This window comes from Ranitomeya variabilis, chromosome 3 (assembly GCF_051348905.1).
Source record: "Ranitomeya variabilis isolate aRanVar5 chromosome 3, aRanVar5.hap1, whole genome shotgun sequence".
NCBI lineage: Eukaryota > Metazoa > Chordata > Amphibia > Anura > Dendrobatidae > Ranitomeya > Ranitomeya variabilis.
The window spans coordinates 639,949,669-640,174,361 of record NC_135234.1 but is presented as its reverse complement, the minus strand read 5'-3'; the positions used below and the strand labels follow the sequence as shown (position 1 = coordinate 640,174,361).

Here is a 224,693-nt window from a genome sequence, read left to right as displayed (position 1 = left end):
TATATATATATATATATATATATATATAGATGACAAGAACAGCATTATTTTTATCATGTATTTATTGAAAAAACAACCTTTTTTTTCAAATTCGAGCTTCACAAAATCATTGCAAAAAGAGAAAAAAAAATGAACATGAATTTTAGCACAGAAGCTGTGTGAGAATTGTGATGTATTGAAAAGAACAAAAAAAACAAAAAAACACAAAACTGTACAAAGGAACAAATTTCCATTTTGTTAATGTTGGAGTTCATAAACACGTAACATATGGCAAGGTGGTTTAAGTTGGTGCAAAAAATGGCTCATTTGCCGCAGCTTGAAAATCACCATAACAAATGGATTTTTACTAACAGGGCAATAAAATGGGCCAGTTTTGCGTTTTATAACCTGACATTTTGTTTTGCGATGTGTAAATTTGAGGCTTTTTGACATGTCAGGTCCAAGGCACCTAACCCTTTTCGGCACATTTTAAAATCCAAAGTTCCGTCCCGTGCTCTGTAGCCCCCTCTAGAGGCTGATGAGTAATGTTACACTCTGGCGGTTTTAGGCTGTACAATATTTCTGACCACAGCAGATGAATCTCAAGGTTAATGCACACAATCTAGTGGAAGACTTTGTCACAGCAGAAAAGGTTTTGTTTAGATGTATCCCTGGTAAATGATCAGTTCTCTTCCTAAGACGGCAAGTAGAAGTAATTATTAACTGGGGGTGGTACGTACGTACCACCTCAACAGATGTCCTTAAAGGTAATGGATACTTCTCCTAAAACATATGACATATTGCTAGCTGGGCAGGGTTCCTCATCTCCAGCAAAACATAAAAAGACATAAAAGCTATTGGTTTCCTTAAGTTCCTACCTAAATTAAAGAAAAAACACTATTAACACAATTCTCATCTACTGAGAAACATCGCCTGTACTCCTACCCTAAACAATTTTAGTGTTAGAAACGACTCCCACCCCCTTTCCTCCTGTTGCCCAACCCCTTCGGTAAAGAGGAAATTTCTTTATTACATACTATAAAACCTGCATTTTCCTTTTGCACACAAGATGCTTTTATAAAACAAAGTTTGATAACAAACCATCTCCACTATCTACTTACAGACTGTATGGTCCAGTCCTTCTAGAACAATTAGCAGCAACAGAAGGTTTGAAAGCCACAAGAAAAAAAACAAAAAACAAAAACGTAGCATCTTAAAGCTTAAACTCCTTGGCTGCTGGCCTCCTTGTAGCCAAATCCTTTCATGGTAGAAGACAACTCCAGTAAGGGAGAGAGGAAGACCATTGCTTGTATTTGATTTGGCAGCAACAATAAAAATCTATAAAAGCACCAGTTGAAACTACTACATAAAAAGTACATTTGAAAACATGTAGCATTTTTTAATTAACCCATGGAAGTTATCGTGGCTATTATTGTCTAACTTGTGGCAATGACAGATGCACCATAAACTCATAGACATACGTCATCATCTTTCGAATGGGTTTGCTGGCCTGATAATAGGCATCCATCAAACTCGCCTTTAATGGAAAGGTCAGTAATGAGTTTATTAAAGTGGAGCCTAAGCAAGTAATGGTTTACCAGACAATGAATCTGTAGAACAGTTGGATGAACACTTGGTGAAAATATTATTTGAAGGACTTCTTAGGCACACAACTATCTGTGAGATTAATATGACTATTGGTGTTCATTGAGCATGTACACCACCATGTATAAATACAGTGATGTAATATCAGAAGTTCTCGCTTACATAATATGGAATCTCACATGAAGCAATATTCTGTAAAGCACAAGGTTCTACTTCTTCTCTCTAAATCTGTGTATATGTGTAGGTAGTGTGGGTGTTAATATACTCACCTACTGCCATCTTCCACGTTTTCCAGCAGCACTCCAGTCCTCTTCTGAGTGACATCACCACTCTGCAGACTAACCAGATCACTCTATGCGCGAGCCGGAAATCTCTTTTTACAATGTAAACATTATGGAGTCTTATTCTGACGCTCCATAGGCTTACGTTGTAAAATCCACTTATGGGTCACACAGAGCACAGAGTGACCTCGGTCCTCTGTAGAGCGGTGATGTCACCGAGAAGAGGACCAGAGCGGCACTAGATGCCTGAGAAGACAGCAGTAGGTGAGTATGTTAACACATTGACATTACACACAAATGCACAGGTTTAGGGGGAAAAAAGTGAATGGGAGGGCTTCTTTAAATTAGCTGATAAAAAAATAATCGTTTAAAAAAAGTAAAAGAAATGCTCAACTCACTGATTTCCCATCAGTGTTGCTCTGATGCCTGATCCCATACTGGTGTAGATTTTCTGCTATATCTGGTGTTAAAAGGGATCAGGAAGTAGAGAACCCAAGAAGCATCAGGGGGTCATCAGAGGGGTAATGCTGAGGGATCTTTTTTCTATCTTTTTGAGCCAACCCCTGAATCCTAAAGTATACCAGGAAGGTCATGGTGCCAATGGCTGGCAACACAAACATCATGTGCACATTAGTTATACATACATGATTACTCAATAAAAGCCGCAAGAAAAAAAGGCAAACCAACAGTTTTGGATGGATGGATTAAGCTTGTCATGCCAGTCCTATGTTGGCATAAGCCTAACTTGTTACCTATGGCTTTAGTCACTACAATTATTATTTAGCGGATGGCATCTTGAAAAGTTTTTGAGCTACTCTAAGTAGTCAAAAATTGGTCATCCAATGTCTACTTTACCAAGTCTCGTGAAAAAATGCTTCCGTGGGAATTATTGCTGTCAGGTATGTTCACTACTAGATGCTATCAGGCATTTATTAATATATTATATGTAAGTCATGATGCAATTGTTGGGAATCCTGAATAAAGAAGTGCAGAGCCATCAATAGATGATAAGATGTCTTACTAACATCCGTGAAGCATTCTAAAGTTCTCACACCACCGTTGTGGGTCAGATCCTTTTTTCCCCACACTACATAAAAGCTGCTCGATATGCTCTGTTTTTCTTTTCCACCACACCTAACCGATTGATAGGTTGTCACAAGCAAAAAAAATCTCCACGATGAGCCGCTGGGAGTGGGACAACAGTCAAATTCTAAAAATGTCCACATATTATAGAGCGTTAGGGTATGTTTCCACGGTCAGTAAACACTGCTTGTTTGACGCTGCAGCGTCAAACAAGCAGCGTCCAGATGTTCCAGCATAGTGGAGGGGATTTTATGAAATCCCGTCTCCACTATGCGTGGAAACCCGCACGCGGCAGCCCTGCGACTCCGGACATGCTGCGCGTCTTTTCAGAACGCAGCATGTCCGTACACCTTGCGGGGACGCAGCGTCCCCGCAAGGCATATCACAGGGCCCTATGGCGAGGGGTGCGATGATCCCGGATGTGTACTGTACACATCCGGCACCATCGCGTCCCAGAAAGGGGGCGGGGCTTATCGCCGAGCGGCTTCGCCGCTGCGGCGAACCCGCCGGCAAGCCGTACCATGGAGCCATACCCTTATAGGGTTTAGGCATTACTTGGTGTTTCATTACAATCCAAGACAATGGGGCATATTTATATAAGGTGATAATTTAATGACTGCTAAACATGAGAAAAGCAAAAAAAAAAAGTCAAACACCGTAGAAATATAATGCACGGACTTCAAGGAATTCTCCACTGCTCAGAAACATCTTTCACTTCCTCCAGTTGTCAATTACTTCCGTAGAAAGAGTGAAGCCAATGCTGATTGGCCACAGGGATTGCGTGACATAATAATGTCACGCGATCCCCTGGAGAGCCAATGCCGACACCGCTAGAACAGCGCCAGAACCGAAGGTGAGCAAAGGTGCTATTAATTTACTGGGGGGAACCTAGAAATTGAGAAGGGGTTGTCTGAGTAGTGGACAACCCCTTTAAGTACTTTTTTTTTATTCCACATCTATTCCAAAAGACTGTTTTTAGATAAATGTGCCTGAACAACTATGGGATAATACCCTTTTCCTTGGCTGCAACGATATACCTACAAGACCCGAGCTGTGTAAAAAGGAGCCAGGGCTCGAAAGTGGTTAATGCATAAATAAAATCTAATACATGATGGACATGATCAACCTAATTATTAAAAATCATTGTACACCCAATGTTTTCTCCTCCCAAACTCACCAGGTAGTTTAATAGCAGAGAACAAATCCTTTCACCACAAAGGATCGTTCTCGTTTATCGACAATAACAACAAAGGTCTAGCAGCAAGTCTCTCGTGTCCATCATCTGCTACAGTACATCTGCACCACATACTAAAGTAATAAGGCACTCAGAAAAAGAGGGTTAATCAAGTGACAGATGCACCCTTGTAACATAAAGTCCTCAGCTTATCCTCGCACACACAGAAACAAGCAGCAACGCTAGACTGTTCACCGACAACACCTACTGAACAGCCCAACTCTACGTCGTGACCTACCACACAAATCTGCCAACTCACCGTATACTGTGAGCTGTCTTTATTTCATAGTTACACATAGGTGAAACAACCTTAAAGTCAGTAAAGTTGCATCCACCTCAGCCATTGTGTGTGGAAAAACATGACCAATACTATGTTCACTTGGTGCTTTCAATGTTTTGGATGAAAACTGTTGGATGGAAGGATGCCACCATGATAATATGTTCTCAGAAATACAATATGCATGAAATATCTCAACTGGCTTGTCTACAATTGTAGTCTAAGACCGAATTCAGACATCCATCTATCAATGTCCAAGTATAAACCACGACGTGCAGGCTAACTGCAGGTCTAATGACCCAAACATATATGCCTGCTGCTAGTCCGTCCATTGTGGACTGCACCTGAACTGTGATACACAGACGTCTGACTACAGCCTAAGCACGATCAGTCATGGAATAAAACGAAGAAACATTCGTCATACTTGTGGCCTTGCTATGATTTATACAGATCTTTTGTCTAGAGAGTCTTCTCAGAGAAACATGAAGTTCCTGAGGCACAGTTTGTTCTTTCCTAAATGAAAGGCTATGTTCCATTTGTGTGAAATGTCCATGTGGAGCCCGATTTTTCGATCAGATGGCTCACGAACTCACAGAGCTTTATAGATCTATTCAAACATCCATGAGCACACATGTCCTTTTCTGATTTGATTTTGAGGATCAGTATAGGACATACATATGAATCTGTGTGCTGTCCGATAAAAAGACAGACATCACATCGGCACTTCACACGAATGTGTGAATGTAGCCTAACTAGTATGAAATTAGAGGCAAAAAGAGGAACGGTATGACCCCTATGAAGGCCTAGGAGTACCAAAATGAACTCAGAGATTAGCTGGAGATCTAGTATGGTCATGGGTAATAGCAATTTTTCAGCAAGTAATGGTTCCTGAATTTTGAGGATTTTTTTTTGTCATCAGAGAGTAATTTTTCACAATTAGGATCAGAGCACTGAACAGCGCCATGACAAGCTCCTTTTTTTTTTTAAAGTGTATGATCTGAATAGACATGTCAAGAAGTATGTCATTTTTAAGGCCAGCGTTGCCCCTAAGGAATTCATAGAAAACATACTCTTCATCGGATGTCTTGAAGATTGTCTAAAAAATCAAGCTGCTGAATTCTGTATCTCCGATTTAGATATATGTAGGGTAAATTAGACTATCCAATTTTTGTCAGATCCATTAAAAAAATAGTTCTGTATAAGGCTGGTAGATGTGACAGTGACACGAGTTTCCAACAGCAGATATTTGTCTGTAATATGCAACGTAGTAGTGTGCTACATACAGGGGAGGCAGGACAATCAGTGACATCACGATCTTTGGTTTTTCCTTCCGTGATGTCACTAAATCCTAGCAAATGACCCAGCTACAGTCCTATTAGAGATATCACATAAGATTACTGACGATACGGGTAAGGGGAAGTTCATCCGTTGAATGATGACAACTATAATGACAAGTTGTTGGCCCTTTTGTCAGTCGCTCTACCACTATGCTTACAAAAACTAGCGCCAAGTAAGTAATGACAAATTGCCCTGGCTCATGTTTTGTGTGCATAGCAATAGAAGCTGGGTTTTGTACCTGATGACCTCTATGGATGAGGTGAACAGACACAAACCGGTCCAGAAAAGAAACATCTCACACAACCATCTCCTTAGTAATATACCAGCATCCTAACATTATATGTACAGCGTCCTAACATTATATGTACACACATAAATAAAAACGGTTTTCTGCCTTCCTTCCCATGAGTAAATGACAACGATGTCAACCTGATGCATTCCTTATGGCACGCTGCCACTAGCAAAGCTACCAGTCTACCAAAACTCAAGTAACTTATAGTGTCCTTCCACTATCATGTAAGAAACGAAGCTAATAAATATTGTCATGGAGGCTGCATGTCCTCTTACGAAGTACTATTAGTGTATTCTTGCAATTGGTACAAACTTCAGGATTTTTGTAACGTTCCCTAGTGGGGTCCAATCTGTATCCAGATTAACCGTGTCGCATGCAGACTGAATATGGGTCAGGACCCTCCTTCCAAATTGCGGACTGTGAGCACTATATAGCTTCTACTTTCCATGACAGAGTAATTAACTCAAGACAAAAAAAGGAAATGTGAACTTTGGAGCCAGAGAAGAATGAACTCAATGGAATTGGCTAGGCTGTCATCTACCAATGGCGCCATCATAAAGGAAGACAGAAAACACACCGTATTGCACTGTGGATGTATGGAGGGATGAAGTGTTATAATTCCCTTTTTATGGCTTTTCAAACTCTTTGGTAACATATTGATATATATACAGTCACAAATAACAAAACAAGTCCTTCTATCTCTATGATAAAACACACCCGATCCTATATCTACACAGCTTAACTGTGAACACCAAACTGTACAAAGCACAGCATGCTCCCCCGAAAAGGAAGACAAAGAAGTCCTACGCCCTCCTGCTGACTGTTTGCTATGCACATATATACACCATGTTTATTTATGCCCCTACAACATCATCTGTAAATAAGTTGGCCAAAGTATGGCCCAACAAAAATTGAGGCAGGAATTTCTTTAAAAGTCAGGTCGAAGAATTATTTTCTACAATCAACCGGACAAACAATGCAAAATAAGAAGCATGAAATGACACACTGATGGGAATGAATACTGTAGAGCTATGGTATCGACTCTGTAGGAAACAGAGGGTTTGGACAGTCACAGGTTAAGGGAATTTTGTGCGTTGTGTAGTCTTGAGAAGATTATTATGTACAGGAGTATTGATATAGGTTATCTCTTACATGTACATCTCCTTTTAGGACTGACGACCGGAGACAATACAGTCAAAGTCGAAAATATCTTCTAGGAGGAAGGAAGCGGTAACTGGGCTAATTATGCATGGCAAGTCATCCACTATCATCTGTTAGATGTCTTGGAGCTGGAAACATGAAAGCTGCCATCTTCCAGGCATTTACTATAATACATCTGCATGACCTTATTACCTAATTACGGCATAGGGCACCAGACTTACAACATCTCATGGGCATTTGTCTTCTGGTTTATATCAAATGGCAGCAACTGCTCGGTCAGAAAAAGTCCCAAGATGATTTGCTAAATTAGCAAAACCAAACAAAAGTCAACTATGAGGAGTATCTTATGCAAAAAAATGTACACCATTTAACCCATAACATACTCATTTTAAAAAATCATTAGCATATGGATAATTTGATCATTTGGATGAAGTGATATAAGTGTGCTCCCCAAAAGTCTAAGCTGACTCTTCACGCAATTTTTGAGATGTTTAGGTAAACGTAAAAAAATGCCATAACAGTCCATCCGCTGTGAGGCCGGTACTACATGATGACTTTGGTCCTGGTGCCATTTAGTCATGTCACTCTTGTCCAGGATATAAATTGACAAAAGCTAAGTGTAGGGAAGATGCTAAAATAAAATCCAAACCACCTACTGCATTCCTAGATCTATTGCTCTAGAGATCCCACTACTGGAGCCATTGGACTACTGGAACTGCAAGGCTTGAAATTATAGTATTGGGTTTTGTTTTTTTAAGATATTTTATCAACTTCCATAAATTATCCAATTTCTTTGATCCTGGAAAAGTCCTTTAAGGGGTGATGGTGTTTCCAAGAATGGCCTTATAAATGTATTTGAGAAGGAACTGCCAATTTATATTGACGATAATGAGATCTATTCATCTCATTTAGAAAGCACAACATTCCCATAACCAAAATAGATCACAATGTGACCTAGTGACTGTCCTACTGTCTTAATCCTCTTCCAACAACCATATAATTGGGCCACCATGATACCCCAATATATATCCGCAAATTATTCTTAATCACTAAAAAAAGAAATACAATGATAAGCTGACCTAAACTGCAATGCCCTGGACATGTCTGTACACATTACACTATGCAAATAAATGGAAGCCTCACAAGTAGAACCAAGAAAAAGATTATGTACAATCATTGCCAACAATAGGTGAAACTTTCCTCCGTGCAGAAAGTTCTGTAAATTAGATGGTGACAAAATAGAAACCAAATAGGACCCAAAAACAAAACGCGGGTGGGTTAGATTGTACCAAGACTTCATATAATGAGGTTTAAGAACTGAGTTGAGTTTCTAGCCAGACTTACATCTCCTTGCCAAGGCTTTAATATGTTATTTTAGCTCCAGATCACATTTACGAACCAATAGTTTTTCCTGATCTTTGGAAACTAGATAGCTCTCAGGAAGACTTGAATTAGACTTATAGATAAATCCTCATCTACAAAAATGCAGCTACTGAAAACTAGAATATATAGAAGTCCGCTATAAGATGCCAACATGTGTGCCCACAGAATCTTACAAATCCAATCTTATGGAGGCGTGTAACGCATGGAGAAGAAACAATGATCCTCATATAGGCTACTGAGCAGAAAGGTGTAAATCTGAAGTATGGGAATAGCTTTCTACAATTCATGCACACACAGTTGTATAATCCCAGAGGCTCTCCTTAAAAACAATATTTACCGTCTCCCGAAAAATGATCTTCCATGGGTTTCATTGCCAACTTTAAAGTACAGTAAAGTACAATATCGCTGTTAACAACAGTCATCAAAATGACTTCTCTAAGGCGCCCCGAGAGTCTGAGAGAGATGATGTATCCCCGTACAGTCCGTCCGGTGAGGGGGACACAATATTGTAGTGCTTAGATCTTGCAGTAGGAGGATAATCCTACTGTAGGACTCTTTATCATTCTTAGACCTTCTAAGGCCAACTTTCCACATCTGACATTCATGGTCCACGTATGGACTGCTAGATACAGACTGGTGACGGTTCTTGTGACCTGAACTCAATAGCCTCATAGACATATATCACAAGGCCAGGCCATACATTGGTGTCTGTACTCGGGACTATGCATGTTGGATATTTGAAGCCGGCCTTACGGTGGCCTTTCTATTTCACTAATGGTTGGCACCAACTCCTCAATGGCAGATTCACATGTCCAGAATTTATGCACCCACATATGGTTATGAACCCCAGTCCAATCACAGGTTTAGTGATCTGAACTAACAGCAGCATAATATATAACGATGTTAGTTGGGATCACTAGACTCATGGTAGGGCCTGGATTTGGGTCTGCATTATGCTTATATGACATTGGCCTAAATTTAGATAAAATTACCTTTTAGACATGTTGCACGTTGTTCCCCCCACAACAATCCGGTCTACGCTAACTGTTTGAGGTTCTATAAGGTCGCTTTTTCCATGAAGGCCAGCATATCTCAGCACAGACTACACAGTCGCCATGAAGCGTCCGCTGATAATCAATGACATTGTGTGTGCACCCTTCATCAAGGTTATTTCAAGGTCTAATGCTGAATGATCCACATTAGTGAGCAGTCTACTCTCATAGTCGGAGATGTGCAGTCAAACACTTATGTTAAATTCTTCACTTTACAGTTTCAACCTTCCCACAATCCTACAAGCTTAGTCCTTAAAATGTTGGCATCTGTTTTTTTTTTGTCTGGGCCTATTTGCTATGGCTTCCATTTTGGAAAATATAGTCAATATTGGTGACATGAATTGAAAACACAAAGCACAGACAAAAAATGCAAACAAAAGAAAAAAAAAATCACCTTCCAAAAATGTTTTTTTGCATATCACTTGCATCCCCTCCTTTCCCCTTCCCCCCTCAGTCCCTACCCACCCCAAAATACACAAATAAAAAACAGCCACACAGTCCTTTAAAAAAAATGAAAAATAAAAGGGTGTCAGGCAGCAAAATTGCAACTTCCCCATTGCAGTCTCTGTTTCGCATACGGTTCGCCGCTTTATGTCCTGGTGCTGCGCTTTCCTTGTATGTCACGCATTTAAATAAAAATTAAAAAAAAAAATATTCTACGGTAAAAAAATGACAAAAAAAATCTTCTTATTAAAATAGAATTTGTTTTTATGCTTTGTTGGATTTTTTTTCTGTTTTTTTTTTTTTTTTCATTTTTTTTTTCTTTTTTCAATTTTTTACTTGTATTTCTCAATTGAGTGTTGAAAGTCTGTTCTGGTTTCATTAGGTTTCTTGAGTTCTCTTTTTCTAGCTGCTTTGGTTCCTTGGAAGTTCTAAAGTTTATTGCAGTAAAAATGCTTCTTTGCAAAAGAAAGAAAGAAAAATATTTTTTTCTTCATTCATCCCCCCAGCATGTTTGTTTGTTTTTCATTTTTTTTCCATTTTCCCCATTATTGAGTAAAGCCTCATGTTCAACCCTGCAGCTTTCCATCCGGTCACTTCCTGGGCTGACTCATATTCATACGTGAACCTAACAAAGAAATAAAACTATTTCATTAGAAATTCATATACAAACCTTAAAAAGAGCAAAAACTAAAAGTATATATGGAAATGCTCGATAATATTAATGTGGTGCTTAAAGCGAATTTTTCACCAGGTTTTTACCACTTAATCTGAGAGCAGCATAATGTAGAGACAAGAGATGCTGATTCCAGTAATGTGTACCTTATTGAGCTTCTTGCTGTACTTGTTATAAAATCACTGTTTCATCAGAAGAATGTTATCATTAGAGGACTAGTAAATCTGCTATCATGTAGTCCAATCACGCCCCCACCACTGATTGGCTGCCTCTGCACAGTGTACAAAGAAATCTGCCAATCAGTGATGTGGGAGGGGTTCTACAGAGCCCAGGATTCAGAGAACTGGTAGATCTACAGTAGATAAAACAGGGATTTTATTAAAACTACAGCAAGTAGCCCAGAAAGTGATGTATCGCTGGAATCAGGGTCTCTACTCTATGCTCTTGCTGTTCTCAGATGGGTTAACAAAAAGCTGGTGACAGATACCCTTTAACATGTTCATATAAATAAACTACATTTATACATTCATGTAAAGGGGACAACTGGACAATTTAACTTTTTTAGGAGGCCTTGCTACCATGATAAGCTGACCACAGTACTACACATTTCACATTAAAATCAATGTGCTGACTACATAAAGCATGGGCATGCCAGGTCCTCCAAGGCAGGAGGCGCTCCATATAACCTTTAAGACATGAAGCTGCTCCAGGGTAATTTAGAGATGCGTTTTCAAACAGGGAAAACTTTTATTTCCCATATCTATGTGTTATAGTCAGGCGACACTGTGGCTGATAATGTGATGGAGCACTGTGGCTAGCATAGTCGGGCAGCACAGTGGCTGATGATGTGATGGAGCACTGTGGCTAGCATAGTCGGGCAGCACAGTGGCTGATGATGTGATTGGGCACTGTGGCTAGCATAGTCGGGCAGCACAGTGGCTGATGATGTGATGGAGCACTGTGGCTAGCATAGTCAGGCCACACTGTGGCTGATAATGTGATGGAGCACTGTGGCTAGCATAGTCAGGCCGCACTGTGGCTGATAATTGTGATGGAGCACTGTGGCTAGCATAGTCGGGCAGCACAGTGGCTGATGATGTGATGGAGCACTGTGGCTAGCATAGTCAGGCCGCACTGTGGCTGATAATGTGATGGAGTACTGTGGCTACCATAGTCAGGCCACACTGTGGCTGATAATGTGATGGAGCACTGTGGCTACCATAGTCAGGCCGCACTGTGGCTGATAATGTGATAGAGCACTGTGACCAGCATACTCAGGCGACACTGTGGCTGATAATGTGATGGAGCACTGTGGCTCGCATAGTCGGGCAGCACAGTGGCTGATGATGTGATGGAGCACTGTGGCTAGCATAGTCGGGCAGCACAGTGGCTGATGATGTGATGGAGCACTGTGGCTAGCATAGTCAGGTAGCACAGTGGCTGATGATGTGATGGAGCACTGTGGCTAGCATAGTCAGGCCACACTGTGGCTGATAATGTGATGGAGCACTGTGGCTACCATAGTCAGGCCGCACTGTGGCTGATAATGTGATGGAGTACTGTGGCTAGCATAGTCAGGCCGCACTGTGGCTGATAATGAGATGGAGCACTGTGGCTAGCATAGTCAGGCCGCACTGTGGCTGATAATGTGATGGAGCACTGTGGCTAGCATAGTCGGGCAGCACAGTGGCTGATGATGTGATGGAGCACTGTGGCTAGCATAGTCAGGCCGCACTGAGGCTGATAATGTGATGGAGCACTGTGGCTAGCATAGTCAGGCCACACTGTGGCTGATAATGTGATGGAGCACTGTGGCTAGCATAGTCAGGCCGCACTGTGGCTGACAATGTGATAGAGCACTGTGACTAGCATAGTCAGGCCGCACTGTGGCTGATAATGTGTTAGAGCACTGTGGCTAGCATAGTCGGGCAGCACAGTGGCTGATGATGTGATGGAGCACTGTGGCTAGCATAGTCAGGCCGCACTGTGGCTGATAATGTGATGGAGCACTGTGGCTAGCATAGTCGGGCCGCACTGTGGCTGATAATGTGATGGAGCACTGTGGCTAGCATAGTCGGGCCGCACTATGGCTGATAATGTGATAGAGCACTGTGACCAGCATAGTCAGGCCGCACTGTGGCTGATAATGTGATAGAGCTCTGTGACCAGCATACTCAGGCGACACTGTGGCTGATAATGTGATGGAGCACTGTGGCTAGCATAGTCGGGCATCACAGTGGCTGATGATGTGATGGAGCACTGTGGCTAGCATAGTCGGGCAGCACAGTGGCTGATGATGTGATGGAGCACTGTGGCTAGCATAGTCAGGCCACACTGTGGCTGATAATGTGATGGAGCACTGTGGCTACCATAGTCAGGCCGCACTGTGGCTGATAATGTGATGGAGTACTGTGGCTAGCATAGTCAGGCCGCACTGTGGCTGATAATGTGATGGAGCACTGTGGCTAGCATAGTCAGGCCGCACTGTGGCTGATAATGTGATGGAGCACTGTGGCTAGCATAGTCGGGCAGCACAGTGGCTGATGATGTGATGGAGCACTGTGGCTAGCATAGTCAGGCCGCACTGTGGCTGATAATGTGATGGAGTACTGTGGCTACCATAGTCAGGCCACACTGTGGCTGATAATGTGATGGAGCACTGTGGCTAGCATAGTCAGGCCGCACTGTGGCTGATAATGTGATAGAGCACTGTGACTAGCATAGTCAGGCCGCACTGTGGCTGATGATGTGATGGAGCACTGTGGCTAGCATAGTCAGGCCGCACTGTGGCTGATAATGTGATGGAGCACTGTGGCTAGCTTAGTCGGGCCGCACTGTGGCTGATAATGTGATGGAGCACTGTGGCTAGCATAGTCGGGCCGCACTATGGCTGATAATGTGATAGAGCACTGTGACCAGCATAGTCAGGCCGCACTGTGGCTGATAATGTGATGGAGCACTGTGGCTAGCATAGTCAGGCCGCACTGTGGCTGATGATGTGATGGAGCACTGTGGCTACCATAGTCAGGCCGCACTGCGGCTGATAATGTGATGGAGTACTGTGGCTAGCATAGTCGGGAAGCACAGTGGCTGATGATGTGATGGAGCACTGTGGCTAGCATAGTCGGGCCGCACTGTGGCTGATAATGTGATGGAGTACTGTGGCTACCATAGTCAGGCCGCACTGTGGCTGATAATGTGATAGAGCACTGTGGCTAGCATAGTCGGGCAGCACAGTGGCTGATAATGTGATAGAGCACTGTGACCAGCATACTCAGGCGACACTGTGGCTGATAATGTGATGGAGCACTGTGGCTAGCATAGTCAGGCCGCACTGTGGCTGATAATGTGATAGAGCACTGTGACTAGCATAGTCAGGCCGCACTGTGGCTGATAATGTGATGGAGCACTGTGGCTACCATAGTCAGGCCGCACTGTGGCTGATAATGTGATAGAGCACTGTGACCAGCATACTCAGGCGACACTGTGGCTGATAATGTGATGGAGCACTGTGGCTAGCATAGTCGGGCAGCACAGTGGCTGATGATGTGATGGAGCACTGTGGCTAGCATAGTCGGGCAGCACAGTGGCTGATGATGTGATGGAGCACTGTGGCTAGCATAGTCAGGTAGCACAGTGGCTGATGATGTGATGGAGCACTGTGGCTAGCATAGTCAGGCCACACTGTGGCTGATAATGTGATGGAGCACTGTGGCTACCATAGTCAGGCCGCACTGTGGCTGATAATGTGATGGAGTACTGTGGCTAGCATAGTCAGGCCGCACTGTGGCTGATAATGTGATGGAGCACTGTGGCTAGCATAGTCAGGCCGCACTGTGGCTGATAATGTGATGGAGCACTGTGGCTAGCATAGTCGGGCAGCACAGTGGCTGATGATGTGATGGAACAATGTGGCTAGCATAGTCAGGCCGCACTGTGGTTGATAATGTGATGGAGTACTGTGGCTACCATAGTCAGGCCACACTGTGGCTGATAATGTGATGGAGCACTGTGGCTAGCATAGTCAGGCCGCACTGTGGCTGATAATGTGATAGAGCACTGTGACTAGCATAGTCAGGCCGCACTGTGGCTGATAATGTGATAGAGCACTGTGGCTAGCATAGTCGGGCAGCACAGTGGCTGATGATGTGATGGAGCACTGTGGCTAGCATAGTCAGGCCGCACTGTGGCTGATAATGTGATGGAGCACTGTGGCTAGCATAGTCGGGCCGCACTGTGGCTGATAATGTGATGGAGCACTGTGACCAGCATAGTCAGGCCGCACTGTGGCTGATAATGTGATGGAGCACTGTGGCTAGCATAGTCAGGCCGCACTGTGGCTGATAATGTGATGGAGCACTGTGGCTACCATAGTCAGGCCGCACTGTGGCTGATAATGTGATAGAGCACTGTGGCTAGCATAGTCGGGCAGCACAGTGGCTGATAATGTGATAGAGCACTGTGACCAGCATACTCAGGCGACACTGTGGCTGATAATGTGATGGAGCACTGTGGCTAGCATAGTCAGGCCGCACTGTGGCTGATAATGTGATAGAGCACTGTGACTAGCATAGTCAGGCCGCACTGTGGCTGATAATGTGATGGAGCACTGTGGCTACCATAGTCAGGCCGCACTGTGGCTGATAATGTGATAGAGCACTGTGACCAGCATACTCAGGCGACACTGTGGCTGATAATGTGATTGAGCACTGTGGCTAGCATAGTCGGGCAGCACAGTGGCTGATGATGTGATGGAGCACTGTGGCTAGCATAGTCGGGCAGCACAGTGGCTGATGATGTGATGGAGCACTGTGGCTAGCATAGTCAGGTAGCACAGTGGCTGATGATGTGATGGAGCACTGTGGCTAGCATAGTCAGGCCACACTGTGGCTGATAATGTGATGGAGCACTGTGGCTACCATAGTCAGGCCGCACTGTGGCTGATAATGTGATGGAGTACTGTGGCTAGCATAGTCAGGCCGCACTGTGGCTGATAATGTGATGGAGCACTGTGGCTAGCATAGTCAGGCCGCACTGTGGCTGATAATGTGATGGAGCACTGTGGCTAGCATAGTCGGGCAGCACAGTGGCTGATGATGTGATGGAGCACTGTGGCTAGCATAGTCAGGCCGCACTGTGGCTGATGATGTGATGGAGCACTGTGGCTAGCATAGTCAGGCCGCACTGTGGCTGATAATGTGATGGAGTACTGTGGCTACCATAGTCGGGCCGCACTATGGCTGATGATGTGATGGAGCACTGTGGCTAGCATAGTCAGGCCGCACTATGGCTGATAATGTTATGGAGCACTGTGACCAGCATAGTCAGGCCGCACTGTGGCTGATAATGTGATGGAGTACTGTGGCTACCATAGTCGGGCCGCACTATGGCTGATGATGTGATGGAGCACTGTGGCTAGCATAGTCAGGCCGCACTATGGCTGATAATGTTATGGAGCACTGTGACCAGCATAGTCAGGCCGCACTGTGGCTGATAATGTGATGGAACACTGTGGCTAGCATAGTAAGGGGTCACTATGCCTGGAAATGTGATGAAGCACTTTGGCTGCCATATTTCACCGAGGAACCTTTCAGCACTCTCAATTATATGGTCCTCCTGACTAGGAATGTCATCTCTATTTTTATTGGATACAAGGGACAAGATTAATGGTTTATTAGTGATGATATTAGATATGATGAGATAATCGTGTCCATTATGAGTCATATAAATTTTGTGGGTAACAGGCAGTTCACACCTCCCATTATTATCGGCAGGGAGGATGCAGCTATTGTGTGATCGCTACATTCATTCTACTTACTGCTATATAAATTGTCTAGTTGTTAGATGGACACTTTGGATATGAGATATCAGTGATCATATACATTTTAGACTATGTATCATACTCTCGGCTGGTTTATGTGATATTATAAAGATATTGTGGCATATTTGGGTGCAGAGCAGGTTATTTAAACTCACTCTTTTCTTAGTATCAATTGTGAATGATTGAAAGACTCGGAAAGATTGTAAAGCAGGTCACACTTTGGTGCCCAGACAGTGACTATTCAATCATGTATGCAAATTGCCTCTTCTGAGAAAAAGAGGACTTAACTCTATAGCGCCACTTGTTGGAAGTAGCGATCCTACAAGTCACAATCAACCCTTTAACGAGTCGTGCAATATGACTTAGGATAAATAACAAAATCAGTGTCTCAATTCGCAGACACGGTGTTTCGGGCTGTTGGCCCTCGTCAGTGCGAAGCATGAGAACTCATTTGGCTAGGTGAGAGGCTCTGGACTGGGGTCTAAGGGGTATCGTTTCTCCTTATGGAGAGTGACATACCATCTCTGGCTTGTCAAGGTAAGGAGGCTTATTTGCCGTACAATGCTCCTCTGGGAAATTAAATATGCAAATTGCCTCTTCATGGGCAGTCGTTTTTCCTATACGCTATGTGTCAGGCATAGTGGCTGGTACCCTGATAAAGCAGAGGTCAAAAAAGCAGGCACTGAAATAGCTATAAACCCAGTCCGCCATACATAAAATCGGGGGTGGACATATCATTAGTGCATCCTATGTAGCTACCCAGGGGCCCGAGAGGAGCCCAATTTCACCTCCAAAGCTGCAAGCAGCTTCTGTCAGAGACACATTAAAGGTGCTGTATGAAAAACTATGGAACTACAAAGGGCCTATATATTGCATAAAGTAATCAATAAAGTAATTATTAAATTGATGATATCATCAGAAACTGACCTATTATTTAAATCAGGTTGTTGTGTTACGTGTATTTTTTAAAAACTGGCAATGCGTTTATTTTTTTCCATATCACAACTTTATTAAAAAATACATTTAATAGTCCTGCCTTTTTCCCATGGACTCACACTTCCTGTCCTTTTAGAATTTTCAGCAAGTTCCTTATTAACAGAGGCTGATAAAGGATTCACAATACTTCAATACAAAAGGAAGGGGTCAGAGTTTGACCATTGTGGCTATGTACATGTGTTGTTTCCTGAAACAACATGAAGTAACAGTCTGCCCCTGTGGCCAGTGCAAAAAACTGCAAGATTTCTATTTTTATTTTAAATACAAATTTTAATATATATATTTATATAAATATATATATAAATATATATATATATATATATATATATATATATATATATATATATATATATATATATATATATACAGAAACCTGATTTAAGAAATAGGTGACTTTCTGATAGCGGTTTCCCTTTAATTATAAGGGACATTTATCAATGTGTTTGTGAATATTGTCACATTTCATTGTTGTAAATACCTATACCAAATGTATCAAGTTTTATGCCATTTACCATCTGTTAGTACCGACGCCAAAACTTAAAAATTATGAGAAAAGGGGTCGCAATTAACGTTATGGTGTGAAGTACAAAGCTCTCATATTCTAGAGAGGTTATAAATGTCTTTAAAAAGGCGTGGAACAAATCTATGTATGCTTGATTTTACATTAACCTGCCATATTTGACACTTTTGGCCTCCCGTTCCTTTTCCAATATTAGAAAGTATCCAATTGATGTACATAAAAAGTTGTGATTTGGTCGAAACAATGTACGTTGACTTGTGACACTTGAGACCTTCGTCTCAGCTTTTTACCTCACGCTGGTGAAAAAGAAAGCTGTGTTTGCACAATTTGCACCAAATTTATCACATTTGATATGTATGGATTGGCGGAGTGGAAGCGAGAACAATGAAGATGTGGCGCGGTTTATGATAAATGCGGGGGCAATGTCACTAATCTCCAAGTCAGTACCGGTCTATGCTCTGCGGGAAGCTTCGCAGCGAGGCCTCCTTGCTCTTACCTGCACTTTCTCTCACTGGTAAGAATAGGCGGCGTGTTCTGTGGTGGTTTCCACGGCAACTTGCTGAGGCTGCCCGCTGCTCTCCTGAGCAAAACAAATGATTAGGAGGAGTCTGGCAGATACCATGCGCCCTACTGCACCCATCAATGCTACTGCAAACTTTCATTAATATGGTAGAGTAACAAAGAATACAATCCAAAAGAAAAGGAATAAATCCTAAAATGAACCTAAATATGTTCATAGATGTCAAACATAGCTCCCCTAGAAGAACCTGAACTGGCTGATTCCAAGGTCTCACCTCTATGGAGACAGTAGAAGGCACGGACGAGTACTGGGGGATATAAGCCCCCTGCATAGCGGCTGCAGCTGGCATATACTGGGGAAAGAAAATGTAAAGAAGAAGTGAAACATTTTGGGGATTCAGGGTTACAATGGCTGCTTACAAGTAATATATTTCTGTTACTAGTCATTTCTTACCGCTCCCGTGCTCCCCAGTGACAAGTGTCCCAGCTGCTGAGTCAGAGGTCCCATCATGGAAGCCGGCTGGATGGAAATAGCATGGTCCATGGTGGGAGTGAGGACAGTTCCCTAGCAAACAACATGAAGGTATAATGGGATGCTGCACAGAAAACCATAAAATCCTGCCATCTTCTCTCCACATTCAGTGATTTTCAACACCGTAATCTTTTCTATAATCCTCATTTACAGCCAAGTGACCAGATTAAGGGGCCATTCTCCTCTTCTAATGTGACATCATAATGCCAGAATAGGAACAACTTATAAACGAGAGGATTGTAGGCCCTTCCCCACATAGGAGATACTTTTCCAAGATGTCCATTGTAGGTGTATGTAGCAGGTACAGGATCTGAGCCCGAACCACACAAGGTGGGAGTTTTATACAGTCAGCTAAGGCCTGTAAAAGCAAAGACTGCAGCGAGATTCCATTACTGCTGTTTAATCACTTAAAAGGGTATTCTCAAGTTTGGAAGTTATCCTCTATCCATGGGAAATGGGATAACTTTACAATCACTGGGGTTCTGACTGCTGGGACCCCCACCAATGCCAAGATCCGAGGTTCAGAATTTCCCAGTGTGAATGGAGTGATGTTCGATCGTGTGCATTCCGGCTCCATTCATTCTTAATGTGACTGCCGGCGATAGAGGAGCGCTAAGTATATTGAATGGTAAAATGATTGGGATGATTGAAAACTACAACTTGTCCCACAAAAAACTTCTCATAGGGTGACCACAATATATAAATAGTTATGGCTCCTGAAAGAACGGGTGGAAAAAAACAAAAAGGAAAAGTCCCCTGGAAGGAAGGAGTTGAAGTTTGGCTATCAGCCTATACGTGAATCGTTCATCACTTCGCCTTTGTGACCACAAGATTGATAATATATCAGATGGCTTAGGAATAGGGAAGAGTCAGAACTCACAGGTCCCGGGAGGTGACCACCCCTTACTTACTGCAGGCTGCATGAGGTAAGACTGATGATGCATCCAGGAAGGATTGTGAACCTACAAGAAAACCAATACAAATTCTATGAGTCTGGTTACCAGCTCTAGATATAATAAAATGAGACCCATCACTTATTTTAATACCGACCTGATAAGAAGAAACAGGCGATGGCAGGTATGGTGAGAGAGCTGCCTGAGCGATCACCCGATTTGGGGCAATACTGTATGGGGTGGTGTAAAACCTGAAATATATAAAACGAATATTCAAGTACCTAATAAAAAGGGCTGATAACATTATTTTTAGGGAGGAATTTTTTTTTATATACATTTTTATTATACTCAACTATGGAGGGCCGGGCCGATGGAGGTTGCTGGTCTTGGTCCGGTGCCTCCTCTCTCCTGTGCTTCATGTGAACGACGTGTCCTACGTCATCCAGACAATGTCACTCTTTGCACTTCTACACAAAGTACTGCAGTATGCATGCGGTGGGAAAGGTCAAAAGAGGCGTGTGCACTGCAATACTTTTCTCTACCCATGGCAGGGCAGAGAGAAGTGCGCCTGCGCAGGAGCGCGAAGGAGAAAACTGTGTGGATGACATAGGAGGCGTCATCCACATGAAGCACAGGAGGAGGACGGCATCGCAAGAAGAGAGGAAGCTCTGGATAAAATCCAGCGGTGATCATCGGGCCAGACCGCCCCGTAGGGGAGTATATCAAAAGCCTTTTATTTTGCCTTGCAGGGCGAATGGAGCTAAATGTGCAGCATTATAGAAAGTTGTCACATGGGGCTGAAAGGTGGTGGGCGTAAGTTATCTCAGGAAAAAACTTATGACAGGTTCCCTTTAAAGGGGAACTATACTTTCAAATAAAGTGTCAGAATAAGCTATTCTGTGTATGTACAAGAGAAATATTACTTTCTCTGGTCATTGTATGTACTGTACCCAGCATTTTCACCAGTTTTCCTCTCTGGAGGATCTATTTCTTAATTTACAATTGATTGAACTGTTATACTGTCTCCCATACACACAGCACACAGAGATGGATTCCTGCTCTTCGTTCCTTAGTTAGCACAGAGACAGAAGCAGCAGTAGCATGGAGGAAATTATAAAGTAGTACTGAGCTGTGTAGATGTGAATCCATCTCTGGGTGAGTTAAAAGACTTGTTAGAAAGCTCACTTTGATCTGTCTGTGTCTGTGCGTTCACACTTTGCTTCTCCTCTGGCTCATGAGTGGACAGAAAAGCAGATTTCTCTGCTAAGATATACTACAAAGTATGCCATGTAAGGCTCATGGCCCCCAATGCAAAATCGCAAACAGTGCCTCCAGCTATCACAGGTATCTAATAGCACTGATCTTCCCACAAGGGCCAAAGGGACTTTTATGGCCCCCTAAACTTTGTGACCTGGGCGTGATGCAACCCCAGCACTGCTATAGTTACAACCCTGGATAGAAGTAATCCACACGGAAGTAGTTATGAATAAAGCTTATCTTACCCATTTTGCAGAGCATTCGTAGGATCATATGTCAAAGTCATCCCACCCTTAAAGTAAAGAAAATATGTTAGGAAAAAAACAGTAATTGCTCATATTTCTAGAAAATGAGAGAGCAAATAAAAATCTTATCTCAAATTACCGTCTCTACATCTCGTGGCCAGCCACGTCCATTCTGAATATACTTCCCCTGGGTTTGCCTCTTTTTTTGACCGCCATCAGCAAACTTGCAGAGTAGGGGCTCCTGGGGTGCTGGCAAGGTAATGCACACATTGTAATAAGAGAGAGGCATACATGAAGGCATAAAAGTTGATGTAAGATTTTGTTAAAGAGTTGCACCACTTCACTGCCTCCCGACTTCTTGATTGCCAAGGGCAGTGAGCTCCTAAAGCCATCTTTGCCTTTGCAGCATGGCAGAGGCACAGAGGGGCTAAAGCTGGAGGGATACAGCAATACAGCCAGCGTCAAAGTGGCACAAACAGACTTTAAAGGATAGAACTTGTAAGAGGCACGTCCTCCTGTTCTAGGAAACCAGCCACTCTGGGACTGTAGGGTGGACGGTAACCTAGGCAACGAGCTGTAAACTATAGAATCTAACATCCCTCCATTCTTGAGAATGGAGATTTTTTCACAAGCATTTTGGTCAAAAATTGAAAGAGTAACGATAAAGATAAATCAATAGTACATGTGCAAATAAGAAACTTTGTAATATATCTTATTAGAGAAATCTGCTTCTTCTCCTTCTGGACTGATTGATGTGTCATTCTCACAAATCTCAATGCTCAGAGTAAATACTGATGTTGCCATTACTGAGAAAGGAGATAACAGTTGGTGCTCATAAAGTTCTATGGAGAACGGTAACTGTCGTCTCAGGAGGACACGTGGCACAATGTCTGTGTCTGCATCTAACTCCTCCTCCCCCTCCATAGAATCTTAGAAGCACTAATTGTCCTCTCCTATCTCAGTAATGGGAAAATCTGTCCTCGCTGAATATAGATTGTATCCATGATATGAGAGTGAATGATCGGAGGAGAAAGAAGTGGATCTCTCTGATAAGATAAATTACAAAATTGCTTATTTTCATGTGTTGTATTGATTTATGGAATAAAAATTAAAATGTCTGTTACTCTTTAAGAACTTGAGACAACCCCTTAAATTCTGATGTCATGACATATGTTTATTATTTTATTTATTATGTGTTCCTTATATAGCGCCATTGTATTCCATAGCACTTTACAGACATTATCAATTCCTTATCAGTATGTCTTTGGCGTGTTGGAGGAAACTGAACTACCCGGAGGAATCCCACACAAACACAGGGAGAACATACAAACTCCTTGCAAATTTTGTTCTTGGTGGGATTTAAACCCAAGACTCCAGCGCTGCAAGGCTGCTGTGCTAACCACTGAGCCATCGTGCTTCCCCTGTTTATAAGAAAAGTAATGATGCAGTTACAGACCCGTCATACGACCCCATCTGATGCTGTGATTTACAGTGGGGTCCATTAGGATTCTGTCAAGATTGAAATTGTTTTGACAGTATATATATATATATATATTATTATTTTTATAATATATTTATATTTATTATTATTATTTTTATCATTCTCATTCACAATTATTTATGCTTTGCAGTTTTTTTTTTTACTTTGATAAATTGTATTAAATCACGTTGTCTGAACTTGAATGAAAATACCTACCAGGGACACCAGGTGGCGCCTTCATGTATTTGCCATTGAAGTGAGAAATCACAGCTTCACATTTCTCTGTAGACTCCATCCTACAAGTAAAATCACCATTTTAAGCTCTCCAACTATAGAGCGATCTGAGCAAACAGACCTGAGGCTGAGATTAAGGTAGCTTTGCATGATCAAGACTGGTACAATTAGATTTTTTTTCTGTGTAGCTTCCATTCTTTAAAAAAGAAAAAGAAAATAAATTTGCAGTCTCACCTTGCAAAACCGACCCCTCGGCTAGTCCCATTGGCATCCCTCAGGATACGAGTGGATATGACCTGGCCGAAAGGTTTCAGCAGTGATTCCAGCTCCTGCTCGTCCATGCTGACTGGTAAGTTGGAGATGTACAGGTTGGTGGGATCTTGTTCCTGTTGCTGTAAATTCAAGATGAGAAGAGACGGAAATGGAATAAAATTCTACCAGCACAAATCAGAACTTAGGAACAGAAGAATCATTTAATACAAGAAACCCTCCAGTCCTCCGTTTACTTATTACCAGTAGAATTTCCGTTTTTCTGCCATCTACAGACATCTACAGACAGGAGACATGTTACTGGTTCTGCCACATTTATATCTTTGGCTGAGTTCTGGCGGCTAGTGGTTATCTATACCACCATAAGATAGTTGTCGGCCAAAAACCATCAGCAGTCGGTTATCTCCTTCCATCTCACCATGAGAGAGCAAAGCATGCATAGTTATGTCACCAAGGAAGGAGGACAGCGACATCCAAAGACTGCTCGTAAAAACTGATCCGCCCATACAACAAAGCATTCAGCATCTTAAAGGAAATCTGTCAGCAGGTTTTTGCTATTTAATCTGAGAGAGGCACATTGCAGGGGAAGAGACCCGGATTCTACAGATGTGTCACTTATTTGGCTGTGTGCTATAGTTTCAATACAATCAGTGTTTTATCAGCAGGAGATTATCACTAGAGAACTAGGTGTCATGTGCAAGGCAGTCAGGCTAATCTGTGTAGTCCCGCCCCCACCACTGATTGGCAGCTTACTGACAATGTACTCTGTACATCTGAAAAGGCCAATCAGGGGAGTGGGCGGAGTTATACACAGCTCAGCATTCTGACCCCTGCTATATGTACAGCAGAGAAAACAGGGATTCTATCAGCACTGCACCAAGCAGCCCAGTCAGTGACACATCGCTGGAATCAGGGCCTCTACCCCTACATCATGCTGCTCTCAGATTCCATAGCTACTGATGACAGATTCCTTATATAGTGTAATAGGGATTGATCCTCAATTTCCACATTTGCCGTGAGGGGACAGTCTGGATCCCCTATAAGACTACATTTGGATTCTACCACCATTAAAGGGGTATTCCCCTCTTAGTATGTGATGGTATACTGCTAGGAAATGCCATTCCTTATTGATCACTTAGGCTATGTGCACATGTTGCGGATTTGGCTGCGGATCCGCAGCAGATTTGACGTTGCGGATTCGCAGCAGTTTTCCATGCGGTGTACAGTACCATGTAAACCTATGGAAAACCAAATCCGCAATACACATACTGTACTATGGAAAATTCCACGCGGAAACACAGCGGTTTATTTTCTGCAGCATGTCAATTCTTTGTGCGGATTCCGCAGCGTTTTACACCTATTCCACTATAGGAATCCGCAGGTGTTAAAACGCAGACGAATTCCGCCCAAAATCTGCAAAATCCGCATGGAAAAATCCTCAATGGATTCCACAAAGTGTGCACACAGCCTAAGGCTAAGTGCACACGTTGCGGAATTGCTGCCGAAATTTCCACGGCAATTACGCAACTCCTGCCGCGAGTATATCGCATGCGGAATTGGCATGCTTATTCTCACTAAACACTAGCATTTTACAAGCGTAATTAGCTTGCAGAATGCTAGGGTTTTCCAAGCGATCTGTAGCATCGCTTGGAAAACTGATTGACAGGATGGTCACACTTGTCAAACATAGTGTTTGACAAGTGTGACCAACTTTTTACTATTGATGCTGCCTATGCAGCATCAATAGTAAAAAGATCTAATGTTAAAAATAATTAAAAAATAGTTATTCTCACCTTTCGACGTCACCCGATCTCCTCAGCGGTGCTCCTGGCGGCTGGGATGCTGTGTGCGAAGGACCTGGGATGACATCACGGTCACGTGACCGTGACGTCATCGCAGGTCCTTCGCACACAGCATCCCTGGGAACGGAAGCCACTGCGTGCACTGCTGAGAGGTGGGAGGACTCCAGGGGCCATCGGAAGGTGAGTATATCACAATTTTTAATTTTAATTCTTTTTTTTTTTAACAATTATATGGTGCCCGGTCCGTGGAGGAGAGTCTCCTCTCCTCCACCCTGGGCACCAACCGCACATGATCCGCTTACTTCCCGCATGGTGGGCATAGCCCCATGCGGGAAGTAAGTGGATCAATGCATTCCTATGTGTGCGGAATCCCCGCGATTCCGCAAATTAATGAGCATGCTGCGTTTTTTTCCAGAATGCGTTTCCGCTCAGGAAAAAAACGCAGCATGTGCATACAAAATGCGGATTGCATTCTTTTAATAGGATGCTTAATGTGAGCGTTTTTTTTAGCGGTTTTATCGCGTTTTTATAGCGAAAAAAAACGCGAAAACAACGTGAAAAATCCGGAACGTGTGCACACAGCCTAAAGGTCCGACCTCTAGAACCACCTCTGATCCCAAGAATGAAGGCACATTCTTCAGCACTGTTCACACTTTTCCCCCAGTAGCTGGCTCCCATTTGTCTAAATGATGCCACACCGCAGCAGACGGCCACTATCCCCTCCTCTGAAGAGGAAAAACATGGAAGCGATGCAACAGTGAAGATATTTACTTTTCAGTAGATGGCGGTACAACCAGACCCTCAATTCATGTAAGACCCCCGCAGTGATAGTTTGTATGTCATCAAGACTAGAGTGAATTATTCATTGCTTCTGGCGACAGTAAAGTAGGGATTCTCGCGAGTCTTTATCAGAATATGCAGCATTAATAGCTTCTGATGTGGGCGCTACACAGCTTATTTGTAGGTGTGACACACGCGATGTAGTACTGCGTCTACTATCGGAGAGCTCTATGGATGCCGCCAGTAGGGCTCCTGTCAGAGACTGCAGGCTACTGATCCCTACTGTTGATCCTTCCATCCACATACAGCGCTATGTGGCATGTAATGGGGTTAGGTCACTCGCTCCCAGAACGATCCCAGTGACGTCACCGCTGTGCTCTGCTTTACGGCCGGCCGGCGCTGACACATTCAGTGCAGGTTAGCCGCCGGCGGGGGACGTGACAGACATCAGAAGGTGAGTATGTTGTGTTTTTTTTATACTTTTACAATGGTAACCAGGGTAAATATCGGATTACTAAGCGCGGCCCTGCGCTTAGTAACCCGATGTTTACCCTGGTTACAAGTGAACACATCGCTGGATCGGTGTCACACACACCGATCCAGCGATGACAGCGGGTGATCAGCGACGAAATAAAGTTCTGGACTTCTAGCTCCGAAGAACGATATCACAGTGGGATCCAGATCGCTGCTGCGTGTCAAACACAACGAGATCGCTATCCAGGACGCTGCAACGTCACGGATCATCGTCGTTCTCGCTGCAAAGTCGCTTAGTGTGAAGGTAGATCACACAGAGCACAGTTATTGGGAAGGTGATCGTCTTCAGGAAACAACCCTTTAAGATACCCAGACAATAATCCCTGACACACCAGGTAATAGGAGGTTTCTATGCTTACAATGCATACAGGAATACTTCCCCTCACACACCGGCCACACTTTAATGGAAAGTGACAGATTTGTACGGCCATTTCTCTTCCAGGGTCAGGAACAGAACATCACCAGTTTTACCAAGAACCATTTTAGTAATTACTTTCTTAGGCCGGTTTCACACGTCAGTGGCTCCGGTACGTGAGGTGACAGTTTCCTCCCGTACCGGAGACACTGACACACGTAGACCCATAAAAATCAATGCATCTGTTCAGATGTCATTGATTTTGTGCGGACCGTGTGCGGACCGTGTCTCCGTGTGCCAAACACGGAGACATGTCAGTGTTCGTGGGAGCGCACGGATTACACGGACCCAATAGAGTCAATGGGTCCGCGTAAAACACGGACCTCACACGGACATTCTCCGTCTGGGGTCCGTGTGGCGTGCCGGAGACAGCGCTACAGTAAGCGCTGTCCCCCCCACATGGTGCTGAAGCCGCGATTCATATCTTCCCTGTAGCACCGTTTGCTACAGAGAAAATATGAATGATAGTGTTTAAAATAAAGATTTAGGTGTCCGCCGCCCCCCCACCCCCTGTGCGCCCCCCCCGCTGGTCAGAAAATACTTATCCGGGTCCCCCGTCGGCTGTCGCTCCTTCCTGGTCTGGCCGCGCCTCCTACTGTATGCGGCCGATTACACTCATGAATATGTGGCTCCACCTCCAATAGGGGCGGAGCCGCCTATTCATGAGTGTAAATGAGCGGCCCCACGTGACCGCATACAGTAAGCTGCGGCCAGACCAGGAAGGAGCGACTGCCGACGGGGGATCCGGGTAAGTATTTTCTGACCAGCGGGGGGGGCGCACAGGGGGTGGGGGGGCGGCGGACACATGGATCTTTATTTTAAACACTATTCTTCATATTTTCCCTGCAGCAAACGTTGCTGCAGGGATGATATGAATCGCAGCTTCAGCACCATGCAGAGTGGGTACCACACGCTCCGTGTGGTACCCACTCGCCATACGGGCGGCACACGTGTGCCGCAGGTATGGCCTCCGTGAGTTCCCAGGCACACGGACACGGATAACTCCGGTACCGATTTATTCCGGTACCGGAATTATCTGGACGTGTGGGTCAGCCCCTATAAAACCAGATTGGTTTGACATGTCCAGAGTGTCATTAAAAGGGTATTCCCATCTCCAAGATCCTATCCCAATACTTAGTAGGTGTAATAATAATAATTTTAGCAAATACAGCTCTGGCAAAAATTAAGAGACCACCACATCAAAACCCTGTCATGGGCAGCCCAATCTCCAGACCTGAACCCCATTGAAAACCTCTGGAATGCAATCAAGAGGATGATGGATACTCACAAGCCATCAAACAAAGAAGGACTGCTTACATTTTTGTGCCAGAAGCAGTGTGAAAGACTGGTGGAAAGCATGCCAAGACGCATGAAAGCTGTGATTAAAAATCATAGTTATTCTACAAAATATTGATTTCTGAATCCTCCCTGAGTTAAAACATTAGTATTGTTGTTTCTAAATGATTATGCATTATTTGAGGTCTGAAAGCACTGTTTGTTTGTTTGTTTTTTTAAATTTTGACCATTTTTCTTTGTCAGAAAATAAATACAAAATGTATTGCTTGGAACTTCAGAGACATGTTGTCAGAAGTTTATAGAATAAGAGAACAATTTACATTTTACTCAAAAATATACCTATAAAGAGAAAAATCAGACAAACTGAACATTTTGCAGTGATCTCTTAATTTATTGCCAGAGCTGTATATCTCCAATTACAAATGTAGTATAGTTCTTCTGATTGATTATGTGCTTACCTCGTGTGCAGGGCATTGCAACAGTTTATGTATCCATGGTTATGACAACTAACTAACTTACTGTCACTATATAAGTGGTTGTAACCATGGATACCTAAGCTACTGCAGTGCCCTGCACATGAGGTAAGCGACACAGTGAATCAGAAGAACTATCCTACATTTCTAATTGGAGGTATTTGCTAATATTATTATCATTATTACCACAACTACTACATATTGGGATAGGGTTTTGGAGATGGGAATAACTCTTTAAGTCTTGTTGATATTGTTTTACATGCCCTAGTAAGACTCACCTTTGCCATTTGAGCCTGCACCCCAGTGGCCTTCAGGGCAGTGACAGCCTTCTGGGCAGCTCCAGGACTATCAAAATCCACAAACCCATATCCTATAGATAAAAAAGTGGATATAAATATAAATATTTCCATTGAAATCTGTATGGTCTTTAGAATCAAGCAGGAGCGCAATGGGATCTTTGTTCCTATGCAGAAATCTGACCTTTCTGACATCTGTAGGAACTACAAAATGGGACAGAGCCGCTAAATCTCTCTGAAATGATAACTGGGACCTGGCGTATGGTCAATGTAATGGTTTTAAAAATATCCTCGTAATACAACATATGTGAAAAGTGAGGAAGTGGGACTATTTTGGGTACATAAAGCCTTTTAACAAACTTCTGACAATTGTTTTATGGGAAGGCCATTGTCTGTTTACACTTTAAGTTCTACTCCGTTCACCGTGCTGCACAAATGACGATTTATATTCATCCTGTGGGTGAGAACGATTACAGCTGAATGATTTACAGCTATTAGCCAGGCTGAGTACATGTGGGGGTTGCCTGGTTGCTAGGGAATCCCCACATGTAATCAAGCAGGCTAGTAGCTGTAAATCATTCAGCTGCCACGATGAAAACTAAATCTCCGAGCAGTCATAAATACTCGGAGGTCACCCGAGCGCGCTTGGGAAAACCCGAGCAACGAGTACACTCGCTCATCACTAATTATTACCTTTGCACAGGAGAGAGTGAGGAGAGTGAGAGTGAGGTGAGAGAGAGGGAGAGTGAGGAGAGAGAGAGTGAGGGTGAGGAGAGAGAGTGAGGAAAGTGAGAGTGAGGAGAGAGAGGGAGAGTGAGGAGAGAGAGAGGGTGAGGAGAGAGAGTGAGAGAGGGAGGGTGAGGAGAGAGAGAGTGAGAGGGTAAGGAGAGAGAGGGAGGGTGAGGAGAGAGAGTGAGGAGAGTGAGCGAGAGTGAGGAGAGAGAGGGAAGGTGAGGAGAGAGAGGGAAGGTGAGGAGAGGGAGGGTGAAAAGAGAGAGGGAGGGTGAAGAGAGAAAGGGAGTCTGAGGAGGGAGAGAGTGAGGAGAGACAGAGTGATGGTGAGGAGAGAGAGTGATGAGAGGGAGGGTGAGCAGAGAGGGAGAGGAGGGTGAGGATAGAGAGGGAGGGTGAGGAGAGAGAGAGTGAAGAGAGTGAGGAAAGAGAGGGAGGGTGAAGAGAGAGCGAGGGTGAGGAGAGCGAGGAGAGGGAGGGTGAGGAGAGAGTGAGGAGAGAGAGGGACGGAGGGTGAGGAGAAAGAGAGGGAGGGTGAGGAGAGAGGGAGGGTGAGGATAGAGAGGGAGGATGAGGAGAGGGAAGATGATAAGAGAGAGCGAGGGTGAGGACAGAGAGTGAGGTAAGAGAGGGAGGGTGAGGAGAGAGAGGGAGGGTGAAGAGAGAGGAGGAATGTGAGGAGAGAGAGGCCAACCGTGTGCAGAGAACCACAAGTATCAGTGGTTGCTATGGACAATAGCTGTTCTGTATGACCAAGTTGAGGCTCGCTCAGCTGTGGTCTGTTCTGTTTAGTTTGCACCTGGACACGGTTAGGGATTTAAGTTTGTTTTGGTGCCGGGCAACCTATGGAAAGCAATAAAAACTGTGCGATTTTAGACCAAACCTGCATTGTCAGTGTGAACGCTACCTAAGGCCTCATGCTTACTAGAGAAAGTGAATCCCTACAGGCAGAACGTGTAAATGGGTTAAAGAGATATCATCAGCAGCAGCAATGTTTATGGCATATTCGCAAGCTATAGAAATAACTATCTGGTGAATGGTACCTTGCATCAGGGTAGTAACTATACACGGGGGTTACAGTCACACCCATGCCCCAGAGCTTGGAGGGGTAAAAGGTCTCTTTGGCCAATGTGACAAAACTATTATTATCAAAAGATATGTGACAGTTGGGAGTCCTTTTATAGAATTTGATTTGGAGCCTAGGTGCTGGATGTTACCCCACTACATTGCACTGTAATCCACCTAAAAGGAAATCTCTCAGCAGGTTTTAGCTATGTAATCTGAAAGCACCATAATGTAGGCGCAGAGACCCAGACTACAGAGATGTGTCACTCACTGGGCTGTATCTTGCTGTTTCAATACAATCAGCATTTTATCAGCAGGAGATTATCAGTACAGGACAAGTGGCCTTGTGCATCCTAGTCCAACTACGCCTGCACTGATTAGCATCTGTCACTATATAATGTACACAGAGAGCTGTGATGTGTGCAGAGTTATACACAGCTCAGAGAAAACTGTGATTATCACTATTGCACCCAGCAAACTAAATGATACATCAATGGAATCAGGGTCTTAGCCTCTAACTCATGATGCTGTCAGATTACATAGCAAAAAACGGACAGACTCCTTGTAAGAGTTGTGGTGCCTGGCTCTGGCTTTAATTCTCTTTGTTGTGTCTGCGGTTAATGTCTGTGCCATAGGGTTACTATACCTGCAGCTCTGATACTACAGTATTATATAGAAAGCCCCACATTGATGACTGTAGATTGTCTATATGGTGTATGTCTGCTCCGCTCCTGACTGCTCCTCTCACCCTAGACATTCTTGGAATGTAAGGAATCTGCTATTACATGTGCCTGCCCCATGACCTGATAACAAGAGACCTTCTTGGAATTACTGAGGCAAATCTCCAGATAACAGGTTCCTGACCTTCCGAATGTGAATCCTTTCATTATCCATTCTGACATCGTTTTTCTCAGCTCCAGAGCATCTGACGATTATTATTAAATAGAGTCATTCACGGCTATAAAATATCCCAGTTGTAAAGGCAACAATCGGCATCAGTCAATCCGAAAGTATCTACCACATGTCAAATATTGGTTTATTGCTGAGGCTATTTTTCCTTTGAATCGTCCAAAAGAAAAGACATAAATGATAAGATTTCCCCATGGAAAATTGGTAACCGCACAAATAATGAAAAAACATCTGCAAATATGTGCTGTGCTCAACTGAATAATTACTGATCTGCTAATATCCTGTCTATGAAATTGGTCCCAGCCTGTGTGCTTAAGGTAGAGAATTGAATCCTTGGCGGCAGGATGGCTCAGTGGTTAGCACTGTTGTTTTGCAGCGCTGGAGTCAAATCCCACCACGGACAACATCTATAAGGAGATTGTGTGGGTTTCCTCCGGATTCTCCGGTTTCCTCTCACCCTCCAAAGACAGATAAGGAATCTAGATTGTGAGCCCCAATGGGGACAGTGATGATGTCTGTAAAGCGCGGCGGAATAGGATAGCGCTATATAAGCAAAGCATAACAACTATCTATGCAAGCAGCTGTATTACTGCACCCATAGGAGCCTAACGGCATAGCAGCAAATTAGCATTTTGTTGAAAACACAATCCTGTAGAAAAAAAGGTATTAGAAAGCACTTGGTTCTCACCTTTACATTTGTTGGTTGTCTTATCCAAAATAGCTTTCGTGGAGACAATTTTTCCATATCTAGAAGAAACAAAGTGAGATCTGCTTAGCTGATCGGAAGTGTCATATTTTGTTTTTATCTACATTGTAAACTAGAGAAAGGCTTGAGAAAGGCCCACAGCTTTGAGCCGCAACATCGCCACTTTGGGCTATTAAATAAGCACCCTTTTTCACCTGTAGCTGGTGTGCTGCCTCCATTTTTTATCTTCTACATTGTAAACTAAACATGTGTGAACAGAACGCCATTAACATAAGACTTAGAGAGAAACCGTCATTTTTATTTCATAAATCATAAACGGATTTTAAAATCCGTATTAAGGAAAATAGAAAAAATTGGAGTCTGGCTCAACAGGACTGGATTTTCCTTTTCTTTTTCAAAAGAAAATATAGTGCATACAAAAGAAAAATTTACATGGTCGACATGACCCAGTCGACGCGTTTCGACTGCACTAGGCAGTCTTACTCATTGAGACAAAGCTGTTGGCCGTACGAGCGGCTGGCACATACTGCGTGCAGGTATATATCACATGCAGGAACATAGCGCATTCAGTAATAATAAATTATGCGGTAATATTTCCCTTCTCAACCTTTATGGAATATCAGGCAATCAAAATGCAGAATACAACCTAGCCCATTATCCCCCAAGGCTTTAGATTAACTTCATTACATAAAACTATCCATTAACCTGCATATGCGGCACTCACAGGAACATGCACAAGTCAGCAAGATTCAGTCCACATTATGATGAACTCAGATCTCTAAACAACAAATTACAAAATGTTTGTACCAATGACAGTATTAGCCTATTCAGGGTCTTTTTCTATCACAGGTTTACCGTGGCAGAGAGGAGCCAGAAGACTGCAGCGTCTGATTTCTCCCAATCCTGCAGTGATTAAATGCATTTCACTTTTATATTAAATGGTGCAGGGGTTAATCTGCAGTTGAGAGCTCTTGGAAGCTTTCCTGCATTAAGGCTCTCAGCTGTTCACTGTTAGCCACTCCCATCTCCTTTATAATCTGGGCCCTGACTAGCACTCATTGCCAGAGATAGCTTATGCTGCATGGTTAGGAGATGGTGGTTTGTGGTTGTTATTTAAGAAGGCATTTAATGAATTTATCTAAGACTGTTGTGAGGTTTTGGGTGTGTGCTAATCCCTTCCTTCTCCTACTTTGGTTTTACCCCATCCTCCACTCACCAGTACATCCCTCTGTTATTTGTGTGAGTATATTTGTATGACTGGTATTTTCCTTTATCCCTGTTTGTATTACCTTATTAGTCTGGTTGGTGTATTACGGTACATTACTACTCCCCTCTTCCCTGGGTGGGGGAAGGGTACAGACTAAGGGCGGATTCAGGAGCTAAGGTAAGGTATGTGGCCCTGGCGTCTTCACCATCAGAAGTAATCTACGGAACAGGGTGAGCTAGTGCGCCACTAGCATTAGGGACAAGGAAGGAGCTCCTGGTCCCGGAATACTCGACAACAGAGTTGTGACAGATAGTCTCATAAAGTCATATGTCTATTAGGACATATGGCTGATACAGAGATGAATATCTAGGCTAGAATGAAGATTTGCTCTGTAGGCACAACTTCTGTTCTGACTGATTCAAGTTGCCCTTTAATTTCATGCATGGCCATTTATGTGAGTACTAGATATCCCCTGCAGTGGCCTGGTGCCGGATTTGATAAAGTGGAAAAATTTGTAATCAAATCAGATTTTAATCAGTACAGGCTTAAATCTGAGATTGTTAAAACCAGTGAGTTTCACCAAAAAGTGCAGCACAGGAGAAGTCCTGCAGGCAAAAGTGAAAGGAAGTAATAAGGCTACTTTCATACATTAGTTTTTTGCGTCAGGCACAATCCGGAGAATTTTGAAAAAAAACTAAGTTGCTGTCAGATCCGTTTTTTCTCATAGACTTGCATTAGCAACGGATTGCGACAGATGGCCTCACATTTCATCCGTTTTTCGCCGGATCCATTGAAAATTCGTTTTCTGGCGGCCAGAGAAAACGGACATAGGAACGTTTTTTGTGTCCGTCGAAAAAACGGACAGTGACGGATCCATCTGTCAAATGATGGAATACGGCGACGGATTCCGTTTTTTTAAACTAAGCATTCGTTTTCCATTCTGAGGTCTCTCTCTCTCCCCGGATCAGCTAGTCGTATCAGGCGAAAAAATCCATTGCATCAGTTTTCACAATTTGCGACGGATCTGTTTTTTCAAAATTCGCCGGATTCAGCCTGACGGCAAAAAACTGATGTGTGAAAGTAGCCTAAGGGAGGACACAAGTCGTAGGTCATTGGTTGAGTGAAGCGCACAAGAGGCTTGATGATGGTAAGATAAGAGATGTAGGACAGTCCAGCCTTGTGAAATGCTTTGGAGACCAGAAGGAAAGTTTTTAATTATATTCTGCAAAATGAAGGTAACCAATATAATGAGCGAGAGAGAGAGATCAATCTGGCCGTGGGGCTCAAGTGGGCTGAAGAACAGCCATCCTTGTAATTTTTGTTTTAATTGATAGGCATCTTGTATGCAAAAATAACAAAGTCAGATGATCTTACCTGCTGTCACTCCAGCGCCATTATTATGTTAATATGACTGTATCAGTGATGTCACATTGACATCGAGTGACTGCTGAAGCCAATCTCTGGGCTTTGTGGTGATGCTGATTTGATGTCACCACTGGAGCCATATCGACAATGACGGGGGCGCAGCACTGGAGCGCCGACGCAGCAGCAGCTAAGTACATCCAATTGCTATTTTCACATACAGGAAGTCTATGGATTAAAAAAAAATTAAAAACAGACAACTGCTTTAAGTGGATTGCAAGGAGTTGTGAGTTACAGTAGTAGCTGAGAAATGAAGAGGGGATTGGATTAGTGTCTTATTGTGCTTCAGTGTTCGTGGTGAGATATAGATGGATACATGTTTATTAAGTAATAAATTTGATAATTTCATAGAATTAAGGAAGAAAGGATAGGTCTGAGTGACGAATAATGCCACTGACGGTATAATTCCGTGACTTCGCAGGTGATCAGCTGTTATTGCAGGGGAAAGCTCTGCCCAGCCATTATTTTCTGTGCAGAGCTGCTTCCATTGCAGGGAAAATTTGCTACAAAACCATCATTCAAGTGAATGGCTGAAGAATACATATACACATTGAGTCACAGTAGGAACTGGTTTTTGCAACATATCCATGATCTGGGTCAACTAGGGGCGTCAGTCACAAAAAAAAACTAATGTCATTAGTTCTAAGTAGAATATGTTACATCACAGCTGGGCAGTTCTTTGGTTGGGTTATCACAATGAAGAGCTCTATTACTTGTCATTGCCAGTGGCATGGAGTGAAAATTATGGTCATTGGTGATTTTACTTCAAAAATTGACCCAGTACAATTAAAAATAAAGATTTGGGACCCAGTAGGGCTGCTATTGTAAAGGAAAGAAATATATTGTTGATCACTTCATTCATATCAGTTTTACAGGAACACATAAAACACCTCTGCAGGGTCAGATACCTCCAAACTGCTCGCATACCTCCCAACTTGGAAAGACAGGAAAAAAGGTCATATACTATAGCATGCATAGCGCCCCCAGCAATTTCTGTCTTATGCCCTAACCTTGCCCTGTTCTTTATATGAGCCCACCCAGAAATACTACTCTTAGTACAAACATTATGTTCCCACAGAGTATGGTACTATTTTCCTGGCCCCCCACAGTACCCATCGACCCCACAAGCACAATCACAAACTTTCTACTAATTGGTCTCCCTCTTACCAAACTATTCCCTCTACAGTCTGTCTTGAATGCTGCAGCCAGGATCATATTCCTCACCAACCGTTACACCGATGCCTCTACCTTGTGCCAGTCATTGCACTGGTTACCCATCCACTCCAGAGTTCAATATAAACTTATCACTCTCACCCATAAAGCACTCCATGATTCAGCACCACCCTACATCTTTTGTCTCAGTCTACCATCTTACCCGTGCCCTATGTTCTGCTAATGACCTAAGGTTAACATCCTCCCACTCACGTCTCAAAGACTTCTCACGTGCTGCGCTTATTCTTTGGAATGCAGTACCAGGATAGTTGGATTAATCCCCAATACCCACAGTTTTAAAACACATTTCTTCAGACTGGCCTAACGCCTTAACACATTTATCTACCGTAACTATCCCGCTGTTGCCCATTCAAAATGTTATTCATAACCAGTATCCTTGTATCATGTTCTCACATGCTTTATGTATTTAATAGCCCTCTGTGTCTGTACTTTTACACATACTGGTTGGTAACTGGTTCGTGCAGCATTACATGAACACCCAATTTCTCCTACCCCCATGACGGCACCACGGAGAGAGGGATCCGCCCTCAGGGACAGGAAACCCACAGGTTAAAAAGGCGGGACCTCTCCTCCACCTCAGTTCGGTTTCCTGTCCCTTACGGGGAACCCACAGCTTACCACATCATTGTAGGATTCCAGGGACCATCGGGCCGAATTCAGGCAGCGGGGGGCCCTGCCACGGTCGCAGATGGAGGTCATCCCTGAAGGCACATCCGGGGTCGGCGGGCTCTGTGGGTATGTGCAGAGAAGAGGCAGTGAAGAGGACCGAGTCTGCCTCTTCTCTTCCGCAGCGACCGGTAGTACGTAGCGGCGGCTACCTGGTGTGATACCACCGTTCTGAGGGGCTCATGGAAGGAGGTGACGGCGGTCACCGACAGGAGGCTCCAGCACGCTGAAGCAGCGGCGGCTGCGGCAATTCCTCCATCCCTCCTGTGAGCCGGCAGCCAGTAGAGCGTGCGAGGCCGGTGGCAATTTTCTGCGCAGGCGCAGGGGGGGTCATTTCCGAGTACCTCTAGGTAGACCGGATGTTGCCTTGCGCCGCACAATATAGATAAAATAGGCGGAGAAACCGTTCACCGCTGCTCACATTTTACCACTATGAGTGGAAAAGAGCAGTCGGTGGAGGAAAATCCGCAACCCCCGCAGGAGCGCCGCCACCCGCAGAAGAAACAACCCATGCAGCACCACAGCTCAGGATCCCAATGCAGCAGAGGCTCCAGTGGATCCAGGAGGAAAACGGCGGTTCAAATGGAGGAGGCGTCCCCAAGACCAGAACCGGTATCTTCCTCACGTTAGGAGGGTAAGTGACCTCTGTGAATGTATATATTCTTAATAGGGGTTATTGTATTTCTTAGGGAAAGAAATACCAGGCGAAAACCAAACATAGAGTGTGCCCGCTGTGCTCGGCAGATTTACCAACTGCATGGGCAATAAAGCTCTGTGCCTTATGCATAGAGAACACCATTAATGAAGAGATCCCAAGATTTGCGTCTGAGCTGAAAGACTTAATTAAAACCAGATCGGTGGCAACCTCTTGGGCAGAGCGAGCGGGAGCATCGATTGACCAGATATGTAGAGCAGCCACTTGGTCCTCTCCCTCTACTTTCTTTAGGCACTACCAACTTGACCTATCTCCCTCTTCAGACTTAACCTTTGATAGGAGAGTTCTGGAGGCAGTAATCCCACCCTAAATACACATTCTTTGAAATTCTCTCCGTGGTGCCGTCATGGGGGTAGGAGAATATCGTAGTTACTCACCGATAACGGTATTTCTCTGATCCCATGACGGCACCCGTGTATTCCCTCCCTTCACATATGGGTGTGCACACTACTAATGTTTTAGTCACGCGGTGTCGCAAAAAAAAAAAAAAAAAAAGAAAAATATATATAATAATAATAAAAAAACCAACATATGTATGTATATTTATATATGTATATGATGTTTTTTGTGCGTGTAAATAACCAATTAAATTACAGCTGAAGTCCTGTTAAGGCTCTGTAAACCAAACTGAGGTTTTTAACCTGTGGGTTTCCTGTCCCTGAGGGCGGATCCCTCTCTCCGTGGTGCCGTCATGGGATCAGAGAAATACCGTTATCGGTGAGTAACTACGATATTCTTACACTATGGCTGGTCAGAACACTTAAAGCAATTGTTAGCATCCACCTTTCATGTCTCCCCTATTTCCTCATAGATTGTAAGCTTGTGAGCAGGGCCCTCACTCCTCTTGGTATCTGTTATTTATGTGATTATTGTTATTCTGTAAAGACTTTTATTGTCTGTACAAGTCCCCTCTAAAATGTAAAGTGCCGCGGAATATCTTGGCGCTATAGAAATAAAATTATTATTATTATTACGATACCCCCATTGAAAATTCCCACACAGCACAGACAGTATGATGGACTCACAGTATGATGCCTCCATGGTCTCCTGCTACATAGTATGATATCCCCTACACACACTACATTATCCACACAGTATGATGCCTCCACACACTACATTCCTCACACACTACGGTGCCTCCCACAGTACATTTCCCTATACAGTTCCCACAATTCATAACACGATATGATGACCCCACAGTCTCATAACACAATATGATGCCAAAACTCAGTATGATCCTTCACAGTCCATAACATAGTATGATGCCTCCATAGTCTCATAACACAGTACGATGCTCCCACAGTCTATCCCACTCAGTATGACCTACCACAGTCCATAACAGTATGAAGCTCCCAGTCTCACCCACTCAGTATGATCTACCACAGTCCATAACACAGTACGATGCTCTCACAGTCCCTTCCACTCAGCATGATCTACCACAGTCCATAACACAGTATGATGCTCCCACAGTCCCTCCCACTCAGTATGATCTACCACAGTCCATAACACAGTACGATGCTCCCACAGTCCCATCCACTCAGTATGATCTACCACAGTCCATAACACAGTATGATGCTCCCACAGTCCCTCCCATTCAGTATGATCTACCACAGTCCATAACACAGTACAATGCTCCCAGTCCCTCCCACTCAGTATGATCTACCACAGTCCATAACACAGTAACATGCTCCCACAGTCCCACCCACTCAGTATGATCTGCCACAGTCCATAACACAGTACGATGCTCCCACAGTCCCTTCCACTCAGTATGATCTACCACAGTCCATAACACAGTATGATGCTTCCACAGTCCCTCCCACTCAGTATGATCTACCACAGTCCATAACACAGTACGATGCTCCCACAGTCCCACCCACTCAGTATGATCTACCACAGTCCATAACACAGTATGATGCTCCCACAGTCCCTCCCATTCAGTATGATCTACCACAGTCCATAACACAGTACAATGCTCCCACAGTCTATCCCACTCAGTATGATCTACCACAGTCCATAACACAGTACGATGCTCCCACAGTCCCTCCCACTCAGTATGATCTACCACAGTCCATAACACAGTACCATGCTCCCACAGTCTATCCCACTCAGTATGATCTACCACAGTCCATAACACAGTACAATGCTCCCACAGTCCCTCCCACTCAGTATTATCTACCACAGTCCATAACACAGTACCATGCTCCCAGTCTATCCCACTCAGTATGATCTACCACAGTCCATAACACAGTACGATGCTCCCACAGTCCCTCCCACTCAGTATGATCTACCACAGTCCATAACACAGTACGATGCCCCCACAGTCACACCCACTCAGTATGATCTACCACAGTCCATAACACAGTACGATGCTCCCAGTCGCACCTACTCAGTATGATCTACCAGTCCATAACACAGTACGATGCTCCCACAGTCCCTCTCACTCAGTATGATCTACCAGTCCATAACAGTATGATGCTCCCACAGTCCCACCCACTCAGTATGATCTACCACAGTCCATAACACAGTATGATGCTCCCACAGTTCCACCCACTCAGTATGATCTACCACAGTCCATAACACAGTACGATGCTCCCACAGTCCCACCTACTCAGTATGATCTACCAGTCCATAACACAGTACGATGCTCCCACAGTCCCACCCACTCAGTATGATCTACCACAGTCCATAACACAGTATGATGCTCCCACAGTCCCACCCACTCAGTATGATGCCCCCACACAAGCATCACAATTGCCTGTTATATTCTTGATCACTACCACTATTTTACCATTTTACCTATTATCTCTGCTGCATTTCTATATAGCGCCTGAAAATCTTGTGATATTTTCATATCACATGACCTGAAGGTCCTTATAGGACCTTGAGGCTCTACCTAGAGGGAATGATGAGGCAAAGATCTGTCGCTCCTTGCTTCACCATTATACTCCAATTAACTTGTGTTCCTCAGGATGCAGATGAAGTTAAAGCCAGGACATACTCCTGACCTCCCACGATGGCAGAACAGGTCCCCAAATTTGCGACTGTCCAGCTGGATCCCAGGACATTTGGTAGGTATGTACTTGTTACATACCTCAGATTCTTGGCGCAATGATAACTAGGATAAGGTGGAACTAGACATAGGGTAACTAAAGTTAAACCTCAATTTTAAGACCTCTTCATGGGCTCCCATCATTTTTCAAGCATTTGACCATATAAAGTTATCTCTAAGCTGGGCCCAAATGAGCGTGTCTGACACTTCACCATTCTTCTCCCATTTATTATTTTATGTTTTCATTTGTTTGCTTTCTGCTGGAAAATTCTAATCTGTTTGCCATTTTTTAGTAATAGAAGACTGAACAGTACCACAAAGTCTTGAACATGAAACATCAACTATTTCCCTTTGGTCAGACAAAATATTATGAAATATGATAGTCTTTTGTAATGCTGGGATTACATTAACAAAGCAGACATTTACTGTCTACGCTTAAACTATGTACATATGCCTAAAAACGAAGAAAAAAAAAACTAAATAAAAAATCTCTTTGGACCTTTTAGCTCCAATGCCAACCTACGTGAGACATCTGCCTCTTATTGCCTCATTAGATCAGCTCATCTCAAATAAGGAAGGAACAGACTGCAGAGTGACGACTAATCAGGAACCAAGAACCAAAAGGTCTTAATACCGTGACGCAAAGTGTGAACGTTTCTGTTCACACCTGCATTTTCCAATTCAGTTTCTCTGTTTTGCATTGGAACAGAGAAATGGAGATCTTCCAGAAGACAGATCCTTCACACAGTGGATACAATGACACCAGAAGGACCGGTGTTTGGCATTTTAGCGTAAATACAGGGCACTGGGCTGAGCTATTTTTTCGACTAAAATGATCGTTAAGCTAATGAATCAAAGAATTTGACCAATAACATGTCAAAAATATATGCAGAAACGCATGGCCTTGCGAACAGCCTTATACACAATAATGGGTATGTGTTCTATCCGGATAAAACATGTACATGAAAAAAAATCGATGAGTGAATGAGGCATAAGGCTATGTTTCCAAGTGGCATACTGCCGGCGCTTTGAACGCAGCGGATCCCCACTCCGCCCAAAGCGCTGCCGGCTTTTGTAAGAGCGGTGATTCCGGATGTGTTCATTGAACACATACGGATTCACCGCATCCTATACACAGAACGGTGCTATTTATCTTGCGGAGACTGTGCGTCTCCACAAGATAAATAGACATACTGCGGTCTATAAAGACGCGCCGCATGTCCGGTTAAGCAGGTCTGCCACCTGCGTCTTTGTACGCATAGTGGTTATGGGATTTCATAAAATCCCATCCACTATGCTGTAACATCTGGACGCTGCGGATTGGACGCTGCGGCTGTGCGCAGCATCCAATTTGCAGGAGATACTGAACGTGGAAACACCCTCAAAGTTTCTGTTGCTCAACGTCTTCACTGAATAAATGACGGTTTGTGTATTACATAACGAGCAGGGTCCCAATGCAAAAATGCTAATAAAACAAGAACAAATGGGAAAATTACTAAATTTACTCCTGGAAAAGATTTAAAAGAAAAAAAAAAGAAGATAAATTAGGGCAAACAATGTAAAGTGTAGATCCATACAGGTGAATAGATCTTGGATAACATCTACCTGATTATACTGAGTACTGTAGTCATTTCTCTCAGTCTCCATGCAGTAAAATGAATGTGAGCCGACAGTTGGCATTACCTGTGTGACCAGTGGCCCAGCTGGTGATGCGGACCTCGTGTGCCCTCGTGCCCTGCATTGCTCAGAGAAGTGATTAACTAGTCCTCCTCAGCAGCTTCCTTCTGTAATTATGTACTAACGAGTTCTATTGACTGTATCCCACTTCTGAATTACACCACACAAAGCCTCCACTTAATGAGCAAACGTTGCAGAAAGGATCTTCACTTTATGCTTCATTTACCTGCTTCTAAGTTGCTGATGAAGATGGATGTCTTGTAGATACACAACTAAGGTGTCCATGCAACACTGAGAAGCAATTCTATAATTGCCCGACATTACGGCGGTGGCCAAACACATGGGATGAATGCTGGGGTGCGCACACACATTACATGTCAGGAAGATAGTTCTATCATTCAGTCCTCATCTGGGTGATGGGAGCAAAGATGGAGCTTCTCCATCATAGGCCCAGCATTATGGTTAGTTACCCACAGAGATCTATAAATCTTACCCATCACAAATCTGTCTGCAAAACCATAATTTACAAAATGTCTTAATTTATAAGGCGTCTTAACGAAGAGATGCCATTGATAACCTCTAAGCTGCATTAACATTGGATTAGTCCTTGGAAGACCGAAATGGATTCTACGTGCGGCATAAGATATCCCTATGATTTGCTGAATGTGAAATCAGGAAGTGTTGCCTTTTATTTGCCTTTTCCTTCCTCTAGTGTGACAGTTACCCATACAGCTAAGTATAGCCTGGGTTGACACTCAGCATTGCTTCCCCGCCATCTCCCTCTTCCTATTCCTGCCTCTTCCACTGCACTCCCTATGACAGATAACATTCTTCTGTTGACCCCAAGTTGTTTAACTCTCTCCCCGTGCATGAGATCCATGCATCTGTGCAAATTGCATTTTTTTGTTTTTACTACCCAGCAAGGAAAGGATTAACTTTAGTCTTTCCCTTCCTACAGTTACCATCCCCCACCTCCTCTCAACCATTTACTGACACCAGACAGGAAATAACTAAGCTGGGCAGATTCTGTTACAAGCCGAACTCTACAACGATGAGCCTGTACCTGCTGTACTGTAATTGGATGTCTAGCCGCAGATTGGAAGTTTTTGCGGAGAGTAATGCTTAATGTTTTCAAATTTTGAAAGTTGCAGCATTAGTTTTCTTGTGTTGCCACTCCTGCCTCCTCCAGCATCGACCCCGCTTCACCGCAGCCCGACCCCCGGTGAGCAATAAGACGCATGGATTACAAGAAGCATCACCATTTTATTAAAAAAAAATATATTATTTTTCTCCTTAAAGTTTGGGGTCTTATAATCCGCAAAATACGGTAAATGTTTACATTTTCTTTTACATTTTTTATTATCAAGATTCAACCATTTTCCTAAACTTGACGTGGAAATAAATGATAAGGAAGAAGGTACACATGCATAAAGCCAGCACCTGTAAAAGGACGCTGTATTGGTCTGACATTTATGGATGTAAAATTTGACTAATAAAACATACGTGCAAAAAAACTGTTTGCAAGACACATACTTTGAGGTAGAAAGTTGCTGTTAAATGCTTGGATTTTGTGGAATTTTTTGTTGTAACAAAAAAACAATTATTTCCTCCTTCACACAAAGTAGTGCACAAGTAATGCAAACACTTATCAGTTGCTTGCAACTAGCAAGCACATCTCTGACTGACTCAGATTTCATATTTTTTTCTGGAAAAATATTGTGCTGCATCGCTGATGCTTTCTAATACATTAAGTAAAAAAAAATGTGCAATTGTAATTCAAATACCGCAGAACAGATGCCATCTATATGCTACCACTGATCAATTACTGGGAATCCTGCACTATTGCTGCACCTCACATCTCTTTCCCTACCAATTGATTCTGCATTAGTCACAGACTACTACACTCATCTTTTTTACTGCTGCAGTTGTACAACACATTGCTGTCTACAGTATTTTTCCAATGTTTAAGGCGTTCTATTCCTATCTCTATTGCTTTGCTGTGATGTACCCTCACTATCCTAAATAACTTTAAAATGGCTGCAGCATTCCTTACCTCAGCTTTTATACAGGCTTTCATAGTCCCTTCTGATTGGCTGCACTGTACCATGTGATGTGATAGCTGGAAGGCATTATAGGGAAACCCGCAAGGTTGTAATTGAGATCATGGGCCCCTTCAGTGACTGATACAATCTTCTGCAATGTGTAAAATAGTAATGTGCAAATCAAATCAAGCTAATTGCCTTCACCGGGACTGCAAATTTCATGAAATTTTACACAAATTCTATTTGTATCAAATTGATTCCCTAATCTCTACTGAGCAGCCTAAAGTCAGGATGGATGGCAAGGTATACGGACCAATTGCAAACAAAAAGTATACTGCATGATTTACGTTTCTTGCAGAGGTCTTCTGTATGGGAAAGCATAGTTTGCTTTTCCTAGTGTATGCTGTAAAGATCCCATAAACCCTCATTCATCAAACGGGTGCCAAAAGAGTGTTTTTTCGTCCCCATTCTTGCTGTTATGCATCAATATACCATTTGTTTTACTGTTTAGGACAAAGCAGATGCTTTCCTATACAGACAGCCACTGCAAAAAACCATATACATAAAGTACCTACTTTATGAGAGTATACGCCCAACAGTGGACATAAACCAAGTATGTACACACCTAAAACAAACAAGATACAGACGCATACCTGCCAGACAATGGATGAAACAAAACACTTCTGGCCTCCATTTGGTGAATGAGGGGGTCTATGGGAATGTTACGGTACACGTTGGAAAAAGCTCCCAACGCATTCTGTTGGCTAGGTGCACAGACACAGTGAGTACTCAGCCTACTACTCATTTATTGCAGTCTGTGTAAGAGGTGAAAACATACTAATAGGCTAAACGGCTTCCTATGAAATTGGCCCTATTATGTATGCGTGTGTGTGTGTGTAATTGTCACAATTATAACATTAATCCCTAATCACCTACATTTAGAGCAGTTCAGAGTTATTATTAATGGAAAAATAGTCAACTGGGTCACTGAATTTACAACAATTTTAAATAAACCATGACTGGTTTCTTGTCTTCTAACAAAATCATGACTAGTGTGTATCAGTGTGACTGAGATAGTAAGTTTACATTGTAAGTCCCATATGGGACCGGGACTGATGTAAATGGTAACGATCTCTGTACAGCACTGTGGAAAATGTTGGTGCTATAAAAGCAACAAAAAATAGATTAAAAAAATACATGTTCGAAGTGTAAGTACCATGGGTGCAGTATGTACGCAATACATAAAGGTTGTGCCCAGTATGTGAGTGATGTATGTCCATCTTTGCATTAGATCACTGTTTATTGCCTGGTGTAAACTCTACAGGATGCAAATCACCAGAGAAAACATTTACTCACACTAATTTTAAACTTGAATGTAATCAATGTAGTACATTATAATTGCTGCCATCTTCGCACACTGACAGAAATCTGTCTAACAATGTTAATAGGACATGTACCTATGAGATTGTGTAGTAAGAAGCTCCGCTGCTGTGACCTGGAGATAACCTATACCATACTATCAAGATATCTCCAGGTCACAGCAACAGCTCAACATTCAGAAGGACAGGGTGGGCAGGAGTGTGAGCAGCCTCTTCTTACATCAGCACTCCTGTTATCTCCAGTATTAGATCAGATAGACAAGGTAGACAGCAGTGTGAGCAGCCTCTTCTTTCCTCAGCACCCCTGGTATCTCCAGTATTATATCAGATAGACAGGGTGGGCAGGAGTGTGAGCAGCCTCTTCTTACATCAGCACTCCTGTTATCTCCAGTATTAGATCAGATAGACAAGGTAGACAGAAGTGTGAGCAGCCTCTTCTTTCCTCAGCACCCCTGGTATCTCCAGTATTATATCAGATAGACAGGGTGGGCAGGAGTGTGAGCAGCCTCTTCTTACCTCAGCACTTCTGTTATCTCCAGTATTAGATCAGATAGACAAGGTAGACAGCAGTGTGAGCAGCCTCTTCTTACCTCAGCACCTCTGGTATCTCCAGTATTATATCAGATAGACAAGGTAGACAGCAGTGTGAGCAGCCTCTTCTTACCTCAGCATCCCTGGTATCTCCAATATTATATCAGATAGACAAGGTAGACAGCAGTGTGAGCAGCCTCTTCTGATCTGAGCATCACTGGTATCTCCAGTATTAGATCAGAAATACAGGGTGGACAACAGTATGAGCAGACTCTTATTACCTCAGCACCCCTACTATCATTTGAGAAGCCTCTTATTACATTAGTACCCCAATTATCAACAGTATTCGATGAGACAGGCAGGGTGGACAGCAGTATAAACAGTCTCTTATAATAATAATAATTTTATTTATATAGCGCCAACATATTCCGCAGCGCTTGCTCTTATTACCCCAGTACCCTTGGTATCTCCAGTATTAGATCAGAAAGACAGGGTGGACAGCAGTGTGAGAAGCCTCTTATTACATCAGTACCCCCATTATCAACAGTATTCGATGAGAAAGGCAAGGTGGACAGCAGTGTGAGCAGTTTCTTATTACCTCAGCACCCCTGATATCTCCAGTATTAGATCAGAAAGACAGGGTAGACAGCAGTGTGAGCAGTCTCTTATTACCTCAATATCTCTGGTATCTCCAGTATTAGATCAGAAAGACAGGGTGGACAGCAGTGTGAGCGGTCTCTTTTTACCTTAGCACCCCTACTATCGACAGTATTCAATAAAACAGGTTGGACAGCAGTGTGAGCAGCCTCTTGTTATTTCAGCACTCCTAGTATCTCCAGTATTAGATCAGAAGGACAGGTTGGACAGCAGTGAGAGAAGCCTCTTCTTACCTCAGCACTAATGATGAGCGAGTATACTCGTTGCTCTGGTTTTCCCGAGCACGCTCAGGTGGTGTCAGAGTATTTATGAGTGCTTGGAGATTCAGTTTTTGTTGATTCAGCTGCATGATTTACAGCTGCTAGCCAGCCTGAGTACATGTGGGGGTTGCCTGGTTGCTAGGGAATCCCCACATGTATTCAAGCTGTCCAGCAGCCGCAAATCATGCAGCTGAGGCGACGAAAACGAAATCTCTGAGCATTAACAAATACTCGGAGATCACCCGAGCAACGAGTATACTCGCTCATCACTACTCAGCACCCATGTTATTTCCAGTATTAGATCAGAAACAAAAGGTGTACAGCAGTGTGAGTGGCGATTTCTTAACTCAGCAGTCATGTTATCTCCAGTATTGGATCAGAAAGACAAAGTGGACAGCAGTGTTAGCAACATACTTTTATGCCAGTACTCGTGTTAACTATAGTATTAGATTAGAATGACAAAGTGGACAGCAGTGTGAGCAGCCTCTTCTTACCTCAGCACCCTTGTATCCTCACTATTAGACCAGAATATCCACTCTCACATTAATGGTGGGGGCGATGCAGCCTATTGCACATGATCTTTTAACTCATGCTCCTTTTAACATTATAGGACACGTTTCTGTCAGTGTAGCAATGAGCAGACATTTTGATGTGCTAGAGCAATTACCTCCATTCACAAAACAATTGTTATTTGCTAATTAAATGTATTTATGAATTAATTTGTTAATGGAAGCTAATTAGTAAGTTCTTACCTTTTATATCATAATTGTCATGCTTTTGTGCCTCCATACAGCCCTTTTAAGACTGGAAAACTTTGAAATGCTCAGAATTGTGAATGCATCTCAGGAATATAGAATAGTATAGGCTGTACAAGATAAATAATGCAATGTATTTTTTTGCACAAAAAATAGTATCTTTAAACTAATCACAAAATGGGTTTATTTATTTAAAGGAATGATGGGAAATTACCTAAAACCTTACATGGTGTAATCAACTGCAATATTTTGCCGGAAATGGAAACAAATAACTGCTCTAAATTCCTCAGAGTATACCAAATTGAGTCACATCACAGCTCGCCGATGACAGGCACAATGTGGATGCCGACATATATCGTCTGTGCTCACAAGTAAGGGAAATTTCATATATCACAGGTAGAATTCAGCAAAAACATGAGATGGTGGAAATAATATAAGCTGGAAAAATAGCATAATTTATGGCTTTCCATATGCAAACAAAGACTTTTTACACTGTATAATATTATACTCAGTGTTTTCATTTATAGGGTCAGTTCCACTGAACACTGGAGCCTAGGGTTTAGGGGCCTAAGGAGCCTACGTTATATATTCCTTCCATATTAAAAAAATATTGCAATGGGGGAAAAAGAAGCTATCGGTTCTCAGCTAAGTATCTAAAAGTAGAAGTGGTGAAAATTGTAACAAAAAAGATACAAATAATATCCTTAAAAATATTATATTTAATTCAAAATTAGAAACAAAATCACAAAAAAAGAGTAATAAATAATAATAATACAAATATTATATAAACATATGTAGCAATTTTCATGTGGATTCTCGGGTCGTATATACAAATGATAGAATAAAGATACACGAGATGAAGAATGACGGGCTGCACATAGTGGCTGTGCCTGTAGTAAGAATAATGATCTGCAATACACGGAGTTTGTGCCATCTAAACCTTGTGAGTGCTGCAGTTTCTTACACTACTAGCTGAACACTGGAGTCAAACACTTTCCCATCTGGCCAGCTCTCCCCCTACAAACATCTTGCTTCATCCAAACAACATTCTCTTAGTCTGTGGGCGACATGTGCAGATCTCCTTGGGGCTCATGGGATGTACACTGCATTCCTTGACTGGGGTGAAATGAGGTTACGAGGCAGAAGTTGCTCCCCCTCCGTCTCCCTCCTCTAACTCCTCCTCCTCGTGATGCTGTAAATGTATAATTATGTGTATAAATGTATGGATACATATTTCATATAGCTACAGATTTAGAACCCATTCAGCGGACGTCGAACACCCAGACACAAACGTTCGGCCTTTCTCTTATTTCTGGCTTTTCTTTCTTTAAATCTGTCAAACCTCTATATTTTTATTAAGAATATAACTCATAATTTTGTCTAAATACGGTAATTATAGTTACAAGACTTGGGTAACAAAATGAATCCTAAATACGGTAACTAAGGCAAATAAACGCTAAATATTTACTAATATTCATCCAATTAACATTCAATTCTTAAGTTCAACATTCCTTAACCCCTTGCAGGTAAGTTTTTTTTTTTATTTTTACAGTTTATACATTCCTTTCCTCCAAGATCCATAACTTTTTTATTTCAACATAGCCATAGGAGGACAGGATTTTGCAGCACGAGTTTTGAATACCCCTAAATGTAGGAACTGTAATTAATGCATTGAAAATGGGGAAGAAATTATCTGTAGTGTCGAACAGTAAAAATAAATCCTCAATCCTACCTCTGTTGCTTGGGTCTCAATTTTACGGTGTTCAATTATAAGTAAAAATATCCAGGTAACTTTATTCTGTAGGTCTGTACATTTAGGGCATTCAAAAAAGGTTTTATAGTTTTCTTTTATTTTACCACTGGGGTCGTGACACTAATCTAAGTTTCCGGCCCCTAGTGTAATACTTATCAGCAGCTGTCACCGTCTTCATCTGCTAACAGCGCCCTTCCGGTTGGTCTCCAAACGTTTGTGACTTGCCGAATCGTTCCAGTGTTTGAGAACGATCCAGAAGTCACAACTCAATGTAAGTCCATGAGTCCAGAACGAGTCTCGTAGACTTACACTGAGAGCTTGTGACCGTTGCCTCTGGCTTTCGGCCAGTCAGAAGTTGCGGTCACAAGATGGCGGTGCGGACCTGGAGCGGTGTCGGGAACAACTGAAGACAGTCTGGTGAGTTTAATACTACGGCAGAGAACTTACGTTAGTGGCACCACTCCAGCGCTGAAATAAAAATAAAATCATGGAGTGGTGCCTTAACTTTGGTTTGCAATAATAGAACAACACGGCACTCGTAGTAGTGTATAGAGTAGGTGCTCAAGTAGGGTATCCAGCCCAACAAATCCAAATCCAAAAAAACTTGGCACTCTAAATTAATAATTATCATATGCAAAAGATTTATTGATGTGAATCCATAAAGGCAAGTCGAACGTTTTCAGTCCACATCCGGACCTTCATCAGAACAAATATAAGAGATATGGTGCAGGGAGAAACGTTAATCCTGTCTCTATAAATTCCAATATTGGTAGGGTAGCCTGGATGCAGCAAGAAGTCCTGTCCACGTAGGCGCACGTGTGATGCGACCGGAGTCGCCATTTACCCAGCGAGGTCAAAGGAAGCAGTAGACCTTGGGCCATGGTTCTTAGCCCATTGAGAAAAAAAATTAAAATAGTTGTTTCGGATAACCCCTTTAACTTGGAACTTGTTGTTGAGATGATTTAAAGATGAAGGCTTTGTCTTCACCAGAGGATGGAGATGGACCCTGGAGAACCTATAATTCTTTACACAAACTTTCTATAGATGACGTTAAAGCTATGTTGTGTGAATCATGTCATTTATTTTTTTGCTATTTTAATGGCCATCTTATTATTCTCACACCATTGTTACTGATACTAGTATGTGGTTGCAGTATTACTTTCCTAACACCTACACATCTTTATGATACAGTACATAGATAAAAAACAGTAAAAAAGCAGCACGGTGGCTCAGTGGTTAGCACTGTTGCTTTGCAGTGCTGGGGTCCTGGGTTCAAATCCCATAAAGAACAACATCAGCAGTGGGTTTCTATGTTCTCCTCGTGTTTGCGTGGGTTTCCTCCCACACTCCAAATACATTCTGATAGAGAATTTGGATTGTGAGCCCCAATGGGGACTGCGATGATAAGGTCTGTGCTATATAAGCAAAGCATAATAAATAATAATAGTACTATACAGCATAAAGTGTTTATCTGGAACAGATCTAGTATGGCTCAGCCTTAGTCATCTCTATTGAAGATAAAGAAGGTCTTCAAAAGATTTCTACACGCTGGCCAAGGTCACACGAGGGTGCAATGTTGTTTTGCCGTCTACTTTACATAACGGTTTCAACACAACATATTGATCATTTCCAGGTTATCATAAAAAAAAAGCTCTCTCAGATCTGAAAGCCAATCTCCAGCTTTTCTAATATCATGACGGTTCAAATTGTGAAATCCTCGTAGCGTCAGCAATTAAGTCGTGGCCTAAGGATTATTGGCCATTACATTGTTACAAATTACTTTTCCTCTTCACTACATTAAATGCTACAAATTTGAACATGATTTTTTCGTCTAGATAAGAAAACTCTCTCACTAGTGCCACAAATTATAGATAGGCTTCCTGAAGGTCATTGTCTGATCCCCTAGACGGAAGCTGTCACAAGATTTTTGCTATGTAATCTCAGCGCAGGGTTATGTAGGGGCAGAGACTCTGATCCCAGTGGTGTCTCTTACTGGGCTGCTTGCTGTCATTTTGATATAGTCACTGTTTTCTCTGCTGCAGCTGGAGCAGTTCTCTGAATGCTGAGCTCTGTATAACCCCGCCCACACCTCTGATTGGCAGCTTTCTGTGTACACTGTGCATTGACAGAAAGCAGCCAATCAGTGATGGGGTGGAGTTATACAGAGCAGCTGAACAGGAGACACATGATACCTAGTCCTGTAGTGATAATCTTCTGCTAATGAAACATTTGATTTTCTTTTAAACAGCAGCGCCCAACGTAGTAAGTGACACATCCCTGGAATCATAGTCTCTGCTCCTACATTATGCTGCTCTCAGATTACAGAAAAGAAAAAAACTGCTGCCAGTTTCCCTTTAACAACCTTACAATTTTATTATACCTATCAGCCAAACAGAAACCCATCTGTAGACATCTATCTTCATCTGACCCATAGGGAAGCAATGAGCCAGAGGTGAACATGCTCAACCTCCAATCCATTCAAACGGGTCTCTTGAGTGCTCTGTTCTCAGGATCGGTGGGGGAGCCAGTGTTCAGGAAGTTATTCCCTATCTCATGTATATCCTGAAGTCAACATTTGGAACAAACTCTTTAACATAAAAAAAAAATTATCTGATTGAAGCAAGGTTGAGTAATGGTTCCTAAAATTCCATATCTGTTATTGGCTCTTACCTTATTTTTGGCCACTCGTGCACTGTTTTTTTTTATCATTATAAGATCTGATGGAAGGAGTGTTCCAAAATGTTCCATCTCAGTCCCTGACGCATTCATGGTGCACATCATTAGAGACCAGAACCTTTGATCATTACCCTTGGGTTTTGCAAATTGCTGTATTTTTATTTTTTTTTGCAGAATTATTAGTCCAAGAATATAACTAGATTTGTACTTATGCTAATGTTATAGGGGGATTAAGGACAAATGAGAAATAACTTGAACAATATTATATATTTTGGTATGGTTGGTCAAGCCCAGGCATCTCCTTGTTCTGGCTGGTGAGACCCTACTAAAATAAAAGATTGAGTAGTTGTAGTATTTTTTAAAATTATTTTTCTACAATAGAACAAGCTTTTTATCTCTTTTTATCTGTGAACTATAAAAATATTCAATACAACAAAAAAACACCATCCACAAAATAATCTTCTCACTATGCTTCATTTTCTTATGTAAGAACAATATTATCTGCATTACATTTTGTGGTATCTATGCTCGTAGATAATGACTATTATAAGGGACATAATTTCTAGCTTTTCCAATAACTTTTCTGACAGACACACCAGATTGGAAAACATTCTGACTATACAACAAATGAATATAACTATTAGCAGTGGGCTGAGGCCAGATACACATATGGTTAGAAGACCTGTTCCACCAAACTCTTCAGAAGACGTTCTCATGTAGTGAGTTACAACAACTCACCTCTACAATATGCTTCTTATGACTTTTGGCAATTTTCCAAAAAACATGCATATTTCTTCAAGCAATTTTCAGATTCTGTCTAAGAATTTCTACAGGAAAGAACATTTACCATACTTTCAGGAACACAATCTAAAGCAGTGATCAAAGACTGTAAGGTCAATATGTAAGGAAACAGATCATCCAAAGGGCCACACATCTATAGGACACACTTGTGTCAATTTACAGAGTTTTTTGGTCCCTAAAGGGACTAAAAACAGCCCTACCCACGTGAGAGCATGTCCAGGTTTTATTAGACTTTCTCTTAAAATACTGTGGCAGGGAGCAGTTGAAGTCCAGCTCTAGAGTAACCGCTCTGCCTCCCTCCTAGTCTTCCATAGTCGTTGTCATTATTAATATAAGGCGCTATAAATCATAACTCATTTTCATATATTAAAATTCCCTTTAAATTACTGCAGCCAATAAAACGCTTTGATAGCAAGGAGACTTTGGACAATAGCAGATTATTTTCAGGCATCACTAACTCTAAGATCTCTTGATCTGTGTTATTTCCAGAAGATATTTTTTCCCTCTTCTCTTTCCTAAAAATCCCAAAAGCAAGAGTTAAAAATAAACTGGAGTCCAACCCACTGCCACCAGGCTCCAGACTGGCATCGATCATCCACACAGCATGGGCAAATGCCGAGAAAAACAGCTTGTTTTGATGTTTTTATTCTCATTAGTGCATGGCAATGGATTGGGCCAAATGTCAAGTTGTTAATGTCCACAAGGCAGCAGAAAACTGGGAAGGAGTCCATGTAAAAGGCAATACAAGCAGCTCAAAAAAAGAAACAAGCTGACAGTGCTTTTATGGCTCAGCAAAATATACAACAATCAGTCATATCACAACTTGCCTAATGTTGTGTTGGTTCCCCTCGTCACTAAATGTGGAGGTATAAACCTCACAATAACTCTGAAGGTGACCTGTGGTGCCACCAGTTTCTTGCAGACTATCCTTTCATTCATCTAGGTTGAGAAGTGAGGCCTCCAGGAACCAGACTTGGTCTTTCAGCCGATTCTGCACATGCTCAATCTAATTGTGATGAACATTGGGCATACATGACCCTGCGACCAGTTTGTTGGGTTGTCTTTCCCTGGGCTATTTTGGTAGGTATTAGCCACTGTGTAGCAAAAAGTGTTCTTGCCCAGACACCTAACTATCAAATGTTGGGCTCCTTATATTAGCCCATTTTTTCTGCTTCCAAGACATCAACTTCAAGAACTGAACACGTTTTGCCTGATATATCTCATTCCTTATTAAATACCATTGTAAGAAGATAATCAATATTCATCAGTCATTGATAATATTCACCAGTCATTGATTATGTTACATTCTAATCAGTATGGTTATTACAGTGTACAAGTACATAGATAACTTTCAAGACATTTATCATACAAATCTTATAATCCCGTGTTATTTTGTATTTTATTTCTAATTCATATTTACGTCTTACCTTTTTACCATTTTAGAAGTCTATTGCAAGACCTATTGAAAGCATCAATGGAAGTCTAAAAATTAGCATTCTATAGAGAGACAATTAATATAAATGCTTCTTACGGCTGGCACAGCTTCACCAGGTCTTGGTCCGTGGTGCTGGGATGAAGACCTCTGATGTAGAGGTTGGTTTTACTCAACTGTTCTCCACCTCCACCACCTCCTCCTTCTCCACCGCCGCTGCTATTGCTAGGGCTGGGGGGTGCCATATGCTGTGCTGACGAAACATAGGTCTGCTGGAAAACAAATACAAAGGAAAATTTTAGATATTGGAAGACTTTGATGTGAAACACTAGTACATAACCCATGAAACATTCCAGCTACATTCAAAAGTTCATTTCAAATAATTTCTCGGAAAATGAAGTCATTCATTTATTTAGCGTAAATCCCATCAGCTATTCCTGTGAAACATGAATATTTTATGCCCCTTTACTGAAAACTTTTAATATCCACAGTTTCTAAATAACAGCTACAGCATTATGTCCGACCAATGCTAAGCCCAACATTTAGCAATTATTAAAGAGTATCAGTCACAGCAGACAGTCTTCTCTCTATATAGTTGGTGTATTATGACTAGAGTTGAGTGAATTTGTTCGGATTTGGTTCCGAATATGATCGACATCGAATATTGTTTTTGAAATATTTGTCGAACACAGCCGAACGTCATTAGAATAAAAGGGAGTAGAACTTACCGAATATGTTCGGAACCGATCATCAAACATACATTCGGCACAAATAGGGTACCAATATAACACGAATATGGCAAATTCAGATTTGGCTACCAAATCCAAACAAATTCGCTCAACTCTAATTATGACGTGTAAAAGCCGTATAATCTAAAATCTCCAGATACCTGGACATCAATATATGAGACTTGTTTGTGCTATGTATATCCATATTGCCTGCATGCCGATATCAGTAGGGGGGAACATTTTAAAAAGGCAAGATCTCACCCCCCCCCCATACATATTAGACCTATGTCTGCCGGACTTTGCCGATAGGCAGGTTCGGCTGATGGTACAATATTTATGGCAACCCGAACAAATGAATGTCAGGGGGAAATACTGATTGCATAGTTTCTCTGAGATAAGACACTGACAGACATGTTTGAGGACAGCTCTGTAGCCGAACGAACGCTCCTTTGTATGTGACCCGACATGGCCGACAGATGAATGATTGGTCGAACCATTCTTTGGCTGACTGTCAGATCTCTCTACAAACCATACCCGTTAGATGGCAAAGATGGATGTAACATACAACATGCAAGGATGTACTCATGCTATTACATTTCTTCTAATATCAATTCAAAGACAGATAATGAAACATATTTTTGTAGCAAAACCAGTTGACATCATCATTTTTTATTTCTACTGTTCTATTCAGTCAAAGAAGAAGAAGAATGTAATTTAAGGCAGTGCTAGCACCCTGATATTCTTGATACCAGCAAAAAAAAAACGACATATTATCATCCGTATGCCATTCTTACTCTCTGATTGATCACAAAACCAAACACAGTGTCCTATGCTCAATGGATCAACTAATAACAGATTCCGTAAGGTCCTTGTCCGTACGACATCTGATTTTTTATGTGCCCATTGGGCGAGTCTGGCCTGGAAAATGGACCAGAGTACTGCAAGGTATTGGGGTTTTTTTTACACGTGGACCATCGGTGGGCAAGAACCACGGAGCTCATGTAAACTACCCCAATGTCTGTAGTTTGTATGCTATCAGCTTTGTACATGGACAGCACATGGCCATGGAATATGCTCATCTGAGCAAGCCCTAAAGACGGTTTCACATGACTGTGAAACATGGATCTCCTGACCTAAGCTTACTGCTTCATAGAAACATATGAGGCAGCTAGCTTAGGACAGGAAACGCAGAGAAGGGGATAAGCCTAGCGTTTCAAGCACGGACTGTTTTTCGGCTTAGTATATTATTTTGGTGAAATAGCTAACAACTTGTAAACCAATATAACATAAATTGTGCCAAAGGAAACTGCACCAGAACTGAAACTACAGGACATGTTCACAAGGCCTAAGAGAAGATGTCCTGACAACAAGGACAATGACCTCTGCCATATTTACCTATTATGTAGACAGGAAAAAATCATTACTACCCTAGAGTCCAGGTAAAGGACAATCAAGCAGTATGCCATCAGACGTGCAGGGTTGGCTCTCAGTACTCTTCAAAGAACAAAAGAGTAGATCAGGGCATTCTCCTCTAGGAAGATGTAAGGTCCAAAATATAAGGACCCCACTTGGACAGAGCATGCACAGGAAAATAGTAGACAGCATCCAGCAGGTGATGAGCTTCAAAGCATCTTTATTCTGCCATACACAGGATGTCACGTTTCGACATGTCTAAGGTCATTTTTATGCTTAAAAAAGACCTGTGACATCATAACACACCATGATTCTGAAGGATATGCTCTTTTCACCACTCACTGCCGAGTTCTCCCAAAGTTTACGCTGCTTGGCAGCTCAATATGGGTGGAGCTGTGGTGATTGACAGCTCTGAAGCTAATGCTCCTTCTTATGCTACAGAGCTGCTGTGCTAGGTGATCTGTAAAGAACATCTTATCCAGGTGACCATATGTGTAAATGACATGAGATTTTACAATGCTGATAGCTGCGAGCTCATGCAATGCGCGAGGGCACAGCAACACAGAGTGACGTGACATGTAAGATAAAGCGATTTACAGTCTACCAATAGATATGTATTCATCCGGGTTACCCCAAGGACACACAAGACATTAGACTGAGCAGATCTGATCTATATGTCCAGCTATATTTTGTGAATCATCTTCATCCAGAAATAGTAATTGTAATATCAATGGGAGCAGCAGAAGAGGAACTACAGGGCGCATTATGATTAATGCTCCTTAGCTGGGTGGTAGAAACAAAGTCGACCATAAACTGGTACCATTACATCTAATAAGGGAGAAACAGAAAAGGCCTGCTTACATGGAGCAACCATCAGTTATAATATTATTCTAATTATTAATGGGGTTGTCTCTACTTCATTAATGGGTATAACTTCAAAGTGCTTGTAAAAACTAGCAACTTTGCAATTTACCTCGTTAAAAATCAATTTTGTTCTCAAAATCGCAGAGATTTCAATCTCTATTGTGTACGGCTCGTTGTTTAGGTTTCAGCCATCTTGGCCGTCTCAGGGTAACCGGTTTCCTAGGCAGGGGACGCATGCTTCTTGCAAAATTTAGAGCCCGCAATTGACGCTCTGAAGTTGTCCGGATCGCTGAATCTGACCAACACAGAGGCCCCTGCGCTTCTCTCCTAACGCAAATCTACCTCCGCTAGCAGCAAAGGAGAGCACTTAGGTCAGACCAGCAACGCAACCATACCACTGGTCTGAACCGTCTATCTGCAGGAGTGCACTGCTCCCCAGCCAGCAGGAAACTGACAGGCAGAGTAGCGGTGCGCTCTTAAAGAAAAATGAGACAAAGCCTTTAACACCTAATGCACAGAAAACCACATTTCTACAGGAGATTGGTCATGGAAAAAATAAAACTAAACATTTCTATCATTCTGTATTGGTAATTTTGTATTCTAATAAGCAATTATTCATTTGGCTCATGAAGATAATTGCTCATAACCCCAAACCAATATGACTGCATATCGACATGTGTAATTTTAATTTCAGTTACCATTGCACACAGAGGACATAACATCAATAAGATATAATAAGCTATGTGTGAGTCACACCCAGGAGAAATACACGCTAATGGCAAGTGACTGGCTCTAAAGTAACTTTCCAATTAGACTGTGGTGGCCATTATTGCGTCACAACCTCTGAGACCCCAGCCAATCCCAAGAATAAAGCATTGGTTTAATGCAGTATCCACTTTCCCCGCACAGACGAGCCGTCGACCACTAAATGTGCAAGGAATTAAAGCAGAACCCCAACCAAGTGAATGGGCCGAGACACCCCTCATACTGCCAGGTGGGCCAGAGAGCCGCTGTGCCATGTAATGCACTGATAAACAAGTGCTGGCTTCTCCATATTTTTAGGGTCCGTGGATGTCTACTAAAATACCCCTTTAAAATGCCACTAAAGCACTAATTCCCTGATATTATAGGTATTTATATATTGTATATATAATCTATAGAGAATCCCACACATTGACTAAATATCGAATATTTCGGAATTCTATATAACAATGGCCACGGCTCAAACAAAAACGTTTTGCCAAAACAACCAATAACTAATATTTGGGCTAATAATCCATGTACCTATGGCAACAAAATAATTTAAGAAATCACATTTATTGGATGTGCTTAAAAAAGTTCCTTGGCAGAATATCTCCGCTTCGAAACAGTAATCTGCCAAGAATGTCCTATGTAGGAAAATGCAAATATTGTACGTTAGCATTTGTCCTATCCCATAGGTCTCACAAATCTGTACACCTTTTGGATTTATTTATTATCAATTATTTCGCCAAAATAAATGTCACCCCAAAATCAGATGTGGCAGGGCGTAGGGATGGGATAGCGTCCACAAACTGCGTACGACGCTTGTTACATGATGTTCCCGGTTATAGACTTTCCTTATGTCGGTGCTAGTACTAAACAACAATTACACAGGTCTGCAAGGGTAAAGTAAGAGGTGATTTTTATATACTTTTGATCGATGACTCAGTAAAAAATATCGAAAAAATTCCATCACGCAGTTTTTTCACAAACACTGACTCCATAGGCTTTTTCTTGCACTATACTTTGACCCCTTTGCATGACTTTTGGTGTTATTAGATTGGTTGGGAATTAATGGAGGCTGTGCTGCGATTGGTTGCTGTGGACAGAGAAGACTTTCTTAATAAAGCTTCCAAAGAGTGCGGTTTTGTCTATAGCATCCAATCATAGCATAGCTTTCATTTTACCTCAGCAGTATAAGAACTGAAAGCTGCACTGTTATTGACGGTTATGGGCAGTAAAGACAGATTTTGTTTAGCCACAGTTCATAACAGTGTGGCGGTGGCCATAGTAACCAATCATTGCACAGCTTTTATTTTACCTCAGCAGTGTAAGAAATGAAAGCTGCACTGTGATTGGTTGCTATGGGGAGCAAAGGCAGATTTTATTTTTGACAGAGTTCATAAGAGTGTGGTGGTGCGCTTACCACGATTCCTTTCAGTATTTAGCGGTTGTGGTGAATTAAGCTTCTGTATCTAACGTGATCAAAATGGCTACAAGGGGGTGCCCTAATTCACCAAACAACTTTGGCTACATTTGCGGCTGTTTTGTAGTGAGCAAACAACGAAGGAACGTTACGGACTTTGTTAGAAAAGTGTATTATGTGTACTTTGGTGTAAAACTAGGCGATGAGGACAAGTCGTGGGCTCCACATGTAGTGTGTTCTGTTCGTGTAGAAGAACTATGACAGTGGTCTAACGGGAACAAAACGAGCTTTCGTTTGGTGTGCCTGTGATCTGAAGGGAACTGCGAAATCTTAGTGACGACTGCTACTTTTGTATATGGAATGTGGAGGGGATTCAACCTTAAAAATAAGAAGGAAATTATATATCTAGACCTCCCGCCAGCAATTCACCTGGGTCTTACAGTCCAGTAACACCTGTCCCTTCACCTCTATAAAATCTTGAAGATGCACCTGATTCAGGAGATTCAGAACATGAAGAGCAGGATCCTGATGAAGACTTTCACGCTAGCCCCAATTATTATCATTATCATGGACAATGGGCATTGCTGCCGCCTGAGTCGTTTCCTCTGTTTATAGGACTTGGGATCTCTATTTCCACTATACACCATAGCCCAAATTACTTCCGAGACTCCATTCACAATAGAGTTGACCTTCATCTGCTCGGCACCATGACTTTCATGCTAATTGGTGTCATGCAAAAATATCTTAATCAAGGAGAAATAATGGAAATGTTAGAAAAGGAGATATGGATAAGGCAATCGCTCATAAAACCCTTTTTCAGAATGATATGACAGCTCTTAATTGAAGAAGTCCCCTGCTTAGAAGAAACATATCAATATATTTTGCCTGACTAATAAAACAGATATTATAATATATTCTAATGGCCCTTTTACAAGATCTGATAATCGGCAAACAGGGTGTATATAGGAACGATCACTCTCAATTATCTCCTGCTGTAGATTCACCCAGTACATTTTATGCATGTACAAAACTCATCATTATTGGCAGCACTTTGTCCCCTATAACCAGGTGATGTCCAGCCGATGACATGTACCATAGATTGGGACAGAACAATCGTGAACAGGCCAGGAAATGTGCGCCGGACGGCTTTTATATGGTCAATCAGCGCTCATTATAGGCCTTTAATGTATCGGGCCCTTAGTATCTACTCAACTTAACTCAAGAAGAGACCACAGTGTTGACACAGTGTAGCCAAGCTGGAGTGCTGGCCCTTCTTTCTGCTGATTGTGAGGATCCTGGGGGTGGGATCTCCCCCGATCACACATTTATGGCCTAGTACACATAGTATACAAGATAACAACTGTACATTACATGGCTTGCCAAATGACAGTGTGTACAACTAGCGGACTTAAATACTACTGCCACACAGTGAAAAATAATATGGATACTATGGGGGTGACTGTTTGATAAGTACACTTGGCTTTATGTCTCTTCGCGAGCTATATTTCAAATGTTTCCTCTGTAACGCCGTAAAATCAGAATTCATTACGTCAGGAACTGTAAGGGTCAGCTGTTTCTGTAGCTGCAGTGTCGGTGTCCCGTGTCCTAACCAAGGGCAAGTCTACAGCTACACATATAACAGCACTGCACACAGTACATTACCATAACTGCTGCATATATGTGTACACATGGCTACAGTATATCTGGTACAAGCGGATGATATAGGAAATCCTTCAACGCCCTTATTGGCGGATAAGTCATCTCTATACATTCTGACTCCGCTGCTGTGTCTCACAATATACAGGATATAATGGATAGAAAAACAACAAAACTTTGCCCATGATTGAGGGTAAAGTCCCAGAACCTCCCACTGAAAAATACTGCAAAACAACTGGAGTATATGGCTGTGTGCACATGATGCAGATTTAGTGCAAATTTAGTGCAGATCTGCAGCGTTTTTTTCTGCTGCAGAAACGCTGCAGATCTGCACTGTGATTTACAGTACAATGTAAATCAATGTAAAAAAAAAAAAAAGCTGTGCACATGGTGCAGAAAAATCCGCGCAGAAACGCTGCAGATTTCAAAGAAGTGCATGTCACTTCTTTTGTGCATTTCTGCACCCCTCCATTAATAGAAGTCCGCAGTGGTAAAAACTGCATAAAATCGGCGCAAAAAACGCATCAAAACCGCGCAAAAAAACGCATCAAAACAGTGCAAAAAACGCATCAAAAACGCAGCTGCGGATTCTGCCAGGAGATGCAGATTTTGTGCAGAAAATTCTGCACCCAAATCTGCAACGTGTGCACATAGCCTATAGGACACACACTCAGTACTTGAAACAGATAATTCTACTGAAAAAAAACAGTGTTGGCAGGAAAAACGCTGTGTAAATTTCTGCCACTTTTTTGTGCATTTTTTATGCATTTTTCCCCATTCATTTGAATGGATGAAAAACACTTAACTTGAAAATAACGCTTTGAAGGTTCAAATCTTCAAGGAACGTGTGCAAGAGATTTCAGAAATGTCATTTCCTTTGCTGGTACTATGAAACATGTTTTTTTTCGGTAACAAAAACGTGTGGAAAAAAATGCAAAGTGTATAGAAACCCTGAAGGGATTTTTATCCAGTTACTTCTTTAGGTGCACTCCTTGAGATTGATAGTTCAGAGCAGCGGCATGGTTAAGCTGCTGTTCTGAACTGAGAGTTCTGCCAGGTTGCTGGCAGAGGTAACTTTACCTCTGCAGTATGACATAAGCACAGGAGGGTTGAGGATGGTCAGATCCAGTGATCTGGCCCACTCCAGAGGAGCACAAGTAGGCTATAAAACATGGAGCCTGCAAGTGGCGCCCGCTCCTTAGCAAGGTAAGAGGCCACTCTGGAACCGCAAGGTGGACGGTCACCTAGGTAACAAGACGCACTACTAAATTCAAAAGCCCTCCATTCTTGAATAGTTTTTTTGCTTTCATTTTTACTAACACTTTAGAATTTTACTCATTTTAAAACGCATGTGAACCCTTTTAAGCAGATAGGTGGGTTTACCCTTTGTTTAGTCATTAGTTTGCTACAGGTTAGGGCACAAGTGACATGTTTCAGTGGTTGGCACTGCTGCCTTCCTTTACGAATACAAATAAGCTTAGATGTGTGCCAGGAATAGTTAGTAAATGAGCTTCATGGCTGGCATGATATGAGCACTCCATTTGGCATCATGACACTATATTGTAAAGCTGCCTCTATTAAAGCACTGTGACTGACAGGCTTAGCATACATCCCAGCTGATACTGTTAGATGTGCACTATGGACGGCATTATTGTATATGCACCACGCATCCTACTAATATAACAGTATATCCCAAACGTTACTTATATAAATGTGAACTATGAACGGAGCGATTGTCTAAGAACTATGCCGGCTCATACGTGCACTACAGCTGGCATGGTGGTACAGCTGGCAATATGTTATGGATACTATCTATATGCCTATATGTTTAAGCCTTTAGGGACCCTTTGGGTATGTGTCCACGTTCAGGTTTGCACCTGAGGTCACTGGCAGGTCACCTGCGGTGTTCCTGCGTGTTTTGCTCATTGTAGCAACATGCTGCGTTCTGAAAAAACACAACGCATGTGCGTTTTTAATGCACAGAGGAGACGGGATTTCATTAAATCCCCTCCACTATGCTGTAACATCTGGACGCTGCGTTTTTGACGCTGCGGCTCAGCGCTGCGTCAAAAACGCAGCGTTTCCTGAACGTGGACACATACCCTTTGTTTCATTCTTCAGTGACATTTTCTTTTTGGTGCTTAATGTATGTATCACATAATTTTAAATAATATTTCAATACATTAGACTATTGTAGACACAACAATACCAAATATGGTTTGTTTGTTTTTTATCATTATTTCTTCTTTAAAAAAAAAATAAATAAATTGAATGGGGAAAAGAGGAGTGATTTATACTTTTACATTTTTTTTATAGATTTTTTTTGATAATTGATTGTAGTTATCATCATTTTACAGCTTACAGTGAATGAAGCTGATGTCTTACCAGGATTATGGGCCGTAGATCACTAATAATCATAATGATTTATTATGGCTTTCCAATGTGTCCTTAAAAAATATTGTCTGCCCGTGATTTTTGGATAATCTGTCTAGAAAAAATAAAAAGCCAAGTTGGCAACCATGGTCAGTGGAGATGTCCCATACACACATGAAACGTTTCTGCCGATGGTCATCATTGTCATCCTATACATAACAGAATCAGAAGATCAATGCTACTAACCTGCAGATATGGCGTTAATCCCCAGGTTAATACCGTTACTAACCTGCTCGGCGTCTGCACTTAGAAAACACTGAGGGGAGGAAATTAACTTTATTCTCCCTGGTAATACTCGGTAGTCAGTCACAGGGGTGGCACCGGTACGGGATCATTCCCTGCTGTGAGTATACAGAGCGACAGCTGTAAGGCTGAGTTCACACTGCGTTAGCAGCAGCCCGTTCAGTACATAGTAACGGGCTGCTGTTAACGCAAGTGCCAACGTTTACATCGCGCTAGCGCAGGTAGAGCATCTGCTAGTTCTATCTGCGCTAGCAGTGACGGACCCGGAAACGCTGCAGCCCGCGTCTCAGGGTCCGTCACTCAATGACGGTACATCCCTAGCGCACGCCCATTGTGGGCGTGCGCTAGCGATGCGTCCGACATTGCAGTCAATGGCGGCCGTAATGGACTACGTTACACCGCGTTTATGCCGCGGTGTAACGTAGTCCGTTAGACGGACTGCCAGGACGCAATGTGAACCCAGCCTAACCGTGCCCCCGGCCCTGACTGACAGCCGGCCCTAATGATGAGCAAGCTGTCAGTCAGCTCCGGGGGGTGCGGTTACATCCGCCACCCCCAATACACAGAGCAGTGACTGAACCATTGCCAAGACTCCCCTATAACTGGAGTACGAACACTGCCGGGGAAAATAAAGTTAATTTTCTCCCCGCAGCACTCAGCTAAGTGCAGGTGCCGGACAGGGTAGTAATGCTATTAACCTGGAGATTAACCTCATATCTGCAGGTTAATAGCTTTTTCTGGTGACAGGTCCCCTTTAACAATCGTTCCTCCAGTGTAGCATTTGTATGTCAATCTTTTTTTACTTTATTTATCCGAAAATAAATAAATAGTGAAAAATGAATGTCACAGACGGCTTTTACATTTACATTTCATAAAATTGTAAGAAAAATTTACCAAAAAGGTGAAAAAAAGGAAGTTACATTGTATTTATTTGCTTATATCTATCTATCTATCTATCTATCTATCTATCTATCTATCTATCTATCTATATAAAACCACATGACTGAAATGGGGGGGGGGGGGGGGGGGGCTACAGGCCAATAAATAAAAGCTGTTAAAAGGAATCCGTCCCCAGGTTTTTGCTATGTTTCTGAGAGCAGCATAATGTAGGGGCAGAGACAGCAATTCCAGTGATGTGTCACTTACAAGGCTGCATGCTATCATTTTGATACAATCACCGTTTTGTCTGCTGCAGATCTCTAAGTTCTCTGAATGCTGCGCTCTGTATAACCCTGCCCAGGTTTCTGTGTACACTGTGCATAGGCAGAAAACTGCCAATCAGTGGAGGGGGTGAAGTTATACAGAGCACATTAATATATATGAGGAACTATCTGGAAACAGGTTTACTAGTCATATAGTGATAATCTACTGATAAATCTTTTATCAAAATAGAATATATATCAGAATAGTCTCCATAATAAACCCTTCTTATCTTGTATCATGGAAATATGAAGTAATCTTACAACTGAAAGCCACGACCAACCTTACATCACCGTGTGACCCAAAGCGATCCTGACTACTGACACTCGGCATGTTGACTAATACAAGGAAACGACAACTATGTATTCAGGTGTGTGCAGTATTTGTCATTCAAGATTAAGAAAGAAAAGAGTAACAGGTTTCACATTCATTGTTCTAGAACCGGCTGCAATGTGTAAAGGCCCTGAAAGGAATGCACAAGGGAATGGTGATCCGGTGACGCCATGATCAAAATAGTTACCATATAAATGGAGATCACAACATCCCTGCTGACCGGACTGTGCTCCAGAGAAGGTCCTGGCTAAGATCTGATGATCCCGACTATATACTGCACGGCTCGAGACCAGCAACATCTGATTCAGGACATGAAATTGATGGTTCATGGACTAAAAATCTAAAAACTGACAATAACAAAAGGGGGTTCAGGATCCTGGTACCATAGGTAAAAGTGATCTCTCGAACAGCAAAGTAACCTATGACCCATAGCCTATGGGCCATAGGCTGACTCCACATCTTTATTTTTGCAGAATCAGGCTTGTATAGGTTGATATTACCGGCAGAGAAAAAGGGTCCTACTCCTTTCCCTTTCCGGACACCACTGCAACCTGCCTTATGGTATGTGAGCCCCTGGATCTCAATAGATACCCAACCTCCTAAAATGAAATATTCCACAATTCCTTAATTCAGATACCAGTAATTAAAATAACCACTAACAGTTTTAACTCTTAGCAGTTCTAAAGAGAAAGAAGCCTGGAAGACGTTCAGGAGAACGGACAAGGAGCCGATATAAGAGTTTGTTTTTTTTCACAACATAACAGAGATTTGGTTCCGCGCCATTCCTGGAGCCCACGTGACTCCCCTGAACACTGGAAACCCTCACACTAGGAGTTCAGCATCACGAGATACCATAGCTCCAACCTTACCTCAATAAAAAAAAGCCAATTCTTGCTCTTGCTTAATTTCCCTGCTCCCCTGAAAATTCCCCCTTTTTTTTTTTTTTTTTTTTTTTTAAATCCGCCATACGTTGCCAGAGATATGGGTGTAGAGCAGAACATTTGTATGGTAATTACAAAAAGTTAGTTATGCAAAGCAGCCTAAAGACACACCCTCAGAGAATTCTCTGAGCTCCACCCACTTGGTAGGTAAAGAACATAAAAATGTGCAATACATAAAAAGTCGCATATCTCTAGAACCATATGGCGGATTTAAAAAAAGAAAAAGAAAAATCTAATAAATTACTCATAAAATATGAGTAAGAAATAGTCACTTTTCACCTGGTGAAGGCAAGAAAAGGAATCCTTTTAGGAACACTAGAATACAACTCCATAATTGCCCCATAGGTTCCTATTAGTGATGAGCGAATATACTCGTTACTTGAGATTTCTGGAGCACGCTCGGGGGTCCTCCGAGTATTTTTTAGAGCTCGGAGATTTAGTTTTTCTTGCCGCAGCTGAATGATTTACATCTGTTAGCCAGCATAAGTACATGTGGGGATTCTCTAGCAACCAAGCAACCCCCACATGTACTTATGCTGGCTAATAACTGCGGGGGTCCGACCACTGGGACCTGGACTGATCGCCAGAATGGGGAACTTTGATCTTCATTAGGGTACACTCACACTGGCCACTAACGTCCGATGACTCTCCCATGTGTCAGAATCGGAGGCTATATGCAAATAGCGAGTGTGAGCCAAGTGTCATTTTACTTTGATCCAATTCTCTCACATATGAGAATCGGATCCCAGGTGCGGAGAAGATGGAGAACTAAATTTCTCTATCTTCTCCATTGTGTGAGTCATCGTATATTGCACTGCACCCGGATGACATCTGAGTGCAGTCCAATGTGTTGCATGCACGATAGACTTGTATGGGTGTGCGCCGTCCAATATACGCTGCCAATTGCAGCATGCAGCGATTTTTTTCTCATGCCGACTCAGCAGGAGAAAATAAACAGTAGTCGGCACTGCTCCATAGTATAATATTGGGCCGAGTGCTATCTGATCAAACACTGGATACCACTTGTCGGAGTTATAGGCTGGCTACTCGCCAGTCTGATCGAACCCGTATAATGTGGCGGCAATGCTCATGCTCGGCCGCCGCTCCATTCATTCCTTGTAGGGTTGGTGAATGCTGAACTCAGCTTTTTCTGGCTGCCCCATGGTGAATGAATGGAGCAGCAGATGCCGTCCGATCTTCTGAGCCATTTTGTAACTGGGATAAAAATTTCCTGATCTGTCGATCAGTGAAGGCCCCAGTGGTTGGACCACCACCGAACAGTGCAGGACCCAGTGTTTGGACCACCACCGAACAGTGCAGATCCCAGTGGTTGGACCACCACCGATCAGTGCAGGCCCCTGCGGTTGGACCACAATTGATCAGTGCAGGCCCCTGCGGTTGGACCACCACCAATCAGCAAGTTATCACTTTTCCTGTAGAAAGTTAACAACTTGTTTTCACCAGACAACAATGGAAGATTAACAAATCCTTAGTAGCAAAGATATAGCATAATGCTATGTTCACACACCGCATTTCTTCTGTATAGCAGTTGAACTCCAGGCCCTGACACCTGAGCGGGTCCCCAAATACCCCACTACTGCTCTATAACGACCAGTGTATAATCACCAGCACATGGTAGATGGGGGCAAAATATATGTACAGACATGTGGTAAGGATCAGAACGTAGCGGCCATTTCTGAGAGGTCCAGGTAAAAGCCAGGTCTAAAGTCATAGATGTGACAATTAAACATTCACTGGAATGAATGGGGCTCATGGTGAATTATCCGTCATGACTCATTAGGTAAATGTCCCTATTACAGGATTACAATCAAGGACAAAGAACTTTATAAGACGTCTGAGAAACTGGGAGAGCACTTCAAGATCCAGCAGATGAAGACACGTCTTGTTAGAGGTGATAGAGTCCATATATATATAAATTAATGAGGAATACAGAATACATGCCGGATAGATAGATAGATGATAGATAGATGATAGATAGATAGATAGATAGATAATAGAAAGATGATAGATAGATAGATAGATAGATAGATAGATAGATAGATAGATAGATAGATAGATAGATAGATAGATAGATAGATATTAGACTGATGACACAGGCTGACAGATACACAGGGTGATTTGTCCGGGAGATGCCAGGCTGCCCACAATGGCCGTGTGATGATGGTGCCCATTGTAACTATGGCAGGGCAGAGTCTGGTGAGCGGGTAGGCGGCTGCTCGGGCTGTGTGTGAACATGCAGGCAATGAATGGGTTACACACTCGCCCTCACACACGTCTGTCTTGCCCACCCGTCCTCCTGCCCTCATTGCCCACCATAGCCCACTCGCGCTCCCAGGTGCCTACCAGTTTCCCGGAGGGAAGCCTCATGGGGACACTGGAGAAGATCATGGCGCAGAGTGCTGTGTGAGATGCCAGTGTCCGGTGCAGCGCAGTCCTCCCGGTGCCCGTCCTGCCAGCAGCGCCCGCACTGTGGCTCCGTCCTGCCCACACGTCACTGGCCTCGTAGTAAAAGGTCAGGCCGCGCGCCGCTATTGGGTCTGCGGGGAGGGCAGGGACACAATGTTCCTGGAACTTTCATTAACAAAAAAGAGAAGGGCAGGGCCGGGGCTGAGTCCGGCCCACACAGCGGGCGGTGCTGTGCCAGGAGCGGGGGCACTGCTGCTAGTGCTGGGGGCACTGGGCACGGTGGGAGGGGAGTCCGCACCTCCTACACGTGGGGCCGAGCTCTCGGGCGGCGCATTGTTCCCGGCCAGGATTCCTGGCATATTTCACGAGTTAATCAGCAGATGAGGAGCGGAGCCAGGAACACAGTCCACAGCCCGGGCACACTGCCTCCATCCTCCACACTAGGGAGCAGTATGGGGGCCCTCCTCATGTCACACTGGGGCCCTTCACAGCTCACACAGGGGACTCTAATGAGGAGCATGTGGTGTGAACAGTGTGCGACTAGTGGCCCTGACTGCGGCTTCCACGTGCCATGTGGTGTGAACAATCGGCGACTAGAGGCCGTGACTGCGGCTTCCACATGCCATGTGGTGTGAACAGTGTGCGACTAGTGGCCGTGACTGTGGCTTCTACGTGCCATGTGGTGTGAACAGTGTGCGACTAGTGGCCGTAACTGCGGCTTCTACGTGCCATCTAGTGTGAACAGTGTGCGACTAGTGGCCGTGACTGCGGCTTCTACGTGCCATGTGGTGTGAACAGTGTGCAACTAGTGGCCCTGGCTGCGGCTTCCACGTGCCATGTGGTGTGAACAGTGTGCGACTAGTGGCCGTGACTGCGGCTTCTACGTGCCATCTAGTGTGAACAGTGTGCGACTAGTGGCCGTGACTGCGGCTTCTACGTGCCATGTGGTGTGAACAGTGTGCAACTAGTGGCCCTGGCTGCGGCTTCCACGTGCCATGTGGTGTGAACAGTGGGCGACTAGTGGCCGTGACTGCGGCTTCTACGTGCCATCTAGTGTGAACAGTGTGCGACTAGTGGCTGTGACTGCGGCTTCCACGTGTCATGTGGTGTGAACAATGCGACTAGTGGCTGTGACTGGCGTCCACGTGTCATGTTGTGTGAACAGTGTGTGACTAGTGGTTGTGACTGCGGCTTCTACGTGCCATGTGGTGTGAACGATGTGCGACTAGTGGCCGTGACTGCAGCTTCTACGTGCCATGTGGTGTGAACAGTGTGTGTGACTAGTGACTGTGGCTTCCACGTGCCATGTGGTGTGAACAATGTGCGACTAGTGGCCGTGACTGCGGCTTCTACGTGCCAAGTGGTGTGAACAATGTGCGACTAGAGGCCGTGACTGCGGCTTCCACATGCCATGTGGTGTGAACAGTGTGCGACTAGTGGCCGTGACTGCGGCTTCTACGTGCCATGTGGTGTGAACAATGTGCGACTAGAGGCCGTGACTGTGGCTTCTACGTGCCATGTGGTGTGAACAGTCTGCGACTAGTGGCTGTGACTGCAGCTTCCACGTGCCATGTGGTGTGAACAGTGTGCGACTAGTGGCCGTGACTGTGGCTTCTACGTGCCATGTGGTGTGAACAGTCTGCGACTAGTGGCCGTGACTGTGGCTTCTACGTGCCATGTGGTGTGAACAGTCTGCGACTAGTGGCTGTGACTGCGGCTTCTATGTGCCATGTGGTGTGAACAGTCTGCGACTAGTGGCCGTGACTGTGGCTTCTACGTGCCATGTGGTGTGAACAGTCTGCGACTAGTGGCCGTGACTGCGGCTTCCATGTGCCTTGTGGTGTGAACAGTGTGCGACTAGTGGCCGTGACTGCGGCTTCCACGTGCCATGTGGTGTGAACAGTGTGCGACTAGTGGCCGTGTCTGTGTCTTCCACTTGCCATGTGGTGCCACTTGTAGTGATATGACACTGGTGATATCCTACGGACATTTTCTACAACTCTGTCTGCAGCCATTTGCTCAGAAATTTTTAGTGTACTTTCCCAAAATGCCCAGGGGCTCCCGGGAAAAAATCAGAGACCTCCCGGAAGAGTTGGCAAGTCTCCCAGGGGCTGCACAAACTTTCCACAAGGCAGCACTTCCCTGGGATTTTCTTTTTTCCGTGCACAAAACCCCGGCATCCAGGCACACATTCGGGGGCAGCAAAGGGACATGGATGGGGACATGGCCCAAAAGAGGGTGAAAAAGGGGGCTTCATTATATAACAACTTGTTATCTGCACCGTCAGATCTGCAATTTAGGAAAGCTGGCAGGTATGGTACAAAAACATGATACAGTGTGCTGCCATATAAAAACATGGTCTATTGATGGAAAATGGTCTTTTTTCCTGATCTCCATCCGATCATCACTACTATAGTAAAGCGCCATATCATCGTGTCTGGCTCACGGCTATGAGGAGTATTATGTCTGGTCACATTCACATTGGGCTTTACATTTGGGGGTGTTCTCAAGTTTGGACGTTATCCCCTGTCCATGGGATTGAAGATAACTTCCCGATCGCTGGGGTTCTGACCAATGAGACCCCCACTCCCTGATCCCGAAGATGCTGACGAGCCCCCTTGTAAATGGATTGGTGGTCAATCATTCACATTGCTGTTCAATTCATTCTTAATGGGAGTGCTGATGGCCAGCTGAACGCTGCACTTGGCTATCTCCGTTGGTCCCATTAAGAATGAATCGAGCCACCGTGCACATGATTGACCACTGCTCCATTCATACAGGACTCATCAGAGCCAAGGTTGTCGGGATCAGTGAGGGTCATAGCGTTCAGACCCCTAGCGATCGGGAAGTTATCCAATGGATAGGGAATACCTCCCAAACTCGAGAATACCCTGTAATCCCTGCATTGCGGTTTCGGACTAAATCCACGGGGCCGTTCTTTTTAAGAGGCAGATTGAGGCATTTTATACTCCATCTGGAAACAATAGTAAACTATGCTTTTGTGTCTGCCTAAAAAAGATGGACAGCAGCGGAACAAAGGCCAGAAGGAGTACAAAATGACTCCATCAAGGGCTATATCTGAATCCCGTTATTTGGGGACGTAGATGGAAACCCCCATGCCGTGCGAGAACACAGGATAAATATTAACCTAGACTTCGGGTCGGACAGGTTTTCAGCCTCTGGCCGTAAACAAGAACATTCCCACTCACTGAAAGAACGTAACAGAGCCTTAATCTGAGCCATAGTCTTTCCAATGTTTCATTCAATTCATCCAATAAAAACCACAAAAGAGTTTTGTTTTTCATTTAGAAGGTCCGACAACCCCTATAACCTTAACATGTATTTGTGAACCTGCACAAATAGCACAGAGGGCAGTCCAGTGTATGCGGCACATCCAGCTGTGCTTGCTGAACTGTGGTGTCAACAGGTTGGGAAGGTGCCCACCACAGTATGACAACGTGCAGGCTTCTGCTGGATGCTGCCCTGTGCAGTACCTTCTCTTGGCACTTCCCTTTGGTGTACTGTCATAAAGTGCACCCCTATCATACAGTGCCAAATTATCAACACCCCACTGTATGGGGTCCAAATAGCACTTCCGTGCAACCACATAGATAAAATTCTTATTCGTGCCACTAGCCTTATATACAGCACCCATATCAGCAGAAACAGGTAACGCATGAAACCCATAGTGCCCAAACTTATTAATGTTCTGTGACTAAATGAATATGAATTGCCTTATTGTTATTTAAAGGGGTCGTCCACCCTTAGGCTACAAGTCTGCAGTCACTATGTGCACTGCACAATGGGAGATTTCCTGCTGCCGGAGACTGGACTCGGCAGTCATGTGCCTGCAAGTATGTGATTCGCATACATCTGGACACATTACGACTTGCATTGAGAGAGACCGGATACAGTCTAGTCGGCATGTGTCCGCATGTATGAAAAACACTTGCCAGCACCAGAGAATCTTCACGGCATGCAATGAGCGCGATGTGAAGATTCACAAGACTGCAGTCACATACAGTGACTGCGAACTTGTAGTTTAATACCAAACAATTCCTTTAAGCTGTCATGATCCATTTTTGGATGTGTGGCAGCTCTGGTTCCACTATGATTTAAATGTAGCTTTTTTTCCTTTCAGGCCAGCAGGGGCTAATGTCAGTTTTCCTTGCTGGCTGTGTACTGCAATTGCAGAGTTGCTAGGTCAGCTGATGTGGGTGGTGACCACACCAACCATCCTTTAAATGGTCACCTGATGCATCAGCTGACTGTCGGTGAGAGCAATTTATGTTGACCAAGCCTGGAGTAAGGAGCTCTCTGGTTGCAATGGTGAATCCACTGGTTTTGTGGAGTTCGTGGTCTGGGTGCCTTTCTTCTGCCATGTGGTACTTTGCAGCAGAGAAGGCTATTAAGCTAAGTTTGGTGTTTTTTCTTTGTCTCATGTTTATTATTATTATTATTATTTATTTATATAGCACCATTAATTCCATGGTGCTGTGTTATGACCTGGTGGTTAAGAGGCCACACTGATATGACCTGGTGGCTAAAACACAACATGGAACGAGCTCTGAGAAGGTGGTATCTCTACTGACCGCAGTCCCTAATCCTAACAACAACACTAGTAATAGCCGTGGGATGTTCCTGACTCTCCCTAGACACCTCTTCACAGCCTAAGAACTAACTACCCCTAAAGAAGGAAATAGAAAGCTATGTTGCCTCAGAGAAAACCCCAAAAGGAAAGACAGCCCCCCACAAATATTGGCTATGAGTGGAGAGGGAAATGACGTACACGGAAATGAAATCAGATTTCAGCAAAGGAGGCCAATACTAAACTTGATAGACAGAGAGAAAAGGATACTGTGCGGTCAGTATTAAAAACTACAAAATCCACGCAGAGTTTACAAAAATTAACTCCACACCGACTCACGGTGTGGAGGGGCAAATCTGCTTTCCCAGAGCTTCCAGCTAGCCTGAAATTACATAATGACAAGCTGGACAAAAAGAGACATATTTGCAGAGCAATAGAGTCCAAGCAAATGGACAAACAAGAACTAGCAAAAACTTATCTTTTGCTGACAAGGACAGGCCATATGAGAAATCCAAGGAGAGAACTGTTGTGATCCTAATGGCAGAGGATCTCAGGGTCTTCAGCAAAGTCTGCAAACATAAAAACTAGCTCTTAGGGAGGTGGTAACTGAGCTGACCACATACCTGATCCTAGCCCACAAATAATAGCAGCCGGGGAACGTGCCTACGTTGGTTCTAGACGTCTCGCGCCAGCCGGAGATCTAACTAACCCTTTCAGAGAAAATACAGACCTCACTTGCCTCCAGAGAAAGATACCCCAAAGTAGATACAGGCCCCCAACAAATAATAACGGTGAGGTAAGAGGAAAGGACAAACGTAAGTATGAACTAGATTCAGCAAAGAGAGGCCCACTAAATAATAGCAGAAATATAGAAAGCGGACTTATGTGGTCAGCGAAAAACCCTACCAAAATATCCACGCTGAATATCCAAGAACCCCCGTACCGACTAACGGTATGAGGGGAGAATATCAGCCCCCTAAGAGCTTCCAGCAAAATCAGGAATCACATTATGAACAAGCTGGACAAAAACAGAATAATACAAATAAACAAAAAAACAAGAAAGCAGGACTTAGCTTATGTTGCAAAAAATCAGGACCAGTAGACAAGAGCAACCAGACAAGGACTGATTACATGGATGCCAGGCAATGGACTAAGACTCCAGGAAGTTTAAATAGAAACACCCAGAGTCTTAACGAAGCAGGTGACTACCAACCTGGGGAAAGAGTATCCAAGAGCCATACCGCGAGTGACCACAAGAGGGAGCCCAAAAGTATAGTTCATAACAGTACCCCCCCCTTTAAGGAGGGGTCACCGAACCCTCACCACGACCACCAGGGCGATCAGGATGGGCAGCGTGAAAGGCACGAACCAAATCGGCCGCATGAACATCAGAGGCGACCACCCAGGAATTATCCTCCTGACCATAGCCCTTCCACTTGACCAGATACCGAAGCCTCCGTCTAGAGAGACGAGAATCCAAGATCTTCTCCACCACATACTCCAACTCGCCCTCAACCAAGACCGGAGCAGGAGGGTCAACAGCAGGAACCACAGGCACAATGTACCGCCGCAACAAAGACCTATGGAACACATTGTGAATGGCAAACGACACAGGAAGATCCAAACGAAAAGACACCGGATTAAGGACCTCCAAAATTCTATAAGGACCAATAAAACGAGGCTTAAACTTAGGAGAGGAAACCCTCAGAGGGACAAACCGAGAAGATAACCAAACCAAATCCCCAACACGAAGTCGGGGACCCACACCGCGGCGGTGGTTGGCAAAACGCTGAGCCTTCTCCTGTGACAACTTCAAGTTGTCCACCACATGATTCCAAGTCCGCTGCAACCTATCAACCACAGAATCCACCCCAGGACAGTCAGAAGGCTCAACATGACCCGAGGAGAAACGAGGATGAAAACCAGAGTTGCAGAAAAATGGCGAAACCAAAGTAGCGGAACTAGCCCGATTATTGAGGGCAAACTCAGCCAATGGCAAGAAGGTCACCCAATCATCCTGATCCGCAGAAACAAAACATCTCAAATAAGCCTCCAGCGTCTGATTAGTTCGCTCCGTTTGGCCATTAGTCTGAGGATGAAAGGCAGACGAGAACGACAGATCAATGCCCATCTTAGCACAAAAAGATCGCCAGAATCTGGACACAAACTGGGATCCTCTGTCAGACACGATATTCTGAGGAATGCCGTGCAAACGAACCACATTCTGAAAAAACAAAGGAACCAGATCGGAAGAGGAAGGCAACTTAGGCAAGGGCACCAAATGGACCATCTTGGAAAAACGATCACACACCACCCAGATGACAGACATTCCCTGAGACACCGGAAGATCTGAAATGAAATCCATGGAAATGTGTGTCCAAGGCCTCTTCGGGACGGGCAAGGGCAAAAGCAACCCGCTGGCACGAGAACAGCAAGGCTTAGCCCGAGCACAAGTCCCACAGGACTGCACAAAAGCACGCACATCCCGTGACAAGGAAGGCCACCAAAAGGACCTAGCCACCAAATCTCTGGTACCAAAAATCCCAGGATGCCCTGCCAACACTGAGGAATGAACCTCGGAAATAACTCTGCTGGTCCATTTATCAGGAACAAACAGTCTATCAGGTGGGCAAGAGTCAGGTCTACCAGCCTGAAATCTCTGCAACACACGTCGCAAATCAGGAGAAATGGCCGACAAAATCACTCCCTCTTTAAGAATACCAGCCGGCGCTGAGACTCCAGGAGAATCAGGCACAAAGCTCCTAGAGAGAGCATCAGCCTTCACATTTTTCGAACCAGGCAGGTATGAGACCACAAAGTCAAAATGGGAGAAAAACAATGACCAACGAGCCTGTCTAGGATTCAGGCGTTTAGCAGACTCGAGATACATCAGGTTTTTGTGATCAGTCAAGACCACCACACGATGCTTAGCTCCCTCGAGCCAATGAGGCCACTCCTCAAATGCCCACTTCATGGCCAACAACTCCCGATTACCAACATCATAGTTCCGCTCAGCCGGCGAAAACTTCCTGGAAAAGAAAGCACATGGTTTCATCATAGAGCAACCAGAGCCTCTCTGCGACAAAACAGCTCCTGCACCAATCTCAGAAGCATCCCCTTCAACCTGAAAGGGAAGTGAGACATCAGGCTGGCACAAAACAGGCGCCGAAGTAAACCGGCGCTTCAGCTCCCGGAAGGCCTCAATGGCCGCAGGAGCCCAATTAGCGACATCAGAACCTTTCTTGGTCATATCCGTCAGAGGTTTAACAACGCTAGAAAAGTTAGCAATAAAACGACGGTAGAAATTAGCAAAACCCAAAAACTTCTGAAGACTCTTAACAGACGTGGGTTGAGTCCAATCATGAATAGCTCGGACCTTGACTGGGTCCATCTCCACAGCAGAAGGGGAAAAGATAAAACCCAAAAAGGAAACCTTCTGCACTCCAAAGAGACACTTTGAGCCCTTCACAAACAAAGCATTATCACGCAAAACCTGAAACACCATCCTGACCTGCTTTACATGAGAATCCCAATCATCAGAAAAAACTAAAATGTCATCCAGATAAACAATCACAAATTTATCTAGATACTTCCGGAAGATGAAAAAAGAAGAAAAAGGGAGCGCACTTACCCCTGTTGTAAAAGGTATCACTTTATTAGAACATCTTTAAAAACAGATTGCTGGGAGGGATAGGAGCAGCTCCGGAGCTGCTCCTATCCCTCCCAGCAATCTGTTTTTAAAGATGTTCTAATAAAGTGATACCTTTTACAACAGGGGTAAGTGCGCTCCCTTTTTCTTCTTTTTTCATTGGACTAAGTGCATACTTGCTGGATGTCGCACCCCTTAGGTGATAAGAGATACATACAGCTACCCTAACCTATAGAGTGTGAAGTGGACAATAACACATTTGGATTGTGCTCAGCTGGCAGTGCGGTTTGGTGTTTTTTCTTTTTGTTTTGGACTTCCGGAAGATGTCATGCATAAAGGATTGAAACACTGAAGGGGCATTAGAGAGCCCAAAAGGCATCACCAAGTACTCAAAATGACCTTCGGGCGTATTAAATGCAGTTTTCCATTCATCTCCCTGCCTAATGCGCACAAGGTTGTACGCACCACGAAGATCTATCTTGGTGAACCAACAGGCACCCTTAATCCGAGCAAACAAGTCCGACAATAGTGGCAGAGGGTACTGAAATTTAACCGTGATTTTATTCAGAAGCCGATAGTCTATACAAGGTCTCAAAGATCCGTCTTTCTTGGCCACAAAAAAGAATCCCGCACCAAGAGGGGAAGAGGATGGACGAATATGTCCTTTCTCCAAAGACTCCTTTATATAAGAACTCATCGCGGCATGCTCAGGTACCGACAGATTAAATAATCGTCCCTTAGGAAACTTGCTACCAGGAATCAAATCTATAGCGCAGTCACAGTCCCTATGAGGAGGAAGAGCACTGGACCTGGACTCACTGAACACATCCTGATAGTCAAGCAAAAACTCAGGAACTTCTGAAGGAGTGGAGGAAGCAATAGACACCGACGGGGAATCGCAATGAATTCCCTGACAACCCCAACTTGACACAGACATAGCCCTCCAATCCAGAACAGGATTATGAGCCTGTAACCATGGCAGACCCAAAACGACCAAATCATGCATTTTATGCAGAACAAGAAAACGAATCACCTCCCGATGTTCAGGAGTCATGCACATGGTCACTTGTGTCCAATACTGCGGTTTATTCTCTGCCAATGGCGTAGCATCAATTCCTCTAAGAGGAATAGGATTTTCTAAAGGCTCCAGGACAAAACCACAGCGCCTGGCAAACGACAAGTCCATAAGACTCAGGGCAGCGCCTGAATCCACAAACGCCATAACAGGGTAGGAAGACAATGAGCAAATTAAAGTCACAGACAAAATAAATTTAGGCTGCAAGTTACCAACGGCGACAGGACTAACAAACTTTGTTAGGCGTTTAGAGCATGCTGATATAACATGTGTAGAATCACCACAGTAAAAACACAACCCATTCTGACGTCTATGATTTTGCCGTTCAATTCTAGTCTGAATTCTATCACATTGCATTAAATCAGGCGTCTGTTCAGACAACACCGCCAAAGGTTTAGCGGATTTGCGCTCCCGCAAACGCCGATCAATCTGAATGGCCAGCGTCATAGAATCATTCAGACTTGTAGGAATACGAAAGCCCACCATCACATTCTTAATGGTTTCAGAATGGCCATTTCTGAAATTTGCGGCCAGAGCGCACTCATTCCACTGAGTAAGCACGGACCATTTCCGAAATTTTTGGCAATACACTTCGGCTTCATCCTGGCCCTGAGAAATAGCCAGCAAAGCCTTCTCTGCCTGAATTTCAAGATTGGGCTCCTCATAAAGCAATCCGAGCGCCAGAAAAAACGCATCAATATTCGCCAATGCCGGATCTCCTGGCGCCAATGAGAAAGCCCAATCCTGAGGGTCGCCCCGCAAGAAGGAGATAACAATTTTAACTTGCTGAGCTGAGTCTCCAGACGAACAAGGTCTCAAAGATAGAAACAATTTACAATTATTCCTAAAATTCCTAAATTTAAATCGATCTCCAGAGAACAGCTCAGGAATAGGAATCTTAGGCTCTGACATAGGACTGCCAATTACAAAATCCTGAATGTCCTGCACACGAGCAGCAAGCTGATCCACACTAGTAATCAGAGTTTGCACATTCATGTCTGCAGCAGAGTTTCAAGCCATTCAGAGGTAAAGGGGAAGGAAGAAAAAAAACAAAAAAAAACAAACTCAGAACTTCTTTCTTTTCTTTTAATCCCACTTCTGCAATGCATTAACTATTCAGTGGCCTGGCATACTGTTGTGATCCTAATGGCAGAGGATCTCAGGGTCTTCAGCAAAGTCTGCAAACATAAAAACTAGCTCTTAGGGAGGTGGTAACTGAGCTGACCACATACCTGATCCTAGCCCACAAATAATAGCAGCCGGGGAACGTGCCTACGTTGGTTCTAGACGTCTCGCGCCAGCCGGAGATCTAACTAACCCTTTCAGAGAAAATACAGACCTCACTTGCCTCCAGAGAAAGATACCCCAAAGTAGATACAGGCCCCCAACAAATAATAACGGTGAGGTAAGAGGAAAGGACAAACGTAAGTATGAACTAGATTCAGCAAAGAGAGGCCCACTAAATAATAGCAGAAATATAAAAAGCGGACTTATGTGGTCAGCGAAAAACCCTACCAAAATATCCACGCTGAATATCCAAGAACCCCCGTACCGACTAACGGTATGAGGGGAGAATATCAGCCCCCTAAGAGCTTCCAGCAAAATCAGGAATCACATTATGAACAAGCTGGACAAAAACAGAATAATACAAATAAACAAAAAAACAAGAAAGCAGGACTTAGCTTATGTTGCAAAAATCAGGACCAGTAGACAAGAGCAACCAGACAAGGACTGATTACATGGATGCCAGGCAATGGACTAAGACTCCAGGAAGTTTAAATAGAAACACCCAGAGTCTTAACGAAGCAGGTGACTACCAACCTGGGGAAAGAGTATCCAAGAGCCATACCGCGAGTGACCACAAGAGGGAGCCCAAAAGTATAGTTCATAACAGAGAACCAAATCCAACCAAGAACATTGACAGCTGGCATGAACTAAAGCCCAGAGCAGGTTTAAATAACAAACCCAGGCAAGGCGATTAGTGAAGGCAGCTGCTACAGCTACCTAAAGGAGCAGCAGTTCCACTCGAAACCACCAGAGGGAGCCCAAGGGCAGAACTCACAAAAATACCATTAGCAACCACAGGAGGGAGCTCCAGAACGGAATTCACAACAGTACCCCCCCCTTGAGGAGGGGTCACCGAACCCTCACCAGAGCTCCCAGGCCGATCAGGACGAGCCAAATGGAAAGCACGAACCAAATCGGCAGCATGAACATCGGAGGCAACAACCCAAGAATTATCCTCCTGGCCATAACCCTTCCACTTGACCAGATACTGAAGCTTCCGCCTCGAAAAACGAGAATCCAAAATCTTCTCCACCACATATTCTAATTCCCCCTCAACCAACACCGGAGCAGGAGGATCAACGGAGGGAACCATAGGTAAATAATAATAATAAATAATCTTTATTTTTATATAGCGCTAACATATTACGCAGCGCTTTACAGTTTGTACACATTATCATCGCTGTCCCCGATGGGGCTCACAATCTAAATTCCCTATCAGTATGTCTTTGGAATGTGGGAGGAAACCGGAGTGCCCGGAGGAAACCCACGCAAACACGGAGAGAACATACAAACTCTTTGCAGATGTTGTCCAAGGTGGGATTAGAACCCAGGACTCCAGCGCTGCAAGGCTGCTGTGCTAACCACTGCGCCACCGTGCTGCCCTTAGGTACCACATATCTCCGCAACAAGGATCTATGGAACACATTATGAATGGAAAAAGAAGCTGGAAGGGCCAAACGAAAAGACACCGGATTGATAATTTCAGAAATCTTATAAGGCCCAATAAAGCGAGGCTTGAACTTAGGGGACGAAACCTTCATAGGAACATGACGAGAAGACAACCATACCAAATCCCCAACACGAAGCCGGGGACCAACACACCGACGACAGTTAGCAAAACGTTGAGCCTTTTCCTGAGACAACGTCAAATTGTCTACCACATGAGTCCAAATTTGCTGCAACCTGTCCACCACAGAATCCACACCAGGACAGTCAGAAGGCTCAAGCTGCCCCGAAGAAAAACGAGGATGAAAACCAAAGTTACAAAAGAAAGCCGAACTAGCCCGATTATTAAGGGCAAACTCGGCCAACGGCAAAAAGGTCACCCAATCATCCTGATCAGCAGACACGAAGCATCTCAAATAGGTTTCCAAGGTCTGATTGGTTCGCTCCGTTTGGCCATTTGTCTGAGGATGGAGCGCTGAAGAAAAAGACAAATCAATGCCCATTCTAGCACAAAAGTACCGCCAAAACCTAGAAACGAACTGGGAACCTCTGTCAGACACAATATTCTCCGGAATACCATGCAAACGAACCACATGCTGAAAAAATAATGGAACCAAATCAGAGGAGGAAGGCAACTTAGGCAACGGTACCAAATGGACCATCTTAGAAAACCGGTCACAAACCACCCAGATGACAGACATCTTCTGAGAAACAGGAAGATCAGAAATAAAATCCATGGAAATATGCGTCCAGGGCCTCTCAGGAATAGGCAAAGGCAAAAGCAACCCACTGGCACGGGAACAGCAAGGCTTAGCCCGAGCACAGGTCCCACAGGACTGCACAAACGAACGCACATCCCGCGACAAGGAAGGCCACCAAAAGGACCTAGCCACCAAATCTCTGGTACCGAAAATCCCAGGGTGACCAGCCAACACTGAACAATGAACCTCAGAAATTACCCTGCTAGTCCATCTATCAGAAACAAACAGTTTCCCCACTGGACAGCGGTCAGGTTTATCAGCCTGAAACTCCTGAAGTACCCGCCGCAAATCAGGGGAGATGGCAGAAAGAATCACCCCCTCCTTAAGGATCCCAGCCGGCTCAAGAACTCCCGGAGAATCAGGCAAAAAACTCCTAGAAAGGGCATCAGCCTTCACATTCTTAGATCCCGGAATATACGAGACCACAAAATCAAAACGTGAGAAAAACAGAGACCACCGAGCTTGTCTAGGATTCAACCGCTTAGCAGACTCGAGGTAAATCAGATTCTTATGATCAGTCAAGACCACCACGCGATGCTTGGCTCCCTCAAGCCAATGTCGCCACTCCTCAAATGCCCACTTCATAGCCAACAACTCCCGATTGCCGACATCATAATTACGCTCAGCAGGCGAAAACTTTCTGGAGAAGAAAGCACATGGTTTCATCAACGAGCCATCAGAATTTCTCTGAGACAAAACGGCCCCTGCCCCAATCTCAGAAGCATTAACCTCAACCTGAAAAGGGAGAGAAACATCTGGCTGACGCAACACAGGGGCAGAAGTAAAACGACGTTTAAGCTCCTGAAAGACCTCAACAACCGCAGAGGACCAATTCATCACATCAGCGCCCTTCCTCGTCAAATCGGTCAGAGGCTTCACCACACTAGAAAAATTAGCAATAAAGCGGGGATAAAAATTGGCAAAGCCTAAAAATTTCTGAAGGCTCTTTACAGATGTAGGTTGAGTCCAATCATGAATGGCCTGGACTTTAACAGGGTCCATTTCAATAGCCGAGGGAGAAAAAATGAAACCCAAAAAAGAAACCTTCTGAACTCCAAAGAGGCACTTAGACCCCTTCACAAACAATGCATTAGCACGAAGGACCTGAAATACCATCCTAACCTGGTTCACATGAGACTCCCAATCATCGGAGAAAACCAAAATATCATCCAAATACACAATCATGAATTTATCCAGATAATTCCGGAAAATATCATGCATAAAGGACTGAAATACCGATGGAGCATTAGAGAGCCCGAATGGCATCACAAGATATTCAAAATGGCCTTCGGGCGTATTAAATGCTGTTTTCCATTCATCACCTTGTTTAATACGCACGAGATTATACGCCCCTCGAAGGTCGATTTTAGTAAACCAACTGGCACCCTTAATCCGAGCAAACAAATCAGAAAGTAAAGGTAAAGGGTACTGGAATTTGACAGTGATCTTTTTGAGAAAGCAATAATCTATACAGGGTCTCAAGGAGCCATCCTTCTTGGCAACAAAAAAAAATCCCGCTCCCAACGGTGACGAAGACGGGCAAATATGCCCCTTCTCCAAGGACTCCTTTACATAACTCCGCATAGCGGCATGCTCTGGCACAGACAGATTGAAAAGTCGTCCCTTAGGGAACTTACAGCCAGGAATCAAATTAATGGCACAATCGCAGTCCCTATGAGGAGGCAGGGAACTGGACTTGGGCTCATCAAATGCATCCTGGAAATCCGACAAAAACTCAGGAACTTCAGAAGAAGGGGACGAGGAAATGGACATTAAAAGAATATCACTATGTATCCCCTGACAACCCCAACCAGTTACAGACATAGATCTCCAATCCAGCACTGGATTATGTACCTGTAACCATGGAAAACCCAGCACAACAACATCATGCAAATTATGCAACACCAAAAAGCGAATATATTCCTGATGTGCTGGAGCCATGTACATGGTTAACTGTGTCCAGTACTGAGGTTTATTCTTGGCCAATGGCGTAGCATCAATCCCCCTTAAGGGAATAGGGCTCTGCAAAGGCTCCAAGGAAAAACCACAGCGCCTGGCAAATTCTAAGTCCATTAAGTTCAGGGCAGCGCCAGAATCCACAAATGCCATAACAGAAAAGGACGACAATGAGCAAATCAGGGTAACAGACAAGAGAAATTTAGGCTGTACAGTACTAATGGTAACAGACCCAGGGACCCTCTTAGTACGCTTAGGGCAATCAGAAATAGCATGAGCAGAATCACCACAGTAAAAACACAGGCCATTCTGACGTCTGAATTTCTGCCTTTCTGCTCTAGTCAAAATCCTATCACATTGCATAGGCTCAGGACTCTGCTCAGAGGACACTGCCATATGGTGCACCACCTTGCGCTCGCGCAAGCGCCGATCAATCTGAATGGCCAAAGACATTGACTCATTCAGACCAGCAGGCGTGGGAAACCCCACCATAACATCTTTAAGGGCTTCAGAAAGACCCTTTCTGAAAATCGCTGCCAGGGCATACTCATTCCATTTTGTGAGCACAGACCACTTTCTAAATTTCTGGCAGTATACTTCTGCTGCTTCCTGACCCTGACACAGAGCCAGCAAAGTTTTTTCTGCCTGATCCACAGAATTAGGCTCGTCATACAGCAATCCGAGCGCTTGAAAAAATGCGTCAATATTGAGCAATGCAGGATTTCCTGGCTCAAGGGAGAATGCCCAGTCCTGCGGGTCGCCACGCAGCAAAGAAATAACAATCTTCACCTGCTGAATGGGGTCACCAGTGGAACGGGGTCTCAGAGCAAAAAACAATCTGCAATTATTTTTAAAGTTCAAAAATTTAGATCTATCCCCAGAAAATAAATCAGGAATAGGAATTCTAGGCTCTAATACCGGAGTCTGGACAACATAATCTTGGATACTCTGTACCCTTGCAGCGAGTTGATCAACGCGCAAGGACAGACCCTGAACCTCCATATCAGCACCAAAATCCTGAACCACCCAGAGATTAAGGGGAAAAAAAAGACAAAACAAGCTACAAAGGAAAAAAAAATGACTCAGAACTTTCTTTTCCCTCTTTTGAGATGCATTTAACACATTGTGGGCCAGCTGTACTGTTATGACCTGGTGATTAAGAGGCCACACTGATATGACCTGGTGGCTAAAACGCAACATGGAACGAGCTCTGAGAAGGTGGTATCTCTACTGACTGCAGTCCCTAATCCTAACAACAACACTAGTAATAGCCGTGGGATGTTCCTGACTCTCCCTAGACACCTCTTCACAGCCTAAGAACTAACTACCCCTAAAGAAGGAAATAGAAAGCTATCTTGCCTCAGAGAAAACCCCAAAAGGAAAGACAGCCCCCCACAAATATTGGCTGTGAGTGGAGAGGGAAATGACGTACACAGAAATGAAATCAGATTTCAGCAAAGGAGGCCAATACTAAACTTGATAGACAGAGAGAAAAGGATACTGTGCGGTCAGTATTAAAAACTACAAAATCCACGCAGAGTTTACAAAAATGAACTCCACACCGACTCACGGTGTGGAGGGGCAAATCTGCTTTCCCAGAGCTTCCAGCTAGCCTGAAATTACATAATGACAAGCTGGACAAAAAGAGACATATTTGCAGAGCAATAGAGTCCAATCAAATGGACAAACAAGAACTAGCAAAAACTTATCTTTTGCTGACAAGGACAGGCCATATGAGAAATCCAAGGAGAGAACCAAATCCAACCAAGAACATTGACAGCTGGCATGAACTAAAGCCCAAAGCAGGTTTAAATAACAAACCCAGGCAAGGCGATTAGTGAAGGCAGCTGCTACAGCTACCTAAAGGAGCAGCAGTTCCACTCGAAACCACCAGAGGGAGCCCAAGGGCAGAACTCACAAAAATACCATTAGCAACCACAGGAGGGAGCTATAGAACGGAATTCACAACAGTGCTGTACATGAGAAGGGGAAACATCAAAATACAAATATCACTTACAGTAAACAAACTAACAATGACAGACTAGTACAGAGGGAAGAGGACCCTGCCCTTGTGGGCTTACATTCTACAGGATTATGGGGAAGGAGACAGTAGGTCGAGGGTTGCAGTAGCTCCGATGGTGTTGAGGTGACCGTGTGGTCATTACAGACTGTAAGCTTTCCTGAAGAGGTGGGTTTTCAGGTTTCTTTTGAAGGATCCAAATGTGGTGGATAACTGGGTGTGATGGGGCACAGAATTCCAGAGGATGGGGGATATTCGTGAGAAGTCTTGGAGGCGATTGGGTGAGGAGAAGGAGGTCTTGGGAGGACCGGAGAGTACGTGAGGGAAGATATCGAGAGATTAGTTTGGAAATATACGGGGAAAAAGGTTATGGATGGCTTTGTAGGTCAGCGTTAGTAGTTTAAACTGGATACGCTGGGATATTGGGAGCCAGTGAAGGGATTTGCAAAGAGGGGAAGCAGGAGTGTAGCGAGGAAAGATTAATTAGTCGGGCAGCAGAGTTTAGGACGGACTGGAGGGGTGCGAGAGTGTTAGAAAGTAGGCAACAGAGGAGGATGTTGCAGTAGTCGAGGCGGGAGATGATTAGGGCATGCAGAAGCATTTTGGTAGAGTGAGGGTTGAGGAAAGGTCGGATTCTGGAAATATTTTTGAGCTGGAGGCGAGAGCTTGGGTGTGCGGTTTGAAGGACAGGGCAGAGTCAAGGGTAAAGGTACCTTCACACTGAACAACTTAACAACGATAACGATAGCGATCCGTGACGTTGCAGCATCCTGGATAGCGATATTGTTGTGTTTGACACGCAGCAGCGATCAGGATCCTGCTGTGACATCGTTGGTCGGAGCTAGAAGGCCAGCACCTTATTTCGTCGCTGGATCACCCGCTGACATCGCTGAATCGGTGTGTGTGACACGGATTCAGCGATGTCTTCACTGGTAACCAGGGTAAACATCGGGTTACTAAGCGCAGGGCCGCGCTAAGTAACCCGATATTTACCCTGGTTACCAGTTTAAATGTAAAAAACAAACAAACACTACATACTTACATTCCGTTGTCTGTCGGGTCCTCCGGCGTCCGCTTCCCTGCACTGTGCCAGCGCCAGACGGCCGTAAAGCAGAGCACAGCGGTGATGTCACCGCTCTGCTTTAGGGCCGGCGCTTACACAGTGCAGGGAAGCGGACGCCGGGGGACCCGACAGACACCGGAATGTAAGTATGTAGTGTTTTTTTTTTTTACATTTACACTGGTAACCAGGGTAAACATCGGGTTACTAAGCGCGGCCCTGCGCTTAGTAACCCGATGTTTACCCTGGTTACCCGGGGACTTCGGCATCGTTGGTCACTGGAGAGCTGTCTGTGTGACAGCTCTCCAGCGACCACACAACGACGAAATAGCGACGCTGCAGCGATCGGCATTTTTGTCTATATCGCTGCAGCGTCGCTTAATGTGATGGTACCTTTACTCCGAGGCAGCGGATTTTGGGGACAGGGGAAAGTGTGATTTCATTTATTTTGATAGATCAGGTAGGGAAGATATGCGAGATGCAGGAAAGATAATTAGTTCAGATTTGTCCACATTGAGCTTGAGGAAGCGAGAGGAGAAGAAGAAGGATATGGCTGATAGACACTATGGGATTCTGGAGAGCAGAGAGGTGACATCTGGGCCAGAGAGGTAGATCTGAGTGTCATCAGCATATAGATGGTACTGGAAGCCATAGGACCTTATGAGTTGTCCCAGGCCGAGTGTATAGATTGAGAAGAGTAAGGGCCCTAGGAGAGAGCCTTGAGGGACACCAACAGAGAAGGGGCGGGTTGAAGAGGTAGTATGGGAGTAGGAAATGCTAAATGTGCGGTTGGTAAGGTATGAGGAGATCCAAGATAGGGCAAGGTCATTGACACCAAAGGAAGAGAGGATCTGTAGTAGGAGGCAGTGGTCAACTGCGTCGAAGGCAGATGACAGGTCTAGAAGGAGGAGTATAGAGAATTTTCTGTTAGCTTTGGCTGTAAGTAAGTCATTCATAATTTTGGTCAGGGCAGTCTCAGTGGAATGGTGGGGACGGAAGCCAGATTATAGGTTGTCGAAGAGAGAGTTAGATGCAAAGTTTGAGAAAAGTTCAGCATTTACGTGCTGCTCAAGGAGTTTGGAAGCAAAAGGAAGCAAAGATATGGGGCGATAGCTGGACATAGTTCTTGGGTCAAGGGATGGCTTTTTGAGGATAGGTGTGATTGTGGCATGTTTGAAAGCAGAGGGGAAGGTACCAGAGGTTAGTGATAGGTTGAAGAGATGGGTTAGGGATGGGATTAGTGTGGTGGTAAGGTTGGGGAGGAGGTGGGATGGGATGGGGTGGAGCGCATAAGTGGTGAGGTGTGATTTGGAGAGAAGATGAGCAAGCTCCCCTTCAGTGATTTTGGAGAGGGAATTTATGGGGTTAGGGCATTGGTCTGGTATACAAAGGGGTTGTGGTGGTTTGACAACAAAGACTTGCCTTGTTTGGTCTATCTTATTTTTGAAGTGCTTGGCAAAGTCCTCAGCAGCAATTAGGGAACTCGGAGGGGGCAGTGGTGGGCGGAGAAGGGAGTTAAAAGTGTTGAACAACTGTTTGGGGTTGTGGGATAAAGAAGATACCAGAGATGTAAAATAGGCCTGTTTAGCAGAGGTGAGGGCTGATTAGAATGCGAGTGTTGCTTGTGTAAGTGCAGTGAAATCATCTTGCGAATGCGTTTTCTTCCAACGCCGTTCTGCAATTCTGGATACTTGCCGAAGCTTATTAGTGATGTTATTGTGCCAGGGTTGTCTATTGATTTGTCGCTCTCTGCTATGCATGACAGGGGTGACTGTGTCAATAGCTGATGCGAGAGTGGCATTGTAGAAAGCAGTGTCTGTGTCGTGGAGTGAGGATATGGATGCTAGTGTTAGGACAGAGTCAGAGAGTGAGTGGGTGTTTAGATGTGCGAGGTTCCTGCGTAGGTGCGCATGTTGCTGGACATGGGTGACAGGTGAGGAGGACAGGGATGAGAAAGTGAGTAGATGGTGGTCAGATAGAGAGGGGAGGTTGTGAAGTTAGATAGGGAGCAGAGATGGGTGAGGACCAGGTCTAATGTATGTCCATCTGTGTGGGTGGCTGAGGAGGACCACTCACTGTCACTTTGTCACTGTCCCAAGTTGTACCATCTTCAGTGGTGAGGCTAGCACCCTTGCCGGCCAGTGCACTAGCCAGGGCAGTGCGAGGTGACAGCGAGGGACAAGGTTCCTGATGGCGGGGGGAAGGACCTGCTTAGGGTGTTAGGGGAGTGCAGGGACAGGCTCAGATTTGAGCTCAGGAGGTGTCCATGCCTCATTCCCTATTGGTAGGGCCTTTCTCTCTCTTTTACCATCCCGTTGTGTGTTGTGCCATCCGCTTACCGACCCCCTGGTGGGATCGTGACATTAGCCTTCCCAAAAGAGTGGGAACAGTTATGGAAGCTAGAAGGGGTGTATGGAGGGGATTCAGCTGCATATACATGCTTTAGGTTTGGAATGAGATGTCCAACAAGCCAGTCATAGAGATGTGATTTAGGGTGATCTTATTAAGCCATGTAGAGTATCACAATATTCTGTATTTATGAATGTAATGTGTTGCATCCCTTTGGCAGATTTTTGGGAAAGGATGGCTGAACTGATCGTGCATGGGTTGGGAGGAAAGAATGTTTATGGCCACTTTTTGGCCAGCAATACATGTTAGACAGCTAAATATTTATATAAGTCGGACAAACCTACACAGAAAGAAAAGCTAGAAATGAACTAAGACTACTATAATTCAAAAGTGGGCATAAACACATACAATAAGGAACAAAGGTCCAATTTCAATTGTCCCTTTGTGGAGTCGGTCACAGCATGGAGCAAAAAACACGCAAACAAATCCTCCATCAAATACAAGAACGGCTCAGAAAAATGGCAGATTTGGCACAGTCTGAAAGGGACAAACTCACAAAACCAAAAAGAACCACATACAGCTCCAAATAACAAAGCCTACATTGGGGCAGATATTGTCGTCTCTAAGTACTCGGGATTACATGAGGCTTTGGTCGCTGCTTATTTCCTAGGGGAACCAAGGTTCACATATGTTAAATCCAATATGCCCAAGCCTTCTATCCCCTATCTCAGTCATTGGAGACTTTCCGGCTGCCGCCATACATATTACAGTAGATTGTTGTCTGATCTTAGCAATATCTGCACATTAGCATCTTCGCTGTAGTGTTCACCAATAGGCATCCCGAAAGGACGGCCAGAACAATGGCTGCCTCATGATCATTACTTTACAGGCCAGCTGATGCCACTGTATTTATCCTATAATATTACTAAATGCTATTCGCATGTGTCCTTACAGAAGAAGGCTTATGTAGAGTCTTAGAAATAAAAACCGCACGTATCATGGATGCCAATTTGTAACCAAGACTTATCCATAAAAATCAATGGAAACCCAAAGTAATCATGTCCATATGAATTAAAAATGTACCATATCTGCTTTGGATTTGTTTTGGGTCTCATCTTTATCATTGGGTTGGGATGGAATATCGCCATTTTTGTTACAATCATTTAAATTCACCCTATGTCACACGCTGCCAGTTCATGCACCTTACATAGATAATTTCATTCATGTGTGCACTCCCCTTTCTATTTACGATCACGGTCGTCTGATTGCTGGATCCATCTAAGGCTGGAGTCACACTAGCGTATTGCATCGGATGCGATATGCTAATGACCCTCGGCTCCTGCTCTGCTGCGAGCAGGAGCCGAGTGTCATACGTCTGTGCTCCGAGCCTCTCGCACAGAGAGAATAGGAGCACAGCTGTGGAGGAGGCGGAGAAATGATTCTCTAGATCTCCTCCATTGCCGGGGTCAGCGTTTAGCGCACAGCACTCAGATAAGGCTACGTTCACATTTGCGGCCAGCGCCGCAGCGTCGGGCGCCGCAGCGGCGCCGCATGCGTCATGCGCCCCTATATTTAACATGGGGGCGCATGGACATGCGGCGCACTTGCGTTTTGCGCCGCATGCGTCGCTGCGGCGCCCGCGTCGGGGCGCAGAGGACGCAGCAAGTTGCATTTTTGCTGCGTCCAAATTCAATGAGAAAAACGACGCATGCGGCGCAAAACGCAGCGTTGTGCATGCGTTTTGCTGCGTTTTTGTTTGCGTTGTGCGCTGCGGCGCCGACGCTGCGGCGCACAACGCAAATGTGAACGTAGCCTAATATCCGAGTGATGTGCGCTGTCTCACTCGCACCCATAGGCTTATATGGGTGCGAGTGAGACATTTCTCGGCTGAGTGTCGGTGACAATCTCAGCATGCTGCGATTTCACTCGCACACTGAAAACAGCCGAGGAAAAAACTGGGGATGTGAGCTGCCCCATAGTGGTATGCGATAGAAAATCCATATTACAGACTAGTGTGACTCCAGCCTAATACTGATTCAAAGAACAGATGCTAAAAAAATTCTCTGTATGAACTTAGCAGCAGACCTCCCAACCGTCCCGGATCCCGCGGGACTGTCCTGATTTTGACAGTCAGCCCCGGGATCCCGGGCGGGACACTAATGTCCCGCACTACGTGCCTAGGGCGGGGACAATGCAGGGGGCGGCACCTGAGTAGCTTAGGTTTGTGGCTGTTTTTTTTTTTCTTATACATGCTGGGTCTCCTCCCGACCGATCCCGCCATCCCGCCCCCTTCCCCCCGCCCCCGTGTGTGCGGCGCTGCCAAGCTGAGGCAGAGAGCCAGCAGCGATCAAGATGAGAGGTCAGCGACTCACCTCCCTCCTGTGTGTGCACTGTGCACGGAGCTCCGGCTTCTCCTGCTCTTAGCTGCTATCCCGGCAGAGAAGGAGAGACGGGGGAGGTGCCGGGACAGTGCAGAGCTGTGAGCAGCCGGAGAAACTGAAGAGCTGCACATGGACAGATCAGCCGCCCCTGCACCACAGAGGAGATTGTGTGTGTGTGTGATGTGTGTGTGTGATGTGTGTGTGTGTCTGATGCTGCATGTGTGTGTCATTGTGTGTGTGTGATGCTGCATTTGTGTGTGTGTCATGTGTGTATGAGGTATCTGGTGTGTGTGATGGCTGGGTGTGTGTGTGATGGCTGTGTGTGTGTGTGATGGCTGGGTGTGTGTGTGTGATGGCTGGGTGTGTGTGTGTGTGATGGCTGTGTGTGTGTGTGTGATGGCTGGGTGTGTGTGTGTGATGGCTGCGTGTGTGTGTGTGATGGCTGCGTGTGTGTGTGTCATGGCTGCGTGTGTGTGTGTCATGGCTGCGTGTGTGTGTGATGGCTGCGTGTGTGTGTGTGATGGCTGCGTGTGTGTGTGTGATGGCTGCATGTGTGTGATGGCTGCGTGTGTGTGTGTGATGGCTGCGTGTGTGTGTGTGTGTGTGTGATGGCTGCGTGCATGTGTGTGATGGCTGCGTGTGTGTGTGATGGCTGCGTGTGTGATGACCGTGTGTGTGTGTGTGATGGCTGCGTGTGTGTGATGGCTGCATGTGTGTGATGGCTGCTTGTGTGTGTGTGATGGCTGCGTGTGTGTGTGTGATGGCTGCGTGTGTGTGTGATGACTACGTGTGTGTGTGTGATGACTGTGTGTGTGTGTGATGGCTGCGTGTGTGATGCATTTGTGTCAAAGCTGCATGTGTTTGTGAGCTGCGTTTGTGATGCTGCGTGTGTATGTGTGATACTGTGTGTGTGATGCTGCATGTGTGTGTGCTGCGTGTGTGTGAGCGTGTGTGTGAGCTGCGTGCCTGTATGTCATTATACAGTATGGAGAACTGTGGCCATTATACAGTATGGAGCATCATGTGCGGTCATTATACAGTATGCAGCATCATGTGCCGCCAGCATACAGTATGGAGCATCATGTGCGGTCATTATACAGTATGGAGCATCATGTGCGGTCATTATACAGTATGGAGCATCATGTGCAGTCATTATACAGTATGGAGCATCATGTGCAGTCATTATACAGTATGCAGCATCATGTGCGGTCATTATACAGTATGAAGCATCATATGCAGCCAGCATACAGTATGGAGCATTATGTGCGGTCATTATACAGTATGGAGCATCATGTGCGGTCATTATACAGTATGGAGCATCATGTGCAGCCATTATACAGTATGGAGCATCATGTGCGTTCATTATACAGTATGGAGCATCATGTGCGTTCATTATACAGTATGGAGCATCATGTGCAGTCATTATACAGTATGCAGCATCATGTGCAGTCATTATACAGTATGGAGCATCATGTGCAGCCAGCATACAGTATGGAGCATTATGTGCGGTCATTATACAGTATGGAGCATCATGTGCGGTCATTATACAGTATGGAGCATCATGTGCAGTCATTATACAGTATGCAGCATCATGTGCAGTCATTATACAGTATGGAGCATCATGTGCAGCCAGCATACAGTATGGAGCATTATGTGCGGTCATTATACAGTATGGAGCATCATGTGCGGTCATTGTACAGTATGGAGCATCATGTGCGGCCATTATACAGTATGGAGCATCATGTGCGGCCATTATACAGTATGCATGCAGTCATTATACAGTATGGAGCATCATGTGCGGTCATTATACAGTATGGAGCATCATGTGCGGCCATTATACAGTATGCATGCGGTCATTATACAGTATGGAGCGTCATGTGTGTTCATTATACAGCATGGAGCGTCATGTGCGGTCATTATACAGTATGGAGCATCATGTGCGGTCATTATACAGTATGGAGCATCATGTGCGGTCATTATACAGTATGGAGCATCATGTGCGGCCATTATACAGTATAATGCGGCGAAGCGCGCCGCAAACTTTGTCCCTCTTTCCCATCTTCAAAAGTTGGGAGGTATGAGTATACATGCGTGACCACCATTCACGTACATGTGTGACCACCATTCATGTACATGCGTGACCACCATTCATATACATGTGTGACCACCATTCATGTACATGCGTGACCACCATTCATATACATGTGTGACCACCATTCATGTACATGCGTGACCACCATTCATATACATGCTTGACCACCATTCATGTACATGCGTGACCACTATTCATGTACATGTGTGACCACTATTCATGTACATATGTGACCACCATTCACGTACATGTGTGACCACCATTCATGTACATGTGTGACCACCATTCATGTACATGTGTGACCACCATTCGTGTACATGTGTGACCACCATTTACGTACACATGTGACCACAATTCATGTACATGTGTGACCACCATTCATGTACATATGTGACCACCATTCATGTACATGTGTGACCACCGTTCATGTACATGTGTGACCACCATTCATACACATGCGTCTATGGAGCAGTAGTGTGCTTATGTGTACACAGTGCGTGACGCAGTCCCACATGCGCACAGCTGCTCCATTGACATGTAGGGTATGTAACCCACATCCTCCTAATCAAGAGGGGTCCAAGCAATAAATATAATAAGTATTTGGGTAAATCCTATTAACGGTGCACTGATCTAGATTTAGTTCTCCTTTAACATATCAATCTACTAAACATTTTTTAGATTTCTGGCTATGTTCAATATTAAAGTGGTTGTCCACTACTTTAGCATTGATGATTTATCCTTAGGATATGTCAATGTCTGATCGGTCAAGGTCCGACACCCCGCTGATCAGCGGTCATTGGTGGATGCGACGGCCACCTGCCGGATATACTCACTTGCGGAGCAGGCCATCTTCTGACAGTGGCCGAGGCTTGGTACTGCACATCAATATTCAAATTAATAAGATGGCGGATGTGCAGCTCCCTGCGGCCACTGTCAGAAGGCGGCAGCTCCACATGTAAGTATTTCCGGCCAGCGACCACCAACACCGATAACATGATACATTTACATTTTCTTTTGTTTTTGCAGATCACTTCAGCTGTGTTGTGTAGACTGGGAAATGGTCAGAGTTATCTCATTAAAGGAAAAGGGATTCAATGACAGATCTTCTGTACTAAGGAAGGAGGCTGAGAAATGTCAGTATAGCAATGCTATATACATGGTTAAAGAGAATTAGTTACCTGGTTTTTGCTAGCTAGTATGAGAGTAGCATCATGGAGGGGCAGAGACCCTGATTCCACCAATGTCACGTACTTGACTGCATAGTGCAGTTTTTAAAAAGAATCACCATTCTATCAGCAGGAGATTATTACTAAAGGACTAGTAAACCTGATGCCAGCTAGTCTAACCACGTTCCCACCACTGATTGGCATCTTGCTGCCTATGCACAGGGTACACAGAAAGCTGCCAATCAGTGGCGTGGGCGGGGATATACTGGGCTCAGGATTCAGAAAATTGCTAGATCTGCAGCAGAGAAAACCCTTTTTAATAAAAAGTGCAGCAACCAGTATATAAGTGACACATCGCTGGAATCAGAGCCTCTGCCCCTACATCATGCTGCTCTTTGTGTAGCAAAACCCTGGTGACAGATTCTCTTTAAGGATATGTCTATGTTTCTCTTGCCACTCTGAGGAAGAGGCTGTGTATCTTTCCTGAAGACTATGTTATTCTACTGACATTTTTCTCACCATTAAAGTTGTGGTGTAAATGTCACATTAACATATTTACAGGTCCTAACTCTGTATATGAATGCTTAAAATGGGAATATCCCTTTAAATCTCACATTTTGCTGCAGGCATAAACAGGGCCAGCTTCAGGTTTTCGTGGGTCCCAGGTGACAGTCTCAATGGGCCCCTTTAACACATACCACGATTCATGATGCACAGATACGTCAGAGAAATATAGGTATAGTTCAATGCCAAAGATTTGACTTCTTACATGAGTAACAGTATTATGGGCAGCACATAGTCCTCCATACAGTATTATGGGCACCACATAGTCTTCCATACAGTATTATGAGCATCACATAGTCCTCCATACAGTATTATGGGCATCACATAGTCCTCCATACAGTATTATGGACACCACATAGTCCTCCAAACAGTATTATGGGCACCACATAGTCTTCCATACAGTATTATGAGCATCACATAGTCCTCTATACAGTATTATGGACATCACATAGTCCTCCATACAGTATTATGGGCAGCACATAGTCCTCCATACAGTATTATGGGCACCACATAGTCTTCCATACAGTATTATGAGCATCACATAGTCATCCATACAGTATTATGAGCATCACATAGTCCTCATACAGTATTATGAGCATCACATAGTCATCCATTAATCCATAATAGTCATCCATCCTTAAAAAAGTCGACTACAAGAGACCAAAAGAAACACAGATCAATGGCTGGTTTGACAGAGAATGGAAAGCTGTACGAAAGACCTTGAGAACAGCCTCCAACAAGAAACACAGAGACCCCAAACACCTGGGTCTGAGGGAAGCCTATGACTCCATACAATGGCAGTACAAAACCATCCTCAGGAGGAAGAAGCAGAGTTACATCTCTACCAAGCTTAACCAACTCCAAGACGCCCTCCAAGACAACTCCTTCTGGGAACTATGGAACCACATGGGCACCAAAGACAAGAAAAACAACACCCATATCCAAAATGGCAACCTCTGGCTCCAATACTTCAGAGACCTCTATAAAGACATTCCAAAGAAAGAACTAAGCCAAGAACAGGAAAACATAATGGCGAAACTAAAAGCAATGGAGGAAAAAATCAAAAACTTCCAAAACCCGGTGGATACACCTATAACACTACAGGAAGTAGCCGAGAGACTCTCCTCCATAAGATGTAGAAAAGCCGGTGGCCTGGACGGAATCCTACCAGAAATGCTGAAGTACAGCCCACCAGAAATACAGGCTGCAATGGTCAAACTCTTCAATATTGTGCTGAGTGCCGGCTACTTCCCTTGTACCTGGAACCAAGGCCTCATCACACCCATCCACAAGAGTGGGGACAGGTATGACCCAGCCAACTACAGAGGCATATGTGTCATGATTCTCAATGGCGAGAGAACATAGCCCAGCATATATGAGAACTAGCTCTTGGAAGATGGAAACTATACTGACCATGAACTAAACCTGCCGCACAACTAGAAGTGGCCGGGTAGCATGCCTACGTTTTTTATCCCTAGATGCCCAGCGCCAGCCGGAGAACTAACTAATCCTAGCAGAGGAAAAGACAGTCCTGGCTCACCTCTAGAGAAATTTTCCCAAAAGGCAGACAGAGGCCCCCACATATATTGGCGGTGATTTAAGATGAAATGACAAACGTAGTATGAAAATAGGTTTAGCAAAATCGAGGTCCGCTTACTAGATAGCATGAAGACAGAAAGGGCACTTTCATGGTCAGCAGAAAACCCTATCAAAACACCATCCAGAAATTACTTTAAGACTCTAGCATTAACTCATAACACCAGAGTGGCAATTTCCGCTCACAAGAGCTTTCCAGACACAGTAACGAAACAGCAGCTGTGAACAGGAACAAAATGCAAAAACACACAAGGACAAAAGTCCAACTTAGCTGGGAGTTGTCTAGTAGCAGGAACATGCACAGAAAGGCTACTGATTACATTGTTGACCGGCATGAAACTGACAGAGGAGCAAGGTTATATAGCGACTCCCACATACTGATAGGAGCAGGTGAACAGAGGGGATGATGCACACAAGTTAAATTCCACAAGTGGCCACCGGGGGAGCCCAGAATCCAATTTCACAACAGTACCCCCCCCTCAAGGAGGGGGCACCGAACCCTCACCAGAACCACCAGGGCGATCAGGATGAGCCCTATGAAAGGCACGGACAAGATCGGAGGCATGAACATCAGAGGCAGTGACCCAAGAATTATCCTCCTGACCGTATCCCTTCCATTTGACCAGATACTGGAGTTTCCGTCTGGAAACACGAGAGTCCAAGATCTTTTCCACAACGTACTCCAACTCACCCTCAACCAACACCGGAGCAGGAGGCTCAACGGAAGGCACAGCTGGTACCTCATACCTGCGCAACAATGACCGATGAAAAACATTATGAATTGAAAAGGATGCAGGGAGGTCCAAACGGAAGGACACAGGGTTAAGAATCTCCAATATCTTGTACGGGCCGATGAACCGAGGCTTAAACTTAGGAGAAGAAACCCTCATAGGGACAAAACGAGAAGACAACCACACCAAGTCCCCAACACAAAGCCGAGGACCAACACGACGACGGCGGTTGGCAAAAAGCTGAGTCTTCTCCTGGGACAACTTCAAATTGTCCACCACCTGCCCCCAAATCTGATGCAACCTCTCCACCACAGCATCCACTCCAGGACAATCCGAAGATTCCACTTGACCGGAGGAAAATCGAGGATGAAACCCCGAATTACAGAAAAACGGGGACACCAAGGTGGCAGAGCTGGCCCGATTATTGAGGGCGAACTCCGCCAAAGGCAAAAAAGCAACCCAATCATCCTGATCCGCAGACACAAAACACCTCAAATATGTCTCCAAGGTCTGATTAGTCCGCTCGGTCTGGCCATTAGTCTGAGGATGGAAAGCAGACGAAAAAGACAAATCTATGCCCATCCTAGCACAGAATGCCCGCCAAAATCTAGACACGAATTGGGTCCCTCTGTCAGAAACGATATTCTCCGGAATACCATGCAAACGAACAACATTTTGAAAAAACAGAGGAACCAACTCGGAAGAAGAAGGCAACTTAGGCAAGGGAACCAGATGGACCATCTTAGAGAAACGGTCACACACCACCCAGATGACAGACATCTTCTGAGAAACAGGCAGATCCGAAATAAAATCCATCGAGATGTGCGTCCAAGGCCTCTTCGGGATAGGCAAGGGTAACAACAATCCACTAGCCCGAGAACAACAAGGCTTGGCCCGAGCACAAACGTCACAAGACTGCACAAAGCCTCGCACATCTCGTGACAGGGAAGGCCACCAGAAGGACCTTGCCACCAAATCCCTGGTACCAAAGATTCCAGGATGACCTGCCAACGCAGAAGAATGAACCTCAGAGATGACTCTACTGGTCCAATCATCAGGAACAAACAGTCTACCAGGTGGGCAACGATCAGGTCTATCCGCCTGAAACTCCTGCAAGGCCCGCCGCAGGTCTGGAGAAACGGCAGACAATATCACTCCATCTTTAAGGATACCTGTGGGCTCAGAATTACCAGGGGAGTCAGGCTCAAAACTCCTAGAAAGGGCATCCGCCTTAACATTCTTAGAACCCGGTAGGTAAGACACCACAAAATTAAACCGAGAGAAAAACAACGACCAGCGCGCTTGTCTAGGATTCAGGCGCCTGGCAGACTCAAGGTAAATTAAATTTTTGTGGTCAGTCAATACCACCACCTGATGTCTGGCCCCCTCAAGCCAGTGACGCCACTCCTCAAAAGCCCACTTCATGGCCAAAAGCTCCCGATTCCCAATATCATAATTCCGCTCGGCGGGCGAAAATTTACGGGAAAAAAAAGCACAAGGTCTCATCACGGAGCAGTCGGAACTTCTCTGCGACAACACCGCCCCAGCTCCGATTTCAGAAGCGTCGACCTCAACCTGAAAAGGAAGAGCAACATCAGGCTGACGCAACACTGGGGCGGAAGAAAAGCGGCGCTTGAGCTCCCGAAAGGCCTCCACAGCATCAGGGGACCAATCAGCAACATCAGCACCCTTCTTAGTCAAATCAGTCAATGGTTTTACAACATCAGAAAAACCAGCAATAAATCGACGATAAAAGTTAGCAAAGCCCAAAAATTTCTGAAGACTCTTAAGAGAAGAGGGTTGCGTCCAATCACCAATAGCCTGAACCTTGACAGGATCCATCTCGATGGAAGAGGGGGAAAAAATGTATCCCAAGAAGGAAATCTTCTGAACCCCAAAAACACACTTAGAACCCTTCACACACAAGGAATTAGACCGCAAAACCTGAAAAACCCTCCTGACCTGCTGGACATGAGAGTCCCAGTCATCCGAAAAAATCAGAATATCATCCAGATACACAATCATAAATTTATCCAAATAATCGCGGAAAATGTCATGCATAAAGGACTGAAAGACTGAAGGGGCATTTGAAAGACCAAAAGGCATCACCAAATACTCAAAATGGCCCTCGGGCGTATTAAATGCGGGTTTCCACTCATCCCCCTGCTTGATTCGCACCAAATTATACGCCCCACGGAGATCAATCTTAGAGAACCACTTGGCCCCCTTTATACGAGCAAACAAATCAGTAAGCAGTGGTAACGGATATTGATATTTAACCGTGATTTTATTCAAAAGTCGATAATCAATACACGGCCTCAAAGAGCCGTCTTTCTTAGACACAAAGAAAAAACCGGCTCCTAAGGGAGATGACGAAGGACGAATATGTCCCTTTTCCAAGGACTCCTTTATATATTCTCGCATAGCAGCGTGTTCAGGCACAGACAGATTAAATAAACGACCCTTAGGGTATTTACTACCCGGGATCAAGTCTATGGCACAATCGCACTCCCGGTGCGGAGGCAGTGAACCAACCTTGGGTTCTTCAAAAACGTCACGAAAGTCAGACAAGAATTCAGGAATCTCAGAGGGAATAGATGATGAAATGGAAACCAAAGGTACGTCCCCATGAGTTCCTTTACATCCCCAGCTTAACACAGACATAGCTCTCCAGTCGAGGACTGGGTTATGAGATTGCAGCCATGGCAATCCCAGCACCAAAACATCATGTAGATTATACAGCACCAGAAAGCGAATAACCTCCTGGTGATCCGGATTAACACGCATAGTCACTTGTGTCCAGTATTGTGGTTTATTACTAGCCAATGGGGTGGAGTCAATCCCTTTCAGAGGTATCGGAGCCTCCAATGGCTCCAAATCATACCCACAGCGTTTGGCAAAGGACCAATCCATAAGACTCAAAGCAGCGCCAGAGTCGACATAGGCGTCCGCGGTAATAGATGACAAAGAACAAATCAGGGTCACAGATAGAATAAACTTAGACTGTAAAGTGCTAATTGAAACAGACTTGTCAGGCTTCTTAGTACGCTTAAAGCATGCTGATATAACATGAGTTGAATCACCACAATAGAAGCACAACCCATTTTTTCGTCTAAAATTCTGCCGCTCGCTTCTGGACAGAATTCTATCACATTGCATATTTTCTGGCGTTTTCTCAGTAGACACCGCCAAATGGTGCACAGGTTTGCGCTCCCGCAGACGCCTATCGATCTGAATAGCCATCGTCATGGACTCATTCAGACTCGCAGGCACAGGGAACCCCACCATAACATCCTTAATGGCATCAGAGAGACCTTCTCTGAAAATCGCCGCCAGGGCGCACTCATTCCACTGAGTAAGCACAGACCATTTGCGGAATTTTTGGCAGTATATTTCAGCTTCATCTTGCCCCTGAGACAAGGACATCAAGGCCTTTTCCGCCTGAAGCTCTAAATGAGGTTCCTCATAAAGCAACCCCAAGGCCAGAAAAAACGCATCCACATTGAGCAACGCAGGATCCCCTGGTGCCAATGCAAAAGCCCAGTCTTGAGGGTCGCCCCGGAGCAAGGAAATTACAATCCTGACCTGCTGTGCAGGGTCTCCGGCAGAGCGAGACTTCAGGGACAAAAACAATTTGCAATTATTTTTAAAATTTTGAAAGTGAGATCTATTCCCCGAGAAGAATTCAGGCAAAGGAATTCTAGGCTCAGACATAGGTGCATAAACAACAAAATCTTGCAAATTTTGTACCTTTGTGGCGAGATTATTCAAACCTGTAGCTACACTCTGAAGATCCATTTGAAACAGGTGAACACAGAGCCATTCAAGGATTAGAAGGAGAGGAAGAGAGGAAGGCTGCAGTATAGGCAGACTAGCAAGTGATTCAATTAAGAGCACACTCAGAACTAGAGGGAAAAAAAAAAAAAAAAAAAATTGTAGCAGACTTCTTTTTTCTCTCCTTTCTCAGCCAGTAATTTAACCCTTTTTTGGGCCGGTCAAACTGTCATGATTCTCAATGGCGAGAGAACATAGCCCAGCATATATGAGAACTAGCTCTTGGAAGATGGAAACTATACTGACCATGAACTAAACCTGCCGCACAACTAGAAGTGGCCGGGTAGCATGCCTACGTTTTTTATCCCTAGATGCCCAGCGCCAGCCGGAGAACTAACTAATCCTAGCAGAGGAAAAGACAGTCCTGGCTCACCTCTAGAGAAATTTTCCCAAAAGGCAGACAGAGGCCCCCACATATATTGGCGGTGATTTAAGATGAAATGACAAACGTAGTATGAAAATAGGTTTAGCAAAATCGAGGTCCGCTTACTAGATAGCATGAAGACAGAAAGGGCACTTTCATGGTCAGCAGAAAACCCTATCAAAACACCATCCAGAAATTACTTTAAGACTCTAGCATTAACTCATAACACCAGAGTGGCAATTTCCGCTCACAAGAGCTTTCCAGACACAGTAACGAAACAGCAGCTGTGAACAGGAACAAAATGCAAAAACACACAAGGACAAAAGTCCAACTTAGCTGGGAGTTGTCTAGTAGCAGGAACATGCACAGAAAGGCTACTGATTACATTGTTGACCGGCATGAAACTGACAGAGGAGCAAGGTTATATAGCGACTCCCACATACTGATAGGAGCAGGTGAACAGAGGGGATGATGCACACAAGTTAAATTCCACAAGTGGCCACCGGGGGAGCCCAGAATCCAATTTCACAACACATATGTGTCAGCAGCAACCTGGGAAAACTGTTCAACAGTATCCTGAACAAGAGGATTCTCACCTTCCTCACCGAGCACAACGTCCTCAGCAAGAGCCAAGCAGGCTTCATGCCGAACCACCGCACCACTGACCACATCTATACTCTGCACAGCCTCATTCAGAGACACGTCTACAATACAAAGAATGGGAAGATATACGCCTGCTTTGTGGACTTTAAAAAGGCCTTTGATTCAGTGTGGCACCCGGGCTTATTCCTGAAACTGCTGGAGAGCGGAATAGGGGGAAAGACCTACGATGTCATCAAAAGCTCCTACACTGAGAACCGCTGCAGCGTGAGTGTGAATGGCAGAAGAACGGCTTATTTCCAGCAGAGCCGCGGGGTCAGACAAGGCTGCAGCCTAAGTCCAACGCTCTTCAACATTTACATCAACGAGCTGGCTACAGCCCTGGAATCCTCCTCAGCACCAGGTCTCACCCTCCACGATGCTCAGGTGAAATTCCTGCTGTATGCAGATGACCTGCTGCTGCTGTCACCAACCGAGAAAGGCCTCCAGGACAACCTGAAAATCCTAGAGAAATTCAGCTCCACCTGGGCTCTACCGGTCAACCTAAAGAAAACCAACACCATGGTGTTCCAGAGGAGAAAGAGAAGATCAGACCAGCACCCATCATTTGTCCTCAACAACTGCGACCTCACAGGAACGGACAAATATACCTACCTGGGCCTAGAGATTCACCGGTCAGGGAGCTTCAAACAAGCCATAGAGACCCTGAAAGACAAGGCCTGCAAAACCTTCTATGCCATTCAAAGGAAACTCTACCATCTGAAGCCACCAGTGAGGGTCTGGCTAAAAATCTTCGACTCCATCATCGCCCCAATCCTCCTGTATGGCAGCCAAGTCTGGGGTCCTCACACCTACCCAGACTGGTCAAGGTAGGATTCCAGTCCAACAGAAATATTCCACCTGGAATTCTGAAAGCACCTTCTCCAGGTCCATCGGAGCACCTCCAACAGTGCTTGTCGGGCCGAGCTGGGCAGATTCCCTCTGCACCTAACAGTTCTAAAGAGGGCGCTGTCATTCCGGGCTCACCTGCATAGGAGCAATCCAAGCTCCCATCACCATAAAGCCCTGATACATGTAGGTGAAACAGAAAAACCAGAACCCACGGAACAGCCCAGCCAAACCCAACCGGACCAGAACACCAATCACAACAACCTGACAAAAGCCGGAATCAGGAAGATGGCAGACGAAGGCCAGGAGAGGTATGTCAGTGACTGGAAGAATGATATCATCAGCTCACAGAAACTGAACACGTACCGGAGTCTACAGAGAGAATACAGACTGGCCCCATATCTGGAGAAACTCCCGGACCCCAGAGATCGCAAGATCCTGAGCCGATATAGACTCCGTGCCCACAGTCTGGCCATCGAATGTGGCCGACACAGGCAGAACTACAAGCCCAGGGAGGAAAGACTGTGCCAACACTGTGATCAGGAGGCCATAGAGGACGAAACCCACTTCCTGCTACACTGCTCCAAATACTCAGCAGTGAGGGACACTCACTTCAGGAGACTCTCACATCTCTTCCCAGACTTCATCACCATGAAGGAGGAAGAGAAGACATATATCCTGCTGGGAGAAGAAGAGAGAGCAGTGGAGATAGCAGCGCGGTATGTGATTGAATGTCATAGACTGCGAGAAAGAGAACTATGATGCCATGGACTATAGCCCCCACAATTGATCTGCCCCCATCCACCTGCCCTATGCCATGGACTATAGCCCCCACCCAGGATCTGTCCCCATCCACCTCCCCTACAGCTCCTATCCAACATCCCCACAGTCCCTATCCCTATTGCCTTTATACACTTGCTTTGGCAAAACTGATGTGTATTTGGTCCTGCCAATAAAGCTTCTTTGAATCTTTGAATCCATACAGTATTATGAGCATCACATAGTCCTCATACAGTATTATGAGCATCACATAGTCCTCCATACAGTATTATGGGCACCACATAGTCTTCCATACAGTATTATGGGCACCACATAGTCTTCCATACAGTATTATGAGCATCACATAGTCCCCCATACAGTATAATAGGTCCCATATATTGCTCCATACAATATAATGAACCCCCTGTAGTGTTCCATACAGTATAACGGGCCCCATATATTGCTCCATACAATATAATGAGTCCCCTGTCATGCTCCATACAGTACAATGGACCCCATATATTACTCCGTACAGTACAATGGACTCCGGTCTCCTCAGCCTCTTCAGGCCCTCTGTACTGTCACAGAGCTCAGACGCAGAGGGGAAATGATGGGAGACCGAGCGTCAGATAATGTCTCCCTCTCACATCATTGTTTTCAACTGTATCGGCATCCAGGATGGTGAAACAGTTGAAAGTGCGATGCGGGGGAAGGGAGGTCTGGCGCCAGCACCGGCACTGGACTCAACTCGTGGGCCCCATAGTGTGCTGGTGTCCCCGACAGCGAGTGGGCCCCCATTTGTCCAGGGCTCCGGCACTTGCCCCCATGCACAGGGTGGTGACGCCGATCCTGGACATAAAGTCCACACACTCTGCTGCTACATTGTCTGTACAGATAAGCCCAGAAGGACGTGTTTGCCTACTACATGGCTGTGTCAGAAATGTGTTACAGATGACAAATAAATATCTACAACATGTAAAATAAATCACGCATTATTTCTGCTCTATTACATAGAATCAATGAGACTGACAGTAAATAAATGACACTTTCCATTTATGACTGTGTGACGGTGACATTTATTTCATTCATGTTCATGATCACCAGAGTAGTTTTCACCACCCACATTACTTATTCAGAAACATTCGCTTCCAGGATCTAATATGCGGGCCAGTGTATAAGCCCCACAAGTAATAATCAGACGTGGGCAGACTGTACTGCGAGTGTAGCCTACGCTCGACAGGAGCGTTCCCATAGTCAACAATGAAATAGCATGCAGTCATTATTTATTACGTCCAACTTTTAATGTCATTTCCTGTGGAATTTCTGCAGAAAATAATAGCTCATATCCACTCATGCTGTGAACAAGTGCATCAATTCACGTTTCTAGTGCAGGTCTACCATCAGGCCTGGGAAATAAGCCATTTTGTATTTTGTTGGCATTTTCTTTTATTAAGAAGAGCTCTGGTAAGCCGTAATCAGCCAGGAACGATTGATTGATTTCATATATATCCAGGAAATTGATAGAAAAGTTCAGTAAATATTAGCATTATGCCTAATCCACACAACTGTAAGAAGAAAATGGCTGTATTGTGTTCCCAAAAGGTGCAAGTTCTCATCCTCATGGACTTCTATAGACATGTCCATATTACATGTGTATTATGCCCACATGTCTGGACTTGGTCCATTCTAGATTCTTTATTACATTCCTACATATTCTCAGATATCAGTAAAAATAAAATCCTTTATTGTCCTTTGTGTGATACAGGTCTAATAGGGAGTTAGGTTTCATGGCTTTTCTTGTCTACATTATGGATGCAATTATTTGAGTCTACATTGACTCCTTCTGGCAATTCTTTGCAGCAAATTGTCATCTCACCAGTTATTTTTTCACTTTATAACCCAGCTTCCCCATTTTTATCCAATTACATACCCTCTCTTATCATGGGGGACCTCAACATCTCCATTGATAATCCAATATCTCCTGCTGCTCATCTTCTTTCTCAAAGCACCTCTGTAGGCCTTTCACAAGTTACTATTTCCCCTTCACTTGAAGATGAGAACACAATGGACCGGGGCGTCTTCCATCTCTGCTCAGTGTATGACTTTACTAACTCTCCTCACCTGTGCTCTGATCACAACCTTCTTTGTTAAGATTTGTTTTTCCTCTCAAAAAAATTCTAAATATCACACAGAGAAATTTTCATACTAAAAATACCTAGCAACTTTTGAAGAATTTACAGTCCATAATCTTCTCCCTCACGTGTCCTAATTTAGCTGCCAAACATTCAAAAGTGCCTAGAATGAAGCAGCACCCCCTACATGCAGGACACACTGTCATAGATGACCACAAGTCTGGCACATTTGCTTCAGTGGGGCTCTCGGTGGGCTGAACATCTGGGGAGAAACTCATATTTGGCAGATGACTTCATCCACTCTAAGTTTATGCTTAAAACATATAACTGTCCATCACCGTGCCAAACAAGCCAACTTTGCCACCCTCATAACCTCATGATCCAATAATCCAAAATTACTCTTTCAACCTTGTAACTTCCCCTTTAGTGCTAAAGTGTTGGCTCCTATTACCAACCTTAGTGCTGATGTTCTGGATACTTATTTCAAAGAAACAAATGACAATATCCTACAGGAAATTACCTCCAAACCCCTAATAGCAGGGATATTTTTCCCTCTCGCATTTCATCAAGTTCACTTTCAACCAGTCACAGAAGAAGCATTTACCAAGGTCCTCCCTTCTTCTTCCCTTATTACTTGCTCTAGTGACCCTATTCCCTCACATCTCCTCTAGTCCCCCACCCAGAAGTCCTTTCTCAAATAACTAAAATATTTAACCTCTATCGTCTGGTATCATTATCTCCTGTTTCAAACATGCCCTCAGAACCCCTTTAAAAAAAAAACATCCCTTGACCCATCCTGCTCTGCTAGTTATAGATCTGTCTCTAACCTCCCCTTCATCTTTAAAATGCTGGAATGCTTGGTCTACCTCTCTTGGTTCTCTTTCTACCTCTCTGACCACTCCTTAAGTGTTTCATTTGCTGGCACTTTTTTCTCTTCTCGTTCCTATTGGACCACCTCCGAGTTTAGTCCTATGTGCCCTCAAATTTTCTCTCTGCAGAGCTACTATATGACAAATCATTACCAAATTTGTCTTTCAGTACCATCTGTATGTTGATGAGACCCAACTTTACACATCTCATTTTGACATCACTGCTACACCCTAAGTCCCTAACAATGATTGTCTGCTGTCTGTAACACTATGTCTCTGTCTGAAACTTAATATTTCCAAAACTGAACTTCTTTTCTTTCCTCCCTCACCTAACCAACCTATATCTGATGTTTGCATTTCTATGTTTCTACTACCATAACTACCAAGCAGCACAGACTTGGGTTATATTTCACTCAGATCTTTTCCCATAACTTTTTTTTTACCTTTGAAATTACATAACTTTTACTTTGATTTATTCTTGCCTGGACTACTGCAACTCTCTAATAATCTGTCTCCCCCTCACTAAATTTGTCCCTTTCCATGCTATCCTGAATGCAATAGCAAAGCTCATATGTCTGTCCAGCTGCTACACTGATGCCTCCAGTCTGTGCCAGTCATTGCACTAGTTGCCCTTGCACTACAACAATGTTCCCAAACTCCAGTCCTCAAGAGCCAGCAACAGGTCATATTTTCAGAATTTTACATTTCATTAGTATTGCACAGGTCATAATTGCAGTACCTGTACAAGCAATAATTCTATCACCTGGACAATACTAAGGAAATCCTGAAAACATCACATATTAGGAATTGGAGTTGGGGAACACTGCACTACAAACTACAACATAAACTTATCACACTCTGCTGCATGTCCTCCCTCATCTCTGTCTACAACCCTGCCTGTGCTCTCAGTTTGGCTAATGACTTAACACTGACATCTTCTATGATCCAGACGTCCCATTCCCGTTCCCAAGACTTTTCTTGTGCTGTAATTGTTCTCTGGAATTTACTACCCCAGACAATCCAATAAATTCCCAGGGTCCATATTCAAGTATGCCCTAAAACACATCATTTTTGGCTAGCCTATTGCATTAACTCATTAACTGTTCACCTTTCCTACTTTGTTCTTGGAATCCCGTCCTTTCTATCATCTATTCTCTCAATCTTCATAACTCTATAGCACTTTGTGTTTGGACATATACAGATACTGGCTGATGGCAGTATCATACAGCTTTACATGGATACCCTTATTTATTATAATGATAACGGGACCATACAATACAAGGACTTAATATTTTGTGTTACCCTTATTTCCATATAGATTGTATGCTCTTGGGAAAAGGCCCCTCACCCCTTTTGTTTGAATAGTTTAATTAGGTGTTACTGTGTAATATCACTGAATTCTAAGGTGCTGTGGGATATGTAGGCGCTATAAAAATACAACCATTCTCATCTGTTGGTGCATGCTGTTATGCTGTTTTTATTTTTATGGCATCTGACACTGCAAGTGCTATTGCTAAAAATTGTATTGTTGATCTTAGGGTCACCTAGTTATGTTTTACATTAGCCGATCACACGGCTAAATTTACTTTAAAAATGTAATGTGATTTAATTTAAATTGTCCTTTAATATACAAAATATTTATATATTATGTATATCAAATCAAAAAATGAGTCAAAACTCATGTATACACATGGCATAGTCCATTAGTTACACCTCCCACTCATCTTTACTATCTTAGGCTGGAATTCCAGCTACGTCTTTGATAAAAACATTACTAAGAACATTAAACTAACGCCAACATTGGGATGCCAATACATTTAATAATTATGACACTTTCAATTTGTACTGATTGCACGTCGTGCCTCTCTGTTCTGGTCACCCGGGATTGCCAATGTCAGTGTGGCATTAGGAACATCTGGCTTCATTACATAATCAATGACTTCACTACAAAATACGGTAAGTCTGATTTACTAAAAATTTTCCATCTAATAGGGTCTGCATATTAAAATCATGAAAGTCATTTATTATAATACTTGGGCTCTAATATTTATTTTATTTAACTAGTTTGGCTTCTTTCTGATTTCGGAGGAATATTTTGGATAATGGAGAGATCAAGATAAATGACCAATTCCAGAAGCTAACACCAGCTTACTATCATTATTGTCATAAATGTATGCCTGTAAGATGGGTTGCCCCCTATTACATGAGATGGTGGTCAGGGAAATACTTAGAATCCACCCTATGTGAACAGATGAGGAGATTGAATAATGCAGTCTTTCCTACAAGGAGGATTGCATGTCTCGTGGACAATCCTTTTAACTAAACTTCTCAATTCTGACATTGCAATATCAAGAAGGGAAAGTCGTGGAATTATGAACATCACGGGATGGATAGACTTGTTAATGATATCTAAACAATGACAAAAGTTTCAAAACAACTCAATTTGTTCAGGATCGAATATAATGTCATGAGCCAAAATCCCCACCCTTATAGCCTTGGCATTCTGTCAATGAGGTTATTGATGGTTGTCTGAGGAATATTCTGCCACGCTGAATGCATTTTGACACGCAAATCATCATGATCTGCTGCTGACAGCTACTGATAGCACAAGCTTCATGTTGCCTGACATCATATTGAAACCTTTGTTCCTGACACACTTTGGAGAAATGGATGTAACACTGGTTCCATGACCAAATGTAATGCTGAGCAGTTAATGTTCTTGGAATGAAGACTATAGAGGTTTGGCTACCATACATTATGCCACCCCACACCATAATGCTAGAGGTAGGACTAATGTGATGGCCTCTTCTTGGCATTGGCCATGTGGTCTTTGGAGAAATCTCCAGCTATCACTGCATCCAAGACACAAGTGGGACCAATCTTTGAACAGTATAGACCTCAATTCCAGCCTCCATAGCTGTCTTACTCTGCACCATGATAGCCCTTGAGGCATTAGGGTAATGTAACACCTGTAGCTGGGTATCTCACTTGTAGCCCAATGTCATGCAAACGCCTTCTGATGGTTTGTGTAGACACTATTTGACACCTTTTGCTTGGTATGCGATTTCCACTTTCACTTGCAGTACAGTAGGGTCTTTTCTAAAGAAGTATTCCAGGAGCCATCTTCATCATGATAACGTCAGGCCACATGTTGCTCACGCTACTGTGCTACCATGGCCTACAGCGTCTCCAAACTTGTGTCCCATTGAGCAATTGGTTAGCAATTGTAAAGGTAGCTGTCAGCAGTAGAGCTTAATGATTTGTATGTAAAATGTTCAACCATTAGTAACCTTATTGATAACTAGGACTTGTAAGTGCGTGTAATTCTGTGCGTGGCGCTCATATTCGATACTAAATAAATTGAGATGTTTGGAAAATGTTGTTTCTATCTTTTCATCGTTAATTCCACAATTTTCCTTCTTGCAATTTCAATGTTGAGGAGAGTAGGTCAACTCCGCACCTAATTTGACAATTTTGAGGCTACTAAATGGAGTCCCAGTCCGGAGGCAGTTATTATATGGTAAATATAGACTGAATATGACTGGATCTTCATTGGTGAGGCTGGAAAGTCGTGATTTAACAGGTAAGTAAGACACAAACTCAGTGCTTGAGCCTACAAAACAACTGGCTTCAGACCGGCGTTTTATGAAAATGTGGGAAAGATGGAACGATTACTTCTCAATTGTCATCCTAGACTCTTAACAATGTATCAGTTAAAAACAGAAGAAACTAGGATGGAGCTCTGCGGTACAAAGCCTGTCTTCCTAGTATCATCCATGTCTTATTGATTCCTATGGCTTTAAATGGAAAATGTCACCTGGTTTTTCCCATATAAAGTAGGGCCAGCACCTGTAAGCCCTATGTGAGAGCCCACTAGAATGCTTTACATACAGTATGTCCCCAATGTGTTCTCCACAAAATGAGCTTTTATTGTAATCACCTATGGGGCAGTCCAACAGTCGTCGCTGTTCTTGATCCGATTCCTCCTCTCTTCTTGCCTCGTGTGGAGGAGGGGTTCAACGTCATCTACTCCTCCGTAAGCGCACATTTCTGCCCTGCCACAACCAGAGCAAAGTATTGCAGTGCATATGCCCTTGCGTTCTTTGGCCTTTCCCCCAGCACGTCCATCACAGTACTTTACTGTGTCCTCAGCAGGGCAGAGAAGTACGCCTGCGCAGGATCGAGATGCCAAGAACTCTGCGAGGTTTACGTAGAACGTGTTATCCACACAAAGCAAGAAGAGAGGAGGCACCGGATCAAGAACAGCGACACCCATCGGACTGGAACACCCCTTAGGGGAGTATAATAAAATATATTTTTTGTTTTATGGAGAGCACATTGGGGACATATAGGCAGCATTCTAGAATACCGGCACATAGGGCTTATAGGTTCTCACCCTACTTTATATGGGAAAAATCTAGTGACAGGTTAGCTTTAATGGTCTGATTTTCAAACTCTGATCGGAACAGGCCATGCTGTGAGTCTCATGGACTGGAGACATGGACCCGATTTTAAAATTGATGTGTAAATGGCTCAACGAAAACTATGGGTCAGTGTGCTGTCCGAGAAAAAAATCGTTCAGCACCAGGACCAGGTCCTGGAAACCCCTGGGTTGACCTCTCAAATGCCCTATTAGGACAAATGGACAAGGATTGTCTTCTCAAGTCTTTATAATTATAAAATGCCAGTAAATGTGTAACCTGCTTTCCACTAGTGTTTCTGCTCCAATCCACAGGGTTAACTATACATTAGCATCTGCTATTAGTGATGCACTCATGAACCACAGAGGAGGGGGATGAGGAATGAGGAAATGCAACAGCTCAAACCAATCAATAGCAATTAGTAGATAGGAAACACAGAAAGAAAAAGAGAAAAGACCCCAGAGTGTGAAAAGAGGTCAATCCTCTGGGAGTAAATGTGTGCCGAGGCCACAGCTGAAGCTGTTGTATCACCGGCCATGTTCCTGGACATGTTCAGAGCAGTGATTACTACGTTTGGCACAATGTGTCTTGATTTCTTCCTGACACTACATACCTCGTACTCACACTAGGAGCGAGTTTAGCCGCTTTTTAATTATTATGCATGGAGCTGACGAAGGCCCGGGGTAGGGATCGGTGCTATCACATCTTGTATTACTGCTTACAATGACAATATATATGAAGTACGGAGAGGGCCGCATGCACGATAGGTCGCTGCCGGTGGGACACCGCTTTGGCCTGGGTACACACTATAGCAATTTGCAATAAACAAAAAGACCCATATCTGGGGAACCGCATGGTGGATTAAATAAAAAAGCAATATATACGCGGGAGCTGTGGGAACAAAATAGAGCAAAGTCTGGCCACTTGTGACCCGTTAGGTCCTCTCTAATAGGGGTATTGCTGGGGGATGTCGGGGATTGAGGTTGGGCACGTGCCCCTTTATCACTCAGTGTGTAGTGTGACAGCACAGTAATTGTCTGGTTCCTCCATCTGACCGGTGCTGTGTGCCGGGCAGCTCACTGTGTACCAGAAGATGGCCTCCTGTCACTAACACCACCGGATTTGTATCGAGTATTGATCTGCCTCCTGGCGAGGCCTCCCCTCTATACCCATCTGTGCCAGCCTCCTAATAAGCAATTACTCCAATGGGGGCCAATGATGCAGCTGCTGTAGGGTCCTGCACACCCTTTGACCTCTGCTGCCTTGCCATCTCTACGTCTCATACTCTGTGAGCCAGAGAGGTGGGCAATGTATGGAGATAAGCCCACTTCATACACGGTGGGTGCCAGCTGTGTTAGAGGCCTGTAACAGCTCCGATCACTGATGTTTAAAGGGGTATTCCCATCTTCAAGATCCTATCACAATATGTAGTAGCTGTAATAATAATATTAGCAAATACCTCCAATTAGTAATGTAGTATAGTTCTTCTGATAAGCTATGTTGCTTGCCCCATGTGCAGAGCATTGCAGTAGCTTAGGTATCCATGGTTTTGGTATTTGCTAATATTATTATTATTATTCCAACTACTACATATTAGGATAAGATCTGGGAGATGGGACTAGCCCTTTAATCCATTCTCCGCTTTTGTTAATCACTTACAGCAGCATTTAAAGGGAACCTGTCAGCAATGTAGACCCCAAAGTAATATCATAACTGTAAAGTACATGTAATGATGATTACTTTTATACCTTATTTAGATTGTGAGCCCCATTGGGGACAGTGATGATAATGTCTGTAAAGCGCTGCGTAATATGTTAGCGCTATATAAAAATAAAGATTGTTATTATTATACCTTTATATTACAAATCCGTGTCTCCGTTATGCAAATGAGCTCACAAGTGCAGGGGCTTGATCTGCATTTACAGCTTTCCAGATTCTAGAACCTTTTTTGTCAATCACTCACAGGAGGCCGGTGTCAGGAAGAGAGAGTGAGAGAGGCCAGCGACCTGTAAGCGCTGACCAATAACCCTGCACTTGTCAGGTTATTTGTAATGGAGACATGGATTTGTAATATAAAGGCATGGAGGTGATCATCACTACAGGTACTTCACTGTGATATTGTTACTTTGGGATCTAACAACCCGCTCACAGGTTCCCTTTAAGTAGTTAGATACCGGAAGACCTCTTCGGAGGTCAAAAAAGTCATGTGTCCATCCCTGACACTGCTCTATCAAGTGAAAAATAAAAAATATGGGTTAGGAAAAGAAGGACACAGACATAAAAAAAAATTGTAAGTGCACTGCCCTCCCCACTGCAAATTTGCATAACAGTTCAACAGTAAATCTCTCTAAAATGTAAACCCGGATTTCTAAAATAAAGGTGTAGCTATAATCAGCTTTACAGTGCTGTCACATAGATGGCATTAGTTTGGGGTACAAAACCTACTGTACAAACAGATTCCCTTTAAAGGGAATCTGTCAGCAGTTTTTTTTCTTTGAAATCTGTGACAGTATGATGTAGGGTTCAAACCCTGAATTCAGTGATGTGTCACTTAACAGGCTGTGTGCTGTTGCTTTCTTACAATGAAGGATTTATCACCAGGACTTTATCACTGCTGGAACTACAGCAGTGTATGAGCCACGCCCCCTCCTGTGATAAGCAGCTCACTGTCTAATAGACTATGTACATAAAGAGCCTGGTGTGGGCGTGGTTAGCTTTCTCAGCTCTGCAGCATTGCTAAATCTAAGAACTCTGATTGTGTCACAACTGCCGCACCCAGTAACCTAAGTGATACATCATTGGAATCAGACTCTCTTTTCCTACAATATGCTGCTCCTAAATGAGATAGCAAAAACCTGGTGACAGATTCCCTTTAAGATCACATATTCAGATACAGAGATAGTTGTGATTGACCTCATTGTTGTGTAAGTAGCTGAAATCAGCAGAGCAGGGATGTGCTCTCAATCACATGAATGGCTGCATGTCATCAATATTCTATGACATGGGACTCCATAACAATGCTGTGTACTGCACACGCCTTTTTGTCCTCCAGGAACTTGTGTGAGAAGGGCCCTGCCATCTTGTTAAGTCTGTGGAGAGCAGCGAATAGTTTCTCTTTCATTGATACAGATCTGCAATGCAGCTTTAATTAAGCTCAGACACACAGGGAGACTTCAGGGAAGGCTCTGGGAGGGGCAGCACAAGAAGAACCCTTCTATGCTCCTCCAAACTACTCACTGCCAGAGGTGTCTGCCACCAGAATGGGCGACAGCATCGTCTGACACTCAGGCCTCAGCGTGCTGGCACTGCCAGCGGTGGAGCGAGTAACACAGCTGAGGAAATAACAGAGAGGGCCCAGACTTCTGCGTATGGGAACTCAGAAGGTTTGCCTTTGTCAAGCACAATGGTTCTCTTTTTCAAGAAAAATTTCCAAACCAAGAACACATTCTTTGGCTTTCTAACATGAGATTCTGCTCCTCATAAACAGGCTTCACATATTAATTAGGCGGGATCACATCATCCATTGTTTGGACTGAACTATTAAAGGGGTTTTCTAGGAGTTTTATCAAACAGTCGGAAATGTTATAAAGTAGCAAATAATCATCAATGAAAAATGCTCCAGTGCCAATACTCCGGAGGTCCCAAGGGGTCTGTTTATTTGTCCTTCAATGATAACGTCATGTACTTCCATGTGACCACTGAAGCCAATCACTGGCCTCGCCTCGCCTGTCACATGCTATAACAGCAGGAATTGCCACAGAGGCAGATGATCGCCTGCAGCCAGGGCCGCACTGGCCATCTGGCAGAATGCCAGAAGGGCCTGTCTGGTCATGGGCCGCCTTGACTGCTACGTTGTTAGCAGCATCCACATGCAGGTATGGTTCATCATCACACAGGGAGCATCAAAGTCGGGGCTTCAGGGAATTAAACAGGTGAGCAGGTACGGACTGGGGCTGATATTCAGTCCTGGCATGTGAAATCACACAGGCCCATGCTGTCACTGTCCCCAAGCACCAGATGGGATATATTACTAATATTACCCTGGATGGAGGAAAGCAAGATTTACTACAAGACCACTATTTCTAATGATACCGTGGCCTGCTGGGGTAAGTGACGGAGTCAGCGACTTTATGCTCCATCACAACTCTTACACTAGGGGTGTCTTGAGAATACCGATTCTATTAACAATGTACCAGACAAAGCGGTTCACACCCAGATAGGCCCTTCTGGCATTTGCCAGATGGCCAGTCCAGCCCTGCAGGTGAGTATAGTTTATTTTTTCTCTTAACTGTATGGATCAATGAAAATAAAGGACAAGGACCAAAGGAAATTAAAGGTTAACATCCTGGTTTACAATTCAGCTTCAGAGCTGAAATCTACCATCTACATTTGCTGGTTCAATATCTGGATATAGTTTACTCTTGTTATCTGGACTGTGGGAAGCCATCTTTTCGCCCCAGTCATGCCTAGCACAAGCTCGGAAGGAGCATCATCATCCCGGCTGTCAATTTTTAGGGGTTAGTCTAAGTCTCAATTCTAAATAGCTTTTTGTGAGGCATGCTCAGGTTGCTCCAGCACTCCCACAGGCAACTCGTATCACCAGTGCCTACACTAAGAGTGCCCCCCGACTACTAATGTCTAGTTTTGGCTACAGGAAAGAAATATATCTTGATACTGTGTTAGCCAGTAGATAGAAAAATATTTAGAATTGAGAGTCCTCAGTGGTTGATACCTTTTAATGGCTAACTGAAAAGATGGTAACAAATTGCAAGCTTTCGAGACTACATACGTCTCTTCATCAGGCAAAGACTAAAACAAATTCTGAAGAATCACATATTTATGCACAACATAGTATAGAAAAAAAAAAAAAAAGAGGGGAAAAAAACCATGGATAAGACAGGTGACATGAAGCAGAATTACCATGAGTGATAAACAGTTATGTCCATAAATATTGGGCCAATTCTTAGATAAGGAATGTTTTATTGTACTGTGATTAGGGTCTCTGTTGTGATGACCCCACAAGGTCTGATGGGCAAGTTCCTTAGTTGATGTAAAAAGACATAAATCCATGTGACACATTCATTCCTGCAGTTAGAGTGTCAAAGGTCATCATCAGTTTATATTCCCAGACTCTCCTGTCTTTCTGCGATTTGAAGTTACCTTTTAGTACAAGTAATTTCATGTCCATAATGTTATGATTTGGGAGACAGAAATGTATTGCCACAGGTAGATCCATTCTTTTTTCTCTTATTGTATGGCGGTGAGAGTTCATCCTTGTTCTCAGTTTTTGCCCTGTCTCCCCCACATACAGACCCCCAGTTGGACATTTAGTACAAATAATTAGGTACACCACATTAGAAGTGACGCAGCTGAAAGTACCTGGTATCTTGTAGTCCTGATGTGAGTTGGGAATCTTTATCTTGTCCGTGGTCATTATAAATGGACAGGTTTTACATTTTTTCTGGTTGCAAGGAGAGGTACCTGCAGCTGTTGGAGAGGACAGGGAGCTCTTGACAATGATGCTTCTTAGATTTGGGGGCTGCCTAAAACACAGTAGTGGGGGGGTCTGGAAAAATGGATTGTAAGCGGGCATCTTTTTGCAGTAAAGGTTGTAATTTCCGTGCAGCTCCCCTTAGCACCTCCAGATTTGGATTGTAGGTAACTACTAGAGGTACCCGGTTATTTTCTTCTTTAGTTTTGTAATGTAGCAGGTGATTCCTTGATATTCTGGTGGCTCTTGTGATCTGGTTTTCAATTGTTCTTGGATGGTAGCCCTGATTCAAAAAAGTCTTTCTGAGGCGACCAAGGTGTTCATCCCTATCCATTGGGTTGGAACATATACGATTGTATCTGATGGCTTGGCTGTAGACAATGGAGTTTTTTATGTGTTTTGGATGGAAACTGTCCCATTTAAGGTATATTGGACGGTCGATTGGCTTCTGATACAGGGATGTCTCTATTTTATTGTTCTGCAGCTTAATGATGGTGTCCAAAAAGTTAATTTCAGTGCAGGAGTAGTTGAGTGTCAAGTTGATGGTGGGATGAAATTGATTAAACTGTTCATGGAACGTCTTTAGCTGTGGCTCAGACTCCGTCCAGATGATTAAAATGTCATCAATGTAGCGGTAGTACGCCAGAGGCCCAAATCTAAGAAGCATCATTGTCAAGAGCTTCCTGTCCTCTCCAACAGCTGCAGGAACCTTTCCTTGCAACCAGAAAAAATGTAAAACCTGTCCATTTATAATGACCATGGACAAGATAAAGATTCCCAACTCATATCAGGACTACAAGATACCAGGTACATTCAGCTGCGTCACTTCTAATGTGGTGTACCTAATTATTTGTACTAAATGTCCAACTGGGGGTCTGTATGTGGGGGAGACAGGGCAGAAACTGAGAACAAGGATGAACTCTCACCGCCATACAATAAGAGAAAAAAGAATGGATATACCTGTGGCAATACATTTCTGTCTCCCAAATCATAACATTATGGACATGAAATTACTTGTACTAAAAGGTAACTTCAAATCACAGAAAGACAGGAGAGTCTGGGAATATAAACTGATGATGACCTTTGACACTCTAACTGCAGGAATGAATGTGTCACACGGATTTATGTCTTTTTACATCAACTAAGGAACTTGCCCATCAGACCATGTGGGGCCATCACAACAGAACCAGACCCTAATCACAGGACAATAAAACAATCCTTATCTAAGAATTGGCCCAATATTTATGGACGTAACTGTTTATCACCCATGGTAATTCTGCTTCATGTCACCTGGCTTATCCATGTTTTTTTTCCCCTCTCCCTTTTTTTTTTTTTTTTCTTCTATACTATGTTGTGCATAAATATGTGATTCTTCAGAATTTGTTTTAGTCTTTGCCTGATGAAGAGACGTATGTAGTCTCGAAAGCTTGCAATTTGTTACCATCTTTTCAGTTAGCCATTAAAAGGTATCAACCACTGAGGACTCTCAATTCTAAATAGTTTTGGCTAAGCGCGCGTCGAGGGCCTTAGTCCACACATGCTCAATGAAGATGAGAAGGTAATAGCAGTGAGCAAGTCATTACCTTGTAAGATGTCAATGATGATGTCCCAGTGCTAAATGTGATGGGGGGTTGAAATGGAACGTCATTGAAGTTTAGGAAAAAACTGAAACCCGGAAGTGACATGGAGAGAAGCAATGGTACATATTTTTTAAAACTGCAAATGACAAAATTTCTTAACCTCACAGTACAGATTTTTTTGGGCTGCAGTTTTTAGTATTGGGCAACAGTGACTATGCCACATCAAAATAAAATGCTAATTGCTATCCAAGTGTGTTGTTTTTTTTAACCAAGGTATATAATATAATATACTATATATTTAAAAAGATATTAGCGGGAATAAAAATAATATCAGAGCAAGGTAAAAAGACGACACTCCATAGCCTTCATTTTTCAAGGATCCTTAATCCCTGGGCTACTCCTTGTGCTGGTGAATTAATCTCCCGCTCATTAGACGAGCTTCTTGGACACAAGGTCACTTCAGAACACTGCAGTGTAGTGCCGAGTCTCTTGGTAGCAAATCATCTCCTCTAGATCATAAAAAGCAGTCATGTACCTGACGCAGAGTCCTCAAGGGATGAGACAGTTGCCTTAATAAACCACTGCGCAGAATAAGCCCACCCAGCTATGTTACATGACACCAGCGAGATGGAAGGAATGGGATTATTTTTTTTATTTAATCCAATAGAATAAAATTTCAGACATACATAAAATCAGCCCAGATGGAGGGTCTGAAGTACATTTACGTAAAAACATTGGAATTTTTTAAAAAGTTGAAATTGATGAATCAGCCGACAACATCTGGAAACCCCAAACCCTGCCCACAATGAACATAAAAAATAAACAAAAAAAAGGTACAAATTCAAAGAAAAATTTTGAGAAAATAAAAACCATGCTTATTCTAAGTTCCTCTGATGGGTATTTGGTGCGTTTTTGAAGCTGCATATTTTTGCTGCACAACAAAATTCATTGAAGTCTCGTGCCCACTGTCGAGTTTATTTGCACATCTTTAACTGGCCTGTGGTGTGTGTTTAAAATCCACATTATGTCAATTTCTTATTTAGTAAAACTGTGTTTGAATTGTGCATTTTCCCCATAGACTTGAATGAGATTACAAAAATCCGTAGAAAAAAAATCTATGCGTTTTTAGTATGTTTCTGCAGTGGAAACACACTAAAAATGAATGCAATCCACATATAAATGTATCAATAAAGTTTTATCAGAGGCAGTATCGAAAATAATCAGTTATTAAAAGGGAATCTGTCACCAGCTAATCTGAGACAACATCATCTAGGGCAAGAGACCCTGATTCAAGCGATGTGTCACTTACTGGACTGCTTGCTATAGTTTTGATAAAATAATTTTTTAAATCTATTATCTATTTATTAATTTTTTGCATTTTTAATTGTTTTATCAGCAGGTGATTATCACTAGAGGACTAGTAAACCTGCTGCCATGTAGTCCTCCATATTCATGAGCTCTGTGTAGCCCCGCCCCCACCACTGATTGGCAGCTTTTGGTGTACTGCACATGGGCAGAGAGCTGCCAATCAGTGGTGTGGGCGGAGTTATACTGAGCTCAGCATTCAGAGAACTGCTAGATCTGCAGCAGAGAAAACAGTGATTGTATCAAAATGACAGCAAGCAGCCCAGTAAGTGACACATCACTGGAATCAGGGTCTCTGCCCCTACATTATATTGCTCTCAGATGGGCTAGCATATAAGCTAATCTACCTGTTAGGTGCAGAAATGCTGCGACGTCAAAACGGCACCAAATACTCATTGTGGGAGCTTAGCCTAAAAACTCCCAAAACTAGTAGACACAAAAGGCACAAATGCAATACAGAATTTGAGCCCTAAGATGTTGCAGTTCTGTAACACAAAGTCACAATACTTCTAGGAATGAAAGACTGGTCTTTGTGCAGATATTGTAGTGGCGGATTGCTGAACAAGCAGGGCTTTGGGTTTAGATCCATATTCTACAGTTTCCCTCCCACAATGTAAAAACCTGCTGCTCGTTTAATTAAAATCTAATTGCTGTGCACTATTGTCTCTGTGGGCCTTTAGTAGAGGAGCAGATTGCAAGACAACCTTGAGAAAAACCTGTTATTACCTTAAAAGGGAAAAATAATTCCATGATCACCAGTGGGGAAAAGTCATCTGTGAATTATAGGATTTTAAATTATGGATTTCATTTCGCATGCGTTTGTTAAGAGTAAAAATTACTGTATAATACCGTAATACTAATTCTACAGTGCTGTTAAATAACGCCGTCTTACGCATGGCTCAGGAATTCAGGTTATTATTATCATTTTCCCAAAATAATGTGATCTACAAATGATTTCGGCATCTGAGCAGTGCCCCAGAAGACTGCAGAGTACTGCGTGGTGGTAACTTATTAAAGTGGAATTTATCGAGTTTGAAATATTCGATATGATTCTAAAGTAAAACAATACAATAATTTTTTCCTTAATGGTATTTTTTTTAAATGTAATTGAAAAGTAATCTGCCAGCAAGCTTCTGCTATGTAATCTGAGAGCAGCATGGTGTAGAGGCAGAGACCCTGATTCCAGTGATGTGTCACTTACTAGGCTGATAGAATTCTTGTTTTCTTAGCTGTGGTTGGAATGCTGACCGGTGTATAACCCCGCCCACGCCCCTGATTGGCAGCTTCCTGTGTTGTCAGTAAGCTGCCAATCAGTAGTGGGGGCGGGGTTATATAGATTAGCCTGACTGGCTGGCATGTGACACCTAGTCCTCTAGTAGTAATCTTCTGATGATAAAACACTGATTGTATTAAAACCACAGCAAGCAAGTGACACATCGCTGGAATCAGGCTCTCTGCCTCTTACATGAGGCTGCTCTCAGATTAATTGTAAAAACCTGCTCACAGATTTCCTTTTAATGATACAGACCTACGTGTTCGGATGGTAACAGTCTATAAACAAACCCTCTGCAGTTGGTCCTGCGGCGTCATTCACCTCCATCTGTTCCTCACTTCTAGGTAACAGGTTAGTAAGAAGTAATGTGCAGATTTGGAAGAGAAGAACGAGTTTTTGGATCAGACAATGTAATGATGAAATTCATTTCATAGTTGGTTACCATGAAGATGAATAAGTCTGCATGGAGGCTGCGCGCGAAATGAGCAAAAAACTAAAATTAGTTTTAATTTCAAAGGAACTGGAGCTTATGTCAAGGAGAATCGGCTTGTGGCAAAGAGTTGTACAATCGAGCAACAAAGAGTTAGGCTACGTTCACATTTGCGTTGTGCGCCGCAGCGTCGGCGCCGCAGCGCACAACGCAAACAAAAACGCAGCAAAACGCATGCACAACGCTGCGTTTTGCGCCGCATGCGTCGTTTTTTTCATTGAATTTGGACGCAGCAAAAATGCAACTTGCTGCGTCCTCTGCGCCCCGACGCGGGCGCCGCAGCGACGCATGCGGCGCAAAACGCAAGTGCGCCGCATGTCCATGCGCCCCCATGTTAAATATAGGGGCGCATGACGCATGCGGCGCCGCTGCGGCGCTGGCCGCAAATGTGAACGTAGCCTTACAATGGAATGATTAAGTGAGGAAATAAAAGCAGGAGCCAATAAGTAAGTTATTCTATTATTTAGCTAAACACAGATTCTTCATTAATATAAGGGTATGTGCACACGCCGCGGATCCGCAGCAGTTTCCCATGAGTTGTACAGTGCCATGTAAACGTATGGAAAACAAAATCCGCAGTGCACATGCTTCGGAAAAAAACATAGCATTGTCTATTCCGCAGCATGTTTGTGCGGATTCCGCAGCGGTTTACACCAGCTCCATAATAGGAATCCGCAGGTGTAAAACCGCAGGTGAAATCCGCACAAAATCCGCAAAAAAAACCGCGGTAAATCCGCAGTAAATCCGCAGGTAATCCGCAGTGTGTGCACATAGCCAAAGGATCTGTCCCTGATATAAAGCTCCATGCTCTGCGCGGTACACGGGGAGCAAAGATCTCCTGTCGTCCTATACCTACGAGCCGCAGGAACTAATTTGGGCTCCTTATGTGGTATATATCCTCATCTACACGTAGCCATTTTATGGGAGAAGACATTCCTATGAGATGTATGAAAGGTACAATGTGACCCTATAGAAATCTATAGGTCCTTTTCCACAGGTTCACGGTGTCCTGCCCCAAACAGAAACAGATAAAACATTACTTCTAATACCATGAGATAAAAATAATGAGAATATGCTTGTAGCTAAAAAAATGCTATAAAATGTTTTACGCGTTTCGCGTTATTTGTAACTGACTTTGAATAATACGTTTTACAGGTGGGATTAATGGCGCTACACATGACAATGACCTACCCACATAAGTGCTACTGGAATATTCACAGAGGGAAAAGAACAAAGCATATGCTGAAGCATAAGAAGATAAAAAACCCACCCAAGATCTGTCCTTTAGGTAAGGCCGTTAGGTCAGTGATCCAAAAGGCTTTGTGTGATCTAAGTTTTCCACGCCAATCCCCTCCTCTATGGGGTTTGTGCTCCCTTTCTGTACCAAAGACTCATCTTTACAACATCAGACGAATTATTTTCCCAGAAATGTTTGGATCCACCAGAAATGTGCGTTTTTTACACCGTCCATTGATCCGGTAACTTGTTCCCTTACGTTAGGGGAATCTGCGCCCCCCATTGTGAAGGCGGCATGTACGGCATTTTATGGTATAGGCCATATAAGTGGTGCTGTCATTAATGAACGTACGAATAAAAAAGGGCCAGCGTTACATTTTAGATTTAATCGGGAGCATTTATTCTCTGCACATTTCAGGCGATAGTAGATACTTAACCAATTTCTATTTTGGTTTTTGTCGGTACTAGAATAATCTCTGGATGAAATATTACTTTCCATGCGAGATCTTCGAGGAACATAATTGACTCCATATTTCAGTATATGAATGATGATTCACTTTCATATAATGTAAGGTTGGGAAATATTTGCAAATTATATTTGTGATTTTATGAAAACCCTTAGAGTGGAAAAAGTTATGGTTTATCACAGCCCTACACAACTTAATGGTTGTATTGAGTGGAAATATGGCCATGCAGCGCCCCAGAGTCCTGGTCGTTGCAGTACTGTGGCTCCGCCGCTAAGGGGGGCTATGGTACGTCTGATGGCACTGAAGGAGTTCACCTGACCAGGTTTCACATACACCAATACATTTCACAGTCTGGCCTCCAGGGGGAGCTAAGGGTACTATTCATTAGGCCACTCCTCACAGTCTGGTAAAACTGGGGGTTAGGCAGGAAGTTAGAGAGAACGCTGACTGGGTTGGAACCAGACAACACCTTCTGGCAGAGGGTGTTGTAGGGGAAGATTCGGTAGGGTCCCTGTCAGGGGTGGGATCCTGACAGAGGCCTGGCAAACAGAGAGAAAGCTACGGGACCGCGCCTGCACTTCATAGCGGCGGTGCCCTAAGAAAGGACAAGAAGCGAGATTTATTGTGCTGAGTGAGAAACGAGATCAACGCAACAGGGAGAAATACCAGTAGGAGTCGTGCTGTTAGACCGAGGCAACATCCTACTGAGGCGTAACTAACCGGTGGCCGGAACGCCGAGGAAGTACAGAGCTCTAAGCATTACTTCAAACCAACGGCAGGACAGAGAGCTATAGGCTGGCTGTCTCACCTACATCACCTACGCAGACATAGGGGGGCAACTTGTGGAGAGGGGCGACTCTAGGGTCCCGGAAGAGCTCCGAGCCTTCCCGTCATATGGGTGCGTCCTACCATAAGATCTGGGGGACGAGATTAAGAAGAACATCAGAATCGAGTTGTTGTGAGGGAACACGAGAAACAGACACAACAGTTGTGGGGACTATCCCGTAAGCACAGCAGGGTAGGACCACAACACATAAGCGCTAGAAGGAAGGCACAGATTTCCACCTGCAAAGGGAACTCTGGAGGTGCCATCGGACCGGCCGGACTTGCGCAGCCTGGTTAACCGTACTCCGGACTGAGGACCCAGAAGCCTTCAGTAAAGAGGTAAAGAGACTGCAACCTGGTGTCCTCGTTATTTACTGCACCGCACCACCACCACCATCCACATCTATTACTGTACGCCCCTCAGCAGGGTCACAGACCGGGTCTAGCCACCGTGACAACCCCAGAGCAGAGACTCAGAGGCCCGGTACCGGGTACCCCTCGGCCTTGCAGCAGTGGGGGCGCTACAAACTTGGCGTCACGAACAGGATTTACTTAAGCCTGAGGAATCGGGTCATGTGTGCCTTGGAACTGTGATTTACTGTGCTTGGACTGTACTTTATTGCAAAGACTGTGTGCTGCCATTTACCGCCAAAAGTTCCCGCCAAAAGTCGCCGCAATTGCAGCGCCACAGGGAGCGCAGAGGAAGAAGAAGGGCGTGCCATGGGAGGAGACTACCAAAGCGGCGCCAGAAGTAGCGACCGCCCCCTCCGACTCCTGCTGCGAGAGGACGACCTACCCAGCAGCAGAGGAGAACCGCCCCCTGATTTGCAACGGCGGGAACGAGGTGAAGAGGGAGCTCGACCTCAGAGAAATGGCGGAGCCAGGTGCATGCGTTGCCGCCGAATGCCAGACAGCGACGATGAGCAGCAAGTGCCCGAGCAACGGCGAGGTGATCCCGGCTTGCCCTCACCCATCAGAGGCGGACTCGCGTCCACCGCCGGTGAAGGACCTGAACTCCTTGGAGCCGCCAGTGGAGGAGCCAAGCTTACCTATCCCAGCCACGGAGCCATGGAGGGCGGAGCCACATCAAGAGGCCACTCCGGAAGAGCCGCGGTCCGGGCTGCAGCCGATTCCAGTATCCTCGTCAACGGAACAGATCGACATCGGTGGAATCACATCAGGCGCAGGTATGGACGGCACCCCTACTCCCCCGGCCGATTCTGCTCTCCTGACCGATCCGGCTCCCCTGACCGATCCCGCTCCTGTGACCGCTCCTCACCCCAGCAACAATAACCGCGCCTTTACGGTGGAACGGGTGGTCCTCACCCCCGACGTGATGGGGAAGCTGGTACCTCCCCTACCGACCAAGATGGGGGAACCCATAGATGTGGGCCCAGATGGGGTGATCCTCCGGTGGGACACCCCCTGGAACGAGCCATATGGAGCTCCGGGGGAAAGCCTCACCCTTGCTGTGCTCACTTGGGAACAGTATAAACAATGTCTGATCCAACACTGGAAAAACCGAGACGAAACAGAGCAATCTGATATGCCGAAGACGCAACGCAGGAAGCCTGCGCACAATAGGAACGACGTGGTAAAGCGGGGGACTGTGCTAGCCTTCCACCCGAAGAGGGGTTGGGGCTCCATACAGGAACCGGGACTACCAACTGATGTCTTCGTTACTAGTTACAACGTAAAAACTCCCTGCTGCAGTCGAGATGGTGACCCATTGCAAAGGGGGGATCAGGTGACCTACACTCGCCGCCGGAATGCACAAGGATGGTGTGCTCGGAACGTCCACCGGTGTGAGCCTGAGGGAGCGTCACCTGTTGCCGTGACCCCGATTGATCCAGATTTGACAGATCTCGTTACTATCACCACCGTCCGCCTTGTAGCAGCCGCCGAGCTTGCAAGCAGGGTTAGCCTTCAAATCCAGACACCGGCTGATCTGATGGCACCTGAGAGACCAACTACCAGCACGGGTGCTGCATCGGCCGGGGACCAACGACCACCCCCTACACTACAAGACTGAGTAAGCAAAAATGCTTCAATGATTGTAAATAGTTAATTGTTTTCTCTGTTATTTTGCTGCTAAAACCCGTCTAGGGTTACTCTTAAAGGGATCCCTTTGTTGACCCGGGATCCCTATTGTTTTTTGTTTGTTTTCTACGTTTGCACAAGTTATCAAAGAACTGCTGAATCATGAACAATGCATGATACAAACTCCTTGTATATAGTTTGCACCTTCTTAAAGGTGCTCTCTACTGGTTTTACATAAAAGACGGACTCTTTGCGAAGATACGGTTCTTGGAACCTGCACTGGAGTCCTTGCTGCATACGGACTTGCAGCTTGAAAAGTTGCACTACCTCATAGAGACTTGGTCCCCTCTTAAAGGGGATGTTCGCATCCTGCACTTATGAACAGTGTTGCCTTAAGATGGTTGAATGGCAATAATGTCCTGAAAAGAAAGTATTGATGATGTTGATATGTGAAAGTTAAATGTAACCAACTAGTTGATTGTAAGAAATGTTCAATAATGTTAATAGAAGAGTGAGGACAGGAAGTGAACCCGTAGGGGTTAGTAGTGAGTCCTCCTAGGAGCCATATAGAGATGGCTCAGTGATCCTAAACTGAAAGAAAAATTATATGTTCTATACTGTGTATAGTAGTGGAAGGACAGTAGGCTCGGGCGGAAAGGAGCGGTCCTGTAACAGAAAGGAGAGGCAGTAGGTCTGGAGCAGTTAGGACAGGCGGTCCTGCAGATTTAAAGAAGGAGAATGCATAAAAGTTAATTAGCCTTATATGTGATATAAGAAGGTCTTTAGTGGATTTAGCGAGTACGTCCTTTAAAGGCAAAGTTGGATTATTGTTCAAAAATTTTGCACTTAGTAGAATACCTGGTTGGGTAAGAAAAGTTATTTATAGTCAAGTTATTTAAAAGTATTTAACCATGTTTGTAACGTTCAAGTGTCCTCACCTCCCGTAAAGGGAAGCTCTGTTAAAAAAGTTGACTTGTACTTGCATTTTCAAAATTGTATGTCTTTTTGCTGACATGTATTGTTGTTTTCTTCCCAGTCCAGGAGTACTGGATTTAACCGGGGGGAGTGCAGCGCCCCAGAGTCCTGGTCGTTGCAGTACTGTGGCTCCGCCGCTAAGGGGGGCTATGGTACGTCTGATGGCACTGAAGGAGTTCATCTGACCAGGTATCACAGACACCAATACATTTCACAGTCTGGCCTCCAGGGGGAGCTAAGGGTACTATTCATTAGGCCACTCCTCACAGTCTGGTAAAACTGGGGGTTAGGCAGGAAGTTAGAGAGAACGCTGACTGGGTTGGAACCAGACAACACCTTGTGGCAGTGGGTGTTGTAGGGGAAGATTCGGTAGGGTCCCTGTCAGGGGTGGGATCCTGACAGAGGCCTGGCAAACAGAGAGAAAGCTACGGGACCGCGCCTGCACTTCATAGCGGCGGTGCCCTAAGAAAGGACAAGAAGCGAGATTTATTGTGCTGAGTGAGAAACGAGATCAACGCAACAGGGAGAAATACCAGTAGGAGTCGTGCTGTTAGACCGAGGCAACATCCTACTGAGGCGTAACTAACCGGTGGCCGGAACGCCGAGGAAGTACAGAGCTCTAAGCATTACTTCAAACCAACGGCAGGACAGAGAGCTATAGGCTGGCTGTCTCACCTACATCACCTACGCAGACATAGGGGGGCAACTTGTGGAGAGGGGCGACTCTAGGGTCCCGGAAGAGCTCCGAGCCTTCCCGTCATACGGGTGCGTCCTACCATAAGATCTGGGGGACGAGATTAAGAAGAACATCAGAATCGAGTTGTTGTGAGGGAATACGAGAAACAGACACAACAGTTGTGGGGACTATCCCGTAAGCACAGCAGGGTAGGACCACAACACATAAGCGCTAGAAGGAAGGCACAGATTTCCACCTGCAAAGGGAACTCTGGAGGTGCCATCGGACCGGCCGGACTTGCGCAGCCTGGTTAACCGTACTCCGGACTGAGGACCCAGAAGCCTTCAGTAAAGAGGTAAAGAGACTGCAACCTGGTGTCCTCGTTATTTACTGCACCGCACCACCACCACCATCCACATCTATTACTGTACGCCCCTCAGCAGGGTCACGGACCGGGTCTAGCCACCGTGACAACCCCAGAGCAGAGACTCAGAGGCCCGGTACCGGGTACCCCTCGGCCCTGCGGCAGTGGGGGCGCTACAGCCGCACATATTATTAATAACTACAGTTTTTTTCATGAATCAATAGAACAAGTAGAGATAAGAAGCATTGACATATGTCCTATCAATATGGAGAAACATGTTTTTTTCAACACCTTCACTGATCATTTGATTTCGAAAACTGCCTAAAACTGTCTACGAATCTGTCTGCAGAGCTTGTAAAAGTCTATGTAGAGAGGAGGGGAAGATCGTTGAGGGCGATAAAGGCCAATACCACAAAGACAAAGAGCTGTGGCTGCTAATGCAGAGGGAAAAATGCTAAAAATTCAGAATACAAATAATGTAATGGCCAGAAATAGTGTTATTCCTCGTGTTTGCACATAACAGCTTATACTAAAAAGTCATCTGAAAGTGGGTACACTTTGAGCATAAATACTCAAAATTAAATGCAAAATATAAAATAGATATTCTCCAAACCACTGAGTATCTATCAATATCATATATCTTGTGATGGAGCCCCATTATAGGCAATAACCAAAGTATGAAGCCTGGCTAATCGACAATTGGTCAAATACCAAGTCAGAAACAGGTTGTCTGCTGTCACATTGGAGCTGTAAAAAATAATAAACTAAGTAATACTCACCTGCCTCAGCCCCCTGCATCCAGCATAGGCAACTAAGTGGCCTGCGCCAACACAGGAAGAGGAGATGTAATCATTGCACCAGCAGCAAGACCGCTGCAGCCAGTAATTAGCTGCAGCGCTCAGGTGACATAAGTAGAGCGGGATCCCATATTTTTCTGATGATGCCATCAGGGCTCCATCAGTGTCTCATCAGTGCTTTGGATCCGGGTGCTATCATTGTGTCATCAGTGTGTTATCAGTGTGCCATCAGGGTGCCATCTGTGTGTCATCAGTGTGCCATCAGTGTGTCATCAGTGTTTCATCAGTGTGCCATCAGAGTGTCATCAGAGTGTCATCAGTGTGTCATTAGTATGCGATCAGGGTAACAACAGTGTGTCAACAGTGTGTCATCAGGGTGCCATCAGTGTGTCATCAGGGTACCATCAGTGTGTCATAAGTGTGCCATCAGGGTGGCATCAGAGTGTCATCAGTGTGTCGTCAGTGTGTCATCAGGGTGCCATCAGTGTGTCATCAGTGTGCCATCAATGTGTCATCAGTGTGTCATCAGGGTGCCATCAGTGTGTCATTAGTATGTGATCAGGGTGCCATCAGTGTGTCATCAGTGTGTCATCAGTGTGCCATCAGGGTGCCATCAGTGTGTCATTAGTATGTGATCAGGATGCCATCAGTGTGTCATCAGTGTGTCATCAGTGTGTCATCAGAGTGTCATCAGTGTGCCATCAGAGTGTCATCAGTGTGCCATCAGGGTGCCATCAGTGTGTCATCAGTGTGCCATCAGAGTGTCATCAGTGTGTCATCAGTGTGCCATCAGAGTGTCATCAGTGTGTCATCAGAGTGTCATCAGTGTGCCATCAGGGTGCCATCAGTGTGTCATCAGTGTGCCATCAGAGTGTCATCAGTGTGTCATCAGTGTGCCATCAGAGTGTCATCAGTGTGTCATCAGTGTGCCATCAGAGTGTCATCAGTGTGTCATCAGTGTGCCAGCAGGGTGCCATTAGGGTGCCATCAGAGTGTCATCAGTGTGCCATCAGAGTGTCATCAGTGTGTCATCAGTGTGCCATCAGAGTGTCATCAGTGTGTCATCAGTGTGCCATCAGAGTGTCATCAGTGTGTCATCAGTGTGCCATCAGAGTGTCATCAGTGTGTCATCAGTGTACCATCAGAGTGTCATCAGTGTGTCATCAGTGTGCCATCAGGGTGCCATTAGGGTGCCATCAGAGTGTCATCAGTGTGTCATCAGAGTGTCATCAGTGTGTCATCAGTGTGTCATCAGTGTGCCATCAGGGTGCCATCAGTGTGTCATTAGTATGTGATCAGGGTGCCATCAGTTTGACATCAGCATGCCATCAGTGTGTCATCAGTGTGCCATCAAGGTTCCATTAGGGTGCCATCAGAGTGTCATCAGTGTGTCATCAGTGTGCCATCAGAGTGTCATCAGTGTGTCATCGGTGTGTCATTAGTATGTGATCAGGGTGCTATCAGTTTGGCATCAGTGTGCCATTAGGGTGTCACCATAGAATGTAAGCCCCTCTGTACCAATCTGTCATTGTAAATTTATTTGCTGTAAACGATATCTATAACTTTGTATGTAACCCCTTTCTCATGTACAGCATCATGGAATTAACGGTGCTATATAAATAAATAATAATAATTAGTATGCCACGGTGCCATCAGTGTTTTGGATCAGTGAGCTATCAGGGTGCCAAGCCCCAGGGGAACTTTTTTTTTGCCGGGACAATCTGTTATATCTGTAGTTTCTACTAAAGTGAGGTGAACATTAGTTCATCCAAGAAAACAGCCTTTATGTGTAATGTAGAAATACTTGGCACTCGTCTAGGTGTGTTCAAGAACTTATTTATTGAGTGAAGAAATTCCAGAAAAATGAGACGTTTCGGTCATTACCTGACCTTCATCAGTCATTGCCGTATGTCGCACTGCACTAGGCTGACATCCGAGTGCAGCCCAATGTTTCCCTTGCACCGATAGACTTGTATGGGGCGACTGAGCCGAGTGTCGCTGCCAATCACAGCATGCTGCCAGTGTTCTCTCATCCCAAATCGGCATGAGAATATAATGGCATAGTATAACACTGGGCGTTGTTTTATCACCTAGCACTCGGCCGTGTTATACGCCTGTGTGGCTCCGGCCTTAGAATGGTTTCGCTGTATAAAACCTGCACAATTGTATCAGGCGGAGCGCGCAGGGCGAGTGAGGAGGCCGCTGTTTCCTGTGTTCCCGGATCCCTGCAGGCATGTGACCGCGGCGTCCGCTCTGTCCCCCTCAGCCTGGAAGTCACAGATTATTCTCACTCCTTCATTGGGATCGTGTTATACTGTTAGCCATGTTCTATCGCTTCTCATATCATGCGATTCTTTCTGCAATCCTTATATAATCCAATATTTCATGGCTCAGGTCTGCCCAAGCTGCAAATGGAAAATCACAAAGCTAAACATGATATGAGATCTCTCCTGCTGATTTTTAGCTGTGCAATTTGTATTCCCCATGTTTTGTCATTAGAAAGATTTATTTTACACAGAAGAAAATAAGACAGATTTGTGACACCGGGACATTTACCCTATTTTCAGAGATAATTGTCTGTTCCACACTTTTTTCTGTAATTGCCAATGTGTCGCTCCAAAATGAAAGCGGACTTGTCAGCAGACAATACAAACTGTACAGATTATTATTAAAGGGAACCTGTCACCTGAATCACGCTGCCCAAACCACGGGCGGCTGGAGTCACACACTGTCAGCTTTTCCCACTGCCGCTCCCGGTGATTGACAGGCCTCATCCTATGGGAACCGCCAGACAATCTCTTCTAGCAAATGACAGAGCGTTTCAGAGAAGAGTATAGCTAACTACAATTGAGCATCCTGATTCCTGATGCCCACAGTATGGCAGTTCCCTTTAAGTATATTTATATATATACTAGATGGTGGCCCGATTCTAACGCATCGGGTATTCTAGAATATGTATGAAGTTTACAGCCACGTAGTATATAGCACAGCCACATAGTATAGCACAGCCACATAGTATATAGCACAGCCACGTAGTATATAGCACAGCCACGTAGTGTATAGCACAGGCTCGTAGTATACAGCACAGCCACGTAATATATTGCACAGCCATGTAGTTATAGCACAGCCACGTAGTATATAGCACAGAGACGTAGTATATAACACAGCCCATGCAGTATATAACACAGGCCATGTAGTATAGAGCACAGCGATGTAGTATATTGCCCAGCCACGTAATATATACCACAGCCACGTAGTATATAGCACAGCCCATATAGTATATAGCACAGATGTAGTATATAACACAGTCCACGCAGTATCTAACACAGCCCACGTAGTATATAGCAATGTGGGCACCATATCCCTGTTAAAAAAAGAATTAAAATAAAAAAATAGTGATATACTCACCTTCCGTGGGCCCCCGGATCCAGCCGAGGCGTTTACCGATGTTCCTCGCGACGCTCCGGTCCCAAGAGTGCATTGCGGTCTCGCGAAACGATGACGTAGCGGTCTCACGAGACCGCTATGTCATCATCTCGCAAGACCGCAATGCATGGACCGGTCACCCGAGCGTCGCGAGGAGCGGGAAAGGCCTCGGCTGGATCCGGGGACCCACGGAAGGTGAGTATATAATGATTTTTTATTATTTTTTATTATTTTTAACATTAGATCTTTTTACTATTGATGCCTCATAGGCAGCACCAATAGTAAAAAGTTGGTCACACAGGGTTAATAGCAGCTTTAACGGAGTGCAGAGCCATTAACCCTGTGTGATCACTGACTGGGGGTAATGGAGCGGGCACTGACGGCAGGGGAGTAGAGAGCGGCCATTTTGCCGCCAGACTGTGCCCGTCGCTGATTGGTCGTGGCCGTTTTGCCGCGACCAATCAGCGACTTGGGATTTCCATGACAGAAAGAAAGACATACAGAAGGACAGACAGAAAGACGGAAGTGACCCTTAGACAATTATATAGTAGATATACTGTATATATAGACCTGATGACACTGGTGTATTGACTTTGATTGACTTTGAACATCCACGTGAGAATGACTGTATAATCTTCAAATTAAGATGAGCCTTTTATGAGTCCAAATAAAGAGCGAGAGAGCTAATTAGTCCAAGCCTATTCAGTGTTCATCCACACAGCCTGACTGACAGCCGCAGCTTGTACTAAGCAGTGTGAGATCCCAGCAGCAGCAGAAAGGAGGAGACAACTGAGCACTGAAGACCTGTGAATCATCCTAAGTGGGTGGAAGTTGAATAAAACTTCATAAATGATTATACAGCCTTTGTCATGTGGATAATAAAAAGTAAGTACACCAGCCTTTTCAAGCCTAAGATGTCTGTTAATAATGTATGCGGCTTGTATTATAAAATCTAATGACAGATCCACTTTAAAGGGGTGATTACAGAATTAAAATGTATCCGCCTTGTTGTACATTGTTTATATCCGGCCATTGCCGAACTAGATTTCAGCTGATTGCTGGTGGTGCCGGATGCCAAACTTACACCCATGTCATATTGATGACCCATCCAATGGATAGGTCATTAATTGGTAAAACACAGACAACCCTTTTAGGCCGGAGTCAGACGATCAGATAAAAAATTGTCCAATTTTCATCCAGAAAAGGCCAACAATTTCCACCCATGTGTCCTTATTTTACGTCCAAATGATCGAATACAGAATACTAGGTCAATAAAGACAATGTAGGGCGGCACGGTGGCTCAGTGGTTAGCATTGCAGCGCTGGGGTCCTGGGTTCAAATCCCACCAAGGACAACATGTGCAAGCAGTTTGTATGTGCTCCCCGTGTTTGTGTGGGTTTCCTCTGGGTTCTCAGGTTTCCTCCCACATTCCAAAGACATATTGATAGGGATTCTAGATTGTGAGCCCCATCGGGGACAGTGCCAATAGTGTATGTAAAGTGCTGTGGAATTAATGGCACTATATAAATGAGTAAAATAAAATAAATAAATGTATTCTTAATAATCAGATGTAATATGGATGTTCTGTATGGGATTCAATGTCTTTTGCACACCTTAAGACGTGAATAGTCGAGTCTCGTCTGATATATGGAAGAAAATACTGAGGGTTTTTTTTTTTTACACATGGACATTCAGGCTGTTTGAGAAAACTGCCATCTGAACAGCCCTATTGAATAACATCGGTCAGAGTGCTGGCGAATATTAGTCGGACAGCACATGTCCCTACAATACGCTCATCTGAATGAGTCCTCAAAGAAGTCTAAGAAGTGTAAGGATTGTCCTCCAGTCATGGCCCAGAATATACTTTGATCGCCCTATATGCCACTTTTGCGCCATAAATTATGAGTAATTTGTCAAGTGATACCACCTCTTGCTAAGTTCTGCCTATATTTCAAAAAGATGGCTGAGCGGCCATAAAAATAGTCAAAAGTCTCGATTGCAAGTTCTCAAAATTTTGCCTGGGAATTTTTGCTTTAACTCAAAATTTAACATGTGTTTGTTAAGCCTATGATGTTAATCAAAAAGAGCAGTTTACTGCCCACGCATGAGCTCTTCATGGCACATACAGTACGTACCCACAAATGATATGATTTGTATTCAGTTTTTCTGAACCCTATGAACCCTGTCATAATTTACAAGAACTGTCACAGGGAGCAATGGTTGGAGTGACAGTCCCGATCCCTGCCATTGCTCATGTGTAACTAAGGACGGGGCTATAGGCGAAAGAGTGAAGCTCTGGAGGAATAATATTTCACCATCGTTTATGATATCCCCCACTATTTCAGTACTTTGGTAACGATTGTAGGAAAAGATATGGTATAGAGGCAAAAACAGAATACTAAATGTATAGTATGACTTTAAAGTAGATTTATTCCCGCTACTCCCCTTATTATTCCTCTTCTTTTTTTTTAATAATCTGCCACACAGAACCACAGATATGGGCCTTTACATTTGGCACTTTATTTTATGGTCTTCACTAAGGGGGCACGGCTGACTGGGTAATTGTGCAGCGCAGCCCAAATACATATTCCCAGATTATCCTGTGAGCCACACCCCCTTGGTAAAGACCATAAATATTCACACTAAATATATAGCCCCATTTCTTTAGAACCGTATGGTGGATTTAAAATAAAAAAATGCTCCGGGGAGCAGCGGGAATTAAATAAGACCAAATACTGGCCATTTTTGACCTGGCAATAGGTCCTCTTTAAGATCTGAATTAAGATTGTAGATTCAGAAGATACGGGAAGGTTAGAACAAACGACATTAAAATTCGTCTTTGTAGGAAGAGCAGGTATATGTGCACATATGTGATATGACGTAAATGTATACTTCCATGGTGAAAGCATACAGATCAATGACATAGATCACAGGCTTGGACTGGCCAACCGGAAAACAGGAGAATCCTCTGGTGGGCCACCACCCTCTTATATGAGCAGTACTGTACACAATATATCACTATGTACAGACAAAGGCAGCATTTTATTCATCTAACAATAAATTTGTGATTGAGGATAATGTCACATTTACATGTAGCTGAAAAGTGGACCATTGACATCCCGGTCCGACACTGGTCCAAAGCATGGATGAAATAGGTCAGGATCCAAGAATTAGCCACAGTTGGTATGAGATAGGTGACGTTTCTTTCTAATAAGGTAACAGCATATAGACAGTAAGTGTTTCTGGCCAAATATAGAGTAGATGGATCACCAGGAACACGATCTGTACAGAATGAAATTAGTACGTTCGTAAGGACCAAGTCACGGACATGTTTATGCGTCATTCTCCAACATTGGCAAAGGGTTCATGAATCAGAAAATAATACCTCATTGTGGATCGTAGTGACACCTCCTTTTCCTGTAAAGTGTAGGAGACTATGAAGCGTTACATCTTGTTCTGGAAAACTAGTCTCAGTAATTGGACCAAGTATAAAACATGGGATTTTCCCAGCAATCTGTCTAATGACATCACTGTGTGTCTGCCAGCACCAGTCCTTCCAGCATGTAATACTCTGGTGACTTCACACTGGGTTCTCCCTTGCGTCCTCTCATTTATTCAGTATTTGCACTTTTTTGGTGAGCCAGGATTGTTCTTTTCAGTTTGATATCACAGTATTGATAGTAGTGTTATGTTCCGGTCCCTCCTACAATGATTTTATAGGGCGGAAATATTTGCCCCGTTACAGTGTAACATGCACCAGGCGTTACTCAACAGCTCAGCCCTGAACCATACAAAACAGATCAAGTTAACTTAATCCAAGTGCAAATTGTGGTATTCCCCGCTGTAAAGCGACACTTCGCCGCCGGTCATCCAAACCTAACATTGCTCTTGTGTATCTAGTGCTGTAATCATATAGCAGAGAACATGAAGTTATCATTGAAGAGCGGAGGAAAACGCGTTAGTGATATCAGTATCTGATACATCACAGCAATAGAACTGTACAAGTGGAGGGAAAACCTGTGCAGATGCCAAGGCCCAAAGGACTTGTGGGGCCAAGCTAGTAAATCAGTGTTGTGGAACACTTGTACCCCACCTGGAGAAGCCCTGAACTTAAAGATCTAGAAGAACAAAAAGTTGGGTGATCGAGGACAAGAAAGAAGAAGACTATAATAAAAAAAGTGGAACATGTTATCCGTTCCATCGAGTGTTCCGTTTACAGAATCCTGGCTCCTACAGGTACAGACAGTCTGTATTCTGCTTGTTATACCCGATACAAAATAGAATGTCTCCATAGTCATGTCGGATTATTTGTGAAGCCACTAATGCCTCTATAGAAGCGAGCCACACTTAGTAACATGGAATCAGATGTCCCTATAAAGTTTTAACTTCAAATAGAGACCAAGGAGCCCTGGAAATAACACAAAGACCATTTACTATGGAACACGCTGTCATTTCCAATGGTTTCTGACACCACAGTTTTGAAACAAATTTTGCAATAAACTTTCATTTTGGCAATTGGATGTAGAGCATGCAGTGATTACAGAAACTTCAGCAAGTTTCAAAAGCAAAACGTCCAATCCAGCATCATAGATTTCAGCCACAATTTCCCGAAGACAGTAATAATATAAAGAAACACACACACACAATTCAATCTCGGAGACCTTGGTTCGGGGACTGCTTTTTCATCGTTTTACAATACTGTTGTTCTAACAAACTTTACATGAATCAATAATACAAGGAAATATAAGAAACTTGTGTAATATACCTTTGTCAAAACAAATCAGACTGGTTCACTTAGGGCTCAGCACCTTTATCTACACATTATCCTTCCCAGACAAGGTTTTAATTGCGAGCTACGCCTGGTTTCCTTCCACTCCGCATTCAGATGAGGCCTGGTTTGGCACCGGGAGCGGTGGGACATAAGCGATAGGGACCATCCATAATTAGGTACATCTTGAAGTGGTTGGATGGCTTTTGCGCTCTTTGACCAAAAAATGTTAACAAAGTACCATACATATTGTTTAATGAATAGTGTCTGTATATGTTTGTATATTGGCCACATAGCGAATTTGTGCACCTGTACATTAATTTAATACTAAAGGTGTGCAGGTTTTTTTTTTGTTCACTGAGGTGTCAGATTACAGCTGTCTTTTGAAGTGGGAAGAAGGGAGAAGCAGAGTGAACAGAGGCACAGACAAACACAGACCATTGCTTTTGCTTTTTAGCAAGTGTTTATGTCACTACAGAGCTGGCTTCACAGCTACACTGCTCTATACTGCTGTATAGTGTCCTCCGTGCCGGTGATGTTTATGAACATGTGTTATATAGAAGCAGGAGAGCAGGAATCCCTCATGTGCAGTGCGTTGGGGTCATAATAGCAGCTAGTCTCCAACCACCATCTGAGAGACAAGTGAAATAAGAGAGAGAGGGAATAAGTAGCGGAGTAATGCGGCCAGAAATAGTGTTATCCCTCATGTACATACACAACAGCTTATTCTCATAAGTTACCTATAACGACAGGCATGCTTTAAGACAAAGTGTCTAGAACATGTCATACCATAGCAGCTACCATAGATATATACATATCTGAAGAGATGAATAGATCTTTGTAATGGCCACATTACTACAATCAGCATCTACGAGAATGGAGGAGGTCAATCTTAGAACGTATCTAGTAAAATATAACCACAAACTAGACTCCATACTGCTTATATTAGCACGGAAATGTAATGTTATCTGCATAGAGACATATAATATCTCACCAGTAGTCCATTCTAGAAAGCAATATGGCTGGAGAAGATGTTAGTGAGTCCTGTAACTTCACAACTCAGGCCCGAACCAAGTATATTTTTACCCTTGTTATATTTAGGATAAATAACATAGGATACAATCCATGTGGGAGCTCTAATGCTTCGGGGGGGCTCAGGTTAAAATGCCCCGACGTCCATGCTACAATCGTCGTAAGATAAAACGTCTTGCCCAGACTGAGAGCATGTAGGAAATGATATTATAATTTTAACAATGTAAAGACCCAAAACAATAAGCGCTATATTATAAAAGGATCATCGCTAAGGACTGAAACCAAAATTAGAGTTGTTTAAAGAGTATCAGTCTTTTCCAAACAACTTTCGACATGTGAGGGTCCTTATGATGAGACCTTCACCGGTCAAAATGTCTGACATGTCCTATCAAAAGTTTTTTGAAATGGTAATTATTTGTTAATGTATCGTAACATATAAATGGATGTAACCCAACAAGACGTCGTACTGAATAACCTCTCTATGACTATGTGGATGGTTGATCGAATATCTATTATTTGTGATGGTGTCTAAAGTCATTTTATGGTGGTAACTATTGGGCTACATGAAGCTTCAGTTCATTATCAGATCATCTGACAATTTGTGCAACCATTATAAGGCAAAAATTAAGAACCTTAGTGCCTGAAACGCGTAGGCCTAGTGTGTTTTTTTTATTTTTTCCCTTTCGATATTTTAATAGTTACTAATAAATAATGTTTTAATAGTTCTTTCCATTGAGGGTGCTGAATGTCTTCCTGCCTTCTACCTGATCATTTTCACCCAGGAGCCACCGGTGGTCTCTGTCCCTTATTACATTGAACGATACCTGGATAGGATGAGCTGATGTGATATTTTTTCTTTGCCTTTGTTTACAACCATTCTATATTGTAAATGGTCTACATAGAAGGAAAACAATTTATGTGGGGAAATCCAGTAAAAGTGCAATGAGCCTAACTGTAAAGGGTGTGGAGACCCCTGCTGTATCCAGGCTAAGGCGGCCCAAAAAGTGTCTTGACCATATGAAGAGGCCAATACTAGAAATAGTGCATGATCATTGTAATACTGCAATTACAGATTTTAACTCTAAGTTACACCTGCAGTTGATTAGTCCGAAGATGGCAATTTAAAGACATTTCTGGTTCCTTCTCACTTCTATTAGGAATGCTCTTTAATGTCGATGCCAGCATCAGGGGTATAACTATAATAGGTGCAGGGGTTGCAATCGCACCCGTGTCCTGGAGTCTAGGGGGTCCCAAGAGGAAAAGACGATTATCATTAAAGACCCGCAATAGTTGTTGGCTCTGTTGGAGATTTTGTATTGGGGCCCACGAGCTTTAGGTTACACCATTGAGTGGTCTTCTTGTACGTGGGCATTACCACGTCTATGTAATATAATGAATGATATATACATTTGTCTATTGTTTATATGTTTTGTATTATTTATTTGCATTAGTTGATTTATATTTCCCCATATATTTCCACAAAATATTGGATTTACCTCCATTTTAGAAGCGTGACCTACACATTCACACATACATTTACATAGAGGATGCTCGTGATAACCTTGAATCTGGTACCCTTGAATGTTATAAGCCACACTTTTTTTTATATATATATATCTGCAGGATTTGCCGCCATAAATCATGCAGGGTAGGATGATAAGTTATGGCGAGTTCGTAGGATGGCATATTCTCCACCCGGGGGGGATCTGTCCCTAGTGATGCCAGTGCTATAGTAACAACCCTGCTCTGTGGCACAATGTGCTGGAATATCAGCGATTGCGATGATCCCTGTATCCATCCTTTCTAGAGAATATTGCGCACGTCCGCTTACTACCATGTTATAAATCTGCGCTGAGTGTCGCTCCCAGCACCCACACGGCGGTCTGCGCTATTCTTCTGTCCTACTGGTTATGTAATATCCATTGCATACGTCCAGTTTTGTCACAATGTTCTCCCTTCGTTGGCTGCAATCTATCTACTTGTACACCCTGTGTGTCTCCTTCTTTCCTGTCTGCCTCTGGGTGCGCCTCGCTCCCTCTTTCTCCCTCTCCCTGTGAATGCCCTTCCTCTGTTCCTCTCTCAATGTTACTTCCAAACCATCCAGCTCCATAAGATCACACATCACACGCTGCACAACCTTACGACACACAATGACATCAATAGCTGACACCAGAATCCCGTCACACTATTTGTCATTGTTTTGCTACATTGTAACCAAAGTCAATCCAGAAATAAATGCCACTTCCTGCCCCGCCGTATACACAGGTATATACAGGGATCAGATCCCTATGCCGACACTAATAGAAGTGCATTGCACACCAATAAGTCCCCCGCCTTCCACAAGGGTAAATCCACAAATCATTTGTGAACCATTTGTAAGGGCTGGCATAGGCCTGTTAGTAAATGTGAGAGTGCGCTAGTAGTGAAGGGGCACACGACAAGTATGGACAGCAGGGTTACCTTCTTATGGCTCCTGGTATAGCTGAAAGAGGCGATCCCTGCCCTTGGAGGGACAGACAGCAGCATTTTTCCTTTAAGGTACAGGGAGATGGGACACAGGAGACTGGCAGTTCTGTCCAGCCCTCTGACGTAGCGCAGCCTATAGTAGAGGCCTGCAGGGTCCTAGTGCCCTCTGTGGGTAAAGCGAGGGAGTGAGGAGGAGGAGGAGAAGGAGGGGGGATTCTTTATTTAACCTTTTCCTTTTCCAACTGAACTTCGCTTTGCAGCTTCACCCCCCCCCCCCACTTTCCCCCTAAAACACATCACATTTTCTATACAATAACGTTATTTAATGTAAATATTTACATTAAAGAATTACCGGAGTACATTTATCATTAACATTAAATTATATATATATTTTTTTATTTGTTTTTTTTTTTTTTTTTTGCAGTAACGATAGCATTAGTAAAAATAGAAGATAAAGAAAAGCTAAACAAATAAGGAAATTAGAAGCAATAAAATAATAACATGCAAAACGCAGTAATAAAAGAGTTGCATAAAAAAAGTAATAAAAGATTAAAAAAAAGAAACACAGATGTCGCAAAGGTGAATAAAAGCATAAATAAACAGCACAAGAAGCATAATAAACATCAACCTTGTGCCTACAGATGGCGTAATAGTAGATATAACGCATATATAGAGATTAGTAGCACTGATATCAGACAGGACAGTCGTACATGAAGCAACGATTAGTTATTCCGGTTGTCATAACATATGATATTACGTGCCGCTTTACATAGGACTGCAGATAAGGCAATGCTTAATCCTAAATTAGTGAGTTATCACAAAATCTCAAATTCCGTCATTAGATTTCTTGTGAACTGATTTCACGTTGTTACGTCGTCAGCGGTTTTAATATAATTTCCCGTCATTTCCTATTTTAGATCTTATTTTCGGAACACTTCTTTTATAAGCGGATGACACTTGCTGACGGTGTATTAAATGTCATTTCTGGATGTAAATATCATTAGCAAATAACATTTATTACACTTTTAATATCAATCAAATGATTTTATAGTACAGATAATGGACATGGAAAACCCACAGGTTCCAATCGGACGCGAAGCTTCAGCAAAGAAAGTTTATTCTTTGTATAATATAAAGTTTTAGAAGTTTTCAGTATGGTTTCTGCAAAGAATTCTAGCAGTTTCTAAGATTTTTGTTTCAATAAGAATATTTTTTTTTTATTTTCTTATTTTCATGTGACGGACAAACAGGAGCACGACTTGTTACAATTACAGTATATGTATCAGAGAAGCGTCTTACAAGGAGCCACGCACTTGTGTATCAATCAGACCAAGACAGAGCCACAACCACGAAGGCGCCTATAGACTGACAGCAAGCAGAGTTCTTGGAAACAAGGAGGAATTCATACTAAACGTACTTTGGAAAACTGCATAACTTGCTTTCTGAAAATTCAATATATTACACACAATAAATGCAATATAAAATGTATTGATACCATTAAAAATCAAAGATTTCCTCAACTTTTTTCTCCAGTGTTCAATAATTAATGTTATATTTATTTATATGACCAAACTTACAGAATAACAGTTTATTGTAAAAAATAAAATAAAATTGTGAAAGTTATATTTCCTAATTGTACATGGAACTGACAATTTAGTTAGAACGTAGAAAATTAAATTAAAGTAAATAAATTAAGTAAATAAAGTAAATAATTCATCGACATTAAAAATTACTTCCGAAACGCGCGTCGGGGTGTTCTCAGAAGTGGGTCTCAGTATTGGGTAAGGTTAATCCCTGTTTGATTATCATGTACGCCCATTTGTTTTTGTTTTTTTACTTACAACAATGTAACATTTGATTTGAGCTTCAGTCACTAACCATACACTGCTATGCAATATTGGAGTAGAGCAATAGGTCAATGATGGGTGGTATTTTTTGTTTACAGCAGGGGGTATGATTGAGTGAACCTTTGTGTCCAATTTAACAGGACATAACCTGGTTATTTAAAGTATATTTATTGTGATTTTATTGTATTGATTGTACTGAGTACTGAGCGCCACCGTTGTTTTTTGGTGTCTCTTATAGCACATTGTTTTACTGGTCTGTTTGTAGCAATTGTTTATGTGTCATGTTCTAATTGTGTCAATATAGAATTTTTGTAGCTTTTTTACATATTAAAAAACCTCCATTTGTCCTCTTTTTTGGGGGGATTATTTGTGAAATTAGATTTCCTTGTTTTTAGTGATATCTAACATGTCATGTTTTGCTTTTCTGACCTCTTATTGAATAAATGCAGACATATAAATGAAAACAAATGGAAACGACGAAAAACCTCTTCTATAAAGCGTAAGCTATACATAACGGGCGAGTGCAATAATTGGGGCGACACCTGGTAACGGAAATGGTTCATATTAGTTTTGAGAAAAGTGGAAAGTGCAACGATGAGTTACAGAAGGAAATATCTTAAAGGGGTATTTAGCTTTATGAAAATAGATTTTGTTTATGTTTTGAAAGCTTATTCAGTCGGTATTGAGTTTTCAGCGTGTAACAATTCCTTATAGTTGTCAAGACCTCTGCTTGCTGTCATTCATTAGAAGCTTTCATTGCTTACTTCAAGTGGAAAAATAATCCTTCTTTGTCACGTGATGTACACAAAGGCGCTCAACTGAGTCCAGTTACCATGGTTGGGTCTTCCATTAAGCCATGCACCTGTATGTCCATCCCAAAACCACATATGTTTCTGATCATTAGAAGTAACCAACAAATGTATCTATTGAATGACTGCAAGTATAGATCTGGAAAACCATGCTAAAATATGCAGAAAGTATATTGCAAAATGTTATAACTTTTCATTACAGAAAAACCTCTTACTTGTAGCATAAAATTAATAAAAATATAAATTCTTAACATATTATTGGTAATTTTGCCTCATAGAATTGATATCAGCCCCTTCCCAACATTCCATACGTTATGGTCGGACGGTAGTTACCGACTTTTGACTTATGGATACGTCATATCTTTTATACGGTACTGAGACCACAGTCGCAGTGATTGCATTAAAGTTCAGGCGCCATCTTGGACTTGAGCACACAGAGTCGTCGTCACGATGGGGTGGCAACTTTGATCGTTGTGATTGGCTGTTCAATTCTGAACAGCCAATAGCAGCATTTCTCTGTAAAAGCACCGATCATAGGCTGGTGCCTGGCCATGCCAGGATAACCAGGGCAAGCTCTGATTGGTGCAATCGACGATGACATCGATCACAACAAATCAGAGTGCACAGATGCGGTGTGACCTGGCAGGGACTGAACTGTACTTCCTCATTCTAGCTGTGGATGGCAGTCACTCTATCACCGTGTGCGCCAATGTAAGCAGGTACAGGGATGCAGTAACGCAGGGAATGCAGAGCAAGGATTAACAACAGTGCGGTTTAATTTATAACAATAATGAACTCCTCACAGGGAGTTAACGGGTAACTAACAGTAGAATTATGGAAGAATGCAACAGTCTGGATGTCAGGCATCCAGATGTAGCAGAGCCGGACTCGTCTAGACTGTGTGCACATACAACACACAACATACAACACTGAACATACAACATGCAACATACAACATACACCATACAACATACACCATGCAACACACAACATACACCATGCAACATACACCATACAACATGCAACATACTGTACATACAGAACATGCAACATTCATAACATACATACAGTACATAAATACAGTACATACAATACATACATATAGACATACAGTACATTAAACATAGAGTACATACTCACCATCACCTTGTCACCTTGATCCCTGAAGCCATTGTCACCTGTAACAAATAATAAAATAATAAACAAACAATATACTCCCTGATCCGCAGATATCCAATTAAAACAAGTGTCCCACGACGATCTCCCGTGGAGAGAAGCCACATCAGCTGATGTGACCGCTCTCCAGGGGCTCCGGGAATACAATGATGGAAAGTATCCTTCCACAATGTATTCCCCACAATGTATTCCTCCGCCCCTGTGAAAAAATAGTCCCTAGTCTCACTTGTGGCACTGCTGTGTGGGAAAATTCCCACACAGCTTTGCCATAAGGTGAGACTTTGAACTAAGATAACCTCAGTGATACACTGCAGGAGCCATTGTCTCCGGTCAGTGTGTCACTGGAGTGCCTATAGAGCGGTCACATCACCCGATGTCACTGTTCTATAGGGGAGATCGTCGTGGGACATTCGTTATTACTTGGACTACGGCAGAAAGTAAGTATACGGTTGGCTTATTATTTTTTACTTTTTTTGCAGGTGCTCAAGTATGGTAAGTATGGTTAAATTAAGAATAATAAATACTTTTTTCTGGCTGTGTCTTTATTTTTTTTTTTACACTTTCACTACTATAGGATTAGTAATGGATAGGCGTCTTATTGAAGCCTCTCCATTATTAACTGGGCTTAATGTCCCCTTATATTAGCAAGGTGACATTAACCCCTTATTACCCCATATCCCACCGCTACAGGGGAGTGGGAAGAGAGGGGCTAAGTGCCGGAATTGGCACATCTTACAGATGTGCCATTTCTGGGGCGGCTGGGGACTGGTATTTGTAGCAGGGGGGGGGCAATATCCATAGCCCCTCTCTAGGCTGTGAATATCAGCCCGCAGCTGTCTGGGTAGCCTTTCTGGCTATAAAATATAGGGGGACCCCACGTCATTTTTTTTGGAGGGGCCCCTATTTTTATAGCCAGTAAAGGCTACGCAGACAACTGTGGGCTAATATTCATAGCCTGGGAAGCTCCATGGGTATTAACCCCTTCCCAGGCTACAAACATCAGTCCCCCAGGTGCTGGCTTTCCCTCTCTGGTGCAGAAAATTGCACGGGAGCCCACGCCATTTTTTTTTTTTCAAATTTTTTTTCAAATTAAACATATTGCGTTTAAGGCCGGCGTCAATACCCGGCACTGCCGCTGGCACTCGGAACCGGAGCGTTCAGCTGCATAGAAATACATGCAGCAGCACGCTCCGCTCCCGAGTGCCGGTGGCAGTGCTGGGTATTGAAGCAAGAGACTTGTGTGAGTTTCTCGGGAGTGTGACCCCGGCCTAACGCAGATTTCATGTGTGTGTCTTTATTTAAGGCCGGGATCACACATGCGAGAAACTCGGATGAGTCTCACATCCTAATACCCGACACTGGCGCCGGCACTCGGGAGCGGAGCGTGCAGCTGCATAGAAATACATGCAGCTGCACGCTCCGCTCCCGAGTGCCGGCGGCAATGCTGGGTATTAAGATGCGAGACTCGTCCGAGTTTCTCGCTTGTGTGATCCATCTATCGTATCTATCAATCATCTGTTTATCTATTATCTATCTATCGTATCTATCTATTATCTATTTACCTATTATCTATCTATTATCGATCTATCGATATATCTAGGCTTGAGAAAGGCTCTCCATGAGCTGAAACGTCGCCATGATGGGCTATTAAACTTGAACACTTTTTTAACTCATTTGCAATGGTGTGCTGCCTCTGACTTTTTGGACTTTCATTATAAGGTTTGGTACATGCCTGAGGGGCTTTGAACCCAGAATTAGTTTTTTCTGTGCTGCTCTCACTTTTTGCTATAGTATCTATCGGTATATCTATATATAGATAGATATATTTATAGATAGATATATCAATAGATAGATACGATAGATGGATACAATAGATGGATACAATAGATAGATACCATAGATGGATACAATAGATAGATACGATAGATGGATACAATAGATAGATATGATAGATACAATAGATGGATACAATAGATATAATAGATATCTATCGTATCTATCTATCTATCGTATCCATCTATCTATCTATCGTATCTATCTATTATCTATTTATCTATTATCTATCAATATATCTATCAATCGATATATCTATATGTAGATATATTTATAGATAGCTATGTCGGTAGATAATAGATATATCGATAGATAGATACCATAGATAAATACGATAGATAGATCCATAGATAGATATGATAGATCGATCGATACAATAGATAGACAGAAATGATAGATATGTATCATATCTATCTATCTATTGTATCCATCTAACGTATCTATCTATCTATCTATCTATCTATCTATCTATCTATCTATCTATCTGTCCATCTATCTATCTACCAAATGGAGTATGTAAATGAAGAGGTTGGACAAGAAATGACATCACAATTCTTTTTTTTTGTATACCTTTATTGAGCTTACAAAAACACACAAATCTGCATGAAAAACGCATGAAAAACGCATGAAAAACAAGTGACCTGCCAGTGACCTCAGGTGCAGATTTGGTGCAGATTTTACCTGCGTGAAATCCTGATCAAATCCTGATGCAATCCTAAACGTGGAAACATACCCTTACCCTAATTATTAAACTTCACTTATCGTGACTTCTCTGCTCCTCATTCGCATGAAGTCTGATGAGAGTTGAAATACTGGCAGCGGCCCGGCACTGCGTCTTCAGGTGTAACCCGCCAACACTTGATTCAGCTTCTGCTGGCAACGGGCAGTCACCGGTTTTGCCCGTTGAGCCCCTAGTCCAATAATCTGTAAAGCTGAGGTGGGAAGTGTCGTAGAAGTCTCTATCCAGTTGCACGCCTGTCAGTGAGGAGGAACACACCTCATGAACCGGCACCTGGCACTCGCTTCTCAATGTGGGCACCGCACACTGTTTCACTAAGTGCCTGATGCTCTGCGAGCTCTCTGACTCTCGGGGGGCCCTCAAGTAACCCTGGCCGGGTCTCAGCTCCGTACCTTATCCCGCTCTGCAGCGTGCAAAACATAGTAACATAGTTTTTTTTAAGGTTGAAGGAAGACTTTAAGTCTATCTAGTTCAACCCATAACCTAACCTAACATGCCCTAACATGTCTCCTCCTTTTCTCTGCCGGCGGGAAACGTCCCCCTTTTCCCACGCTTCCTGCTCCCAGTCTCGCCACAACTCCCTCTCACCAGGTCATGGGTCCTGTCTGGTTCCCCATTTTATCCCCCGGCAACAGTGGACGCAGCCTCAACAGTTCTGGACCCTGCATCGCACAGGTACCCGCAGCTCGGTCTGTCTCCTTACACCTCCATCACAGTTCGTCCTGCTGCTGCCTGTGCTCCTGCTGCTGGAGAAAGAAGAGTTCCTGATCCCTTCTTGATCCTTGCCTGATCTTTCCTAATCCACTCAAATTTCCTACACCCTTTCCCCCTTTTTCTCCCTCTCGACAACCCCTTCTGCCGTTGAGCGCTGATACGTACTTGATCGCTCGATTTTGGGCAGTTTTTCTATTTTACGTGCATCTTGCAGCCGCCAAGCATTGATCAGTGACACAAATCACTGATCAACGTCCGTGCTTGCTGTTTTACAAAACTTTTTTTTGTCCCTGTCCATTCCAATGCTTTGCACCACCTCTGTACGAGCATCCTGCACCTGCCAAGCGTTGATCAGTGATGCAAATCTGATGCAGGACTGGACCCACTGAAGCATAAGAAGTACTGGAAATGGCCATCGTCCACCACTGAACCGGCTCCCATGGATCCATGCTTTTAACCCCTTCAACCTGAAGCCTTGTTTTACATTCCTGACCAGGCCAATTTTTTCAGTTCTGACCACTGTCACTTTATGAGGTTATACCTCTGGAACACTTTAATGGATCCCACTGATTCTGAGATTATTTTTTGTGATTTATTGTAAAGTGGTAAAATATATTTGATATGACTTACGTTTATTTGAGAAAAAAATCAGAATTTTTGAGAATTTTTTTTATTTTTATGCCCTTAAATCATAGTTATGTCACACAAAATAGTTAATAAATATTTCCCACATGTCTACTTTACATCAGCACAATGACTGAAACATAATTTTGTTTTGTTAGGAAGTTATAAGGGTTAAAAGTTGACCAGCGATTTCTAATTTTTACAACAAAATTTACAAAACCATTTTTTAGGGACCACCTCACATTTGAAGTGACTTTGACAGGCCTATTTGACAAAAAATACCCAAAAGTCACACCATTCTAAAATCTGCACCCCTCAAGGCACTCAAAACCACATTCAAGAAGTTTATTAATCCTTCAGAGGCTTCACAGGAATCAATGAAATTTTTTTTAATTTTTGAAAGGGTAACAGGAGAAAATTGACCAAAATTTGTTGTGCAATTTCTCCTGAGCACGCCGATACCCCATATGTGGGGGAAAACCAATGTTTGGGCGCACAGCATGGCTTGGAAGGGAAGGAGCGCCATTTCACTTTTTGAATGTAAAATTTGCTGGCATAATTTGCCATAATTTCTCCTGAGTTCATCGATACCCCATATGTTGTCAAAGACTACTTTTAAGGCACAGTGCAAAGCTCAGAAGGGAAGGAGCGCCATATTACAGTGCAGATTTTGCTGCACTGGTTTGAGGGTGCCATGTTACATTGACAGAGCCCCTGAGGTGCTAGAACAACAGAAACCCCCATAAGTGACCCAATTTTACAAACTAAACCTCTCAGTTAATTCATCTAGGGGTGCAGTGATTATATTGACACCACACAGGGGTCACAGAATTTTATACCACTGGGCAGTGAAGAAAAAATAATTTCCTTTTTTACAACCAAGATTGTGTGTTAGCCCCAAATTTTACATTTTCATACTGGGAAATGGGTAAAATTGCACCTAAATTTGTCCCAAAATATCTGCTGAATGTAGAAATATTCTATATGGGGCTGTACAGTACTGCATAGCCACACGGCAAGACTCTGAAGGAACGGAGCGCTATTTGCTTCCTGGAGCGCAGATTTTCCTAGAATAGTTTACGGACTCCATATACAGAGCCCCTAAGTGCTAGAAAAGCAGAATCCCCCCTCAAGTGACCACATTTTGGAAATTATACCCCTCTGGGAATTTATTGACAGGTGTAGTGACGATTTTGACTCCATCTGAGTTTTCCTGAAACATGCAGTAGTGGAGTAGTGAGTGAAAATTGCTAATTTGCTATTGTAGTGACCGGTACACTGTAGCACATTATGCCCAGTTCATGCTTCTGGAGACACACACCCGTATATTAGGCGGGCTCTCATCTCTACAGAAATGTCAAACATGTGGACGCTAAATGTGGTTTAGACACACGGGCTCAGAAGGGAGGGGGGCATTGGTATTTGGGAGCACAGAATTTGCTGAATTTCTTTTGAGGTGCGAGGAACCATTTTGTATTTCCAGTGCTTTTGTGCTACCAGTAACGTGGAAGCCCCTATAATTCAGTTAACAGATGATGGACCTGAGTAGGGGCTTGTTTTTTTATGGATTGAGTTGAAGCTTTTATTGGGAACATTTTACATAACATTTGGGACCACATTTATCCGGCGCTCTACGCTGAGCACTTACTCTGGGGTTTCCATCTAAATCTCCAAGTGACACGTTTCAGATCAAACCCCCGGAGGGAGCCATTCATTATAATGAGGCAGCAGAGTTACTCTGTGCGATGCTCCTCAATGTCGCTGTCACTACCTACAGCGGCATCATAGGGGTTAAAAGCCCGCGACTGGTACTAGCACTGATCAGGGGCATTGCTGCAGAGTATCAGCTGTCATATAGAGCATACATCCGCACCCAATCGCTGTGGCGCTCAGCGTGACCCTGCACATTCAGTGCGCCACACATATACTTCTCTTTTGTGGGAACACAGCTCCCACAGAGCAGTATATGTACGGTGCATGTCGGGATAGAGGCTAACTGAACTAAGCTTTACTAACTGTTTGAGAGTACCTCAGGGTACACCCACAAGTTTAGGGTTCATGAAGGGAAGGACATCCGGATAGAATCCCCTGAATGTCCCCCTGTCCTGGGAGTGAGTAGGAAAATTCTATGGGATTTGGTGCACCCACTGCTGGATCAAGGTTATCACCTCTATGTAGATAACTTTTATACCAGCATCCCAGTCTTCAAGTCCCTGTCTGCTCGAGCTACCGCAGCCTGTGGTACTGTCTGCAAAAATCCGAGAGGCCTCCTCAAGACGCTAAGTGGGTGTAGCGCCCCCACTGCCGCAGGGCCGAGGGGTACCCGGTACCGGGCCTCTGGGTCTCTGCTCTGGGGTTGTCACGGTGGCTAGGCCCGGTCCGTGACCCTGCTGAGGGGCGCACAATGAAAGTGGTTGTATGGGATGTCGTTAGGGTGTGGTGAAGTGTCGGTCGCGGTAAATAACGAGGACACCAGGTTGCAGTCTCTTTACCTCTTTACTGAAGGCTTCTGAGTCCTCAATCCGGAATACGGTTAACAGGGCTGCGCAAGTCCGGCCGGTCCGATGGCACCTCCAGAGTTCCCTTTACAGGTGGAAATCTGTGCCTACCTTCCTGCGCTTGTGTTGTGGTCCTCCCCTGCTGTGCTTACGGGATAGTACCCCACAACTGTTGTGTCTGTTTCTCGTGTTCCCTCACAACTCGATTCTGATGTTCTTCTACGTCCCCCTGATCTTACGGTTAGGACGCACCCGTATGACGGGGAGGCTCGGAGGTTCTTCCTGGGCTCTATCGTCACCCCTCTCCTGTTGTTACCCCCCTGTGTCTTCCTGGGTCTGTGTGAGACAGCCCGCCTGTGACTGACTGTCCTGCCGTAGGTCTGAAGTTTGGCTTGGAGCTCTATACTTCCTCGGCGTTCCGGCCACCGGTTATGCGCCTCAATAGGATGTTGCCTCGATCTTACAGCACGACTCCTACTGGTATTCTCCTAGTTGCGTTGATCTTGTTTCTCACTCAGCACAATAAATCTCGCTTCTTGTCCTTTCTTGGGGTACCGCCGCTATATCGTGCAGGCGCGGTCCCGTAGCGTTCTCTCTGATTGCTAGGCCTCTGTCAGGATCCCACCCCTGACAGGGACCCCTCTGAATCTTCCCCTACAACACCCTCTGCCAGAAGGTGTTGCCTGGTTCCAACCCAGCCAGCTTTCTGAACTAACTTCCTGCCTAACCCCCAGTTTTACCAGATTGTGAGGAGTGGCCTAATAAATAGAACCCTTAGCTCCCCCTGGAGGCCAGACTGTGAAATGTATTGGTGTCTGTGATACCTGGTCAGATGAACTCCTTCAGTGCCATCAGACGTACCATAGCCCCCCTTAGCGGCGGAGCCACAGTACTGCAACGACCAGGACTCCGGGGCGCTGCACTCCCCCCCGGTTAAATCCAGTACTCCTGGACTGGGAAGAAAACAACAATACATGTCAGCAAAAAGACATACAATTTTGAAAATGCAAGTACAAGTAAACTTTTTAACAGAGCTTCCCTTTATGGGAGGTGAGGACACTTGAACGTTACAAACATGGTTAAATACTTTCAATAACAGACTATAAATAACTTCTCTTACCCAACCGGGTATTCTACTAAGTGCAAAATTTGTGAACAATAATGTAACTTTGCCTTTAAGGACGTACTCGCTAAATCCACTAAAGACCTTCTTATAATCACATTATAAGGCTAATCAACTCTTATACATTCTCCTTCTTTACATCGGCAGGACCGCCTGTCCTAACTGCTCCAGACCTACTGCCTCTCCTTTCTGTTACAGGACCGCCCCTTTCTGCCCGGGCCTACTGTCCTTCCACTACTATACATAGTATAGAACATATCATTTTTCTTTCAGTTCAAGATCACTGAGCCATCTCTGTGTGGCTCCTAGGAGGACTCACTAACTAACCCCGTACGGGCTCACTCTCTGTCCTCATTCTTCTATCAACATCATTAAACATTCCTTACAATCAACCAGTTAGCTATATATAACTTTCACATGTCAACATTATCAATACTTTCTTTCAAAACATCATCATTCTTTAAGTGCTTTTGATGAACATCCCCTTTAAGAGGGGACCAAGTCTCTGTGAGGTAGTGCAACTTCTCAAGCTGCAAGTCCGTACGCAGCAAGGACTCCAGTGCTGGTTCTGCGACCAGTGTCTTCGCAAAGAGTCCTGTTATGACCCCAATGGCAGAGGGTCTCTGCAATAAATACCAAGTCTGCAAACACAAAAAACCAGCTCATAGGGCAGTGGTAACTGGGCTGACCGTATATCTAAACCTAGCACCACAAATAGCAGCAGCCGGGGAACGTGCCTACGTTGGTTCTAGACGTCTCGCGCCAGCCGGAGAACTAACTAACCCTAGAAGGGAAAAGATAGACCTTTCTTGCCTCCAGAGAAAAGACCCCAAAAGTTGGATACAAGCCCCCAACAAATAATAACGGTGAGGTAAGAAGAAAAGGCAAACGTAAGAATGAACTAGGTATTTAGCAAAGAGAGGCCCACTGACTAATAGCAGAATATAGTAAGATGACTTATACGGTCAGCAAAAACCCTATCAAAAATATCCACGCTGGATATTCAAGAACCCCCGAACCGTCTAACGGCCCGGGGGGAGAATACCAGCCACCTAGAGCTTCCAGCAAAATCAGGAATCACATTTAGTACAAGCTGGACAAAAAATGAGAGCAATACAAATAACCAAAAAAAAAGGAAGCAGGACTTAGCTTAATTTTGCATGAACCAGGACCAGCAGACAGGAGCAAACAGAAAGGACTGATTACAACGATGCCAGGCACCAGACTAAGAATTCAGGAAGTTCATATAGCAAAACCCCTGGACTAACGACCCAGGTGGGTGCCAAACTAGGGAAAGACAATCTCAGAGTCATACCACTAGTGACCACAAGAGGGAGCCAAAAAAGTCTAATTCACAACAGTACCCCCCCTTTAAGGAGGGGTCACCGAACCCTCACCAAGACCACCAGGGCGATCAGGATGAGCAGCGTGAAAGGCACGAACTAAATCGGCCGCATGCACATCAGAGGCAACCACCCAGGAATTATCCTCCTGACCATAGCCCTTCCACTTGACCAGATACTGAAGCCTCCGTCTGGAGAGACGAGAATCCAAGATTTTCTCCACCACGTACTCCAACTCGCCCTCAACCAACACCGGAGCAGGAGGCTCAACAGAGGGAACCACAGGTACAACGTACCGCCGCAACAAAGACCTATGGAACACGTTGTGAATGGCAAACGACACCGGAAGATCCAAGCGAAAGGACACAGGATTAAGGATTTCCAATATCTTGTAAGGACCGATGAAGCGAGGCTTGAATTTAGGAGAGGAGACCTTCATAGGAACAAATCGAGAAGACAGCCATACCAAATCCCCAACACGAAGTCGGGGACCCACACCGCGGCGGCGGTTGGCAAAACGCTGAGCCTTCTCCTGTGACAACTTCAAGTTGTCCACCACATGATTCCAAATCTGCTGCAACCTATCCACCACAGAATCTACCCCAGGACAGTCAGAAGGCTCCACATGTCCCGAGGAAAAACGAGGATGGAAACCAGAGTTGCAGAAAAATGGCGAGACCAAAGTAGCGGAACTAGCCCGATTATTAAGGGCAAACTCAGCCAACGGCAAGAAGGTCACCCAATCATCCTGATCCGCAGAAACAAAACACCTCAAATAAGCCTCCAAAGTTTGATCAGTTCGCTCCGTTTGTCCATTAGTCTGAGGATGAAAGGCAGACGAAAACGACAAATCAATGCCCATCTTAGCACAAAAGGATCGCCAGAACCTGGAAACAAACTGGGATCCTCTGTCAGACACGATATTCTCAGGAATGCCGTGTAAACGAACCACATTCTGAAAGAACAAAGGAACCAGATCGGAAGAGGAAGGCAGCTTAGGCAAAGATACCAAATGGACCATCTTGGAAAAGCGATCACATACCACCCAGATGACAGACATGCCCTGAGACACCGGAAAATCTGAAATGAAATCCATGGAAATGTGTGTCCAAGGCCTCTTCGGGACAGGCAAGGGCAAGAGCAACCCGCTGGCACGAGAACAGCAAGGCTTAGCTCGAGCACAAGTCCCACAGGACTGCACAAATGACCGCACATCCCGCGACAAGGAAGGCCACCAAAAGGACCTAGCCACCAAATCTCTGGTGCCAAAAATTCCCGGATGCCCTGCCAACACCGAGGAATGAACCTCGGAAATGACTCTGCTGGTCCATTTAACAGGAACAAACAGTCTGTCAGGTGGACAAGAGTCAGGTCTACCAGCCTGAAATCTCTGCAACACACGTCGCAAATCCGGAGAAATGGCTGACAAGATTACTCCCTCTTTAAGAATACCAACTGGTTCTGCGACTCCAGGAGAGTCAGGCACAAAGCTCCTTGAAAGAGCATCAGCCTTCACATTCTTTGAACCTGGTAAATACGAGACCACAAAGTCAAAACGGGAGAAAAACAATGACCAACGGGCCTGTCTAGGATTCAGGCGTTTAGCAGACTCGAGATACATCAGATTTTTGTGATCAGTCAAGACCACCACACGATGCTTAGCACCCTCGAGCCAATGACGCCACTCCTCAAATGCCCACTTCATGGCCAGCAACTCCCGATTGCCAACATCATAATTCCGCTCAGCAGGCGAAAACTTCCTAGAGAAAAAAGCACATGGTCTCATTACAGAGCAACCAGGGCCTCTCTGCGACAAAACGGCCCCTGCCCCAATCTCAGAAGCATCCACTTCAACCTGAAAGGGAAGTGAGACATCAGGCTGGCACAAAACAGGCGCTGAAGTAAACCGGCGCTTCAACTCTTGGAAAGCCTCCACGGCTGCAGGAGCCCAGTTAGCAACATCAGAACCTTTCTTGGTCATATCCGTCAAAGGTTTAACAACGCTAGAAAAATTAGCGATAAAACGACGGTAGAAGTTAGCAAAGCCCAAGAACTTCTGAAGACTCTTAACTGACGTGGGTTGAGTCCAATCATGAATAGCTCGGACCTTGACTGGGTCCATCTCCACTGCAGAAGGGGAGAAAATAAAACCCAAAAAGGGAACCTTCTGTACTCCAAAGAGACACTTTGAGCCCTTAACAAACAAAGCATTCTCACGCGAAACCTGAAACACCATCCTGACCTGCTCTACATGCGAGTCCCAATCATCAGAAAAAAACAGAATATCATCCAGATAAACAATCATAAATTTATCCAGATACTTCCGGAAAATATCATGCATAAAGGACTGAAACACTGAAGGAGCATTAGAGAGCCCAAAAGGCATCACCAAGTACTCAAAATGACCTTCGGGCGTATTAAATGCAGTTTTCCATTCATCTCCTTGCTTAATGCGCACAAGGTTGTACGCACCACGAAGATCTATCTTGGTGAACCACTTGGCACCTTTAATCCGGGCAAACAAGTCCGACAACAGAGGCAAAGGATACTGAAATTTAACAGTGATTTTATTCAGAAGCCGATAGTCAATACAAGGTCTCAAAGATCCGTCCTTCTTGGCCACAAAAAAGAATCCCGCACCAAGAGGGGAAGAGGATGGACGGATATGCCCCTTCTCCAGACATTCCTTGATATACGAACGCATTGCGGTATGCTCAGGTACAGACAGATTAAATAATCTTCCCTTAGGAAATTTACTACCCGGAATCAAATCTATAGCGCAGTCACAGTCTCTATGAGGAGGAAGAGCACTGGACCTGGACTCGCTGAATACATCCTGATAATCAGACAAATACTCAGGAACTTCCGAAGGAGTAGAGGAAGCAATAGACACCGGTGGGGAATCACCATGAATTCCCTGACAGCCCCAACTTGACACAGACATTGCCTTCCAATCCAAGACTGGATTATGGGTCTGTAACCATGGCAGACCCAAAACGACCAAATCATGCATTTTATGCAGAACAAGAAAACGAATCACCTCCCAATGTTCAGGAGTCATGCACATGGTTACCTGTGTCCAAAACTGCGGTTTATTTTCCGCCAATGGCGTAGCATCAATACCTCTAAGAGGGATAGGATTTACCAATGGCTCAAGAACAAAACCACAGCGCTTGGCAAATGACAGATCCATAAGACTCAGGGCAGCACCTGAATCCACAAACGCCATAACAGGGTAGGAAGACAATGAGCAAATTAAAGTCACAGACAAAATAAATTTAGGTTGCAAATTACCAATGGCGACAGGGCTAACAACCCTTGTAAGGCGTTTAGAGCATGCTGATATAACATGTGTAGAATCACCACAGTAAAAACACAACCCATTCTGCCGTCTATGATTTTTCAGTTCATTTCTAGTCTGAATTCTATCACATTGCATTAAATCAGGTGTTTGTTCAGACAACACCACCAGAGGGTTAGCAGTTTTGCGCTCCCGCAAACGCCGGTCAATTTGAATAGCCAGCGCCATGGAATCATTCAGACTTGTAGGAATGGAGAAACCCACCATCACATTCTTAATGGCTTCAGAAAGGCCATTTCTGAAATTTGCGGCCAGAGCAGCCAGCAAGGCTTTTTCAGCCTGAATTTCAAGATTGGGTTCCTCGTAAAGCAATCCGAGCGCCAGAAAAAACGCATCAATATTCGCCAATGCCGGATCTCCTGGCGCTAGCGAGAAAGCCCAATCCTGAGGGTCACCTCGCAAGAAAGAGATAACAATTTTAACTTGCTGAGCTGAGTCTCCAGACGAACGGGGTCTCAGAGAAAGAAACAATTTACAATTATTCCTGAAATTCCTAAACTTAAATCGATCTCCAGAGAACAGTTCAGGAATAGGTATTTTAGGTTCAGACATAGGACTACTGGTAACAAAATCTTGTATGCCCTGCACACGAGCAGCAAGCTGATCCACACTTGTAATCAGAGTCTGGACATTCATGTCTGCAGCAAGCTTAAGCCACTCAGAGGTAAAGGGGAGGAAGAAAGAGAGGAAAAAAAAACAAACAAAAAAACTCAGAATTTCCTTTCTTATTATCCCACTTCTGCAATGCATTAAACATTCAACCTTGGCCTGGCATACTGTTATGACCCCAATGGCAGAGGGTCTCTGCAATAAATACCAAGTCTGCAAACACAAAAAACCAGCTCATAGGGCAGTGGTAACTGGGCTGACCGTATATCTAAACCTAGCACCACAAATAGCAGCAGCCGGGGAACGTGCCTACGTTGGTTCTAGACGTCTCGTGCCAGCCGGAGAACTAACTAACCCTAGAAGGGAAAAGATAGACCTTTCTTGCCTCCAGAGAAAAGACCCCAAAAGTTGGATACAAGCCCCCAACAAATAATAACGGTGAGGTAAGAAGAAAAGACAAACGTAAGAATGAACTAGGTATTTAGCAAAGAGAGGCCCACTGACTAATAGCAGAATATAGTAAGATGACTTATACGGTCAGCAAAAACCCTATCAAAAATATCCACGCTGGATATTCAAGAACCCCCGAACCGTCTAACGGCCTGGGGGGAGAATACCAGCCACCTAGAGCTTCCAGCAAAATCAGGAATCACATTTAGTACAAGCTGGACAAAAAATGAGAGCAATACAAATAACCAAAAAAAAAGGAAGCAGGACTTAGCTTAATTTTGCATGAACCAGGACCAGCAGACAGGAGCAAACAGAAGGAACTGATTACAACGATGCCAGGCACCAGACTAAGAATTCAGGAAGTTCATATAGCAACACCCCTGGACTAACGACCCAGGTGGGTGCCAAACTAGGGAAAGACAATCTCAGAGTCATACCACTAGTGACCACAAGAGGGAGCCAAAAAAGTCTAATTCACAACAGAGTCCTTTCGGTCATAAAACCAGTAGAGAGCACCTTTAAGAAGGTGCAAACTATTTACAACATCAGTTTTTGAATCATTCACCGTCCATGATTCGGCAGTCTTTATAACATGGGTGAACAGGGAGCAAAAAGGAAAATAAAAGCAAAAATAAAAGCAATAGGGATCCCGGGTAAACGAAGGGATCCCTTTAAGAATAACCCTAGTCGGGTTTAAAGCAGCAAAAAGCAGGGAAACAAGCAGTTAACTATTTACATATCCATGGCATCGAGGTTTACTCTCGCTCTGGCGGCCGTAGCTCCGCATAGACCTCGCTGGGCAAGGTGATCGGCGAGATCGGGGCCTTTAAGAAGTGCTCCATACCCGTGGCCCGATCCCAGGGTGTAAGGCGCCGGAGTCTATAGGTCTCAGGGAGAGGGGGTGCCGCGACGGGGCCTATCAGCAGGTCCTCTGCTGGCGGGGCAGGGTCGTTCTTCATACCTGCTTCAGATGCGGTCCCTCCGGTGCCGATCTGCTCCGTCTCCGCTGGGATCTGGAACGCTGGTTGCAGGGCCTTGCGCTGCGGCGTTGTCATCTCCGTTTGCAGCATCTCGCTTTCCGGCAGGGCCTTGCTTTCTGGCTTCGGAGCGCTGGAACTTCTTTCTTGCTCCGGACCAGACGAGGCTGCCGACAGATGTCTCTTGAGGCTCCCGATGATGGTCTTCTTCCACCCGGCCTCAGTGCTCAGCTGCGTCCGCAGGAGTTGGTGGATCAGCTCGTCCGCTCCGGTCTGCAGGAGGTCAGCGTCAACTGTGGAGGTCTGGCTGCGGTGCCTCTCCGGGTAGCTGGGGGAGTCCTCGGCTCCGACCCCACGCTCCGGCTCCGGGCGGCTGGCCATGGCGTCCTCCACGTGGTTCGCTTCTTCTTCCTCGTCCTTTTCCCGCTCTCTCCTTCGTGGGTGGTTTCATTTTCTCTGTCTCCGCCCACCATTGAGAAGCAGGAGGCGGATCTCGGCTGCTGACGGACACGTCCTCACGGTGCAGAAATATTTAGACTGGGCGGCCATTGTCTTTCGCGCTCTTCAGCTGGTCCATGCCTACTCCACGCCCCTCTTCTTCTCCTGCGCTCTCCTTAGCGCTGTAATGGCGGCGGCTTTGGCGGGAACTTCTGGTGGCAAGTGGCAATGCACAGTCTTTGCAATAAGTCACAGTCCAAGTATAATAAATCACAGTTCCAAGGCACACATGACCTGATTCTTCAGGCTTAAGTAGATCCTGTTTGTGACGCCAAGTTGTAGCGCCCCCACTGCCGCAGGGCCGAGGGGTACCCGGTACCGGGCCTCTGGGTCTCTGCTCTGGGGTTGTCATGGTGGCTAGGCCCGGTCCGTGACCCTGCTGAGGGGCGCACAATGAAAGTGGTGGTATGGGATGTCGTTAGGGTGTGGTGAAGTGCCGGTCGCGGTAAATAACGAGGACACCAGGTTGCAGTCTCTTTACCTCTTTACTGAAGGCTTCTGAGTCCTCAATCCGGAATACGGTTAACAGGGCTGCGCAAGTCCGGCCGGTCCGATGGCACCTCCAGAGTTCCCTTTACAGGTGGATATCTGTGCCTACCTTCCTGCGCTTGTGTTGTGGTCCTCCCCTGCTGTGCTTACGGGATAGTACCCCACAACTGTTGTGTCTGTTTCTCGTGTTCCCTCACAACTCGATTCTGATGTTCTTCTACGTCCCCCTGATCTTACGGTTAGGACGCACCCGTATGACGGGGAGGCTCGGAGGTTCTTCCTGGGTTCTATCGTCACCCCTCTCCTGTTGTTACCCCCCTGTGTCTTCCTGGGTCTGTGTGAGACAGCCCGCCTGTGACTGACTGTCCTGCCGTAGGTCTGAAGTTTGGCTTGGAGCTCTATACTTCCTCGGCCTTCCGGCCACCGGTTATGCGCCTCAGTAGGATGTTGCCTCGATCTTACAGCACGACTCCTACTGGTATTCTCCTAGTTACGTTGATCTCGTTTCTCACTCAGCACAATAAATCTCGCTTCTTGTCCTTTCTTGGGGTACCGCCGCTATATCGTGCAGGCGCGGTCCCGTAGCGTTCTCTCTGATTGCTAGGCCTCTGTCAGGATCCCACCCCTGACAGGGACCTGTTATGATCCTTAGTGGTTGAGGATCACAAATTACTCCAGCTAAGTAACAAACATAAGACAAGCTCTAGGGAGGTGGCAAACTGGACTGACCGCAAATCTGAACCTATCCAAACACACTAGAAGTAGCCGGTGAACGTGCCTAAAATTCCTAGACGTCTCGAACCAGCCTGAGGAACTAACTACCCCTAGAGAGAAAGAAAGACCTCTCTTGCCTCCAGAGAAATAATCCCCAAAGATATAGAAGCCCCCAACAAATAATAACGGTGAGGTAAGAGGAAGGCACATACACAGGGGTGAAAGCAGATTCAGCAAATGAGGCCCACTAATACTAGATAGCAGAAAATAGAAAAGGGAATCTATGCGGTCAGTAAAAAACCCTTACAAAATATCCACTCTGAGATTTCAAGAACCCCCACACCAACTAACGGTGTGGGGGGAGAAACTCAGTCCCCTAGAGCAACCAGCAAGCGAGGAAATCACATTTTAGCGAGCTGGACTAAAAACATAATGAACACTGATAATCAAAAAATGATCAAACAACAACTTAGCTTGTCTTGGAGAGACTGGGAGCAAGGTAGACACAAGGAATCTGAAGAGCACTGAATACATTGATAGCAGGCAAGGAACTGAGTATCCAGGTGGGCTAAATAGGAAACCAACCAAGGATAACGAACCAGCTGATGCTGCAACCTGCAGAAAGACAACACTAGACAGTACCACTTGTGACCACTAGAAGGAGCCCAAAAATAGAGTTCACAACAGGGACCCCTCTGAATCTTCCCCTACAACACCCTCTGCCACAAGGTGTTGCCTGGTTCCAACCCAGCCAGCTTTCTGAACTAACTTCCTGCCTAACCCCCAGTTTTACCAGATTGTGAGGAGTGGCCTAATAAATAGAACCCTTAGCTCCCCCTGGAGGCCAGACTGTGAAATGTATTGGTGTCTGTGATACCTGGTCAGATGAACTTCTTCAGTGCCATCAGACGTACCATAGCCCCCCTTAGCGGCGGAGCCACAGTACTGCAACGACCAGGACTCTGGGGCGCTGCATGGGCAGCTGTTCAGAAAGCGTCAGAGCAGAGCCAAATGTAGCGACAACATGATGGTGGTCAAGTACAAGGACGAGAGGGTTGTTCTTTTCTTGACCACTATAAATGGTGACGGCAGCACCCTCAGCACTGTACGAGGTATCTCTACACAGGTCACCAAACCAGAACTGGGGTACAACAAGATCATGGCGGGAGTTGATCTCTCTGATCAAGTCCTCCAGCCATACAGATGGCAATGAACAATGCTTTTGTGCTATCAAAAGGTGCAGGCCATACTGGTACGTACTTTCAGTTCCAAGAAGTAGTAATCAAGGCCCTAATGTTTGGAGATCAGGAAGGAGTGGGCCCCAGTACTTCCGCAATTGAGTGTGCTCGTATTGTATCAGACCAACATTTTCCCTGGGAAATTTCTCAAAGCACAAAAAAAAAAGGACGCAAAAGAGGTGCCGAGTGTGGTACAGAAGTGGGATACGCAAGTACACCACTTATCAATGTGACACCTGCCCCGACAAACCTGGCCTGTGTATAAAAGAATGCTTCAAGCTGTCTAGTTTCCAAAAATTTCTTAAACACGTAGCATCGGGCACAGCACCCTCCATTTCCAGTTCCAACAACACAGTACATTTCAAGCTTTTGCTTACATTCAGCTTGGACTATCCCTACTATTGATCCTCCTGTCAGCCCCAGGTATTCCCTGCCCATCCCCACAGCACTCCCGAGATCTGTTATGATTCCTTCGCGCGGTTCCCCATCTGGCTTCCTCTGTATAGAAGAGAAAAAGGCACATTCTTCAGTGTTTAGTTTGTTCCGCAGGCCACAGACGTTACTGGAATGTTCACAGGAAATTTGGTACAACTTCATGCTGACAGAACGATATGTACTCCACATGCCTCCAACCCAGACCTGGGCAATATGCGGCCCGCGAGCCGCATCCGGCCCGCCTGATGATTTTAAACGGCCCGCCAGCTAGCTGTCACTTCTGACAGCCGCCCTCGGCACCGCTTGGCCAGCCGCCTCTGAGGAGGACTGCTGGCGGCTGGTGTGAAGGCCCCGAGCTCATCCACTCGCTGTCGGAACTGCGCTTGCAGAGCTGAGGGTGATGAGGAGCCATGTTCCCCTGTGCAGGAGGATGCAGCAGCAGCGCCGCCAGGTTCCTGTTTCTTGCTCAATCTGCCCTCCCCCGCATCCCAGAAGCCAACGGAAGTCAACATGACTAGTCTGCACAAGAGCAAGTAAGAGCTGCAGAAGAGGGGAGTCCTGGGCAGGTCATGGGGGCTGCAGGTGGGAGAGGAGGGGTGGATGCAAGGCTCGGGGCAGCCTGCCAGCAGGGGTGACTGGGGGGCAGCTGCTGTCTCTGTGTGGGGGGATAGGAGGGCTCCATGCCTGTGCACCTGTATAGAAAGCTCCTGCTTTGTATCATGCATTGTGTGTTTCTATAACAGATACAAACTCTGTACATCTAGTGCTGCGTGTGTGATCTCGGGGGGTGCGGAGACCCCATTTTCAGTGTTTGGGTGGTCCCCCAGGACATAGTCATTGCACATATGTGTCCACCACTTGGGCGCAGGATCTTGTGAGCAGAGGATCCCTCCTGTGATCAGACAGACAGCTCTTTTCCTGTAGAGGGGTCATAATTGCTCTTCACGGGCCAACCCCTTTAAAAGGGAACTTCCTGGATGTTTTTTCTTTTAAATATGGAAGCAGTGGTGTAAATGTGTTAGTGCTTGTCCCCCCATAAAAAAAAATGAGACCTTATTTGTAATGATCCAATGTGCTAATCTTGAGAAATCGTGCATAGAAACCATATGCAAATCATGCAAAAAGTGCACTGTGGGTGTGTCAATGCACTTGGAAGACAATACTGCTGCAGTGACAGGCCCCCAGTGCACGTCCAGCCCGATTTGCATGTGACGTTTATACTAGATTTCTCAATATTGGTCCGTTGGATTGCTATACAAAAGGTGTATTGTTATTGGGGACAAAAAGCTCCTCCACAGCAATATTCCTACTGCCAGGTGTAAAGACGCGCTGACGGACCCCTTTAAGCATTTTACCTTGTCATCCAGTCACTGGGGGTAGGTTTCCCTTTTTTAAGCTGTGATCAGACCCCAACTGGAAAATCCATAGTGCTTTTATGTTACAGTGGGTGGATTTGCTGTTTTAGTACACAGTCTTAAAGGGGTTGTCCAAGATTAGGAAAACATGGCTGCTTTACTCCAAAAACAGAGCCATCCCTGTCTGTTTGTTTATGAAAAGCATATGTATACTACAGTATTGGGTAAAAATTAGTTAATTATATTAGTCCGGCCCTCTAAAACCATCCCAATTTCTCATGCGACCCCATGGCAAAATTAATTGCCCCCCCCTGCTATACACTCTACATTTTACATCTCACAGGTCACCATAAAACGCAATAAAAACGTATGACAGTATTCACACTACACAACTGTTTTCTTCAGGGACAGGAAAACAACCAGCTGTGTCACATCCTTACAAGTCTCTGAGTAGCATCCTCTCCTACCTGTCATGGGTGTGTCAGAGGCTGCAGACCGTCACACTGCATCTGACTGCAGAAGGTCTAGTGCTCTTGTTGAAACACCTGGACCAGGGTGTTTATAACTCCCAGATTGCTGCTGGAGTTTCCGGTGATATTTCCCTTTTCCCCTGTAGAGGCTTAGAGCTATAGCAGTCAGCTATCTTCCTCCTTGGTGTTGCTGGAGGACGTCTGTTACATCTCTGAGTCTTTCCAAGATAAGTGTTCCCCTTGTTTGTCTACCCCAGCTGTCTTTAGTGGTAGTGGGGATTGATTAGTGCACATCCTGTCCTGCCCTATGCAGGGCTTATCGCCAGGGAAAGGCAGGGCTTAGGTTTCTGCTCGGTGATTGGTGAGGAACCAATATAGGAGTGTTTAGGGCAGACAGAGTGACGTTAGAGCTGCCTAGGGGTCTCCACTCCCCCTTTCCTAGTGTTGGGTTCCCTTCCTCTTATCTCTTCGTGTCGCACTTAGTCTTTCCAACACTGTGCATGACACTACCCCCAATTCATTATAAGTCCCTGATAGTGTCCTCCACTGCCCTCCCAGTTCATAATAAGTCCTTCATAGCATATTCCCTTCATCCCCCAATTCATTGTAACTCCCTGTATAGTCTCCATTCTCAACACCTAATCCATAATAAGTCCCTTTATAGCATTTCCCCCACACTTTATTTGACACGCCACTATTGATAAGGATTATTTGGCTCAGGCCCCGAGCAGCAGGCCAGATTATGAGCCACCCCAGCACATCTATCATGGACCACTTCCACCTCAGGACCCTTATGCAGCTACAACATCGGTATGTCCACCTCTGCCTGTATACAATCTCTTACAAGCACCTTAAATATTTTTTCTACAATAGATGTTAAGTTTACTGGTCTATGATTACCCAGGAATATTGCAAGACTCATTAAAGGGTTGATTGTGACTTGTAGAATTGCTGCTTCCAATAGGTGGCGCCATAGAGTTCAAGTCCTCTTCCTCTCTGAAGAGGCAATTTGCACCAGGAAAGACCTGGAACCTTTTAGAAAATGGGCAGAACATTAGCTTTGTGCCCGTGGCTCAGCACTTTACCATTCATTAGAGATTTTCTAAAAATTAAAAATAGGGAAATTACATTGTATGGTAAAATTAATGATGTCATCCAAAACTACAAGTTGTCCTGCAAAAAGCCAAGCCCTCATATGGTTATGTGGATGAAAAACTAAAAAAAAGTTATGGCTTTTGTAAAAAGTAGAAAAAGGCCCAAATTGCAAAAATATAAATTGGCTGTGTTCGGAAAAGGTTAAAGAGAAGCTGTCAGCACGAATATGTAAGTTAATCACATGGTCATAATGGGGCTGATGCACAAATTAAAGTGATACCTTTGGTGAAGAAATCCGTTTTGTGCTTCTTCTTTGATCAGTATTTTAAGTTTTAGACATAGTTTGGGCAGGTTGAGCAGTAGCTTTAAGCAACACCGTTCATTTTAACTTTTAATGTACTAAAAAATGGGGGAAAAAATCCAAGTACTGTCTCCAACGAACTGACAACATTATCCTACAACAAGCTGAAGCTCCTCTTTGTATTTGAAGCAGATCCATGACACCTGTCAATACTTGGGTAGTTAAAGTCTCCCATAATCACTGCTGTACAGTTGTGTGAAAAAGTGTTCGCCCCCTTCATGATTTCCTATTCTTTTGCATGTTTGTCTCACTTAAATGTTTCAGATCAACAAACAAATTTAAATATTAGACAACGATAACACAAGTAAAGACGAAATGGAGTTTTTAAATTAAGGTCTTTATTATTAACCCCTCTATGCCATCCGACATACTATTCCGTCCATGTGACCTGGGACTTAATTCCCATGGACGGAATAGTACGTCATAGGCGATCAGCTGCTCTCACGGGGGGAGCGCGGCCAACCGCAGCTGGGTGTCAGCTGTGAGAATCAGCTAAGTGCCAGACCGCTCTCTGCACTTTAACCCTCGGAACACTGTGATCAAACAAGATCGCAGCGTTCCGGTTGTAATGACCAGAGGTCCGAATAAGATCCAGTGAGTCACAAACCAAGACTAAGGCAGAAATCTCCAACAGTTGTTTACTCAAAGGCAAAATAACTAAGATAATATGGAGAATACCAAGGCAGATGCACCCCAAAGATACACCAATTCAGCAGCAGCTGAAATCACTGTGCCACTCCAAGGTCTCCTGAGAACTGTATGCTCCAACAGACTAATAATCAATTTACCTAACAGAACAACTCAATACAAGAACAAGTGTAAATTGAATATAGTGTTATCAAGGGAGCCCCTGGAATGGCACACTGAGTATAACTTACACACATCGAATATTCAATACGCCTCTAAAGTAACGATTAACCACTCTGAACAGGGATACCCGGGTATCTATGACTATGGTACCGTATCCTGAGATAGATCTCGTCTCAGGCAGGAATCCGCACAGGCTGCAGCCAGTCCAAATCTTCAGCGCCAATAAGTTACAGCAAGCTCCTCTTGTCTTGTCGGCCGATGCCGAGCCCAAACGCCGGGGACTTAGTTTAGTGGCCTCACGATGTTGTCTCTGCTTCTGTAGCTCCGTCTCTATATCAGCAGTCTGTCCAAACTTGTTTCTCCACTTAATGCACCGAGATTCCACAGACTCTCAAATACGTACTGGGTTTTCATTAAAGTCTCAGTCTTCCAAAATAAAAGGTTAGCTCTTCTCCAGAAAACGTTAGCAACAAAAAGTCTCTCACAGAGTTAGATAAAAGGTTAGCTCTTCTCCAGAAAACGTTAGCAACAAAAGTCTCTCACAGAGTTAATTCCTCTCAACAGCTTTTTCTCCAACACACTCGCAGTAAATCCACACAGTCTCTTTCTATATCACTGCAGCTGCTTCTTCTCTTCCCGCCTTTTCTTCTTTTTCTCTCACTTCCTTATCTGACACTTTACACACAGGACACCAGACCCCACCCACCAGCACACATTGTCTCCGGGATTCTCGCAGTGTCTGTCCCTTGCTGCAGCAGGTAAAAACCACAGGGTCCTAGTGCTCTCTCAGTGGGACTACAGTTCACCCTCTTACATGCCACCCCACTAGAGGTTGGCGTCCTCGACACACCTTCCCACTCAAATTCATCCTGAGCATATTGCTGAGGCGGTATTCCTGCCGTAGATCGTGTAGTTCTCCTGAGTCCTACATCAGCAGGTGCAACCCTAGAGGGAGCTAAAGTCTCTTCCGTGGTCGTGTTAGTGGACGCAAGTGGAGTTGTCTCCTCCTGCGGCTCGTCAGGACCCAGCAGTTGGCCTGATGCGCTCTCCTCAACAGCATCCTCCACATTCCCAACATTCTCATCACACAAGGCCAGATTGGTCACAGGGGGCAAATAAGCAGGCGCAGGAGTAAGCACACCATCAAATTCAAGATCATTCAGAGTTCCCGCCCCTTGGGACATGGCCTCTGGCTCTAGGGGGATAGGCGCCGAATCTTCAAACCAGCACCGTTGTAGCATGTTACAGTGTAAATTACGGGTTGGCCCCCCTGTCCCCACCGGTTCGACCTCGTACACTGGAATCTCAGGATTCACCTGTTTTTTTATCAGATACGGTATCGCCTCCCATCGGTCACTCAGCTTTCCTGACCGTCGTTTTGTCCTCACCAACACTCTGTCTCCCAGAGAGAACAATTCTGTTTGTACGGGTCGCGTGTCCCTATGAACCACCTGGCGAAGGCGGTCGCCCACCACCTGATGCACCACCCTCAACCGCCGCCGATGCTCTCGTACCCACTCGGATGCAGTCTGAAGGGGGACGGAGGAGGGATCTGGCATGTTCAAATCCTCAATGTCTTGGCCAGGTCTACCAAACATCAACATGTGTGGCGAATAACCAGTAGTACTGTGCACCCTGTTATTGTAAGCCCACATCAATTCGGGGAGATACTCAGGCCAGCGTGTCTGTTGCTGACTCTCTAAGGACCTCAACATTTGCAACAAGGTCCGATTAAAACGCTCACACGCCCCGTTACCCTGAGGGTGGTAAGGCGTTGTTCTTGACTGCTCGATACCATAGAGCTGGTGCAACTCCTTCATCAGCGTCCCCTGAAAGCAGGCCCCTTGATCTGAATGTACTCTCTGCGGACACCCGAACACTTGGAAGAAATGTCGGCACACGGCCTCAGTCGCCGACTTGGCCGTCTGATCTCTTGTCGGCACCGCTACAGCATACTTGGTAAAGTGATCTGTCATCACCAGGCAATAGGAGTACCCTGACGTAGAGTACCCTATCAACACGTAGTCAATCATGAGTAGCTCCAGCGGAGCTGAAGTCTTAACAGACTGTGTGGGAGCCCGCTGCTCAGGGCTTTTGTTGAGCCCACAAATTCGGCACTGCCGACACGCGTCGGCCACCATCCCTCCCAACTCAGGGCAGTAGAGGACTCGCTGCAACCACTGAAGTGTCTTTTCACTTCCAAAATGGGCACCCTTCTCATGCGCCTCACGAGCGACCACTGGACCCATCCTCACAGGAATTATCAGTTGGTACCGATGCTGCAGCTCCGATGGCAGGTACACCTTACGATACAAAAGACCTTGTTCCACACACAATTTATCCCATTGTCGAAGGAGTTTCATTCCTTCCATGGACAACTGAGCCTTGTCCTCTGCACTGGGCCAGACCTTGTTTTGTACCCAACGGCGCACAAGTGCAACGTCCGGACACTCATCCTGGACTTTTGTCCAATCTGAGGGTGTTTTACCCATGACACAGGGCATCCCGGTGGCCACCCCACTTGAGTGTACCACACTTTGGAAGATAGGTATCTGCCCCAAAGCTGGAGTTTCAGTGTCCTCAAGTTGTTCGTCAACATCTTCCCCTGATGACCCAAGGGGCACTCTTGACAATGCATCTGCATTGCCGTTTTCTCGACCAGAGCGAAATTTAATGCGGTAATTGAACTTGGCTAGCCTGGCTACCCACCGCTGCTCCAACGCTCCCAGCTTTGCATTCTCTAAGTGAGCTAGCGGGTTGTTATCTGTCATGACTAGCACCTCAGCCCCGGTAAGATACTCGGCGAGCGTTCTGTCATTGCCCACACCAGGGCCAGCAATTCCAGCCGGAATGAGCTGTAGTTAGCCGGATTTCGCTCGGAGTCTCTTAAAGACCTGCTGCCATAAGAAATCACTCGCTCTCGGCCGTCCTGCACCTGTGCTAGTACTGCCCCCAACCCATGAAGACTACCATTGGTATATAACAAAAAAGGGGTGTCAAACCGGGCGTATGCCAGCAATGGGGCACTTGTTAGTGCAGTTTTCACTTCATCAAATGCCTTTTTCTGTAGGAGTCCCCATGGAATGGGGCGGTTTCGAGGACCCAGCGCTGTCCCTCTCAAAAGTTCGTTCAAGGGACTCACCACTTGTGAGAATTTAGGCACAAACCGCCGATAGTATCCTGCTAGGCCCAGGAAGGCCCGCACTTCTCGCAGGTCACAAGGAGGTGGCCACTCTTGTACCGCCTTTCTTACAGGCTATCGGTAGTACCCCGTCCGGAGTCACCAGATGCCCCAAATATTCAATCTGGTTTCGTAACAGTTGACTTTTTTTGGCTTTATTTTCAGGCCGTAGCTCTTTAGCCGCCAGAGAACTTGACGCAGCTTCTCCAGATGATCTTCAAATGAGGTTCCGAACACCACAATGTCGTCTAGATATATCAGGACAGATTCAAAATTTAGATCGCCTAAGCAATGTTCCATCAGGCGTTGGAAGGTTCCCGGGGCGGTAGCGAGGCCAAAGGGCATCCGGTTGAACTCAAAGAGCCCCATTGGCAAGACAAACGCCGTCTTGGCCCGATCTTTTTCAGCCATTGGGACCTGCCAGTACCCGCTTGCCAAATCCAACATTGAGAAATACTTGGCCCGACCCAGGGCCGACAGGGATTCTTCAATACGGGGTAAAGGATATGCGTCCCGTACGGTGTGGGCGTTCAATTTTCGATAGTCCACACAAAATCGGAGTGTCCCATCCTTCTTGCGGACCAAGACTACAGGGGCCGCCCAGGGACTCCGGCTCTCTCGGATCACTTGGTTGTCCAGCATACTGGCCACCATGCTCTTCACCTCTTGATAGAGCGCCGGAGGAATTTGACGATATCTTTCTCTAATGGGTGGAGTATCCCCCGTTGGAATCTCATGCTCAATCGTCTGGGTACACCCGAAGTCCTCTCCATGTCGGGAAAAGGTCTCTTGATGTTCCCACAAAACTCTCTCCAACTGCTCCAACTGTACGGGGGTCAGCTTCTCCCGATCCACTCCCATCTGCTCCATGATCACATGACCATTCCATTCCTCCGTAGGGGGCTCAGTCCGGCCTACCTCGACCGCAAATGTCCAGGATGACTGTTGGTCTGGTTGCAGTTCGAATCCTGGATTTTCCGGCACCTTCTCTGCTGGCACAAACAGTTCAGCCAGTATGGTTCCAGCGGGAATTGCAACAGCTTCATCTAAAACATTGATGCATCGGACCGGCACTCGTCCATTCTTCACAATCGCCAAAGACCGGGCCACATGTACCTTGGCAAATGAGGAACTCTCTTGGGCGGGTTCAAGTAGCACTTCAAGCCTATTCAATCTCTGTGCAGCTCCCATCGGCAGCATTAAGAGTTCCTCTTGTCTGGGTCCCAGCAGGATCGGGGCCCACGATGGCACTCGGACCCGGCCCACCCGGCCACCTGGGACCGCACTTTTCAGCAAGTCGCAACTCAGCACTAGACGGTGTAGAATTCTCTTTGTGGGTCGGTGTCTTGTCGCACGGGCCCAGTATCGGGGTCCTTCACTGGCATACATCTGGTGATTCAAGTCTCGCAGCACGTTCATTCCGAGCGTCACCTCCATCCCTCTTCTAGGGGGGTGATCCACCAGTACTACCCCTTTCTGCCCCAGCTCTTGACCAAACATTTTTAGTTGCATCCACATGATCCCCTTGACTGAAAGTTGACCATTATTTGCGGCGGTCAGTCGTATCACGCGGCGGTCAGTCGTATCACTCGGCCATCCTCTGGAATCACTAGTCGACTGAAGTATCTCTCATATACTTCTAGAGGCATTATAGTACATTCGGATCCCGTGTCAACCAAGCACCTCATCTTCCGCCCTTCAAACTCTGTTTCTATCACTGGACTACATGCAAAGAAGTCTTGCTCATCCCGTCGAGGGCTTTGTGCGGGTGGGGCCGCTGCTGCTTGCCCTCTCATGGCAGCGGCCGGAAGTTTAAAGCCAGCGACAGGGTTTCTGGGGCTGCAAGCGTCCGTCAGTAACGAGAGATGTGTCCCTGGCGCCCACACTTCCAGCAGGTGATTGCTCCTCGTGGACGAGGGCTTGACTCATTCTGATAGGACGACCTGGCCGTCTGTGGGGTCACCGTTCCAGGGGGTGGGGCAGGAGGCCCCCGTGAGGGGGTAGAGGTGGGATCAACTGTCAGTTGAGACAATTTCAGCTTCAACTCCTTCACCTCAGCACGCAAAGCTTGTACCACGCTTACCAGCCCCTCTCCCCCTGACCCTGATGACCCACCTTCCTCCAGCTGGGCACTGTTCACTGACCCCTCGGGCACATGGGCAGATTTCTCTTCCCTTTCCACTGCAGCTCGGTAAATCTGCCAGAAGGATAATTCTGGTGCCACCCGGGCCATTTCCAACAGTTTGTCCCGGAGAAGTCTATTGGCTAAACCGGTGATGAATTGATCCCGGAGTGTTTTGGATTCTGTTTGCGGGCTCCCTCTGGTGGTTACTGCTGGTACTGGGTGACTTTGGTGGGTTGCGGCCTTTGGTTTCCATCTGTCCATGAGAGGCTGGGTGTTTCCTATTTTACCTGGCCTCTCTGTCATTTCCCTTGCCGGCTATCAATGTGTTCAGATGTGCTCTGTTTGGTTCCTGCCTACCTGCTCCCAGATCTTTCAGGATAAGCTAAGTGCTGATTTTCAGTTGTTTGGTTTTTTTGTCCAGCTTGCTTTGAATGTCTCTTGGTTAGCTGGTTGCTCTAGTGGACTGAGGTTCTCCCCATGTGCCATGAGTTGGCACATGGGTTCTTGTAATCTCAGGATGGTTTTTTTGATTAGGGTTTTTTGCTGACCGCTCAGTCCCCTTTTGTGTCATTCTGCTTTCTAGTTTTCAGCGGGCCTCTATTTGCTAAAGCTATATACATCATCTCTATGTATGTGCCTTCCTCTCATTTCACCGACAATACATGTGGGGGGTGTTGTGAATTTGGATTCTGGGCTCCCCCGGTGGCTACTGGTGGAATTGAACTTGTGACATCATCTTCCCTGTTCACCTGTTCTGATTAGATCTGGGTGTCGCTATATAACCTGGCTTCTCTGTTAGATGCTTGCCGGTCAACAATGTTATCAGAAGCCTCTCTGTGCTTGTTCCTGCTCCCAGACATCTACTAGATAAGTTGGACATTCGTCCATGTTTTGTTTTTGTATTTTGGTTCCAGTTCACAGCTGCAGTTTCGTTACTGTGTCTGGAAAGCTCTTGTTGATCAGGAATTGCCACTCTGGTATTATGAGTTAATGCCAGAGTCCTAAAGTAATTTCTGGATGTGTTTTGTTAGGGTTTTCTACTGACCATGAAAGTATGCTTTCTGTCTTCTGCTATCTAGAAAGCGGACCTCAAATTTGCTAAAACTATTTTCCTGCTGCGTTTGTTGTTTCATCTCATATCACCGCCAATATATGTGGGGGGCTTCTGTCTCCTTTTTGGGCATTTCTCTAGAGGTGAGTCAGGTCTTATATTTCCCTCTGCTAGCATTATTTAGTTCTCCGGCCGGCGCTGGGCATATAGGGATAAAAAGTAGGACATGCTACCTGGCTACTTCTAGATGATGCGGTAGGTTTAGTTCATGGTCAGTACAGTTACATCTTCCAAGAGCTTGTTCCTATTGAGGCTTATGCTAGTTCTCTGGCCATGGAGATCATGACAGTTTGACCGGCCCACTAAAGGGTTAAAATCCTTGGCTGAGAAAGGAGAGAAATAAGAAGTCTGCTGAAAATTTTTTTTTTTTTTTTTTTTTTCTCTAGTAGTTAGTGTGCTCTTGATTGGATCACTTGCCAGTCTGTCTATGCTGCAGTCTTTCTTTTTTTTTCTCTCTCCTTCTAATCTTTGAATGGCTCTATGTTCACCTGTCTATAATGGATCTACAGAGTGTAACTGCAGGTTTGAATAATCTCGCCACGAAAGTACAAAGTTTGCAAGATTTTGTTGTTCATGCTCCGGTATCAGAGCCGAGAATTCCTTTGCCGGAATTCTTCTCAGGGAATAGATCTAGCTTTCAGAATTTTAGAAATAATTGTAAGTTATTTTTGTCCCTGAAATCTCGTTCTGCTGGAGACCCTGCACAGCAGGTTGGGATTGTGATTTCCTTGCTCCGCGGCGACCCTCAAGATTGGGCTTTTGCATTGGCACCAGGGGATCCTGCGTTGCGCAATGTGGATGCGTTTTTTCTGGCCTTGGGCTTGCTTTATGAGGAACCTCATTTGGAACTTCAGGCAGAAAAAACTTTGATGTCCCTATCGCAGGGTCAAGATGAAGCTGAAATTTACTGCCAAAGATTCCGTAAATGGTCTGTGCTTACTCAGTGGAATGAGTGTGCCTTGGCGGCTACTTTCAGAGAGGGTCTTTCTGATGCCATTAAGGATGTTATGGTGGGGTTCCCTGTGCCTGCAAGTCTGAATGAGTCCATGACAATGGCCATTCAGATCGATAGGCGTCTGCGGGAGCGCAAACCAGTGCACCATCTGGCGGTGTCCACTGAGAAGACGCCAGAAAACATGCAGTGTGATAGAATTCTGTCCAGAAGCGAGCGGCAGAATTTTAGACGGAAAAATGGGTTGTGTTTCTATTGTGGGGATTCTACTCATGTTATATCAGCATGCTCTAAGCGTACTAAAAAGCTTGATAAATCCGTTCCCATTGGCACTTTACAGTCTAAATTTATTTTGTCTGTGACCCTGATTTGCTCTTTGTCATCTATTACTACGGACGCCTATATCGACTCTGGCGCCGCTTTGAGTCTTATGGATTGGTCCTTTGCCAATCGTTGTGGGTATGATTTAGAGCCTTTGGAGACTCTTATTCCTCTGAAGGGGATTGACTCCACCCCATTGGCTAATAATAAACCACAATACTGGACACAAGTGACTATGTGTATTAATCCGGATCACCAGGAGACTATTCGTTTTCTGGTGCTGTATAATCTACATGATGATTTGGTGCTAGGATTGCCATGGCTGCAGTCTCACAACCCAGTTCTTGACTGGAGAGCTATGTCTGTGTTGAGCTGGGGATGTAAGGGGACTCATGGGGACGTACCTTTGGTGTCCATTTCATCATCTATTCCCTCTGAAATCCCTGAGTTCCTGTCTGATTATCGTGACGTCTTTGAAGAACCCAAGCTGGGTTCGCTACCTCCGCACCGTGAGTGCGATTGTGCTATAGATTTAATTCCGGGTAGTAAATACCCAAAGGGTCGTTTATTTAATCTGTCTGTGCCTGAACATACTGCTATGCGAGAATATATAAAGGAGTCCTTGGAAAAGGGACATATTCGTCCATCGTCATCTCCCTTAGGAGCCGGTTTTTTCTTTGTGTCAAAAAAAGACGGCTCTTTGAGACCATGTATTGATTATCGGCTTTTGAATAAAATCACGGTTAAATATCAATACCCATTGCCGTTGCTGACTGATTTGTTTGCTCGCATAAAGGGGGCCAAGTGGTTCTCTAAGATTGATCTCCGTGGGGCGTATAATTTGGTGCGGATCAGGCAGGGGGATGAGTGGAAAACCGCATTTAATACGCCCGAGGGCCACTTTGAGTATTTGGTGATGCCTTTTGGTCTTTCTAATGCCCCTTCAGTCTTCCAGTCCTTTATGCATGATATTTTCCGCGATTTTTTGGATAAATTTATGATAGTGTATCTGGATGATATTCTGATTTTTTCGGATGATTGGGACTCTCATGTCCGGCAAGTTAAGAGGGTTTTTCAGGTTTTGCGGTCTAATTCTCTGTGTGTCAAGGGTTCTAAGTGCGTTTTTGGGGTTCAGAGAATTTCCTTTTTGGGATATATTTTTTCTCCCTCTTCCATTGAGATGGATCCTGTCAAGGTTCAAGCTATTTGTGATTGGACGCAGCCCTCTTCTCTTAAAAGTCTTCAGAAATTTTTGGGCTTTGCCAACTTTTATCGTCGATTTATTTCTGGTTTTTCGGATGTCGTTAAGCCATTGACCGATTTGACTAGACAGGGTGCTGATGTTGCTAATTGGTCCCCTGATGCTGTGGAGGCCTTTCAGGAGCTTAAGCGCCGTTTTTCTTCTGCCCCTGTGTTGCGTCAGCCTGATGTGACTCTTCCTTTTCAGGTTGAGGTCGACGCTTCTGAGATCGGGGCTGGGGCAGTGTTGTCGCAGAAAAGTTCTGACTGCGCCGTGATGAGGCCTTGTGCCTTCTTTTCCCGTAAATTTTCGCCCGCTGAGCGGAATTATGATGTTGGGAATCGGGAGCTTTTGGCCATGAAGTGGGCGTTTGAGGAGTGGCGCCATTGGCTCGAGGGGGCCAGACATCAGGTGGTGGTATTGACTGACCACAAAAATTTGATCTATCTTGAGACCGCCAGGCGCCTGAATCCTAGACAGGCGCGCTGGTCATTATTTTTCTCTCGGTTTAATTTTGTGGTATCGTACCTACCGGGTTCTAAGAATGTTAAGGCGGATGCCCTTTCTAGGAGTTTTGAGCCTGATTCACCCGGCAACTCTGACCCCACAGGTATTCTTAAGGAGGGAGTTATCTTGTCAGCCGTTTCTCCAGACCTGCGGCGGGCCTTGCAGGAGTTTCAGGCGGATAGACCGGATCGTTGTCCGCCTGATAGGTTGTTTGTTCCTGATGATTGGACCAGTAGAGTCATCTCTGAGGTACATTCTTCTGCATTGGCAGGTCATCCTGGAATTTTTGGTACCAGGGATTTGGTGGCAAGATCCTTCTGGTGGCCTTCCCTGTCACGAGATGTGCGAGGCTTTGTGCAGTCTTGTGACGTTTGTGCTCGGGCCAAGCCTTGTTGTTCTCGGGCTAGTGGATTATTGTTGCCCTTGCCTATTCCTAAGAGGCCTTGGACACACATCTCGATGGATTTTATTTCAGATCTGCCTGTTTCTCAGAAGATGTCTGTCATCTGGGTGGTGTGTGACCGTTTTTCTAAGATGGTCCATTTGGTTCCCCTGCCCAAATTGCCTTCTTCTTCCGAGTTGGTGCCCCTGTTTTTTCAAAATGTTGTTCGTTTGCATGGTATTCCTGAGAATATCGTTTCTGACAGAGGAACCCAATTTGTGTCTAGATTTTGGCGGGCATTCTGTGCTAGGATGGGCATAGATTTGTCTTTTTCGTCTGCTTTTCACCCTCAGACTAATGGCCAGACCGAGCGGACTAATCAGACCCTGGAGACATATCTGAGGTGTTTTGTGTCTGCTGACCAGGATGATTGGGTTGCTTTTTTGCCATTGGCGGAGTTCGCCCTCAATAATCGGGCCAGCTCTGCCACTTTGGTGTCCCCGTTTTTCTGTAATTCGGGGTTCCACCCTCGATTTTCCTCCGGTCAGATGGAATCCTCGGATTGTCCTGGAGTGGATGCGGTGGTGGAGAGATTGCATCATATCTGGGGGCAGGTGATGGACAATTTAAAGTTGTCCCAGGAGAAGACTCAGCTTTTTGCCAACCGTCACCGTCGTGTTGGTCCTCGGCTTTGTGTTGGAGATTTGGTGTGGTTGTCTTCTCGTTTTGTCCCTATGAGGGTCTCATCTCCTAAGTTTAAGCCTCGGTTCATCGGTCCGTATAAAATATTGGAGATTCTTAACCCTGTTTCCTTCCGTTTGGACCTCCCTGCATCCTTTTCTATTCATAACGTTTTTCATCGGTCGTTATTGCGCAGGTATGAGGCACCGGTTGTGCCTTCCGTTGAGCCTCCTGCTCCGGTGTTGGTTGAGGGTGAGTTGGAGTACGTTGTGGAAAAAATCCTAGACTCCCGTGTTTCCAGACGGAGACTCCAGTATCTGGTCAAGTGGAAGGGATACGGCCAGGAGGATAATTCTTGGGTCACTGCATCTGATGTTCATGCCTCTGATCTGGTTCGTGCCTTTCATAGGGCCCATCCTGATCGCCCTGGTGGTTCTGGTGAGGGTTCGGTGCCCCCTCCTTGAGGGGGGGGTACTGTTGTGAATTTGGATTCTGGGCTCCCCCGGTGGCTACTGGTGGAATTGAACTTGTGACATCATCTTCCCTGTTCACCTGTTCTGATTAGATCTGGGTGTCGCTATATAACCTGGCTTCTCTGTTAGATGCTTGCCGGTCAACAATGTTATCAGAAGCCTCTCTGTGCTTGTTCCTGCTCCCAGACATCTACTAGATAAGTTGGACATTCGTCCATGTTTTGTTTTTGTATTTTGGTTCCAGTTCACAGCTGCAGTTTCGTTACTGTGTCTGGAAAGCTCTTGTTGATCAGGAATTGCCACTCTGGTATTATGAGTTAATGCCAGAGTCCTAAAGTAATTTCTGGATGTGTTTTGTTAGGGTTTTCTACTGACCATGAAAGTATGCTTTCTGTCTTCTGCTATCTAGAAAGCGGACCTCAAATTTGCTAAAACTATTTTCCTGCTGCGTTTGTTGTTTCATCTCATATCACCGCCAATATATGTGGGGGGCTTCTGTCTCCTTTTTGGGCATTTCTCTAGAGGTGAGTCAGGTCTTATATTTCCCTCTGCTAGCATTATTTAGTTCTCCGGCCGGCGCTGGGCATATAGGGATAAAAAGTAGGACATGCTACCTGGCTACTTCTAGATGATGCGGTAGGTTTAGTTCATGGTCAGTACAGTTACATCTTCCAAGAGCTTGTTCCTATTGAGGCTTATGCTAGTTCTCTGGCCATGGAGATCATGACAGGGGGGCAACTATATCTTTGGGGTTAATTCCTCTGGAGGCAAGTGAGGTCTTTGTTTTCTCTGCAGTACTAGTTAGCTCTTAGGCTGGTGTGTGGCGTCTAGAACCAACGTAGGCACGCTCCCTGGCTATCTCTAGTTGCGTTTGTCAGGCGTAGGGCAGCGGTCAGCCCAGGTTCCATCACCCTAGAGCTCGTCCGATATTTTTTATACTTTGCTTATCCTGTGCTATCCCTAGCCATTGGGGATTCATGACAGTATAGCCGGCCCACAAAGTGTTAATTGTTTGGGCTGAAGCAGGAGGAAAAGAAGTGTTCAAGGAAAATTTATTTTTTTTTTCCTTCAGATTTTTTCTGCCTAGCCCTTAATTGCTGTCTAGCTGCTTCTTACCTCCTCTTAACCCTTGAATGGCTCTGATCTTAGCTGTTTATCATGGATGTCCAGAGTTTGGCTTCCAGCCTGAGTAATCTCGCGGCAAAGGTTCAAAACATACAGGATTTCGTTGTTCACACTCCCATGTCTGAACCTAGAATTCCTATTCCAGAGTTTTTTTCTGGAGATAGATCTACCTTCCTGAATTTCAGGAACAATTGTAAATTGTTTCTCTCTTTGAAATCTCGCTCCTCTGGAGACCCTGCTCAACAGGTCAAGATTGTTATATCGTTCCTACGGGGCGACCCACAGAATTGGGCATTTGCATTGGCACCAGGGGATCCTGCATTGCTCAGTGTGGATGCGTTTTTTCTGGCATTGGGATTGCTCTATGAGGAACCTAACCTAGAGATTCAGGCTGAAAAGGCTTTATTGGCCCTCTCTCAGGGGCATGATGAAGCGGAAATATATTGTCAGAAATTTCGGAAATGGTCGGTGCTTACTCAGTGGAATGAGTGCGCCCTGGCTGCAAACTTCAGAAATGGTCTTTCTGAGGCCATTAAGGATATTATGGTGGGGTTCCCTGCGCCTACAGGTCTGAATGAGTCTATGGCTATGGCCATTCAGATTGATCGGCGTTTACGGGAGCGCAAACCCGTGCACCAGTTGGCGGTGTCTTCTGAACAGGCACCTGAGACTATGCAATGTGATAGAATTCAGTCCAGAAGTGAACGGCAAAATTATAGGCGGAAAAATGGTTTGTGTTTTTATTGTGGTGATTCAGCTCATGTTATATCAGCATGCTCTAAACGCACAAAAAGGGTTGATAAATCTTTTGCCATTGATACTCTGCAGTCTAAGTTCATTTTGTCTGTGACTCTGATTTTTTCACTGTCTTCCATTTCCGTCGATGCCTATGTGGATTCAGGCGCTGCCCTGAGTCTTATGGATTGGTCATTTGCTAAACGCTGCGGTTTTAGTCTAGAGCCTCTGGAAGTTCCTATTCCTCTGAAAGGAATTGATTCTACACCATTGGCTATGAATAAACCGCAGTATTGGACACAAGTGACCATGCGCATGACTCCCGTTCATCAGGAGGTGATTCGCTTTCTTGTACTGTATAATTTACATGATGTACTAGTGCTTGGTCTGCCATGGTTACAAACTCATAATCCTGTCCTGGACTGGAAAACAATGTCTGTGTTAAGCTGGGGATGTCACGGGGTTCATGATGATGCACCTCCGATTTCAATCGCTTCATCTACTCCTTCTGAGATCCCTGAGTTTTTGTCTGACTATAGGGATGTTTTTGAGGAGCCTAAGCTCAATTCGCTCCCTCCCCATAGAGAGTGTGACTGTGCTATAGAATTGATTCCTGGCAGTAAGTTCCCTAAGGGTCGTTTATTTAATCTGTCACTGCCAGAGCATACTGCTATGCGGAATTATATTAAGGAGTCCTTGGAAAAGGGACATATTCGTCCATCTTCGTCCCCTCTGGGAGCAGGTTTTTTTTTCGTGGCAAAAAAAGATGGTTCCCTGAGGCCTTGTATAGATTATCGCCTTCTGAATAAGATTACAGTCAAATACCAGTATCCATTGCCATTATTTACTGATTTGTTTGCTCGCATTAAGGGGGCTAGGTGGTTCACTAAAATAGATCTTCGTGGTGCGTATAATCTGGTGCGGATAAAACAGGGTGATGAGTGGAAAACCGCATTTAATACGCCTGAGGGCCATTTTGAGTATTTGGTAATGCCTTTTGGACTCTCCAATGCTCCGTCAGTCTTTCAGTCCTTTATGCACAATATTTTCCGTGAATATCTGGATAAGTTTATGATTGTGTATTTGGATGATATTTTGGTGTTTTCTGATGACTGGGAGTCTCATGTTCTACAGGTCAGGAAGGTGTTTCAGGTTTTGCGGGCCAATTCTCTGTTTGTGAAGGGCTCAAAGTGTCTCTTCGGAGTCCAGAAGATTTCTTTTTTGGGGTACATTTTTTCTCCTTCTACTATTGAGATGGATCCCGTTAAGGTTCAGGCTATTTGTGACTGGACACAACCTACATCTGTTAAGAGCCTTCAGAAGTTCTTGGGGTTTGCTAATTTTTATCGTCGGTTCATTGCTAATTTTTCCAGTATTGTTAAACCTTTGACTGATTTGACTAAAAAGGGTGCTGATGTTGCTGATTGGTCTCCTGCGGCCGTGGAGGCCTTTCGGGAACTTAAGCGCCGGTTTTCTTCTGCTCCTGTGTTGTGTCAACCAGATGTTTCACTTCCTTTCCAGGTGGAGGTTGATGCTTCCGAGATTGGAGCGGGGGCGGTTTTGTCACAGAGAAGTTCTAATGGCTCGGTGATGAAGCCATGTGCTTTTTTCTCTAGAAAATTCTCGCCCGCCGAGCGCAATTATGATGTGGGTAATCGGGAGCTTTTGGCCATGAAGTGGGCATTTGAGGAGTGGCATCATTGGCTTGAGGGTGCTAAACATCGCGTGGTGGTCTTGACTGATCACAAGAATCTCATTTACCTTGAGTCTGCCAGGCGTTTGAATCCTAGACAGGCTCGTTGGTCGTTATTTTTTTCTCGTTTCAATTTCGTGGTTTCATACCTGCCAGGTTCAAAGAATGTGAAGGCAGATGCTCTTTCCAGGAGTTTTGTGCCTGACTCTCCTGGAGACACTGGGCCTGCTGGTATCCTTAGGGATGGGGTAATATTGTCCGCCGTATCCCCAGACTTGCGACGCGCATTGCAGGAGTTTCAGGTGGATAAACCGGATCGATGTCCACCAGAAAGACTGTTTGTTCCGGATGATTGGACCAGTAGAGTCATCTCCGAGGTCCATTCTTCTGTGTTGGCTGGTCATCCTGGAATTTTTGGTACAAGAGACTTGGTGGCCAGGTCTTTTTGGTGGCCTTCCTTGTCTAGGGATGTGCGTACCTTTGTGCAGTCTTGTGAAGTGTGTGCTCGAGCTAAGCCTTGCTGTTCATGGGCTAGTGGGTTGTTGTTATCCTTGCCCATCCCGAAGAGGCCTTGGACGCACATTTCCATGGATTTTATTTCTGATCTCCCGGTTTCACAGAAAATGTCCGTTATCTGGGTTGTGTGTGACCGCTTTTCTAAGATGGTTCATTTGGTGCCCTTGCCTAAGTTGCCCTCCTCCTCTGAGTTGGTTCCTTTGTTTTTTCAGAACGTGGTTCGTTTGCATGGGATTCCGGAGAATATCGTTTCTGACAGGGGATCCCAGTTTGTGTCTAGATTTTGGCGGACGTTTTGTGCCAAGATGGGCATTGATTTGTCTTTCTCGTCTGCATTCCATCCTCAGACGAATGGCCAGACGGAGCGAACTAATCAGACCTTGGAAACTTATTTGAGGTGTTTTGTTTCTGCTGATCAGGATGACTGGGTTGCTTTTTTGCCACTGGCCGAATTTGCTCTTAATAATCGGGCTAGTTCGGCCACGTTGGTCTCTCCTTTTTTTTGTAATTCGGGGTTTCATCCTCGTTTTTCCTCTGGTCAGGTGGAGTCTTCGGATTGTCCTGGAGTGGACGTGGTGGTGGACAGGCTACATCACATTTGGAATCAGGTGGTGGACAATTTGAAGTTGTCTCAGGAGAAGACTCAGCAGTTTGCTAATCGCCGTCGCCGCGTGGGTCCCCGACTTCTTGTTGGGGACTTGGTGTGGTTGTCTTCTCGTTTTGTCCCTATGAAGGTCTCTTCTCCCAAGTTCAAGCCTCGGTTCATCGGTCCTTATAGGATCTCGGAGATTCTTGACCCTGTATCTTTCCGTTTGGATCTCCCAGCATCGTTCGCTATTCATAATGTGTTCCATCGGTCGTTGTTGCGGAGGTATGAGGTGCCTGTTGTTCCTTCGGTCGAGCCTCCTGCTCCGGTGCTGGTGGAGGGAGAATTGGAGTATGTTGTTGAAAAGATCTTGGATTCTCGTGTTTCCAGACGCAAACTCCAGTATTTGGTTAAGTGGAAGGGTTATGGTCAGGAGGACAATTCCTGGGTGGTCGCCTCCGATGTTCATGCGACTGATTTGGTCCGCGCCTTCCATAGAGCTCATCCTGATCGCCCTGGGGGTTCTCGTGAGGGTTCGGTGACCCCTCCTCAAGGGGGGGGTACTGTTGTGGATTCTGTTTGTGGGCTCCCTCTGGTGGTTACTGCTGGTACTGGGTGACTTTGGTGGGTTGCGGCCTTTGGTTTCCATCTGTCCATCAGAGGCTGGGTGTTTCCTATTTTACCTGGCCTCTCTGTCATTTCCCTTGCCGGCTATCAATGTGTTCAGATGTGCTCTGTTTGGTTCCTGCCTACCTGCTCCCAGATCTTTCAGGATAAGCTAAGTGCTGATTTTCAGTTGTTTGGTTTTTTGTCCAGCTTGCTTTGAATGTCTCTTGGTTAGCTGGTTGCTCTAGTGGACTGAGGTTCTCCCCATGTGCCATGAGTTGGCACATGGGTTCTTGTAATCTCAGGATGGTTTTTTTGATTAGGGTTTTTTGCTGACCGCTCAGTCCCCTTTTGTGTCATTCTGCTTTCTAGTTTTCAGCGGGCCTCTATTTGCTAAAGCTATATACATCATCTCTATGTATGTGCCTTCCTCTCATTTCACCGTCAATAAATGTGGGGGGCAACTATATCTTTGGGGTTAATTCCTCTGGAGGCAAGTGAGGTCTTTGTTTTCTCTGCAGTACTAGTTAGCTCTTAGGCTGGTGTGTGGCGTCTAGAACCAACGTAGGCACGCTCCCTGGCTATCTCTAGTTGCGTTTGTCAGGCGTAGGGCAGCGGTCAGCCCAGGTTCCATCACCCTAGAGCTCGTCCGATATTTTTTATACTTTGCTTATCCTGTGCTATCCCTAGCCATTGGGGATTCATGACACCGGAGCAAGCGGTCTACCTCCCGGAACGCTCCCATGGCCCCCGGGTCTAGTCGCTGCATCTCATTCAGCGTCTCTTGCAAGATATTAGAGTACTGCATCAGGGACTCACACTCTCTCTGGGGACGATTAAAGAATAGGGACCGAAGCTGGGCCACACGTGCTCGGCCCCCCAAACTCCCCTCTAACAGTTCCAAAATCTTTTCTAAAGTATCCCTCTCTGATTCTGGGCGCACCATCACCATACGTCTAATATCGCCCTCCAGTGCATTTAATGCCAGCTCAGCGCGTAACACGGGGGTCAAATTACACATGCGCAGAATACTCCGGATTCTCTCAGCCCAATCTTGCAACGCCATATTGCGCCCGTCGTATTTCGGCATGTGCTGAAGTAAAGCTCCTACAGGCACATACCCTCCCGGGGTCGTCGCGGCTGCCAGGGGAACCCCAACCCCCGAGGAGGATGCGGATACAGCGGGGTTATTTCTACCCTCGCCCTCGTCCATGACAAACACTGGATCCTGCCGACTACGCCAAATATGTAATGACCAGAGGTCCGAATAAGATCCAGTGAGTCACAAACCAAGACTAAGGCAGAAATCTCCAACAGTTGTTTACTCAAAGGCAAAATAACTAAGATAATATGAAGAATACCAAGGCAGATGCACCCCAAAGATACACCAATTCAGCAGCAGCTGAAATCACTGTGCCACTCCAAGGTCTCCTGAGAACTGTATGCTCCAACAGACTAATAATCAATTTACCTAACAGAACAACTCAATACAAGAACAAGTGTAAATTGAATGTAGTGTTATCAAGGGAGCCCCTGGAATGGCACACTGAGTATAACTTACACACATCGAATATTCAATACGCCTCTAAAGTAACGATTAACCACTCTGAACAGGGATACCCGGGTATCTATGACTATGGTACCGTATCCTGAGATAGATCTCGTCTCAGGCAGGAATCCGCACAGGCTGCAGCCAGTCCAAATCTTCAGCGCCAATAAGTTACAGCAAGCTCCTCTTGTCTTGTCGGCCGATGCCGAGCCCAAACACCAGGGACTTAGTTTAGTGGCCTCACGATGTTGTCTCTGCTTCTGTAGCTCCTAGAAATGCTCCCACAACAACCCGTCCGTCTCTATATCAGCAGTCTGTCCAAACTTGTTTCTCCACTCAATGCACCAAGATTCCACAGACTCTCAAATACGTACTGGGTTTTCAGTAAAGTCTCAGTCTTCCAAAATAAAAGGTTAGCTCTTCTCCAGAAAACGTTAGCAACAAAAAGTCTCTCACAGAGTTAGATAAAAGGTTAGCTCTTCTCCAGAAAACATTAGCAACAAAAGTCTCTCACAGAGTTAATTCCTCTCAACAGCTTTTTCTCCAACACACTCGCAGTAAATCCACACAGTCTCTTTCTATATCACTGCAGCTGCTTCTTCCTTTCCCGCCTTTTCTTCTTTTTCTCTCACTTCCCTATCTGACACTTTACACACAGGACACCAGACCCCACCCACCAGCACACATTGTCTCCGGGAGTCTCGCAGTGTCTGTCCCTTGCTGCAGCAGGCAAAAACCACAGGGTCCTAGTGCTCTCTCAGTGGGACTACAGTTCACCCTCTTACATGGTGACATAGAGAAGCATCGCGGAGGGAGAAGGCTCCCTGTGTGCTTCCCTCAGACCCTCAGAACAACGCTATGTGATCACATTGTTCTGAGGTTCTCCCTGCCTGCAGACCCCCGGAATTCAAGATGGCCACGGGGTCCTTCCGGGCCGTGCAGGGAGGTGGCTTCTCAGTGCCTGCTGAGAGCAGGCACCAGCAAGCCTCCTTCACTGCCTGTCAGATCGCTGATCTGACACAGTGCTCTGCAAAGTGTCAGATCAGCTATCTGACTTTATACAGTGATGTCCCACCCTGGGAAAATGTAAAAAAGTTAACAACAAAAATATTATACTGTGCAAAAATATTTTTTTTTAAATTCCTAAGTAAAGAAAAAAAATAAAATAAACATTGTTCCAATAAATACATTTCTTTATGTAAATAAAAAAACAATACAAGTACACATATTAATATCGTCGCGTCCATAACGACCCGACCTATAAACCTGTCCCACTAGTTAACTCCTTTAGTGAACACTGTAAAAAAAAAAAAAAAAAATGAGGCAAAAAGCAATGCTTTATCATCATACCACCGAACAAAAAGTTGAATAAAACGGGATAAAAAAGACGGATATAAATAAACATGGTACCGCTGAAAACGTCATCTTGTCCCGCAAAAAATGAGCCACCATACAGCATCATGAGCAAAAAAATATAAAAGTTATAGCCCTCAGAAAAAAAGGAATGCAAAAATAATTTTTTTATATAAAATAATTTTTATTGTATAAAAGCGCTAAAACATAAAAAAATTATATAAATGAGGTATCGCTGTAATCGTACTGACCCAAAGAATAAAACTGCTTTATCAAGTTTACCACAAGCGGAATGGTGTAATCGCTCCAGCCAAAAGAACTTCATGAATTCCTGGTTTTTGTTCATTCTGCCTCCCAAAAATCGTAATAAAAAGCGATCAAAAAATGTCATGTGCCTGAAAATAGTACCAATAAAAACGTCAACTGGTCCCGCAAAAAAACAAGACCTCAGATGACTCTGTGGACCAAAATATGGAAAAATTATAGCTGTCAAAATGTGGTGATGGAAAAACTATTTTTTGCTATAAAAAGCGTCGTTTAGCGTGTGACAGCTGCCAAACATAAAAACCCGCTATAAATAGTAAATCAAACCCACCTTTATTGCCCCCTTAGTTAGGGAAAAATAATAAAATATTTTTTTTTTATTTATTTCCATTTTCCCATTACGGTTAGGATAAGTATTGGGGCTAAAGTTAGGGTTAGGGTTGGGGCTAAAGTTAGGGTTGGGGCTAAAGTTAGGGATAGGGTTAGGTTTGGGGCTAAAGTTAGGGTTGGGGCTAAAGTTAGGTTTTGGGTTAGGGTTGGGATTAGGGTTATGGTTGGGATTAGGGTTAGAGTTGGGATTAGGGTTAGGGGTGTGCTAGAGTTAGGTTTGTGGTTAGGGTTATGGTTAGGGCTGGGATTAGGGTTGGGGTGTGTTAGGGTTGGAGTTAGAATTGGGAGTTTCCACTGTTTAGGCACATCAGGGGCTCTCCAAATGCAACATGGCATCCGATCTCAATTCCAGAAAATTCTGGGTTGAAAAAGTCAAACGGTGCTCTTTCCCTTCCGAGCTCTGTTGTGCGTCCAAACAGAGCTTTACCCCCTTCATATAGGGTATTGGCGTACTTGGGACAAATTGTGCAACAACCAATTTCTCCTGTTACCCTTGTGAAAATAAAAAATTGGGGGTGAAAAGTTCATTTTTGTGAAAAAAATATGATTTTTTAGTTTTACGACTGTACGTTATAAATGTCTGTGAAGCGCTTGGGGATTCAAAGTGCTCACCACACATCTAGATAGATTCCCTAGGGGGTCTAGTTTCCAAAATGGGGTCACTTTTGGGGAGTTTCCACTGTTTAGGCACATCAGGGGCTCGCCAAACGTGACATGGTGTCTAATCTCAATTCCAGCCAATTTTAGTTTGACAAAAATCAAACGGCGCTCCTTCCCTTCCGAGCTCTGCCATGCGCACAAACAGTGGTTCCCCCCATATATGGGGTATCAGCGTACTCAGGACAAATTGGACAACAACTTTTGGGTCCAATTTCTCCTGTTACCCTTGGTAAAATAAAAAAAAAAATGTTGTGAAAAAAAGTTAAATGTTCATTTAAAAATTTAAAAGTTCATTTTTTGTGAAAAAAAAGTTAAATGTTCATTTTTTTTAAAACATTCCAAAACTTCCTGTGAAGCACCTGAAGGGTTAATACATTTTTTTGAATGTGGTTTTGAGCACCTTGAAGGGTGCAGTTTTTAGAATGGTGTCACTTTGGGGTATTTTCTATCATATAGACCCCTCAAAGTGACTTCAAATCTGATGTGGTCCCTAAAAATGAGAAATCGTTGGTCAAATTTTAACCCTTATAACTTCCTAACAAAAAAAATTTGGGCTCCAAAATTGTGCTGATGTAAAGTAGACATGTGGGAAATGTGACATATCTCTGTGATTTAAGGGCATGAAAATTCAAAGTTGGAAAATTGTGAAATTTTCAAAATTTTCGCCACATTTCCGTTTTTTTTCACAAAGTCATATCGAAGAAATTTACCACTAACGTGAAGTACAATATGTCACGAGAAAACAAAGTCAGAATCACTGGGATCCATAAAAGCGTTCCAGGGTTATTACCTCCTAAATATGAAGAGACACTGGCGCACTACTATTGCACAATTTCAATTAAAGGGGTGCAAAGAGAGTGGTGACATGAAATGGCGAACAAAGAGAAAAAAGAACCACTCCAAAACAATGCACACCGCTATATAAATATGTATAAAAGGCAAACTTTTATTGATCCAACAATAAAAAACACTTAAAAAATATGCATATTAAACCAAGATCCCCAGAGTGATCCCACCAGCATGATAGAAGTCACCATGCATGTCCATCATAAATATTTTCACAGTCAGCAAAGTATACATAATAACAATGTAACAAATGACCTCGCACATTAGTGCATAAATTGCCAGTCAAACCCCCCCTGGGGGCTAAAAAAATGAGCAGTCACTAATTGTACTGAACGTGAAAACAGAACCAAACAGGTATCTAAATGCTCATAAAATACACAGACAACGATACCTGAGGACACAAGGGATTACATATGGTATATACCTGTATGCCAATACAATATAAATGTATTTGTGGTGTGAAGAAAATGGTATAGAAGGAGGCTTAAATAAGCATTGGGCCAAAAACCATGACCACACAGATGGTACAAAGAGGCCTAAATAAGCACTATGCCAGGATATATTACCGCAGCCCTGTGAAAGCGATATCGTGCGAAGCCCACGTGTACCGCAGCCGAGATCAAGAGTGCTGCAGCCGGGGAGAGAGGCAGAAAAAGGCAGGGATCAGCGCGGGGAGAAGCCCAACGCGTGTCGCCGTTGCATGGACGGCTTCGTCAGGGGAAGATGTCATTTGAGCGATCAACATCGGTTTAAATACCTTTCAGTATAAGCAGGTCCACAGGTGAGGCACGCAAGAGACCGGAAGCGGAAGTGACATGAAGAGGGCAAAGAAATGCAGGCAGACGTCTCTGCCAATAGTACACAATGCGCATGCGCCAAAATCATTCAGCGCAGCGCATCGTGAGCTTGTGTATGAAAAGGAGGGTAAGATAATAGCAAAACAAAAGATGGGGCAAATAAAAATAATAACTCTATATAACATACAGAGGTGTGAAATAAAACAAACAACAGACAAGTAGACATATAAGAAATAAAACAGATGAATAAATGAATTAAAGTAACGATAACAGTGACAACAAACACACACATGAGGATAGGTTAATGGGGAAATGAAGCAGACACCTGGAAGAATAATGGAGTAAAAACAAATAAAAGAAGAGAGATGGCGGACGCCAAACTGGATGCTAAGGATCTCACATGCCCCTGTATGAACATGTGATGATATCTGTAAGAAAAAAAATGATTAAATAGATATTGACACAATAGAGAGATCCTTGTTATAACCACTGAGTTTATTGTATGAAGCACAAAAAGCGCATAGATAGTATATAGAGGACATGTCCAAATAAATATAGTGTGCCAGAAGGCACACAGAATTGTAAATTAAAGAAAAACTTGAGTATTGAAGAAGATAACCCAAAATAGTGAAACATAGATTCCAAAGTTGGTACGCACGTGTGACATGAAAAGCCACAGAATTGTATGTTGGAAAAAGGCACCGAGCATGGAAAAGCAGATTCCAGAGTCCATAAATACATGTGATCATCAGAAGAAAATTGTATGTCACCTGCAAAATCAATGTTTCCCAAAACATGGAAGGAACTCCATTTGGCAACCAATGACCGTTGTGTGCCCCCATTGGTACCATAGGTCATAAAGAGGAGACACCTCATGACAAGGTCTGGCAATAGTGAAAACTAGAGATTAAACAGGGACTAGGAGTAGACATAACGGACCTAGGAATTTCAGTGTCATAGCAGAAACGTGAATTGTTATCCACAAAGTAAACCTGGCAAACAAGACATCGAAATGAGATTACTAATAAATACTATAGCATACAGGTACAGCAAAAATTATTATATCGGGTAAAGAGCCCTCACAAAGAGTCAACTGTTGGTCCGAAACAACCAGAGATGGAAATAAGTAAACTTCTGAGAACCTCAGGTATAGACAAGATAACCAACCAACATGTACTGGTCAGAGGTGACGGGCCAAAATATATACCGATCCAAAGTTATTGCGCCATAGGATGGATTGGATGTATGTAACATACACCAATTTCCCAATTGAGATCCAAGACTCCACATGAATGTCGGTATATTATCTTTTTTTCTCTTAAAGGGTTCCGTGGATATGCACTGTAGAAAACATGTATGTCCTTGATAAAGATTTTCACCATCAATAAGGATGTAACCGCAATTCGAAGGCCAATGTAATCCAGGAAAAATCTTGAGTACAACCTGGAAGGAACATATAGAAAATATTAACAACCAAAAAATCAACCCAGGAAAACAGTAAAGAGAAGATCCTCATTAATGCCCGATGGTGCTGTAGACTGGAGCAAGAAAATTCAGCGGGCTTCTACTTGTAGAAGTTTGTTCTCAAGCGATCCACCCCTGCCTGAGCCTTTGATATGCTCTAGACCAACTATCCTAGTGCCTGCACATCAGCCCGCATGATGTAATAAATAGTGGGATGCCACTGTAGTAAGGGCCTTGCCCTTATGGGAATCCGTGGACGCAGTATTGATGGTGGTAAGATGTTTTTGAATGCGTCAACGCAGCTCCTGGGACGTCTGTCCCACATACACAAGCGGACAGGGACAGATAATTGCATAGACTACATTGGTAGTCTTGCAGATGATGTAGGCCTTCAGGCTGTGTTCAATCTGATCAGTAGGATTGCAGAAACTGTCTCTAACAGGATACATGTATGGACAGACATTACAGTCGCCACAGGGAAAGGATCCCTTCAATGAAATGCCCCGATTCAATCTTGTAGTGGGCCTGGTATAATGGCTTCGTGTAAGAATCCCTCGTAAGTTGGGTGCTCTTCGTGCTGTTATGAGCGGCCGCTCACTAACAATCTGGGAAGTAAGTAAATCCATTGTGAGTACCCCCCAGTGTCTTTGTAAGATTTGTCTTACCTGGGACCAATGGGTGTGGTATACTGTGATGAAACGGACATATTTGTCGGGTGGTTTCTTTCTGGGTTCCAATAGAGAAACTTGTGATTGAAGACTAGCCCTCTGATACGCTTGGGAGATATATTTTTTTGGATATGTCCTCTTCTTGAACCTTGCAGTGAGGTCCCGTGCTTCATTACGAAAATCCTCGTCGAGCGTGCAGTTCCTCCTTGTTCTCAAAAATTGTCCTACGGGAATGCCCCTTCTGGTATGTGGTGGGTGAAAGCTGCGATATTCTAGTAGATTGTTTGTGGCAGTAGGCTTACGATTTAAGCAGGTAGACAGGGCACCATCACGAGAGATAATATTGAGTGTTATGAACTGGTGGCCTAGGAGTAGCATTGGACGTACTCTGGAGAAGGTGGTATCTGTACTGACTGCGGACCCTGAAATTAACACCGCAACTAGAAGTAGCCGTGGGATGTACCTACTGATCCTAGACACCTCGACACAGCCGGAGGACTAATTAACCCTATAGATAGAAAAGGGAAAACTATCTCACCTCAGAGAAAATTCCCAAAGGATAGGCAGCCCCCCACAAATATTGACTGTGAGAGGAGAGGAAAAAACATACACAGGCTGAAAACAGGATTTAGCAAAGGAGGCCAATCTAGCTAAATAGGAAAGATAGGACAGAGAACTATGCGGTCAGTATTAAAATACTAGGAAATATCCACCACAGAAAATACAAAAACTCCACATCTAACTAAAGACATGGAGGGTATATCTGCCTCTCCAGAGATTCCAGCTTGACTGCATAAATCCTTACACAGATTAAGCTGGACAAGAAAAAACATGAAATGCACTGAACAATGAGGCCCACAAAATGTGGGCTGCAAAACAAGCAGAACTTATCTTGGTGAAAAGACCAGGAAGCAGGAGAAACCATGAAGGGATGTGAATCCTCCAGAAAACAATGGACAACTGGCACTGACTAAAGGGTGAGGCCAGACTAAATAGCCCAGTCCAGAGTGGACACACCTGATAACTGCTGTGAAGGACAGACAGCAGCGCTACCACTTATAACCACCGGAGGGAGCCCAAGAACAGAATTCACAACAATTGAGGTCCAGGAAACTCGCTACAGAGGAAGAGCACGAAAAAGTCAAAAAAATGTTGCACAAATTGTCATTTAGGGAGTCTATGAAAGTCCCAACTTCATCCTGGGATCCTGACCAGATGAAGAAGACATCGTCGATATATCTCGACCAGTATCGTACCTTAGATTTGTACCACATAGTGTTGTAGACAATGGTGGACTCCCACCACCCCAAAAAAAGATTTGCCAAAGCCGGAGCACAGCGGACCCCCATGGCCACGCCAGAAACTTGGAGGAAGAAAGTCCTATCGAATACAAAAAAGTTATGTTTGAGAATGAAGTCAAGAAGGTCCACAATGAAAGAGTCATGCATCCTGTCAGAATTCTGTTGCGAATCCAAAAAGAACAGTACCGCTTGTAGGCCATGATCATGGTCAATATTCGAGTATAGAGACTCGACATCACATGTAACCATGATTTCACCCGGGGAAAGAATAATCCCCTGTAAGGATGTGATAAAGTGTGATGAGTCTCTAATGTACGAGGGGAGTTCCAATACCAGAGGCTGCAAAAAGAAATCAATGTATGTGCAAGCCTTTTCACATAGACTCCCTATGCTTGAAAGAATCGGACGTCCAGGTGGCTTGTGGACGTCCTTGTGTATTTTTGGCAACATATAAAAAGTTGACACAACAGGATGTTTGATCCAGATAAAGTCCCGCTCACCTGTGTTGATTATACCTAGTTCCAGGGCTCTATCAATGAGTGTTCTCAATTTTGCCGAGTACACGCCAGTAGGGTCTGATGGAAGCCTACGATAAAATCTAGAGTTATCTAGTTGTCTATGAGCTTCTTCCAAATAAAGGTCATGGAGCCAAAGGACGATATTACCGCCTTTATCTGCTTCACGTATAATGAACTCATTGTTGGCTTTCAGGTTAGATAGTGCCTGTTTTTTGATCGCTTAAATTACATCTTCCCCTGACGAAGCCGTCCATGCAACGGCGACACGCGTTGGGCTTCTCCCCGCGCTGATCCCTGCCTTTTTCTGCCTCTCTCCCCCGGCTGCAGCACTCTTGATCTCGGCTGCGGTACACGTGGGCTTCGCACGATATCGCTTTCACAGGGCTGCGGTAATATATCCTGGCATAGTGCTTATTTAGGCCTCTTTGTACCATCTGTGTGGTCATGGTTTTTGGCCCAATGCCTATTTAAGCCTCCTTCTATACCATTTTCTTCACACCACAAATACATTTATATTGTATTGGCATACAGGTATATACCATATGTAATCCCTTGTGTCCTCAGGTATCGTTGTCTGTGTATTTTATGAGCATTTAGATACCTGTTTGGTTCTGTTTTCACGTTCAGTACAATTAGTGACTGCTCATTTTTTTTGACTGACAATTTATGCATTAATGTGCGAGGTCATTTGTTACAGTGTTATTATGTACACTTTGCTGACTGTGAAAATATTTATGATGGACATGCATGGTGACTTCTATCACGCTGGTGGGATCAGTCTGGGGATCTTGGTTTAATATGCATATTTTTAAAGTGTTTTTATATTGTTGGATCAATAAAAGTTTGCCTTTTATAGGCTACGTTCACATTTGCGTTGTGCGCAGCAGCGTCGGCGCCGCAACGCACAACGCAAACAAAAACGCAGCAAAACGCATGCACAACGCTGCGTTTTGCGCCGCATGCGTCCTTTTTTTCATTGATTTTTGACGCAGCAAAAATGCAACTTGCTGCGTCCTCTGCGCCCGGACGCGGGTGCCGCAGGGACGCATGCGGCGCAAAACGCAAGTGCGACGCATGTCCATGCGCCCCCATGTTAAATATAGGGGCGCATGACGCATGCGGCGACGCTGCGGCGCAGAACGCTAATGTGAACGTAGCCGTACATATTTATATAGCGGTGTGCATTGTTTTGGAGTGGTTCTTTTTTCTCTTTGTTCGCCATTACCTCCTAAAGGGACAGTGGTCAGAATAGTAAAAATTGGCCTGGTCAGTAACATGCAAACCACCCTTGGGGGTTAAGTGGTTAAGGAAAAAACAAATCCAAACCTACAGGACCCTGTGTGAAAAAGGTTTTATAGCCATTCTCAAGCTTTGAGGTTTTTGTGATGCATAGGGTATGACTAAGGGTGCAGCTAGCGCCAGAAAGGCATCAGAGTGTTTTTTTGCAAAGCCATGATGAGGCTTTTAATCTGATCAATATGTAATAAAGTTTGAAGACTTTTTATTCAACGTGGTTGTGCCCTTCCTCCCCAAATTGACAATATCTCAGATAAATCCATAAGTGATCAAGTAGCAGACATATCTGGACATCAGCTGTCCAGAGGAGACTGTAAGAAGCAGGTCTTTAGTCTTTTTATATTGCAAAGAAGGAGCTACTGAAGACCACACACAAAAATAAGACACTTTTTTGGGCCAAACAACACAAGGACTGGACACTAGATGAGGTAAAATTGGTACTAGTCTAATTTAAAATTTTTGCTACCAAGTGTCATGTATTTTCTTTGTGAAATGCAGAAAAGGTGAGCAGATGATTTCGGCATGTGTGGTGAACACCATAAAGCATGGGACTGGGAGGTGTGATGCTGTTGGGGTACTTTGCTGGTTACTCTGTTGGTGATTATTTTCAAAATTCAAGGCACACTTACCCAGCATAACTACCACAGCATTCTTTAATGCCATGCCATTGCAGCGCCCCAGAGTCCTGGTCGTTGCAGTACTGTGGCTCCGCCACTAAGGGGAGCTATGGTACGTCTGATGGCACTGAAGGAGTTCATCTGATCAGGTATCACAGACACCAATACATTTCACCGCTGGGCCTCCAGGGGCAGCTAAGGGTTCTATTCATTAGGCCACTCCTCACACACTGGTAAAACTGGGGGTCAGGCAGGAAGTTAGACAGAAAGCTGACTGGGTTGGAACCAGGCAACACCTTGTGGCAGAAGGTGTTGCGGGAGAAGATTCGGTAGGGTCTCTGTCAGGAGTGGGATCCTGACAGAGACTTGGCAACTAGAGAGAAAGCAACGGGACCGTGCCTGCTCAGTATAGCGGCGGTGCCCAAGAAGGGATTGGAAGCGAGATAGATTGTGCTGAGTGAGAAACGAGATCAAAGTGACAAGGAGAATACCAGTAGGGGTCGTGCTGTAAGATCGAGGCAACATTCTACTGAGGCGCACAACCGGCGGCCGGAACGCCGAGGGAGTATTACAATATTCAGCTTCAAGCAATACTCTAAACAGCGGCAGGACAGTCAGTCTAAGGCGGGCTGTCTCACTTAAATCACCTATGCAGTCTTGGGGGGCAACTTGTGGAGAGGGGCGACTCTAGGGTCCCGGAAGAGCTCCGAGCCTACCCGTCAAACGGGTGCCGTTCTAACCGCAACATCAGGGAGGAACGGAGAATTAGCAGAACATCATCTAATTGAGTTGTGAGGGAACTTAAGAAACGGACACAACAGTTGTGGGGACTTTCCGTAAGCACAGCAGGGAAGGACCGCAACACATAGCGCTAGAAGGAAGGCACAGATTTCCACCTGCTAAGAGAACTCTGGAGGTGCCATTGGACCGGCTGGACTTGCGTAGCCTGGCTATCTGGACTCCGGACTGAGGACCCAGAGATCTTCAGTAAAGAGGTAAAGAGACTGCAACCTGGTGTCCTCGTTATTTACTGCACCGCACCACTACAGCGTCACCACCACCACCACTATCCATCACATCTATTATTGTACGCCCCTCAGCAGGGTCACGGACCGGGTCTAGCCACCGTGACAATCCCAGAGCAGAGACTCAGAGGCCCGGTACCGGGTACCCCTCGGCCCTGCGGCAGTGGGGGCGCTACAACTTGGCGTCACGAACAGGATCTACTTAAGCCTGAAGAGTCAGGTCATGTGTGCCTTGGAACTGTGATTTGTTGTGCTTGGACTGTACTTTATTATAAAGACTGTGCTGCGCCATTTACCGCCAAAACTCCCGCCAAAAGTCGCCGCCATTGCAGCGCCACGGGGAGCGCAGAGGGAGAAGAAGGGCGTGCCATGGGAGGAGACTACCAAAGCGGCGCCAGAAGTAGCGACCACCCCCTCCGACTCCTGCTGCGAGAGGACGACCTACCCAGCAGCAGAGGAGAACCGCCCCCTGATTTGCAACGGCGGGAACGAAGTGAAGAAGGAGCCCGACCCTGGAGAAATGGCGGAGCCAGGTGCATGCACTGCCACCGACTATCAGATAGCGATGACGAACAGCAAGTGCCTGAACAAGGAAGGAGCAATCCCGGCTTGCCCTCCTTCACCAGAGGCGGACTTACATCCACTGCAGCGGAAGGATCTGAATTCCTTGGAACCGGCCGCGGAACTGAGCCTATCCATCCCGTCCTCGAAGCCAGCGGAGGAGGAACCATGGTGGGCGGAGCCGCATCCGGGGACCACAGTGGAAGAGCCACGGTCTGGGCTGCAGCCGATTCCAGTGTCCTCGTCAACGGACCGGATCGACATCGGTGGAATCACATCGGGCGCAGGTATGGAAGACGCCCCTGCTCCCCTGCTCGATCCCGCTCCCGCGACCGGCCCTCACCCCAGTAAAAGCCGTCTCCTCTCGGCAGAGCTAGTGGTGTTATCCCCTGATGCAATGGGGAAGCTGGTACCACCGCTGCCGACTAGGATGGGGGAACCCGTAGACGTGGGCCCAGACGGGGTGACCCTCCAGTGGGATACCCCCCGGGTTGGGCCAGATGGAGTTTGGGAAGAAGGATTCACCCTTGCTGTACTTACCTGGGAACAATACAAACAATGTTTGATCCTACATTGGAAACGGCAAAAAGAGGTAGAGCTGACTGACCCACCGAGGGTGCAACAACCACCTCTTGCATGTGATGACAGGGACAGGGTGAGGCGAGGCACTGTGTTGGCCTTCCACCCGAAGAGGGGATGGGGCTCCATACAGGAACCGGGGCTACTAACTGACGTCTTCGTTGCCAGCTGCAACGTGAAGACTCCCTGCTGCGGCCGAAGTGGCGATCCATTGCAGAGGGGGGATCCGGTGACCTACACCCGTCATCGGAATGCATACGGGTGGTATGCCCGGGACGTGCGTCGCTGTGAGCTGGGCGGAACGTCATCTGCTACTTCAACCATGATGGAACCAGACGTGACGGATCTTACCAATATTGCCGCCGTACGTCTCATTGCAGCGACTGAGCTGGCGGCTAGAGTCCGTCTTCGGGTCCAGACATCGGGTGGTCTGACTGCACCAGGGAAATCCGCCAGTGATACTGGTGCGGTATCAGCTGCTGACCTAGGATCAAAGTCTGCACAGTCGGAAGGTGCCCACTTTCGGCTGATGTCTTGTGATTTACTATGAAGATAAACCTCGATACCATGAGTATGTAAATAGTTACTGTTCTACTGTTTTGCTGCTAAACCCGTTCAGGGTTAACTCTTAAAGGGATCCCTTTGTTGACCCGGGATCCCTATTGTTTTGTTTGTTTTTTCAAGTTTTGCACAAAGTTTCCAGAACTGCCGCAATCATGAACAGTGCATGATACAAACTTTTTGTAAATAGTTTGCACCTTCTTAAAGGTGCTTCCTACTGGTTTTACTTCAAAAAGGACTCTTTGTGAAGATACCACACTGGAACCTTTGCTGAGTATGGACTGGTAGTTTGAGAAGATACGCTACCTCATAGAGACTTGGTCCCCTCTTAAAGGGGATGTTCATTTGTTGCACTTAAATGGTGATATTGCTTTAAGACAGGTAGCAATAATGTTTTGACAGAAAGAAAGTGATGATAATATTTGTATAAGAAAGTTATATGTATCCAACTAGTTAATTGTAAAGAAATGCTGATAATGTTCCCTGAAAGAAAGTGAAAGCTAGAAGAAGGATGCAGTGGGCCCGTAGGGGTAGACGTAGTGTACAGCATACATGTCAGTAAGAAAATAATGAGAAGGTTTAATGTTATACAGAAAATGTTTGATAATGTTGATAGACAACGAGGACAGAAGGTGAACCCTGAGTCCTCTTAGGAGCCATATAGAGATGGCTCAGTGCTCTTAAACTGAAAGAAATGTTATGTTCTATACTGTGTATAGTAGTTGAAAAGACAGAAGGCTCGGGCTGAAAGGAGCGGTCCTGTAAGAAAGGAGAGGCAGTAGGTCTGGTGCCGTTAGGACAGGTGGTCCTGCAGATTTAAAAAGAAGGAGAATGTAAAAGTTAGATTGCCTTATAATGTGATTATAAAAAGGTCTTTAGCGGATTCAGAGTGTACATCCTTAAAGGCAAAGTTAAATTATTGTTCAAGAATTTGTACTAAGTAGAATACCCGGTTGGGTAAGAAAAGTTATTTATAGCATGTTGCTATGATATTTAACCATGTTTGTAACGTTCAAGTGTCCTCACCTCCCATAAAGGGACGCTCTATTCAAGTATACTTATTGTTATTGCACTCAACAAAAATTGTATGTCTTTTTGCTAACCTGTATTGTTGTTTTCTTCCCAGTCCCGGAGTACTGGATTTAACCGGGGGGGAGTGCAGCGCTCCAGAGTCCTGGTCGTTGCAGTACTGTGGCTCCGCCACTAAGGGGAGCTATGGTACGTCTGATGGCACTGAAGGAGTTCATCTGATCAGGTATCACAGACACCAATACATTTCACCATTTCACCGCCGGGCCTCCAGGGGGAGTTAAGGGTTCTATTCATTAGGCCACTTCTCACACACTGGTAAAACTGGGGGTCAGGCAGGAAGTTAGACAGAAAGCTGACTGGGTTGGAACCAGGCAACACCTTGTGGCAGAAGGTGTTGCGGGAGAAGATTCGGTAGGGTCTCTGTCAGGAGTGGGATCCTGACAGAGACTTGGCAACTAGAGAGAAAGCAACGGGACCGTGCCTGCTCAGTATAGCGGCGGTGCCCAAGAAGGGATTGGAAGCGAGATAGATTGTGCTGAGTGAGAAACGAGATCAAAGCGACAAGGAGAATACCAGTAGGGGTCGTGCTGTAAGATCGAGGCAACATTCTACTGAGGCGCACAACCGGCGGCCGGAACGCCGAGGGAGTATTACAATATTCAGCTTCAAGCAATACTCTAAACAGCGGCAGGACAGTCAGTCTAAGGCGGGCTGTCTCACTTAAATCACCTATGCAGTCTTGGGGGGCAACTTGTGGAGAGGGGCGACTCTAGGGTCCCGGAAGAGCTCCGAGCCTACCCGTCAAACGGGTGCCGTTCTAACCGCAACATCAGGGAGGAACGGAGAATTAGCAGAACATCATCTAATTGAGTTGTGAGGGAACTTAAGAAACGGACACAACAGTTGTGGGGACTTTCCGTAAGTACAGCAGGGAAGGACCGCAACACATAGCGCTAGAAGGAAGGCACAGATTTCCACCTGCTAAGAGAACTCTGGAGGTGCCATTGGACCGGCCGGACTTGCATAGCCTGGCTATCTGGACTCCGGACTGAGGACCCAGAGATCTTCAGTAAAGAGGTAAAGAGACTGCAACCTGGTGTCCTCGTTATTTACTGCACCGCACCACTACAGCGTCACCACCAACACCACTATCCATCACATCTATTATTGTACGCCCCTCAGCAGGGTCACGGACCGGGTCTAGCCACCGTGACAATCCCAGAGCAGAGACTCAGAGGCCCGGTACCGGGTACCCCTCGGCCCTGCGGCAGTGGGGGCGCTACACCATATCATTTGGTTTGCACTTACTGGGACTATCATTTGTGTTGAATAAAAGCAATAGCTCAAAACACATCTTCAGGTTATGTAAGTGTTATGTGACCAAGATGGAGTGGAACAGAGTTTACATGGTCTCCATAATTACCCGACCTCAACTCAATTGAGATGGTTATGGATGATTTGGACCACAAAGCGAAGGCAATGCAGCCACCAACTGCTCAGCACTTCTGGGAACTCCTTCAAGACTGTTGTAAAGCCATTGCAGGTGACTACTTGATGAAGTTGCTAGAGAGACTTCCAATTGTGCGGAAAGTTGTTATCAGAGTAAATGTAAAGTACTTTGAGGAATCTAAAGTTAACGTACATTCTGGTTTGTTTCATACATGTTCTTTATCCCTGGTTTCCATATGTGTGCCTTTATGATTGTGTTGCCTTGTCTGAATCTATAGTGTGTACATTCCAATAAGAACAAGGAAAAACATTGCAAGAATAGGTATGTCCAAACTTTTTACCGGTACTGTAAACATGGCAGACTGTGCACTGAAGGAAACCTCCAATCAGTGGCATAACTAGAGTCCTATGGGCCTCAATGCAAAATTTGGACCTGGGCCCCAACCTCCATGTTGGTGAAATGTAATGGTCTTTGTAGCGTTCTAGATCCTATAAAGTCATACATGTGTCTCCATCATGGCATTTTCCTTTCAAAATGTCCTCCATTCTGGCCCCTTTCTGTAATAATGTCCCCCATCCCCATCCTGTCCCCTTCCTGTAATAATATCCCCTGTCCTGGGCCTCTTTCTGTTATAATGTCCTCCATCCTAGGCCCTTTCCATGTATAATGTCTCCCTTCCTAGTATAATGTCTCCCTAATGGGCCCCTTCCTGGTATAATGTTTCTCATTCTGAGCCCCTTCTAGTAAAAATTTTCTCCTGCCTTGGCCCCTTCCTGGCATAATATCCCCTGTCCAGGGTCTCTTAATGTCTCCTATCCTGGCCACTCACTGTAACAATGTTCCACATCCTGGTGTAATGTCCCTCATCCTGGGCCCTTTCCTGGTATAATGACCCCTATCCTGGACGCCATTCTGGTATATTGACCTGCATTCTGGGCCCCTTCCTTGTATATTAACCCCATCCTGGGCCGTTTCTGGTATAATAACCCCCATTCTGGCATGATCTCCATCCTTATACCCCTTCCTTGCATAATGATCCATATTCTTGGCCACTTATAGCTATAATGTCTGTTTAGTTTTCCAAAACATAAAATAAGATTCTTCTTACCTTCCTCTGCTCCCATGATGTGTGGCGTCCTCTTCTGTAGCCAGCAGCTGGCTTCAATGTGCCGGCGCCGGCAGCGCATGATGTCACTCCTATGTACTACTTTTGACTGTCCTGCGAACATTAGCTGCTGGCCTCTGATTGGCTGGTGACATGTATTACTGCAATATACTTCAGCTTCACTTCCTCAGACGCACATCCAGCGAGGCTAGCATCGGTGGGCTCCCTCCACCTCCGGGCCCAGTCACCAGCCTCCAATGCTGCTATCCATTATCCACTCAGACAGTAAAGAATACTAAAGGGTAAGGATTTACAGGTCTGAACATCTCATTTCATCTACTGCTTTTAAACTCCCACTCTTTTCACAAGCCACTTAGTTCAGGAAGCCCAGTTAGCAAGCTCATACTGAGGTCTTAGGTTTAATTTAAGCATCTGAAAGCAATTAACTCCTCTTCCTGAATAGGTACACAGCACACGCAAAAAAAATGGTTTTAAATTGTGCAAGTGGTTAAAACACCAACTTCACAAAAACAAAACCCTGGTAAATGATACAAAACCCTACTAAATGCATCACTCAACCAGTCCACAGATTCACAATCAGCAGCAACAACTCCTACTTTTTAACTCTCACTTTGTTCTCAAGCCACTTTTTCAGCAAGCTCCTTGAGTCTATAAGAAGATTTTTAGAAGAAGCTCCTCTTCCTGTTCAGAAAAATATTTATTTAAGTTTATCAATAGCTAAAATAATAAAAAAAAGGTTTAGGTGAATAAGTTTAGTTTTACAGTATCCATTGTTCCTATTTATTCTGTAGTTAAATTTGAAGGATATCACAAATATAAGTGGAGTCTGGAGTGAACAACTGAGATTATCAGTGGCCTCACATTTAGATATGTGGTCAGATAAATGATACATTAGAGAAATGACTAATTTAATGTCACATATATCAAATTTACCCTAAAGTATATTGAACCTGTCAAAACCTGTCAGGAACAGATGATTAACAGAAGTTCAACTTATTTAGACCATAGAGTCTACTGATGAAAGCATATGATCAGATCATAATGAATCAAGAAAAATGAGCAAAACTATAAGAATGACAACATAAAAGTGTTTTATGCTAATATTTTTTAGCCCATAGGCTTCCAAGAGTTAAAACTAACAAACAAAGCTTTACTCACCCTTCTCTGCTTCAGGGCTGGATCTTCATGGTTGCCTATATTCTTTGTTTACAGGCTGCAGCATTGACATTACAGTAGTTACACCAATTCTGGAGCTTTGCCTCTGCTTCCTGATTGACCTCCTGTGTGTTGGCAATCGGAGTAATGGGACTTGGGGTTGATGTAATTACTAACCCAGTAATAAAAAACCCGCACAAAAAAAAAATACTTGATTTGAAAAAATACCCCCTACACTTTTCCTGGTTTACCAATTAATTAAAAATGAAGAAAACAAACAAACATGCTGCTCTGCCGTAGTCCAGGGATTCTGACGTAGTCCTTAAGAGGATGTACCGGACCAGGGTACCTTTCTTGCGCCGATTCCAGAACTGTCGGGACTGTCACCAATGTTGCACGGGGGAGAGCTTTCTGGCCCAGATCGACCTTTACACTTGACACTTGGGCGAGTTGGAGATAAAAAGGGCTGTGCGCCGGAGAAAGACAGGAGTTCTAGCGGGAAGATGGAGTGCGCAGCAGGGTGAGGTGCAGGCCTTGATAGCGGAGCCCCTTGTAAGTTTAGGCCCACCTAGTGTAACCCCTGTAAGTGTGTCCACTGCTTGCGGTCATCAGACAGCGTCTCCCCTGACATCTCCTGTGTCGGGAGGTTACTCACACGAGAGACCAGTGACTGCCACGTGCGTGCGGTCTAGCCTTGTACCGGTAACTGAGCCAGGAAGTACCGACTTCTACCCAGCCTGCACTGCGGAGCAAAGTCACGCTCCGGTGCTATCATATGAAGAACTGAGACCAGTACGAGGAAACCGCGGGTACGGGAACCTACCTAGTGTAGCAAAGACTCTATCTGTATAGAGGAGCTGGACATCCGTCTATCCAGGATCACCCCAAGGCGTCACGTGTCGGTGACGTCAGTACCAGGTGACTGTGAATAGCAATAACATTACCGCTATTCACAGTCGCCAGGGCCGGATTCGGGGAACGCTGGACTACAGCGAGCCTGCGTGGGAACATTTTTCTAACAGATTAGTGAATGAGGGACAGCGTCTTGTTTTTTTTTCTTTCTTTTTATATTTTTCAGGTTTCCATTTGTGGACTACATTGGATTCGGTGGACTACATCAGATTCCCTGGACTATGGCAGACCTGCATGGTTTTTTTTATAAATTGGTGAACCAGGGAATGTACAGGGGAGTGTTTTTTCAAATAAAGTATTTTTGTGTGTGTTTTTATTTTTGATTACTGATTTAGTAATGAGCGTGTGTAATAGACACCTCTCCATTACTAACACCAGGGCTTGATGCCAGCTGTGATTTTTGACAAATCACTACTGACAGCAACCCCAACTATCATTACTCTGATTGCCAAAGCACCAGGGCAATTGGGAAGAGCAAGACAAAGCTCCAGAATTGGCGCATTTAGGCTATGTGCACACATCTTGGATTTTTTGTGTTTTTTGCGCGTTTTTCGGCGGTTTTCCGCTGCAAAAACGCTTAAAAACCCATACATTAAGCATCCCATTCTTTTTAATGCATTCCGCAGTTTTTGTGCACATGTTGCGTTTTATTCCGCGATAAAAACGCATCGTGGAAAAAACCACAGCATGTTCATTAATTTTGCGGATTTTTTGCGGATTTCCCATTATTTAATGCATTGGGAAGCTATGGAAAAAAACGTGAAAAATCCGCGCAAAAAATGCATGCTGATTTCCTGCGGAAAAAGTCAGTTTTTTGTCAGGAAATTTCTGCAAAGATTCCTGACATGTGCACATAGCCTTAATGTGATGCTCCACTTCTGGGGCGGCTGCGGGCTGGTATTTTTAGGCTAGGAAGGGACCAATAACCAGGGACCTTCTCAACCTGATAATATCTGCTTTTCCTTTGCAAGTTATCAAAAATAGGGGGGGAACACACAACATTTTTAAAATTATTATTACATTAAACCAGCCTAAACACCCTTCAGTGCCACTTGAAAGGCACTAAATGGTGCAAGTTTAATAATATATAGGGGGTTTTGTGAAATGATATATCTGCAGTATATCTATCTGTTCTATCTATCTCTCTCTCTCTCTATCTATCTATCATAGAATATTAGCGTTGAAAGGGACCTCAAGGGTCATGGTGTCCAACCACCGATTCAATTCAGCGCAGGATTCACTTAACTATCTCAGACAGATGTCTGTCCAGCCTCTGTTTGAAGACTTCCACTGAAGGAGAACTCACCACCTCTCGTGGCAGCCTATTCCACTCAATGACCATCCTCACTGTCTAAAAGGTTATCTAATCTGCATCATCTCCCTTCCAGATTAATTCCATTGCTTCTCGTGTTTCCTTGTGCAAATGAGAATAAGTGACATGCCTTCAGATGTTTGTGGACAGCTATTAAGTCTCCTCCTAGTCTTCTTTTTTGCAAGCTAAACATTTCCAGATCCTTTAAAGGGAATCTGTCACCTCATTTTGCAGCTATAAGATGCGGCCACCACCATTAGGGGCTTATCTACAGCATTTTGTAATGCTGTAGATAAGCCTCTGATGTATCCTGAAAGATAAGAAAAACAAGTTAGATTATACTCACCCAGGGGCGGTCCTGTGCGGTCCGGGTCTGATGGACGTCGCAGGTCCGGGTCCGGCGCCTCCCATCTTCATGCGATGACGTCCTCTTCCTTGCTTCTATTGTGGCTCCTGCGCAGGCGCAATTCTCTGCCCTGTTGAGGGCAGAGCAAAGTACTGCAGTGCGCAGGCTTCAGGAAAGGTCAGAGAGGCCTGGCGCCTGCGCACTGCAGTACTTTACGCTGCCCTAAACAGAGCAAATCATTACACCTGCGCAGGAGCCACAATAGAAGCAAGGAAGAGGACGTCATCGCATGAAGATGGGAGGCGTCGGACCCGGACCTGGACCTGCGATGCTCATCGGACCGAACCGGGACCGCCCCTGGGTGAGTATAATCTAACTTGTTTTTCTTATCTTTCAGGTTACATCGGGGGCTTATCTACAGCACTACAGATTGCTGTAGATTAGCCGCTGATGGCGGTGGCCACATTTTAAAATGAGGTGACAGATTCCCTTTAAGCGTTCCTCATAGGACATACTTTGCAGACCGCTCATTATCCTGGTAGCTCTTTTCTGAACTTGCTCCAGTTTTTCGGTGTCTTTTTTAAAATGTGGTGCCCAAAACTGGACACAGTATTCCAGATGAGGCGTGACCAAGGAGGAGTAGAGAGGGATAATTATTTCACGTGATCTAGACTCTATTCTTCTCTTACTACATTATAGAATGGTGTTTGCCTTTTTTGCTGCTACATCACACTGTTGACTCATGTGCAGTCTGTGATCCATTAGTATACCTAAGTCTTTTTCACACGTGCTGCTGCTTAGTTCTATTCCTCCCATTCTGTAGATGTAATTTTCTTGCCCAGATGTAGAATCTTGCATTTCTCCCTGTTAAATACCATTCTATTACTCGCTGCTCATTGTTCAAGCTTATCTAAATCATTCAGAATTCTTTCTCTGTCTTCTCTAGTGTTAGCTATCCCTTCTAGCTTTGCATTGTCTGCAAATTTGATCAGTTTACCTTCAGTTCACTTATCTAGATCAATTTTTAAAATGTTGAACAACACTGGGGCCAGGACAGAGCCTTGTGATATCCTACTTGAAACACTCTTCCAATTGGATGTGCAACCATTTATTATCACTCTTTGAGTATGATCACTGAGCCAGTTATGAATTCATCTAACTGTAGCCTTGTCAAATCTATCTATCTATCTATCTATCTATCTATCTATCTATCTATCTATCTATCTATCTATCTATCTATTACTTATTATATATTTAATGTCTTTCTTATTACAGTAGCGACCAAAAGTTTTGGTTTTTTTAATAGTGTGATTACTTCTGTCTGGTTGTTGTGATTCCATTTTCCTGGTGATTTTAGTTAATCAGAAGCAAATGGTTGTCCACTATAAGGATAAAAATTTGTTTGACATTGTTTTATGTCGTTATGTGTTAGTTTTAAACATTTGCTGGGCCAAATGTTTTGCATATTTTGTCATGGGTAGTCGAATTTTGCCTAAATTTTTTTTTGTTTGTGTGTTTTTCAGTTAAAACATGGCAAAGACAAAGCCACATTTATCTCCAGATGTCAGGAAGCTTATTATTCTGAGAGTGAAGTCAGGCAAAAGCCAAAAAGAGGTAGCTGTCAGGGATCCCGGGTGTAATTACTGCCGAGATGCTACTCGCCGCAGTAAGGGAGAACGGCGGAGAACTCACTGGGTAGCAAGCAGGACCTGAACCATGTAACAGAGGGGGAGTGGCCAGGGGCATAGCCAGGCACCGGGGTGCAAAGGAGGCGAACGGCTCTGGAGAGTAGTCAAACCTGCCGAGGTTAATAACCGGGAGATAAGCGAGGTACTGGAGGGTGAGACAGAAGGATAGTCAGGTGGAAGCCAGAGGTCAGAAAGCCGAGTAAGCAAATGACTAGAAACACAAAGCAGAGAAGCCGAGAGAATCAAACTAAGAGTAGTAGGGTTCACCACACGAGTTCCAGTCAAGAAGCCTTTCAGCTCTGCAAAGAGCCGGAAGGTCTGACTTGAGTTTACCAAAGAGCACATCCAGTGAAAAGATACAGATTGATCTAAGGTGTTGTGGACAGATAAACAGATGAATCCAAGTTCAATCTGTTTGGTAGTGATGGCAAGCCCTATATATACCGTCCAATTGGAAAACATAATGATGTAAGGTACCAAACACCTACAGTGAAACATGGTGATGGCAATGTCATGGTTTGGGGCTGCTTTTCTGCATCTGCCATTGACCCTCTGCATATAATTGATGGAAATATGAATGCTACCATGTACAAGGATGTACTGGAGAATGTAATGCTGCAACAAGGTAAAACCAAAGTAGGCAGGGGATGGAAATTCCAGCAAGACAATGATCCTAAGCACATATCCAATTTAGTAAAAAATTGGTTGGCAAAGAAAAATGTTCACCTGTTGCAATGACCAAGCCAATCACCTGATTTAAACCCTATTAAGCATCTTTGGGATGAGTTAGGGCGACGAGTTGTGGGCCCCTACCATAGCAATAGAGATTAATTGTTAGAATGGAATGGAGCAAGGATGTCTTGTGTGGTGCAGTAATTAAAGCAAGAGGTTATGCTACAAAATAGTAAGTTATGGCATTGTAAACAATTAATTACTCTCTATGTTGTGATCAATAAATAGCATATGCAAAACTCTTGGCTCTCTTCTTCAAATGACTATACATACTGTATATTCTAAAGCATTTTGGTTAAAATTAAGGTCTTGCACGATAACAACGTCATGCACTTTCAATTCATCACCGGGAAAATGGCATCACAACAACCAGATAGAAGTAATCACACTTTAACCCCTTAACCCCTGGAGCTTTTTTCGGTTTTGCGTTTTTGTTTTTCGCTCCCCTCCTTCCCAGAGTCATAACTTTTTAATTTTTCCATCAACATGGCCATGTGAGGGCTATTTTTTGCAGAACAAGTTGTGCTTCTGAATGAGACCATTGGTTTTACCATGTTGTGTATTAGAAAATGGGAAAAACATTCCAAGTGCGGTGAAATTGCAAAAAAAAGTGCAATCCCACACTAGTTTTATTTTTTTTGCTAGGTTCACTAAATGCTAAAACTAACCTGTCATTATGATTCTCCAGGTCATTTCGAGTTCATAGACACCAAACATATCTAGGTTCTTTCTTATCTAAGTGGTAAAAAAAATTTCCAAACTTTGCTAAAAAAAAAAAAATTGCGTAATTTTCCGATACCCGTAGCGTCTCCATTTTTTGCGAAGTGGGGTTGGGTGAGGGCTTATTTGTTTCATGCCGAGCTGACATTTTTAATGATACTATTTTGGTGCAGATACGTTCTTTTGATCGACCTCTACTGCGTTTGAATGCACTGTAGCGATGACCAAAAAAACATGATTCTGTCATCTTGACTTTTTTTATTGCTACGCCTGTTAGCGATCAGGTTAATCCTTTTTTTGATTGATAGATCGGGCGATTCTGAACTCGAAGATACCAAATATGTCTATGTTTGATTTTTTTAATTGTTTTATTTTGAATGGGGAGGAATGGGGGTAATTTGAACTTTTATATTTTTTTTTTCATATTTTTTAAAACATTTTTTTTAAACTTTTGCCAATTCTTCGATAGCCTCCATGGGAGGCTAGAAGCTGCCACAACTTGATCAGCTCTGCCACATAGAGGCGATGCTCAGATCACCACAGGGTGGCGCTCACAGCAATCCGTCATCAATGACCATAGAGTTCTCAAGGAGACCTCTGGTTGTCATGCCGTTGCACCGATGACCCCTGATCATGTGACAGGGGTCACCGATGCATGCATTTCTGGCCAGATGGCCGGAAGTGCGATTTAAACTAGTTAATAGGCGCGGGTGGACCGTGATTCCAACTGCGCCTATTGCGGGCACATGTCAGCTGTTCAAAACAACTGACATGTCCCGGCTTTGATGCGGGCTCACCACCGAAGCCCACATCAAAGCGGGGGATACTGCCATCGGACGTACTATTCCGTCCGATGGCAGTAAGGGGTTAAAAAATATGCAAAACTTTTGGTCGCCACTGTATATATTTAATGTCTAATATCATCTATCTAAATCTTTATATAAGATTGCTTTATTAGGTTTGTAAACTAACTATAAGTTACATAGAGCATAATAGCATGTACAAGATGATGTTAAAAACGCATTGTATACAGAGTGCATACGCATGTCATACAAAAGCTAGCTGAGAAAAAAATCGCACATTGGCATCACAGGCGTCCAACTTTTCAGGATGAACGAAGGGGTGATTTTTTTATATGCAGATGTGAGTGACGCCTATGAGATAGTTACTCTAGAACGTTTCAACATATCTCAGTGATGCTGAAACTGTTTTTTTTTATGACACATTGTACTTCCTATAAGTGGTAAATTTAGGTCAATATGATTTGCGTTTATTTATGAGAAAATTGAAAATGAAAATTTAGAAAAATTAGCAATTTTAGAACTTTGAATTTTTATGCCTTTAAAACACATGGGCAAACCACTAAAATAATTAACAAATAACATTTGCCGCATGTCAGCTTTACATCAGAATTGTTTTGGGTGTTTTTTTAAATTTCGTTAGATTAGGAAGTTAGAAGGGTTAAAAGTTGACCGGCAATTTTTCATTTTTTCAACAAAATTTATAAAACCAATTTTTTTAGAGACCACATCACGTTTGAAGTGACTTTGAAGGGCCAATATGAAACAAAATACACAAACATGACACCATTTTAAAACAACTGCACTTCTCATAGTGCTCAAAACCACATTCAAGAATTTTATTAATGCTTTAGGTGCTTCACAGGAATTAGTGGATTGTGTAAGGAAAAAATTAAAATTTAAAGTTTTCCCACAAAAAATGCTTTACTCCTACATTTTTCATTTTCATAATGGTAACAGGAGAAATTTGTTGTGCAATTTCTCCTGAGTACGCCGATAACACACATGTAGTGGAAAACTACTGTTTGGGCGCATGGCAGGGAAGGAGCACCATTTGACTTTTGGAGAGAACAATTGGCTGGAATATTGAACACCATGTCACGTTTGCAGATCCTCTGATTTGTCCAAACAGAGGAAACTCCTCACAAGTGACCCCATTTTGGAAATAGCGTTCCTCTGAGAATTTATCTACAGGTGTAGTGATGATTTTGACTCCAATGTTGTTTTCCAGAAGCAAGCAGTAATGGATATTGCTGAGGGAAAATTGCAAATCTGCTATTGTAGTGCCCATACATTGTGGTGAACAGGAGGTTGAAATGGCCAGTACATTGGGCCCAGCTTGTGCTTTTTGAGACATACACCCTATAAATTAGGCAAACTTTATTCGCTACAGAAAATGCCAAACATATGGACACTAACTGTGGTTTAGGCACACCAAGGAGCTCAGAAGGGAGGGGGGCATTTCAATTTGGGAGCACAGATTTTTCAGGATTTCTTTTCAGGGTTGGGGGTAGGTGGGTGTATGGAAGAGCCATGGTGCTCTTCCAGATCCTTTGTGCTACCAGTAATGTGGAAGCCCCCTATATTTATGTTAACAGATGATGGACCTGAGTGACGTCTTGATTTTTTGTGGGTTAAGTAGAATATCATTTTAGGGTACAGAACATTTTGGATCAGTTCACATTTATCTAGCACTCTATGCTGAGCACTTATATCAGGGTTTCCATCTACAGCTCCGAAATGCATGATGCAGATGAAGCCACCTATGGATGCATTCACTATTGAGGCATCAGAGTTACTCTGGACTCTGCCTGGCCTAGTTTAGAGGTGTCTTTTCAAGGGTGCACCAAACTGGGGTTGACTGCACTTTGTGCAGACTGACACCTCTTCTGGTATAATAGGCCAGACAACAGTTCAGAATGACTTCATCTGCCTCATTTCAGTGAATTTTCTATAGGGGTTTTTATCTGAATTACGTATTTCAGAGATTTACACCAAAACCCCAATGTAAGCCCTCAGCATAAAGCATAGGATAAATGAGAGCTGAGCCTTACTGTAAACTTTGGGAGGCAGAATGAACAAATCAACATCAGATGAAGAATTTGTTTTATTTATTTATTTTGTATGCTGTTCAAAGTGCAGTATAAGGGATAAGGCAGCTTTATTACATCATCACCACATTTATATAGTTTTTTTCATGTTTGGCTACTATCACACTATATTTTTTATCTTTCTTTTTTTTCACTTTTTAGGAGGCAGAATACAAAAAATCCAGCAATTTAAGTTTTTTTTTCTTATGCTGTTCAGTGTCGTAAAAATAATAAGACAGCTTTATTCTTCGGGTCAGTACGATTACAGCGATATCACATGTATTTATTTTATTTTTTTATTTTTTGCTACTTGTACACAGTAAAAAAAAATTCATAGAAAATAATTGTTTTGATTGTCCTTATTCTGCCAGCCATAGCTTTTTTATTTTTTCACTGATGGAGCTGTATGGGGCTTGTTTCTTGCAGTACAAGATGACGTTTTCAGGGATGCCATTTCTATTTACACATGACTTTTTGATTCAGTTTTATTTTACTTTTTTGTCGACTGCGGTGTTCAGTGTAGAGGTTAAATAGTGTAACAGTTTTATAGATCATGTTGTTCTGGATGCTGGTATACCAAATATGTTAACTTTTTTTTGTTTATTTTTGTTTTTATATACAGTTAGGTCCATATATATTTGGACAGAGATAACATTATTCTAATTTTGGTTCTAGACATTACCACAATAAATTTTAAACAAAACGATTCAGATGCAGTTGAAGTTCAGACTTTCAGCTTTCATTTGAGGGTATCCACATTAAAATTGGATGAAGGGTTTAGGAGTTTCAGCTCCTTAATATGTGCCACCCTGTTTTTAAAGGGACCAAAAGTAATTGGACAGATTAAATAATTGTAAATAAAATGTTCATTTCTAGTACTTGGTTGAAAATCCTTTGTTGGCAATGACTGCCTGAAGTCTTGAACTCATGGACATCACCAGACGCTGTGTTTCCTCCTTTTTGATGCTCTGCCAGGCCTTCACTGCAGTGGTTTTCAGTTGCTGTTTGTTTATGGGCCTTTCTGTCTGAAGTTTAGTCTATAACAAGTGAAATGCATGCTCAATTGGGTTCAGATCAGGTGACTGACTTGGTCATTCAAGAATATTCCACTTCTTTGCTTTAATAAACTCCTGAGTTGCTTTGGCTTTATGTTTTGGGTCATTGTCCATCTGTAGTATGAAACGACGACCAATCAGTTTGGCTGCATTTGGCTGGATCTGAGCACACAGTATGGCTCTGAATACCTCAGAATTCATTCAGCTGCTTTTGTCCTGTGTCACATCATCAATAAACACTAGCGACCCAGTGCCGCTGGCAGCCATGCATGCCCAAGCCATCACATTGCCTCTGCCGTGTTTTACAGATGATGTGGTATGCTTTGGATCATGAGCTGTACCACGCCTTCGCCATACTTTTCTCTTTCCATCATTCTGGTAGAGGTTGATCTTGGTTTCATCTGTCCAAAGAATGTTCTTCCAGAACTGTGCTGGCTTTTTTAGATGTTTTTTAGCAAAGTCCAGTATAGCCTTTTTATTCTTGATGCTTATGAGTGGCTTGCACCGTGCAGTGAACCCTCTGCATTTACTTTCATGCAGTCTTCTCTTTATGGTAGATTTGGATATTGATACGCCGACCTCCTGGAGAGTGTTGGTCACTTGGTTGGCTGTTGTGAAGGGGTTTCTCTTCACCATGGAGATTATTCTGCGATCATCCACCACTGTTGACTTTCGTGGGCACCCAGGTCTTTTTGCATTGATGAGTTCACCAGTGCTTTCTTTCTTTCTCAGGATGTACCAAACTGTAGATTTTGCCACTCCTAATATTGTAGCAATTTCTCGGATGGTTTTTTTTCTGTTTTCACAGCTTAAGGATGGCTTGTTTCACCTGCATGGAGAGCTCCTTTTACCGCATGTTTACTTCACAGCAAAACCTTCCAAATGCAAGCACCACACCTCAAATCAACTCCACGCCTTTTATCTGCTTAATTCAGAATGACATAATGAAGGGATTGCCCACAACTGTCCATGAAATAGCCTTGAAGTAAATTGTCCAATTAATTTTGGTCCCTTTAAAAACAGGGTGGCACATGTTAAGGAGCGGAAGCTCCTAAACCCTTCATCCAATTTTAATGTGGATACCCTCAAATGAAAGCTGAAAGTCTGAACTTCAACTGCATCTGAATTGTTTTGTTTAAAATTCATTGTGGTAATGTCTATAACCAAAATTAGAAAAAGGTTGTCTCTGTCCAAATATATATGGACCTAACTGTAAATATATGAGAGAGGATCGGAGCACAGAGCACTGACACATGGCTCCTGCTCGCAGCACAGCTGCTCTCACATCGGATGTGATACTTTAGTGTGTCTACGGCCTTACACTGACAGAACTCCCTTTAGATCATGATATTCTGGGATGCTCTAACAGGCCACTGTAGCTGGTAGACTGAGGTCACTATTTGACCACAGGTTGTCATATTAACCATTGACATCACGCGACTACTTTGTGGGGGTGGCGATTGGGTGGGAGGGGAGCCCCCTACCTCTCCTAACCTTCTAAATTCTGAGATTGCTATTGAATGTGACATTTAGAGGGTTAAACAGCCAAGTGCAGTGCAAGCTCCACCTCTGGCTGTTACAGCTGGATCTTGGCTATCACTCTCTCAGCAGCAATCATTCAGGCACACCTCCTAGGCCTGCATGACTGTCATGACTTATCGGTATGTCCATTTGTGGAAAGTACCGTCAAGCTATGACATACCAGTACGTCACTGGTTGGGAAGCTGTTAAGGGACCTTTGTCAAAGTTATAAATCAGTATCAGCTCACCATGTATACCTCCGACAGAAGTCTCTTAATTTGTCCCATGGTATGGGAAAAAAGTGGTATGCATCACTACTATGTTGCCAGTGTACAAAATTACCATAAACATACCACGTACTTGCAGTAAACGTTTTTTTTTTAAATGTATATCTTTGTGTGGAACAGCGTAAATAACAATGCTATTCCGTGCCATAAAAAAAGTATGCCTATGTGTAATTTATTGTGAGTTCTGTACACATGCAACAGTTTCACATGAACATCCGCAATGAATTGACATGTAGATTTCATTGTTGATTTTAGTGCAGACTGAGGCGCAACTGACTGTGACTGTGATTTGACTGTGAAAGTCTACAGCATATCTAAAAATATATGGCATGCTATGGCTTTGGAAATTTGCACCGTGCCTATTATCTGAAGCAGATTTTTTGCGCATTGTCAAGTACTGTTTTTATCTATCATTTTACTGTATTCTGTTGTGAAATTTCAGTGCTGATTCTGCACTGAAATTCCAGAACAAATACTCATTGTGTGAACTCACACTTGCATATGTATTTGGTTCATGTTAGATAAAGAAGCAGCAGTGCAAATCTAGTTCAATGATAATATCGATTGAATCTGCTCAAGATGCTGTTGTTTATCCTCCTGAGTGTATTTTTAACAATACATGGAGGAGGAAAACCTTCTAGCTTCCAGAATGATGCTATTGATCCATCTGGATTGGGAGGCTTTGCAGGCGTTAATGTCATATCTGTGACCTTGAAACTGCTGGAATAGTGTCTTATCTGCTGTTAGAATGGCTGAGATAGATCCTTTTTTGTTGACTTCTAAAAAATGCAAAAAAAAACCCTCCATAGACATCAGAGAAAATTTGAATGTTTTTTGACTGCCTCAGTAAGAAAAAGGATTGTTTATTTCGTCCAATGGCCTAACAAGGAACATTCATTATTTATTCAATACACTGGTTGAGCATGTTGGATTACAAGCACTGGCTGTATCATTGGCTGTAAAAAATCCAGGACAACCAATGCAGTCCGAGGGGGTTCTTTACCACCCCCAGTTACACCCCGCTTTTGGAGGGCACCCACTGAGAGGAGGTAACAGCAAGCTTAGGAAGCTGATAGTCCATTGATGTAGCCAGGTGACTGGAGGGTCCTAACCTGGCTTCTCCGAACATCTCCATGAGGCCAGGTGACCGGAGGGTCCCAGCCTGGCTTCTCTAAACACCTCCATGGGGCCAGGTGACTGAAGGGTCCCAACTTGGCTTCCTCAAATGTATCCATGGGCCAGGTGACCGGAGGGTCTCAACCTGGCTTCCCCAAATGTCTCCATGGGTACTGTGATGGTCAATGGAGCAGATCTGTATTCCTCCAGCTAGGGCCAAGGTCCCTTAATCTGGCATCCTGTAGAATGTCAAATATTTGTACCCCTTGATAGTGCTGTGGTGCCTTGACTGTTGTTCTGTAGAGTCTCTCTTTTTTGTAGGATAGAAATCCATTTGTATACCCACAACTGTGGTTTAGGTCATCATCTGCAGGTGAGGGGGAAGTGGGATGAGTTAACTCTCGTTGTTTGAGTATTTAATCAATTTGCATAGTTTGTCCTCCACTGTATTACAGGTAAACAAGCTACATGGACTTATACAATGAGTAATCAACATATTAGCAAACATCAATTGGTCAAAGACCCTGCGTCTCTGTCCTCCAAAGATAGTAACACAATAAACTTTAGGAGCTGATATAAGAGGTAAACAGCAGCCATTCAACAATTCATAAACATCAGTTTCAAGAGTCAATGTTCAGACTCATATGACAACAGTCTATGTGTCTTGACCTACTGCAAATATATGTGTGGCATAACTAAGATTAAATTCTGTGTCGTCAGACCACTGTTCATTGGCTCTTATTCATCTTGTGTATGGGAGCTTTTAAAAAAATAGTTGGGTTAATGACCAGTTTGAAGTTTGACTGGGTTTAGAAGTATGAGCAAAAAAATCATGTTAAATAAAATGCATATAGTGAAATCCATTTCAAATCCACAGCACAATCTTGGTACATGGTGGATTTACCACAAATCCTCTAGGGGAAGATATCAGCGACATCTGGACATAATAATAATAATAATAATAATAATTTTTACTTATATAGCGCCAACATATTCCGCAGCGCTTTACAACTTATAGAGGGGACTTGTACAGACAATAGACATTACAGCATAACAGAAATCACAGTTCAAAACAGATACCAGTAGGAATGAGGGCCCTGCTCGCAAGCTTACAAACTATGAGGAAAAGGGGAGACACGAGAGGTGGATGGTAACAATTGCTTTAGTTATTTGGACCAGCCATAGTGTAAGGCTCGGGTGTTCATGTAAAGCTGCATGAACCAGTTAACTGCCTAAGTATGTAGCAGTACAGACACAGAGGGCTATTAACTGCATAAAGTGTATGAGAACATGATGCAAGGAACCTGATTATGTTTATTTTTATTTATTTATTTATTTATTTTATTATTAGGCCACACAGGGATAGTTAAGTAAATGCGTTGAGGCGGTAGACCAGTGTCATGGTTCCCAATGGCACGGGAACGTAAGAAACATATAAATAACGAACGAGCTCTCGGGTGATGGAAACTCGAGTTGACCGTGAGCTAAATCTACCACACAACTAACAGTAGCCAGGGAGCATACCTACGGCTTCCTATATGCCACGCGCCAGCCGGAGGACTAACTACGCCTGGTAGAGGAAGAAACAGACCTGGCTTACCTCTAGGGAAATACCCCAAAAGATGATAGCAGCCCCCCACATGTAATAACGGTGAATTAAGAGGAAAAGACACACACAGTATGAAAGTAGATTTAGCAAAGAGAGGTCCACTTACTAGATAGCAGAAGGATACAAAAGAGGACTTCACGGTCAACTGAAAACCCTTTCAAAAACCATCCTGAAATTACTTTAAGACTCCTGTGTCAACTCATGACACAGGAGTGGCAATTTCAGCCCGCAAGAGCTTCCAGCTACAGAGAAATACAAAAACTGCAAACTGGACAAAAGGTACAAAACAAAAGGACAAAGTCCACTTAGCTGATCAGCAGACTAGTAGCAGGAACATGCAACCGAAGGCTCTGGTTACAATGATGACCGGCAAGGAAATTACTGGAGAGCAAGACTAAATAGGAAACTCCCAAACGCTGATGGAAGCAGGTGAACAGAAGCAGCAAAGTGCAAACAAGTCACCAGTACCACCAGCAACCACCAGGGGAGCCCAAAAAGCGGATACACAACAGTACCCTCCCCTTAAGGAGGGGGCACCGAACCCTCACAAGAACCGCCAGGGCGATCTGGATGAGCCCTATGAAAGGCACGAACCAAATCCGAGGCATGAACATCAGAGGCAGTTACCCAAGAATTATCTTCCTGACCATAGCCCTTCCATTTAACCAGATATTGAAGTCTCCGTCTGGAAATACGGGAGTCCAAGATCTTTTCTACCACGTACTCCAATTCACCCTCCACCAGCACAGGAACAGGAGGTTCAGTAGAAGGAACCACCGGTACCTCATATCTCCGCAACAACGACCGATGGAACACATTATGGATAGCGAAAGATGCCGGGAGGTCCAAACGAAAGGAAACAGGGTTAAGAATCTCCAAAATCCTATAAGGACCGATGAACCGAGGCTTAAATTTAGGAGAAGAAACCCTCATAGGGACAAAACGGGAAGACAACCACACCAAGTCCCCAACACGAAGGTGGGGGCCAACACGACGACGGCGGTTAGCAAACTGCTGAGACCTCTCCTGGGACAATTCCAAATTATCCACCACTTGTCCCCAAATCTGATGCAACCGATCCACAACCGCATCCACTCCAGGACAATCCGAAGATTCAACCTGACCAGATGAAAAACGCGGATGAAACCCTGAATTGCAAAAGAAAGGAGAAACCAAAGTGGCAGAACTAGCCCGATTATTAAGAGCAAACTCCGCCAACGGCAGAAAGGCAACCCAATCATCCTGATCCGCAGACACAAAACACCTCAAATAAGTCTCCAAAGTTTGATTAGTTCGTTCCGTCTGGCCATTGGTCTGAGGATGGAATGCAGACGAAAAAGACAAATCAATGCCCAACCTGGCACAGACTGCCCGCCAAAATCTAGACACGAACTGGGTACCCCTGTCAGAAACGATGTTTTCCGGAATACCATGCAAGCGAACCACATTTTGAAAAAACAGAGGGACCAACTCAGATGAGGAAGGCAACTTAGGCAATGGCACCAAATGAACCATTTTAGAAAAACGGTCACACACCACCCAGATGACAGACATCTTCTGAGAAACAGGGAGGTCCGAGATAAAGTCCATAGAGATGTGCGTCCAAGGCCTCTTCGGAACAGGCAAGGGCAACAACAACCCATTAGCCCTAGAACAACAAGGCTTGGCCCGAGCACACACATCGCAAGACTGCACAAAAACACGCACATCTCGAGACAAGGAAGGCCACCAGAAGGATCTAGCCACCAAATCTCTGGTGCCAAAAATTCCCGGATGACCTGCCAGAGTAGAAGAATGAACTTCCGAGATGACTCTAGTGGTCCACTCGTCAGGAACAAACAGTCTACCAGACGGACAACGATCAGGTCTATCCGCCTGAAATTCTTGCAAAGCACGTCGCAAATCTGGAGAGACAGCAGACAAAACCACTCCATCCTTAAGGACACCAGCAGGTTCAGAATTCCCAGGAGAATCAGGCTCAAAACTCCTAGAAAGAGCATCTGCCTTCACATTCCTAGAACCCGGTAAGTACGAGACCACAAAATTAAACCGGGAAAAGAACAACGACCAACGTGCCTGTCTAGGATTCAGGCGCCTGGCAGACTCCAAATAAATTAAATTCTTGTGATCAGTCAAAACTACCACCTGATGTCTGGCACCCTCAAGCCAATTACGCCACTCCTCAAATGCCCACTTCATGGCCAAAAGCTCCCGATTACCAACATCATAGTTTCGCTTGGCGGCCGAAAATTTTCGCGAAAAGAACGCACAAGGTCTCATCACCGAGCAGTCGGAACTTTTCTGCGACAAAACCGCCCCCGCTCCGATCTCGGAAGCATCGACCTCAACCTGAAAGGGAAGAGAAACATCAGGCTGGCGCAACACAGGGGCAGACAAAAAGCGGCGCTTAAGCTCCCGAAAGGCCTCCACGGCAGCAGGGGACCAATTGGCAACATCAGCACCCTTTTTAGTCAAATCCGTCAGAGGTTTAGCAACGCCAGAAAAACCAGCTATAAATCGACGATAAAAATTAGCAAAGCCCAAGAATTTCTGGAGACTCTTCAGAGAAGTAGGCTGCGTCCAGTCGTAAATAGCCCGAACCTTGACAGGGTCCATCTCAATAGAAGAAGGGGAAAAAATGTACCCTAAAAAGGAAATCTTTTGAACCCCAAAAACACACTTTGAACCCTTTACACACAAAGAATTCTCCCGCAAAACCTGAAAAACCCTCCTGACCTGCTGAACATGAGACTCCCAGTCATCAGAAAAAATCAAAATATCATCCAAGTAAACAATCAAAAATTTATCCAAATATTCACGGAAAATATCATGCATTAAAGACTGAAAGACCGAAGGAGCATTAGAAAGGCCGAAAGGCATTACCAAATACTCAAAATGGCCCTCAGGCGTATTAAATGCGGTTTTCCACTCATCCCCCTGCTTAATTCGCACCAAATTATACGCCCCACGAAGATCAATCTTAGAGAACCACTTAGCCCCCCTTATGCGAGCAAACAAATCAGTCAGCAAAGGCAATGGATACTGATATTTGACTGTAATTTTATTCAGGAGTCGATAATCAATACAAGGCCTCAGAGAGCCATCCTTTTTAGAGACAAAGAAAAAAACGGCTCCTAAAGGTGATGAAGAAGGACGAATATGTCCCTTTTCCAGGGACTCCTTAATATACTCGCGCATAGCAGCATGTTCAGGTACAGATAGGTTAAACAAACGACCCTTTGGAAATTTACTGCCAGGAATCAGATCTATGGCGCAATCACAATCCCTGTGAGCAGGGAGTGAACCAATCTTAGGCTCTTCAAAAATATCACGATAATCAGACAAAAATGCCGGAATCTCAGATGGAATAGATGACGAAATGGACACCATAGGAGTGTCCCCATGAGCCCCCCGACATCCCCAGCTTAACACAGACATAGCTTTCCAGTCAAGGACTGGGTTATGAGACTGTAACCATGGTAATCCAAGCACCAAAACATCATGTAAATTGTACAACACAAGGAAGCGAATCACCTCCTGATGGTCTGGAGTCATACGCATAGTCACTTGCGTCCAGAACTGTGGTTTATTACAAGCCAAAGGTGTAGAATCAATACCCTTCAGAGGTATAGGGACTTCCAGAGGCTCTAAATCAAACCCACAGCGCCTGGCAAAGGACCAGTCCATAAGACTCAGAGCGGCGCCAGAGTCCACATAGGCATCCACGGAAATAACTGATAATGAACAAATCAAGGTTACAGACAAAATAAATTTGGACTGTAAAGTGCCAATTGAAATGGACTTGTCAACCTTCCTAGTACGTTTAGAGCATGCCGATATAACATGAGCAGAATCACCACAATAGAAGCATAACCCATTTTTACGCCTATAATTCTGCCGCTCGCTTCTGGACATAACTCTGTCACATTGCATTTTCTCTGGCGTCTCTTCAGAAGATACCGCCAAATGGTGCACGGGTTTGCGCTCCCGCAAACGCCGATCAATCTGAATTGCCATTGTCATGGACTCATTCAGACCTGTAGGCGCAGGGAACCCGACCATAACATCTTTAACGGCATCAGAAAGACCCTCTCTGAAATTTGCCGCTAAGGCGCACTCATTCCACTGAGTAAGCACAGACCATTTACGAAATTTTTGGCAGTATATCTCCGCTTCATCTTGCCCTTGAGATAGGGCTATCAAAGCTTTTTCAGCTTGAATCTCCAAATTAGGTTCCTCATAAAGCAACCCTAAAGCCAGGAAAAACGCATCCACATTGAGCAACGCAGGATCCCCTGGTGCCAATTAAAATGCCCAATTTTGAGGGTCACCTCGCAGCAAAGAGATTACAATCTTAACCTGCTGGACAGGATCTCCTGAGGAGTGAGGTCTGAGAGAAAGGAATAATTTACAATTATATTTGAAATTCAAAAACCGAGATCTATCTCCGGAAAACACCTCTGGTGTAGGGATTTTAGGTTCAGAAATAGAAGCATGTATAACAAAATCTTGAAAATTTTGAACCTTCGTAGCAAGATTATTTAAACCTGCAGCCAAACTCTGAGGATCCATCTTTAAACAGGTGAGCTCAGAGCCATTCAAGGATTATAAGGAGAGAAAGGCAAAGGCTGTAATTAGAGCTGAAATACAACTGATCCAACTATGGAGCAAGCATAGGGGAAAAAGAGAAAAAAAAAAAGAAAAATTACAGACTTCTTTTTTCTCTCCTTTCTTCTGCCAATAAGTTTAACACTGGCCGGTCATACTGTCATGGTTCCCAATGGCAAGGGAACGTAAGAAACATATAAATAACGAACGAGCTCTCGGGTGATGGAAACTCGAGTTGACCGTGAGCTAAATCTACCACACAACTAACAGTAGCCAGGGAGCATACCTACGGCTTCCTATATGCCACGCGCCAGCCGGAGGACTAACTACGCCTGGTAGAGGAAGAAACAGACCTGGCTTACCTCTAGGGAAATACCCCAAAAGATGATAGCAGCCCCCCACATGTAATAACGGTGAATTAAGAGGAAAAGACACACACAGTATGAAAGTAGATTTAGCAAAGAGAGGTCCACTTACTAGATAGCAGAAGGATACAAAAGAGGACTTCACGGTCAACTGAAAACCCTTTCAAAAACCATCCTGAAATTACTTTAAGACTCCTGTGTCAACTCATGACACAGGAGTGGCAATTTCAGCCCGCAAGAGCTTCCAGCTACAGAGAAATACAAAAACTGCAAACTGGACAAAAGGTACAAAACAAAAGGACAAAGTCCACTTAGCTGATCAGCAGACTAGTAGCAGGAACATGCAACCGAAGGCTCTGGTTACAATGATGACCGGCAAGGAAATGACTGGAGAGCAAGACTAAATAGGAAACTCCCAAACGCTGATGGAAGCAGGTGAACAGAAGCAGCAAAGTGCAAACAAGTCACCAGTACCACCAGCAACCACCAGGGGAGCCCAAAAAGCGGATACACAACAGACCAGTCTGAACAAATGCATTTTTAGGGCTCACTTAAAACTGTGGGGATTGGGGATTAATCGTATTAACCTGGGTAGTGCATTCCAAAGAATCGGCGCAGCACGTGTAAAGTATTGGAGACGGGAATGGGAGGTTCTGATTATTGAGGATGCTAACCTGAGGTCATTAGCGGAGCGGAGGGCACGGGTAGGCTGGTAGACTGAGACCAGAGAGGAGATGTAGGGTGGTGCTGAGCCATGGAGTGCTTTGTGGATGAGGGTAGTAGTTTTGTACTGGATTCTGGAGTGGATGGGTAACCAGTGTAATGACTGGCACAAGGTAGAGGCATCGGTGTAACGGTTGGTGAGGAATATGATCCTGGCAGCAGCATTCAGGACAGATTGGAGCGGGGAGAGTTTGGTAAGAGGGAGGCCGATTAGTAGAGAGTTACAATAGTCCAGACGAGAATGAATAAGTGAGACAGTAAGAGTTTTTGCAGAGTCGAAAGTAAGAAAAGGGCGAATTCTATAAATGTTTTTGAGATGCAGATAAGAAGAGCGAGCCAGTGATCGGATGTGGGGGGTGAATGAAAGCTCGAAATCAAGGATGACCCCAAGGCAGCGGGCATGTTGCTTTGGAGTAATGGTAGAACCGCACACGGAGATGGCAATGTCAGGCAAAGGTAGGTTAGTAGAGGGAGAGAACACAAGGAGTTCAGTTTTTGACAGGTTCAGTTTCAGATAGAGGGAGGACATGATGTTAGAGACAGCGGTAAGACAATCACTGGTGTTTTCTAAGAAGGTCGGCGTGAAAGCAGGAGAAGAGGTGTATAATTGGGTGTCGTCAGCATAGAGATGGTACTGGAAACCAAATCTACTGATTGTTTGTCCAATAGGGGCAGTATACAAAGAGAAGAGGAGGGGGCCTAGGACTGATCCTTGAGGAACCCCAACAGTAAGGGGAAGGTGAGAGGAGGAGGAACCAGCAAAACATACAGAGAAGGATCGGTCAGAGAGATAGGAGGAGAACCAAGAGAGAACGGTGTCCTTGAGGCCGATGGAGCGGAGCATAGTGAGGAGGAGCTGATGATCTACAGTGTCGAATGCTGCGGAGAGATCCAAGAGAATTAGCATGGAGTAGTGACCATTCGATTTAGCTGTTAGTAGGTCATTAGAGACTTTAGTGAGGGCAGTTTCAGTCGAGTGTAAAGAGCGGAAGCCAGATTGAAGAGGGTCGAGAAGAGAGTTATCTGAGAGATAGCGGGTAAGATGGGAGTGGACCAGGCGTTCGAGGAGTTTAGAGATGAAGGTTAGATTAGAGACAGGTCTATAATTAGCGGCACAATTTTGGTCGAGGGAGGGTTTTTTAAGTAATGGATGTATGATGGCATGCTTAAATGAGGAGGGAAAAATACCGGAAGTGAGGGAAAGGTTGAATATTTTTGTTAGGTGGGAGGTGACAGCCGGGGAAAGGGATTGGAGGAGATGTGACGGAATGGGGTCACTGGTGCAAGTGGTCGGGCGAGAAGATGCAAGGAGCCTGATTACTTCTTCTTCTGTAACTGGTTCAAAGTCAGAGAGTGAACTAGATGCAGTGGGGGAGGGAGGACAGTGCATGGTATGAAGAGGTTGGGAGATGATTTCCTGTCGAATGTGGTCAATTTTTTCTTTGAAGTAATTGGCCAGATTATCAGCGCGGAGATCTGTGGTTGAGGCCTGCTCTCTTGGGTTGAGTAGGGACTGGAAAGTGTTGAAGAGACGTTTAGGGTTATTGGACAGCGAGGTGATGAGGGTGTTGAAATAGGTTTGTTTGGAGAGGTGAAGGGCAGAGTTGTATGTTTTTAGCATGAACTTATAATGGATGAAATCTTCGGGTAGATTAGATTTTCTCCACAGACGTTCGGCGCACCTGGAGCACCGCTGCAGGAAACGTGTTTGCAGCGTGTGCCACGGATGTCGCCATCTGTGCCGAGTTGTTCTATGTATAGGAGGTGCAGCTTCATCCAGGGCACTTTGCAGGGTTTCATTGTAATGCTTCAGAGCAGAATCAGGACATGAGATGGAGAAGATTGGGGCCAATGAGGACTGCAAGTTCTTCATAAGTTTCTGGGTGTTAATGGCCTGTATGTTTCTATAAGTGTGGAAAGTAGGGGTGACCTGAGCGGGATGGCAGTTCTTGATAGAGAATGAAAGAAGGTTGTGGTCAGAGAGCGGGAGAGGGGAGTTTGTGAAATCATCCAGTGAGCAAAGCAGGGAGAAAACCAAGTCAAGGGAGTTTCCATCTTCATGCGTTGGAGAGTTAGTATGCTGCGAGAGGCTGAAAGAGGAGGTTAGAGATAAAAGGTGAGAAGCAGATGGGGAGAGGGGAGAAGCAATGGGGATGTTGAAATCACCCATGATGAGGGTGGGGGTGTCACAGGAGAGAAAGTGTGGAAGCCAGGTGGCAAAATGATCCAGGAACTGATGAGAGGGGCCGGGAGGACAATACACCACCACCACTCGCATGGAGAAGGGGACGTAGAGTCAGACAGCATGGACCTCAAAGGAAGGGAATACAAGTGAGGGTACTTGGGGGATAACTTGGAAGGTACATTTGGGTGAAAGGAGCAGACCAACGCCTCCACCTGCTCTGTTGTCTGATCTTGGGGTATGAGAAAAGTGTAGTCCACCATATGAAAGAGCAGCAGCAGCGGTGGTGTCTGACTGCTGGATCCAGGTTTTAGTAAGAGCCAGGAGATTAAGAGAATTAGAGAGGAAGAAGTCATGAATGAAGGAGAGTTTATTACACACTGAGCGAGAATTCCAAAGGGCACAATTCAAAGAGACAGAAGGCATGCAGGGAATATTAATAAGGTTAGAGGGGTTTCTGGGTGTAGCAGTTGGGAGGTTTGACTGGCTATAACATGGGGGGCCGGGGTTTGGAGAG

General features: G+C 44.4%; 1 protein-coding gene across 3 annotated transcripts; it reads right to left on the bottom strand.

Moving 5' to 3' along the window:
- Nucleotides 1-10,463: 10,463 nt before the first annotated feature.
- Nucleotides 10,464-141,220, bottom strand: RBMS2 (RNA binding motif single stranded interacting protein 2). 3 transcript variants are annotated; one of them, XM_077297611.1, is made up of 14 exons: nt 141,091-141,220; nt 54,932-55,104; nt 32,560-32,618; nt 29,148-29,239; nt 23,534-23,691; nt 23,282-23,361; nt 21,725-21,834; nt 21,586-21,632; nt 20,241-20,334; nt 20,102-20,152; nt 19,113-19,223; nt 18,934-19,011; nt 18,636-18,719; nt 10,464-10,754 (listed from the first exon to the last, which is right to left on the bottom strand). In XM_077297611.1, the coding sequence occupies exons 1-13, from the start codon at nt 141,154-141,156 to the stop codon at nt 18,648-18,650; spliced, it is 1,191 nt and encodes a 396-aa protein (XP_077153726.1). In that variant the 5' UTR covers nt 141,157-141,220; the 3' UTR covers nt 10,464-10,754; nt 18,636-18,647. The 3 variants fall into 3 exon arrangements, with proteins under 3 accessions (XP_077153726.1, XP_077153727.1, XP_077153729.1); XM_077297612.1 differs by lacking the exon at nt 141,091-141,220 and adding an exon at nt 69,175-69,423; XM_077297614.1 differs by having other exon boundaries at nt 10,576-10,754; nt 18,636-18,711.
- Nucleotides 141,221-224,693: the final 83,473 nt, after the last annotated feature.

Coding starts and splice junctions, on each gene's coding strand:
- RBMS2 (XM_077297614.1), bottom strand. CDS start 141,156: ATGCTGCTGTCTGTCCCTCCAAGGGCAGGGATCGCCTCTTTCAGCTAT. Junction 32,619..54,931: donor CTGGTGAAGCTGTGCCAGCC/GTAAGAAGCATT, acceptor TGTTTCTTCTAG/ATATGGAAAAATTGTCTCCA. Junction 20,335..21,585: donor ACGAATGCTCTGCAAAATGG/GTAAGATAAGCT, acceptor TATATATTTCAG/GTTTTACACCACCCCATACA.